Consider the following 248,247-nt stretch of genomic DNA (forward strand, 5'->3'; position numbering starts at 1 on the left):
CAGGTCTGCGTTCACCAAAGGGCTGTCTCTTACGTCTGGTCTCGTAGTAAAGGTCTGATTCAGATATTCCATACCATCATGCATATCAGTGTCTATACAAAATTTCCCTTCACCAGTATTCTCATCCTCCACCCTTTGTGCATGACAAGGCACACTGCAGTAATACTGGTGTCATCGTGCTGATGAAACATACCGGGTTTGGGCAGAACTTTGAAGGACCAATACGGCATGTGGTGTATGAACCGTCAAATCATGTACCAGTACTACGTCCCAGGTATTTGACCCTTGTCCTACACCACTGTAGTTTATCCCTTGATACCTGGTGTCCGGTTTGGAAGAGACAAAACAGAAACAGCTTCGTATCTGCCAGGGACGACTCAAATGAATCAGCGCACAACAACAAGTCATCAACATATTGTATCAGCACCGACCCACTCTCAGGCTGAAAGGACTGTAAACAGTAATGCAAGGCTTGGGAGCTGATACTCAGGCTTTCACTCGTAATCTTGGGAGAGTCAGGTCCATGTATTGTACCACCCTGTGTGAACGCAAAGGATGAAGAGGAAAACTGTGAAGAAAATCAGAATAGAGGTTGGTGACAGATAAGTTTGTAGAGGTGGAGGGGATTTTATTAAAATGACAACTGGATTGGGCACTACGGGGAATTGATAAACTACTTGGTCTACTCCCCCTTAAAGCTTGTGCATGCTGTGTCACTACTGGGACTTCTTCAGCCATCAATCCAGTGTCCTGTCCATCCTAAGTTCAAAGGGAACCCGGTATCTTGTGAGATAAATTCCTCTAACTGTGATGGACATGAATCTAGAACAGTGGAATGCAACATTAGTCTTTCAGGGTATCTAACATACCTTGTACTTCCTGAGCGGGAGTACAATATATGTATTTCACATTTAACAAAATCTCTTTCGATTAAGTTAGTCAGGGGCCACTGCTGCCAGGAAAAAAAGAAAGGGTTTAGCATCATAGCCGCCCAATCGTAACTTTAGTAGGTTTTGTCAAAGGGTAATGTTGCACTTCTCTCGTTTCTCCCATTTGCCGAATTAGTGTTTACCAGTGATCTTTTCTAGTACTGCAAAAGAAAATAAATCAACAAGCTTCTAGGTCATGCGAAGTATTCATTCAATCCTTCTCATCCCGTATTAAGGGTCTGTACATGGTCCAACAAACATTTCCGAGCTCATTTTAACTAGGGGCATTACTAGAAATGAATACTTCTTATGTGGTAACTAAAAGAAATACCCGGGGGTTACCCTATCTCTGTCCGCTTTCCTACTGGCAAATACTAATGTGTGGACAGGATATTGTCCATTTATGACGTTTACTTTCTTGATTTTTATTTTTATTTTTGGGTTTTACTATATATGTACTCGAATGACTCCATACTTACCAGTTCCACTGGTCTCAGTCACTTCCCCTGCAGGCTACTGCTCCTCTTTTACCGGTTGGATACTCCTCTGAGTGCATGAGAAATGGCTGAAACCAGTCAGGTCGCCTTCTCCTAAATAAAACTTTGACATTCATTAGTACATATAGGTTGCATTCATATTTTTATTTTTATTATTTTCTATAGTTTGTATGCTGGCTGTAACTGCTTCCACATCAACATATGACGGTGTACTTGCTTTCTCTCTTTTTTTTCTACTTATTTATTGTTGCTACAAGTTTAAACAGTTCTTATATTTCCGTTCTTATCTTATATGACTTTGGTTAGACATACTACCTGCAATACCTCAGGATCAAACTCGCCAACCCTGGGAAATGATGCCTTATCACCAACTGTCATTCGCACCCATTCGTCACCAAAAAGCCTTTCCGTGTGGACCGTACTTTCCACACATCTCCTCCGCACGTTTTCACACCGTACGTGCCTCAATAAACCAAGTGGGCCCTCTTGGCCTCCGCTATCCAGCCTGAACCCTGGCTGCCGAACGTTTTCCGCTTGTTCACTTGGTTTCCATCGCGGACTTTTGACACGATGAGCAATATGAGCAAACGGTGAAAGTCCTCAGAGTTCTCTCACTAACTCCTTCTCCGCTGATCTACCACGACTCACTCCAATAGTGACCACCGCGTACCCAGTGAGGTTCCCTACTAGGCCCCTCTTCACTGTAAGTATTGACGTATTAACAGCAATAAATCAATACGCCACCTTTTTCAGTGGAGGTTAAAAATCAGCCTGATCTTTGTGGTTTCTTTCCACAGGAATTCCGCCTGGGAAACGTCACCAAGCCATACTGTGGACTTCCACCCGGAATATTTCCTGAGAGAGAGTCAGTGAAAATTCCGTCTACTTTACACAAATCACGTCTGCGTATGCTCCACACAGCGCGTATGATGACGCAATCTGCGGAAAAGAATGCAAATGGTATCGCGTTGCACCGCATATTGCACACACAGACGTGTGGTCCAATCGCACAGCCTAAAGATACTTGTTATCTATATGCCCTACGATCACGTGAGTCGAATTCAACTAGCTGCGCTCCACAGCCGGAGCGTAATACCAAAAAAAACCTTAACTTCAAATACTTCACAATCTATACTCTATCACGCTCCTCCGCAAGTTTCCTCACTACTTGCGTATTTCTCTTATAACGTAAGGTCGCTAGCCTTCATGCCACTGAGCCTCTGCTAACTCAATGTCTCCACGGGATTCCCGACTTCCAAGGTTCAATACATCCACTCTTACTTTCAGCTCATACAAATACACAGTGTTTTTCTGTACAGAAAAATATCACTCCCTTTGATAGCTTACTCCAGAGATAGTTAACTTTAAACAAAATATTATAATAATCTGCTTTTAAAATTGGATAGTTATTTGCTATTGTATAACTATATCTTTTACTCCGCCTTTAAATTTATTTCTATGGTGTGGTTACACTTGCGCTCGCTACTTCACGCAACCTTGCGTAAACATGCGACCGTGCGCGTCCCTGCGCCACATGGCGCGTTCCTGTACGCTTACCTCACGTACCGTACCACGTGTACACCGTGCGTTCACAACTCAATAAACCACACTATCACGATAAATGTGAGCAACAAAATACTACTGCTCACTTACACAATACACAATTGTTCCTTACACTCGCCGGAAGTTACCCCCAAAGGTAATCCTCTTTTGAGTGTATACCTACACGTTTAGGCCGGAACTGCGTTTCATGTTTTTATAATTACTCCCTTAACACACTATCTCAAATATATAGCAAATAAACGTATCCGATTCTTTGCAGATCTATAATGACTATTGACTATAATTTAAATGCTATGATTCAGATTGGATAGCTATCTTGCAGAACATACACTGATATAAATATACACACAATAATAATAATAATAATAATAATAATATAATAGATATACACCATTTACTGCACTCCTATGAGACCCTTCATATGTATTCGTAAACACACTGAATGACTATAGTTTCTCTCAGAGCCTCTAATTTGCATATCAAAGATATTTGCCTTGCTCTACTAGTAGTTAAACAAGTTAATTAACATTTCAATGCCTATCTTTTAGCAAACAGAATGTTAACAAATCCTAGAAAAGAAGGGGGGGGAAAAGAAACCTTTTTCTTTTCTTTTTTTTTTCTCTCTCTCTCTCTGTGCAGTTTCTTACACCAAGCCAAGCATTTATCTCACCATTTCTCTCTCACTAGGCCCAATTGAAACTATTTGTAATAGACTATGGCATGGTTAAATTAATTCATTGGTAGCTTATAAATGGTGTTGGATTTGTACATACACTGCTCAAAAAAATAAAGGGAACACTAAAATAACACATCTTAGATCTAAATGAATGAAATATTCTTATTAAATACTTTGTTATTTACATAGTTGAATGTGCTGACAACAAAATCACACACAAATTATCAATAGAAATCAAATTTATTAACCCATGGAGGTCTGGATTTGGAGTCGCACTCAAAATTAAAGTGGAAAAACACACTACAGGCTGATCCAACTTTGATGTAATGTCCTTAAAACAAGTCAAAATGAGGCTCAGTAGTTTGTGTGGCCTCCACGTGCCTGTATGACCTCCCTACAATGCCTGGGCATGCTCCTGATGAGGTGGCGGATGGTCTCCTGAGGGATCTCCTCCCAGACCTGGACTAAAGCATCCGCCAACTCCTGGAAAGTCTGTGGTGCAACGTGGCATTGGTGGATGGAGCGAGACATGATGTCCCAGATGTGCTCAATTGGATTCAGGTCTGGGGAACGGGCGGGCCAGTCCATAGCATCAATGCCTTCGTCTTGCAGGAACTGCTGACACACTCTAGCCACAAGAGGTCTAGAATTGTCTTGCATTAGGAGGAACCCAGGTCCAACCGCACCAGCATATGGTCTCAAAAGGGGTCTGAGGATCTCATCTCGGTACCTAATGGCAGTCAGGCTACCTCTGGCGAGCACATGGAGGGCTGTGTGGCCCCCCAAGAAATGCCACCCCACACCATTACTGACCCACTGCCAAACCGGTCATGCTGGAGGATGTTGCAGGCAGCAGAACGTTCTCCTTGGCGTCTCCAGACTCTGTCACGTCTGTCACATGTGCTCAGTGAGAACCTGCTTTCATCTGTGAAGAGCACAGGGTGCCAGTGGCGAATTTTCCAATCTTGGTGTTCTCTGGCAAATGCCAAACGTTCTGCACGGTGTTGGGCTGTAAGCACAACCCCCACCTGTGGACGTCGGGCCCTTATACCACCCTCATGGAGTCTGTTTCTGATCGTTTGAGTAGACACATGCACATTTGTGGCTTGCTGGAGGTCATTTTGCAGGGCTCTGGCAGTGCTCCTCCTGTTCCTCCTTGCACAAAGGCGGAGGTAGCGGTCCTGCTGCTGGGTTTTTGCCCTCCTACGGGCTCCTCCACGTCTCCTGATGTACTGGCCTGTCTCCTGGTAGCGCCTCCATGCTCTGGACACTACGCTGACTGACACAGCAAACCTTCTTGCCACAGCTCGCATTGATGTGCCATCCTGGATGAGCTGCACTACCTGAGCCACTTGTGTGGGTTGTAGACTCCGTCTCATGCTACCACTAGAGTGAAATCACCGCCAGCTTTCAAAAGTGACCAAAACATCAGCCAGAAAGCATAGGAGCTGAGAAGTGGTCTGTGGCCACCACCTGCAGAACAACTCCTTGATTGGGGGTGTCTTGCTAATTGCCTATAATTTCCACCTGTTGTCTATTCCATGTGGCTAGCCCAAAATGGAGGATACCATGTGGCTAGCTCAAAATGGAGGACACCATGTGGCCAGCTCCTTGTCACAAAGAATTCACAATCTATACAAGCACCAAAAGTTACTTTAGGCCTGGGTTTAAAAGTATGCGAATTGGCCTCAGCATGCTAACACAGCTATATTATACCTGTGCACCAACTTTTTAAATGTTCTTTTAAATTTACTTAACAGACAATCCAATCTGAATCAAACACAATATGACTTATTTGAACTTTGTTTTGCAACAATAAAAATACGCTGTAGCATTTTAAATATTGTCAGAAACACATTGTCCCTTGAATTTCATATCAGCGCCTTACGGATAACACAAAAAAACAAAACAGCAAGTGATTCGGCAGCATCAAGATGCGTCCATCGTTAGCTGGTAGACCACAGCCGCGCTTGTACAGTGCTTCATTAAGAACGTGATATCCTGGTTGTGAGCCCCCATCTGAGAAAGTCAAATCTATTTCTAATAAGTATTTAAAATGCCAGCGCTAATATAAGTTGCGGACGCAAGGTGCATCTTATTACCATATACGATAAAAGTGCGCTGTACGTTGCAAACACTACATCCATTAAGAGAAAACAAGTACACGCACACATTTCTGAGTTCCAAAGCTCATTGATGTATATATTTGTTATTAAAAGGCTGTGTATACAATATATCACATGTACAGTATGTGTGTGTTTTTGTGTGTGTGTGTGTGTATATATATATATATATATATATATGTATACACACATACATATGTATGTGTGTGTGTATAATATTTACATGGTTACAATTTACACAGGAAGCAGTTATTACAAACTAATCCATTACAGCCAGCAATACATCACCATTTCCCTGTCCCTCTATGCATACTCCGCTCTCCATATCTCTCCATCCTCACAGCAGCAGAGTATCAGCAAAGCACCATCTCAATCAGCACCCAGGAAAAACAGAACTTCTTGTGACTGGGATCAGCTATACACTGTGTATATTGGGGGCGTACAGGTCTGGGACTGGGTCTTCTGTTATTGGTCCAGGGGAGGGAACTTTCTCATTCATAATGAATCATTGGTCAGTTCATAAGCCAGCAATGAAGATGACATCAAAAGGGTTGGCCTCTGGTTTCCGCCCACACATGCTGTCTTTTGTTCTCAGTTGAATTGTGGCTTCATATTCATACATTCAATCATAACTAATTGTTGCAATGAGCTACAACTTAACCACAGGCATCAAATTGACACACACATTCTCCTGATCATTTTGACACCATGCATGACATGTTTATCTTGCTATGCTCCAACAATACACACCATTATATAATTTAAAACCTTATAATGTCTAGTGCTTGATATGTTTTAGTTTATGTGCTGTATGAAATATGTGTTGAATATATCTTTGTGGCATGTCTGTGTAAGTGCGTATGTTACCATATATTGCTGCGCACGCTGTGCGTATTCCCAAGCATAGCGACTCATAAGTGTGGAGTTTGGATGTTCTCTCTATGTAATATTTTTGACTTCGACACCAATTAAAAATAATTAGATTGTAAGCTTGCGAGCAGGGCCTTCCTACCTCTGACTGTTTGTTATTACCCAGTTTTGTTTTATCATTTTGTCCAGTTGTAAAGCACAACGGAATTTGCTGCGCTATATAAGAAACCGTTAATAAATAAAATAAATAAGTGCCTAATTAGTCATTCAGGGGTTTGTCCCAGGGGTTTTGACCCAGAACCTGACATTTTTAACTTAAAAATAGGGATTTTCCCTAAGTATATAACCTGCTCAGAGTTGGGAAATTGAAATGTGCTGTAAAATTACCGGGAATACGTTTTCTCAGACAATTGAATTTGGCCCTTAGGCATTTATATCTGTGTATTGTTATCAGGAGCTTGTAAAGCAAGTACTGAGTGCGCTGAGAGCCATTGCTGGAAACGATGATGTAAAAGATGCCATTGTGAACTCTGGCGGGACAGATCTGATCATTCTTGCAATGAACCGACACATCTGCAATGCCCAGGTAATTTTGTTTTTATAGCTAAAACTAAAAGTATATCACTTTTTCTCTAAAAATGCATTTTTGTTATTTTACCTTGAAAAAAAATGTGAATTAAAAATGATCAGTACATTTATTTCCCATGTTATTTTTGCTGGTAACATCATATCGAATAACTGCAAAATGTCATCCAGACTAGATGTGTGCTTTATATAGTGTAACGGAAACCCCTGTGGAAGCCTTTGCTTTGTGTTTCTTTTTCCATCCACTACTCGCATTCCTGAAAGTTGCTCACTGTCACTCAGAAAACACAGCCTTCAGACTCTGTCATAAACTCATTGGGCAGGATTCAAATGTCGGCTCCCGGCCGCGATCGCGGTGTTACTGTCGATGGGCGCGACATGCGTGTGAAGCCAAACAGGTCTCTTCACGATCGCGCACATTACTTTAGTCGGGTTTAGGTGCTTGACGCGCCTAAACAAGACTGTAATCAGAAAAATAGTGGGGCACATTTGAATATCGCCCCACTGTCTCCCGTCACTTTAGACGGGAGATAACGGGTGCAATAGGATTTGAATCTGGCCCATTATGTCACAACTTGTAGTGTATCACATAGCATTCAAGTAGAAACACTTCTCCTGAAACAAATGTGCATGTACTGTAATACTCTCTGTACTTTGCGTTCAAATCTTTGTGCATCACAAAAGAATCTTCTCACCTTTTTATGACTGGAAAAAATTATGTTCATAAAACCTAATGAGACACCAGCCTTTGCTACACTGACTAGAAAATAACATCTTGATTACAGATGGGTGGTCTTCAGTATGCCGACTGACAGGATCCCGGCACACAGTATACCGGCGCCGGGATCCCGACACTTATTCTCCCTCGTGGGGTCCACGACCCCCCTGGAGGGAGAATAAAATAGCGTGGTGCGCGTAGCGCGGCGAGCCCGCAAGGGGCTCATTTGCGCTCGCCACACTGTCGGTAAGCCGGCGGTCGGCTTCCCGGCGCCGGTATGCTGGTCGCCGGCATACCGTAGTGAACCCATTACAGATAACATCACGGTGACATGCTTGAACTTAATTGTTCATTGTAGTCAGTAACTTGTTGCAGCATTATTGCCCTCCAGCACAATAGAAGTAATGTTGCAATAATCTATTCTGGGTCTCCTAAGAAAAGTAAAATAAATGATTTTCTTGTTTATTATAGGATGTCGAGCATTTGATCTTTTTATTATGTTAAATTTAACATAATGAGTTTGGGATTTATACAGGAATATACAGTAGAAATTACTGATATCTGGATATATGAGGGAGAAATAACACAGCAGGAATTAAGTCTGCTTCCTATGTAAGGAAAACAGGCACTTATGTTTGTACAGTTCCTGGTATAACGTTTATTTTTATCTGGAATTATCCATCATATAGAAACCAATAGCTGGATTAATAGCTGGAATTATCCAGCATTTAGAAATCAGGAATATACTCAATCATCCAGCATAGAGATACCAGGAATATGCCTATTACCCCTTTCACACCGCGCATATTGCCGGGTCGACACGGGTCAATGTGCGGTGTGAATGCGCCATGTCAGATTTCCCGGGTCGCCTGACATGGCAATTCAACCTGGGTTATAAACAGTGTTATTCCCGGGTTGACTATCGGGTCAGAGGCTCTGTAAACAGATTCCTGGGTCGAACCGATCCTGGACCCGTTTACAAGATAGGGAGAGGCGACGCTGAGATGAGCTCCTCTCCCAGCGCCGCCCCCGGCTGCTATGGCAACCGATTCGGCAAATTGCAGAGTCTGGAAGCCATCAGAAAGAGGTAGGAGAGTCTCCAATGCCGGATCCCATGCGGGAATGACCTGTTTCCAATTCCCAGGTGGGATCCGGCATTAGAGATGTGAAAGGGGTATAATATTGCAGTGTTGTTAGAAACATCTCTATTATGCTACAGGAAAGTAACAAATGTAACATTTCTAACTACTGAACGAGGAATTCATAAACACTAGACATAATATTGTTACATTTGTAACCTTCACTAGATATCCCTGCTAGAAATAATCTAGTGATCATTCAAGAGCAGAACAGTAAATCTGAAATATCACAGGCAAATATTATTACACAGAATAAAGACAGCGCACAAGCCTTTTCTTTTAAATCCCATTTCTCTAACGTCCTAGTGGATGCTGGGGACTCCGTCAGGACCATGGGGAATAGCGGCTCCGCAGGAGACAGGGCACAAAAAGTAAGCTTTTAGGATCACATGGTGTGTACTGGCTCCTCCCCCTATGACCCTCCTCCAAGCCTCAGTTAGGTTTTTGTGCCCGTCCGAGCAGGGTGCAATCTAGGTGGCTCTCATAAAGAGCTGCTTAGAAAAAGTTTTTTAGGTTTCTTATTTTCAGTGAGTCCTGCTGGCAACAGGCTCACTGCTACGAGGGACTTAGGGGAGAGAAGTGAACTCACCTGCGTACAGGATGGATTTGCTTCTTAGGCTACTGGACACCATTAGCTCCAGAGGGATCGAACACAGGCCCAGCCATGGAGTCCGGTCCCGGAGCCGTGCCGCCGACCCCCCTTGCAGATGCCGAAGTTGAAGAGGTCCAGAGGTCTGGAAACAGGCGGCAGAAGACTTTTCAGTCTTCATAAGGTAGCGCACAGCACTGCAGCTGTGCGCCATTGTTGTCGGCACACTTCACACCAGCGGTCACTGAGGGTGCAGGGCGCTGGGGGGGGCGCCCTGGGCAGCAATGTATAATACCTTTTTCTATGGCTAAAATACATCACATATAGCCCTTGAGGCTATATGGATGTATTTAACCCCTGCCATATATCGCAAACTCCGGGAGAAGAGCCCGCCGTTTTAGGGGGCGGGGCCTATTCTCCTCAGCACACAGCGCCATTTTCCTGCTCAGCTCCGCTGTGAGGAAGGCTCCCAGGACTCTCCCCTGCACTGCACTACAGAAACAGGGTAAAACAGAGAAGGGGGGCATATTTTGGCGATATTTTTATATATTAAGCGCATATAACAGAAACAACACCTTTTAGGGTTGTTTATATACATTTTTATAGCGCTTTGGTGTGTGCTGGCAAACTCTCCCTCTGTCTCCCCAAAGGGCTAGTGGGGTCCTGTCTTCGATAAGAGCATTCCCTGTGTGTCTGCTGTGTGTCGGTACGTGTGTGTCGACATGTATGAGGACGATGTTGGTGTGGAGGCGGAGCAATTGCCGGTAATGGTGATGTCACCCCCTAGGGAGTCGACACCGGAATGGATGGCTTTAATTATGGAATTACGTGATAATGTTAGCACGCTGCAAAAGTCAGTTGACGACATGAGACGGCCGGAAAACCAGTTAGTACCTGTCCAGGCGTCTCAGGCACCGTCAGGGGCTGTAAAACGTCCCTTACCTCAGTCAGTCGACACAGGTACCGACACAGATGAATCTAGTGTCGACGGTGAAGAAAGAAACGTATTTTCCAATAGGGCCACACGTTATATGATCACGGCAATGAAGGAGGCTTTGCATATCTCTGATACTGCAGGTACCTCAAAGGGGGGTATTATGTGGGGTGTGAAAAAACTACCTGTAGCTTTTCCAGAATCAGAGGAATTGAATGACGTGTGTGATGAAGCGTGGGTTAACCCCGATAGAAAACTGCTAATTTCAAAGAAGTTATTGGCATTATACCCTTTCCCACCCCCTAGGGTGGATAAGGCGCTCACACGCTTATCAAAACAAGTGGCGTTACCGTCTCCTGATACGGCCGCCCTCAAGGATCCAGCTGATAGGAGGCTGGAAACTACCCTGAAGAGTATATACACACATACTGGTGTTATACTGCGACCAGCAATAGCCTCAGCCTGGATGTGCAGTGCTGGGGTGGTGTGGTCGGATTCCTTGACTGAAAATATTGATACCCTGGATAGGGACAGTATTTTATTGACTATAGAGCAATTAAAGGATGCTTTTCTTTATATGCGAGATGCTCAGAGGGATATTTGCACTCTGGCATCGGGAGTAAGTGCGATGTCCATATCTGCCAGAAGAAGTTTATGGACGCGACAGTGGTCAGGTGATGCGGATTCCAAACGGCATATGGAAGTATTGCCGTATAAAGGAGAGGAATTATTTGGGGTCGGTCTATCGGATCTGGTGGCCACGGCAACAGCCGGAAAATCCACTTTTTTACCTCAGGTCACCTCCCAACAGAAAAAGACACCGTCTTTTCAGCCGCAGTCCTTTCGTTCCTATAAGAACAAGCGGGCAAAAGGACAGTCATATTTGCCCAGAGGCAAAGGAAGGGGTAAGAGGGTGCAGCAAGCAACTACTTCCCACGAACAGAAGCCCTCCCCGGCTTCTACAAAGCCCTCAGCATGACGCTGGGGCTGTGCAAGCGGACTCAGGGGCGGTGGGGGGTCGACTAAAGATTTTCAGCACACAGTGGGCGCGCTCACAGGTGGACCCTTGGATCCTGCAGGTAGTATCTCAGGGTTACAAGTTGGAATTCGAAAAGTCTCCCCCTCGCCGGTTCCTAAAGTCTGCTTTACCAACGTCTCCCTCAGAAAGGGCGACGGTATTGGAAGCCATTCACAAGCTGTATTCTCAGCAGGTGATAGTCAAGGTACCCCTCCTACAACAGGGAAAGGGGTATTATTCCACACTATTTGTGGTACCGAAGCCGGACGGTTCGGTAAGACCTATTCTAAATCTGAAATCCTTGAACCTGTACATACAGAAATTCAAGTTCAAGATGGAGTCACTCAGAGCAGTGATAGCGAATCTGGAAGAAGGGGACTTCATGGTGTCCCTGGACATAAAAGATGCTTATCTGCATGTCCCAATTTACCCTTCACACCAAGGGTATCTCAGGTTCGTGATACAAAACTGTCATTATCAGTTTCAAACGCTGCCGTTTGGTTTGTCCACGGCACCTCGGGTCTTTACCAAGGTAATGGCCGAAATGATGGTTCTTCTACGAAGAAAAGGCGTATTAATTATCCCTTACTTGGACGATCTCCTGATAAGGGCAAGGTCCAGAGAACAGCTGGAAGTCGGAGTAGCACTAACCCAAGTAGTGCTTCAACAACACGGGTGGATTCTGAATCTTCCAAAATCTCAATTGACCCCGACGGCACGTCTGCTGTTACTGGGAATGATTCTGGACACTGTTCAGAAAAAGGTGTTTCTCCCGGAGGAGAAAGCAAGGGAGTTATCCGAACTTGTCAGGAACCTCCTAAAACCAGGAAATGTGTCAGTACATCAATGCACAAGAGTCCTGGGAAAGATGGTGGCTTCTTACGAAGCAATTCCATTCGGCAGATTCCATGCACGAATATTTCAGTGGGATCTGCTGGACAAATGGTCCGGATCGCATCTGCACATGCATCAGCGGATAACACTGTCACCAAAGGGTGTCTCTTCTGTGGTGGTTGCAGAGTGCCCATCTGTTAGAGGGCCGCAGATTCGGCATACAGGACTGGGTCCTGGTGACTACGGATGCCAGCCTACGAGGCTGGGGAGCAGTCACACAGGGAAGAAACTTCCAGGGCGTGTGGTCGAACCTGGAGACGTCTCTTCACATAAATATACTGGAGCTAAGAGCGATTTACAATGCTCTAAGCCTGGCAAAACCGCTGCTTCAGGGTCAGCCGGTGTTGATCCAGTCGGACAACATCACGGCAGTCGCCCACGTAAACAGACAGGGCGGCACGAGAAGCAGAAGAGCAATGACAGAAGCTGCAAGGATTCTTCGCTGGGCGGAAAATCATGTCATAGCACTGTCAGCAGTGTTCATTCCGGGAGTGGACAACTGGGAAGCAGACTTCCTCAGCAGACACGACCTCCACCCGGGAGAGTGGGGACTTCATCCAGAAGTCTTCCACATGATTGTGAACCGTTGGGAAAAACCAAAGGTGGACATGATGGCGTCCCGCCTCAACAAGAAACTGGACAGATATTGCGCCAGGTCAAGAGACCCTCAGGCAATAGCTGTGGACGCTCTGGTAACACCGTGGGTGTACCAGTCCGTGTATGTGTTTCCTCCTCTGCCTCTCATACCAAAGGTACTGAGAATTATATGGCTACGGGGAGTAAGAACAATACTCGTGGCTCCGGATTGGCCGAGAAGGACTTGGTACCCGGAACTTCAAGAGATGCTCACTGAAGAGCCGTGGCCTCTACCGTTAAGAAGGGATCTGCTTCTGCAGGGACCTTGTATGTTCCAAGACTTACCGCGACTGCGTTTGACGGCATGGCGGTTGAACGCCGGATTCTAAAAGAAAAGGGCATTCCAGAGGAAGTTATTCCTACCTTGATTAAAGCCAGGAAGGAAGTGACCGCACAACATTATCACCGCATTTGGAGAAAATATGTTGCGTGGTGTGAGGCCAAGAAGGCCCCAACGGAGGAATTTCAATTGGGTCGATTCCTACATTTCCTGCAGGCAGGATTGTTTATGGGCCTCAAATTGGGGTCTATTAAGGTTCAAATTTCGGCCTTATCGAATTTCTTCCAGAAAGAATTGGCTTCAGTGCCTGAAGTACAAACCTTTGTCAAAGGTGTACTACATATACAGCCCCCGATTGTGCCTCCAGTGGCACCGTGGGATCTCAACGTAGTTTTGGATTTTCTCAAATCCCATTGGTTTGAGCCGCTCAAATCGGTAGATTTGAAGTATCTTACATGGAAAGTAACCATGCTACTGGCCCTGGCTTCAGCCAGGAGAGTATCAGAGTTGGCGGCTTTATCGTACAAAAGCCCATATCTGATTTTCCATTCGGACAGGGCAGAACTGCGGACGCGTCCTCAGTTTCTGCCTAAGGTGGTTTCGGCTTTTCACTTGAACCAGCCTATTGTGGTGCCTGCGGCTACTAGCGACGTGGAGGACTCCAAGTTGCTGGACGTTGTCAGAGCATTGAAAATATATATTTCAAGGACGGCTGGAGTCAGAAAATCTGACTCGCTGTTTTATCCTGTATGCACCCAACAAGATGGGTGCTCCTGCGTCTAAGCAGACGATTGCTCGTTGGATCTGTAGCACAATCCAACTTGCACATTCTGTGGCAGTAACAGGAAGAGGGCGACCCGGCACTGGTCTGAATTAATTTTTTGATTACAGAAAACCAAAGATTGGACAATTTTTAAGTAAATCTTTAATATGGTGTCCAGTTTGGGGGTGCACCCAGAGCCAGAGACACATGCATGAACAGAAGGAGAAAAGAGAAGGCTCTTGTGTGGGCGCACTCATTAATTTAAGTTAAATAACTTGAATGATTAACCCTTGGTTAATCAATTAGCAGATAAAACATGATTTATTTAGAAATATTATTTAAAATAGGTATAGTTGCCCCTTATCAAAGAGATGTGAATGATTCTAGTTGAATAAAATGTTCTGGTCCTGCCTCAGGAAATGAGATGGAGAGGGGTAGAGACACTGCAAGTCATAAACCCTTTCTCACCCGACCAGTACAGATAATCTGTATTAATGAGATCAATTAAGTCAATTGATTTTTTAATTCTGTCATAATCCAAATAAAGGAATAACAGCTTGTTTTAAACAGTATGCAATTGTTCATAAGCTGTGCTTGGTTGATTAGTGACCTGTAGCGATATATTATAGTATATTTAGGAAAGATCAAAGAGTATACCTTAGTAAGAAATGAATGGGATGTGGTGATGCTGCTGTTGGAGTCACATACCATACATCATATGAGATGGTTATTGCTCTACAACACTGGGTATTCCCTGTGAGTCTCCTCTTCAGGTACTAGCTCAGCCCACATTGTTTCGCTTCCAAGATCGGACGAGATCGGGCATTAACAGTGTGGTTTGATAGAGAGATTAGGTCAGACTCCAATGAGAGTGCACCTATATAGGGAGGAGTGACTTGTTGGGTCACACAGATGCAGTGTGGATCTGCTGTTTATGTTAGGCAGGAAACATCAAATCCCACCGAGGTGGTATTGTGTCCCTGGATCATAAATGAGAGTCCACGAAAAAGAGAAAGGTATATGAATTAAGGCGTGATAAGGTATATGCCCTGATAAAACAAAGGTTAATGAAACTTTGGTTTTTAGGCTAAGGTACTAAAGATTACCCATATATCAGCGTGCACACGAGTAGAAAAACAAGGATCAAGAAAAACCTTTTTTTTGGTATTTTATCTATGTGTACACAGATGATAGGATTAAGGACAGAGATATATCAAATTAATTATAGATACAGATTATTGTTACTGGTATATGAGATGAGAATTCTCATATGAGGAAAAAATGTCACTGAGAACACTGGGTATGAGTTAGAGCTGTTATACTTGCTGAAACCGAAAAGAAATCTTATATGATCTATGCAGCAATGAAATATTAGGATCACAGGAGGAAGGTCAAAAATAGAGAATGCAATATTTCCTACCTATAAGATACAGTTTGTCCTACTGAATAAAGTATTGTGCAATAAGCCTAACTAAAGGCACAGATAATAGCTGCAGGGATGCAGGTATAGTTTCAGTGACAGCTAATAGCTGCAAGGATGCAAATGCAGGACCAAATGGGTCCTGGTTTGTCCAACTGCATTTGATTTATTCCTAGCCTCAGGTCAGATTATTCCATCTTGTCACTTTTGGGTCATTGTACCCAGCTGTTACTGAAACTGCATTTGCCGACGGTGAAGAAACAAACGTATTTTTCCTTTAGGGCCACAAGTTACATGTTAAGGGCAATGAAGGAGGTGTTACGTATTTCTGATACCACAAGTACCACAAATAAGGGTATTTTGTAGGGTGGGAAAAAACTACTTGTAGTTTTGCCTAAATCAGATAAATTAAATGAAGTGTGTGATGATACGTGGGGTTCCTCCGACAGAAAGTTATGGGCGGTATACCCTTTTTCCCGCCAGTAGTAAGGGCGAGTTGGAAAACACACCTTAGGGTGGACAAGGCGCTCACACGCTTATAGGCAGATTCCAGACGGCATATGGAAGTATTGCCGTATAAAGGGGCGGTCCATTGGACCTGGTGGCCATGGCAACAGCTGAAAAATCCACCTTTTGTTACCCCGAGTCACATATTGGCAGAAAAGGACACAGTCTTTTCAGTCTCAGTCCTTTCGTCCCCATACGGGCAGGCGGGCGAAGGCCAGTCATATCTGCCCAGGGGGAGAGGAAAGGGAAGAAGACTGCAGCAAGCAGCTCATTCCCAGGAACAGAAGCTCCTCACGGCTTCTGCCAAGTCCGCAGCATAACGCTGGGGCCGTACAAGCGGACTCAGGTGCGGTAGGGGGTCATCTCAAGAGTTTCAGCAACACTCGCAAGGGAACTCCGGGATCCTACATGTAATATCCCAGGTGTACATTGGAAATTCGAGACGTCTCCCCCTCACACAATTCACAGGCTGTATTCCCAGCAGGTGATAATCAAAGTACCCTTCTTACAACAAGGAAGGGGGTAGTATTCCACACTATATTGTGGTACTGAAGCCAACCGGCTCGGTGAGATCTGAAATATTTGAACACTTACATACAAGCGTTCAAATCAAGATGGAGTCACTCGGAGCAGTGATAGCGAACCAGGAAGAAGGGGACGATATGATGTCACTGGATATCAGGGACGTTTACCTACAGGTCCAAATTTGCCCTTCTCACCAAGGGTACTTCAGGTTCCTGGTACAGAACTGTCACTATCAGTTCAGACGCTGCCGTTTGGATGGTCCACGGCGCCCCGGGTCTTTACCAAGGTAATGGCCGGAATGATGATTTTTCTTAAAAGAAACATGGACGCTTTCCTGATAAGGGCAAGGTCCAGAGAACAGTTGGAGGTCGGAGTAGCACTATCTTAAGTAGTTCTACGACAGCACGAGTGGATTCTAAATATTCCAAAATCGCAGCTTTTTCCGACGACACGTCTACTGTTCCTAGGGAAGATTCTGGACACAGTCCAGAAAAACGTGTTTCTCCCAGTGGAGAAAACCAGGGAGTTATCCGAGCTAATCGGGATCCTCCTAAAACCAGGAAAAGTGTCAGTGCATCATTGCACAAGAGTCCTGGTAAAAATGGTGGCTTATTACGAAGCAATTCCATTCGGCAGATTTCCCGCAAGAACTCTTCAGTGGGATCTGCTGGACAAATGGTCCGGATCGCATCCTCAGATGCATCAGCGGATAACCCTATATCCAAGGAAAAGGGTGTCTCTCCTGTGGTGATTACAGAGTGCTCATCTTCTAGAGGGCCGCAGATTCGGCATTCAGGATTGGATGCCGGTGACCACGGAGGCCAGCCTGAGAGGCTGGGGAACAGTCACACAGGGAAAAAATTTCCAGGGAAGTGTGATTAAGTCTGGAGAATTCTCTCCGCATAAATAAGCTTAGAGCAAATTTATAATGCTCTAAACTTAGCTAGACCTCTGCTTCAAGGTCAGCCGGTATTGATCCAGTGGGATAACATCACGGCAGTCGCCCACGTAAACAGAAGGGCGGCATAAGAAGCAGGAGGGCAGTGAAAACTGCAAGGATTTTTCGCTAGGCGGAAAATCATGTGATAGCACTGTCAGCAGTGTTCTTTCCGGGAGTGGACGACTGGGAAGCAGACTTCCTCAGCAGGCATGACCTCCACCCGGGAGAGTGGAAACTTCATAGGGAAGTTTTTCAACATGATTGTGGACCGTTGGCAAAGACCAAAGGTGGACATGATGGCGTCCCGCCCGAACAAAAACGGGACAGGTATTCCGCCAGGTCATGAGACCTTCAGGCGATAGCTGTGGATGTTCTGGTAACACCGTGGGTGTACCAGTCTGTGTATGTGTTCCCTCCTCTGTTTCTCATAACCAGGGTATTGAGAATTATAAGACATAGAGGAGTATGAACTATACTAGTGGCTCCGGATTGGCCAAGAGGGACTTGGTACCCGGAACTTCAAGAAATGCTCACAGAGGACTAAGGGCCTGGGGAGCTAAGAAGGGACTTGATTCAGCAAGTACCATGTCTATTCCAAGACTTACCGCGGCTGCGTTTGACGGCATGGCGGTTGAATGCCGGATCCTGAGGGGAAAAGGCATTCCATAAGAGGTCATACCTACCCTGGTCAAAGCCAGGAAGGAGGTGACCGCACAACGTCATCACCACATGTGGTGAAAATATGTTGCGTGGGTGAGGCCAGGAAGGCTCCACGACGGAAATTCAACTAGGTCGATTTCTACACTTCCTGAAAACAGGAGTGTTTTGGACCTCAAATTGGGGTTCATTAACATTTAAATTTCGGCCCTGTAGATTTTCTTCCAGAAAGAATTGACTTCTGTTCCTGAAGTCCAGATTGTAAAGGATGTATTGCATATACAGCTTTTTTGTGCCCCTAGGGGCACCGTGAGATCTCAACATAGTGTTGGGATTTCTTAAAATCATATTGGTTTGAACCGCTCAAATCTGTGGATTTGAAATATCTCACATGGAAAGTGACCATGCTGTTGACAAATATCTCACATGGGAAGTGACCATGTTGTTAGCCCTGGCCTCGGCCAGGCGATTGTCAGAATGGGCGGCTTTGTCTTACAAAAGCCCATATTAAAATTTTCCATTTGAACAGGACAGAACTGGGACTCGTCTCCAGTTTCTTCATGAAGGGGTGTCAGCGTTTTCACCTGAAACAACCTCTTGTGGTGCCTGCGGCTACTAGGGACTTGGAGGACTCCAAGTTACTAGACGTGGTCAGGGCCCTAAAAATATATATATATATATATAGTTAGGACGGCTGGAGTCAGAAAGTCTGACTTGCTGTTTATACTGTATACACCCAATAAGCTGGGTGCTCATGCTTCTAAGCAGTCTATTGCACGCTGGATTTGTAGTACAATTCAGCTTGCACATTCTGTGGCAGGCCTGCCACAGACGAAATATGTAGATGCCCATTCCACAAGGAAGGTGGGCTCATCCTGGGCGGCTGCCCGAGGAGTCTCGGCATTACAACTTTGCCGAGCAGCTACGTGGTCAGGGGAGAACACGTTTGTAAAATTTTACAAATTTTGATACTCTGGCTAAGGAGGACCTGGAGTTCTCTCATTCGGTGCTGCAGAGTCATCCGCACTCTCCCGCCCGTTTGGGAGCTTTGGTATAATCCCCATGGTCCTGACGGAGTCCCCAGCATCCACTAGGACGTTAGAGAAAATAAGAATTTACTTACCGATAATTCTATTTCTCGTAGTCCGTAGTGGATGCTGGGCGCCCATCCCAAGTGCGGATTGTCTGCAATGCTTGTACATAGTTATTGTTACAAAAATCGGGTTATTACTATTGTTGTGAGCCATCTTTTCGGAGGCTACTTCGTTTTGTTATCATACTGTTAACTGGGTTCAGATCACAAGTTGTACGGTGTGATTGGTGTGGCTGGTATGAGTCTTACCCGGGATTCAAGATCCTTCCTTATTGTGTACGCTCGTCCGGGCACAGTACCTAACTGAGGCTTGGAGGAGGGTCATAGGGGGAGGAGCCAGTACACACCATGTGACCTAAAAAGCTTTTTAGATGTGCCCTGTCTCCTGCGGAGCCCGCCATCCCCATGGTCCTGACGGAGTCCCCAGCATCCACTACGGACTACGAGAAATAGAATTATCGGTAAGTAAATTCTTATTTTCTTGATCCTTGTTTTTCTACTCGTGTGCACGCTGATATATGGGTAATCTTTAGTACCTTAGCCTAAAAACCAAAGTTTCATTAACCTTTGTTTTATCAGGGCATATACCTTATCACGCCTTAATTCATATACCTTTCTCTTTTTCGTGGACTCTCATTTATGATCCAGGGACACAATACCACCTCGGTGGGATTTGATGTTTCCTGCCTAACATAAACAGCAGATCCACACTGCATCTGTGTGACCCAACAAGTCACTCCTCCCTATATAGGTGCACTCTCATTGGAGTCTGACCTAATCTCTCTACTATCAAACCACACTGCTAATGCCCGATCTCGTCCGATCTTGGAAGCGAAACAGTGTGGGCTGAGCTAGTACCTGAAGAGGAGACTCACAGGGAATACCCAGTGTTGTAGAGCAATAACCATCTCATATGATGTATGGTATGTGACTCCAACAGCAGCATCACCACTTGCTTCTATCCCATTCATTTCTTACTAAGGTATACTCTTTGATCTTTCCTAAATATACTATAATATATCGCTACAGGTCACTAATCAACCAAGCACAGCTTATGAACAATTGCATACTGTTTAAAACAAGCTGTTATTCCTTTATTTGGATTATGACAGAATTAAAAAATTAATTGATCTCATTAATACAGATTATCTGTACTGGTCGGGTGAGAAAGGGTTTATGACTTGCAAGTGTCTCTACCCCTCTCCATCTCATTTCCTGAGGCAGGACCAGAACATTTTATTCAACTAGGATCATTCACATCTCTTTGATAAGGGGCAACTATACCTATTTTAAATAATATTTCTAAATAAATCATGTTTTATCTGCTAATTGATTAACCAAGGGTTAATCATTCAAGTTATTTAACTTAAATTAATGAGTGCGCCCACACAAGAGCCTTCTCTTTTCTCCTTCTGTTCATACATTCTGTGGCAGGCCTGCCACAGCCTAAATCTGTAAATGCCCACTCCACAAGGAAGGTGGGCTCATCTTGGGCGGCTGCCCGAGGGGTCTCGGCATTACAACTTTGCCGAGCAGCTACGTGGTCAGGGGAGAACACGTTTGTAAAATTTTACAAATTTGATACTCTGGCTAAGGAGGACCTGGAGTTCTCTCATTCGGTGCTGCAGAGTCATCCGCACTCTCCCGCCCGTTTGGGAGCTTTGGTATAATCCCCATGGTCCTGACGGAGTCCCCAGCATCCACTAGGACGTCAGAGAAAATAAGAATTTACTTACCGATAATTCTATTTCTCATAGTCCGTAGTGGATGCTGGGCGCCCATCCCAAGTGCGGATTGTCTGCAATACTTGTACATAGTTATTGTTACAAAAATCGGGTTATTATTGTTGTGAGCCATCTTTTCAGAGGCTTCTTCGTTGTTATCATACTGTTAACTGGGTTCAAATCACAAGTTGTATGGTGTGATTGGTGTGGCTGGTATGAGTCTTACCCGGGATTCAAGATCCTTCCTTATTGTGTACGCTCGTCCGGGCACAGTACCTAACTGAGGCTTGGAGGAGGGTCATAGGGGGAGGAGCCAGTACACACCATGTGATCCTAAAAGCTTACTTTTTGTGCCCTGTCTCCTGCGGAGCCGCTATTCCCCATGGTCCTGACGGAGTCCCCAGCATCCACTACGGACTATGAGAAATAGAATTATCGGTAAGTAAATTCTTATTTTTATTTACACCAAATAATTTTTCTTTCTTCGTTTTCTACACGTTATTCTATTTCTATCAATTTTTATATTTCACTCTGCATGACCCCATAAAAGGGGGACATATAATACATCATATGTGATAATATTAAAGAAACCCATATCACAAATGGGTATTGAACTTTCTTCTAGATTTTATAAGGTTTATCAATAAAGAGTATCAATGTCGGAATTAAAAATATATATAGATTTTTTTTCTTGTGAAAGGGAAAGAGTGCTGCTGTTATGAATTTGATTCCTTTCTCTCTTTTCAAAGTCCTCACATGTACATTGAATCAGCAAGCAGCACCATCTATACGTGCTTCATGTTAAAACATTCTCTTTGAAGTCTACAGTAAAAATATGTATTCAAAATATTTTATAATTGCATTATCTCAGATTGAACAATTTCATCCATTTTCACTTAAATGAAGTACATGATATAAATAATCTCTCTCCTTAGATCTGTGATCAGGGCTGTTCTGCCCTTGCTATGTTAGCTCTGCGTAAGCCAGAAAACTGTAAAGTCATCATGGAAGGAGGCGGAGCTTTGGCTGCTCTTCAAGCAATGAAGGCACATCCTAAGGACTCGAGTGTGCAGGTAACCACAATCAACCCAAAATGCTCCACCCCACAAAACAAAAACAATGATATCATGTTGGTATTTGTCATCCTAGCCAATCCCCAATGACTTATCATACGGTTATGTCCACAAGCTACTGTATTGTGAGAGGATAAGTACACCTCCATAACATGGCTAGGAGAGCTCTGGGGGCAGATTAAAGGGTACTGAGAAGAGAAGTAAGGTCATGGTCATGTCAGTGGTGGTTGTCACAAAGTTGGTCCATAAACTGAATGACAAGCACTGAGCCAATACAGTGAATAGGTTCTCGCAGATGAGAAGTATATTAATGTGTGTTAATTGCAGACTGTTTAAATAGAGATGAAAAAAGATAATAATTGTATACTTTTTGATCATTCAGAGCACTTAGTGGATAAACTACAGTAAATTTCCCAGGCTATACATAAGATGATAATTGGTTGGGTAAGGTCTTTCCTTTTTATTGTTGCTACATATCTTTAATATATTTAATTCAAATAATTGATCTAGCCAAGTAAGCAGCAGTGTCGGCTATGTTCATATTGTAAGTGCATTATACGTGGGGAATACAGGCAACATGTTTAACTTTTCCTTGACACACATAAGGCAATATTCAATTGTTTATTGCTCCCGATCTCCCGTCTAAAGCTGCGAGAGATGAGGGGGGGGTGGCGATATTTAATTGTGGGGTTTTTTATCGCACTTGTTGTGCCCAGAAAGGTTGGGATTAGCAGCCTAAAGCAGCTAACCTTGACCAAAGTATTGGGTGTTACGCGAAAAGTCCATTTTAAGTGCTCAAATGGGTCACTTTTCGCTCATTTCAGCTTGCATGTGAACAGGTACCGGCGGCCCAACGTGCCCGAACAGAGCAGCAATGCGCTCACATGATTATTGTTGCCCCCTGCCTATGCAGCCTAGATGCGAACGTAGAGGGTCGCCATCTTTTGGGTCGCAGCGGATGCGTGTGACGTCACACAGCTGTCGCAGCCTGCCCTGCAACGGTTTGGACACATCTGCGTTGTCCGGACCGCGCCCCCCCAAATGGTGCATCGACATCCACAAAATGTGGCGTCGACACTCCATCACCGCCCCGTCTGCCCTTAAACTGCAATCGTTTATGATCTCAGTTTAAGACCTCGCACATGTGCGCACAGCCATGCGCGGAAGTGCAAAAATCGGCAAATTGCAATTTTCGCACTTTTGCAGACCTTACTGAATTAAGCCCACAGTTTGATTTCATAAGCTCAAACAAAACAAGTTGGCCCAAAACTGAGATGTTTTACTGTCCCAAGTTTGTGCATATGGCAGGCCTGAACATGTTCAAGAAAGTACATTTTTATTTACGGAACACATTCATTTTACAAACCTGCATCTCTGAGAACTTAGAATTGGAGTATTTTTCTAAAACATCAAAATTCTTCCAGGCGGATATTGATTTGTTAACACTTGGACACAGTGCAGTATGAATGACTATTGCAGTGTAGAAAAGGAATAATTTCTATTGTCAAATAACCATCTCTAATTGAACCACAGTAACTAATATGTAGGAAACCGATCTTGGCAGTGTACTTCCCCGCTTCAGCAGACAACATGTTAATACATCTTGTCGATGTCCCTTCCTGCTTCCCCTCGGTAAAGGCAAAGCAGGAAGTGTTATAGCGGCACAGATTCATTTACCCCATAATGAGCAATGTGTGTCCAAAAATGTGTTTCTTCTTTAAAATACACCTAAAAGGCACAGAAGCCTTCCCAATAAAAGTACAAGTCAAGACCAGGAGCGGAATGTAATGAAGTCATGTACAAGGAATGGTTTAGCCTTCTACATGACTGTACCTTTAAAAAAACGTCTGAGTTTGGCCGGCATCCTGCACAGCCACCAAACTCGGACTTCATTTCATCCCAGCCCAGATCTCCTCCAGCTCAGAGCTGGTGAAAAAATCAAATGCTTTTGTGGCGTGGAAATGGCCATCCACCCCAATACACAGCAAAGAAAACATTTAAACATGCTCCCTTTCCCCTCCTCTCAATAATCTCACTTCAAAATTAGTCTTACTGCTGCTTTGCTCCGGAAAACTGTGTGAGCTAGTGCACCTACTCTGTACATTCTAAGGAACACCTTCACTCAATCCTTCCCAATGGAAGTGTTGGTTCTTCTGCAAATTCCAAAATGTTGCTCCATAACGCCATGTTCTGGCGGTTCTCTAGGCACACTTGTGATTAATTGAGACTGTCAACAACCAAAGTGATTATTGCACATTTTGTGTCTCAGAAATAAGGAATAGTGGTTCCATTTGTACGCTAACCAATATTTCTCACTTATCTTTGCCTCAGAAACAGGCCTGCATGGTGATCAGGAATCTGGTATCTCGCACTCAAGATTTCTCGCAGCCTATCTTGGAAATGGGAGCAGAGTCTTTAATTCTTCAAGCACGCAGCACTCACAAGGACTGCGATGATGTAGCGAAGGCAGCTCTGCGGGACCTTGGCTGTAAAGTAGAGCTCCGAGAGCTGTGGACTGGCCAGATAGGCAGTTTGGTGCAGTAAATGCATTGTATCTTATCCCTGTGATATAAAATGGCGCTGGCAGCTTACTGGGGCATTTATTGCACCCATTCCCCTTTATCTCTTAAAATGAGCTAGTGGTCTACATTTGATCCATGCTTTACAATTCTTACTTATATTTTTAATATTATTATGTAACGCGCCAATGCCTGTATTGTAATGTACACACTGCTTCTCACGCTGTTAATATTCTTGTACTACTCCTCCGGGCAGAATAAAATTGGTTTACAGAACACTGTGTTCGCAAGTTGCCTTATTTCTCTGACGTCCTAGTGGATGCTGGGAACTCCGTAAGGACCATGGGGAATAGCGGGCTCCGAAGGAGGCTGGGCACTCTAGAAAGATTTCAGACTACCTGGTGTGCACTGGCTCCTCCCACTATGACCCTCCTCCAAGCCTCAGTTAGAATTCGTGCCCGGCCGAGGTTGGATGCACACTAGGGGCTCTCCTGAGCTCTTAGAAAGAATAGACTTAGGTTTTTTATTTTCAGTGAGACCTGCTGGCAACAGGCTCACTGCAGCGAGGGACTAAGGGGAGAAGAAGCGAACTCGCCTGTGTGCAGAGTGGATTGGGCTTCTTAGGCTACTGGACACCATTAGCTCCAGAGGGATCGACCGCAGGCCCAGTCCTTGGTGTTCGGTCCCGGAGCCGCGCCGCCGTCCCCCTTACAGAGCCAGAAGCAAGAAGATGGTCCGGAAAATCGGCGGCATGAAGACTCTGTCTTCACCAAGGTAGCGCACAGCACTGCAGCTGTGCGCCATTGCTCCTCTCACACTTCACACTCCGGTCACTGAGGTGCAGGGCGCTGGGGGGGGGGCGCCCTGAGGCAGCAATAATAACACCTTGGCTGGCTAAAATACCTCAATATATAACCCCAGAGGCTATATATGAGGTAAATACCCCTGCCAGAATTCCATAAAAAGCGGGAGAATAGGCCGCGAAAAAGGGGCGGAGCCTATCTCCTCAGCACACTGGCGCCATTTTTCCCTCACAGCTCGGCTGGAAGGAAGCTCCCTGGCTCTTCCCTGCAATATACAGTAACAGTAAGAGGGAAAAGAGAGGGGGGGCATTAAATTTGGCAGTATATATACATATATTATATGAAAAGCAGCTATTAGGGACATAACTCAGTTAGTCCCTGTATATATATATATATATAGCGCTCTGGTGTGTGTTGGCATACTCTCACTCTGTCCCCGCAAAGGGCTTTTTGTGGGTCCTGTCCTCTGTTGAGCATTCCCTGTGTGTGTGGGGTGTGTCGGTATGGCTGTGTCGACATGTTTGATGAGGATAATGAGGCGGAGCAGATGCATTTTGAAGGGACGTCACCCCCTGCGGGGCAGACACCCGAGTGGATGAACTTATGGAAAGAAATGAGTGCACGTATAGATTCTTTACATAAGAAATTTGACGACATGCCAAATGTGGGACAGCCGGGATCTCAGCTCGTGCCTGTCCAGGTGCCTCAGGGGTCGTCAGGGGCTCTAAAACGCCCGCTACCTCAGTTTGCAGACCCGGATGTCGACACGGATACTGATAACAGTGTCGACGACGATGAGTCAAACCTAATGCCTGTCAGGGCCATTCACTGCATGATTGAGGCAATGAAAGAGGTGTTAAACATTTCTGATTTACATCCAGTTACCACAAAAAAGGGTATTATGTTTGGGGAGAAAAAACTACCCGTAGTTTTTCCCCCATCAGATGAACTAAATGAAGTGTGTGAAGAAGCGTGGCTTTTCCCTGATAAAAAATTTGTAATCCTAAAGGGGGGTACTCACGGGAGAGATGTGTGCTGAGCGATCTTAACACAGACCGCTCAGCACACATCTCTCACCCCGCTCAGCACAGCGCGATGTGCTGAGCGAGGGGGAAAGCCGACGGGGGGCCGCTCACTTCACACAACGGTGAAGTGAGCGACCCGCTAGATTGAGCCTGCATGCAGGCTCAATCTAGCATCGGCGATAGCGATGTGCGGGGCCGCGCATCGCTATCGCTGGAGGGCATACACACGGCAGATCCGTGCTTAAAATCTAAGCAATCTAGCAAGATTGCTTAGATTTTAAGCACAGATCTCTCCGTGTGTACCCCCCTTAAGAAGGTACTAATGGCGTTCCCTTTCCCGCCAGAGGATAGGTCACGTTGGGAAACACCACCTAGGGTGGATAAAGCGCTCGCACGTTTGTCAAAAAAGGTGGCACTACCCTCTCAGGATACGGCCGCCCTTAAGGAGCCTGCTGATAGAAAGCAGGAGGCAATCCTGAAGTCTGTATACACACACTCAGGCATTATACTTAGACCAGCTATTGCGTCAGCTTGGATGTGCAGTGCTGCCGCTGCATGGTCAGAAAAACTGTCAGAAAATATTGACACACTAGACAGAGACACTATTCTGCTAACGATTGACCATATAAAAGATTCAGTCTTATATATGAGAGATGCACAGAGGGAAATTTGCCGGCTGGCATCTAAAGTAAGTGCATTGTCTATCTCTGCTAGGAGATGCTTATGGACTCGTCAGTGGACGGGAGATGCAGATTCCAAGAGGCACATGGAAGTTTTGCCTTATAAAGGGGAGGAATTATTTGGGGATGGTCTCTCCGACCTAGTTTCCACAGCAACGTCTGGGAAGTCAGCATTTTTACCCCATGTTCCCTCACAGCCTAAGAAGGCGCCATTTTATCAGGTTTAGTCCTTTCGGACCCAGAAAAGCAAGCGTGGAAAAGGAGGGTCTTTTCTGTCTAGAGGCAGGGGTAGGGGAAAAAGGCTGCAACAGACAGCAGGTTCCCAGGAACAAAAGTCCTCCCCCGCTTCCTCTTCCAAGTCCGCCGCATGACGGTGGGGCTCCACAGGTGGAGCCAGGTACGGTGGGGGCCCGCCTCAGAAATTTCAGCGATCAGTGGGCTCGCTCACAGGTGGATCCCTGGATCCTTCAAGTAGTATCTCAGGGATACATGCTGGAATTCGAGGCGGCTCCACCCCACCGGTTCCTAAAATCTGCCTTGCCGATTGCTCCCTCAGACAGGGAGGCGGTGCTTGCGGCAATTCACAAGCTGTATTCCCAGCAGGTGATAATCAAGGTACCCCTACTTCAACAAGGCCAGGGTTACTATTCCACACTATTTGTGGTACCGAAGCCGGACGGTTCGGTGAGACCCATTTTAAATTTTAAATCCTTGAACATGTACATAAAAAAATTCAAGTTCAAGATGGAATCGCTCAGGGCGGTTATTGCAAGCCTGGACGAGGGGGATTACATGGTTTCCCTGGACATCAAGGATGCTTATCTGCATGTCCCCATTTACCATCCTCACCAGGAGTACCTCAGATTTGTGGTACAGGATTGCCATTACCAATTCCAGACGCTGCCGTTTGGACTCTCCACGGCACCAAGGGTATTTACCAAGGTTATGGCGGAAATGATGATACTCCTTCGAAGAAAGGGAGTTTTAATTATCCCGTACTTGGACGATCTCCTAATAAAGGCACGGTCCAAAGAACAGTTGTTGGTGGGAGTAGCACTATCTCAGGAAGTGCTGAACCAGCACGGCTGGATTCTGAATATCCCAAAGTCACAGCTGGTCCCGACGACACGTCTACTGTTCCTGGGCATGATTCTGGACACAGTCCAGAAAAAAAGTGTTTCTCCCGGAGGAGAAAGCCAGGGAGTTGTCTTCTCTAGTCAGAGACCTCCTGAAACCAAAACAGGTATCGGTGCATCACTGCACGCGGGTCTTGGGAAAGATGGTAGCTTCTTACGAAGCAATTCCATTCGGCAGGTTCCATGCCCGAATCTTTCAGTGGGACCTGTTGGACAAGTGGTCCGGATCGCATCTTCAGATGCATCGCTTGATGACCCTGTCTGCAAGAACCAGGGTGTCTCTTCTGTGGTGGCTGCAGAGTGCTCATCTTCTGGAGGGTCGCAGATTCGGCATTCAGGACTGGGTCCTGGTGACCACGGATACCAGCCTGCGAGGCTGGGGGGCAGTCACAAAGGGAAGAAACTTCCAAGGACTATGGACAAGTCAGGAGACTTCCCTTCACATAAATAGTCTGGAACTAAGGGCCATCTACAATGCCCTAAGTCAAGCAAAATCCCTGCTCCTACACCAGCCGGTGCTGATCCAGTCAGACAACATCACGGCAGTCGCCCATGTGAATCGACAGGGCGGCACAAGAAGCAGGATGGCAATGACAGAAGCCACAAGAATTCTCCGATGGGCGGAAAATCATGTACTAGCACTGTCAGCAGTGTTCATTCCGGGAGTGGACAACTGGGAAGCAGACTTCCTCAGCAGACACGACCTCCACCCGGGAGAGTGGGGACTTCATCCAGAAGTCTTCCAAATGATTGTACATCAGTGGGATCGTCCACAGGTGGACATGATGGCGTCCCGCCTAAACAAAAAACTAGAGAGGTATTGCGCCAGGTCAAGAGACCCTCAAGCGATAGCTGTGGACGCTCTGGTGACACCGTGGGTGTACCAGTCAGTTTATGTGTTCCCTCCGCTGCCTCTCATACCAAAGGTATTGAGAATAATAAGAAAGCGAGGAGTAAACACAATTCTCGTGGTTCCGGATTGGCCAAGAAGAACATGGTACCCGGAACTTCAAGAGATGATCTCAAAGGACCCGTGGCCTCTGCCGCTAAGACAAGACCTGCTACAGCAGGGGCCCTGTCTGTTCCAAGACTTACCGCGGCTGCGTTTGACGGCATGTCGGTTGAACGCCGGATCCTGAAAGAAAAGGGCATTCCGGAGGAAGTCATTCCTACGCTTATTAAAGCCAGGAAAGAGGTTACAGCAAATCATTATCACCGCATATGGCGGAAATATGTTGCATGGTGTGAGGCCGAAAAGGCCCCAACTGAGGAATTTCAACTAGGTAGATTTCTGCATTTCCTGCAAGCAGGAGTGAATATGGGCCTAAAACTGGGTTCCATTAAGGTACAGATCTCGGCTCTATCGATTTTCTTTCAGAAAGAACTAGCTTCAGTACCTGAAGTTCAGACATTTGTAAAGGGAGTGCTGCATATTCAGCCCCCATATGTGCCTCCTGTGGCACCTTGGGATCTCAACGTGGTGTTGAGTTTCTTAAAATCACAAAACCGTGGATCTGAAATATCTCACGTGGAAGGTGGTCATGTTATTGGCCTTGGCTTCTGCCAGGCGAGTATCAGAATTGGCGGCTTTGTCTTATAAAAGCCCTTATCTGATTTTCCATATGGATAGGGCAGAATTGAGGACTCGTCCCCAGTTTCTCCCTAAAGTGGTGTCAGCGTTTCATTTGAACCAGCCTATTGTGGTGCCTGCGGCCACTAGGGACTTGGAGGACTCCAAGTTGTTAGACGTGGTCAGGGCCCTGAAAATATGTTTCCAGGACGGCTGGAGTCAGAAAATCTGACTCGCTGTTTATCCTATATGCACCCAACAAGCTGGGTGCTCCTGCTTCTAAGCAGACTATTGCTCGTTGGATTTGTAGTACAATTCAACTTGCACATTCTGTGGCAGGCCTGCCACAGCCAAAATCTGTCAATGCCCATTCCACAAGGAAGGTGGGCTCATCTTGGGCGGCTGCCCGAGGGGTCTCGGCTTTACAACTTTGCCGAGCTGCTACTTGGTCAGGGGCAAACACGTTTGCAAAATTCTATAAATTTGATACCCTGGCTGAGGAGGACCTGGAGTTCTCTCATTCGGTGTTGCAGAGTCATCCGCACTCTCCCGCCCGTTTGGGAGCTTTGGTATAATCCCCATGGTCCTTACGGAGTTCCCAGCATCCACTAGGACGTCAGAGAAAATAAGAATTTACTCACCGGTAATTCTATTTCTCGTAGTCCGTAGTGGATGCTGGGCGCCCATCCCAAGTGCGGTTTATCTGCAATACTTGTACATAGTTATGGTTAACTAAATCGGGTTATTGTTGAGCCATCTGTTGAGAGGCTCAGTTGTTTCATACTGTTAACTGGGTTTCATATCACGAGTTGTACGGTGTGATTGGTGTGGCTGGTATGAGTCTTACCCGGGATTCAAAATCCTTCCTTATTGTGTACGCTCGTCCGGGCACAGTATCCTAACAGGCTTGGAGGAGGGTCATAGTGGGAGGAGCCAGTGCACACCAGGTAGTCTGAAATCTTTCTAGAGTGCCCAGCCTCCTTCGGAGCCCGCTATTCCCCATGGTCCTTACGGAGTTCCCAGCATCCACTACGGACTACGAGAAATAGAATTACCGGTGAGTAAATTCTTATTTTTGCCTTTTATGTTTTGTATTTAGCTCACCTGTAACTATTGGTTGTTGTATTAATATGGTAGGAACCCAACTGAATATTGTAATGTAAAGTGAAATGACGGAATAAGACCATTAACAACTGCAATCTCACATTGTTTTATCACAAGTAGAAGGACACATACTTTCTCTAATGTCCTTGAGGATGCTGGGACTCCGTAAGGACCATGGGGAATAGACGGGCTCCGCAGGAGATAGGGCACTTTAAGAAAGCTTTGGATTCTGGGTGTGCACTGGCTCCTCCCTCTATGCCCCTCCTCCAGACCTCAGTTTTACACTGTGCCCAGAGCAGGATGGGTGGAATGCAGAGAGCTCTCCAGAGTTCTCTGCCTAGAAGCATTTTTGTTTGGATTTTTTTCTACTTTTTTACAGGGAGCACTGCTGGCAACAGGCTCCCTGCATCGAGGGACTGAGGAGAGAGGGGCAGACCTTCTTGTCTAAGATAGGCTCTGCTTCCTTAGCTACTGGACACCATTAGCTCCAGAGGGGGTGAACGCAGGTTCTTACTGGGCGTCCACCCCCGGAGCCGCGCCGCCGTTCTCCTCACAGAGCTAGAAGAACGAAGTTAGAAGACGTCAGGCGGCAGAAGCCTCCAGCTTCACTGAGGTAACGCACAGCACTGCAGCTGTGCGTCATTGCTCCCATACACCTCACATACTCCGGTCACTGTAAGGGTGCAGAGCGCAGGGGGGGCGCCCTGGGCAGCAATATAACAACTCTAAGATGGCAAAAGACAATGTACATGTATATAAAAGAGCCCCCGCCATATTTTAATAAGAAGTTTGAGCGGAACAGAAGCCCGCCGCCGAGGGGGCGGGGCTTCTCCCTCAGCACTCACCAGCGCCATTTTCTCTCCACAGCACCGCTGAGAGGAAGCTCCCCGGACTCTCCCCTGCTTACACACGGTGAAGGTGTGTTTGAAAGAGGGGGGAGGGGGGGGGGCACATAATTGGCGGATATCATATTGTACAGCGCGGATGGGGAAAAACATTTTGTGTTGGTCTCCAGGGTCATTGCGCTGGGGTATGTGCTGGCATACTCTCTCTGTCTCTCCAAAGGGCCTTGAAGCGAATACGGTCTTCAGAAAAGAGGTTCCCTGTGTGTGTGAAGTGTCGGTACGCGTGTGTCGACATGTTTGACGAGGAAGGCTCGCTTAATGTGGAGGGGGAGTGCTTGAAGGTCACGTCGCCGTCGGCAACGCCGACACCGGAATGGGTGGATATGCTGAATGTCTTGAATGCAAATGTCAATCTATTGTATAAAAGGTTAGACAAGGCTGAAGCTAGGGATCAGTCAGGTAGCCAGTCCATGCTTGTCCCTGTGGCGCCAGGCCCTTCGGGGTCTCAGAAGCGCACCATTTCCCAGATCGATGACACAGATACCGACACGGATACTGACTCTAGTGTCGATTATGAAGATGCAAAATTACAGCCGAGGGTGGCAAAAGGTATTCGGTACATGATTATTGCCATTAAAGAGGTTTTGCATATTACTGAGGAACCCCCTGTCCCTGACACGAGGGTACACATGTATAAAGGGAAAAAGCCTGAGGTCACCTTTCCGTCCTCATTTGAACTGAGTGAATTGTGTGAAAAGGATTGGGTATCTCCGGATAGGAGACCACAAGTTCCCAAAAGGATTCTTATGGCGTTTCCTTTTCCACAAACGGATAGGATACGATGGGAATCTTCGCCTAAAGTAGACAAGGCGCTGACACGTTAGGCGCTGACCGGCTATGGCGTCGGCCTGGGTTTGTAGTGCTGTTGTGGCATGGGCTGATTCCTTATCTACGGAGATTGACACCTTAGATAGGGATGCCATTCAAATGACCATAGAGCATATCAGCCTTGTATATGAGAGATGCTCAGAGAGACATTTGTTTATTAAGCTCCAGAATAAATGCTATGTCTATTTCTGCTAGGCGGCTCTTGTGGACCCGACAGTGGATGGGAGATGCCGATTCAAAGCGGCATATGGAGTCCTAGCCTTACACAGGGGAGGAGTTGTTTGGAGACGGCCTCTCGGACCTTGTCTCTACGGCTGGTAAGTCGAATTTCTTACCTTGTGTCCCCCCGCAGCATACAAAAAAGGCACCTCATTATCAAATGCAGTCCTTTCGTTCCAATAAAAACTAAAAGGTACGGGGATCGTCCTTTGTTGCCAGAGGGAAAGGTAGGGGAAAGAAGCTGCACACCGCTAGTTCCCAAGAGCAAAAGTCCTCCCCTGCCTCTGCAAAGTCCACCGCATGACGCTGGGGCTTCCCGGGGGGAGGCAGATCTAGTGGGGGCTCGTCTTCGGTTTTTCATCCACGTCTGGGTTTACTCGCAGGTGGATCCCTGGGCATTAGAGATTGTTTCTCAGGGATACAGGCTGGAATTCGAAGGCTTGCCTCCTCGCCGGTTTTTCAAATCGGCTCTGCCGGCTTCCCCGTCAGAGAGGGAGCTAGTGTTGGCGGCAATCCAAAAATTGTATATTCAACAGGTGATTGTCACAGTTCCTCATCTCCAGCAAGGAGAGGGATATTACTCGACCCTGTTTGTGGGCCCGAAACCGGACGGTTCGGTCAGACCCATTTTAAACCTAAAATCTCTGAACCTGTACTTGAAGAGGTTCAAGTTCAAGATGGAATCACTCAGGGCGGTCATCGCCAGCCTGGAGGGGGGGATTGGATGGTGTCCCTGGACATAAAGGATGCATTTTGCAAAAAAGTTATTGTACAAATGCGCTGCCTATTATGTAAATGCAGCCCACTAATAAACAAGGAACCTTCACACAAAATTCCAAGAATAAACCACAAAGAAAAACAAACGTTAAAAGTAGGCGCAAACACTAAAAATTAGAGATGAGCGGGTTCGGTTCCTCGGAATCCGAACCCGCCCGAACTTCATTTTTTTTTACACGGGGCCGAGCGACTCGGATCTTCCCGCCTTGCTCGGTTAACCCGAGCGCGCCCGAACGTCGTCATCCCGCTGTCGGATTCTCGCGAGGCTCGGATTCTATCGCGAGACTCGGATTCTATATAAGGAGCCGCGCGTCGCCGCCATTTTCACACGTGCATTGAGATTCATAGGGAGAGGACGTGGCTGGCGTCCTCTCCGTTTATAGAGAAGAGAGTGAGACTAGAGTAGAGAGAGACACAGTAGTAATTTTGGGGAGCATTAGGAGGAGTACTACTACTTGCTGAAGTGATAGATAGATAGTGTGACTGTATAATGTATATCTGACTTGTGGGGGAGACACTGACAGTGGGGAGCAGTTAGAGTCTGAGAGCAGGACTCAGGAGTACATATAACGTACAGTGCACACTTTTGCTGCCAGAGTGCCACACTGCCATTGTGACCACACTGACCACCAGTATAATATATATTGTGATTGTCTGCTTAGGAGTACTACTTGCAAGTTGCTGATAGTGTGACCAGTGACCTGGCCACCAGTTTAATATATATATATATATATATATATATAATATTGTATACCACCTACCCGTTTTTTTTTTTTTTCTTTCTTCTTCTTTATACATACTACTATAGTAGCTTACTGTAGCAGTCTGCGGTGCTGCTGAGCTGACAGTGTCCAGCAGGTCCGTCATCAGTCATTACATAATAAATATATCTACCTGTCCGGCTGCAGTACTAGTGTGATATTATATATATATATATATATATATATATATATATATTGATTTCATCTCATTATCATCCAGTCTATATTAGCAGCAGACACAGTACGGTAGTCCACGGCTGTAGCTACCTCTGTGTCGGCAGTCGCTCGTCCATCCATAATTGTATACCACCTACCCATGGTTTTTTTTTTTTTCTTTCTTCTTTATACATACTACTATAGTAGCTTACTGTAGCAGTCTGCGGTGCTGCTGAGCTGACAGTGTCCAGCAGGTCCGTCATCAGTCATTACATAATAAATATATATACCTGTCCGGCTGCAGTACTAGTGTGATATTATATATATATATATATATATATATATATATATATATATAATAAGAATTTACTTACCGATAATTCTATTTCTCGTAGTCCGTAGTCGATGCTGGGGACTCCGTCAGGACCATGGGGAATAGCGGGCTCCGCAGGAGACAGGGCACATCTAAAAAGCTTTTTAGGTCACATGGTGTGTACTGGCTCCTCCCCCTATGACCCTCCTCCAAGCCTCAGTTAGGTATTGTGCCCGGACGAGCGTACACAATAAGGAAGGATCTTGAATCCCGGGTAAGACTCATACCAGCCACACCAATCACACCGTACAACTTGTGATCTGAACCCAGTTAACAGTATGATAACAAAACGAAGTAGCCTCTGAAAAAATGGCTCACAACAATAGTAATAACCCGATTTTTGTAACAATAACTATGTACAAGCATTGCAGACAATCCGCACTTGGGATGGGCGCCCAGCATCCACTACGGACTACGAGAAATAGAATTATCGGTAAGTAAATTCTTATTTTCTCTAACGTCCTAGTGGATGCTGGGGACTCCGTCAGGACCATGGGGATTATACCAAAGCTCCCAAACGGGCGGGAGAGTGCGGATGACTCTGCAGCACCGAATGAGAGAACTCCAGGTCCTCTTTAGCCAGAGTATCAAATTTGTAAAATTTTACAAACGTGTTCTCCCCTGACCACGTAGCTGCTCGGCAAAGTTATAATGCCGAGACTCCTCGGGCAGCCGCCCAGGATGAGGCCACCTTCCTTGTGGAATGGGCATCTACATATTTCGGCTGTGGCAGGCCTGCCACAGAATGTGCAATCTGAATTGTACTACAAATCTAGCGTGCAATAGACTGCTTAGAAGCAGGAGCACCCAGCTTGTTGGGTGCATACAATATAAACAGCAAGTCAGACTTTCTGACTCCAGCCGTCCTAACTATATATATATATATATATATATATATATATATATATATATATATAATATTTTCAGGGCCCTGACAACGTCTAGTAACTTGGAGTCCTCCAAGTCCCCAGTAGCCGCAGGCACCACAATAGGTTGTTTCAGGTGACAACGCTGACACCCCTTTAGGAAGAAACTGGAGACGAGTCCCAGTTCTGCCCTGTTCAAATGGAAAATTCTAATATGGGCTTTTGTAAAACAAAACCGCCCATTCTTTTTGACAATCGCCTGGCCGAGGCCAGGACTAACAACATGGTCACTTTCCATGTGAGATATTGGTCAACAGCATGGTCACTTTCCATGTGAGATATTTCAAATCCACAGATTTGAGCGGTTCAAACCAATATGATTTTAAGGAATCCCAACACTATGTTGAGATCTCACGGTGCCCCTAGAGGCACAAAAGAACTGTATATGGAATACACCCTTTACAATCTGGACTTCAGGAACTGAAGTCAATTTTTTCTGGAAGAAAATCTACAGGGCCGAAATTTAAATCTTAATGAACCCCAATTTGAGACTCAAAACACTCCTGTTTTCAGGAAGTGCAGAATCGACCTAGTTGAATTTCCTTCGTGGAGCCTTCCTGGCCTTACCCACGCAACATATTTTCACCACATGTGGTGATGACGTTGTGCGGTCACCTCCTTCCTGGCTTTGACCAAGGTAGGTATGACCTCTTATGGAATGCCTTTTTCCCTTCAGAATCCGGTATTCAACCGCCATGCCGTCAAACGCAGCCGCGGTAATTCTTGGAAAAGACATGGTACTTGCTGAAGCAAGTCCCTTCTTAGCTCCCCAGGCCCTTAGTCCTCTGTGAGCATCTCTTGAAGCTCCGGGTACCAAGTCCCTCTTGGCCCATCCGGAGCCACTAGTATAGTTCATACTCCTCTATGTCTTATAATTCTCAATACCTTGGTTATGAGAAACAGAGGAGGGAACCCATACACTGACTGGTACACCCACGGTGTTACCAGAACATCCACAGCTATCGCCTGAAGGTCTCATGACCTGGCGGAATACCTGTCCCGTTTTTCGGGCGGGACGCTATCATGTCCACCTTTGGTCTTTGCCAACGGTCCACAATCATACTGAAAAACTTCCCTATGAAGTTTCCACTCTCCCGGGTGGAGGTCATGCCTGCTGAGGAAGTCTGCTTCCCAGTCGTCCACTCCCGGAAAGAACACTGCTGACAGTGCTATCACATGATTTTCCGCCTAGCGAAAAATCCTTGCAGTTTTGTCACTGCCCTCCTGCTTCTTGTGCCGCCCTTTCTGTTTACGTGGGCGACTGCCGTGATGTTATCCCACTGGATCAATACCGGCTGACCTTGAAGCAGAGGTCTTGCTAAGTTTAGAGCCTTATAAATTTGCTCTAAGCTTATTTATGCAGAGAGAATTCTCCAGACTTAATCACACTTCCCTGGAAATTTTTTTCCCTGTGTGACTGTTCTCCAGCCTCTCAGGCTGGCCTCCGTGGTCACCGGCATCCAATCCTGAATGCCAAATCTGCGGCCCTCTAGAAGATGAGCACTCTGTAATCACCACAGGAGAGACACCCTTGTCCTTGGATATAGGGTTATCCGCTGATGCATCTGAGGATGCGATCCGGACCATTTGTCCAGCAGATCCCACCGAAGAGTTCTTGCGGGAAATCTGCCGAATGGAATTGCTTCGTAATAAGCCACCATTTTTACCAGGACTCTTGTGCAATGATGCACTGACACTTTTCCTGGTTTTAGGAGGATCCCGATTAGCTCGGAGAACTCCCTGGCTTTCTCCACTGGGAGAAACACGTTTTTCTGGACTGTGTCCAGAATCATCCCTATGAACAGTAGACGTGTCATCGGAAAAAGCTGCGATTTTGGAATATTTAGAATCCACTCGTGCTGACGTAGAACTACTTAAGATAGTGCTACTCCGACCTCCAACTGTTCTCTGGACCTTGCCCTTATCAGGAAAGCGTCCATGTTTCCTTTTAAGAAAAATCATCATTCCGGCCATTACCTTGGTAAAGACCCGGGGCGCCGTGGACAACCCAAACGGCAGCGTCTGAACTGATAGTGACAGTTCTGTACCAGGAACCTGAAGTACCCTTGGTGAGAAGGGCAAATTTGGACCTGTAGGTAAGCGTCCCTGATATCCAGTGACACCATATCGTCCCCTTCTTCCTGGTTCGCTATCACTGCTCTGAGTGACTCCATCTTGATTTGAACGCTTGTATGTAAGTGTTCAAATATTTCAGATCTCACCGAGCCGGTTGGCTTCAGTACCACAATATAGTGTGGGATACTACCCCCTTCCATGTTGTAAGAGGGGTACTTTGATTATCACCTGCTGGGAATACAGCCTGTGAATTGTGTGAGGGGGAGATGTCTCGAATTTCCAATGTACACCTGGAATACTACATGTAGGATCCCGGAGTTCCCTTGCGAGTGAGCCCCCTGCGTACTGAAACTCTTGAGATGACCCCCTACCGCACCTGAGTCCGCTTGTACGGCCCCAGCGTTATGCTGCGGACTTGGCAGAAGCTGTGAGGGGCTTCTGTTCCTGGGAATGGGCTGCTTGCTGCAGTCTTCTTCCCTTTCCTCTACCCCTGGGCAGATATGACTGGCCTTTGCCCGCCTGCCCGTATGGGGACGAAAGGACTGAGACTGAAAAGACTGTGTCCTTTTTTGCCGATATGTGATTCGGGGTAACAAAAAGTGGATTTTTCAGCTGTTGCCATGGCCACCAGGTCCGATGGACCGCCCCTTTATACGGCAATACTTCCACATGCCGTCTGGAATCTGCCTCACCTGACCACTGTCGTGTCTTCGTCTGGCAGATATGTAAATCACATTTACTCTTGATGCCAGAATGCAAATATCCCTCTGCGCATCACGCATATATAGAAATGCATCCTTAAAATGCTCTATAGTCAATAAAATCTTGTCCCTGTCAAGGGTATCAAAATTTTCAGTCAGGAAATCCGACCAAGCCCCCTCAGCGCTGCACATCCAGGCTGAGGCGATTGCTGGTCGTAGTATAACACCAGTATGTGTGTATATACTGTCATGATATTTTTCAGCTTCCTATCAGCTGGCTTCTTGAGGGCGGCCGTATCTAGAGACGGTAACGCCATGTTTTTATAAGCGTGTGAGCGCCTTATCCACCCTAAGGTGTGTTTCCCAACTCGCCCTTACTTCTGGCGGGAAAGGGTATACCGCCCATAACTTTCTATCGGAGGAACCCCACGTATCATCACACACTTCATTTAATTTATCTGATTCAGGCAAAACTACAAGTAGTTTATTCACACCCTACAAAATACCCTTATTTGTGGTACTTGTAGTATCAGAAATATGTAACAGCTCCTTCATTGCCCTTAACATGTAACTCGTGGCCCTAAAGGAAAATTACGTATGTTTCTTCACCGTCGACACTGGGGTCAGTGTCCATGTCTGTGTCTGTCGACCGACTGAGGTAAATGGGCGTTTTTACAAGCCCCTGACGGTGTCTGAGACGCCTGGACCGGTACTAATTTGTCCGCCGGCCATCTCATGTCGTCAACCGTCTTGTAGCGTGTTGACATTATCACGTAATTCCATAAGTAGACCATCCATTCCGGTGTCGACTCCCTAGAGCGTGACATCAACATTACAGGCAATTTGCTCCGCCTCCTCACCAACATTTTCCTCATACATGTCGACACACACGTACCGACATACAGCACACACACAGGGAATGCTCTGATAGAGGACAGGACCCACTAGCCCTTTGGGGAGACAGAGGGAGAGTTTGCCAGCACACACCAAAAGCGCTATAATGTATAGAACAACCCTAGAAGGTGTTGTTTCTATATATGCGCTCTTAATATATCATTATATCGCCAATTTATGCCCCCCTTCTCTTTTAACCCTGTTTCTGTAGTGCAGTGCAGGGGAGAGTGGGAGCCTTCCTCACCAGCGGAGCTGATCAGGAAAATGGCGCTGAGTGCTGAGGAGAATAAGCTCCGCCCCCTTTTCGGCGGGCTTTTCCTCCCGGTTTTTTAATAACTGGCCTGGGTTAAAATACATACATATAGCCTTAATGGCTATATGTGATGTATTTATTTGCCAAATAGGTATTTATATTGCTGCCCAGGGCGCCCCCAGCAGCGCCCTGCACCCTCCGTGACCGTGTCAGTGAGCCGTGTGACAACAATGGCGCACAGCTGCAGTGCTGTGCGCTACCTCTCTGAAGACTGTGAAGTCTTCTGCCGCCTGTTTCCGGACCTCCGTTCCGCCGTCTTTCTTCAGGGTCTGTAAGGGGGATCGGCGGCGCGGCTCCGGGACGAACCCCAGGCTGACCTGTGTTCCGACTCCCTCTGGAGCTCAGTGTCCAGTAGCCTAAGACTTCAATCCTCCTGCACGCAGGTGAGTTGCCAGTCTCTCCCCTAAGTCCCTCGTTGCAGTGATCCTGTCGCCAGCAGGAATCACTGATTAGAAACCTAAAAAAAAACTTTACTAAATAGCTCCTTAAGAGAGCCATCCAGTTTGCACCCTTCTCGGACGGGCACAAAAACCTAACTGAGGCTTGGAGGAGGGTCATAGGGGGAGGAGCCAGTACACACCATGTGACCTAAAAAGCTTTTTAGATGTGCCCTGTCTCCTGCGGAGCCCGCTATTCCCCATGGTCCTGACGGAGTCCCCAGCATCCACTAGGACGTTAGAGAAATATATATATATATATATATATATATATATATATATATATATATATATATATATATATATATATATATATAGATTTCATCTCATTATCATCCAGTCTATATTAGCAGCAGACACAGTATGGTAGTGTCACAACTGAGGGCCTGAGCTGACGGGAGGCAGCCTCAGTTGTAGGGGCTGAGATGTACCGGAACCTGGGAGGTTGTATCAGACCCCTGGACATGTAAGTAACATGAATAATAACTGCCCGAAGGCGTGACCACGACAACTTGGATAAAAGTCAATGATGTTTATTATGACAACTCCGCAACACAGCAGCAGTAAAAGAAAACGTAAAAGTCAGCAAAGAATAAATACAGTTCCTGGGTACTACAGGATGGCAGGAGCCACAGGGCACTGGTAGTGTGAGATAGTTCTTATAATCTTCTAGATGGAAAGTCCTTACCAGGCCCGACTGTAGCAATGGAGATAACCCAGGATTGTACCAGCTGGTGTTCCAGGAAAAGCTGGGTTGCTGAAGATAAAACGGCTGCTGTGGATACTGGCTGGAACCAGACTGTTAGCACGGAGTGGATACTGGCTGGAACCAGTTAAATAATAAATGAACTTGGGAGCGATGAAATATGAACTGAAATGTAGAACTTGAGAGCGGAGAAATAATAATACCGGTGGAGAGTGGTAAAGTGTAGAAAGGACACCGGCCCTTTAAGAGAAGCTGTACTCTGCTGGAAGCTGGGCTGGAAGCAGGTAATGTTGTAGCTGGAAACAGATGAATCCACAATGGATTGGAGAGTCAGGCTACACCGCAGGTGGAATGCTGGTGCGGGTCTCTATGGTGGAAGTCTTGAGACAGGAGCTGGAACCTGGAAGACAATCACAGGAGAGAGACAAACAGGAACTAGGTTTGACAACCAAAGCACTGACGCCTTCCTTGCTCAGGCACAGTGTATTTATACCTGCAGCAAGGAAGGGATTGGCTAGGCAATTATGCAGATTAACAATACTGACAACAGATTGGAGGAAATGATCAGCTGACAGAATCCAAGATGGCTGCGCCCATGCAGACACTTGGAGGGAAGTTTGGTTTGTAATCCATGTGGTAATGAAAACAGTAATGGCGGCGCCGGCCACTGGAGACAGGAGACGCCAGACTGACAAGTGCACATCCAACCACGCGGACATAGCGGAGGCCGCGGCTGACGTAATCGCCACTCTGACACTCTGCATGCAGAAGCTCAGGGACGGCGGCGGAGGCCGCGGGAGACGCCATGCCAGATGTAATAAGGCGTTACTGTGACAGCGTCTCAGAGAGACAGGAGAGGATGCAGAAATGTGAACATTAGGATAACAGATGGGATCCGGTCCTGGAGCGCTGAGCCAGCCTTAGGAGGCATCTGATGGGTAAGAAATAGCGTCCAGATACCCGGATCGTGACAGGTAGTCCACGGCTGTAGCTACCTCTGTGTCGGCAGTCGCTCGTCCATCCATAATTGTATACCACCTACCCGTGGTTTTTTTTTTCTTTCTTCTTTATACATACTACTATAGTAGCTTACTGTAGCAGTCTGCGGTGCTGCTGAGCTGACAGTGTCCAGCAGGTCCGTCATCAGTCATTACATAATAAATATATATACCTGTCCGGCTGCAGTACTAGTGATATTATATATATATATATATATATATATATATATATATATATTGATTTCATCTCATTATCATCCAGTCTATATTAGCAGCAGACACAGTACGGTAGTCCACGGCTGTAGCTACCTCTGTGTCGGCAGTCGCTCGTCCATCCATAAGTATACTAGTATCCATCCATCTCCATTGTTTACCTGAGGTGCCTTTTAGTTGTGCCTATTAAAATATGGAGAACAAAAATGTTGAGGTTCCAAAATTAGGGAAAGATCAAGATCCACTTCCACCTCGTGCTGAAGCTGCTGCCACTAGTCATGGCCGAGACGATGAAATGCCAGCAACGTCGTCTGCCAAGGCCGATGCCCAATGTCATAGTACAGAGCATGTAAAATCCAAAACACCAAATATCAGTAAAAAAAAGACTCCAAAATCTAAAATAAAATTGTCGGAGGAGAAGCGTAAACTTGCCAATATGCCATTTACCACACGGAGTGGCAAGGAACGGCTGAGGCCCTGGCCTATGTTCATGGCTAGTGGTTCAGCTTCACATGAGGATGGAAGCACTCAGCCTCTCGCTAGAAAAATGAAAAGACTCAAGCTGGCAAAAGCACCGCAAAGAACTGTGCGTTCTTCGAAATCCCAAATCCACAAGGAGAGTCCAATTGTGTCGGTTGCGATGCCTGACCTTCCCAACACTGGACGTGAAGAGCATGCGCCTTCCACCATTTGCACGCCCCCTGCAAGTGCTGGAAGGAGCACCCGCAGTCCAGTTCCTGATAGTCAGATTGAAGATGTCAGTGTTGAAGTACACCAGGATGAGGAGGATATGGGTGTTGCTGGCGCTGGGGAGGAAATTGACAAGGAGGATTCTGATGGTGAGGTGGTTTGTTTAAGTCAGGCACCCGGGGAGACACCTGTTGTCCGTGGGAGGAATATGGCCATTGACATGCCTGGTGAAAATACCAAAAAAATCAGCTCTTCGGTGTGGAAGTATTTCAACAGAAATGCGGACAACATTTGTCAAGCCGTGTGTTGCCTTTGTCAAGCTGTAATAAGTAGGGGTAAGGACGTTAACCACCTCGGAACATCCTCCCTTATACGTCACCTGCAGCGCATTCATAATAAGTCAGTGACATGTTCAAAAACTTTGGGCGACAGCGGAAGCAGTCCACTGACCAGTAAATCCCTTCCTCTTGTAACCAAGCTCACGCAAACCACCCCACCAACTCCCTCAGTGTCAATTTCCTCCTTCCCCAGGAATGCCAATAGTCCTGCAGGCCATGTCACTGACAATTCTGACGATTCCTCTCCTGCCTGGGATTCCTCCGATGCATCCTTGCGTGTAACGCCTACTGCTGCTGGCGCTGCTGTTGTTGCTGCTGGGAGTCGATGGTCATCCCAGAGGGGAAATCGTAAGACCACTTTTACTACTTCCACCAAGCAATTGACTGTCCAACAGTCCTTTGCGAGGAAGATGAAATATCACAGCAGTCATCCTGCTGCAAAGTGGATAACTGAGGCCTTGGCATCCTGGGTGGTGAGAAACGTGGTTCCGGTATCCATCATTACTGCAGAGCCAACTAGAGACTTGTTGGAGGTACTGTGTCCCCGGTACCAAATACCATCTAGGTTCCATTTCTCTAGGCAGGCGATACCGAAAATGTACACAGACCTCAGAAAAAGAGTCACCAGTGTCCTAAAAAATGCAGCTGTACCCAATGTCCACTAAACCACGGACATGTGGACAAGTGGAGCAGGGCAGGGTCAGGACTATGACTGTGACAGCCCACTGGGTAGATGTATGGACTCCCGCCGCAAGAACAGCAGCGGCGGCACCAGTAGCAGCATCTCGCAAACGCCAACTCTTTCCTAGGCAGGCTACGCTTTGTATCACCGGTTTCCAGAATACGCACACAGCTGAAAACCTCTTACGGCAACTGAGGAAGATCATCGCGGAATGGCTTACCCCAATTGGACTCTCCTGTGGATTTGTGGCATCGGACAACGCCAGCAATATTGTGTGTGCATTAAATCTGGGCAAATTCCAGCACGTCCCATGTTTTGCACATACCTTGAATTTGGTGGTGCAGAATTTTTTAAAAAAACGACAGGGGCGTGCAAGAGATGCTGTCGGTGGCCAGAAGAATTGCGGGACACTTTCGGCGTACAGGCACCACGTACAGAAGACTGGAGCAACACCAAAAACGCCTGAACCTGCCCTGCCATCATCTGAAGCAAGAAGTGGTAACGAGGTGGAATTCAACCCTATATATGCTTCAGAGGTTGGAGGAGCATCAAAAGGCCATTCAAGCCTATACAATTCAGCACGATATAGGAGGTGGAATGCACCTGTCTCAAGCGCAGTGGAGAATGATTTCAACGTTGTGCAAGGTTCTGCTGCCCTTTGAACTTGCCACACGTGAAGTCAGTTCAGACACTGCCAGCCTGAGTCAGGTCATTCCCCTCATCAGGCTTTTGCAGAAGAAGCTGGAGACATTGAAGGAGGAGCTAACACGGAGCGATTCCGCTAGGCATGTGGGACTTGTGGATGGAGCCCTTAATTCGCTTAACAAGGATTCACGGGTGGTCAATCTGTTGAAATCAGAGCACTACATTTTGGCCACCGTGCTCGATCCTAGATTTAAAACCTACCTTGGATCTCTCTTTCCGGCAGACACAAGTCTGCTGGGGTTCAAAGACCTGCTGGTGAGAAAATTGTCAAGTCAAGCGGAACGCATCTCCTCCTTCACATTCTCCCGCAACTGGGGGTGCGAGGAAAAGGCTCAGAATTCCGAGCCCACCCGCTGGCGGTGATGCAGGGCAGTCTGGAGCGACTGCTGATGCTGACATCTGGTCCGGACTGAAGGACCTGTCAACGATTACGGACATGTCGTCTACTGTCACTGCATATGATTCTCTCCCCATTGAAAGAATGGTGGAGGATTATATGAGTGACCGCATCCAAGTAGGCACGTCACACAGTCCGTACTTATACTGGCAGGAAAAAGAGGCAATTTGGAGGCCCTTGCACAAACTGGCTTTATTCTACCTAAGTTGCCCTCCCACAAGTGTGTACTCCGAAAAGAGTGTTTAGTGCCGCCGCTCACCTTGTCAGCAATCGGCGTACGAGGTTACTTCCAGAAAATGTGGAGAAGATGATGTTCATTAAAATGAATTATAATCAATTCCTCCGTGGAGACATTGACCAGCAGCAATTGCCTCCACAAAGTACACAGGGAGCTGAGATGGTGGATTCCAGTGGGGACGAATTGATAATCTGTGAGGAGGGGGATGTACACGGTGATATATCGGAGGATGATGATGAGGTGGACATCTTGCCTCTGTAGAGCCAGTTTGTGCAAGGAGAGATTAATTGCTTCTTTTTTGGTGGGGGTCCAAACCAACCCGTCATTTCAGTCACAGTCGTGTGGCAGACCCTGTCACTGAAATGATGGGTTGGTTAAAGTGTGCATGTCCTGTTTATACAACATAAGGGTGGGTGGGAGGGCCCAAGGACAATTCCATCTTGCACCTCTTTTTTCTTTAATTTTTCTTTGCGTCATGTGCTGTTTGGGGAGTGTTTTTTGGAAGGGCCATCCTGCGTGACACTGCAGTGCCACTCCTAGATGGGCCAGGTGTTTGTGTCGGCCACTAGGGTCGCTTATCTTACTCACACAGCTACCTCATTGCGCCTCTTTTTTTCTTTGCGTCATGTGCTGTTTGGGGAGTGTTTTTTGGAAGGGCCATCCTGCGTGACACTGCAGTGCCACTCCTAGATGGGCCAGGTGTTTGTGTCGGCCACTAGGGTCGCTTATCTTACTCACACCGCTACCTCATTGCGCCTCTTTTTTTCTTTGCGTCATGTGCTGTTTGGGGAGTGTTTTTTGGAAGGGCCATCCTGCGTGACACTGCAGTGCCACTCCTAGATGGGCCCGGTGTTTGTGTCGGCCACTAGGGTCGCTTATCTTACTCACACAGCTACCTCGGTGCAAATTTTAGGACTAAAAATAATATTGTGAGGTGTGAGGTATTCAGAATAGACTGAAAATGAGTGGAAATTATGGTTTTTGAGGTTAATAATACTTTGGGATCAAAATGACCCCCAAATTCTATGATTTAAGCTGTTTTTTAGTGTTTTTTGAAAAAAACACCCGAATCTAAAACACACCCGAATCCGACAAAAAAAATTCGGTGAGGTTTTGCCAAAACGCGGTCGAACCCAAAACACGGCCGCGGAACCGAACCCAAAACCAAAACACAAAACCCGAAAAATTTCAAGTGCACATCTCTACTAAAAATAAGTCCTTACATAAGTATCCTTATGAACGGACAGGAGTAAGATCTTGGATTGGTGTATACTTCGTGTTCTTGGATCCCTTGTCCACACAGCCTCAATAATATGGAGTACTTCTTTTACCAGGGAAGTCGAAGTACCAGGATCAGTCCACCCACGGTCCAGAGATCAGCTAGCACCACCTGCTTAACGCGTTTCGGACACTCTTGGTCCTTCCTCAGAAGCATGGTGGTGAGTGGCACTATTACACATATTTATACCTCTATCCTAATTACATAACCAGGTCCATCTGAACAATGTCCTCCCGCCGAAAACACCGATTTCCGCCGCGACCGGAAGTCACGTGACCGGAACCGGAAGTCGGGTGCGTTCCAATATTTACTTCCTGAAGTCCCTTATCCCTTAGAGTCTGTGTTTTTCCTATGGGTTTTGGTCTGTAGTACCCCAACAGCTACATAGATAAGCAAAGTCTGCACCATAGGAACTGGCTGGACGGTATACCCTACGGCCAGTTCCTACGTGTAAGACGTAACTGTACTGAGGATAAAATTTGTGAAGAACAAATGGAAGAAATGGGTGAGCGTTTTTTAGAAAAGGGATATGATGGAGCCCAAATACAAAAGGCAAAAGGGAGAGCCTTGAATATAGAGAGACAAAGCCTTTTGGTTGAAAAAGAGAAAGATAAAACTAATGACCAATTTAACTGGTCCTTTATCAGTAAATTTAGTTCTAACCATAAAGAAATTGAGGCTGTCTTCAAAAAAAATTGGAAAATCTTAAAACAGGACCCCATTATTGGCGTAAAATTACCAGCCAATCCCGTTTTTATATATAGACGAGCTCCATCCCTTAAGGATAAATTAGTTAAGAGCTCGATTGATGAGGTTAAAAGGACCAGTATTAGAACAATTGGATTTCATCGATGCGGTCTCTGCACTATGTGTAAACTAGTTAAAGGTCCGAGTAAATTGAAGGAATTCTGTGTGAAGGATAAGTCCTACAGTATTAAAGAATTCCTGACCTGCAATACGAAAAATGTGATCTATGGATTGGAATGTAAATGTGGCCTTGTTTATGTGGGGAAGACTGGTAGAAATTTAAAAGTGAGATTGGCAGAACACACCTATAATATTAGAAAGGGTCTGGAAAGCCATACTGTCTCTTCACATTTTAAAAAGTTCCATAATTCCAACCCAGCTGCTATTAAAGCCTTTTGGGGCATACAGGGAATTACCCCTTCATGGAGAGAAAAAGATGTTGAAATAAGACTTGCAAAGGCAGAGATGAGGTGGATCTACATGTTGAAAACACTGTCCCCGGGAGGGCTGAACGGGGACTTTGAACTTAAGTGGTTCCTGTAGATCCCCTCATTCTCTATGATCCTCCTTATTTATCTACCTTTTGTAATATTTATTATTCATTGTAAGATTTTAAAAATAAATCTGTGGAAGTTTTATCAAAATTATGACTTATTTCCTGCTGCTATTTCCCTTATTCTTAGATTGTATTTTAAACATTTAAAGTTTTTATTTAGATGTTTTTATTATGTTATATCTGATTCCTATTTTATTCTTTTTTGTTATGGGTATGTAATGGATCTACCTCCCAAACCTATTTGGACTACAATATTGTTGAGAACATTTTAAACTTGGAACTGGACCTGAGAATCTTTGTTTTCGGCGGAAAACGGCAGGTGGAACGCATAAGGAACTGCTGGAACGCACCTCACTTCCGGTTCCGGGCACGTGACTTCCGGTCGTGGAATTCGGCCGGTGGAATGCATAAGGGACTTCAGGAAGTAAATATTGGAACGCACCCGACTTCCGGTTCCGGTCACGTGACTTCCGGTCGCGGCGGAAATCGGTGTTTTCGGCGGGAGGACATTGTTCAGATGGACCTGGTTATGTAATTAGGATAGAGGTATAAATATGTGTACTAGTGCCACTCACCACCATGCTTCTGAGGAAGGACCAAGAGTGTCCGAAACGCGTTAAGCAGGTGGTGCTAGCTGATCTCTGGACCGTGGGTGGACTGATCCTGGTACTTCGACTTCCCTGGTACCGCTGTGGTGTCCGGAACCTCCGGTGCTTTCCCTTGTGCCATCTTGGGAGGAAAAAGAAGTACTCCATATTATTGAGGCTGTGTGGACAAGGGATCCAAGAACACGAAGTATACACCAATCCAAGATCTTACTCCTGTCCGTTCATAAGGATACTTATGTAAGGACTTATTTTTAGTGTTTGCGCCTACTTTTAACGTTTGTTTTTCTTTGTGACATAAAGGATGCATACCTTCATGTTCCGATATTCCCCCCTCATCAGGTGTTCCTGAGATTTGCAGTGCAGGACTGTCACTACCAATTTCAGACGTTGCCGTTTGGGCTTTCCACGGCCCTGAGGATTTTCACCAAGGTAATGGCGGAAATGATGGTGCTCCTGCGCAGGCAGGGGGTCACAATTATCCCATACTTGGACGATCTCCTCATAAAGGCGAGATCTCGGGAGAAGTTGCTGGACAGCGTGTCTCTGTCCATGAAGACGCTGCAGTTACACAGCTGGATTCTCAATATACCGAAGTCCCAGCTAGTCCCTACAACGCGTCTGACCTTTTTGGGCCTGATTCTAGACACGGACCAGAAAAAGGTTTTTCTTCCGATCGAAAAAGGTTCAGGAGCTCATAGCTCTGGTCAGGGCCCTATTAAAACCAAAAAAGGTTTCAGTGCATCATTGCACGCGGGTCCTGGGGAAGATGGTGGCTTCATACGAGGCCATCCCTTTCGGCAGGTTCCATGCGAGGACTTTTCAATGGGACCTCTTGGACAAGTGGTCTGGGTCCCATTTACAAATGCATCGAAGGATCACCCTGTCTCCCAAGACCAGGGTATCTCTCCTGGCTGGGGAGCAGTCACACTGGGAAGAAATTTCCAAGGTCTCTGGTCAAATCTAGAGACTTGTCTCCACATCAACGTCCTGGAGTTGAGGGCCATATACAACGCCCTGCGTCAAGCGGAGAAATAGCTTCGGGAAAAAACTGTTCTGATTCAGTCAGACAATATCACGGCAGTGGCTCATATAAACCGCCAAGGCGGAACAAGGAGCAGAGTGGCCATGGCGGAAGCGACCAGGATCCTACGCTGGGCGGAAGGCCATGTAAGCGTGCTGTCAGCAGTGTTCATCCCGGGGGGTGGACAACTGGGAGGCGGACTTCCTCAGCAGGCACGACCTGCATCCGGGAGAGTGGGGACTTCATCAAGAAGTCTTCGCACAGATCACGGATCGGTGGGGACTGCCTCAAATAGACATGATGGCATCCCGTCTCAACAAAAAGCCGGTATTGCGCCAGGTCAAGGGACCCTCAGGCGGTAGCGGTAGACGCTCTGGTGACACCTTGGGTGTTCAGATCGGTCTATGTGTTTCCTCCTCTTCCTCTCATACCCAAAGTGTTGAGAATTATAAGAATAAGCAGGGTCCGAACAATCCTCATTGTTCCAGATTGGCCACGGAGGACTTGGTATCCGGAGCTGCAAGAGTTGCTCACAGAAGATCCGTGGCCTCTTCCTCTAAGGCAGGACCTGCTGCGGCAGGGGCCCTGTTTATTCCAAGACTTACCGCGGCTGCGTTTGACGGCATGGCGGATGAACGCCGGATCCTAGCGGAAAAACGAATTCCGGAGGAGGTCATTCCTAGCAAGGAAAAGGAAAATACAACTCTGCGCTGGACAACAAAAGGCAGCAAATACAATACCTACTGGTGTTATCAAACCAGAAAAACAAGTGTACAGGGTAAAATGGTGGTATCGGATTGCGCCAATCTTTAACGGTAATTAGAGATATCTATCGTCAACTTCTTCCTAAGACTGGTTCATCTGTCTTCACCAGTATGTGGGTTCCTCAGAGAAGAATGTTCATATGAAAGAAAAACAAAAAGGAAGTCCCAATGTGTAGTAAAGTCTTGATAATGAAAGTTAAAGGGTCAAAGAAATAGTACGAGGGATCTTCAAATCATTCCTACCCTGATCAAGGCTAGAAAATACGTGACGTTAAAACATTATCACCGTATATGGCGAAAATATGTTTCTTGGTGTGAGGCCAGAGCTGCTCCTACGCAGGAGTTCCATTTGGGCCGTCTGCTTCACTTCCTTCAAACAGGAGTGACTTTGGGCCTAAAATTAGGGTCCATAAAGGTCCAGATTTCGGCCTTATCCATTTTCTTTCAAAGAGAATTAGCCTCTCTTCCTGAAGTACAGACTTTTGTGAAGGGGGTGCTGCATATTCAGCCTCCCTTTGTGCCTCCGGTGGCGCCTTGGGATCTTAACGTGGTGTTACGTTTCCTCAAGTCACCTTGGTTTGAACCACTCAAAACTGTGGAGTTGAAATACCTCACGTGGAAAGTGGTCATGTTGTTGGCATTCGCTTCAGCTAGACGTGTTTCAGAATTGGCGGCTTTATCACATAAAAGCCCATACTTGGTTTTTCACATGGATAGGGCAGAGTTGAGGACTCGTCCTCAATTTCTGCCAAAAGTGGTCTCATCTTTTCATATGAACCAACCTATTGTCGTGCCTGTGGCTACAAGGGACTTGGAGGATTCTGAATCCCTGGATGTGGTCAGGGCTTTGAAGATTTATGTGACCAGAACGGCTAGAATCAGGAAGACTGAAGCTCTGTTTGTTCTGTATGCGGCCAACAAGGTTGGCGCTCCTGCTTCAAAGCAGACTATTGCTCGCTGGATCTGTAACACGATTCAGCAGGCGCATTCTACGGCAGGATTGCCGTTACCGAAATCGGTTAAGGCCCATTCCACTAGGAAAGTGGGCTCTTCTTGGGCGGCTGCCCGAGGGGTCTCGACATTACAGTTGTGCCGAGCAGCTACTTGGTCGGGGTCTAACACCTTTGCAAAGTTCTATAAGTTTGATACCCTGGCTGAGGAGGGCCTCCTGTTTGCTCAATCGGTGCTGCAGAGTCATCCGCACTCTCCCGCCCGTTTGGGAGCTTTGGTATAATCCCCATGGTCCTTACGGAGTCCCAGCATCCTCAAGGACGTTAGAGAAAATAAGATTTTACTTACCGATAAATCTATTTCTCGTAGTCCGTAGAGGATGCTGGGCGCCCGTCCCAAGTGCGGACTTCTTCTGCAAGACCTGTATATAGTTATTGCTTACTTAAGGGTTATGTTATAGTTTATCGGTTGAACTGAGGCTATGTTGTTGTTCATACTGTTAACTGGGTAGTTTATCACAAGTTATACGGTGTGATTGGTGTGGCTGGTATGGATCTCGCCCTTAAATTTACAAAAATCCTTCCTCGTACTGTCCATCTCCTCTGGGCACAGTTTCCCTAACTGAGGTCTGGAGGAGGGGCATAGAGGGTGGAGCCAGTGCACACCCAGAATCCAAAGCTTTCTTAAAGTGCCCTACCTCCTGCGGAGCCCGTCTATTCCCCATGGTCTTTACGGAGTCCCAGCATCCTCTATGGACTACGAGAAATAGTTTTACCGGTAAGTAAAATCTTATTTTAACTTCCTAGCCGTGAGCCAGAAGTCAATGGTTGCTAAAAAGTACACTTTTTCACAGCACTAGAAAGGTAGTCTAAAAACTGTATTTCTATATAGAAGAATAGAGCTGTACACTTTAATATTATGTTTCCGTATAAAGTATACACATACTTGTTGATGCTTTACATTTGTATTTACTGGCCCTAAAAGAGACTTTTAAATGATGTCATACATTTAATGGACAAGCAAATCATCTATTGCGATTTAATGCTGCCCTGTCTTAAAGTAAAAATGAAATCCAAATGTATTTTCTTCATAATATTTGCACACCCCTATAAAGCTGTGTACACATTGGGACAACGGGCATTTGTTCAGACATCGGATTGCCTGTACACACTGCAGCGTTGTTAATGAAGGTTGGAACAACCAAGTTCCGTCATTCATCGGCATAAACAAGGACACTAGCGATATCTGTAGGTTTGATGTGCAGCACATCAAACCTAACAATATCGCTATCCACCACGTGAGCACACATATCGGGCATACACACTGCCATTCTGAGCAATATTCTGTCTGATCTGGTGGATCGGAGCGGAAAATTGCTTAGTGTGTATCCAGTTTAAGATTGAAATTGCTAGATAAAAACTACTACATCTTTCTAACACTTGAACTTCTGTTATAATGACTTATAATATGCAGTCCATCTACATTTCTTCAAGGAGACTTGTGAATGAGTTTTAGTACTCCTTTGTAGCTGTGGCCTTTCAGCAGGTAAATGAGCAGGTTACTACTTGTTAAGGCTTTAGGTAGAAAGTGGAACACTTTGTGTTTTAATGAGATGTATACAGAGAAGCAACTAGTTCTGTCAGCTGACTTGTTGAAACATGACTGTTTTGCCAATAAAATATCCCATATTCCCTGCCCTAAATATAAATTAAAAATGAGCTGTATTTTTTACAAATATGTTCTATTCTGTCCTCTATAATTTACCACATTACAAACATGCTAAATATTTTTAAGCAAAATTGAGGTAAAACGTGTCTTACAGTTCTGCACTGTTGCCGGTGATCACATATTACTCTCGTACAATTAATGCTGAAGTTTTGCTTTGAAAATTTAACTGAGATTTCACAAAAAATTACCTGTAAGCCATGGCAAACGCTCGTTTATTTATTTTTGTATTTATTATGATCTAAAACACTTCAGTCCATAAGGGGTAATTCAATTGTAGCCGAATAAATTTGCCCAGCAGAAGTAGAGCGACACCTGCTGCACTTTACTGTGGCAGGATCTGTGGCAAATGCTGGCTCGTGTGTTTTAGCCCATAGGTTTTGAACAGTGTAAAAATAAATGTGGAAACTGGAAAAGCAGGGCATTTACTGTAACCCAGCTTTTCCTCTGTTTAGAAACAGAATGATTAGACAGGCTATGTTACACATCCTCCTCGTTACAGCTGCTTTCCGTAACACAGAATTTTAGAATAATTGTTCTACAAACATAAGCAACATTACATAATTTAGGCACTCGATTGTCCATGTGGGTTTCCTCCAAAATCTTTCATCCCAAAACAAATGTAATGGTGTCAAAGTAAATTGGTGCTACTTTTATGTGTCTGTGGAATGGAAATGTTAATGTAAGCTCCAATGTAGACAAATAGTAATATGCTACCTCGAATGAGCTAAGGATAGTTATATTGTCTGCAAACAGTATGTTTGCCAATATATACAATTAACAGTGTTTACTAGGCAGCTAATTGTGCAAGGTAAATAAAATATATGCTAATTAATGATAATTTCCTTCAATAAGATTTGCAATCAATGCCAACAAAATAAACATTTTCGCACATACTTTATTGTAGTCAGTACACAGCTGTCATTCACACGTATACCGTCACGGGGTGACGTCTGCAATCGCGACGGACAGACACCCGGGTGTGCACGCTGCTGTACACGCCATGTGCTGGATAACCTGTATTTCATGTGTACTGTATGTAACTGTATTATATATAGATCTGCATGTGGCTGTGTATAGGTCACACGTCGTACAAGGTAACCATAGCCCCTCCCACTTCTGTCACCTTTCACCCCCTTTCTAATACCCTCTGTTTACCCTTCTCCCATCCCCCCAAAATACCAGCCACATGGGATCAGTGTTCCCTCCCCTCCTTGGTAACTACAGGCTACTGTCCTCCCCTCCATTGCGCCGTGCGCTCCCGTCTCCCTCCCTCCGCCACCGCCCATCGGCACGCCTTCCCGGGTGTGATTGGCACAGGTTACTGCCTCTTATTTTTGCTTAACCAATCCGCTGAGTTGTTATCAAGGCAGCCCTAGCTAACTACGCTGCTGCTCTGTTATACAGTGGTACGGTGGCCTGGAGTGAGCGGGCTGTGTGGAACGGGTAACCGGGCACCTCCTGGGCGCGCGCACACACATAGAGGTATGTCACCTGCTGCAGGTACTAACACCGAGCGCCTGCCCCATGCACTGGCCCCCTGTGCCCCTGTCACGCTGCCAGACCAACTAATTGTGGTGTCCTGTGCAGAGGCGCAGCCTGGGCGACACCTAATGTGCAGAAATGCAACCCTGATCACCCGCGCATCGCATGCCCGGCTCCCACCCTCTGACCATCTACAGTGCACCCTGCATCTGCTCTGACATCTGGGGACTAAAGCCAGGCTGTGCTGGTGCGGTGCTGTTTTCCAGATGAACATTAGCAGTCACGGTCACGGGAGAAATATAGGGGGAAAGCGTTTAAGAATGCAAGGCACATTATCCCCGCCCACACCGCCTGGGCAGCTGTACGAGAAGCGCAGGGTACTTGGCATCAGACACATTACTGGCCCTGGCAGGTGGCACGCCTGAGCTGTGCTACGTCTGTTAAGAGCATTTTAGCAAATGAATGTGTAACACCACAACTAGCCATTGCCTGTGATGGAATTGTTGGCAGTTAATGAAGAACTCCATAGTGTTATCGTCAGCTGCTACACACCATAATCCCTGCACCAATATCATTTATTTATATCAGTGGTTCTCAAACTCGGACATCAGGACCCCACACAGTGCATGTTTTGCAGGTAACCCAGCAGGTACACAAGTGTATTAATTACTCACTGACACGTTTTAAAAGGTCCACAGGTGGAGCTAATTATTTCACTTGTGATTCTGTGAGGAGACCTGCAAAACATGCACTGTGTGGGGTCCTGAGGACCGAGTTTGAGAACCTGTGATTTATATCATAATAATGAGGAGTCGGAGGAAAAAGATTCAGTGCAGCCCTAGCTTTTCACAGTCATGTTTCAAATATTCATGAGCAGATGTTTTAATCCCTGGAGAGTGATAAAGTGGAGAGAGGTAAAGTACCAGCCAATCAGCTCCTAACTGCCATGTTACAGGCTGTGTTTGAAAAATAAAGAGCTGAGTTGTTGGCAGTTTCTCTCCCTCCAAGGCTTAGTAAATCTCCCCCTGCAGTTGATGCAGCACTTTGTGATCTTACAAAAAGGCTTACAGTTTCCCAAAAGGTAAGATTTTCCACAAATTTCCTGCTCATGTCAAAGCCATGTTTTTGAGTTTTTTTTCTTTACATTATTTTAAGACAAAATAACCATTTTTTTCTTTTAAAGTATTTGTTGAAAAATTGCACTTTTGGCCACTCGGAAATGATCTCATTTGGCCCAGTGTCTACATGTTGTATTCAGGTCCAGGGGCGTAGCCAGAACTTTGTGGGGCCCCATAGAAACATTTTGAAGGGCCCCTGTCCCAATGCTTCTAGAGAGAGACCTTCCTGCAGCAGTTGTTCATTTTATGCCCTATAATAGTGCCCTAGTTAATTTTCTGAACCATAGCAGAGCCTTATTTAATGTTATATCCCATAGTAGTGCCCTAGTTTCTTTTATGAATCGCAGGAGTGCTTAAGTTCACCCTATGTCCCATTTTAGAGCTGCCAGTACACATTATGCCGCCCAGTACCCCCATTTCACATTGATATAGAGTGCTCTCCGTTCATATTGTGCCTTAGTACAGAGCCCCGGTTCTTATTATATAACATTATTAATATTATCCTTTATTTATATGGCGCCACAAGGGTTCTGTAGCGCCCAATTACAGAGTACATAAACAAATAATCAAAACAGGAAAACAGCAACTTACAGTTGAAGACAATATAGGACAAGTTCAGGGTAAATAAATACAGCTACATCAGCAGATGACCCTGAAGTAAGTATCAGGTGGCAGAAGACTGCTGGATTTGGTGCAGTTGAAGATTATTAAAGTAAGAAAAAGGATAAGCACATGAGGGAAGAGGGCCCTGCTCGTGAGAGCTTATATTAAAATTCCCTCCAGTTCATTTTATATCGCACTACAATGAGCAGGTCCAGGGGTGTACCTACAGTAGATATATTGCAGGCCCTAAGAAAAAAGTTTGAAAGAACCCCTACGTACCACCCAATGGCGAAAAATATATATATAACACATGTAACTGTGACAGGGAAGATGGGCCTCTCTCAGCTTCGGGCCCCATAGCAGCTGCACTGCCTGCACCTATGGTAGCTACACTCTTGTTCAGGGCTACCTATAAAAATTAGGACCCCCTGGGATGAGTTTGAAAAATTGGATATCTCTGTCTAATTAATTAAATTAACTTTGGAGCAAATATGTTATTATGTTTTGTGGGGAATTTAAAATACTTTTGTTACACCCCTTTCAGGCATGTGACCTGGGAATTTGCCAAAACTCAGCCCTGACCCTGGTAAAGAGCAAGGTCGGGGACATTCACACATGCAGAATGGTTGATGCATGTTTAGAAATCCTGTGATTTAACTTCATGTATGAAAGAGGTAATACAAATGTGTAGTAAGGCTCATAGGGGGTAATTAAGACCTGATCGTAGCAGGAAATTTGTTAGCAGTTGGGCAAAACCATGTGCACTGCAGGGGAGCAGATGTAACATGTGCAGAGAGAGTAGATTTGGGTGGGGTGTGTTCAAACTGAAATCTAAATTGCAGTGTAGAAATAAAGCAGCCAGTATTTACCCTGCACAGAAACAATATAACCCACCCAAATCTAACTCTCTCTGCACATGTTATATCTGCCCCCCCTGCAGTGCACATGGTTTTGCCCAACTGCTAACAAAATTGCTGCTACGATCAGGTCTGAATTACCCCCTTACACCGAGCCTCAATACACCATGTGGCCTGAGGGAGCCGGGCAGAGTAGTGTAGCATAGCGACTTTTTCTTTAAACTTGGGACTAATCAGTGCAGTCTCGTTAAGTGGTTTTGTTTCATCCAATTGTTTAATTTGGGTGTACTACGATATACCGGCACTCGGGATCCTGGCGCCCAGCATGGCAGCGCCGGGATCCCGACTGCCGGCAGCGGTGCAAGCACAAAAAAGTGCCCCTTGCGGGCTCGCCATGCAGCGCTCGCCGGGTGTCGGGGACACCGCAAGAGAGAATAGTTGTTGGTATCTCAGCGGTCGCGATCCCGTTGCCGGTATGCAGAGCATCGGGATCCCGACAGCTGGGATATTAAGTGTTTCCCGTTTAATTCATGTGACTAAAGCCCCGTATACACTGGGCGATACACTAAAGATGATATGAACGATAACTGTCTTTATAAAAAAATCTGTTCATATTGTCTAGTGTGTATGCCTGAACAATACGCGCACCCGCAGGTTGTTCTCGTTCAGGCATTATGTACCAAACATGCAGTTCAACTTTAGCTGTATGTTCAAGGAGTGCTGGGGATTTATTTATTATTTATTAACGGTTTCTTATATAGCGCAGCATATTCTGTTGTGTTTTATAATTAGGGGATGACGTCGCTGAACGATATTGCTCAGTGAGTATGCACTGGCGATCTCCCATAATTAGCAATCAGCGATATATTGCTGATTGTTAATTAGGGGAGGTTGCCCAGTGTGTACGGGGCTTGAGATGCACATTTGAAAGAAAAAACGTTAAACGGAAGCAGGATTGCACAGGACTTTGTGCACTGAGAAAGGCTTATGGACTCAACTATAGCAATATTGTATGAGAACACCTGTACATTGACAATTAAAATTCCTTTTTTGATTTACAGTGTTACACTTTCTGCTGTGGGGTACACTGGGCTCCACAGGGAATGACATTGGGGTGTAGAGTAGGATCTTGATCAGAGGCACCAACAGGCTAAAAGCTTTGACTGTTCCCAGAATGCATAGCACTGCCTCCTCTATAACCCTGCCTCCGTGCACAGGAGCTCAGTTTTGTAGTTGGTGCCATGCAGCGCAGGCATACAACAGGTGGGCTGCTCCAGCAGCCCTCAGAGGAACTTTTTTTAAGTGAAAAATGAAGACTTCAAGGGCTGCAGCAGACACACTGTGAGTTTTAGATGTCAGTCAGACATCTCCTGCTGCAGCTCCATCACCTTCCCCAGTGGCGCTGTATACTCCCGCTCCCTGGTTGCCAGGTACTTACAGCGGAGGCTCCGGTTTTCTTCAGTCACCAGTCAGGCACACACACCACTGCAGCTCTCCAGGATCGCGTGGCCGCATTCAGGGAGGAGGTGAGTGGGTCCCCCAGGAGGGACCTGCTGTAAACCGCGATCCGGTGGGAGGCGGGCCGCGCACGCTGGCGTGGACACTGTGACAGTACAGGGACCCCACTAGACCACCAGGGCAAGGGCACAGGTCGGATTCTTTCAAAAATCTGTTTACTAAGGCCCACAGTACCCGGTGGTGAAGTCCAGCAAGGGGATAAGGCTTGACAATGCTAAATTCCTTTGTCGTATAAACAACCCTTATGAAGCTAAGAACACTGTACGCTGCTTACTTAAGAAATACCGTAATGATACGCTATTTGCGTAACGATCGCTCAGCCGTAGGCGAGACGCTCAAGCGTCACGTTCGCTCACGGCCCAGTGATCACAGGACACGTTATTGGTTATGTCTAGGGGAAAGATTCGCTGTAACGTAGCATACGCTAGAGACCACGAGGAGGTCACTAGCGGTGCAGACGCTCACAACACTATACCTTGATATTAAACCTTATACCGATGAAACACACAGAATACCTTAATGTGAGTACAGGGTGTAAATGCAACCTTGTGTAACCTGACTATCTACAAAGCTGTTTGAGCGTCACCGACGCTCAAGTGAACACTTAACACTATAGTAAATACACTGATACTGGTTTAGGGTTCCAAAGCCTATAATCTGTATTATATCTAGTATACTTGTAAAAGAGTAACACAGTACAAATGATACACTACAATATAACAAAGACTTCCTAACCAAACACCTAACTAAGGGATAAACTACAATGCTATCCTGGTCTAACACAATACAATACAATAATACTACGAAGTATTTAAGAGAAAAAGAGGAGAGGAGAGATAGAGAGAGAAAAAGAGATATTGGCTCACAGAAAGACAATGATTACGGAGAGAACTTACGCACAAAGGGTATGATCGCCTGCGCCTCGATATCCAGCTCCCGATTATCAGCAGATAACCGTTGATGAGAGAGTGAGAGCTGGATGTGGTCGGTCTGCCTATTTATGCCCCACACACAATGCAATCTCCTAGTCCCTACAATCCTACAGTTTATTGGACACAGGAATTCGGCCCTGTACTGTAACCAAAGGTCATAGGTTGATTCATACAGGTGGGCTGTGCTGATTTCCAACAGCTCAGGTGGGTGGGGAACTGGGTTTCCCGCCGCATACCTGAGTATGTGCAAATCATAGAAATGGACATAAACTTCTTATGTCCATAACTATTCGCACGAGCGATTAATACGCTCCAAACCAACACCGGAATATTGCTAATTAAATACTCTTCCGATGGGTATCAAACACTGCTGTATGACTCCTGTTAGACCCTTCGTGCAATACAAAGAGGGATTCCTCCGCTCAGGGACATTCTATCTAAACCAAACTTACAGAAACTATTGAGGGGAACATGATCTATAAACTACATTAATTGTGAACTTTTGTAACGAATGAGTCGCACGCTACGATCACATAAACTCTACCGTAAATGCGCATACTGCGCGTGCGAGTGCACGCTATTGCGGGTATGCGCTTCCACGGGAGAGCGTATGCACGCGCAGCACGGACCAGTGTGCGGTGCAAATATGGCATCGTGCATAGAGACATTTTTCTGACTTCGACAGGCTCTGACCTGTAGACCCTCCCCCAGCCTTTTTAGAGTAAATGTTCCCGCCCTGGAGCTGCATATCTCTCACTCCCTCACTCACTGTCAGCGTTTGGGCGCCATTAGGTCAAACTGAGCTGATCCTGGGACTGTTTGGGCAAATCATCCTCTGTAAAGCCGCCTGCCTGTCAGGGCTGTGCATTTTACAGGACACTTAAGTATTCTACATGTCTGTTGACAGTGTTAATTAAGAAAAAGTGCATTTAGTCAGGGTCATTTAGTACAAGTACCCTGTGATATACATCCAGTCTTTAATGTGCATTGTTATATCTATTGAGTGTATAGCTATACTTAGTATTACTCTGTATTGCTAGTCCAGTGCAGTTTTATTGCATGTCATAATTTCTGCATTGTGCAATGGGGTCACTCCGAGTTGTTCTCTCGTTGCCGATTTTCGCAACGGAGCGATTAAGGCGAAAATGCGCATGGTACGCAGTACGCATGCGCTAAGTATTTTAGCTCAAAACTTAGTAGATTTACTCACATCCGAACGAAGAATTTCCATCGTTGAAGTGATCGTAGTGTGATTGACAGGAAGTGGGTGTTTCTGGGCGGAAACTGGCAGTTTTCTGGGAGTGTGCGGAAAAACACAGGCGTGCCAGGATAAAACGCGGGAGTGTCTGGAGAAACGGGGAGTGGCTGGCCGAACGCAGGGCGTGTTTGTGACGTCAAACCAGGAACAAAACGGGCTGAGCTGATCGCAGTGTAGGAGTAAGTCTCGAGCTACTCAGAAACTGCTGAGAATTTTCTATTCGCAATTCTGCTAATCTTTCGTTCGCAAGTCTGCTAAGCTAAGATACACTCCCAGAGGGCGGCGGCCTAGCATGTGCAATGCTGCTAAAATCTGCTAGTGAGCGAACAACTCGGAATGACCCCCAATGTGACTGTGTGTGCGCATATAGCTGCTGTGACCTCCATTTCATGTATCTCACTCAGACTGCTATCCCTATATTCTGTAACCTGAGGGAACTAAGTGCGTCAGGATTATTACAATATAGGTGTTTCACAAGATATACTTATTGTGTATTTCTCTGACGTCCTAGTGGATGCTGGGAACTCCGTAAGGACCATGGGGGATAGCGGCTCCGCAGGAGACTGGGCACAAAAGTAAAAGCTTTAGGACTACCTGGTGTGCACTGGCTCCTCCCCCCATGACCCTCCTCCAAGCCTCAGTTAGATTTTTGTGCCCGAACGAGAAGGGTGCATACTAGGTGGCTCTCCTGAGCTGCTTAGAGTAAAAGTTTAAATTAGGTTTTTTATTTTCAGTGAGTCCTGCTGGCAACAGGCTCACTGCACCGAGGGACTAAGGGGAGAAGAAGCGAACTCACCTGCGTGCAGAGTGGATTGGGCTTCTTAGGCTACTGGACATTAGCTCCAGAGGGACGATCACAGGCCCAGCCATGGATGGGTCCCAGAGCCGCGCCGCTGGCCCCCTTACAGAGCCAGAAGGCAGAAGAGGTCCGGAAAATCGGCGGCAGAAGACGTCCTGTCTTCAATAAGGTAGCGCACAGCACCGCAGCTGTGGGCCATTGCTCTCAGCACACTTCACACTCCGGTCACTGAGGGTGCAGGGCGCTGGGGGGGGGGGCGCCCTGAGACGCAATAAAAACACCTTAGATGGCTAAAAATACATCACATATAGCTCCTGGGCTATATGGATGCATTTAACCCCTGCCAAAATACACAGAAAAACGGGAGATAGGCTCCGCCCCCTTCTCGGCGGCCTTATCTCCTCAGCACACTGGCGCCATTTTCCCTCATAGCTCCGTTGGAGGGAAGCTACCTGGCTCTCCCCTGCAGTCACTACACTACAGAAAGGGTTAAAAAAGAGAGGGGGGCACTAATTAGACGCAGTATTAAAAATACAGCAGCTATAAGGGGAAAAACACTTATATAAGGTTATCCCTGTATATATATATATATAGCGCTCTGGTGTGTGCTGGCAAACTCTCCCTCTGTCTCCCCAAAGGGCTAGTGGGGTCCTGTCCTCTATCAGAGCATTCCCTGTGTGTGTGCTGTGTGTCGGTACGTTTGTGTCGACATGTATGAGGAGGAAAAGGATGTGGAGACGGAGCAAATTGCCTGTAATAGTGATGTCACCCCCTAGGGGGTCGACACCTTAGTGGATGAACTGTTGGAAGGAATTACGTGACAGTGTCAGCTCTGTATAAAAGACAGTGGTTGACATGAGACAGCCGGCTACTCAGCTTGTGCCTGTCCAGACGTCTCATAGGCCGTCAGGGGCTCTAAAGCGCCCGTTACCTCAGATGGCAGATACAGACGCCGACACGGATACTGACTCCAGTGTCGACGGTGAAGAGACAAATGTGACTTCCAGTAGGGCCACACGTTACATGATTGAGGCAATGAAAAATGTTTTACACATTTCTGATAATACGAGTACCACCAAAAAGGGGTATTATGTTCGGTGAGGAAAAACTACCTGTAGTTTTCCTGAATCTGAGAAATTAAATGAGGTGTGTGATGATGCGTGGGTTTCCCCCGATAACAACTGATAATTTCTAAAATGTTATTGGCATTATATCCTTTCCCGCCAGAGGTTAGGGTGCGTTGGGAAACACCCCCTAAGGTGGGTAAAGCGCTCACACGCTTGTAAGAACAAGGGCTCTACCCTCTCCTGAGATGGCCGCCCTTAAGGATCCTGCTGATAGAAAGCAGGAGGGTATCCTAAAATGTATTTACACACATACTGGTGTTATACTGCGACCAGCAATCGCCTCAGCCTGGATGTGCAGTGCTGGGTTGGCGTGGTCGGATTCCCTGACTGAAAATATTGATACCCTAGATAGGGACAGTATATTATTGCCTATAGAGCATTTAAAAGATGCATTTCTATATATGCGTGATGCACAGCGTAATATTTGCCGACTGGCATCAAGTGTAAGTGCGTTGTCCATTTCTGCCAGAAGAGGGTTATGGACACGACAGTGGTCAGGTGATGCAGATTCCAAACGGCATTTGGAAGTATTGCCTTATAAAGGGGAGGAGTTATTTGGGGTCGGTCTTTCAGACCTGGTGGCCACGGCAACAGCTGGGAAATCCACGTTTGTACCCCAGGTCGCCTCTCAACATAAGAAGACGCCGTATTATCAGGCGCAGTCCTTTCGTTCCCAGAAGGGCAAGCGGGCAAAAGGTTCCTCATTTCTGCCCCGTGACAGAGGGAGAGGAAAAAGGCTGCAGAAATCAGCCAGTTCCCAGGAACAGAAGCCCTCTCCCGCCTCTGCCAAGCCCTCAGCATGACGCTGGGGCTTTACAAGCAGACTCAGGCACGGTGGGGGCCCGTCTCAATGAATTTCAGCGCGCAGTGGGCTCACTCGCAAGTAGACCCCTGGATCCTTCAGGTGATATCTCAGGGGTACAAATTGGAATTCGAGACGTCTCCCCCTCGCCGTTTTCCTAAAGTCGGTTTTACCGACGTCTCCCTCTGACAGGGAGGCAGTTTTGGAAGCCATTCACAAGCTGTATTCCCAGCAGGTGATAATCAAGGTACCCCTCCTGCAACAGGGAACGGGGTATTATTCCACACTGTTGTGGTACAGAAGCCGGACGGCTCGGTGAGACCGATTCTAAATCTAAAATCTTTGAACACTTACATACGGAGGTTCAAATTCAAGATGGAGTCACTCAGAGCAGTGATTGCGAACCTGGAAGAAGGGGACTACATGATGTCTCGGGACATCAAGGATGCTTACCTTCATGTCCCAATTTACCCTTCTCACCAAGGGTACCTCAGTTTTGTGGTACAGAACTGTCACTATCAGTTTCAGACGCTGCCGTTTGGATGGTCCACGGCACCCCGGGTCTTTACCAAGGTAACGGCCGAAATGATGATACTCCTTCGAAGGAAGGGAGTTTTAGTTATCCCTTACTTGGACGATCTCCTGATAAGGGTAAGATCCAGAGAACAGTTGGAGGTCGGTGTAGCACTATCTCAGGTAGTGTTGCGGCAGCACGGTTGGATTCTCAATATTCCAAAATCGCAGCTGGTTCCGACGACTCGTCTTCTGTTCCTAGGGATGATCCTGGACACAGTCCAGAAAAAGGTGTTTCTCCCGGAGGAGAAAGCCAGGGAGTTATCCGAGCTAGTCAGGAACCTCCTAAAACCGAGCCAAGTCTCAGTGCATCAATGCACAAGGGTTCTGGGAAAAATGGTGGCTTCCTACGAAGCAATCCCATTCGGCAGATTCCACGCAAGAACTTTCCAGTGGGACCTGCTGGACAAATGGTCCGTGTCGCATCTTCAGATGCATCAGCGGATTACCCTGTCACCAAGGACAAGGGTGTCCCTCCTGTGGTGGTTGCAGAGTGCTCATCTTCTAGAGGGCCGCAGATTCGGCATTCAGGACTGGGTCCTGGTGACCACAGATGCCAGCCTGCGAGGCTGGGGAGCAGTCACACAGGGAAGGATTTTCCAGGGCTTATGGTCAAGCCTGGAGACATCACTTCACATAAATATCCTGAAGCTAAGGGCCATTTACAATGCTCTAAGCTTAGCAAGACCTCTGCTTCAAGGTCAGCCGGTGTTGATCCAGTCGGACAACATCACGGCAGTCACCCACGTAAACAGACAGGGTGCCACAAGAAGCAGGAGGGCAATGGCAGAAGCTGCAAGGATTCTTCGCTGGGCGGAAAATCATGTGATAGCACTGTCAGCAGTGTTCATTCCGGGAATGGACAACTGGGAAGCAGACTTCCTCAGCAGACGCTCTGGTAACACCGTGGGTGTACCGGTCAGTGTATGTGTTCCATCCTCTGCCTCTCATACACAAGGTACTGAGAATTATAATATGGAGAGGAGTAAGCACTATATTCGTGGCTCCGGATTGGCCAAGAAGGACTTGGTAACCGGAACTTCAAGAGATGCTCACGGAGGATCCGTGGCCTCTACCTCTAAGAAGGGACCTGCTCCAGCAAGGACCCTGTCTGTTCCAAGACTTACCGCGGCTGCGTTTGACGGCATGGCGGTTGAACGCCGGATCCTGAAGGAAAAAGGCATTCCGGATGAAGTCATCCCTATCCTGATCAAAGCCAGGAAGGATGTAACCGCAAAACATTATCACCGCATTTGGCGAAAATATGTTGCGTGGTGCGAGGCCAGTAAGGCCCGACGGAGGAATTTCAACTGGGTCGATTCCTACGTTTCCTGCAAACAGGAGTGTCTATGGGCCTGAAATTGGGGTCCATTAAGGTTCAAATTTCGGCCCTGTCAATTTTCTTCCAAAAAGAACTAGCTTCAGTCCTTGAAGTTCAGACGTTTGTAAAAGGGGTACTGTATATACAGCCTCCTTTTGTGCCTCCAGTGGCACCTTGGGATCTCAATGTAGTTTTGGGTTCTAAAAGTCACATTGGTTTGAACCACTTAAATCTGTGGAGTTAAAATATCTCACATGGAAGGTGGTCATGCTGTTGGCCCTGGCCTGGGCCAGGCGCGTGTCAGAATTGGCGGCTTTATCCTGTAAAAGCCCTTATCTGATTTTCCATTCGGACAGGGCGGAATTGAGGACTCGTCCTCAGTTTCTCCCTAAGGTGTTTTCTGCGTTTCACCTGAACCAACCTATGGTGGTGCCTGCGGCTACTAGGGACTTGGAGGACTCCAAGTTGCTAGACGTTGTCAGGGCCCTGAAAATATGTTTCCAGGACGGCTGGAGTCAGAAAATCTGACTCGCTGTTTATCCTGTATGCACCCAACAAGCTGGGTGCTCCTGCTTCTAAGCAGACTATTGCTCGTTGGATTTGTAGTACAATTCAGCTTGCACATTCTGTGGCAGGCCTGCCACAGCCAAAAATCTGTAAATGCCCACTCCACAAGGGAGGTGGGCTCATCTTGGGCGGCTGCCCGAGGGGTCTCGGCTTTACAACTTTGCCGAGCAGCTACTTGGTCAGGGGCAAACACGTTTGCTAAATTCTACAAATTTGATACTCTGGCTGAGGAGGACCTGGAGTTCTCTCATTCGGTGCTGCAGAGTCATCCGCACTCTCCCGCCCGTTTGGGAGCTTTGGTATAATCCCCATGGTCCTTACGGAGTTCCCAGCATCCACTAGGACGTCAGAGAAAATAAGAATTTACTTACCGATAATTCTATTTCTCATAGTCCGTAGTGGATGCTGGGCGCCCATCCCAAGTGCGGATTGTCTGCAATACTTGTACATAGTTATTGTTACAAAAATCGGGTTATTATTGTTGTGAGCCATCTTTTCAGAGGCTCCTCTGTTATCATGCTGTTAACTGGGTTCAGATCACAGGTTGTACGGTGTGATTGGTGTGGCTGGTATGAGTCTTACCCGGGATTCAAAATCCTTCCTTATTGTGTACGCTCGTCCGGGCACAGTATCCTAACTGAGGCTTGGAGGAGGGTCATGGGGGGAGGAGCCAGTGCACACCAGGTAGTCCTAAAGCTTTTACTTTTGTGCCCAGTCTCCTGCGGAGCCGCTATCCCCCATGGTCCTTACGGAGTTCCCAGCATCCACTACGGACTATGAGAAATAGAATTATCGGTAAGTAAATTCTTATTTTTTCTCTGTGATTCTTAGTCACCATATACCTCTGGAACTCTCTGTTTGTACTACACAGGGGGTTCTTGTCCGGTGTTGTGCTGCTGATATTGTACTGGGTTGCCTTGAATTCAGCTTTCAGGCATGTCAGCTACAAGAGGCGACGGAGCTGGGGCTGATCCCAGATTGCGTGGTGGTGACGCTGCAGACACATTAGAGGAAAACATTGCAGCAGAGGGTTCAGGTTCTGGGAGTTCCCTACCCCCCAGTGGGACCGTAGCAACGGGGGTGCATAATGACCCACCTTTGGCTACTTTCTCCACGTTATTGAATACGCTGGTAACTAGACTTACGCCCCCTATGGGACCTCCTGTGTTGGTGCAACCGCTTATGGTCCCTGTGGTTAATCCTCCATGGGCAGATCAACTGTCCACTCAGTTACAGCAATTGAACCAGTCACTGACTAAACAGAAATCTTGCCCGCCTAAGACCAAGGGGTCCTCTAAGTGGGCTATTACTTCCTCACAATCCACCAACGTCCCAGACACCTCGTCTGATGAGGATGGCATATATACTGACCCCCACAGACACTGATACTGATAATTCTGATGGGGAATCTGTTTCACAGGTGGATGTTCCTGACTTGTTGGAGGCTATCAGGATGATTCTTCAAATTACTGATGACCCAGAGCCTGATACTGCCCCTAAGAAACCGGACAGATTTAAACGTCAGAAAGTGGTTAAACAAGTTTTCCCTCATTCTGACCATTTAGTTGACATACGTCAGGAATCCTGGGAAAATCCAGGAAAGAAATTCACGCCTCACAAGAAGATGCTAGCTCACTATCCCCTCCCGGCGGAGCCAAGTAAAAATTGGGAGACACCCTCGCCAATGGATTCGCAAGTGGCGCGGCTGGTGGTATCCTCAGCTCTGCCTGTTACTACCATCACGTCTATGAAAGAATTGACGGATAAGCGTGTGGAGGGTTGTTTAAATGCGATTTACACCTTAGCAGGTGCTGCGCGTCGGCCCACCATTGCAGCGACTTGGGCTGCAGAGGCTATTGAAGCGTGGGCTCGGGAGTCGGGGCTTCCCAGATGTGGACCTGATGGCGTCTCAACACAATCACAAGGTTCTGGTCTTCGGAGCAAGGACAACGGATCCTCAAGCAGCGTTCCTGGACGCACTGGCAATTCCATGGAACTTTCGGCTGCCATACGTGTTTCCTCCAGTGTCACTCCTGCCCAGAGTAATAAGGAAGTTCAAGCAAGAAGGAGGAGTCCTACTTCTGATCGCTCCAGCGTGGCCCAGACGGCACTGGTTCTCAGACCTTCAAGGTCTATCGTTAGAGCGTCCTCTTCTGCTTCTACAACGACCAGACCTCCTCGTTCAGGGCCCTTGTGTCTACCAGGGTCTGGCCCGGCTGGCTTTGACGGCGTGGCTCTTGAAGCTTCCGTCTTGAGGGCCAAAGGATTTTCTGAGACGGTCATTCAAACTATGTTGAAGGCCCAGAAACCAGCTTCTGCTCGGATTTATCATAGAGTCTGGAATTCTTACTTTGCTTGGTGCGCCACTAACAATTATGACGCTTACAAGTTTAGTACGGCCAAGCTTTTGGCCTTTCTACAACAGGCCCTGGACTTGGGCCTTCATCTGGCCTCCATCAAGTATCATATTTCTACCTTGTCAGTTTGGTTCCTGAGAAAAATTGCGACTTTACCTGATGTTCATACGTTCACTCAGTGTGTTGCGGATTCACTTCTGAGGAAACAGCCACGGGTAACAGGTTGAGAAACATGTTAAGTTTTTACCCCTGTATATGGACTTGTCGGCTTTGTAGAAGCTCATCACTTCTCCTAACGCCGGTGCCGGTGAGAACTTGTGCCGCCCTGCCATTACGGGCCAAGCGCATAACAGCCGATGCAGTTCTGAACCACTGGTTGGAGGATATATGCGCTCCAAGCTGTTTGCACGCTTGCATCCAACCCACACCAACGGGAGGAATACAGCACTGACATCAGTGATAGAGCCGCTGAGCGCTATGTGCGGCAGAGACGGAGCCCGGCGGGAGATGTGGTAGCTGCACAAACCGCTGAGATAAGCTATCTCTACAGTTCACCTGCAGTGGACATTCAATTTACTGTGCAATCAGTTTATTTCATAAGAATCTCATTAATAATTATTTTATGCTTAGACGGGGACGCCTGTCAGAAGCTAATCAGCTGGAAAGCTTCCATAGGAGACTTGATTCTTTGTTACATATTCAGCCTGATTCTAAGGCAGAGACACTTTGGACACATTGTATCACTACGCTGTCCCAGCGGGAGGTGAAAAAGCATTTATCAACTGTATGCATTTCCTCTAGATATGTTTGGGCTGTGAAAATAAGTGTTCCATATAAATGTACTTAAGTATTTAGGAGGCTGAATAATATAATTTGCTACTAAGAATTGTTCACTGTGGAGCTAATTAGAGCACCTATTGCATGCTATATTGTTCTAATCAGCAATCTAGTATTCATTACCAGTGCAATCACAAGGTGCCTGTGATAAGGATCACTGAAGAATTAGGCTTTGTAGATATACATATTATGTTTTAGCTTTTTAAGTGTTTATATTAAGTTATCAATACAAAATAAATACAGTTTTATCTATCCTTTATTGTGGACAGCGCTTTCAATTTAGTTCTTTCTTGTCACAATAAATATATTGGGAACCAACAACCCAATAACTTGAGAGCGGCAGTCCTTAATAAGGAGAGGAGTATTAATGAACTGATAAAGCATTTTAGCAATTGGAGTTGGGACAGCTGACGCACATTGAAGCTTAGCGCATTTTTTGCTTGGAGTTTGGATTGTTGCGGATTCAACCTCCTTATGTCCCGCCTGTGGTTCCTTGGGACTTGTCGGTGGTTTTGGAGGCGTTGAAAGAGTCTCCGTTTGAGCCCCTTGAATCTGCAGACCTTAAGTGGCTTTCTCTTGAGGTATTGTTTCTGCTGGCTATTGCCTCTGCTAGACGGGTGTCGGATCTGGGTGCCTTGTCTTGTAGGTCCTCATATCTGATTTTTCACCGTGACCGGGCGGTTCTTAGGACACGTCCCGGGTACTTACCTAAGGTGGTGTCTTCTTTCCACTTTAATCAGGAGATTGTGGTTCTGGCTTTTGCCTCTCATGAATTGTCTTCCAAGGAGCAGTCTTTGGATGTGGTACGGGCTCTCCGTATCTATGTGAAGAGAACGGCATCCCTTCGGAAGTCTGATTCTCTCTCTTTGTACTGTTTGGTTTTCACAAGCGTGGCTGGTCTGCTCGCAAGCAGACCATGGCCAGGTGGATTAGTATGGTGATTGCACATGCTTATGTACAGGCTGACCTACCAGCTCCTGCTACCTTCAAGGCCCAGTCTACTCAGTCATTTGGACCTTCTTGGGCGGCCCGCCGTGGTGCGACCCTTGAACAATTGTGCAAGGCGTCTACGTGATCCTCAGTGAACACGTTCATAAGCTTCTATGCCTTTCGATACTTCTGCCTCCCAGGATGATTGGACGCCGGGTTCTTGTGCCCGCTACAGTGCATCCCCTCCCATGAGGAACTGCTTTAGGACATCCCCAATGTCATTCCCTGTGGAGCCCAGTGTACCCCACAGCAGAAAACGAGATTTATGGTAAGAACTTACCGTTGTTAAATCTCTTTCTGCGAGGTACACTGGGCTCCACAGGGCGCCCACCCTGACGCACATAGCTTCTTTGGCTTGGTATGGCATTAGCCGCTGATACACCACATTCTCACAACAGGAGAAGGTATGTGGCTACTAACTGTTGTCGTCTCTTTTCCTGCTACTGCATTGGACTGGTTAACAAAAACTGAGCTCCTCTGCACGGTGCCGGGGTTATAGAGGAGGCGGCGCTATGCATTCTGGGAACAGTCAAAGCTTTGAGCCTGTTGGTGCCTCGGATCAAGATCCTACTCTGCACCCCAATGTCATTCCCTGTGGAGCCCAGTGTACCTAGCAGAAAGAGATTTAACCAAGGTAAGTTCTTACCATAAATCTTGTTTTATTGCAGTACTATTGTCTCTCCCTAGTAACAAAAATACAATATAAAATAATGAAAATTTGTTATTTGTGTTTCTTCTAGAACTACAATTAGATTTTTTTTCATCTGTAGAAAACATTAATTGTGTTGTTATTTACATGTTATCTGCATCATTGCTTTTCCATTTTTACCAACCCGCTGAGCTGAGTAAAGTGATTTTATTTTAAACGCACTCAGTTGTGTTGACCTGTATCATAGTAGCCTGCTCTTATGCAGCATCCACAGACGCAAATGAATCTGCATGGTATAGTATATCTCCTCATGAGCAGGCCATGAGTGACTGAAGCAAGCCAGAGCCTTTGGATATCCATGGTTTGTTACTTTTTCGTTAGCCCTTAATTTCAACTACTACCTTTAGGGAAAAAAAATTATATAATGTCCGTCACAGGCTAAAATTCTGAACCACTATGCTACCAGAATAATCTCGCCCCTTAATAGGGGTTTTCCCTTTAAGATGGCTGCATTGGTTTCTACCTGCCCTTCTGCAGCTTTTATTAAATATATTGTTTGTATTTTTCTTGTTTAGTGTTGTGATCCCCGCCCCCCCCCACCAAGACGTTTCTATCGTTCATGCATTGGTATTTGCTTTTATTACTTTTTGCTGTGTGCAGATCTGTTATGTTACCACCGTTGTATAGAGTGCACAGAGCTTAGCTTCTTTGTAATGTGCAAAGAGAACTGACGTGTCATTATTGGTGGAAATGGAAGGAGGCCAGGATAGCACTGGTTTAGCACAGATTCCAGCAAGGGAACCTGAGTGGTTTTCCTCTATCAAATCTTGGATTTCTCAGATTTCAGACAGGGTTGCAAGTAATGAATCTGCAATCTAGGTATTACAGAACTCTATGGCAGTATGGCCCGATTCTGGTACCTCAGGATGATCCGCTATATACCCCCACAAACGTTCGCTTGTTCATGTCACGCAAGATGACACGGATACCGATTCTGACACCACAGATGGCAATGGGGATGTGTTGCGGGGGTCCGCCTCTCTGGCAAAGGGGGTACAATTGATGATAGAGGCTATCAGGGATGTGTTGAATATTAATGATACCACACCTGAGCAGGTTGAGGAGGCTTTTTTCACTGAAAATAAGAAAGCCTAGCTAACCTTCCCTGCGTCAAAGGAATGAAATGCTATATTTGAGAAAGTATGGGAAAACCCTGAGAAAAAATTCCAGATCCCTAAATGGGTCCAGGTGGCGTTCCCTTTCCCTGAGGAGGATAGAAAAAAAATGGGAAAACCCGCCAATTGTTGACGCATCTGTGTCCAGACTCTCAAAAAAGGTGGTTTTGCCTGTTCCGGGATCTACCGCCTTAAAGGAGCCGGCTGATCGCAAAATTGATAATACAGTTAAATCAATGTACACCGCTTCGGGGCCCATATTACGTCCCACTATTGCTAGTGCATGGATTGCAAAAGCTATAGTAAAGTGGTCAGGCACCTTACTTGTGGATTTGGATACAATGGATAAGGGTGATGTTGAATTGTTTTTGCGTAACATTTGCGATTCAGCAGGTTTTATGGTGGAATCCATGAAAGACCTGGGTTCCATGGCTGCAGGAATCTCTTCCATGTCTGTTTCAGCTCGTCGGGGACTGTGGCTGCGCCAGTGGTGGCCTACGCGGAATCCAGGAAGAGTGTTGAGTCCCTACCCTACACAGGTCAGACTCTCTTTGGGGAAGCTTTGGATGCGTGGATATCCACGGCTACAGCGGGTAAGTCTCCGTTTCTTCCCTCAGCTGCACCTGCTCCGAAGAAATCGTTTTCTTCATCAGCATCACATTCCTTTCAGCCTAACAAGCCTAGAAAGGCCAAACCGTCCAATACCTTCTTTAGGGGAGGTCGAGTTAAATCCAGGAAACCTGCTGCCACAGGTTCCCAGGAACAAAAGCCTGTTTCAGGTACGCCAAAGTCCTCCGCATGACGGTGGAGCACGTGGCCTGGAGGTGGGGCCAGTGGGAGCGAGACTCAGACAGTTCAGTCACGTCTGGGTATCGTCCGGCTTGGATCCCTGGGTGATAGATATTGTGTCCCAGGGTTACAGGCTGGAATTTCAAAATCTCCATCCTCACCGATTTTTCAAATCAGTTTTGCCAGTTTTACTGGCAGACAGAACTATCCTACAAGAGGCTGTCCAGAAGTTGGTGGAGGCACAGGTCATTGTGCCAGTTCCTCCTCATCTGCAAACCACAGGTTACTATTCGGACCTTTTCGTGGTACCGAAACCGGATGGTTCGGTCAGACCCATTCTGAACCTAAAATTACTGAACCCCTTTCTAAAGGAGTTCAAGTTCAAAATGTAGTCTCCCTGCGCGGTGATATCAGGTTTGGAAGAGGGGGAATCCCTGGATATCAAGGATGCGTACCTCCACATTCCGATTTGGCTGCCGCATCATGCTTATCACTGTTTTGCATTATTGGACTGTCATTTCCAGTTCCAGGCCCTGCCATTCGGCCTCTCAACAGCACCAAGGTGATGGCAGAGATGATGGTTCTCCTCTGCAAACAAGGGGTGAACTTCATTCCATATCTGGACGATCTACTAATAAAGACATCGTCCAAGGAGAGGCTGTTGCAGTCCGTTGTTCTCACAACTCAACTACTCAGACTCCACGGTTGGATTCTGAACCTTCCGAAATCACATTTGGAACCAACCCAGAGGTTGTCCTTTCTGGGGATGATCCTCGACACAGAAGTGCAGAGGGTGTTTCTTCCGCAGGAAAAGGCGTTGGTGATACAAACAATGGTCTGGGATGTCCTGAAGCCACCCCGGGTGTCGGTTCATCAATGCATTCGCCTTTTGGGAAAGATGGTGGCCTCTTACGAGGCTCTCCAGTACGGAAGGTTCCGTGCTCGGGCCTTCCAACTGGATCTCCTGGACAAGTGGTCGGGATCTCATCTCCACATGCACCAGAGAATTCGTCTGTCGCCAAAGGCCAGGATTTCACTCCTCTGGTGGCTCCAATTGCCTCACCTTCTGGAAGGCCGCAGGTTCGGGATTCAGGACTGGGTCCTTCTAACCACGGATGCGAGCCTTCGGGGCTGGGGCGCAGTCGCTCAAGGGGAATCCTTCCAAGGAAGGTGGTCAAGTCTGGAGGCCTGCCTGCCAATCAACCTCCTGCAACTAAGAGCCATCTACAACGGTCTTTTTCAGGCGGCCCATCTTCTAAAAAATCAGGCCATTCAAGTACAGTCGGACAATGTAACGACGGTGGCTTACATAAACTGACAGGGTGGAACGAGGAGCAGAGCTGCAATGGCAGAGGTAACAAGCATCATCCTCTGGGCAGAAAGACACGCATTGGCGCTCTCAGCAATCTTCATTCCGGGAGTGGACAACGGGGAAACGGACTTCCTCAGCAGACACGATCTCCATCCAGGGGAGTGGGGTCTCCATCCTGAGGTGTTCAAGGAAATAACAGACCTTTGGGGGTTACCCCAAATAGACATGATGGCCTCTCGTCTCAACAAGAAGCTTCAACGCTATTGTTCCAGGTCTAGGGACCCACAATCAGTGGCAGTGGACGCCCTGCTGTCTCCGTGGGTGTTCCAGTCGGTGTACGTGTTTCCACCACTTCCACTCATTTCAAGAGTTCTAAAGCTCGTAAGGAGAACAAGAGTTCAAGCGATCCTCATTGCTCCAGACTGGCCAAGGCGGGCTTGGTGCGCGGACCTTCTGAATCTCTTGCAGGAAGAGCTGAGGCCTCTTCCTCTTCGGGAGGACCTGCTGCAGCGGGGGCCGTTCGCCTATCAAGACTTACCGCGGCTACGTTTGACGGCATGGATACTTGCTCTGGCATTCCGAAGTTTATTCCTACCCTGATGCAGGCTAGGAAAGGGGTAACATCTAAACCTTAACATCGTATTTGGAAAAAATATGTCTCTTGGTGTGAATCCAAGAAATTTCCTGCGGTGGAGTTTCAACTGGGACGTTTTCTCCTCTTCCTGGAAGCAGGTGTGGATATGGGCCTGAGGTTGGGATCTGTGAAGGTCCAGATTTCGGCCCTGTCCATTTTCTTCCAGAAACAATTGGCTACCCTCCCTGAGGTTCAGACCTTTTTGAAGGAAGTTCTGCACATCCAACCTCCCTTTGTACCGCCTATGGCGCCTTGGGACCTTAACGTGGTGTTGCAGTTTCTCCAGTCGGACTGGTTTGAGCCTCTACAGGAGGTTGAGGTCAAATTTCTTACATGGAAGGCTGTCACTTTGTTGGCCTTAGCTTCTGCTAGACGTGTGTCAGAATTGGGGGCTTTGTCTTGTAAAAGCTGTTACTTGATCTTCCATGAAGATAGAGCTGAGCTCGGAAAAAGTCAGCAGTTTCTTCCGAAGGTTGTGTCGGCATTTCATATCAACCAACCTATTGTGGTGCCAGTGGGCTACTGACTCCTCAATTTCATCAAAGTCTTTGGATGTTGTGCGGACTTTGAAAATCTATGTGAAGAGGACTGGTCGTCACAGGAAATCGGATTCGGTTTGTCCTGTATGATCCCAAGAAAATTGGGTGTCCTGCTTCAAAGCAGACTATCTTGCTGGATTAGATTCACTATCTGGCATGCGTATTCTACGGCAGGGTTGCCGTGTCCAAAATCTGTTAAGGCCCACTCTACTCGTAAGGTGGGATCTTCCTGGGCGGCTGCCCAGGGTGTCTCTGCGTTACAACTTTGCCGAGCGGCAACTTGGTCTGGGTTGAACGCGTTTGCTAAGTTCTACAAGTTTGATACTTTGACTGAACTTCAGATCATCAGAGGCCAATCAGTTCTGCAGGAGCCTCCGCGCTCTCCCTCCCGTTCTGGGTGCTTTGGTACATCCCCATGGTGCTATGTGGACCCCAGCACCCTCTAGGACAGGGGTGGGCAATTATTTCAGCTGAGGGGCCACTTGACACTTTCCTGTTAGTATTCGAGGGCCGCACACAAAATAGCAGCTCCCCTCCATGCGCCAAAAATATAGGGACGTGGCCAAAAAATCATACAGATTCATATTAGGCTGCACAATTGTCTCCATTATTTAAATTACGCCACACAGTAGCGCCACTTACACACATTACACCAGGTAGAGCCCCTTTTACACATATTATGCCAGGTAGAGCCCCTGTCACACATTATGCCAGGTAGAAACCCATTTTACACATTACTCCAGGTAGAGCCCCTATCACACATTACGGCAGGTAGAGCCCCCTTTTACATTACAGCAGGTAGAGCTCCCTTTTACACATTACGAAAGGTAGAGACCCCTTTTACACATTACGGCAGGTAGAGCTCCCTTTTACACGCTGTAGTGGGTTAGGCTGCGGGGAGGGGAGGTTAGGGTTGGGCACCGCCCTCGGAGGGCTAGGGTTAGGCTATGGGGGGAAGGGGCCTAGGTTTAGGCAGCCATAGGGGGTGGTTAGGGTTAGGCACTAAGGGAGGAGCTTACGGTTAGGTTCCGGGGAGGGGGGGTTGGGGAGAACCCTGTCAGTTTCGAGATATCAGGATCCCAGCGTCGGTATTTTGACTGACGGGATCCCAAGCGGCGGTGAATCATACTGATCCAACACATACACAGAGCTACATATACATAGTTACACAGACACATATGCAGAGTTACAGACATACAGTATACACAGAGTTACACAGACACATATACAGAGCTACAGACACACACATACAGAGCTACAGACACATATAGAGTTACACAGAGACATATACAGACACATACACAAAGTTACAGGCACATTATCATATACAGTTGCACAGACATAATATAATTTATGGTCCCTCATACCTTAAATTAAAGACTGCATGAAAACATTGACTGCTTTGCATGATAAAGTGCAGGAGCATCAGGGCTGTGCTCCGTGCTGGGTAGCCCCGCCCCCTGCAGGGACACTACTTCCTCCTTCTTCCTTCCAATAATCAGGGATGGCCCATTGAAGGAGGGGGGCCCAGGACACATGCCCCGAAAGTCCCCTGCTACTGAGAGCCCTCCATTCTCCGCACGGCTAAGCAAGCACTGCAGTCCTTCCCCCTGTCTCAGAGGCGGAGCTTGTCCTGGCTGGCTGGGAGGGTGAAGGAGAGTAGCAGGGGGAGGAGGAGCTACGCTGACAGGGAGCAGGGGGGAAAGATCACACAGTGCCAGCTGCGGCTAATAGAGCCGCGCTGTCACAGGCATCATCTCGCAGCCGCTGCCGGTGATCTGGGCTGGAAGCTGGCCGGGACAATGACAAGCGGCCCTGTCGGGCCGCTTGTCATTGCACGCAGGTGGGAGGCAGCGGGCCGGGCAGGATTGGTTCGCGGGCCGCATTTTGCCCACCCCTACTCTAGGACGTAAGAGAAAATAGGATTTTGGTTACCTACCGGTAAATCCTTTTCTCGTAGTCCGTAGAGGATGCTGGGCGCCCGCCCAGCGCTTCGTTTTCCTGCAACTGTTATCTGGTTCAGTGCATCTTTTGTTTAGTTATGTACTGCATTGTTACTTGGTAAGTAATGTTTCAGCAGTTGCTGAGTTTGCAAGCTAGTTAGCTTGATGTGCCTTGTATATGTGAGCTGCTATGAATCTCGCCACTATCTGTGTATAATCCTTCTCTCGAAGATGTCCGTCTCCTCGGGCACAGTTTCTAGTCTGTCTGGTCGGAGGCGCATAGAGGGAGGAGCCAGCCCACACTATCAAACTCTTAAAGTGCCAATGGCTCCTGGTGGACCTGTCTATACCCCATGGTACTAATGTGGACCCCCAACATCCTCTACGGACTACGAGAAAAGGATTTACTGGTAGGTTACCACAATCCTATTTTTGTAATGTATTACTTGTGATCGGTTGGGTTTGCAGAATATTATAAAAGGTTACTGTGAAAATCCCCAGTGAATGCAATGTCACTTGCACAGGGACTGAGATCTTAATAGCATGCGCATACCTTCCAGTAGCAGTCTGTTCTGTGTGAAACAAATGTCTATTTTGGCTATTCCCACTTACTGTCATGGTAATAACCGCTGAGGTTAAAGTGAATAACACCTTTAACATCAATTGTTCAGAAACAAGTTTGACTATTGTAATGTGCAGAAGGAACTAGAGAAATGGCTGTACTCACAGCAAGGACACCTTGGGTACATTCAAAAAGATATCCTCAACCGAGTTTTTTCTCATGACATATATAAAATTCTACCCTCCAAGGTACCAGTAGGGAGCACATCAGGGTTCCTAAGTCCAGGACTGTTGAACAAAACCTCAGTGATTTAAAAATATTTAAGAGAAATGTAATAGGGGTCAGTGCAGCCTGGATAGCTGCTTGTTCTTATCACCACCACTGGTAATGTCAACGTTATGGTAACATTAAACCATCAAGAACATGGAATTAATAAAGGAATTTAAGCAGTCAGTCTGTGATGACCTTGATTACACTGTCCTTGATTAGGACCTGGCTTTCACAGTGTGGCAGTGCCTGTGGCTATTCATTTACCAATAGTGCAGGGAACCACTTGCTACAGTAAAATACATGTAGTTCTCATTGGAATCCTCCTGCCCATTACAGTGGTGTAAGTTGCATATACCCTCTCATTGAGCACTTATGCCATTAGGAACTTGTTTTGCTTATTTGTTTATGTACTCTGTAACTGGGCGCTGCGGATCCCATGTGGCACCATTATAAATAAAGGATAATAATAATTGGGAACATAAATTGGAGTAAGCATTTGTTTCTCTGTGGGAGGATCATGTGGGGCATTCCCTTCCTAAGATAATACTAGTGATGCAGTTACTCTGTCAGCTGAGTAAATGAAGTGGGCGGTCTGCCAAGAAGTTGTGTTGTAAATAATGCAGAGCCTTTTATAGATACCTGTGTTTTTTCTGTAATCTTGTAAACCATTCTATAAGTCTTTTAAATCTGCTTCCATAAATATCACTGAGATAAGTTAGTGTTATTTTACAGCTGTGGATTGAATGCTCTGAATGTAACCTAAAACAGCTGTGCATGTGCGTTGTGTAATGACAGGCCATTCCATAGGAAATAGGGATAGCACTTGAACAACAGGCTTTCTATAGTTACAAATGATTCTCAATTGCTGAATGGGAAAACATTTTATTTGTTCCAGTTTTACAGCTGTAGCATTAAGCTTGTAATCCTCAAATGACCTAAATTTATATAATCAGTAGTAGCATTAGAATTTCCTGCAGACAGGTCATTCATAAACACTTTATACAGTACCAGGAAAGTCCAGGAACAGAGCATTTTCTCCCTCATGGAGAGGGTCAGGTAGGCAAGTATGAGTAAAACTGAGGCATTTTACAGTGTGCATCCAGTGCACTGCATAACTTGTTTATTTTTTCAGCACTTGTACCTGACATGGTGATTTGCATATGCTGTTTTAGGAGATTGTGGATTTAAGAAGACCTATTTTATTGTCGATAGTGTTGCTTTACCTGTTTGTTAACTTGTCAAAAATATGAGCGATTTGTCCATTTCCGATGGATCAGAACTACAAATCGTTCATAATAGTGCAGATCGTTCAGTGTCTGTAAATGATAATGCTCATGATGCGCAGCCCCGCTGGTCGTTGCTCGGAGCTTCTGATTTTTCCTGCTGCAGGAAAGATCTAAAGCTATCGTCAACGACAGCATGCTGCTGGATGTAGCCACTCCCAGATCTTAAGATATATCTCAAGGTGTGTGCAGACGGTGAGATAAATCAGTCAAAATCTTATGAAAAGTTAAGGGCCCCATACACTACAACGATATGTCTGAGGCTGAAGTCTGATGTAATTTCCCTTGAACTCCCCTGGGACCTTCCCGGGAGTGATTCCATACGGTTTGGTACTTTTGTGCTATTTTAGCATAAGATATATTGCATGTGATTGATGAAGCCGCTATACATTGCATGCAATATATCGTACGGCATACAATTGTACCATGAGATATATCTGATGGACTGGATAGAGGGCTACGGGGGCTGGGAGTGTCCTGAGAATGCCAGTCAAACTTCCCTGTGATACATTGCATGCGATATATCACATGCACAGAAAACACACTTTCTCTGACGTCCTAGTGGATGCTGGGAACTCCGTAAGGACCATGGGGAATAGCGGCTCCGCAGGAGACAGGGCACATCTAAAGAAAGCTTTAGGATCACCTGGTGTGCACTGGCTCCTCCCCCTATGACCCTCCTCCAAGCCTCAGTTAGATTTTCTGTGCCCGACGAGAAGGGTGCACACTAGGGGCTCTCCTGAGCTCTTTGTGAAAGTTTTAGTTTAGGTTTATTATTTTCAGTGAGACCTGCTGGCAACAGGCTCACTGCATCGAGGGACTAAGGGGAGAAGAAGCGAACTCACCTGCGTGCAGAGTGGATTGGGCTTCTTAGGCTACTGGACATTAGCTCCAGAGGGACGATCACAGGTTCAGCCTGGATGGGTCACCGGAGCCGCGCCGCCGGCCCCCTTACAGAGCCAGAAGAGCGAAGAGGTCCGGAAAAATCGGCGGCAGAAGACTTTCCTGTCTTCAGATAAAGGTAGGCGCACAGCACCGCAGCTGTGCGCCATTGCTCTCGGCACACTTCACACTCCGGTCACTGAGGGTGCAGGGCGCTGGGGGGGCAGCGCCCTGAGACGCAATAAATCGATAGAAAACCTTTTATGGCTAAAATAAATGCATCACATATAACTCCTGGGCTATATGGATGCATTTAACCCCTGCCAAAACATACAAGAAAACGGATGATAGGCTCCGCCCCTTTCTCGGCGTCCTTATCTCCTCAGCACACTGGCGCCATTTTCCCTCACAGCTCAGTTGGAGGGAAGCTCCCTGGCTCTCCCCTGCAGTCACTACACTACAGAAAGGGGTTAAAAAAGAGAGGGGGGCACAAATTAGGCGCAGTATAAACAATACAGCAGCTATAAAGGGAAAAACACTTATATAAGGTTATCCCTGTATATATATATATATAGCGCTCTGGTGTGTGCTGGCAAACTCTCCCTCTGTCTCCCCAAAGGGCTAGTGGGGTCCTGTCCTCTATCAGAGCATTCCCTGTGTGTGTGCTGTGTGTCGGTACGTTTGTGTCGACATGTATGAGGAGAAAAATGATGTGGAGACGGAGTAGAGTGTCTGTAATAGTGTTGTCACCCCCTGGGGGGTCGACACCTGAGTGGATGTACTGTTGAAATTGCGTGACAGTGTCAGCTTTGTATAAAAGACAGTGGTTGACATGAGACAGCCGGCTACTCAGCTTGTGCATGTCCAGACGTCTCATACAGGGGCTCTAAAGCGCCCGTTACCTCAGATACAGACGCCGACACGGATACTGACTCCTGTGTCGACGGTGAAGAGACAACCGTGATTTCCAATAGGGCCACACATTGCATGATTGAGGCAATGGAAAAAGTTTACACTCTTCTGATAATATAAATACCACCAAAAAAAGGGGTATTATGTTTGGTGAGGAAAAACTTCCTGTAGTTTTCCTGAATCTGAGAAATAAAATGAGGTGTGTGATGATGCGTGGGTTTCCCCCCGATAACAATTGATAATTTCTAAAAAGTTATTGGCAGTATACCTTTTCCCGCCAGAGGTTAGGGTGCGTTGGGAAACACCCCCTAGGGGGGATAAGGCGCTCACACGCTTGTAAGAACAAGGGCTCTACCCTCTCTGGAGATGGCCGCCCTTAGGGATCCTGCTGATAGAAAGCAGGAGGGTGTCCTAAAATGTATTTACACACATACTGGTGTTATACTGCGACCAGCAATCGCCTCAGCCTGGATGTGCAGTGCTGGGTTGGCGTGGTCGGATTCCCTGACTGAAAATTTGATATCCTAGATAAGGACAGTATATTATTGCCTATAGAGCAATTAAAAGATGCATTTCTATATATGCATGATGCACAGCGGAATATTTGCCGACTGGCATCAAGTATAAGTGCGTTGTCCAATTATACCAGTAAAGTGGTCAGGTGATGCGGATTCCAAACGGCATTTGGAAGTATTGCCTTAAAAAAAAAAAAAAAAGGGAATGTACCCCAGGTCGCCTCTCAAAATAAGACGCCGTATTATCAGGCGCAGTCCTGGTTGGCAAGCGGACAAAAGGGTTCCTCTTTTCTGCTCGTGACAGAGGGAGAGGAAAATGGCTGCAGAGATCAGCCAGTTCCCAGGAACAGAAACCCTTTTCCGCCTCTGCCAAGCTCTCAGTATGACGCTAGGGCTTTACAAGTTCAGGCACGGTGGGGGCCCGTTCTCAATGAATTTCAGTGCGCAGTGGGCTCACTCGCAAGTAGACCCCTGGATCCTTCAGGTAATATTTCAGGGGTACAAATTGGAATTCGAGACGTATTCCCCTCGCCGTTTCCAAAAGTCTGTTTTACCGACGTCTCCCGCTGACAGGGAGGCAGTTTTGGAAGCCATTCACAAGCTGTATTCCCAGCAGGTGATAATTAAGGTACCCCTCCTGCAACAGGGAACGGGGTATTATTCCACACTATTGTGGTACCGAAGCCAGACGGCTCGGTGAGACCGATTTTAAAATCTAAAATCTTTGAACACTTACATACAGAGGTTCAAATTCAAAATTGAGTCACTCAGAGCAGTGATTGCAAACCTGGAAGAAGGGGACTACATGATGTCTCGGGACATCAAGGATGCTTACCTTCATGTCAAAATTTACCCTTCTCACCAAGGGTATCTCAGGTTATGGTACAGAACTGTCACTATCAGTTCAGACGCTGCCGTAGGGATGGTCCACGGCACCCCGGGTCTTTACTGAAGTAATGACCGTAATGATGATATTCCTTCGAAGGAAGGGAATTTTAGTTATCCTTTACTTGGACGATTCCCTGATAAGGGTGAGATCCAGGGAACAGTTGGAGATCGGTGTAGCACTACCTCAGGTAGTGTTGCGGCAGCACGATTGGATTCTCAATATTCCAAAATCGCAGCTGGTTCCGACGACTTGTCTTCTGTTCCTAGGGATGATCCTGGACACAGTCCAGAAAGAAGGTGTTTCTCCCGGAGGAGAAAGCCAGGGAGTTATCCGAGCTAGTCAGGAACCTCCTAAAACCGAACCAAGTCTCAGTGCATCAATGCACAAGGGTTCTGGGTAAAAATGGTGGCTTCCTACGACGCAATCCCATTCGGCAGATTCCACGCAAGACTTTCCAGTGGAACCTACTGGACAAATGGTCCGGGTCGCATCTTCAGATGCTTCAGCGGATAACCCTGTCACCAGGGACAAGGGTATCCCTCCTGTGGTGGTTGCAGAGTGCTCATCTTCTAGAGGGCCGCAGATTCGGCATGCGGGACTGGGTCCTGGTGGCCACGGATGCCAGCCTGCGAGGCTGGGGAGCAGTCACACAGGGAAGAAATATCCAGGGCTTATGGTCAAGCCTGGAGACATCACTTCACATAAATGTCCTGAAGCTAAGGGCCATTTACAATGCTCTAAGCTTAGCAAGACCTCTGCTTCAAGGTCAGCCGGTGTTGATCCAGTCGGACAACATTACGGCAGTCACCCACGTAAACAGACAGGGTGCCACAAGAAGCAGGAGGGCAATGGCAGAAGCTGCAAGGATTCTTCGCGGGGCGAAAAACCATGTGATAGCACTGTCAGCAGTTTTCATTCCGGGAGTGGACAACTGGGAAGCAGTTTTCCTCAGCACGACCTCCACCCGGGAGAGTAAGGACTTCACCCAGAAGTCTTCCACATGATTATAAACCGTTGGGAAAAACTCGACAGGTATTGCGCCACGTCAAGGGACCCTCAGGCAATAGCTGTAGATGCTCTGGTAACACCGTGGGTGTACCAATCAGTGTATGGGTTCCCTCCTCTGCCTCTCATACCCAAGGTACTGAGATTGATAAGATGGAGAGGAGTAAGCACTATATTAGTGGCTCCGGATTGGCCAAGAAGGAATTGGTAACCGGAACTTCAAGAGATGCTCACGGAGGATCCGTAGCCTCTACCTCTAAGAAGGGACCTGCTCCAGCAAGGACCTTGTCTGTTCCAAGACTTACCGCGGCTGCGTTGACGGCATGGCGGTTGAACGCCGGATCCTGAAGGAAAAAGGCATTCCGGATGAAGTCTTCCCTATCCTGATCAAAGCCAGGAAGGATGTAACCGCAAAACATTATCACCGCATTTGGCGAAAATATGTTGCGTGGTGCGAGGCCAGTAAGGCTCGACGGAGGAAATTCAACTGGGTCGATTCCTACATTTCCTGCAAACAGGAGTATCTATGGGCCTGAAATTGGGGTCCATTAAGGTTCAAATTTCGGCTCTGTCAATTTTCTTCCAAAAAAGAACTAGCTTCAGTCCCTGAAGTTCAGACATTTGTTAAAGGGGTACTGCATATACAGCCTCCTTTTGTGCCTTTAGTGGCACTTTTGGGATCTCCAGGTGGTTTTTGGGTTCCAAAAGTCACATTGGTTTGACACACTTAAATCTGTGGAGTTAAAATATCTCACAGAAAAAGTGGTCATGCTGTTGGCTCTGGCCTGGGCCAGGCGCGTGTCAGAATTGGTTGCTTTATCCTGTAAAAGCCCTTATCTGATTTTCCATTCGGACAGGGCGAAATTGAGGACTCGTCCTCCGTTTCTCCCTAAGGTGGTTTCAGCGTTCACCTGAACCAAACCTATTGTGGTGCCTGCGGCTACTAGGGACTTGGAGGACTCCAAGTTGCTAGACGTTGTCAGGACCCGGAAAATATGTTTCCAGAACGGCTGGAGTCAGGAAATCTGACTCGCTGTTTATCCTCTATGCACCCAACTAGCTGGGTGCTCCTGCTTTTAAGCAGACTATTGCTCGTTGGATTTGTAGTACAATTCAGCTTGCACATTCTGTGGCAGGCCTGCCACAGCCAAAAATCTGTAAATGCCCACTCCACAAGGAAGGTGGGCTCATCTTGGGCAGCTGCCCGAGGGGCCTCGGCTTTACAACTTTGCCGAGCAGTTACTTGGTCAGGAGCAAATACGTTTGTAAAATTCTACAAATTTGATACCCTGGCTGAGGAGGACCGGGAGTTCTCTCATTGGGGGCTGCAGAGTCATCCGCACTCTCCCGCCCGTTTGGGAGCTTTGGTATAATCCCCATGGTCCTTACGGAGTTCCCAGCATCCACTAGGACGTCAGAGAAAATAAGAATTTACTTACCGATAATTCTATTTCTCGTAGTCCGTAGTGGATGCTGGGCGCCCATCCCAAGTGCGGATTGTCTGCAATACTGGTACATAATTATTGTTACCAAAAAATTCGGGTTATTGTTGTAGTGAGCCATCTTTTCGAGAGGCTTCTCTATTATCATGCTGTTAACTGGGTTCAGATCACAAGTTGTACAGTGTGATTGGTGTGGCTGGTATGAGTCTTACCCGGGATTCAAAATCCTTCCTTATTGTGTACGCTCGTCCGGGCACAGTATCCTAACTGAGGCTTGGAGGAGGGTCATAGGGGGAGGAGCCAGTGCACACCAGGTGATCCTAAAGCTTTCTTTAGATGTGCCCTGTCTCCTGCGGAGCCGCTATTCCCCATGGTCCTTACGGAGTTCCCAGCATCCACTACGGACTACGAGAAATAGAATTATCGGTAAGTAAATTCTTATTTTTTTCATCCAATTCTGATATATCATTAGTGCAGCACCAACGACCTTGGGGATCCTATCCGATAGCCATGGGGGCGCGCATCAGATTGGATATGATCTAAAACATATGATTGTACACAATTTCATACAATATATCAGACGGATATATTGGAATTGTATGAAATCGTGTAAAATCATCCTAGTGTATGGGGCCCTTTTAGTGCATATCTCAAGGTGTTCGGAAGCTTGCGATACAGATTCAATCCCAATGCACGCTCTCGTGGGGTCGGTATCGTAAGGGTAGATAGACTGTGATTGCAAGTCAATCTTGACTATCTAGTGTACTATCTAGTACAAAGTATAGTCAAAATTGGCACTTAGTCAAAATCGTACATAGACAAAATCTCAAGCACAGAAAGTCAAAATCTGTCCTATCTGGGCTCTGGGGGAGTTCAAGGGAAATCTCATAGTCAAGTAGTGTTCACTCTAGGATTTCAGCAGGGCAGGGCGCCGGACTGTGAGGGGCACAAGCGTGTACGCCAAAATAGGGGAGTGGCCATGCAAATTTGGGGGTGTGATCATTTACGTAATAAAAGTGGGCAATTCAGCCCACAGACGATAAAACAGGGGTCATGGGCGGCCGGCGGCGTCACTGTTGGGGGCATGCCCAGCACCTACGGAGGTGCTGGGCTTCCCCCAAGCGCTCTCTCACGCTGGGAGGGCAGGAAGCGAGCGGCTGTTCTAGCAGGGCGCCGCAGAAAGGGCAGGGCAGATTTTGCCCTTAAAAATCGGGCAGGGCGCGGCGCCCTGCTAAAACAGCCTAGCGTGAACACTATCAAGATCGGGCATAGCAAGGATCTCACCGTGTGTACACACCTATATGTGTATTGTGCTATATAGTTTGCCCAGGACTGCCGGGGAGTTCAAGGGAAATGGTTACAGAGAATGCATCATTTACAGGTCGACTAGTGTATGGGCACCTTTAGTACAGACATTAGGCATGCAATCAGGGAATGTAATTATGTATCCGGGAAAGTCAACTTGAACCAGCATGCCAAGCCAGAGTTTTGCTATTAGGTTATGCTAAAAATGTGTCAAGGCATGCTGAGATGTGTAGTTCCACAGCAGCTGTGGGGCCGTATGTTGAATATCTCTGCTCTATGCCATGGGAAGGTATTATAGTTTATGATTTGTTGGTCCTGATATCTTTGCTAGAGGAAAGAACATACTGTACATACCTACTTTCTAAATGTTCCCTCTGGGATATGCAGATGGGTTATAGAGTGGCTTGGCATCATGGCATCCACTGTCCCACTCATCATGCACCCGGGCCTCCCACTTTACTGAGGTAGACGGCAGGATATTCAGAAGGCTAGGCTAGTCTATTCTCTTAGGAGTCTGGGAAAGCTCCCCAAAATTCCCGAAACCCACTGAACATACTGGGAGAGTAGGCAAGTATGGAGAAGATTAACATTTGGTATAAGGGATTTGGTTTGGACTAACTTTGAGTTAAATTTTAAACCGTGGAAAGGTTTGAAACTTGCCATAAAGGTGGATCTATCACATAAACACAGGAGAGGCAGCCATGCAGCAGCGTTTTATTGATTTGCTGGGGACCAAAAGTACTGCCTGAGAAATATTTAGGAGTAGGCTTACCCTGGTATGTTAGATAGAATAGACTTAGGTAGACATGAGTTAAAAAAAAAAAAATTGGTGTCGTTTTCTACTTAGAGTGACTGGGAACCCCAATTAGTGCATCGTGTCCCCTCGCATGGCTCGCTTCGCTCGCCATGCTTCGGGCAAGGTGCCTCGCTGCGCTCGGCACAGGTTACCGTTCCCAGTTGTAGTCCACGTGGATCGTAAAGTATGAAAAAGTTAAAAAATGAGAAACTCATGTTGACCGTTTTTCATGTCGACCTAGTACATGTTGACAGAGTCCCTGTCGACCTAGAAACCATGTCGACCTAGAGACCTGATCCCGGCTTACCATACTGTCCTTTTAAACTGGGACACTCATGAATTATACATGTTCTGTGGCTGGCTAGCTTCATGCCTTTGTTTAGCCTGGTTTTAATCCACCACAAAATTTGTGTAATTCATGAGTGTCCCGGTTTAAAGGGAAAGCATAGTAAGCCTAATTATGAGGCCAGATATATTCATGAGATGATGGTTCCTAGTGAATTTATAAACTATATAGGGGCCTATTTATTGAGTGATTAAAACTCGTTGTGTATGACAAATGGTGCTCCAGCCAACCAGTTCCTAACTGTCATTTGTCAAACACATGACAGTTAGGAGCTGAACACATGACAGGAGCTGATTGGCTGGAGTACAATTTATCATACATGATACATGGACCCCTTTTTTCGTATAAAAATGTGTAATTGGCAGGTTTTCATTATCTATTGCCGCAAAGGTTAGATTGAAGGCCTTCGAATAAGGATAGCTATGACTATTTGTACTCCTGAAACATGTCTTTATTTGAACATACTGTACCCTTCTTGATTGATTGGTCTGATGTGTAGCTGTTTATAGGATGTAAATCAAACCATCATCGACAGTGAGTAAAAAGATAATGTGGGTCCCTGGGACCCCCCAGTGTATCTGGATTCCATAACAATACATTGCACTGATCTCACATAGGCAGCAGACACTGCGGCGGGTGGATAGGGGGGTGAGGGCAGACGGCAGATAAGACAGTACTGGGGTGGGGTCGGGTGGCAGCTTGGATAGTGCTGGGAGCAGGTAGCAGTTGGGGTAGAGCTGGGGGTTCAGGCAGTGAGTGGCAAAGGGGGGTGAGAGTGGATAGCAGTTGGAGCACGGATATTAGGCAAGGAGCAGACAAAGGTAGATAGCAGAAAGGAGGTGGCTAGCCATAGGCAGTGCTGTGGGTAGGGAGACAGGGGCAAGGGTAGATAGCAGCTGAGGCAGTACTGTGGGACAAGGAAGGGGCAAGGATGCGATTAGGCACAGTCAGTGCTGGGGGTAATGGTAGATAACAACTGGGGCAAGGAGGGGGTTAGGGGCAGGCAGTGCTGGGGGTAGGGAGAAGGTAAGGGCAGATAGCAGTTGTGTTAGTTCTGGTGCAAACATGGAGTTAGGGGCAGGCAATACTGTGGGGCAAGGCAGGGGTAAAGGAAAATATTACAGGGGCAAGGAGGGGGGGAAAGGACAGGCAGGCCTAGGGGCAATGCAGAAGGGGTAGTGAGGGGCCAAGAGTAGATAGCAGCTGAGGCAGTGCTGGAGCATGGCAGGGAGTTAGGGGCAGGCAATGCTGGGGGGGGGGGGGGGGGGGGAGTAGGGGTAGATAGAAGCTGGGGCAATATCCGGGTAAGGAGGGGGTTAGGGGCAGGCAGTGCTGTGCACAGTATTTACCTCCTCCTTCCTGCTGGGAGTCCGTGGCCGTGTCACTACAAAGGCAGCATTTTTTTTTAACCTGCAGTTCATATATTTATTTAAAAGTTTTCCTTTTGTACCAAGATTTCTTTAGTTGCATATATTTGCTTTTTAACCTAAATTTGCATATGCATGTTGTTTATTGACTTGGTATGTATTTTGTTATATTCTAATGAAATTTTCTCTTACGTCCTAGAGGCTGCTGGGGACTCCATAAGAACCATGGGGTATAGACGGGCTCCGCAGGAGACATGGGCACTCTAAAGACTTTAGATGGGTGTGCACTGGCTCCTCCCTCTATGCCCCTCCTCCAGACCTCAGTTAGATCCTGTGCCCAGAGGAGACTGGGTGCACTGCAGGGGAGCTCTACTGAGTTTCTCTGAAAAGACTTTTGTTAGGTTTTTTATTTTCAGGGAGCACTGTTGGCAACAGGCTCCCTGTATCGTGGGACTGAGGAGAGAGAAGCAGACCTACTTAACTGATAGGCTCTGCTTCTTAGGCTACTGGACACCATTAGCTCCAGAGGGTCGGAGCGCAGGTCTCACCCTCGCCGTTCGTCCCCGAGCCGCGCCGCCGTCCTCCTCACAGAGCCGGAAGATAGAAGCCAGGTGAGTATGAGAAGATAGAAGACTTCAAAGGCGGCAGAAGACTTCTGATCTTCTATGAGGTAACGCTGCGTGCCATTGCTCCCAACACACACACTGGCGGCACTGTATGGGTGCAGGGCGCAGGGGCGGCGCCCTGGGCAGGAATTATTAACCCTCTGGGGACACTGGCATAGATATATACTGCGGAGGCAGTATATTGCAAGAAACCCCGCCAGTATAAAGATTTGAGCGGGACCGAAGCCCGCCGGTAAGGGGGCGGAGCTTGATTCCTCAGCACTAACCAGGGGGGGGAGTATATTTATAAAAGCGCTGTACTGACTGTGATTTATTCCAGTGTCCGGTGGCGCTGGGTGTGTGCTGGCATACTCTCTCTCTGTCTCTCCAAAGGGCCTTATTGAGGGACTGTGTGTGTGTGTATATATATATATATAATTTCATTTACCGGTAAATCTATTTCTCGTAGTCCGTAGTGGATGCTGGGGACTCCGTAAGGACCATGGGGAATAGATGGCCTCCGCAGGAGACATGGGCACTTTAAGAAAGAATTTAGATTCTGGTGTGCTCTGGCTCCTTCCTCTATGTCCCTCCTCCAGACCTCAGTTAGAGAAACTGTGCCCGGAAGAGCTGACGGTACAAGGAAAGGATTTTGGTAATCCAGGGCAAGATTCATACCAGCCACACCAATCACACTGTATAACTTGAGATAAACTTACCCAGTCAACAGTATGAACAACAACAGAGCAACAGGTCAACCCTGATGCAACTATAACATAACCCTTATTTAAGCAATAACTATATACAAGCATTGCAGAAGAAGTCCGCACTTGGGACGGGCGCCCAGCATCCACTACGGACTACGGGAAATAGATTTACCGGTAAGTAAAATCTTATTTTCTCTAACGTCCTAGTGGATGCTGGGGACTCCATAAGGACCATGGGGATTATACCAAAGCTCCCAAACGGGCGGGAGAGTGCGGATGACTCTGCAGCACCGATTGAGAAAACACAAGGTCCTCCTCGGCCAGGGCATCAAACTTGTAGAACCTTTGCAAAGTGTTCGAACCTGACCAAGTAGCCGCTCGGCAGACCTGTAATGCCGAGACCCCTCGGGCAGCCGCCCAAGAAGAGCCCACCTTCCTAGTGGAATGGGCCTTAACTGATTTTGGCAGCGGCAATCCAGCCGCAGAATGAGCCTGCTGAATCGTGTTACAGATCCAGCGAGCAATAGTCTGCTTTGCAGCAGGAGCACCAAGCTTGTTGGAAGCATACAGGATAAACAAAGACTCTGTTTTCCTGACCCTAGCCGTTCTGGCTACATAAACCTTCAAAGCCCTGACCACATCAAGCAACTCGGAATCCTCCAAGTCAGTAGTGGCCACAGGCACCACAATAGGTTGGTTTATATGAAAAGATGAAACCACTTTCGGCAGGAATTGTGGACGGGTCCGCAACTCTGCTCTATCCGCATGGAAAACCAGATAGGGGCTTTTATGTGACAAAGCCGCCAATTCTGACACATGCCTAGCCGAAGCCAAGGCTAGTAGCATGACCACCTTCCACGTGAGATATTTCAATTCCACCATTTTGAGTGGTTCAAACCAATGGGATTTCAGGAAACTCAACACCACGTTAAGATCCCAAGGTGCCACTGGAGGCACAAAAGGGGGCTGAATATGCAGCACTCCCTTTACAAACATCTGAACTTCAGGTAAAGCAGCCAGCTCTTTTTGAAAGAAAATGGATAGGGCCGAAATCTGGACCTTAATGGAACCCAATTTTAGGCCCAAAGTCACTCCTGACTGTAGGAAGTGCAGGAAACTGCCCAGCTGGAATTCCTCCGTAGGGGCATTCCTGGCCTCACACCAAGCAACATATTTTCGCCATATACGGTGATAATGTTGAGCTGTCACGTCCTTCCTAGCCTTTATCAGCGTAGGAATTACCTCATCCGGAATACCCTTCTCTGCTAGGATCCGGCGTTCAACCGCCATGCCGTCAAACGCAGCCGCGGTAGTCTTGGAACAAACAGGGCCCCTGTTGCAACAAGTCCTGTCGCAGAGGCCACGGGTCCTCTGTGAGCATTTCTTGCAGATCTGGATACCAAGTCCTTCTTGGCCAATCCGGAACAATGAGTATTGTTCTCACTCCTCCTTTTCTTATGATTCTCAGCACCTTGGGTATGAGAGGCAGAGGAGGAAACACATAGACTGACTGGAACACCCACGGTGTCACCAGGGCGTCCACAGCTATCGCCTGAGGGTCTCTTGACCTGGCGCAATACCTCTGTAGTTTTTTGTTGAGGCGGGATGCCATCATGTCCACCTGTGGCAGTTCCCACCGACTTGCAATCTGCGCGAAGACTTCCTGATGAAGTCCCCACTCTCCCGGGTGGAGGTCGTGCCTGCTGAGGAAGTCTGCTTCCCAGTTGTCCACTCCCGGGATGAACACTGCTGACAGTGCGCTTACGTGATTCTCCGCCCAGCAAAGAATTCTGGTGGCTTCCGCCATCGCCACCCTGCTCCTTGTGCCGCCTTGTCGGTTTACATGAGCCACAGCGGTGATGTTGTCTGACTGAATCAGAACCGGTTGGTCGCGTAGCAGGGTCTCCGCTTGACGTAGGGCGTTGTATATGGCCCTTAGTTCCAGGACGTTGATGTGAAGGCAAGTCTCCTGACTTGACCACAGACCTTGGAAATTTCTTCCCTGTGTGACTGCTCCCCACCCTCGGAGGCTTGCATCCGTGGTCACTAGGACCCAGTCCTGAATGCCAAATCTGCGGCCCTCGAGAAGGTGAGCACTCTGCAGCCACCACAGGAGAGACACCCTGGCCCTGGGGGATAGGGTGATTAACCGATGCATCTGAAGATGTGATCCGGACCATTTGTCCAGTAAGTCCCATTGAAAGGTCCTCGCATGGAACCTGCCGAAGGGAATAGCCTCGTATGATGCCACCATCTTTCCCAGGACTCGAGTGCAGTGATGCACTGACACCTGTTTTGGTTTTAATAGGTTCCTGACCAGTGTCATGAGTTCCTGAGCTTTCTCCATTGGGAGATAAACCCTTTTCTGGTCTGTGTCCAGAATCATGCCCAGGAAAGGCAGACGAGTCGTAGGAACCAACTGCGACTTTGGAATATTTAGAATCCAGCCGTGTTGCCCTAACACCTTCAGAGAAAGTGCTACGCTGATCAGCAACTGCTCTCTTGATCTCGCTTTTATGAGGAGATCGTCCAAGTATGGGATAATCGTGACCCCTTGCTTCCGCAGGAGTACCATCATTTCCGCCATTACCTTGGTAAATATTCTCGGAGCCGTGGAGAGACCAAACGGCAACGTCTGAAATTGGTAATGACAATCCTGTACCACAAATCTGAGGTACGCCTGATGAGGTGGATAAATGGGGACATGAAGGTATGCATCCTTTATGTCCAGAGACACCAAAAAATCCCCCCTCTTCCAGGTTTGCGATGACCGCTCTTAGCGATTCCATCTTGAACCGGAACCTTTTCAGGTACATGTTCATGGATTTTAAATTCAATATGGGTCTGACCGAACCGTCCGGTTTCGGTACTACAAACATGGTCGAATAATAACCCCTTCCTTGTTGAAGGAGGGGAACCTTGACCACCACCTGTTGAAGATACAATTTGTGAATTGCAGTTAACACTATTTCCCTCTTGTGGGGGGAAGCTGGCAGGGCCGATTTGAGGTATCGGTGAGGGGGCATCTCTTCGAATTCCAGCTTGTATCCCTGAGACACAATATCTATTGCCCAGGGATGCAACTGGGAGTGAACCCACTTGTGGCTAAAATTTCGGAGACGCGCCCCCCACCGGGCCTAGCTCCGCCTGTGGAGCCCTAGCGTCATGCGGTGGATTTTGTGGAAGCCAGGGAGGACTTCTGTTCCTGGGAACTAGCTGTGTTGTGCAGCTTCTTTCCTCTACCCCTGCCTCTGGCAAGAAAGGACGCACCACGGACTTTCTTGTTTTTCTGTGATCGAAAGGACTGCATTTGGTAATACGGTGCTTTATTAGGCTGTGAGGAAACATATGGCAAAAAATTTGACTTTCCAGCAGTAGCCGTGGAGACCAGGTCCGAGAGACCCTCCCCAAACAATTCCTCACCCTTGTAAGGTAAAACCTCCATGTGCCTTTTTGAGTCGGCATCACCTGTCCATTGCCGAGTCCACAGGACCCTTCTGGCAGAAATCGACATAGCATTTATTCTAGAACCCAGTAGGCAAATGTCTCTTTGAGCATCTCTCATATAAAGGACAGCGTCTTTAATATGCCCCAGGGTCAATAATATAGTATCCTTGTCCAAGGTATCAAGTTCCTCAGATAGGGTGTCCGTCCATGCTGCTACAGCACTACACACCCAGGCCGACGCGATTGCCGGCCTCAGTAAGGTACCTGAATGTGTATAAATGGACTTCAGGGTACCCTCCTGTTTTCTATCAGCAGCATCTTTGAGGGTAGCTGTATCCTGTGACGGCAGGGCTACCTTCTTGGATAAGCGTGTTAAAGCTTTTGTCCACCCTGGGGGAGGATTCCCAGCGTAACCTGTCCGTTGGCGGGAAAGGATACGCCATAAGAATCCTTTTGGAAACCTGCAGTTTTTTATCTGGAGATTCCCAAGCCTTTTCACATAACTCATTGAGCTCGTGTGAGGGGGGAAAAGTTACCTGCGGCTTCTTTTCCCCATACATATGAACCCTCCTGTCAGGGACTGGGGTTTCCTCTGTGATGTGCAACACATCCTTAATAGCTATAATCATATAACGGATGGATTTAGCCAATTTTGGCTGTAACTTGCATCATTGTAATCGACACTGGAGTCAGACTCCATGTCGGTATCCGTGTCAATAATTTGGGATAGTGGGCGCTTCTGAGACCCTGTCGGCCTCTGCGACATAGGATCAGGCATGGGTTGGGACCCTGACTGTCCTGAGGTTTCAGCTTTGTCTAACCTTTTATGCAAGGAATTCACATTATCATTTAAAACCTTCCACATATCCATCCAATCAGGTGTCGGCGGAGACACCACATTCATTTGCTCCCGCTCTGCTTCCACACAGCCTTCCTCATTAGACATGTCGACACAAGCGTACCGACACACCACACACACAGGAAATGCCCTTTTTGAAGACCGTTCCCCCACCAGGCCCTTTGGAGAGACAGAGAGAGAGAGAGTATGCCAGCACACACCCCAGCGCTATAACCCAGGAATAACACAGTAACTTAATGTTAACCCAGTTGCTGTTGTATATTGTGTTTTTGCGCCTAATTTATGTGCCCCCCCCCTCTCTTTTTACCCTTTTCTACCGTGATCTGCAGGGGAGAGCCTGGGGAGCTTCTTCTCAGCGGAGCTGTGGAGAAAAAATGGCGCTGGTGAGTGCTGAGGGAGAAGCCCCGCCCCCTCGACGGCGGGCTTCTGTCCCGCTCAAATATGCATTTTCTTGGCGGGGGCTCATACATATATACAGTGCCCAACAGTATATATGTGTACTTTTGCCAAAAGAGGTCCATATGCTGCCCAGGGCGCCCCTGCGCCCTGCACCCTTACAGTGACCGGAGTATGTGAGGTGTGTGGGAGCAATGGCGCACAGCTGCAGTGCTGTGTGTTACCTCAGTGAAGAACGGAGTCTTCTGCCGCCGATTTCGAAGTCTTCTTGCTTCTCATACTCACCCGGCTTCTGTCTTCCGGCTCTGCGAGGGGGACGGCGGCGCGGCTCTGGGATCGGACGACGAGGGTGAGATCCTGTGTACGATCCCTCTGGAGCTAATGGTGTCCAGTAGCCTAAGAAGCAGGACCTATCTTCAGAGAGTAGGGCTGCTTCTCTCCCCTCTGTCCCACGATGCAGGGAGTCTGTTGCCAGCAGAGCTCCCTGAAAATAAAAAACCTAACAAAATACATTCTCACAGCAAGCTCAGGAGAGCTCACTGAACAGCACCCAGCTCGTCCAGGCACAGTCTCAAACTGAGGTCTGGAGGAGGGACATAGAGGGAGGAGCCAGAGCACACCAGAATCTAAATTCTTTCTTAAAGTGCCCATGTCTCCTGCGGAGCCCGTCTATTCCCCATGGTCCTTACAGAGTCCCCAGAATCCACTAGGACGTTAGAGAAATATATATATATATCCCTGAGTGTGTGGGGGTGTCGGTATGTGTGTGTCGGTATGTCTGAAGCGGAAGGCTCATCTAAGGAGGAGGTGGAGCAGATGATTGTGGTGTCTCCGTCGGCGACGCCGACACCTGATTGGCTGAATATGTGGAATATTTTAAATGCAAATGTGTCTTTATTACATAAGAGAATGGACAAAGCAGAGTCCAGAGAAAAGACAGGGAGTCAATCCATGGCTTTGGCTGTATCACAGGGCCCTCCAGGGTCTCAGAAACGTCCCCTGTCCCAAGTAGCAGACACTGATACCGACACGGATTCTGACTCCAGTGTCGACTACGATGATGCAAGGTTACACCCAAGGGTGGCCAAAAGTATTCATTATATGATTATTGCAATAAAAGATGTTTTACATATCACAGATGACCCCTCGGTCTCTGACACGAGGGTATGCATGTTTAAGGAAAAGTAACCTGAGGTAACCTTTCCCCCATCTCATGAGCTGAACGCGTTATTTGAAAAGGCTTGGGAAACTCCGGACAAGAAACTGCAGGTTCCCAAGAGAATTCTTATGGCGTATCCTTTCCCTGCACAGGACAGGTTACGGTGGGAATCCTCGCCCAGGGTGGACAAGGCTTTAACGCGCTTGTCCAAAAAGGTGGCGTTACCGTCTCCAGACACGGCAGCCCTCAAGGATCCTGCTGATCGCAGACAGGAGACTACCTTAAAATCAATTTATGCACATACGGGTGCCTTGCTCAGACCGGCAATAGCATCGGCTTGGGTTTGTAGCGCTGTAGCAGCTTGGGCAGATACCTTGTCATCTGACATTGATACCCTAGATAGGGATAACATTTTATTGATCTTAGGTCACATTAAAGATGCAGTCTTATATATGAGACACGCTTCGAGAGACGTTGGGCTGTTAGGTTCGAGAGCTAACGCCATGGCGATTTCTGCTAGGCGAGCCCTGTGGACCCGCCAATGGACAGGTGATGCCGACTCAAAGAGACATATGGAAGTTTTGCCTTACAAGGGTGAGGTTTTATTTGGGGAAGGTCTCGCGGACCTGGTTTCCACAGCTACCGCGGGTAAATCTACTTTTTTACCTTATGTTCCCCCACAGCAAAAGAAAACACCACAATATCAGATGCAGTCCTTTTGGTCGCATAAGTCCAGAAGAGGTCGGGGCTCTTCCTTCCTCGCCAGAGGTAAGGGTAGAGGGAAAAGAATGCCTGCTACGGCTAGTTCCCAGGAGCAGAAGTCCTCCCCGGCTTCTACTAAATCCACCGCATGACGCTGGGGCTCCTCTGAGGGAGTCCGTGCAGGTGGGGGCACGTCTTCGACTCTTCAGCCAAGTCTGGGTTCAGTCAGACGTGGATCCTTGGGCGATGGAAATTGTATCCAAAGGCTACAAGCTGGAATTCGAAGAAGTGCCTCCTCGCCGATTTTTCAAATCTGCTTTACCAGCTTTTCCCCCAGGAAGGGAGATAGTTTTAGCTGCAATTCGAAAACTGTGTCAACAAGTGATTGTCAAGGTTCCCCTAGTGCAACAGGGGAAGGGGTACTATTCAACCCTGTTTGTGGTCCCGAAACCGGATGGCTCGGTCAGACCCATTCTAAATCTAAAATCCCTAAACCTGTACTTGAAAAAGTTCAAATTCAAGATGGAATTACTCCGGGCAGCCTGGAAGGGGGGGATTTTATGGTGTCACTAGACATAAAGGATGCATACCTTCATGTCCCCATATATCCCCCTCATCAGGCATACCTGAGTTTCGCTGTACAGAACTGTCATTACCAGTTTCAGACGTTGCCGTTTGGGCTTTCCACGGCCCCGAGGATTTTCCCCAAGGTAATGGCGGAAATGATGGTGCTCCTGCGCAGGCAGGGAGTTACAATTATCCCGTACTTGGATGATCTCCTGATTAAAAGCAAGATCGAGAGATCAATTGCAGAAAAGCGTGTCTCTCTCCCTGAGAGTGCTGCAGCAGCATGGCTGGATTCTAAATCTACCAAAGTCACAGTTGATTCCAACGACTCGGCTATCTTTCTTAGGCATGATTCTGGACACTGAACAAAAGAGGGTTTTTCTCCCGATGGAAAAAGCCCAGGAACTCCAGAACATGGTCAGAGACCTGTTAAAACCGAAAAAAAGTGTCAGTCCATCAATGCACTCGAGTACTGGGAAAAATGGTGGCGACCTACGAGGCCATCTCCTTCGGCAGGTTCCATGCGAGGACGTTTCAGTGGGACCTTCTGGACAAGTGGTCGGGGTCCCATCTACAAATACATCAGAAAATAAGCCTGTCCCCCAGGGCCAGGGTGTCTCTCCTGTGGTGGCTGCAGAGTGCTCACCTTCTCGAAGGTCGCAGGTTCGGCATTCAAGACTGGGTTCTGGTGACCACGGACGCGAGCCTCCGAGGATGGGGAGCAGTCACACAAGGAAGAAATTTTCAGGGACTATGGTCAAGCCAGGAGGCTTGTCTACACATCAACGTACTGGAATTGAGGGCCATATACAACGGCCTACGACAAGCGGAGAATCTTCTTCGCGACCTACCGGTTCTGTTCAATCAGACAACGTCACAGCTGTGGCTCATGTAAACCGCCAAGGCGGGACAAGGAGCAGAGTGGCAATGGCGGAAGCCACCAGGATTCTTCGCTGGGCGGAAAATCACGCAAACGCTTTGTCAGCAGTCTTCATTCCGGGAGTGGACAACTGGGAAGCAGACTTCCTCAGCAGACACGATCTCCATCCAGGAGAGTGGGGACTTCATCAAGAAGTTTTTGCAGAGATAACAAGTCAGTGGGGACTTCCACAAATAGACATGATGGCGTCACGCCTCAACAAGAAGCTTCGGAGGTATTGTGCAAGGTCAAGGGACCCTCAGGCAGTAGCGGTGGATGCCCTGGTGACACCATGGGTGTTTCAGTCGGTCTATGTGTTCCCTCCTCTTCCGCTCATCTCAAAAATACTGAGAATCATAAGACGAAAAAGAGTGCAGACAATACTCATTGTTCCGGATTGGCCTCGAAGGGCCTGCTATTCAGATCTTCAGGAAGTGCTCACAGAAGATCCGTGGCCTCTTCCTTTCAGGGAAGACCTATTGCAGCAGGGGCCCTGCGTGTTCCAAGACTTACCGCTGTTACGTTTGACGGCATGGCGGTTGAACACCAAATCCTAGCGGGGAAAGGTATTCCGGAGGAAGTCATCCCTACTCTGATTAAGGCTAGGAAGGAGGTGACGGCGAAACATTATCACAGCATCTGGAGGAAGTATGTATCTTGGTGTGAAGCCAAGAATGCTCCTACTGAAGATTTCCATCTGGGCCATTTTCTCCACTTTCTACAGACAGGAGTGGATATGGGCCTAAAGATCGGCTCCATTAAGGTACAGATTTTGGCCCTATCCATTTTCTTTCAGAAGGAATTGGCTTCTCTCCCAGAAGTCCAGACTTTTGTAAAGGAAGTGCTGCACATCCAGCCTCCTTTTGTGCCCCCAGTGGCACCATGGGACCTTAACGTGGTGTTACAGTTCCTAAAATCTCACTGTTTTGAGCCTCTTCAAACGGTGGGTTTAAAATTTCTCACTTGGAAGGTGGTCATGTTGTTGGCCTTGGCATCTGCAAAGCGGGTGTCCGAATTGGCGGCTTTGTCTCACAAGAGCCCCTATCTGATTTTCCATGTGGATAGAGCAGAATTAAGGACTCGTCCTCCATTTTTGCCTAAGGTGGTTTCATCTTTTCATATGAACCAACCTATCGTGGTGCCTGTGGCTACGGGTGACTTGGAGGATTCCAAGTGCCTTGATGTAGTCAGGGCCTTAAAAATTTATGTAACCAGGACGGCTCGGGTTAGGAAAACAGAGGCACTATTTGTCCTGTATGCAGCCAACAAGCTTGGCGCTCCTGCTTCTAAGCAGACTATTGCTCGCTGGATCTGTAACACGATTCAGCAGGCTCATTCTACGGCTGGATTGCCGTTACCAAATTCGGTAAAGGCCCATTCCACTAGGAAGGTGGGCTCTTCTTGGGCGGCTGCCCGAGGCGTCTCGGCATTACAGCTTTGCCGAGCGGCGACTTGGTCGGGTTCAAACACTTTTGCTAAATTCTGCAAGTTTGATACCTTGGCTGAGGAGGACTTCATGTTTGCTCAATCGGTGCTGCAGAGTCATCCGCACTCTCCCGCCCGTTCTGGAGCTTTGGTATAATCCCCATGGTCCTTACGGAGTCCCCAGCATCCTCTAGGACGTAAGAGAAAATGAGATTTTAAACCTACCGGTAAATCTTTTTCTCCTAGTCCGTAGAGGATGCTGGGCGCCCGTCCCAGTGCGGACTAAATTCTACAAGACTTGTATATAGATATTGCTTACATAAGGGTTATGTTACAGTTTTTGATCAGTCTCGGGCTGATGCTGTTTTGTTTCATACTGTTAACTGGTTCGTATGTTCCAAGTTGTACGGTGTGGATGGTGTGGGCTGGTATGTATCTTGCCCTTAGATTAACAAATATCCTTTCCTCGTACTGTCCGTCTCCTCTGGGCACAGTTCTCTAACTGAGGTCTGGAGGAGGGGCATAGAGGGAGGAGCCAGTGCACACCCATCTAAAGTCTTTAGAGTGCCCATGTCTCCTGCGGAGCCCGTCTATACCCCATGGTCCTTACGAAGTCCCCAGCATCTTCTACGGACTAGGAGAAAAAGATTTACCGGTAGGTTTAAAATCTTATCATTTGCTCATTCGTAAATAAAGTGAATAAGGCTAAAGCACCCCTTGAATCGATGTTGGGAACATTTTCATTTATCACATGTTGATTCTTCCTTAAGGCGCTACACCCCATGTTCCTGCAGTCACTGTACTGCTAGGCTTTAGGATTTAGTAGATCTCAAAATAAATTGTTGACTTTAGCTGCCGATATTATGGCCTTCATGCTTTCTTTCCTTCCCCCTTCCTTTTTCTCACTCTGACACTAAGCTGGAAAGTGATCTGGAGAACAGGATTTGCATGTGCCCAAGTAAAATGTACATAGAGGTCATTACAGCAATTTCTCAATATTGTTTGTTTAGAAGGTGCAACAACATTCAGCAGTGGTAGAAATAGAGCATAGTATTTCACCAAAGTCCATAAAAGAAGAAAAATGTAGAAAGCACGCAAAAAAAACAAATGGAAAACATTCAAGAGACATCAATTTAATAACAACAAAAAATTATGCATAATAAAATGTAATTGGCAAGGTACAAAAAGATACATAGGAGGCTGTTCAAATGTTTGTTCTTTGGTCATAATGAAAGGGCGCCTATTGTTGCTATTCAATTGTTCTAGGTGTCTTTTAATTGTCAGAGTTGTCACGCCCAGTTAGACAGGGTTTAGCTGCATAAAGCGGCAAAACCTGTCTAAACTAATGGGCACAATGGGAAAAAGTCCTGTTTGGTCGTCCAAACAGCCGACTTCTCACACATTTCAACTCACAGCCTCACGGGCTGTGAGCTGAAATGTGACCAGTGCGGCTAATGGGTGTCTGATCTTAATAATTCCGATAGGTGCCCATTAGTATTCCGTGTCTAGCAAACATTTGAATAGCCCCTATAATGTGTTGTTATGCAATAGGCACAATACATGCAAACTTGTGAGGTGGAAGCAGACAAGAAGATACAAGGAGAGAGGGCCCTGCTCATGAGAGTTGACCATCTAATGGGGAGGGGTGGGGTGGAGGTTAGAGCAAAACATGCCTACATGGGGTCATAATGAAAGTTCGCTCACAAACTGTCAAAAAAGGATGCAGTAACCTGTAGCAGCCAATCCGATACTTTTGTTTTCAAACTAGTAGCTAAAGGCTGGTTGCTATGGGAAACCCCACTTTTTCTGTAGCTGCACACGGAGCGCTTTTTATAAATGTCTGTCTTTGTGCCTCTAATCTATATTTCTTTCTCAGTAGGAGTCGTGAAAAAGTTGTTTTTTTTAATTTGGAGAAGAAACGTGGTATGGAGAATGGTATTAAGGAAAACCAAGTGGGTCTGAACAAGAATGGCGCACACACTGTACTGCCCTCTGCTGTGGTGTCAGAGGTAAGAGATGTGTAAGCCCTTATATACAGGAGTGTGACTGCATCTAATAATTAACACATTGTAAGTATTTGTCTGAACTTAGATTTAATAAGTTCAATAAAATGCAAATTTATTGTGTGTGATATATTAGGGCTTGTCAGTTCTAGATCATTGATCCACAGCAGTAAAGCATATACGTTCTAGCACATTATACAAAGTATACAGGAATAGCTGGCTCTCAGACTGCACGTGGCACAAATACAAAACTCCTCTACTTGTATGTAACTATTGTGTATATATAATTTTGCCCATACTTTATTCTTGATTTACAATGTTACACCAGATTTGTACAGTAGACATTATATTTGTGCCACTTCTGAAACTGTAATTTGATGTATGAGTGGTTATATAGCACAGGTAGTCTTTAGAGGAGATTAGAGTACACTTAACAAATACAGGAAAAAAATCCCTTTTAATGGTCTTATAAAAGTAATTTTGGGGCAGATGTATTAATCCTGGAGAAGGCATAAGGAAGTGATAAACCAGTGATAAGTGTAAGGTGATAAAGATCCTAACTGTTAATTTACATATTGGAGCTGATTGGCTGGTGTCTTTCACCTTGCACTTATCACTGGTTCATTATGCCTTCTCCAGGTTAATACATCTGCCCCATTGTGTGATGTTACCAGAAAACAGCTGCTTTCAGGGAATACACTCAAATGGTAAGCATCCACAGGTAATATGAAGGGGGTTCCACAGCAGAGATCAGATATATCTACTGCAGACCCTCCACTTTCCTTCCCTGCCGCCCCGTACTGATACGTGCACGGTAGCTATAATTTCCTTAAAGCTCTTCATCGGGACGGGCTCTTATTAGAAACCGTGTCCCAGCAAGAGAAATTTGACAAATTAGTGTGAAAATTATTTGCGTATTTAGATGTTATTATATCATCAGAAACTCATTAAAGATCCGGAATGTGATTTATATGCCCCTATATTGGATAGGACTGCTATTATTACTTCAACTAACTGGAATAACAGGTGGAAGATCTGCAAATGTGCCATGCTAAAGTTGATGTGAGTTCCCAATGGTCATCAGTCAGCATTGTGAACTCAACTTATATGCAAGATTCATTAATGATTGTATTTCTTTGCCAAGTCTTCACACATACAGCAACTAGTAAAATATAAATGTGTGCAGGACAGTATTTTTTTGGGCTGTGTTAAGGAAGAGATCTAAGGAAAGGAATAAATGACAGTAGTAAGTTAAAGCTGTACTACCGCATAGTAAAATATATTAATAAGTTGCCTCTAGGTGGAGCCCTGGGAAAAACTGGAAAATGTTTTGCCTAGGTGGTAGTTCCTCTTTTCTAAAACCGGGGGAATAAAGGTGAAATGAATGGTAAGGGTGTGTTAGGTGAATGGTGAGTAGTACAGCTGAAGTATGGAAGGTGGGGGTGTATTGATGAGTACAGTTAAACACTAGGTTCAAGCGTGCACTACTATTATAACACACTATATGCTTTTTCAGGGGAATAAAAATCACAAAGGAGTTCTCAACTCCTTGATGTCCGGAGCTCTGGCTGGAGCTGTGGCCAAGACAGCGGTTGCGCCACTGGATAGAACCAAAATCATATTCCAAGGTAACTATCCCCGTAGCCCTTGGAACTCAGACCGCCTAATCAGCACTCTGCATCTGCAAAATGTCCTTTCCATAGCATTGTTTTGGTTTACAGAGTTGACTGTTCCAATGAAAGTTTTAGCAGATGGTCCGGGACACTAACATAAGGTAGATTACAGAGGTTTGAACACTTTCTACTGAACCTAACTTGGTTAGATATTTCTCTGACGTCCTAGTGGATGCTGGGAACTCCGTAAGGACCATGGGGAATAGCGGCTCCGCAGGAGTCTGGGCACATCTAAAGAAAGCTTTAGGATCACCTGGTGTGCACTGGCTCCTCCCCCTATGACCCTCCTCCAAGCCTCAGTTAGATTTCTGTGCCCGACGAGAAGGGTGCACACTAGGGGCTCTCCTGAGCTTCTTAGTGAAAGTTTTAGTTTAGGTTTATTATTTTCAGTGAGACCTGCTGGCAACAGGCTCACTGCATCGAGGGACTAAGGGGAGAAGAAGCGAACTCACCTGCGTGCAGAGTGGATTGGGCTTCTTAGGCTACTGGACATTAGCTCCAGAGGGACGATCACAGGTTCAGCCTGGATGGGTCACCGGAGCCGCGCCGCCGGCCCCCTTACAGAGCCAGAAGAGCGAAGAGGTCCGGTGAAATCGGCGGCAGAAGACGATCCTGTCTTCAGATAAGGTAGCGCACAGCACCGCAGCTGTGCGCTATTGCTCTCAGCACACTTCACACTCCGGTCACTGAGGGTGCAGGGCGCTGGGGGGGCAGCGCCCTGAGACGCAATAAATCGATAAAAACCTTATATGGCTAAAATAAATGCATCACATATAACTCCTGGGCTATATGGATGCATTTAACCCCTGCCAAAACATACAGAAAAACGGATGATAGGCTCCGCCCCTTTCTCGGCGTCCTTATCTCCTCAGCACACTGGCGCCATTTTCCCTCACAGCTCAGTTGGAGGGAAGCTCCCTGGCTCTACCCTGCAGTCACTACACTACAGAAAGGGGTTAAAAAAGAGAGGGGGGCACAAATTAGGCGCAGTATAAACAATACAGCAGCTATAAAGGGAAAAACACTTATATAAGGTTATCCCTATATATATATATAGCGCTCTGGTGTGTGCTGGCAAACTCTCCCTCTGTCTCCCCAAAGGGCTAGTGGGTCCTGTCCTCTATCAGAGCATTCCCTGTGTGTGTGCTGTGTGTCGGTACGTTTGTGTCGACATGTATAAGGAGAAAAATGATGTGGAGACGGAGTAGAGTGTCTGTAATAGTGTTGTCACCCCCTAGGGGGTCGACACCTGAGTGGATGTACTGTTGAAATTGCGTGACAGTGTCAGCTTTGTATAAAAGACAGTGGTTGACATGAGACAGCCGGCTACTCAGCTTGTGCATGTCCAGACGTCTCATACAGGGGCTCTAAAGCGCCCGTTACCTCAGATACAGACGCCGACACGGATACTGACTCCTGTGTCGACGGTGAAGAGACAACCGTGATTTCCAATAGGGCCACTCATTGCATGATTGATGCAATGGAAAATGTTTACACTTTTCTGATAATATGAATACCACCAAAAAAAGGGGTATTATGTTTGGTGAGGAAAAACTTCCTGTAGTTTTCCTGAATCTGAAAAATAAAATGAGGTGTGTGATGATGCGTGGGTTTCCCCCCGATAACAATTGATAATTCTAAAAAGTTATTGGCAGTATACCTTTTCCCGCCAGAGGTTAGGGTGCGTTGGGAAACACCCCCTACAGGGGATAAGGCGCTCACACGCTTGTAAGAACAAGGGCTCTACCCTCTCTTGAGATGGCCGCCCTTAAGGATCCTGCTGATAAAAAGCAGGAGGGTATCCTAAAATGTATTTACACACATACTAGTGTTATACTGCGACCAGCAATCGCCTCAGCCTGGATGTGCAGTGCTGGGTTGGCGTGGTCGGATTCCCTGACTGGAAATATTGATATCCTAGATAAGGACAGTATATTATTGCCTATAGAGCAATTAAAAGATGCATTTCTATATATGCATGATGCACAGCGGAATATTTGCCGACTGGCATCAAGTATAAGTGCGTTGTATTCTACCAGTAAAGTGGTCAGGGATTCCAAACTGCATTTGGAAGTATTGCCTTAAAAAAGGGGATGTACCCTAGGTCGCCTCTCAAAATAAGACGCCGTATTATCAGGCGCAGTCCTGGTTGGCAAGCGGACAAAAGGGTTCCTCTTTTCTGCTCGTGACAGAGGGAGAGGAAAATGGCTGCAGAGATCAGCCAGTTCCCAGGAACAGAAACCCTTTTCCGCCTCTGCCAAGCCCTCAGTATGACGCTAGGGCTTTACAAGTTCAGGCACGGTGGGGGCCCGTTCTCAGTGAATTTCAGTGCGCAGTGGGCTCACTCGCAAGTAGACCCCTGGATCCTTCAGGTGGTATCTCAGGGGTACAAATTGGAATTCGAGACGTATTCCCCTCGCCGTTTCCAAAAAAGTCTGTTTTACCGATGTCTCCCGCTGACAGGGAGGCAGTTTTGGAAGCCATTCACAAGCTGTATTCCCAGCAGGTGATAATTAAGGTACCCCTCCTGCAACAGGGAACGGGGTATTATTCCACACTATTGTGGTACCGAAGCCAGACGGCTCGGTGAGACCGATTTTAAAATCTAAAATCTTTGAACACTTACATACAGAGGTTCAAATTCAAAATTGAGTCACTCAGAGCAGTGATTGCAAACCTGGAAGAAGGGGACTACATGATGTCTCGGGACATCAAGGATGCTTACCTTCATGTCAAAATTTACCCTTCTCACCAAGGGTATCTCAGGTTATGGTACAGAACTGTCACTATCAGTTCAGACGCTGCCGTAGGGAGGGTCCACGGCACCCCGGGTCTTTACTGAAGTAATGACCGAAATGATGATATTCCTTCAAAGGAAGGGAATTTTTAGTTATCCTTTACTTGGACGATTCCCTGATAAGGGTAAGATCCAGGGAACAGTTGGAGATCGGTGTAGCACTATCTCAGGTAGTGTTGCGGCAGCACGATTGGATTCTCAATATTCCAGATTCGCAGCTGGTTCCGACGACTTGTCTTCTGTTCCTAGGGATGATCCTGGACACAGTCCAGAAAGAAGGTGTTTCTCCCGGAGGAAAAAGCCAGGGAGTTATCCGAGCTAGTCAGGAACCTCCTAAAACCAAACCAAGTCTCAGTGCATCAATGCACAAGGGTTCTGGGTAAAGATGGTGGCTTCCTACGAAGCAATCCCATTCGGCAGATTCCACGCAAGACTTTCCAGTGGAACCTACTGGACAAATGGTCCGGGTCGCATCTTCAGATGCATCAGCGGATAACCCTGTCACCAGGGACAAGGGTATCCCTCCTGTGGTGGTTGCAGAGTGCTCATCTTCTAGAGGGCCGCAGATTCGGCATTCAGGACTGGGTCCTGGTGACCACGGATGCCAGCCTGCGAGGCTGGGGAGCAGTCACACAGGGAAGGAATATCCAGGGCTTATGGTCAAGCCTGGAGACATCACTTCACATAAATATCCTGAAGCTAAGGGCCATTTACAATGCTCTAAGCTTAGCAAGACCTCTGCTTCAAGGTCAGCCGGTGTTGATCCAGTCGGACAACATTACGGCAGTCACCCACGTAAACAGACAGGGTGCCACAAGAAGCAGGAGGGCAATGGCAGAAGCTGCAAGGATTCTTCGCTGGGCGAAAAACCATGTGATAGCACTGTCAGCAGTTTTCATTCCGGGAGTGGACAACTGGGAAGCAGATTTCCTCAGCACGACCTCCACCCGGGAGAGTAGGGACTTCACCCAGAAGTCTTCCACATGATTATAAACCGTTGGGAAAAACTCGACAGGTATTGCGCCAGGTCAAGGGACCCTCAGGCAATAGCTGTAGATGCTCTGGTAACACCGTGGGTGTACCAATCAGTGTATGGGTTCCCTCCTCTGCCTCTCATACCCAAGGTACTGAGATTGATAAGATGGAGAGGAGTAAGCACTATATTAGTGGCTCCGGATTGGCCAAGAAGGACTTGGTAACCGGAACTTCAAGAGATGCTCACGGAGGATCCGTGGCCTCTACCTCTAAGAAGGGACCTGCTTCAGCGGGGACCTTGTCTGTTCCAAGACTTGCCGCGGCTGCGTTGACGGCATGGCGGTTGAACGCCGGATCCTGAAGAAAAAAGGCATTCCGGATGAAGTCATCCCTATCCTGATCAAGGCCGGGAAGGATGTAACCGCAAAACATTATCACCGCATTTGGCGAAAATATGTTGCGTGGTGCGAGGCCAGTAAGGCTCGACGGAGGAAATTCAACTGGGTCGATTCCTACATTTCCTGCAAACAGGAGTATCTATGGGCCTGAAATTGGGGTCCATTAAGGTTCAAATTTCGGCTCTGTCGATTTTCTTCCAAAAAAGAACTAGCTTCAGTCCCTGAAGTTCAGACGTTTGTTAAAGGGGTACTGCATATACAGACTCCTTTTGTGCCTTCAGTGGCACTTTGGGATCTCAAGGTGGTTTTTGGGTTCCAAAAGTCACATTGGTTTGACCCACTTAAATCTGTGGAGTTAAAATATCTCACAGAAAAAGTGGTCATGCTGTTGGCTATGGCCTGGGCCAGGCGCGTGTCAGAATTGGTGGCTTTATCCTGTAAAAGCCCTTATCTGAGTTTCCATTCGGACAGGGCGGAATTGAGGACTCGTCCTCAGTTTCTCCCTAAGGTGGTTTCAGCGTTCACCTGAACCAAACCTATTGTGGTGCCTGCGGCTACTAGGGACTTGGGGGACTCCAAGTTGCTAGACGTTGTCAGGACCCGGAAAATATATGTTTCCAGGACGGCTGGAGTCAGGAAATCTGACTCGCTGTTTATCCTGTATGCACCCAACTAGCTGGGTGCTCCTGCTTCTAAGCAGACTATTGCTCGTTGGATTTGTAGTACAATTCAGCTTGCACATTCTGTGGCAGGCCTGCCACAGCCAAAAAAAAAAAAAAAATCTGTAAATGCCCACTCCACAAGGAAGGTGGGCTCATCTTGGGCAGCTGCCAAGGGGTCTCGGCTTTACAACTTGCCGAGCAATTACTTGGTCAGGAGCAAATACGTTTGTAAAATTCTACAAATTTGATACCCTGGCTGAGGAGGACCGGGAGTTCTCTCATTGGGTGCTGCAGAGTCATCTGCACTCTCCCGCCCGTTTTGGGAGCTTTGGTATAATCCCCATTGTCCTTACGGAGTTCCCAGCATCCACTAGGACGTCAGAGAAAATAAGAATTTACTTACCGATAATTCTATTTCTCGTAGTCCGTAGTGGATGCTGGGCGCCCATCCCAAGTGCGGATTGTCTGCAATACTGGTACATAATTATTGTTACCAAAAAATTCGGGTTATTGCTGTAGTGAGCCATCTTTTATAGAGGCTCCTCTATTATCATGCTGTTAACTGGGTTCAGATCACAAGTTGTACAGTGTGATTGGTGTGGCTGGTATGAGTCTTACCCGGGATTCAAAATCCTTCCTTATTGTGTACGCTCGTCCGGGCACAGTATCCTAACTGAGGCTTGGAGGAGGGTCATAGGGGGAGGAGCCAGTGCACACCAGGTGATCCTAAAGCTTTCTTTAGATGTGCCCAGACTCCTGCGGAGCCGCTATTCCCCATGGTCCTTACGGAGTTCCCAGCATCCACTACGGACTACGAGAAATAGAATTATCGGTAAGTAAATTCTTATTTTTTTAGGGATCTCTAATGTGCATTTTCCCTGGAAGGTAGGTGTGAAGGAGTAGTAAAATTACATAATTCTATCCACTGCCCATTGAATACACACCCTTCATAAAATAGATATCCATTACACACTTGTGTAAATATGCAGGTAGAGTACCCTAAAACCATACTTGAATCCCTTAAATTTTTTTTTTTTTTTGTTATGTTGCTATCTTGGTTTTACCCTTGTAGATGTCAGTCAAGATAATGTGTTTCTAAATGCAGACAAATTGAATGGAAGGTATGTGTTTTTGCTTGAATGAAGTCAGAGGTCGCATAGAATGAGCTTGACAGACCCATTATCACATTACTCTGGTTAAACTTATAATTACTCTGCACTGAGGTGGTTGCATCATTTATGATTTAGTGAGCAAAGTAGTAAAGTAATCTAACACTATTCTATAAATCCATTAATTGTTGAATATGGTCATTACAACAGTCTAATTATAAATGTATACATTTGCATATAAAATAGAAATACATTCAATAATAATATAAGGAAAGTTTATTAATGTTTAAGCTTAATTGATAAAGTATAGTGGTAGAAAATAGTGGTATAAAAGATGTACCTGCTGTTCTTACTCTCACTTGCACCATTGAAAGGATCAATCCATTAAAAATGTACAGTCTACTCCCTCCCACACAAGGTTTCCTACCAGTACTTACAGATACAACACTTTTATAACCTCCTTCTGCAGAACTCTGCTCCTATCATGTGTACTCCCATAGAATCGATTTGTAGACGTTCCCAGACAACTAAGGGACATAACTCTACCATCTATCAATTATTATTTTTCCCACAAATTGAGGCGCATGAATTGGCCAGGGAATGAGACGCTGGTGAGAACCTGACCTACGAGGAGTGGTCTGACATTAGACTAGCAGTTAAGTTCCATTTCCGTTTGTATTAATGAACATTCCTAAAAGCTATATTTTCATTGGTACTTAGTACCCACCCATCTCCATATGATCTACCCTACCACTGGTGACGGGATGTAATTAATTTGCCGGCAGTCGGGATCCCGTTGGTCAGAATACGGACGCTGGAATCATGACCGCTGACAATGCCGACAGCCAGAATGCCGGCTAGCAGGGGCTATTCCCACTCGTGGGTGTTCACGACACCCATAGAGTGAGAACCGGACCTGTGGCGAGACACCGAGCCCGCTGCGTGGCAAGCGCATATAAGTTGCATTCTGGCGGCCGCAATCCCCGAGTCGGTATACTGAACTCCGGTATCCCGACCACCGGCGTTACAGCACCAACCCCTGCTGACCTCTATTGGAGGTTATGCGGCCAACAGGGATCTCTGCTGCATATTTGGTGGTCCTTCCCTCCTGTCCAGCCATTTTGGACAGAGGTTCATGGTTTAATTAAATCAGTGACCAGACTAGAAATGCCAACCTCCTCATTATATTATCTGTTATCCTGGCCTATTCAACTTACTTCATACCCAGTACAAAAATTAACTGATCACACACAGTGCTCTGCAAAATGTCACATAGCAACTCAGTGGAAGTCATCTACGCCCCCAACACTGTCTGCCATGATCAATACAATTTGGTCTACCTATCGACATTGAAATAATAAATTCTATGTTACACGATACCCCATCCAATTTTATAAAAAAATTGGACACCATTGGCTAACCACTTTCAGGCCGAACTCCATCTTACCACAGTATAGCTCATACTATTTTTGTATACACCTCTCGTCTGTCACTATACATGTGCCATGTTTGATGCTCACAGTCAGGACTACTGCTACTGCAATTCAGTCTGTCATTCTACTTCTGTTAGTACTTTGTCTACCATTCTGTATCCTGACTGTTTCCTTTGGTCGTATTGCTTTCATTGACCGTATCTATTTTTTTTTTTATATACAGTATCTGCTACTTTGTTGTGATCTATACATGTTTCTGTAACTTGCAATTCATTTTGAAAACTACTAATAAACAGATTTAAAATAAATAAAATAAAATGTAAATATAGTGATTAAGGGAATATCACAAGTTATACCCCATCCCCAAAGTTTACTCATCTGGGTTCTGTGATCACAAGAGGTGTCCTGCAATGTCTGCTGCACCCTCCTCACTCCTGCTGACACCATCTCTTTTTGTGACAGGCAGCGCGTTGCGTGCTGACAACACATTGCCTGCAGGAATGTACAGGAGCCAGTAAAGCCATGGTGCAGAAGGTCAGGGAACCGCTGGACCCCAGGTAATTAAGCTTTGTGGAAAGAGTATAATGTGATATTGCTCCCAAAGCAGAATATATTCAGTTTTGGGTGGAAGCTTTTGCATGCTGGATCCTAATGTAATGTATTGGCATAGCCAAACGCACAAACGCCTATTACAAAATCCTATCGTTTAATTCGGATTTGCATAATTGTAAAGCACTTTCTATTCTATTTAAAGGGAGCCTTCCATTTTCAGATGACTTAAATTACTAGCTGGCTAATGCTGTCCTTTTACTATATGCATTACTTTTACAGTTAACTTTCATCTGTACTTTCTACTCACAAGTCTGTATTCTGAATACACTTGTAACAACTTTTTTAGATATACAGACAAGGCCAAAATGTACAAGTTAAGGCTCATACACACTAGCTGATTTTGAGCTCAAAGTAGCTCACTTCTGGCGTTTTGAGCTACTTTGAGCTCAATCTCGTCCAGTGTGTATGGCCGGGCGATAGGCGCTGATGCACGAGTCCGCATCATCGCGTGCTGCCGCCATCCATCGGGCTGTTTTACCAGCCGAGTGAACCACTTTCCAGAGTCTTCTACTGTGGAAAGTGGTTCAACCCCGTGAACATCGCTGGGCACAGTGAAAATCGCTCAGTGGGTATGCACTGAGCTATTTTCCTGCCAGCAATATTCACATCATCACCCAGCATAAACACTGGGCAAAAACGCCCAGTGTGTATGGACCTTTAGAACGTGAAAGTAGGAATGGACAACCTCTGTCAGGCTATTTTAACCATCATGTGCACCAGTCTAGAACAAGCACAAGGATATCATCAGGTACTTATTTGCAGCAGTGGCTTTTACAGAGTGCACTGGCCAACTGGTCAAGGAGAGTTAACCTTGGGTAAAATACCAATGCTATCACCCTGTGTTTGGTATCCCCACATTAAGTGCCTGATACAAAGGGTCAAATTTAGCTAGCCACTAATACTTCACAAGTTATCTGGGTTATCCCATAGACGTGCAAGCATAAAACAAGCATCCAATCAATGAGCTTAATTGAATCCGCCCCGTAGTATTTGGTGCTCCACACTGTAACATTTACTGTTTGGTGGTCTATCGCTCCTCACAAGATATATAATCTCTTTTGAAAGTGTTGCGATTTTAGAATGTAAGCTCTCACGAGTAGGGCCCTCTTCCCTCATGTGCTTATCCTTTCTCTTATACCCCTTTCAGACTGACAAATTTCCCGGGTTATTGCACATGAACGCGCATCAACCCAGGAAATTGCTCAGTGTGAAAGGTTACAGGAACAATATCCCAGGACGAGCGTCCCGGTATTTCATCCCAGGTCTCGACCAGGGTTGAATCCGGGATCGTCCCGGGATGCGGTGCAGTGTGAATGGGTATGCCGGGTCAAGGCGACCCGGCACCCGTTTTCTGCATAGGAGGAGGCGGTGCTTGGAGATGATTATCTCCAAGCACAGCCTCCGGTAGCGTCAGCGGTGACGTCACCAACCCGGCAATATGCCGGGTCGGGCCGCAAGTCTGAAGGGGTAGCACCCGTGTACACATTCCCAGGTGCAACCCGGCTATTGTCAGTATGAAAGGGGTATTACTTTAATAATCTTCAACTGCACCAACTCCAGCAGTCTTCTGCCACCTGATACTTATTTCAGTGTCATCTGCTGATGTAGCTATATTTATTAAACCTGTACTTGTCCTATATTGTTTTCAACTGTAAGTTGCTCTTTTCCTGTTATTTGTTTATGTACTCTGTAATTGGGCGCTACAGAACCCTTGTGTCGCCATATAAATAAAGGATAATAATAATTACTACTATATTATTCAAATACTTTTTTTTTTTTTTTCCCTATCTAGTGTCTTCAAACAGGTTTTCTGCTAAGGTAAGACCAGAAAAATAAGTTTGACTTCCACTACAGTATTGTTAATGTGACTGTTATATACTTGCTATGCAAAATATTAGATGCCCCTGGGAACATTTGAGGCATTTATTTTCCTTATTAGCCTGACCAGTACAGAATATGCAGCATTACTTATATATTCTCTAGAAGCACAAAGAAAACAATATTAAAATAAAACAACATCCACATGCCATTCTTATATATAGGCGTTGCCACTGGACGTGGCTGCTTTTGCCCGATATGATGCTATGCACAGTCAGTTTATTGAACTTTAATATTGGAGTTTGTTGTGTGTCCATGAACAATTTCTGATTCTTCTGTCATTTTTGTACATATGGAACACCTACTGTTAACATATCGTGAAACCTTCAGTCGGATACGCATAAATAATTATTTCTCTTTCAAATTAGGCAATATTGTGTAGACTTTATATCTACAGCCCCATACTTTTATGGTTCATGTTTTCCTTATTTATTGTAGTAGTCAAACCAGAACTCCTCACATAGAACCAGGTGTTTTAATTTTGTAGGCCAGTTACAAAAACATTGTCAACAGTAAGAAAATAATTGAACAATTTGATTTTGTTAGATGAATCAAAACTTATTATTTTGTTAATGGATAAAAATAATGATGTATATAATGTTATTCAAATAGGGAGAGATGTGTCACACCTTTGAGAGAGAGAAAGTGACATCGAACAAAGTAACTAATCGGCTTCTGTCATTTCATAGACTAAATTACAGAAGATGATTTACAATGTTCTACTTCACCGCATTCTCTCTCCAAGGCTTGATGCATCTCCCCAATAATATTTACACTTATTGATATTCTCCAATTAAGTATTAATTTGCTTTCTAAAGCATTCATTTTTTATCCCTGTCAGGAAGCCTACAAATTAATCTACCGCACCTACCTTAACAATGGATTCTTAAGTCTATGGAGAGGCAATTCTGCCACTATGGTGCGAGTCATCCCTTATGCTGCCATACAGTTTTGTGCTCATGAGCAATACAAAAAGCTACTTGGCAGCTATTATGGCTTCCAAGGAAAGTAAGTATTCTGTCTAGATTTAGACTAAGGATGGAGTCAGCATGGTGCACCCAGTGCACTCTCTTTAGTACACTTTGTGCTTATTAAGAGATTTGCAATTCGTGTTTGATTTTTCTTAGGACGTATTACTCTAGCAATTATGTGTTTGTCATTGGCAGTTTCTCTAATCCATGCAAAACATACTGAACAACCAGGGCGGTCTGATATTTGTAAACCTTAACCTAACCCCTTGCTGGCATGTTATGGTCTAGATTGCTCCAGGAGGCTGGAATCCTTGCAGTTTTTAATTAGTTTAATCTTGTCTTCTTTTATTTTATTTTTTACGCAATCTAAGTAGGTGTCACTTAGTCTGTGTTTCAGATATGCCATATCTGCCTTCACTTTGGGTGAAGTCACCCCCATCTGCTTGGCACCAGATTCTGTCCACATTGAAAACCTGGTTGATATTAAATCCGAAGAGCAGTTTGTTAATGTATAAGGTGCTGAATAGTAAGAGCCTGAAGCTGTCTAATAGCTGTCTGTGTAAGAAAGTAACCTCCCCTTCATACCTTTCATTAATTATGCAGATCCTTGGCAACATTTAGATCTCTGATAGTTGAAGAGATGTTGATTTAAATGCGCTTATTATTTATTCTAAAAAATGTATCATATATAAGGCTATTCTCTAAGGCGCTATGTATCCTGACAGTCAAGGGTAAACATTGGTAACATGACGCTTAGGCTAGGGCCACACATAGCGGCCAAGGACCCGCTTGGACGGAAGGAACCCACACATGTGCGGCAGTCCCGCCGCAGCCGGATCCAACCGCCGCATACTGCAGTTGAACCGGATGACAGGACGGCGGGATTTCAATGTGAACACATACAATTTAGTGTATGAGTTCACACAGTGCGGCCGTGCCGCACTGTGTTCCATTGAAATCCCCTGTGTCACTGGCCGCAGAACAGGATCCGTGTGCACACAGAACCCCCCTCCTGGCCAAGCGGGTCCTATTCAGCGGGACCCGCTTGGCCGATATGTGTGGCCCTAGCCTTAGGCTGGGGCCACACATAGCGGTTTAGCAATGTGCAGCAGAACAGGACCTGTTTGGCAGGATACACCTTCTTGGGTTCACACATGAGGCCACATATTGGGATTTAGCAGGATGCTGACAAATAGGATCTGTAGTTACTTCTGAGCCAGTCAGACTTCCTGCTTTCAATACTGCAAGCTTCCGGCAGGTGGGTTTGCGGTTCTACGGCACTGTGTACTTACATAGATTAAAATGTATGTGTTGTACATCAAGATATATGTAGACGGCCGCATAGAATACCATGTGCAGGCCAAGCAGTGGGACCTGCTAAACTATGTGTGGCTTCAGCCTTAGGCTCTGGGGAATGACTTGCTACAGATGCAGTATTTGAAAAGCAAATCAATGGGTGGAATTCAAATGCTTGAAAAGTCGGTTGGGTGTCTGTTTTTTCTGTTTATTAGATAGGAAAAAACAGACTCCCAACTGACTTTTTAAACATTTGAATCTCACCCAGTGTGTCTAAATATTTTTAGATGTGAAAAAGGCACTCTAAGATACTCTGCTATAAAGCTATAAATGACAATTCACCAACGCTGACAACTTTCCACTTTTTTTTTACTTCCAGCACTCTGCATTTTGCTGCAGGTGGAGTCAGTTAGGTCTAATATACCTTACCTGCATGCAGCCTCTAGAAAACCCACAATCCTACCAATCTTTGAATGAATGAGATTGGAATTGTGTTCCTCTACTAGGACTTTAAATGTCTTCTTATGTTTAAGATAAACAACCATAGGGATTAATATTTAGTTCACGATTAAATTAAATTGTAATCTTTAGTTCACAATCAAATTGTGCAAAAAAAAGAAACTGCTTGTCAAAAGAGATACTCTACAATATCGTGGGTTAGCTATAGTGTATAGAATATATTTTGGTAGTGCTAGAAGGTGGTGGGGCTAATTCAGGTTAAATCGCGATCCAACCGGAATTTTTACAATGGCCCCGTGGGCGCATGCGGCCGCACTTTCTGCAGACGGGGGGGGGGGCAGAAAAAGCGATTGCCTCTGCCTGCAGGGGGGTGGGGCAGCAACGCTCCATTTCCAGGGAGGAGACGGAGCGTTGCTGGGGCGACCCGAACGGTGGGCGATGCGGCGCGAACGGGTGCGTGTTCGTGGGGGCTGTGTGATGTCACACACAGCCGCCATGACAGGTAAGATGGCGCCAGGAATCCTGCGGCCGCAGCTAAGGAGTCATCCTGAATTTTTCTGCTGACAAGTAGAAATTGCGAAGCGATCGCAATTTCTGCTTGTTGAAGGGGGGGAGGCGCCGGTCAGTATGCTGGGCGGCCCCCAGCATGCGAGCAAACGGATAGCAAATTCTGCTGATTAGCAGAATTTGCTATCCTTACTGAATTAGCCCCGGTATCCTGTGAAACTGCAGAACTTATACTTGTAAGCAATCCCTCGCTAAAAAGTGATGGGTAAATCCCACTACTCTCGTGCAGGCTTTCTGTCCGGTTGTCAATCTCAGAATGAAGGGAATAATTCATATGCCGAAAAAGCAATCCCAATTTAACTTTACAAGTATAATTATGTAATATCCCTGTGGTGATGGAAAGTCAGTTACTTTTTAGGTGTTTCTCTGCCATAAGACAACAGTTTCATCAAAAGCGTAAAATTGCTCCTGAAGCAAATAGTACTAATGACAGAAGGTGCTCAGTTTTGTCTAGGAGTGTAAAATTGCTGCACTCTGCATTTTGTACGTAACCTTGAAGCAGAAGATTCCTGATCTAGATTTGCTTACAATTTAAGCTACAAGTAGCATTATATACCAAAGAACAGAAATAAGTGAGACATGTCATCTTCCTGCTGAGTGGCCAGGCTTTAGTCTAGGCCACACCACGCCGCAAGAAGGACAGTCCTTGATGGGACCGAGCAAGGGGTTTTTGGCTACACTGAAACTGATTTTTCACTTTCTGGGTCTCACAGCTAAAGCCTTTGCAAGACTGGCCAGAGCAATGTGGTCGCTCACTCGCCTTGTATGCCATTAAATTTCAGATTGCCAGAGCAGAGACTGGATGGAATGGTCAGTCTCTTCTCACCTCCTTTCAGAGAGAATTGCCAGGATCCATTATAGACAAGCTCACTTATCTTTTTACCTCCCTGGCGAGATTCTTTGCCACTTGCATCTAGAGGGCTGAATTCAGGAGTGTCTCTTTAGCAAAAACAGCCAGCTACTGACCATATCCTATTAGCTCACCAGCAGCGATATGCAATTACCCAACGGTCAACCAATCCTATTTACAATTCCCTTTTTAGTCACCTAGTGAAGACATCAGTTCTCATCTAATTGGATGATATCCTTTTGTTTTTTTTCCAGCATGCTTGAGAAACATCACAGTTGTTTGCCAAGATGGCAAAGTGTTCCCTCCAACCAATCCCGGGTTGAGCTTCCTGGGACACATTATTTTAGTACAGGGCATAGAAATGGAACAGTATAAGATCTCTGTTGTACTCAGTTGGCTGTTACCCTGAAGGATCAAGGCAATCTGAGGGTTTGTGGAGTGTATCTTCATTAAATACATTTCTCAAGAGTTGTTAGTCCTATGATCACCTTCACCTTACAGGGGACTCCTAAGGATGATTGGACTCCACAGACACAACAGCTTTTTGAAACCATGAATAACATCGCTTGGTACTTCATTCTGTATTGTGGGAGGGTTTTGTATGTCGATACAGGTTGAGTATCCCTTATCCAAAATGCTTGGGACCAGAGGTATTTTGGATATGGGATTTTTCCGTATTTTGGAATAATTGCATCCCATAATGAGATATCATGGTGATGGGACCTAAATCTAAGCACAGAATACATTTATGTTACATATACACCTTATACACACAGCCTGAAGGTAATTTTAGCCAATATTTTTTATAACTTTGTGCATTAAACAAAGTGTGTCTACATTCACACAATTCATTTAGGTTTCATATACACCTTAGAAACACAACCTGAAGGTCATTTAATACAATCTTTTTAATAACTTTGTGTATTAAACAAAGTTTGTGTACACTGAGCCATCAAAAAACAAAGGTTTCATTATCTCGCTCTCACTCAAAAAAGTCCGTATTTCGGAATATTCCGTATTTCGGAATATTTGGATATGGGATACTCAACCTGTACTAGATATTTTAGGACTTTTCAATAATAGCATTTGTATAAACAAATCACTATTAGCTATAGTTAGCGTTTTAGTTTTCTCACAATTGGATCCATTTCTCAGAGAGAGTTTATTTTCTGTTTGTATCTTCTAGATTTATATTAGTGTTCAAATGAAACTACAGATAATTTGCTGTATTAATGTCTTTATAGCAGCATTTTTTAATCACTGCGCTGCAGGCGGTTCTCAAGTATGGCGCCGAGATGCCCACCAGTTCGCAGCCACCGCCATTTCAACTTTTAACTTTGGGTCCAGGCAGTGCTTGGTACTTCCAGGTGTCTTAGATGCAGGCAGTTAACACAGTTCTCTCTGCTCACTGCTGTGGCTGAGGCTCTTGCCACTCCAGTTTCTGAAATGCTGCAGCAGCTCCTCCTTTATTTTGAGAGAGGGCACAATGTGTATGTTTTTTATTAAATGAGTGACAATGTGCTTGGTATTTTTTTTTGTGGGGGATGAAGGGAATTCAGTTGTTTATATGGGCAATGCTAGTTAGTGTGCGCAAATGATGCAGGTGTACCTTGGCAATTTTGAGATCTTGTCTATTGTGCCTCAAGTTAAAAAGGCTGACATTCACTGCTGTAAGGATTGTTCAAACCATAATTCACTTACTTCTAAATTCCTGTTTAAGTAAACTAATTTAATCCTCCAATTTAGTTGTCATGCAAACTGCTTAAATAAAGTAGATATGAACAAAGTAATTAGGTCTCCAACTTGTTCATTATTCTATGATCACACTGCTAATCTGTAAATGCTTATAGAGTAATGGGGGGGTATATACGGGAGATGTGTGCTAAGCGATCTATCACAGACCGCTCAGCACACATCTCTTCCCCCGAGCGAGGGGGACGGAGGACCGCTTATTTCACTCAGCGGTGAAATTACTAGTCTCACTAGATTGGGCATGCATGCATGCCCAATCTAGAGCCGGCAATAGCGACGCACGGGGCCGCGCATCGCTGTTGCCGGCACACCTACACACAGAGCGACGTGTTTTTAATTTGTAAGCAATCTAGTCAGATTGCTTAGAAATGAAGTGAACATCGCTCTGTGTGTACCCCCCTTAAGTCATTCCTCAGAACATTGATTAACGTTATATACAGTGTAGATAGCTATACATGTGCTAATGATTTTTAGGTTTATTACGTTAAGATATTTTTATTTCTCATACGTCCTAGAGGATGCTGGGGATGCTTCAAGAACCATGGGGTATAGACTGGATCTGCAGGAGACATGGGCACTTTAAGACTTTAAATGGGTGTGAACTGGCTCCTCCCTCTATGCCCCTCCTCCAGACTCCAGTTAGATTCTGTGCCCAGGGAGACTGGTCACACACAGGGGAGCTCTACTGAGTTTCTCTAAAAAAAGACTTTTGGTTTATTATTTTCAGGGAGACCTGCTGGCAACAGGCTCCCTGCATCATGGGACTGAGGGGAGAGACGCAGACCTACTTCTGTGAGTTTCAAGGCTCTGCTTCTTAGGCTACTGGACACCATTAGCTCCAGAGGGTCTGATCGCTAGGTACGCCTAGATGCTCGTTCCCGGAGCCGCGCCGTCATCCCCCCCCCCCCCCCCCCCCCCCCCCCTTGCAGAGCCAGCAGTCAGAAGACGGGTGAGTAAAAGAAGATCAGAAAACTTCAGTGACGGCAGAAGACTTCAGTGTCTTTGAGGTGCCGTGCAGCGGCCGCGCTGCGCGCCATGCTCCCACACACATAGCGGCACTACAGGGTGCAGGGCACATGGGGGGCGCCCTGGGCAGCATAATATCTTATAAATAACTGGCAAAAGAGGAATACAGTGCTTTGGCACTATATCCAGACCCCCGCCAGTATGAATATGAAAATTAGCTGGACCGAAGCGCACCATTAAGGGGGCGTGGCTTAGCCCTCACAGCTCTAATCAGTGCCATTTTCTCTTCACGGAGCTGCAGAAACGCTGGTCATGGCCTCCTACACTACTGTCCAAGTAACAGGGTGCAAAACGGGGGGGGGGGGGGGACAGTAAATTTGGTGCTGTTTTAATAATTATAAAAGCGCTATCGGGCCTGAGGCATTGTATATAAGTTTCAGTACCGGGATAGGCGCTGGGTTGTGAGCTGGCAAACTCCCTCTATGTTTCTCTGATAGGCTTTACTGTGGGTCTGTGCCCTATAGCCCAGTGTGGTCGCGGGTGTCAGTACGCGTGTGTCGACATGTCTGAGGCTGAGTGCTCTCCCCAGGAGGAGGCTGGAGTGGGGACAGAAAAGACTGTGGGAGTGACCGTGTCGGCACTGCCGACGGCTGATCGGGTAAATGTTTTGAATCCAGATGTGGCTCGATTTAAATAAGAGATTAGAATAATCTGAGTCTCAGAACCAGACATGGAGAAAATCCATGGAGGATGCATTATCACAAGATCAGACCCCCTTTGGGGTCACAGAAGCGTTCATTTACCCAGATAGCGGCTACAGATACCGACACGGAATCTGATTCCAGTGTCGACTATAGTGATGCCAGATTGAATCCTAAACTGGCTAAGAGCATTCAGTACATGATTGTGGCGATAAAAGACGTATTACATATCACGGAAGACCCTGCTGTTCCTGATACTAGGGTCTGTATGTTTAAGGGAAAGAAACCTGAGGTGACGTTTCCTCCCTCTCATGAAATGAACGCTCTTTTTGAAAAAGCTTGGGAAAATCATGATAAGAAGTTACTGGTTCCCAGGAGAATTCCGGTGGCATATCCGTTCCCCTCTGCGGACAGGAAAAAGTGGGAGTCAGCCCCCATGGTGGACAAAACTCTATCGCGTCCGTCCAAAAAGGTGGCGCTTCCATCTCCTGACACAGCAGCCCTAAAGGATCCTGCGGATCGTAAGCAGGAAAATACACTAAAATCCATTTATGTCGCTACAGGTGCGCTGCTCAGGCCTGCCGTTGCATCGGCATTGGTGAGTAGCGATATTGAAAAGTGGGCAGATAACTTGTCATCTGATATAGATTCCCTGGACAGGGATAGCGTTCTTTTGACACTGGGTCATATCAGGGACGCTGCAGCCTATGTAAAGGAAGCTGCGAGGGATATTGGCCTTTTGGGATCAAGGGCCAATGCCATGGCAGTCTCTGCTAGGAGGGCATTGTGGATTCATCAATGGAATGCTGATGCTGACTCTAAGAAGGCTATTGAGTCTCTGCCGTATAAAGGTGGTGTCTTGTTTGGTGACGGCCTCGCTGACCTGGTTTCTACGGCTACCGCGGGTAAGTCATCGTTTCTACCTTGTGTCCCTGCACAACAAAAGAAAACGCCACACTATCAGATGCAGTCCTTTCGGCCCAATAAATACAAAAAAGGACGAGGGTCTGCCTTGCTGCAAGAGGAAGGGGAAAAAGGTCACAGGCTGTGGCAAGTTCCCAAGAGCAGAAGTCCTCCCCGGCTTCTACCAAATCCACCGCATGACGCTGGAGCTCCTCTGCGGGAGTCCACACCGGTGGGGGCACGTCTCCGACTCTTCAGTCAGGTCTGGGTTCGCTCGGCCCTGAATCCTTGGGTATTGGAAATAGTAGCCCAAGGGTACAAATTGGAGTTTCAAGACGTGCCCCCTCACCGATTTCTCAAATCGGCCTTGCCAGCTTCTCTTTCAGAAAGGGAGGTAGTCTGCGCTGCAATACTAAAGCTGTGTCAAAATCAAGTCATTGTCACGGTACCCCCGTCACAACAGGGGGAAGGCTTTTATTCGAGCCTGTTCGTGGTCCCGAAGCCGGATGGCTCAGTCAGACCGATTCTGAACCTAAAATCCCTCAATTTCTATCTAAAAAAATTCAAATTCAAGAAGGAATCTCTCCGAGCAGTGATCTCCAGGCTGGAGGAGGGGGATTTTATGGTGTCGGTCGACATAAAGGATGCCTACTTCCACGTCCCCATATATCCTCCACATCAGGCTTATCTGAGGTATGCTGTTCAGGATTGTCATTACCAATTTCAGACGTTGCCGTTTGGTCTGTCCACGGCTCTGAGGATTTTCACCAAGGTTATGGCGGAAATGATAACAATTATCCCGTACTTGGACGATCTCCTGATAAAGGCGAGATCCAAGGAGCAATTACTGAAAAACGTTACGCTCTCCCTGACAATTCTGCAACAACGTGGTTGGCTCCTAAACTTGCCAAAATCACAATTGGTTCCGACAACACGGCTGTCATTCTTGGGTACGATTCTGGATACAGAATTACAGAGAGTCTTTCTTCCGGTGGAAAAGGCTCTGGAAATACAGAACATGGTCAAACAGATTCTGAAACCGGCAAGAGTGTCGATTCTTCAATGCACTCGGTTGCTGGGGTAGATAGTGGCGGCCTACGAGGCCATTCAGTTTGGCAGGTTCCATGCCAGGGTATTTCAGTGGGACCTGTTGGACAAGTGGTCCGGGTCTCACCTGCACATGCACCGGAAAATAATCCTATCTTCCAGGACCAGAATCTCTCTCCTGTGGTGGCTGCACAGTTCTCACCTCCTAGAGGAACGCAGGTTTGGGATTCAGGATTGGATCCTGCTGACCACAGATGCAAGTCTCAGAGGCTGGGGAGCAGTCACACAGGGGGAAAATTTCCAGGGAAAATGGTCAAGCCAGGAAGCTTGTCTGCACATAAACATTCTGGAATTAAGGGCCATTTACAACGGCCTTCTGCAAGCGGAACATCTTCTTCGCGGTCTGCCTGTCTTGATTCAGTCAGACAACATAACAGCAGTGGCGTACATAAACCGCCAGGGTGGAACAAAGAGCAGAGCCACAAAAGTTCTTCGCTGGGCAGAGAAACATGCAAGCGCTCTGTCATCAGTCTTCATTCCAGGAGTGGACAACTGGGAAGCAGACTTCCTCAGCAAACACGATCTCCATCCAGGAGAGTGGGGTCTTCATCAAGAGGTCTTTGCAGAAGTGACAAGTCGTTGGGGAATTCCTCAAATAGACATGATTGTGTCTCGCCTCAACAAGAAACTTCAGAGATATTGTTCCAGGTCGAGGGACCCTCAAGCAATAGCGGTGGACGCCCTGGTGACACCATGGGTGTTTCAGTCTGTCTATGTGCTCCCTCCGCTTCCACTCATTCCAAAGGTGATAAAGATCATAAGAAGAACAAGGGTTCAGGTGATACTCATTGTTACGGACTGGCCAAGGAGGGCCTGGTATCCGGATCTTCAAGAATTACTCATAGAAGATCCATGGCCTCTTCCTCTACGAGAGGACCTGTTACAGCAAGGACCATGCGTGTATCAAGACTTGCTGCGTTTGACGGCATGGCGGTTGAACGCCAAATCCTAGCCCGAAAGGGTATTCCCAGTGAAATCATTCCCACACTACTTCAGGCTAGAAAAGCAGTAACTGCGAAGCATTACCACCGTATTTGGAGGAAATATGTGTTTTGGTGTGAATCCAAGAAGGCTCCTATGGAATAATTTCAGCTGGGGCGTTTGCTCCATTTTTGGCAAGCAGGTTTGGATGCAGGCCTAAAGTTAGGCTCCATTAAAGTACAAATTTCGGCCTTATCAATTTTCTTTCAGAAAGAATTGGTCTCCCTTCCAGAAGTTCAGACCTTCGTGAAAGGCGTGCTGCACATCCAACCTCCCTTTGTGCCCCCAGTGGCACCATGGGATCTTAATGTGGTGTTGCAGTTCCTGCAATCTCATTGGTTTGAACCTTTACGTAAGGTTGAGTTGAAATTCCTTACTTGGAGAGTAGTCATGCTGTTGGCCTTGACATCCGCAAGACGGGTGTCTGAATTGGCGGCTTTGTCTCACAAAAGCCCCTATTTAATCTTCCATGCAGATAGAGCGGAGTTGAGAACTTGTCAGCAATTTCTGCCAAAAGTGGTTTAAACGTTTCACGTAAACCAGCCTATTGTGGTGCCAGTGGCTACTGACGCCTTGGCGGAATCGAAGTCTCTTGATGTGGTCAGAGCTTTGAAAATCTATGTCGCCAGAATGGCTCAGATAAGGAAAACAGAGGCTCTGTTTGTCCTGTAGGCTCCCAACAAGATTGGGGCTCCTGCTTCCAAGCAGACTATTGCACGCTGGATCTGTAATACGATTCAGCAGGCTCATTCTACGGCGGGATTGCCGTTACCGAAATCGGTGAAGGCCCATTCTACCAGAAAGGTGCCCGAGGGGTCTCGGCATTACAGCTTTGCCGAGCTGCTACTTGGTCGGGATCAAACACCTTTGCGAAGTTTTACAAGTTTGATACCCTGGCTGAGGAGGACCTCTTGTTTGGTCAATCGGTGCTGCAGAGTCATCCGCACTCTCCCGCCCGTTCTGGAGCTTTGGTATAAACCCCATGGTTCTTGAAGCATCCCCAGCATCATCTAGGACGTATGAGAAAATAGGATTTTAATACCCACCGGTAAATCCTTTCTCTTAGTCCGTAGAGGATGTTGGGCGCCTATCCCTGTGCGGACACTATCTGCAGTACTTGTTTAATAGTTATTGCTTGTGTTACACAAAGTTTGTGTTTCGGTTATGGTCAGCCTGTTGATGATTTTGTTCATGCCGTTGACTGGACTTTCTGCTAATGCCATGTTGTACGGCGTGTTTGTGGTGTGAGCTGGTGTGTATCTCACCTAGTTTAACAATAAATCCTTTTCCTCGAAATGTCCGTCTCCCTGGGCACAGTTCCTATAACTGGAGTCTGGAGAAGGGGCATAGAGGGAGGAGCCAGTTCACACCTATTTAAAGTCTTAAAGTGCCCATGTCTCCTGCGGATCCTGTCTAAACCCCATGGTTCTTGAAGCATCCTCTACGGAGTAATAGAAAAGGATTTACCGGTAGGTATTAAAATCCTATTTTTTCTAGCAGCGCTCCGAATCTGTGGAAATTGTGCTTGCAATTTGGGTGCATGTGTATTGTTTTTTATATCTTAATAGCGTTTTCCCAAAATCAGACACCACTTTCAATGGTCTTTAAAAAAATGTTCTTTGCTTTTTTTTTTTTCCTTTCCTCCAGTGCTTTGACTCCCATTCCTCGCCTCCTTGCAGGATCACTCGCAGGTACAACAGCTGCCATGCTGACTTATCCTCTGGATCTTGTTCGTGCACGTATGGCTGTAACACCAAAAGAGATGTGAGTTATGACTTTTTGGCAAAAATGAAAATGTTTTTCCTATGTGCTAAAATAAGCAGTAGTCAGTCAGTGGTGACTAAGATTACAGCTTTTATGCAGTAGATGGTACCATATGACTACTGTGACAACTGAGTAAAAAGCCAGATATATCAGAGTTTTAATTGGTTAAAAAAAAAAATAGTAAAATGGAAAAATCCGTCCGTTTCCAGTGATTGTAATTTCTACATTTTTGTTTCACCCTTTTTCAGAAGTTGATCACATTTTAGGGTTGCACTATTCACTTGCTATTAAAAGGATTGCAAGGAGGGCGGTGCGACTGGTGCCGTTACACAGAGCGGAGTACCCTGGGGGCAGAACCCACGGTGACCCTGCACTGCTGCAGTGCCAGCCTGCATGTCCTTGGGAGAGTCAAGACACGCCCCCTGAAGAGACACGACACAAGTTTTTCATTGTTTTTTTGTATGTTGACATGGGCACCGCATATGTGTACTGCTCGCCTTGCCTCGGGCACGGTGCCTCACTGCGCTCGGCACACTTCTATATTTCCCCACCAGGCCCACTGGGATGGTAAAGTATGAACAAGTCTGTTTCAGTGAAAAACTCATGTCAACTTTTTTACCTTTCTGTATTTGGGATTTTGACCTTGTCGGGATTTTGACCGTCTGTCAATGGTTGTCGATATTTTGACCGTCGGGATTTTTATTGTAGGTAAATTAACCGCATCCCAATTGATACTGCCCTTTAGTGCCGGTTCTTTCGTCCAGATGAAAAACTGCACTTTTCGGCTGTTTATAGGTCGAATTTACATTCGACCTTTTCAATGCCTGTGACGTTTTTTCGACTGGTTGAAAAAAAATGGAACAGGTGAAAACCACGTGGATTAGCGAAATCGCCGCCGATCCACGTGTTTTGGCAAATTTGCAGGTGTTTTTGTCCATTTTTGGGTCCATTTTCGCCCATGCCGATTCTTCCACACAAAAAAACCTGAAAGGCATGGGCGAAAAGTGACTCAAAAATGGGAAAAAAACGCCCACAATTGAATATACTGATGTTGAAATAGTGCAGTTTTTTCGGCTAGCCGAAGAAAACGGCACTAAATGAATGCGCTAGCCGAAGTAAACAGCACTAAATGAATACGTCCCTTGGGGGTATAATCAATTCAAGTCGGATCCTTGGATCCGACAATGCACTATTCAATAAACTGTCAAATCTGACTGTCAGATTTGACCGCTGCTGCTCACCCCAGTCCCCTCCGTGCTGCCACACAGACCAGTGCTGACCGGGCGTCCTCATCCTTCCCGCGCTGCTGCTGCTCACCCATATGGGTTGGAGCAGGGTCTCTAGGAAAGTAGCTGGTGGACCGCTGCAGCCTTCGCGTTACACCCCGAGCATCGGTAATATCCCAGCAGTACAGTACCTAGTGCGGCCCCGATGTGATGACCCGCAGCGGGTCACACTGCAGCTCCGGCGGTGGCTGTGTGCAATCCACTTGCTGATGCGGATCCGTCCATGAGCAGCAGCAGGATCCCGGGATCACATACAGCTGGAAGGAGGGAGAGGGAAAACTACAACTCCCAGCACACCCGGCGGCAGCCGCCGGCCTGCTTCAGCCGGGCAAATCTTTATTCCACCCTGGCACACGCTGTGTACATAATATGCATCTGCTATTTACCAAACCCGACAGATTTGGCCCGTTCCTGATAATGGCAATCCGACTTTTTTTAAAGTCGTATTGACATTGGGGGTAATTCAGAGTGGATCGCAGCAGCAAATTTGTTAGCAGTTGGGCAAAACCATGTGCATTGCAGGTGTGGCAGATATAACATGTGCCGAGAGAGTTAGATTTGGGTGGGTTATTTTGTTTGTGCAGGGTAAATACTGGCTGCTTTATTTTTACACTGAAATTTAGATTTCAGTTTGAACACACCCCACCCAAATCTAACTCTCTCTGCACATGTTATATCTGCCTCCCCTGCAGTGCACATGGTTTTACCCAACCGGCTAATCAATTTGCTGCTGCAATCAACTCTGAATTAGGTCCCTTGTTGGAAACGGTGCTAAAACCTGTCTGGTTTGGTCGCACTTCCGACAATACACACGGCTCAGTGACTGAAGCTGCCGATCCGCGTGTATTCAGACAGCTTTCCGACAAGTCGAGAATTCCCAACTTGTAAGAAAAAAAGGCCCCCTATTGAATTGGTCGCGACCACAATCAATCGGAAACTGCCATCTTTCCGACTTATTGAATATACCCCTTAGTCTGAATAGCACTCAAAGTGGCTGTAGTTTGGGGCAGCCACAGAAGACAGATTTACTACCTTAAGCTTATTCAAGAATTCGTAGGTCTAAATGAGGAGTTCATACATCTGCATGTGGAAACTTGTGTTGTCCATTGATTTTTCGCCGGCCGCTGCAACCTCCAACATTAGTATCTGCACTTGCACCATCCTCGTGCTAGCTACAAGAGATTCATCCGTAATAGGCTTCCCGCCCCATACACATTAATCAGAATTACACACATCTTTACATACACTCCAGTGACACATCCATGACACTCCTACAAGACAGGATGGTTCCATGCGATCTCATTGTTGCAGCCCAGTTGCCGCCCCAAAATTCCCAACTTCACGGAATATAGATCTGTCTGACCCAAGATCAGCACCTTAATGTGCAAGGTGTAATACTGTCTAGAAAGAGTTAATGAATTGCACTACTTTTTGTATTGCAGGTATAGTAACATCATCCATGTCTTCATCCGTATGTCCAGAGAAGAGGGTCTGAAGACACTGTATCGAGGCTTCACTCCCACAATTCTAGGAGTCATTCCCTATGCAGGAATCAGTTTCTTCACCTATGAGACACTAAAGAAATTGCATGCGGGTAAGTAAGGTCCTACCACACATTGGTATTTATAATAGGAATCTGATTTTTGAAGAAGTGGGGTTGTCCAAATAAGTAAAGACCATCCCCTATTGCATTCAAGGCCTGATTCTGATTTGGAATTAAAGCAAAAAAACAATAACTGCGCACCTGGGCAAAGCCATACTGCATTGCAAGTGGTGCAGTTGTAACATGTGCAGAGAGAGTTCAATTTGGGTGGGGTATGTCCAAACTGAAATCTAAATTGCATTGTAAAAATAGAGCTGTCTAACATTTGTGGCCTACATGCAAAGCAGCCAGGATTTACCCTGCACAGAAAATATAAATGTACTACTTACCATCCCATCAACATGATTGAACAACATAATATTAGCGCCGGTGGATGTGCTCGTTCGAATGGAGCAGCATTTCAGTTCTATCCATAGAGGTGAGGCGCAGCATTAGCCTTTTACTATATAGGATTTGCTCCCCTTGCATTGCAACATGGTTTGTTCCAGATACAAAGTTACTTGCTTTTTTTGCTTTACTTCCAAATCATAATCAGCCCAGAATTTTCATTTATTAAGGTACTCAAAAATGTAGCACTTCACTAGCTATGTACCCTATACACATAATGGCGACTTTACTGTGTCACTAATTCATATTTCAGCAAAAGTGGAAATTTTACCACAAGGATTAAATTAAAATGTATAAACTAAAAGTTAGCATCTTAAAGATTACAATAAATATAATTAAATATTGCTAAACCCTGAAAAGGGTTCTATTTGGCAAAGTACTTGCTTTAAAATGAAATTAAACCTCAGTTAGTGCTTGATTCAGGGTTTTCAAAGTATACAAGTACACTGACTGTTTATGTAAACTTGCCATGTTATTAAAAATATGTTTCATAGGATGTGGGCAGGAGAGAGTGCTATGGTGCAGGCATAGTAATGACGTGCGCGTCTGAAAAGGGGGCGTGGCTGGCCACGGAGGGGGCACGGACCACCAGCATCACTATTAGGGGTAGTGTGGCCCTCTCGGCGATGCATCTTGGGGGCGTGCCCACCCACTGCGTCACATCTTGAGAGCATGCCCAGCACTTTACGGAGGTGCTGGGCATGCTCCAAGCTCTCCCCTTAATGTGAATTGATGCCGTGGGCATGTGCACAGCACTGACATGCGGGGCGGGATAGCCCTGTGCTGCATGTCTATGGTCATGATTGTAGCCCTGCAAAATCTACGATCAACTTGGAATCACCCCCATAATGCATATTTCTCTGACGTCCTAGTGGATGCTGGGAACTCTGTAAGGACCATGGGGAATAGACGGGCTCCGCAGGAGACTGGGGACTCTAAAGAAAAGATTAGGTACTATCTGGTGTGCACTTGCTCCTCCCTCTATGCCCCTCCTCCAGACCTCAGTTAGAATCTGTGCCCGGCCAGAGCTGGGTGCTCCTAGTGGGCTCTCCTGAGCTTACTAGTAAAGAAAGTATTTATTAGGTTTCTTATTATCAGTGAGCTTCTGCTGGCAACAGACTCACTGCTACGTGGGACTAAGGGGAGAGAAGCAAACCTACCTGCTTGCAGCTAGTTTGTGCTTCTTAAGCTACTGGACACCATTAGCTCCAGAGGGTTCGAACACAGGCACCTGTCCTCGATCGTCCGTTCCCGGAGCCGCGCCGCTGTCCCCCTTGCAGAGCCAGAAGAACAGAAGCTTGAAGACGACAAAATCGGCGGCTGAAGACTCCTGTCTTCATTAAGGTAGCGCACAGCACCGCAGCTGTGCGCCATTGCTCCCAGCACACTTACACACTCCGGTCACTGTAGGGTGCAGGGCGCTGGGGGGGGGTGCCCTGGGCTGCAATTGAAGTACCTTTGGCATAAAAATACATATATACAGTCTGGCACTGTATATATGTAAAAAACCCCGCCATTTTTTTACACAGAAAGCGGGACAGAAGCCTGCCACTGAGGGGGCGGGGCCTTCTTCCTCAGCACACCAGCGCCATTTTCTCTTCACAGCTCCGCTGGAAGCAGCTCCCCTGCAGTATCCAGGTACAAGACGGGTTAAAAAGAGAGGGGGGGCACATAAATTTAGGCGCAAATAAGACATATAAAGCAGCTATTGGGTAAATCACTTATTATCAGTGAAAATCCCTGTGTTATATAGTGCTGTGGTGTGTGCTGGCATACTCTCTCTCTGTCTCCCCAAAGGACTTTGTGGGGTCCTGTCCTCAGTCTGAGCATTCCCTGTGTGTGTGCGGTGTGTCGGTACGGCTGTGTCGACATGTTTGATGAGGAAGGTTACGTGGAGGCGGAGCAAGGGCAGATAAGTGTGGTGTCGCCCCCGTCGGGGCCGACACCTGATTGGATGGATATGTGGAAGGTCTTAAATGACAATGTAAACTCCTTACATAAAAGGTTTGATGACGCTGCAGCCTTGGGACAGCCGGGGTCTCAGCCCGCGCCTGCCCAGGCGACTCAGAAACCGTCAGGGTCTCATAAACGCCCTCTATCTCAGATGGTTGACACAGATGTCGACACGGAGTCCGACTCCAGTATCGACGATGATGAGGCACATTTACAGTCTAAAATGACCAAGGCCATCCGATACATGATTTTTGCAATGAAAGATGTATTACACATTTCTGAGATTAACCCTGTTAATACCAAGAGGGTTTATGTGTTTGGGGAGAAAAAGCAGCCAGTGACTTTTCCCCCATCTGATGAATTAAATGAATTGTGTGAAGAAGCGTGGAGTTCCCCTGATAAGAAATTAGTGATTTCTAAGAGGTTACTGATGGCGTACCCTTTCCCGCCAACGGACAGGTTACGTTGGGAGACATCCCCTAGGGTGGACAAGGTGCTGACACGCTTATCTAAAAAGGTGGCCCTGCCGTCTCAGGATACGGCCGCCCTAAAGGAGCCTGCGGATAGAAAGCAGGAAGCTATCCTGAAGTCAGTGTATACACACTCTGGTACTCTACTGAGACCTGCTATTGCTTCAGCCTGGATGTGTAGTGCTGTAGCAGCATGGACAGATACTCTGTTAAACGACATAGATTCCCTCGACAGAGATACTGTTTTGCTAACCCTGGGCCATATCAAAGACGTCGTCTTATATATGCGGGATGCTCAGAGGGACATTTGCCTGCTGGGCTCTAGAATTAATGCTATGTCCATTTCTGCCAGGAGGGTCTTATGGACTCGGCAATGGACAGGAGATGCTGATTCTAAAAAACACATGGAGGTTTTGCCTTTATAAGGGTGAGGAATTGTTTGGGGACGGTCTGTCGGACCTCGTGTCTACAGCGACAGCTGGAAAGTCGACTTTCTTGCCTCAGGTTTCCTCACAGCCTAAGAAAGCACCGTATTATCAAATGCAGTCCTTTCGTTCCCAGAAAGGCAAGAGGGTCAGGGGCGCATCCTTTCTTGCCAGAGGCAGGGGTAGAGGTAAGAAGCTGCACCATGCAGCCAGTTCCCAGGAACAAAAGTCCTCCCCTGCTTCCACTAAGTCCACCGCATGACGTTGGGGCTCCACAGGCGGAGCCAGGTGCGGTGGGGGCGCGTCTCCGAAACTTCAGCAACCAGTGGGTTCGCTCACAGGTGGATCTCTGGGCTATACAAATTGTATCTCAGGGATACAAGCTGGAATTCGAAGCGACTCCCCCCCGCCGTTACCTCAAATCAGCCTTGCCAGCTTCCCCCATGGAAAGGGAGGTAGTGCTGGCGGCAATTCACAAGCTGTACCTCCAGCAAGTGATTATCAGGGTCCCCCTCCTTCAACAGGGAAGGGGTTACTATTCCACAATGTTTGTGGTACCGAAACCGGACGGTTCGGTGAGACCCATTCTGAATTTAAAATCCTTGAACACTTATATAAAGAAATTCAAGTTCAAAATGGAATCACTCAGAGCGGTTATTGCAAGCCTGGAAGAGGGGGATTTTATGGTGTCGCTGGACATCAAAGATGCTTACTTGCATGTCCCCATTTACCCACCTCACCAGGAGTACCTCTGATTTGTGGTACAGGACTGTCATTACCAATTCCAGACGTTGCCGTTTGGCCTGTCCACGGCACCGAGAATATTTACCAAGGTAATGGCCGAAATGATGATACTCCTTCGGCAGAAGGGAGTTATAATTATCCCGTACTTGGACGATCTCCTCATAAAGGCGAGGTCCAGGGAGCAGTTGTTGATCAGCGTAGCATTCCTACGACGCGTCTGCTTTTCCTGGGCATGATTCTGGACACAGAACAGAAGAAGGTGTTTCTCCCGGTGGAGAAGGCCCAGGAATTAGCATCTCTGGTCAGGGACCTCCTGAAACCAAAACAGGTATCGGTGCATCACTGCACGCGAGTCCTGGGAAAGATGGTGGCTTCATACGAAGCCATTCCCTTCGGCAGGTTCCATGCGAGGATCTTTCAGTGGGATCTGTTGGACAAGTGGTCCGAATCGCATCTTCAGATGCATCGGCTGATCACCCTGTCCCCGAGGGCCAGGGTGTCTCTTCTGTGGTGGCTGCAGAGTGCTCACCTTCTCGAGGGCCGCAGGTTCGGCATACAGGACTGGGTCCTGGTGACCACGGATGCAAGCCTCCGAGGATGGGGGGCAGTCACTCAGGGAAGAAACTTCCAAGGGCTGTGGTCAAGTCTGGAGACTTCTCTACACATAAATATACTGGAATTAAGGGCAATTTACAACGCCCTGAGTCAAGCAGAGCCCCTGCTTCAAAACCGGCCAGTGCTGATTCAGTCAGACAACATCACGGCGGTCGCCCATGTAAACCGCCAGGGCGGCACAAGAAGCAGGATGGCAATGGCGGAAGTCACAAAGATTCTTCGATGGGCGGAGAATCACGTCCAAGCACTGTCAGCAGTGTTCATTCCGGGAGTGGACAACTGGGAAGCAGACTTCCTCAGCAGACACGACCTCCACCCGGGAGAGTGGGGACTTCATCAAGAAGTCTTCCAACTGATTGCAAACCGATGGGACCTGCCACAGGTGGACATGACGGCGTCCCGCCTCAACAAAAAGCTAAAAAGATATTGCGCCAGGTCAAGGGACCCTCAGGCGATAGCTGTGGACGCCCTAGTGACACCGTGGGTGTACCAGTCGGTATATGTGTTTCCTCCTCTTCCTCTCATACCCAAGGTACTGAGAATAGTAAGAAAGAGAGGAATAAGAACAATACTCATTGTTCCGGACTGGCCAAGAAGGACTTGGTACCCGGAACTGCAAGAAATGCGCACAGAGGACTCATGGCCTCTGCCTCTCAGACAGGACCTGCTGCAACAAGGGCCCTGTCTGTTCCAAGACTTACCGCTGCTGCGTTTGACGGCATGGCGGTTGAACGCCGGATCTTAGCGGAAAAAGGCATTCCGGATGAAGTTATTCCTACGCTGATAAAGGCTAGGAAAGACGTGACAGCAAAGCATTATCACCGTATATGGCGGAAATATGTTGCTTGGTGTGAGGCCAGGATGGCCCCTACAGAGGAATTCCAACTGGGTCGTTTCCTGCACTTCCTACAGTCAGGGGTGACCATGGACCTAAAATTGGGGTCCATAAAGGTCCAGATTTCGGCCCTATCCATTTTCTTTCAAAAAGAACTGGCTTCACTGCCTGAGGTTCAGACGTTTGTTAAGGGAGTGCTGCATATTCAGCCCCCTTTTGTGCCACCAGTGGCACCCTGGGATCTTAACGTTGTGTTGGATTTCCTGAAATCCCACTGGTTTGAGCCACTTAAGACCGTGGAACTAAAGTATCTCACGTGGAAAGTGGTCATGCTGTTGGCCTTGGCATCGGCTAGGCGTGTGTCAGAATTGGCGGCTTTGTCATGTAAAAGCCCATATCTGATCTTCCATATGGACAGGGCAGAATTGAGGACTCGTCCCCAATTTCTCCCAAAGGTGGTGTCATCGTTTCATTTGAACCAACCTATTGTGGTGCCTGCGGCTACTCTGGACTTGGAGGACTCCAAGTTGCTGGACGTAGTCAGGGCTTTGAAAATATATGTTTCCAGAACGGCTGGAGTCAGGAAGACTGTCTCGCTGTTTATCTTGCATGCACCCAACAAGCTGGGTGCTCCTGCTTCAAAGCAAACTATTGCTCGCTGGATCTGTAGCACGATTCAGCAGGCTCATTCTGCGGCTGGATTGCCGCATCCAAAATCCGTAAAAGCCCATTCCACAAGGAAGGTTTGCTCTACAGCTTTGCCGAGCGGCTACTTGGTCGGGTTCAAACACATTTGCAAAGTTCTACAAGTTTGATACCCTGGCTGAGGAGGACCTTGTGTTTGCTCATTCGGTGCTGCAGAGTCATCCGCACTCTCCCGCCCGTTTGGGAGCTTTGGTATAATCCCCATGGTCCTTACGGAGTTCCCAGCATCCACTAGGACGTCAGAGAAAATAAGAATTTACTCACCGGTAATTCTATTTCTCGTAGTCCGTAGTGGATGCTGGGCGCCCGTCCCAAGTGCGGACTTTCTGCAATACGTGTATATAGTTATTGCTTAACTAAGGGTTATTGTTATGAGCCATCCGTTGAGTGAGGCTCAGTTGTTGTTCATACTGTTAACTGGGTAAGGTTATCACAAGTTGTACGGTGTGATTGGTGTGGCTGGTATGAGTCTTACCCTGGATTCAAATTTCCTTTCCTTGTAATGTCAGCTCTTCCGGGCACAGTTTCCCTAACTGAGGTCTGGAGGAGGGGCATAGAGGGAGGAGCCAGTGCACACCAGATAGTACCTAATCTTTTCTTTAGAGTGCCCAGTCTCCTGCGGAGCCCGTCTATTCCCCATGGTCCTTACAGAGTTCCCAGCATCCACTACGGACTACGAGAAATAGAATTACCGGTGAGTAAATTCTTATTTTCTGTTTGAGCCTCCTGCTGCTTGATTAAAAGTCTGCATTAAGTGTAACCTGCAGGTTGCAGCTTAATATCCATGGACACGGTTACAAGCCCGCTGTACTTGGTTATACCAGAAGGTTGCATTTCAATTTGCTTCTGGGTTTCCAGGCAAAATACTTTGTCAAATACACTATATTCTCAGCTGCAAAGAGGAGATTTCATTGCTGTCTATACTGATATGAGATCAGCTGTTTGCTATCCCACACAGTTTTCTATCATTCTATTCTGATGCTGCTTGTCTGTATTGAAATGATGTCTAGAAGGATCATGACCTGGACCTCTGTGTAAGGGAGTGATGCAGTAGAGCTCGTACCAGGTATCAAAAGTAGATGTTTACATCAGGGCAGGTTCCTGAATGTGATTCTTCTGTGAAACGATCACTAGACTAGAGATAAAGGCCAAGGCCATGAGGTACCAAATCAGAAGACCCAAGCATCTTGAGGAGTTTAAAGTCCTTTATGGCATATATATATATATATATATATATATATATATATATATATATATATATATATATTGCTCAAAAAAATAAAGGGAACACTAAAATAACACATCCTAGATCTGAATGAATGAAATATTCTTATTAAATACTTTGTTCTTTACATAGTTGAATGTGCTGACAACAAAATCACACACAAATTATCAATGGAAATCAAATTTATTAACCCATGGAGGTCTGGATTTGGCGTCACACTCAAAATTAAAGTGGAAAAACACACTACAGGCTGATCCAACTTTAAAGTAATGTCCTTTAAAACAAGTCAAAATGAGGCTCAGTAGTGTGTGTGGCCTCCACGTGCCTGTATGACCTCCCTACAATGCCTTGGCATGCTCCTAATGAGGTGGCGGATGGTCTCCTGAGGGATCTCCTCCCAGACCTGGACAAAAGCATCCACCAACTCCTGGACAGTCTGTGGTGCAATGGAGCGAGACATGATGTCCCAGATGTGCTCAGTTGGATTCAGGTCTGGGGAATGGGCGGGCCAGTCCATAGCATCAATGCCTTCGTCTTGCAGGAACTGCTGACACACTCCAGCCACATGAGGTCTAGCATTGTCTTGCATTAGGAGGAACCCAGGGCCAACCGCACCAGCGTATGGTCTCACAAGGGGTCTGAGGATCTCATCTCGGTACCTAATGGCAGTCAGGCTACCTCTGGCGAGCACATGGAGGTCTGTGCGGCCCCCCAAAGAAATGCCACCCCACACCATTACTGACCCACTGCCAAACCGGTCATGCTGGAGGATGTTGCAGGCAGCAGAACGTTCTCCTTGTCATCTCCAGACTCTGTCACGTCTGTCACATGTGCTCAGTGAGAACCTGCTTTCATCTGTGAAGAGCACAGGGCGCCAGTGGCGAATTTGCCAATCTTGGTGTTCTCTGGCAAATGCCAAACGTCCTGCACGGTGTTGGGCTGTAAGCACAACCCCCACCTGTGGACGTCGGGCCCTCATACCACCCTCATGGAGTCTGTTTATGATCGTTTGAGTAGACACATGCACATTTGTGGCTTGCTGGAGGTCATTTTGCAGGGCTCTGGCAGTGCTCCTCCTGTTCCTCCTTGCACAAAGGCGGAGGTAGCGGTCCTGCTGCTGGGTTGTTGGCCTCCTCCACGTCTCCTGATGTACTGGCCTGTCTCCTGGTAGCGCCTCCATGCTCTGGACACTACGCTGACAGACACCGCAAACCTTCTTGCCACAGCTCGCATTGATGTGCCATCCTGGATGAGCTGAACTATCTGAGCCACTTGTGTGGGTTGTAGACTCGGTCTCATGCTATCACTAGAGTGAAAGCACCGCCAGCTTTCAAAAGTGACCAAAACATCAGTCAGAAAGCATAGGAGCTGAGAAGTGGTCTGTGGTCACCACCTGCAGAACAACTCCTTTATTGGGGGTGTCTTGCTAATTGCCTATAATTCCCACGTGTTGTCTATTCCATTTGCACAACAGCATGTGAAATTGATTGTCAATCAGTGTTGCTTCCTAAGTGGACAGTTTGATTTTCACAGAAGTGTGATTGACTTGGAGTTACATTGTGTTGTTTAAGTGTTCCCTTTATTTTTTTTGAGCAGTGTGTGTATATATATATGTGTGTGTGTGTGTGTGTGTGTGTGTGTATGTGTGTGTGTGTATATATGTGTGTATATATATATATATATATATATATATACACACACACACACACACACACACACACACACACACACACACACACACACACACACACACATATACAACTGGTGGTCCGGCTCTCCCGTTACTTGTAGTTGTGCGCTGGGTGCCTGAACGAGGAAGCGACAGCAGCAGCAAGTGGGTGGTACGGCACTCCAAGCGTCTAAATAAATCAAACTCAAACCAACATAGGGAATGACAACGTTTCAGTGCTTTTAATGTAGCACTTTCGTCAGGTCAGCATACAAACAAGTGAATAAACGTACCTTATAACAGCCACAGATCACCCAGTGACTGGTGTCTTCCGGAAGGCGGGTCACCCGCCCGCTCCGGCCGAAGCTCAAGCGATGACGTACACTGAAGCTCCGTCATCACTGGGCTCCCCATCACCAAGACAACGCGATACACACTGTTGAAACATGGTTGCGCAATACTCCATCATTATAACAGATCACCCGATACTTAGACTAATATAACAATGGCTATTCACCCTATGTTACACATTAGGAAAAAGGCTTAATACCATTTAAATGAAAAGAACAAAATACACTAATGAGCATATGTAGAGAATATACACATATTCTACTCTGCCTAAAGACTGCTAACAGACACTTTTCTATATCAGCAATAAAGACAAATTGCCACATTATTTCTAAGAAGGTTATATAATTACTGAAACATTAGAGAGAACATTAGAAAAAACAGCCAAGGCCAATATGATCATTCAAGCCTCTTGGATATACTGTATCCAATCTATGAATCCACTGTGATTCAAGTTGCAATAATCGTCTGCCATGATTCCCACCTCTGGGCAGGGGTTGGACCTGATCGATCATTCGGTAACGTAATGATACCAGGGGGTGATGGGCCTGGCTAAAATGTCTAGCCATCGGCTGTTCGCTATCCCCCTTACTGATCGCGGCTTTGATTGCTGACCTGTGGGCTGCCATACGTTCCTTGAACATGCGTTCGGTCTTACCAACGTATGACAGCCCACAGGGGCATATAAGTTGGTATACCACAAATTTTGATGAACAAGTAAATCGATGTTTAATGTAGAATGTACGACCAGAATGTGGGCGCTGGAATGTTTCCCCGGCAATCAGGAACTGGCATGTGGTGCAAGTGCACCTAAAGCAGCCCTTTTTGGGGCCCTGTCTTCCTTCAAATCTAGAGGTACGGGTCGTTATATCAGTACGAACCAAGATGTCTCTAAGGTTCTTCAAACGTGTATAACACGACATCAATTTTATGTCAGCAAGTTTCAGTTCTGGGTCACTTTGGACAATATGCCAAAGATTTTTCGATATCTGATTAATTCCTTTACTAGCGGCATTATATTGACCAACCCAAGGAATAATAGGGCAGCTTGAGTTGTTGTAGACTGTTTCTCTAATAGGCCCACTCTATCCAAATTAAGAGCCCTACTTTTTGCTTGTTCTAGTAAATCAATGTGGTAACCTCTCAATAAATTTTGTCATCTGATTCATTTGGGTCTCAGCCAGAATGGGGTCAGACGTAATACGTCTGACACGTACAAACTGTGAGTACGGCAGGCCCTGTTTAAGAGGTACCGGATGAAAGCTAGTGTAATGTAAAAGATTATTCCGATCGGTTGGTTTTGAGAATATAGATGTTTGAATATATCCTGCCTCCAAGGTGATTTTGACATCAAGATAGTTGATACAAGTATCCTCTATAGTGTATGTCAATTTTACGGGATGGGTTTGTCTATTATGTTGGTCAATTATACCCATCAACTCCTGTCGGGATCCTTTCCAGAGAAGGAGCAGATCGTCGATATAGCAACAATAGAATATGATTTTATTTGCTATATCTGGATTATCAAAAAAGATTTGTTGCTCTACTTCAAACCTAAAAATATTGGAGTATGCCGGGGCCACTGAGGACCCCATAGCACACCCCGTGCATTGAAGATAAATGCTACCATCGTACAGAAAGAAATTTTTTGTCAAAATCATATTAAGAAGCTGCACACAAAATTGAACATTCGGACCCTTATACTCAGCATGTCCTTGTAAGTACCGTTCTACAGAAGCTAGACCCATTTGATGTGGAATAATTGTATATAAGCTTTGCACATCAATGCTGCAAAGCAGTACATCCTTATCTAATTTTGGTAATTGTTGTAGTTTCTTGAGTAATGAAGTTGTATCCAAAAGAAATCTATCATGTACCTGAATGCATGGTTGAAAAAGTGAATCCAAAAAAAGTGCTGTAGGTTGAATCAAAGACTGTCTGGCTGAAATTATAGGGCGACCGGGGGTGTTGACCATAGATTTGTGGATCTTAGGTATAGTATAGAGCACAGGCATAACTGGAAAAGCTGGAACTAATGCCTCTCGGATCTTACTGGAGATGACTCCCTCACGTACCCCATCATCAAGCATAGTAATGAGTTCTTTCTTATACATAGCTGTGGGATCGTGTGTCAGCTTCTTATAAGTTACCCGGTCTGCAAGTTGGCGTTCAATTTCCAGTTTATATTGCTCAAGATCTCGGATCACCAATGCTCTCCCCTTGTCAGCGGGTCTAAATATAATTTGTGAGTGTGCTGCTAGATGTTTTAATGCTTGTGTTTCCAACTTTGACACGTTATTGCGAACTGAGGGAATATTTTCCAGGAATTCATCTGTTTGCGTGTCCGACAGGCGCATAAAGGTACGTACTGATGCATTAGATGACAATGGGTCAAATGTGGATTTTGGCAGTATTTTTTGCACCTTCACCGGGATTTCAGATGTTCCAGAAGTTGACGGAGGGTTTTTGGCAAAATGTTGCTTAAGCTTCAAGGATCTATGTAATTTAGATTTTTCAACCTGCCACTGGAGTGAATTCCAATGGCCTGTAGGAACAAATGATAGTCCTTTTGACAAAACTTTAATTTCCGTGGAAGATAACTCATAGTCAGATTAACCACTACTGTGTCCTGTTTTTGGGCGGTCTGCCCACTCTTCCACTGCCTTTGGCATTGCTGTCCTCTCCTCGTGAATGCGCGTTGGCGCCTCCTCCTGGACCCTTTGTCCTGGTATCCACACCTAAAGGGTGGGTATTGCTAGGGGAGCTGTTCTTATTTTCTGATTCGCTCCCAGTGGAGGTAAACTCGTTCGAGGACTCCAGAACTCGTTGCCTCTGTGGGCGTCGATGGAAAAAAGGTTGTTTAAATTCACGTCTGTTAGGTGCATCAGACCATCTGTAAACAGTGTGGTTTTCATAATCCTGGTCTACTTTAATTCTCTTCTGGGACTTGAACTTAATCAGGTCTCTTTTATAAATTTGAATTTGTCCATTCAATTTCTCGTACCAATTCACTGTGCTGTCAGCTTCCAAGATAGCTTTATGTGCTGTTTCCAATACGGCAATTTTCTCTTTTAGAATATTCATCTCTTTTGTTGACTGCTCTATAATGAGCAGCATGAGGTCCATCGAACATTTATTGAGTATTCCTACCCATTTTTTATAGAAGCTTGGATCATTACGTCCTATAGTTGGTGAATTACGGACTCGTAGACCTCTAGGAATTTTTTTCGCTCGGTGATATTCCGATAGAGAAATGCAGTGGTATAAATAGTAAATTTCCTTCCTCTTTAAACGTAATAATTCATAATAAGTATCGGCTGTGGAGGTGGATTCAGTTTGATCTTGTAAAACCCCAGTATACAAAATCTCTTCTGCCTCTGCCTCTGAGTAGCTGTGCAAGTCCCCAATCGCATATTGCATAAAGGAGAAACCACTAGGGTCCTGTGTATTTGCTGATTCAGCCATATCGCTGATATGTTGTGAGTCCACTCCAAAGTTAATCACTAGTTGATGCTTCACCCTAGGGAATCCACAGATGGCGTATTGATGTGTACCCTAAACTACACTCCTCAGATAGTAGGTAGTGCGAATTAATTAATTACGGACTACACTAATTAAATAGTACAAACTGCACATAAAGCAGTAACCATCATAAAATACATCAACAATAACTCATAGCAGCAGCATAAATTAAAGTGCTTAACCAAAGTGCAACAGACATGATAGATAAATTACTAATATTAGTATATGTCCACCAAATCCATCTATCAACAGTGATAATTATACAGCCTGGTACATTTCTCCCGATGGATTAAGGACACCAGTTATAAAGCAATCTCTGCTCTTATGTTGATCTTAATCCAGCTGTAGCACATTATTCTTCCTAAAAAGGAGAATATTGTATCCTTAGCAGCAACAGTTCAATGGTGTATATCCATTATCATAAAGTGCAAACGTGCGTGCAATAAAATTCTTCACATTAGCTTGTATGCACTAGTGAATTAGTGCCGTGTTGTGCATGCAGCAGGAGAGACACTAGCGTGTCACGGTGGTGATCTGACAAGATTCAAAAAAGAGGGGAGCCTTAACTGGAGTTAACAAAATCATTCAGTAATTCCATGTATACATACAACTGGTGGTCCGGCTCTCCCATTACTTGTAGTTGTGCGCTGGGTGCCTGAATGAGGAAGCGACAGCAGCAGCAAGTGGGTGGTACGGCACTCCAAGCGTCTAAATAAATCAAACTCAAACCAACATAGGGAATGACAACGTTTCAGTGCTTTTAATGTAGCACTTTCGTCAGGTCAACATACAAACAAGTGAATAAACGTACCTTATAACAGCCACAGATCACCCGGTGACTAGCGTCTTCCGGAAGGCGGGTCACCCGCCCGCCACGGCCGGCGCTCAAACGATGACGGACACAGAAGCTCTGTCATCACTGTGCATATGATCATTCAAGCCTCTTGGATATACTGTATCCAATCTATGAATCCACTGTGATTCAAGTTGCAATAATCGTCTGCCACGATCCCCACCTCTAGGCAGGGGTTGGACCTGATCGATCATTCGGTAACGTAAGAGGCTTGAATGATCTTATTGGCCTTGGCTGTTTTTTGTAATCTCTCTAATGTTTCAGTAATTATATAACCTTCTTAGAAATAATGTGGCAATTTGTCTTTATTGCTGATATAGAAAAGTGTCTGTTAGCAGTCTTTAGGCAGAGTAGAATATGTGTATATTCTCTACATATGCTCATTAGTGTATTTTGTTCTTTTCATTTAAATGGTATTAAGCCTTTTTCCTAATGTGTAACATAGGATGAATAGCCATTGTTATATTAGTCTAAGTATCGGGTGATCTGTTATAATGATGGAGGATTGCGCAACCATGTTTCAACAGTGTGTATCGTGTTGTCTTGGTGATGGGGAGCACAGTGATGACGGAGCTTCTGTGTACGTCATCGCTTGAGCGCCGGCCGGAGCGGGCGGGTGACCCGCTTTCCGGAAGACGCCAGTCACCGGGTGATCTGTGGCTGTTATAAGGTACGTTTATTCACTTGTTTGTATGTTGACCTGACGAAAGTGCTACATTAAAAGCACTGAAACGTTGTCATTCCCCATGTTGTTTTGAGTTTGATTTTGCCGTACCACCCACTGCTGCTGCTATATATATATATATATATGTATATATATGTATGTGTGTGTGTGTGTGTGTGTGTGTGTGTGTGTGTGTGTATATATAATATATAATATGTATGTATGTATGTATGTATATGTATATATATATATATATATATATATATATATATAGCGCTCCTGCTAGACTGTTTCAGTGAGGCGCTGCTCCCTGCTTGATTTTAAAATGACAGAATCCAGCATGCCCTAATGGAAGCTCCCCGTTGAAACAGCCTAATGTGTGCCGACCCCACCCATTGGCTGCAGTGTGCAGCATGGAAGGGGGACAAGTTGTGGATTACTGATCGCCCCTGGATAAATAGATGCCATGCGCACAGCATCTATTCATAGTGTGCATAGAGCTTGGGGGCAGCCCAACATCTCTGTAAGTGCTGGGCATGCCGGCAAGAGTGAAGAATAGGTTGTCAAAGTCAGAAAAATATCTCTATACACACTGCCATATTTGCTCCCCATACTGGTCCGCGCTGCGCATGCGTGCGCTCTCCCGTGAGTGCGCATACCCGCTGTTGCGTGCACCCGCTGGTGCTCGGTATGCGTATTTACGGTAAAGTTTGTGTAGTCGTAGCGTGCGACTCAATCGTTACATATTTTCACTAATAAGGTATTTTATAGATCATGGTCCCTTTGATAGATTCTGAAAGTTTGGTTAACATAGCATGTTCCTGAACGGAGAGATTCCTCTTTGTATTGTACGAAGGGTCTAACAGGGGTCATACAGTAGTGTTTGGTACCCATCGGAAGAGTATTTAAATAGCAATATTCCGGTGTTGGTTTGGAGCGGATTAGTCGCTCGTGCGAATAGTTATGGACATAAGAAGTTTATGTCCATTTACTATTATTTGTTCTTACTTAGTCATGCGGCGGGAAACCCAGTATCCCACCCACCTGAACAGTTGGAAACAGTCACAGCCCACCTGTATGAATCAACCTATGACCTTTTGTTATAATGCGAAGCCGAATTCCTGTGTCCAATGAACAATGAGATTGTAGGGACCATTGAATTGTATTGTGTGTGGGGCATAAATAGGCAGGCCGACCATATCCAGTTCACTCTCTTCAACGGTTCTCATTGCTGATAATCGGGAGCTGGATATCGAGGCGCATGCGATCGTTTCCCCTTGTGCGTAAGTTTTCTCCGCAGTCATATTGTCTTGATGTTATTATGAGCCATCTCTCTCTCCTCTCTTTTTCCCTTATTTTCCCTTGATTGTATTGTATTGTATTGTATGGTATTTCCTGTGTAATTATCTGGTTAGTTAGTCTATGTTATATTGTAGTGTATGCTTTGTACTGTGATTCTTTTGCAAGTATAATAGTCATAATACATATAATAGGTTTTGGACCCTAAGCCCAGGTATCTGTGTATTTCTTATAGTGTTAAGTATTCCCTGAGCGTCGGTGACGCTCAAGCAGCTTTGTAGTTAATCAGGTTACACCAGGTTGCACTTACACTCTGTCACCACACTAAGGTTTACTGTATATTTCGTTGTTAAAGGTATAGATATAAAGGTTTAACGTTATAAGCGTCTGCACCGCTGGTGATCTCCTCGTGGTCCCGAGCGTCCGCTACGCTATAGCGAATCATTACGTTAGTCGGCAGCCAATAGCGTGCCTGCCTGTGATCTCTGGGCCGTAAGCGAACGTGACGCTTGAGCGTCTCGACTACGGTTGAGCGATCGTTACGCAACTGGCGTACCCTTACGGTACTTCTTACGTAGATAGCGTACAGTGTTCTTAGACCTCTTAAAGTGTTTTATATACGATAAATATTCGAGCCCCCAATTGATAAATCTAAATATTTATCGTATATAAAACACTTTAAGAGGTCTAAGAACACTGTACGCTATCTACGTAAGAAGTACCGTAAGGGTACGCCAGTTGCGTAACGATCGCTCAACCGTAGTCGAGACGCTCAAGCGTCACGTTCGCTTACGGCCCAGAGATCACAGGCAGGCACGCTATTGGCTGCCGACTAACGTAATGATTCGCTATAGCGTAGCGGACGCTCGGGACCACGAGGAGATCACCAGCGGTGCAGACGCTTATAACGTTAAACCTTTATATCTATACCTTTAACAACGAAATATACAGTAAACCTTAGTGTGGTGACAGAGTGTAAGTGCAACCTGGTGTAACCTGATTAACTACAAAGCTGCTTGAGCGTCACCGACGCTCAGGGAATACTTAACACTATAAGAAATACACAGATACCTGGGCTTAGGGTCCAAAACCTATTATATGTATTATGACTATTATACTTGCAAAAGAATCACAGTACAAAGCATACACTACAATATAACATAGACTAACTAACCAGATAATTACACAGGAAATACCATACAATACAATACAATACAATCAAGGGAAAATAAGGGAAAAAGAGAGGAGAGAGAGATGGCTCATAATAACATCAAGACAATATGACTGCGGAGAAAACTTACGCACAAGGGGAAACGATCGCATGCGCCTCGATATCCAGCTCCCGATTATCAGCAATGAGAACCGTTGAAGAGAGTGAACTGGATATGGTCGGCCTGCCTATTTATGCCCCACACACAATACAATTCAATGGTCCCTACAATCTCATTGTTCATTGGACACAGGAATTCGGCTTCGCATTATAACAAAAGGTCATAGGTTGATTCATACAGGTGGGCTGTGACTGTTTCCAACTGTTCAGGTGGGTGGGATACTGGGTTTCCCGCCGCATGACTAAGTAAGAACAAATAATAGTAAATGGACATAAACTTCTTATGTCCATAACTATTCGCACGAGCGACTAATCCGCTCCAAACCAACACCGGAATATTGCTATTTAAATACTCTTCCGATGGGTACCAAACACTACTGTATGACCCCTGTTAGACCCTTCGTACAATACAAAGAGGAATCTCTCCGTTCAGGAACATGCTATGTTAACCAAACTTTCAGAATCTATCAAAGGGACCATGATCTATAAAATACCTTATTAGTGAAAATATGTAACGATTGAGTCGCACGCTACGACTACACAAACTTTACCGTAAATACGCATACCGAGCACCAGCGGGTGCACGCAACAGCGGGTATGCGCACTCACGGGAGAGCGCACGCATGCGCAGCGCGGACCAGTATGGGGAGCAAATATGGCAGTGTGTATAGAGATATTTTTCTGACTTTGACAGTCCACCCTTTGGCAGTCAATAATAACTGCCACCTTCTAAAACATTTCAAAAGGAGAAAAATATATATGTCAGTGGTTAATTCATTTCCATGGTTGGGTTAGGGAGGAGAGAGGAGTAGGTGTGAAGAGGGTATGACCTAGTGAGATAGTAGAAGCATGTGTGTATGAATCCATGTTTGGGGGGTCATGTATCATCGTGCCGTACGTGTTGTAAATCAAGCTTCGAGGTATTGCGAAGTATACATTTGAATTCCTTCTTATCCCGTGGTACGGGTCTGTGGATGGGCTGTCAAACTTTACCGAGCTCTTTTCGGCTTTGGTTGTAACAAAATTGGGGAGCACATTTTAGTTGATGATACATGAATGGGGGAGGTATGTGGTTGCTGATATCTGTGCCTGTATTCCCTATCGACTATGTGTGTCATTACCTGTGGGTTGTAGAAATGAAAGAAAAGACATAATTACGGTAAATGCGGTGGTATTCTATGTCAGGTAAATGTACAGTCGTCGATTGAGGTTTTGTTCGGTATCAGTTGAAAGTCGTCTTCTTTGCGCTGTTTTGCCCATTAGGTGCGAGCAAAAAGCTTTGTCAATGCCAATAGATTTACAAAAATGTTGGGCTAGCGTGAGTTTAAGAATTCTAGGGAAACTGGGGATCCATGGCAAAGTTCATCAAATGTCCGTATCTAAAGTGGTCAAAACTTCTTCTTTGGTCAATCCGTTGTCTGTATAGTGTCTTGTCAACTTCCTCGTCCAAGGGGGTCTTTTTATCTTGGAGAAAAACAGGTGAAAGAAACGGACCGTAGAAATCGCATTTTCATCACATCATTCTTTCTACATTTGGGTCATAAATCAAGTCCAGGTTAATTACAGTTTCCTCACTCCTTAAACTCATTACCCTAGTACGATGATTGCACTTCATTAAAGCCTGACCGCATCTAAATATCAATCCAATCGATATGACAACACCTAAGATACATAGGAGAAACTTCCCAACATCCATTATGACTCCTTGAGCCCAGTCTCCTAAACCGGAGAACCAATTTCGCGGGTTCAACCATGACACCCAACCAGTCAGCTCATTACCTACAGCAGCAAGAGTGAGATTGTGTCTCCTGCGAAATTCCCACTTCAATTGGAGAATATCGTCCATCTTTTGGTCTATGACCTCGACTGGGTCCTCGGTGCTATTCGTAATATATGTGCAACATTTCACGCCGTATTGTGTTGCCAGTGTGACACAATATCCGCCTGTCACTGCTGTGAGGTAATTAAGAACCATTCTATGCTGTACCAGTTCTGTTTTGTAAGCCTGAAGTTCCCTTCCAGTATATCTAAACGTGTCATCATACATTTCAGTGATATTATCTAACAAATTGGCGAGCGCAGAAATGTATTTATAATTCAGCACTCCTCTAGCGGTGCGGGTGAAATCTAACGCGATTAAGAATTGAATCCCGGTGGATTCACTTATCAGATCAGAGGCCGGATGCTCTGTCTTCTCTATCAGGTGCCTTTTAACAACGTGCTCGTAATGGGTGTGAGTATAAGGAGCTTGGGCACCACGGTGTATGTCTTTCATTTTGTCATGTGATACAGTCATTACTTCAGGCAGTACTTTTCCAATATAACACAATCCTTCAGAGTTTGGGGCAAGCCACTTGTACGCCTTTCTCCCGCATATGAAATATGCATCATCGGGGAGAACATATGGGACGGAGTAGGACATAACCATATTACACACCTTCCATGTGAAATCTCCCAACCCTAATTCTTCCATCTGCCCAGTACACGTATCAGGTTGTACGATATGTGCACAGTATCCTGGTGATACCTCTCCAACTTTAGTAATCCCATTTCCCAAGGTATACCTATACCGGAAAGATTTTCCTCTACTGGCTATGTGGCGTACAAGCTCTGTATCTGTAGGCATTCTATCTGCTCTATGCGAAAAGGTCATGGTGTGGTTACTCCATGACACTTCCCAATTTCCCGGTTTTCGGGGATTGGAGATGTTGAAACATAATAGGGACCTATCCACGTGGTATTGGTGGAGCTTTAAACTAGGAGGACTGGAGATGTTAAACCTCCTGTCCACCGGTCTCCCACCACTTAACTCAAGTACCTCCCCTAACGTTAAAGGAAATGGTACTAGCCCTGATTTGCTATGACCCTGAGGTACTTGAGAGCATACCCAACAATCTGTTTTGTTTAACACATTACCCACTAAGGAGTGATAGTCACTCAATGGATGCCGGTCCATATGGATATTAAAACTGGATTGGCATTTCTTAATGCACCCATCCTCAATGACATTGTTACAGAGCCTACAGATACAGTTTTCTTCAGCCAACAATCCTTAAAAGAAAAATGTTTACAGATAACTTGGCTGCTGGATCGTTTCCGGTACTCGCCTTTGCTTGGTGATTGGGTTGCTATTGGAAATTTACACCTCCGTCTCAGTCATCAGAACCTTTCTGGATCCTTTCTCGACCTCACTGGTACTCTCACCGAAACAGACTGCTCTGGTCAACATCAGGGTCAACATGAAAATCCATATCACAGTCTCTTGGGGCAAGTCCATCTTACAGGAGGAGAAAAGAAGAAATTTGTAATGGGGGTATAAGAAAACAGTTTGAGGGGGAGAGAACTTGTTACGATAATAAGTTCTCTCGTCTTGTTGTTCTTTTTGTTCTGCTGTCCTCTCAAAGGTGCTGTCTCTCAGTCTTCCAAACGAACATTCTGGTGATGCAATATTCCTTCCTAACCGACGATCTTTCTGTAAGGAGCGAAAATCTGGCATTACCATTGGTCCAACTGAGGGGTGACATACCATCTTTAAACCATGAAAACATGAGTGAGAAGAGAGAGAGAGAGTCAAAAAAACAAAAGAGAGGGAGAACGCTTCATGTGCATAACTCAACAACAAACAACAATAGGAAACGGGAAACAAAGCATTTTTATCAAACATTTTTCAACATTAAGAAAACATTGTTAGCATTATCAGGCTGTCATATCTACGTGTCTAATGGTCTCCTTGAACAGTCCCTCCCCACCAGCACCTGCATTACTCCACTGTTTGTATCTGGCCAGAAATACAGTGTGGCGGATAGGTCATGCTGGGGTTTGGTAGACTTCTGCAAGGACCAAGTGGATATGCAATGTGTGAATTCTTACCAATAATCGTCAGAGATGGGGATAGAGAGAGAGAGAAAAACATTTTTCTTCACAAATACATTTACAACGTTTCACCTGGTCATTCCTGTGTCTTTAGTGAATGACCTCCCAATTTATTAACCGTTACCTCAGGCTTACCATCAGTCCTAATAATCACCTTTCCTGACTATATCTCATGGGTGTGGGCCAAAATTCTTCCTGTCTGATCTCTGATTATAATGGTGTGTGTTATAATTTTGCTCATTTCTTGGTCTAGGGGGTCTGACTTTATGTGGGTTATTACAGTTGCTGGCATAATGCCCTTCTCTTCTACAATGATAACAAATCCTTGGCTTTCTCCATGTGCTAGGGGCCTGGGATTCCGGTCGACTTGATGCATCCTCTAGTGCTTGGATGTTCAGTGCCATCAACCGCTCTCCCTGCGCTTCCCTGGTTCTTTGGATATTTCGGTCATGCTCGATAGCGGACTCTCTTAATGCCGCCACCGAGATACCTCTCCAATGTGGTATGGAAGTTTGTACCCTAATTTTTAGTGTGTCTTTTAAGTTGTTCATTAATACGGACACAGCTACCTCTCTGTGGTGTACATTAGTTTCAATGTCATCTATACCAGTGTACCTAGCCATATCCTGCAGAGCTCGGTGAAAATACTCTGATGCGGATTCACCTTCTTTTTGTTTTATTGTAAAGATTTTATTCCACTTTACTACTGTAGGAAAATATTCTTTCAACTGTAGATTGATTCTTTTTACATTATCTTGGTTATACTCATTTGTTAGTGGCACTTCCTCATCTAGCTTACAATCAGCGATAAATTTCAATGAATCAACATCGGGGGGTAAACATGCCCTCAAAACTGTCCTCCAATCTTTGTTATTTGGCTCTGCAGTGTGTCCTAGCACTCTAATGTATCTTTGACAAGCAACTAAGTCTTTCCTGGGATCAGGAAATTCAGACAGAATTGTTCTTAATTCTGTTCGGGAAAAGGGGCAGTACATGGCGATGTTCCTGACGGGGGTGACTCCTGAAGAGTCAGTTTTCCCATTTGGTACTGCAATTACCCTGACAGGATTAAGTCCAGTAACGTCATTCTGAATTGATTCTACAATATGAGGTACATTTGTTTGTGCGTAATGTATAATACCATACGTACCTGTGGACACGACCTCACCTGACCCTCCGTTAGGGGGTTTGATTACAGTCTTTACCGATTTGGTCGTGTCCACCTGGATGTCTTGTGTGATGGCTGCTGGAAAAGGTGCCGACATCGTTCTGGGCTCGCTTTCTTGTTGGTGTTCCTGAGGAAAGTTTAACATGGGGTGCGACTTGCATGGGTTAATAGTTGTACATTCAACAGTATTACAATTAGCATTGTTACATTTATTACACTTATTCTTATCATCTATACTACAGTTGCTAAGAGCGTTTTTATTGTTCACCCTTGTGCTTTTCTCCGCAACCACAATCCCCTCCATTGCCATGTCTCTCCTCTCAAGATGAAAGTTAGGTATGTAAGTTACATTTCTTTGCATTTCACCTTCCTGTTGCCATAACTGTAAACAATCATAATGCTTGATTCGTCTCTTTGCTGATTTAATGAGACATATCCTTCTCCTTAAATTATGCAACACTTCTAAGTCAAAACTACCTATCCCGGGAAATGGTGCCTTATCCCCCGCAGTCATTCGTGTCCATTCATCACAAAAGGTCTCAGTGTGGGGACCATACCTCCTCCACATTACTAACCGAGCAGACCCTCGGGGTCTGCAAGCCTCTGGAGTCTGAATCCTGACCTCTGACCGTCTCTGTATTGTGCACTTGGCTGCCATTGTGGACCTTTCTAACACAGAAAAACTTCCTAAAATGCACCAAACACAGAACTTCGTTGGAAATCCTTAAAGCTCTTCCACTGAACTTCTTCTACTCCGGGTATCTCCGGTCCGCCTTCTAGCAGACACGTGTAGCCGTTGCAGGCCCTATCTTTAGAGATTTTCCTGAGAAAATTCCCTTCCTTTTTCTTTACACAAATCACGCTTGCATGTGCTCCCTACAACACGTATGAGGGCAAGATTTTCGCATGGATATACGACCTCATATCACGTTGCGTTATTGGTCACACATACAACCGTGCGGTCCAATCGTACCACTTATAGACACTTGTTGCCCATAAATGGTAGGATCATTGGCCAGAGCGTAATACAACGAAAACTTTATCACACTCTGTTGCACGTTTTCACTTCAGGCCGTGCTCATAGATCACACAGATCACAAAGTCCACAAAGCGGGATTCAATACACTCATACCGTTTTCAACCCACTATCATTCTTATAGTTTTCTGATCAGAAAAAAATCATTTCCCGTAGTCTGATAGCTCTCCCCAGAGGTGTTGCAGTAAAGTAAGGTATTTAAACTAAGTTTTGGAAAGCTGAAATCAATTTGTGCTATTTATCGCTTTGCGTTATTTACCGCGTTGCGCTACTTATCGCCTGTTGTTTGAGTTACGTGGGCATACCCAGACGCTCCGTTGCGTAATATACGCTGCGTGCGTCGGCCTTTGGATTGCGTACGCAAGTCTTTGTTAGAGACACGTGTACGCAAAGCAAAGATCCACCGTAACACAATTTATACTTTTATCAATGTAGATGATCCTTGATCATCTACCACACACCACACTGACTTCGCCTTATCTCCCAGGCAAAAACTGTGTGTTTGTCTACACTTTAACTATATTACCTTTACTCAAACTATTGAAATAGCGGCAAATCTCTCTCAGCACGTTTATCAACTATAAACTGGCAAACAGGAGAGTGACATACGAAAATACACAAATGAAAAGGAAATGCAGATATATATGTGTGCGTGCAAGACAGAAAAATAAACAGTTTTAAAAGACACTAGCGTTTTGCTCTTACCTCCGGTTCCCGGATTCCTTCAGCACCCTTTACCTAAGCGAAGCAGACGCTTATCCCGTCAGCACTACGAGGGATACAACCTCCCGCCCTTTGCTGATGGATAATGGTGCTGATAACGCCAAGGTCCTGGGTTCAATTCCCGGACGAGCACCCAATTGATAAATCTAAATATTTATCGTATATAAAACACTTTAAGAGGTCTAAGAACACTGTACGCTATCTACGTAAGAAGTACCGTAAGGGTACGCCAGTTGCGTAACGATCGCTCAACCGTAGTCGAGACGCTCAAGCGTCACGTTCGCTTACGGCCCAGAGATCACAGGCAGGCACGCTATTGGCTGCCGACTAACGTAATGATTCGCTATAGCGTAGCGGACGCTCGGGACCACGAGGAGATCACCAGCGGTGCAGACGCTTATAACGTTAAACCTTTATATCTATACCTTTAACAACGAAATATACAGTAAACCTTAGTGTGGTGACAGAGTGTAAGTGCAACCTGGTGTAACCTGATTAACTACAAAGCTGCTTGAGCGTCACCGACGCTCAGGGAATACTTAACACTATAAGAAATACACAGATACCTGGGCTTAGGGTCCAAAACCTATTATATGTATTATGACTATTATACTTGCAAAAGAATCACAGTACAAAGCATACACTACAATATAACATAGACTAACTAACCAGATAATTACACAGGAAATACCATACAATACAATACAATACAATCAAGGGAAAATAAGGGAAAAAGAGAGGAGAGAGAGATGGCTCATAATAACATCAAGACAATATGACTGCGGAGAAAACTTACGCACAAGGGGAAACGATCGCATGCGCCTCGATATCCAGCTCCCGATTATCAGCAATGAGAACCGTTGAAGAGAGTGAACTGGATATGGTCGGCCTGCCTATTTATGCCCCACACACAATACAATTCAATGGTCCCTACAATCTCATTGTTCATTGGACACAGGAATTCGGCTTTGCATTATAACAAAAGGTCATAGGTTGATTCATACAGGTGGGCTGTGACTGTTTCCAACTGTTCAGGTGGGTGGGATACTGGGTTTCCCGCCGCATGACTAAGTAAGAACAAATAATAGTAAATGGACATAAACTTCTTATGTCCATAACTATTCGCACGAGCGACTAATCCGCTCCAAACCAACACCGGAATATTGCTATTTAAATACTCTTCCGATGGGTACCAAACACTACTGTATGACCCCTGTTAGACCCTTCGTACAATACAAAGAGGAATCTCTCCGTTCAGGAACATGCTATGTTAACCAAACTTTCAGAATCTATCAAAGGGACCATGATCTATAAAATACCTTATTAGTGAAAATATGTAACGATTGAGTCGCACGCTACGACTACACAAACTTTACCGTAAATACGCATACCGAGCACCAGCGGGTGCACGCAACAGCGGGTATGCGCACTCACGGGAGAGCGCACGCATGCGCAGCGCGGACCAGTATGGGGAGCAAATATGGCAGTGTGTATAGAGATATTTTTCTGACTTTGACAGTGTCCGTGTCATAAAACAACACCTCTCCCTGGTCGATAACACCCCTTTTTGCATCTCTAAGTGCTGGGTATGCCCCCTACAGTGACTAATAGGGGTCATGTCATGAAACCACACCCTGGTCGGCCACACCTGCTTTTCGGGATTCCCTCTCTGCCTTCAGCGCCCTTTCCTGCGTTCACCCTAGAGTGAGCACTGTGTTTATTTGTGCTCACTAGTTTGTGTATTTAGTAGAAATTTGGCTGATTATTAGGAGCTCCTGCTTTATGCAAACATTCACTGTATTGTACACTGGCCTATGAGACTGTACAATGTTCTTTGCCTCTGGAATATAGTCCTCTATACGTGTGTTATTTGGGGCCTGACTTTAAGTTTGTTTTAAATATAGATTTTACTTATATGGGTACATATCCCATATAACAGGGTACGAGGGAGAGATTTGTTTTGAATAAAGGGTATTAGTGGTTTCACTAGATGTGTATTACAGTGTGCATGCATGCTGTGGGATTATGTCACCTTGGGGGCAATTCAATTAAGTGCAATGTTGGTTAGCACTGGGAATGAGTGCTCGGAGCTATTCAGGTGTCTGCATCGCGTTCCCGGCACTTGAGATGGAAGATGCAGTGTAGTTGCAGTAAATGCCACTCTGGCTTAAGTGCCCGGTGCGATGCTGTTAGTGCATTCAGTAAGCCCGCAACTAGCATTGCAGCACTAGTTGAGTCGGATTCTGCTCACACCTCAGAATGGTGTGAGCAGGAATCTTCTAGTCTCGGATTTGCAACACAGTTATGCTGCTTTCACATCGCAAAACCTGCTTTTGAAATGGTATTTGAAACAGTTCTTAAAACGGGTCTGAGCAGTTAAACCCCTTTCACATCTCATGTTGTAACCAGTAAATTACCATTTCATTACCGTTTTGGTACCTTTCACATTGAACCCGTTTCACCCATAGAAAACAGTGGTTGTCATTATAAATGGACTTTTCTGGCCCACACATTATTATTAATCATTAATTAATTCATTATTAATAATTTGGATAGTCGTACGATGGAACCCAGCAGCTTGAAGCATATCTATTTTTATTAGATGGGATTAGGTCAGTGGTTCCCAAACTTTTTTGAATCACGGCGCCCCAGAATATCAGAATTTTTTCACGGCACCCCTAGGCCAAAAATTTCTTATTGAGAAATTTAGAAAGAAATATTACATTAAGTAGATAGCGTTTATATGTCATCCTTAGGGTCAGTTGTGTGGTGAGGGACAATATTTGCTTCTGTTTAGCCACATAGTTTATGACTGGCAGCCACCAGCACTGGTTTTGCCTATTATATTGACCATGAATAATTTGAATTGTTCCTAGACCACCAACCCAGGGCACCCCTGCAAGTGTTCCGAGGCACCCCAGGGAGCCACGGCACACAGTTTGGGAACCTCTGGATTAGGTACTTGGTTTGTCTTTTTTGGAGGCACAAGTATTATTTATATATTTTTTAAAATAATTTTTTTTTTTTTTTTTAGATGGAATGGTTAAATACAGGAAAAAAATGGCGTGGGGTCCCCCCTCCAAAGCATAACCAGCCTCGGGCTCTTCGAGCTGGTCCTGGTTCTAAAAATGCGGGGGGAAAATTGACAGGGGATCCCCCGTATTTTTAAAACCAGCTCCGGGCTCTGCGCCTGGTGCAAAAAATACGGGGGACAAAACGAGTAGGTGTCCCCCGTATTTTTCACACCAGCATCGGGCTCCACTAGCTGGACAGATAATGCCACAGCCGGGGGTCACTTTTATACAGTGCCCTGCGGCCGTGGCATTAAATATCCAACTAGTCACCCCTGGCCGGGGTACCCTGGGGGAGTAGGGACCCCTTCAATCAAGGGGTCCCCCCCCCCCCCCCAGCCACCCAAGGGCCAGGGGTGAAGCCCGAGGCTGTCCCCCCCCCATCCAATGGGCTGCGGATGGGAGGCTGATAGCCTGGAGTAAAATGTCAGAATATTGTTTTTTCCAGAAGAACTACAAGTCCCAGCAAGCCTCCCCGCAAGCTGGTACTTGGAGAACCACAAGTACCAGCATGCGGGAGAAAAACGGGCCCGCTGGTACCTGTAGTTCTACTGGGAAAAAAAATACCCAAATAAAAACAGTACACACACACCGTGAAAGAAACTTTATTTCATACGTCGACACACACATACTTTCCTATGTTCACACGCCGACATCGGTCCTCTTCTCCATGTAGAATCCAGGGGTACCTGAAAATAAAAGATCAATATACTCACCTCAGCCAGGGTCCAGAGATAAATCCACGTACTTGGAGAAAAAAACAAACCGGACACCCGACCGCACGGACTGAAAGGGGTCCCATGTTGACACATGAGACCCCTATCCCCGAATGCAGAGAGCCCTCTCCGTGACAGCTGTCACAGAAAGGTCTCTTAAGCCAATCAGGAAGCGCTACTTCGTGGCGCTCACCTGATTGGCTGTGCGCTGTCTGAACTCAGCGCATCGCACAGCGCCCTCCATTATATTCAATGGTGGGAACTTTGCGGCTAGCGGTGGGGTCACCCGCCGGTCAGCGGCTCACCGCGGGTAACCCCCGCAGACGGCAAAGTTCTCACCATTGCAAGTAATGGAGCGAACTGTACGATGCGCTGTCACAGCACAGACAGCGCACAGCCATCAGGTGAGCGCCACGTAGTAGCGCTTCCTGATTGGCTGAAGGGACCACAGTGACAGGAGTCACGTGGGGTCCCGGCTCATTCGGGGATAGGGGTCTCATGTGTCAACATGGGACCCCTTTCAGTCCGTGTGGTCGGTTGTCCGGTTTGTTTTCTCTGACGTCCTAGTGGATGCTGGGAACTCCGTAAGGACCATGGGGAATAGCGGCTCCGCAGGAGACTGGGCACATCTAAAGAAAGCTTTAGGATCACCTGGTGTGCACTGGCTCCTCCCCCTATGACCCTCCTCCAAGCCTCAGTTAGATTTCTGTGCCCGACGAGAAGGATGCACACTAGGGGCTCTCCTGAGCTCTTTGTGAAAGTTTTAGTTTAGGTTTATTATTTTCAGTGAGACCTGCTGGCAACAGGCTCACTGCATCGAGGGACTAAGGGGAGAAGAAGCGAACTCACCTGCGTGCAGAGTGGATTGGGCTTCTTAGGCTACTGGACATTAGCTCCAGAGGGACGATCACAGGTTCAGCCTGGATGGGTCACCGGAGCCGCGCCGCCGTCCCCCTTACAGAGCCAGAAGAGCGAAGAGGTCCGGAAAAATCGGCGGCAGAAGACGATCCTGTCTTCAGATAAGGTAGCGCACAGCACCGCAGCTGTGCGCCATTTGCTCTCAGCACACTTCACACTCCGGTCACTGAGGGTGCAGGGCGCTGGGGGGGGCAGCGCCCTGAGACGCAATAAATCGATAAAAAAACCTTATATGGCTAAAATAAATGCATCACATATAACTCCTGGGCTATATGGATGCATTTAACCCCTGCCAAAACATACAGAAAAAGGATGATAAGGACGCCGAGAAAGGGGCGGAGCCTATCTCCTCAGCACACTGGCGCCATTTTCCCTCACAGCTCAGTTGGAGGGAAGCTCCCTGGCTCTCCCCTGCAGTCACTACACTACAGAAAGGGGTTAAAAAAGAGAGGGGGGCACAAATTAGGCGCAGTATATAACAATACAGCAGCTATAAAGGGAAAAACACTTATATAAGGTTATCCCTGTATATATATAGCGCTCTGGTGTGTGCTGGCAAACTCTCCCTCTGTCTCCCCAAAGGGCTAGTGGGGTCCTGTCCTCTATCAGAGCATTCCCTGTGTGTGTGCTGTGTGTCGGTACGTTTGTGTCGACATGTATGAGGAGAAAAATGATGTGGAGACTGAGTAGAGTGTCTGTAATAGTGTTGTCACCCCCTGGGGGGTCGACACCTGAGTGGATGTACTGTTGAAATTGCGTGACAGTGTCAGCTTTGTATAAAAGACAGTGGTTGACATGAGACAGCCGGCTACTCAGCTTGTGCATGTCCAGACGTCTCATACAGGGGCCCTAAAGCGCCCGTTACCTCAGATACAGATGCCGACAGGGGTACTGACTCCTGTGTCGACGGTGAAGAGACAACCGTGATTTCCAATAGGGCCACACATTGCATGATTGAGGCAATGGAAAAAGTTTACACTTTTCTGATAATATGAATACCACCAAAAAAAGGGGTATTATGTTTGGTGAGGAAAAACTTCCTGTAGTTTTCCTGAATCTGAGAAATAAAATGAGGTGTGTGATGATGCGTGGGTTTCCCCCCGATAACAATTGATATTTTCTAAAAAGTTATTGGCAGTATACCTTTTCCCGCCAGAGGTTAGGGTGCGTTGGGAAACACCCCCTAGGGTGGATAAAGCGCTCACACGCTTGTAAAAACAAGGGCTCTACCCTCTCCTGAGATGGCCGCCCTTAAGGATCCTGCTGATAGAAAGCAGGAGCGTATCCTAAAATGTATTTACACACATACTGGTGTTATACTGCGACCAGCAATCGCCTCAGCCTGGATGTGCAGTGCTGGGTTGGCGTGGTCGGATTCCCTGACTGGAAATATGATATCCTAGATAAGGACAGTATATTATTGCCTATAGAGCAATTAAAAGATGCATTTCTATATATGCAGGATGCACAGCGGAATATTTGCCGACTGGCATCAAGTATATAAGTGCGTTGTCCAATTATTCCAGTAAAGTGGTCAGGTGATGCGGATTCCAAACGGCATTTGGAAGTATTGCCTTAAAAGAGGGGATGTACCCCAGGTCGCCTCTCAAAATAAGACGCAGTATTATCAGGCGCAGTCCTGGTTGGCAAGCGGACAAAAGGGTTCCTCTTTTCTGCTCGTGACAGAGGGAGAGGAAAATGGCTGCAGAGATCAGCCAGTTCCAAGGAACAGAAACCCTTTTCCGCCGCTGCCAAGCCCTCAGTATGACGCTAGGGCTTTACAAATTCAGGCACGGTGGGGTCCCGTTCTCAATGAATTTCAGTGCGCAGTGGGCTCACTCGCAAGTAGACCCCTGGATCCTTCAGATAATATTTCAGGGGTACAAATTGGAATTCGAGACGTATTCCCCTCGCCGTTTCCAAAAGTCTGTTTTACCGACGTCTCCCGCTGACAGGGAGGCAGTTTTGGAAGCCATTCACAAGCTGTATTCCCAGCAGGTGATAATCAAGGTACCCCTCCTGCAACAGGGAACGGGGTATTATTCCACACTATTGTGGTACCGAAGCCAGACGGCTCGGTGAGACCGATTTTAAAATCTAAAATCTAAAATCTTTGAACACTTGCATACAGAGGTTCAAATTCAAAATTGAGTCACTCAGAGCAGTGATTGCAAACCTGGAAGAAGGGGACTACATGATGTCTCGGGACATCAAGGAGGCTTACCTTCATGTCAAAATTTACCCTTCTCACCAAGGGTATTTCAGGTTATGGTACAGAACTGTATCAGTTCGGACGCTGCCGTAGGGATGGTCCACGGCACCCCGGGTCTTTACTGAAGTAATGACCGAAATGATGATATTCCTTCGAAGGAAGGGAATTTTAGTTATCCTTTACTTGGACGATTCCCTGATAAGGGTAAGATCCAGGGAACAGTTGGAGATCGGTGTAGCACTATATCAGGTAGTGTTGCGGCAGCACGATTGGATTTTCAATATTCCAAAAATCGCAGCTGGTTCCGACGACTTGTCTTCTGTTCCTAGGGATGATTCTGGACATAGTCCAGAAAGAAGGTGCTTCTCCCGGAGGAGAAAGCCAGGGAGTTATCCGAGCTAGTCAGGAACCTCCTAAAACCGAACCAAGTCTCAGTGCATCAATGCACAAGGGTTCTGGGTAAAAATGGTGGCTTCCTACGAAGCAATCCCATTCGGCAGATTCCACGCACAGTGGAACCTTCTGGACAAATGGTCCGGGTCGCATCTTCAGATGCTTCAGCGGATAACCCTGTCACCAGGGACAAGGGTATCCCTCCTGTGGTGGTTGCAGAGTGCTCATCTTCTAGAGGGCCGCAGATTCGGCATTCGGGACTGGGTCCTGGTGGCCACGGATGCCAGCCTGCGAGGCTGGGGAGCAGTCACACAGGGAAGGAATTTCCAGGGCTTATGGTCAAGCCTGGAGACATCTCTTCATAAAAACATTCTGGAACTAAGGGCCATTTACAATGCCCTAAGTCAAGCGAAACCCCTGCTTCAGGATCAGGCGGTATTGATCCAATCGGACAACCTCACGTCAGTCGCCCACGTAAACAGACAGGGCGGCACGAGAAGCAGGAGGGCAATGGCAGAAGCTGCAAGGATTTTCGCTGGGCGGAAAATCATGTGATAGCACTGTCAGCAGTGTTCATTCCGGGAGTGGACAACTGGGAAGCAGACTTCCTCAGCAGACACGACCTTCACCCGGGAGAGTGGGGACTTCACCCAGAAGTCTTCCACCTGATTGTAAACCGTTGGGAAAAACAAAAGGTGGACATAACGGCGTCCCGTCTAAACAAAAAACTAGACAGATATTGCGCCAGGTCAAGGGACCCTCAGGCAATAGCGGTGGACGCTCTGGTAACACCGTGGGTGTACCAGTCAGTGTATGGGTTCCCTCCTCTGCCCCTCATACCAAAAGTACTGAGAATCATAAGAAGGAGAGGAGTAAGAACTATACTCGTGGTTCCGGATTGGCCAAGAAGGACTTGGTATCCGGAACTTCAAGAGATGCTCACGGACGAACCGTGGCCTCTACCTCTAAGAAAGGACCTGCTCCAGCAAGGGCCTTGTCTGTTCCAAGACTTACCGCGGCTGCGTTTGACGGCATGGCGGTTGAACGCCGGATCCTGAAGATCCCTACCCTGGTCAAGGCCAGGAAAGACGTAACCGCAAAACATTATCACCGCATTGGCGAAAATATGTTGCGTGGGGTGAGGCCAAGAAGGCCCCTACAGAGGAATTTCAACTGGGTCGTTTCCTCCATTTCCTGCAAACAGGACTGTCTATGGGCCTAAAATTAGGGTCCATTAAGGTTCAAATTTCGGCCCTGTCGATTTTCTTCCAAAAAGAACTGGCTTCAGTGCCTGAAGTTCAGACATTTGTAAAAGGGGTACTGCATATACAGTCTCCTTTTGTGCCTCCAGTGGCACCTTGGGGATCTCAATGTTGTGTTGAGTTTTCCTAAAGTCACATTGGTTTGAACCACTCACCACTGTGGACTTAAAATATCTCACATGGAAGTGACGAGTTAGCCCTGGTTTCAGCCAGGCGGGTGTCAGAATTGGCGGCTTTATCATATAAAAGCCCTTACTTAATAGTTCATTCTGAACGGACAGAATTGAGGACTCGTCCTCAAATTTTCTACCTAAGGTGGTTTCTGCATTTCACATGAACCAACCTATTGTGGTACCTGCGGCTACTAAGGACTTGGAGGATTCCAAGTTGCTTGACGTGGTCAGGACCCTGAAAATACATGTTTCCAGGACGGCTGGAGTCAGAAAATCTGACTCGCTGTTTATCCTGTATGCACCCAACAAACTGGGTGCTTCTGCTTCTAAGCAGACGATTGCTCGTTGGATTTGTAGTACAATTCAGCTTGCACATTCTGTGGCAGGCCTGCCACAGCCAAAAATCTTAAAATGCCCACTCCACAAGGAAGGTGGGCTCATCTTGGGCAGCTGCCCGAGGGGTCTCGGCTTTACAACCTTGCCGAGCAGTTACTTGGTCAGGAGCAAATACGTTTGTAAAATTCTACAAATTTGATATCTTGACTGAGGAGGACCTGGAGTTCTCTCATTCGGTGCTGCAGAGTCATCCGCACTCTCCCGCCCGTTTGGGAGCTTTGGTATAATCCCCATGGTCCTTACGGAGTTCCCAGCATCCACTAGGACGTCAGAGAAAATAAGAATTTACTTACCGATAATTCTATTTCTCGTAGTCCGTAGTGGATGCTGGGCGCCCATCCCAAGTGCGGATTGTCTGCAATACTGGTACATAATTATTGTTCCCAAAAAATTCGGGTTATTGTTGTAGTGAGCCATCTTTTCTAGAGGCTCCTCTATTATCATGCTGTTAACTGGGTTCAGATCACAAGTTGTACAGTGTGATTGGTGTGGCTGGTATGAGACTTACCCGGGATTCAAAATCCTTCCTTATTGTGTACGCTCGTCCGGGCACAGTATCCTAACTGAGGCTTGGAGGAGGGTCATAGGGGGAGGAGCCAGTGCACACCAGGTGATCCTAAAGCTTTCTTTAGATGTGCCCAGTCTCCTGCGGAGCCGCTATTCCCCATGGTCCTTACGGAGTTCCCAGCATCCACTACGGACTACGAGAAATAGAATTATCGGTAAGTAAATTCTTATTTTTTTCTCCAAGTACGTGGATTTATCTCTGGACCATGGCTGAGGTGAGTATATTGATCTTTTATTTTCAAGTACCCCTGGATTCTACATGGAGAAGAGGACCGATGTCGGCGTGTGAACATAGGTAAGTATGTGTGTGTCAACGTATGAAATAAAGTTTTACTTTCACGGTGTGTGTGTCCTGTTTTTATTTGGGTATTTTTTTTCCAGTAGAACTACAGGTACCAGCGGGCCCGTTTTTCTCCCGCATGCTGGTACTTGTGGTTCTCCAAGTACCAGCTTGCGGGGGAGGCTTGCTGGGACTTGTAGTTCTTCTGGAAAAAAACAATATTCTGACATTTTACTCCAGGCTATCAGCCTCCCATCCGCAGCCCATTGGATGGGGTGGACAGCCTCGGGCTTCACCCCTGGCCCTTGGGTGGCTGGGGGGGGGGACCCCTTGATTGAAGGGGTCCCCACTCCCCCAGGGTACCCCGGCCAGGGGTGACTAGTTGGATATTTAATGCCACGGCCGCAGGGCACTGTATAAAAGTGACCCCCGGCTGTGGCATTATCTGTCCAGCTAGTGGAGCCCGATGCTGGTGTGAAAAATACGGGGGACCCCTACTCGTTTTGTCCCCCGTATTTTTTGCACCAGCACCAGGCGCAGAGCCCGGTGCTGGTTTAAAAATACGGGGGATCCCCTGTCAATTTTTTCCCCGCATTTTTAGAAACAGGACCAGCTCGAAGAGCCCGAGGCTGGTTATGCTTTGGAGGGGGGACCCCACGCCATTTTTTTCCGTGTTTTTCCCATTTAAACGTTTATAAAGCCACTCTCACATGTGTCTCCTGTGTTTTCCAAGCTGTTTCCTGGTTGTGGCTGCTGACATCACACATGGAGACAGCCTATGACCTGCTGGGGCTTGCCTTTCACACTGCACAGTGAAATGGGACTGAAACGGGTAGGACCCTTCTTTTTTACCGTTTCAAAATACCGGTATTTTGAAAACGGTAAATTGAAGGGGACCCTTTCACATCGCAGCTTGACCCGTTTAGGAAGCCAGTTAAAACTGCAAAATACCGGGTATAAGCTGCGGTGTGAAAGGGGTATTAATTGTATGGCTCTGGGAACTTATACCCAGCCCTATCCAGTACTAATTGAATTGCACTCCTTCATGGTTATCACTAATTTACAGGGCATATTAGTACAGTCCTGTATATGTATAGGTTTGGCTGTAAAATGCTTTATCTGCTGATCTCTACACCGCTTTATGTAACATATTTGGAAGTCTGTCCTCCACTTCTTAACATGGGGTACACTGTTCGGGAGAAGGCTTCCCTAATGTCTCTAATTGTACAATACAAAATAGGCCTATATTGTACAAAGATCTGTGCCCTTTCCTGGAATGTCAGTGATGGAAAACAATTTGATGATGGTATTAGTCTTTAATTACTTTAAGAAATGCCATCATTATTTGATCTTGCAGGAAGTATGGCTGACTGATATCATTTTACCAGCTATAAGCCTTCCTGAGGGGTATCCAAATTAGTATGGGCATCTCTAAAGATAACAGATTTGCATGTTAAAGAAGATATTGACAGGTGTATTTCTGTATTGTAAAATAGATCATCATGCTTGTCCTCAGCCGCGCTTATGCAGGGGTGCCGTGGGTGGGTGATCCGACAGCTTGTCAGCCATACAGGCCGCATGCTGATAGCCTCTTACATCTGCATTATTTTCCGCTGCCAATAGTGTGGTGACGGTGAAAACGTTAAATGCTTACAGTGCTTAAAGTGATTTTCTTTTGGCCTTTGTATATTCGATTGCATGCATTTTTTTTTAAGTGACCACTAGAACTCTGGAGATGCCCAATTATACTGATGTATGATAGTAAATTACAGGTATGGGTCATTAGGTGTACCACTATTGGTTGACATGGAAAAAGGTCGACATGAGGTTTTTTTTACTTGTTTTGATGTTGTTTTCTTCGTAAAGTGACGGGAACCCTCTATTAGTGCACCGTGTCCCCTCGCATGGCTCGCTTCGCTCGCCATGCTTCGGGCAAGGTGCCTCGCTCCACTACCGCTGCACTCAGCACAGGTTACTATTCCCAATCGTAGTGCACGTGGTTCATAAAGTATGAAAAAGTTGAAAAAATTTAAAAAAAAATTGAAAACCGCATGTCGACCTTTTTCCATGTCGACCTAGTGACCATGTCCACTTAATGCATGTCGACCTAATGACCGTATCCAGTAAATTACAGACAAAAACTTTTAGCTTACACATTCCATTCAAGGGAGTGCAGATTACTCATGATGCAAAGTTATTGAAGTCAAGTCCCATGGAGACACCTTACAGACATCAGAGATACAGGGCCAATGGAAATATAAAGACATAATTTATCATTTGTGAACTCCGTGTGTAGAGTTTGTTAAAACTCTTTGGACAAAAAGAAGTTGGAGCATCTAACTGCTTGATACAGTTGTCTGTAAAGCGCATGCTAAGATATATATAGTTAATATCTTCTTAAATACATTTTATACCAACATTGTAATTGATAATTAATAAGATTGCTATTACAACCTGTGATTTCAGTGAACCAGTGTATTTACAATAGGACAAGTTCTTTAGCTAGGTTAATATGGAGCTGGATCCTCTTACTCCATTTGTAATTCTGCAGGAGTCACTGTTAAAGGCCCTTCTACACACTAGAAGACATGACCAATGTGAAAGATGAACAATATGAAAGATGACCAATTTCCCTTGAACTTCCAGGAGTCCTGAAAAACGAAATTGAGTGCACACACTAAGCAATTTTTTCAAACAATTTGAAAGACGAAAGATATCTTTGGAATTGGCACCTTATTTACATATTTTAATATTGGGGAGGCATTTCTGGGTGTGTGGGCAGTGCTGTAGAAGGGGGAACCAATGAAGTTTTTTATCACCCACTGCCCCACCAATTATATTTCCACTGTACCACCAACGTAATTAAAAATTAAGTATAATGGGTACCCGGCGCAGCATATTTATTACAGGGAGAGCCAGACCTGCGTTTTATTTTTTATATATATATATATATATATATATATATATGTGTATGTATGTATGTATGTATATATATATATATATATATATATATATATATATATATATTTATTATTTAGAACCCATTATAATTAATTTTTTATTACGTTGGTGGCACAGTGGAAATATAATTGGTGCGGCAGTGGGTACATTGGTGGGGCTGTGGATGGAGACGCTGAGCAGTCAGCGTCTCCCCTCCAGTGGCTCCCGTTAGCGGCTCAGCTACAATGAAGCCACTGGTGGGGAGGGAGCCGCTGGAGGGGAGATGCGCTGAGCGGACAACGGCTCCCGTCAGCGGCCTCAGATATGAAGCCGCTGGAGGGGAGGGAGCCTCCTGTGGGGGGTGAGCAATGTCATATTGTGGACATCGCTCATCGTGGCTCCGTACACACATGCCGTGATGAACGATATCACAAGTGACATTGCTCACATTGAGCATGATGCAGGGGCGACTGCCAACCTGCAATCAACAAGCGCCGGTGCGCGCATCGTTGATTGCAGAACCATACCATATATCGTTTACACACTTGACGATGTAAATGACATATCGCTCACAATCGTCTGTATTGGCCATATTGGTCAGAAAAATCGTCTAGTGTGTATGGGCCATTAGTGAATGCACACATGTCCTAATCCATCTTCCCTGAAAATCCGTGGTTCCTTTATCATCGCCATTCTCTTGCTCTTTTTTTTTTTTTTTTTTCTTTTTCTCCCTGACCCTTTTTTTGGGATCCTGACCCTCCCTATATACCCTGTTTAAAAAAAAAAAAAAATGTTTAAAAATGAAACCCTAAATTTTATGACTTCTTATGGAATATTTATTCATTTACATTATGTTTTATGTGTGTGGGGTTTTTTTTTTCCACATAAAAAATCGACAATGGTAAACACTAAAGTCCACAAAAACAATAACCAATAAAAATCGGAAAACTCTAGTTATATACTGCCAGAACTATATATAATGATACATTCTTTGGGTGGGATTCAAATGATCAATCACGCCCAATTTCCTTTCTAAAATGATCTCTGTTATTGCGCGTATTGTGCCCATAGTGATCAGGTTTAGCTGTGTAAAGGGTTGGGTGCCTCCCTACTCCGGGGGTAGCGAGCTGAAATAATACCACACCCCTGGGGGCAGAAACAGAACGGGTGTGGAAAGGAGTGAAAAGAATTGAATCCCACCCTTTGTGTTTATAAGCAGATCTGTATGTTGAAATGAGAGACTATTTAGATTCGTCACTAAGAGTAGAGGATTTGGCAGATACTGTAGTCCTTTCCTGCTGGGATATCCGCATAGCTGAATGGGCTGCCAATGTAAATATATCAAATGTGAGAAAAGTTACTGCACAGGATTTTTCAGGGCTGTATTAAGGTTTCTGAGTGTGATTGCTGGATTCTGTGTACGAAGCCATAATGGTGAATTTTCTTACACTGGGTAGAGAACCATTAATATACAGTACCTTTATTGGAGGCAGCAAGCAGTTCGATCGTCGGCTTGTTTAAATGTCTGTGGATTGCTGGCAATTTCTAATCTGCGTATTCATTGTTTAGCTGCTCAGCTGCATCACATATTTAGATGGGCATTCCTATTCTGTTCTAAATCTGCCGCACAACTGGGAGCACACATCTTACAAACATAGAAACTGCGAGTATACCTATAGACTTGTCAGGCTCCGCAAATTGGATGATGACTTAGTAGGTTGCGGGCTGAAAGATGGCAGAACCTGGAACAGGATGTGATCAATATTGGCAAGGTACAATGGTCTTTTAGAGGTGCAGCAATAAGAATGCATAGAGATTTGACTCAACTGTGTGTATTGTGTAATAAGTATTGTACAGCTTACATCAGGCAAATCTGGACATGTCTGAAATTGCATAAATACTAGAGGGCAAATTCTGTATTTACATTATCTTGTTTATGGAGACTCTATTCAGGAAACACAAGTTCTCTGCTGCTTCTGGGCTGGGAAATTGGTGATGTACTGTTTGTGATTTTAATAGTGTGTGCCCTACTTGGTTGAGACTGTTGCAGCAATTGTTTGATGCTGGATGGCATGATGTATTCTGATTCTTAATGTACCTTTGTGTTTGTGTGGATGTTTTTGTGATGGAGAAGGGCATTCTATGATATGTCAGGAAGGTGGACCGGGATTGTTTGATCAGTTCAACTGTTGTCAATGTGTTTTGTTTTTTTTTTCTTGTATTAAATCTGCAAGTATGGAAAGACAGACAGTATTTCTCTTACGTCCTAGAGGATACTGGGGTTCCATTTAGTACCATGGGGTATAGACTGGTCCACTAGGAGCCATGGGCACTTTAAGAATTTGATAGTGTGGGCTGGATCCTCCCTCTATGCCCCTCTTACCAGACTCCGTTTAGAAAATGTGCCCGGAGGAGCCGGTCACGCTGAAGGAAGCCCCTCAAGGGTTTTCAGCATTTATTTTAGATGTTTGTTATTTTCAGGCAGGGCTGGTTGGCACCAGCCTGTCTGCTTCGTGGGACTTAGAGGGGGGAACGGCCCAACCTCTTGAAGGGTTAACGGTCCCGTTCCCCGTTGATAGGACACTGAGCTCCTAAAGGAACTATTCGCAAGCCCCACCATGACGAGCAGACATTCCCGCAGCACGCCGCCACTCCTAACAGAACCAGAAGAAAGAAAAGTGGTGAGTACTAAACCGATGTCCAGACTAGCGGGTCGCCGGCCATTATGGCAGCATGAGGGTACGGAGACGCACGGCTTCTAAACGGGGCGGAATGCATCTCCATTTTAAGCAACAGATTACAGATTACTTCAGCCAGTATAAAATAAGTGGGAAGACCGCGCGCCATTGAAGGGTCAGGGCTTCACTATGGGGTATATTCAATAACTGTCGGAAGCTGTCGTCTTGTCGGAAAGACGGCAGCTTCCGACAGTTTTAGGTCGGAAGGGGTTCTGACCTATTCATTACGGCCCTATTTCTCTGACGTCCTAAGTGGATGCTGGGACTCCGTAAGGACCATGGGGAATAGCGGCTCCGCAGGAGACTGGGCACAACTAAAGAAAGCTTTAGGACTACCTGGTGTGCACTGGCTCCTCCCACTATGACCCTCCTTCAGACCTCAGTTAGAATCTTGTGCCCGGCTGAGCTGGATGCACACTAGGGGCTCTCCTGAGCTCCTAGAAAGAAAGTATATTTTAGGTTTTTTATTTCACAGTGAGATCTGCTGGCAACAGACTCACTGCAGCGAGGGACTAAGGGGAGAAGAAGCGAACCTACCTAACTGGTGGTAGCTTGGGCTTCTTAGGCTATTGGACACCATTAGCTCCAGAGGGATCGACCACAGGACCCGACCTCGATGTTCGGTCCCGGAGCCGCGCCGCCGGCCCCCTTACAGAGCCAGAAGCAAGAAGTGTTCCGGAAAATCGGCGGCAGAAGACTTCTGTCTTCAACAAGGTAGCGCACATCACTGCAGCTGTGCGCCATTGCTCCTCATGCACACCTCACACTCCGGTCACTGATGGGTGCAGGGCGCTGGGGGGGGGGGGGGGGGGGGGGGGGGGGGGGGGGGGGGAGAAAAAAGCGGGAGAAAAGTCCGCCGAAAAAGGGGCGGAGCTATCTCTCTCAGCACACTGGCGCCATTTTTTCTTCACAGTGCAGCTGGAAGACAGCTCCCCAGGCTCTCCCCTGTAGTTTTCAGGCTCAAAGGGTTAAAAAGAGAGGGGGGGCACTAAATTTAGGCGCAATATGTGTATACAAGCAGCTATTGGGGGAAAAATCACTCAGTTATAGTGTTAATCCCTGCATTATATAGCGTTCTGGTGTGTGCTGGCATACTCTCTCTCTGTCTCCCCAAAGGACTTTGTGGGGTCCTGTCCTCAGTCAGAGCATTCCCTGTGTGTGTGCGGTGTGTCGGTACGGCTGTGTCGACATGTTGGATGAGGAAGGTTACGTGGAGGCGGAGCAGAGGCCGAAAAATGGGATGTCGCCCCCTGTGGGGCCGACACCAGAGTGGATGGATAGGTGGAAGGTATTAACCGACAATGTCAACTCCTTACATAAAAGGCTGGATGACGTGACAGCTGTGGGACAGCCGGCTTCTCAGCCCGCGCCTGCCCAGGCGTCTCAAAGGCCATCAGGGGCTCAAAAAACGCCCGTTACCTCAGATGGCAGACACAGATGTCGGCGCGGTGTCTGACTCCAGTGTCGACGAGGTTGAGACATATACACAATCCACTAGGAACATCCGTTGCATGATCTCGGCAATGAAAAATGTGTTACACATTTCTGACATGAACCCAAGTACCACATAAAAGGGGTTTTATGTTTGGGGAGAAAAAGCAGCCAGTGTTTTGTTCCCCCATCAGATGAGTGAATGAAGTGTGTAAAGAGCGTGGGTTCCCCCGATAAGAAAATGGTAATTTCTAAAAAGTTACTGCTGGCGTACCCTTTCCCGCCAGAGGATAGGTCACGTTGGGAGATATCCCCTAGGGTGGATAAGGCGCTCACACGTTTGTCAAAAAAGGTGGCACTGCCGTCTGGGGATACGGCCACTATGAAGGAGCCTGCTGATAAAAAGCAGGAGGCTATCCTGAAGTCTGTATATACACACTCAGGTACTATACTGAGACCTGCATTTGCCTCAGCATAAATAGTGCTGCTGCAGCGTGGTCTGATACCCTGTCAGATAATATTAATACCCTAGACAGGGATAGTATTTTGCTAACATAGAGCATATTAAAGACGTCGTCTTATATATGAAGGATGCACCGAGGGATATTTGCCGGCTGGCATCCAGAATTAAGGCAATGTCCATTCTGCCAGGAGGGTATTAGAGACCCGGCAGTGGACAGGTGATGCTGCCTTTATAAGGCACATGGAGATTCTGCCTTATAAGGGTGAGGAATTGTTTGGGGATGGTCACTGGGACCTCGTATCCACAGCAACAGCTGGGAAGAAAAATTTTTACCTCAGGTTTCCTCACAGCCTAAGAAAGCACCGTATTTTCAGGTACAGTCCTTTCGGCTTCAGAAAAGCAAGCGGGTCAAAGGCGCTTCCTTTCTGCACAGAGACAAGGGAAGAAGGAAAAAGCTGCACCAGACAGCCAGTTCCCAGGATCAAAAATCTTCCCCCGCTTCCTCTGAGTCCACCGCATGACGCTGGGGCTCCACAAGTGGAGACAGGTGCGGTGGGGGCGCGTCTCGGGAACTTCAGGGACCAGTGGGCTTGCCCACAGGTGGATCCCTAGGTTCTGCAAGTGGTATCACAGGGATACAGGCTGGAGTTCGAGGCGACTCCCCCTCGCCGTTACCTCACATCAGCCTTGCCTGCTGCCCTCGGAGAAAGGGAGGTAGTACTGGCGGCAATTCACCAGCTGTACTTCCAGCAGGTGAAATCAAGGTACCCCTCCTTCAACAAGGCCGGGGTTACTATTCCAGAATGTTGTGGTACCGAAACCAGACGGTTCGGTGAGACCCATTCTAAAATTGAAATCCTTGAACACTTATATACGAAGGTTCAAGTTCAAAATGGAATCGCTTAGGGCGATTATTGCAAGCCTGGAGAATTTCATGGTATCACTGGACATCAAGGATGCTTACCTGCATGTCCCTATTTACCCTCTTCACCAGGAGTACCTCAAAATTGTGGTACAGGATTGTCATTACCAATTCCAGACGTTGCCGTTGGTCTGTCCCCGGCACCGAGGGTATTTACCAAGGTAATGGCCGAAATAATTATCCCGTACTTGGGCGATCTCCTTATAAAGGCGAGGTCCGGGGAGCAGTTGTTCGTCGGAGTAGCACTATCTCGGGAAGTGCTACAACAGCACGGCTGGATTCTGAATATTCCAAAGTCGCAGCTGGTTCCTACGACGCGTCTACTGTTCCTGGGTATGGTTCTGGACACAGAACAGGATAAAAAGGGTTTCTCCTGGAGGAGAAGTCCAAGGAGTTGTCGTCTCTAGACAGTAACCTCCTAATACAAATACAGGGGTCGGTGCATCAATGCACGCGAGCCCTGGGAAAGGTGGTAGCTTCTTACGAAGAAATTCCATTCGCCAGGTCCCATGCAAGGATCTTCCAGTGGGATCTGTTGGACAAGTGGTCCGGGTCGCATCCTCAGATGCATTGGCGGATAACCCTGTCTCCAAGGGCCAGGGTGTCGCTGTTGTGGTGGCTGCAGAGTGCTCATCATCTTGGGGGCCGCAGATTATGCATACAGGACTGGGTCCTGGTGACCACGGATGCCAGCCTTCGAGGCTGGGGGGCAGTCACACAGGGAAGAAACTTCCAAGGACTATGGAAAAGTCAGGAGACTTCCCTACACATAAATATTCTGGAACTAAGGGCCATTTACAATGCCCTAAGTCAGGCTAGACCCCTGCTTCAACACCGGCCGGTGCTGATCCAGTCAGACAACATCACGGCGGTCGCTCATGTAAACCGACAGAGCGGCACAAGAAGCAGGATGGCGATGGCAGAAGCCACAAGGATTCTCCGATGGGCGGAAAATCATGTGTTAGCACTGTCAGCAGTGTTCATTCCCGGAGTGGACAACTGGGAAGTAGACTTTCTCAGCAGACACGACCTCCACTCGGGAGAGTGGGGACTTCATCCAGAAGTCTTCCAAATGATTGTACACCGTTGGGAAAGGCCACAGGTGGACATGATGGCGTCCCGCCTCAACAAAAAGCTACAAAGATATTGCGCCAGGTCAAGGGACCCTCAGGCAATAGCTGTGGACGCTCTGGTAACACCGTGGGTGTACCAGTCGGTGTATGTGTTCCCTTCTCTGCCTCTCTTACCCAGGGTAATGAGAATAATAAGAAGGAGAGGAGTAAGAACTATAGTCATTGTTCCGGATTGGCCAAGAAGAGCTTGGTACCCAGAACTCCAAGAAATGATCTCAGAGGACCCATGGCCTCTGCCGCTCAGACAGGACCTACTGCAGCACGGGGCCTGTCTGTTCCAAGACGTACCGCGGCTGCGTTTGACGGCATGGCGGTTGTACGCCGTATCCTGAAGGAAAAGGGCATTCCGGAGGAAGTTATCCCTACGCTAATTAAAGCTAGAAAAGAAAGTGAACGCAAACCATTATAACCGCATATGGCGGAAATATGTTGCGAGCTGTGAGGCCAGGAAGGCCACAAAGGAGGAATTTCAGCTAGGTCGATTTCTGTACTTCCTACAGTCAGGGGTGACTATGGGCCTAAAATTGGGTTCCATTAAGGTCCAGATTTCGGCTCTATCGATTTTCTTCCAAAATAGAACTGACTTCACTGCCTGAAGTTCAGACTTTTGTTAAGGGAGTGCTGCATAGTCAGCCCCCGTTTGTGCCTCCAATGGCACCGTGGGATCTCAACGTGGTGTTGGATTTCCTGAAGTCGCATTGGGTTGAGCCACTTGAATCCGTGGAGCTACAATACCTCACGTGGAAAGTGGTCATGCTGTTGGCCTTGGCGTCGGCCAGGCGTGTATCAGAATTGGCGGCTTTGTCATGCAAAAGCCCTTATCTGATTTTTTTATATGGATAAGGCGGAATTGAGGACTCGTTCCCAATTCCTTCCTAAGGTGGTATCAGTTTTTCATGTGAACCAACCTATTGTGGTGCCTGCCGCTACTTGGGACTTAGTATATGTTTCCAGGATGGCTGGAGTCAGGAAAACTGACTCGCTATTTATCCTGTATGCACCCAACAAGCTGGGTGCTCCTGCTTCTAAGCAGACTATTGCTCGCTGGATCTGTAGCACGATTCAACTTGCACATTCTGCGGCTGGACTGCCGCACCCTAAATCTGTAAAAGCCCATTCCACGAGGAAAGTGGGCTCTTCTTGGGCGGCTGCCCGAGGGGTCTCGGCTTTACAAATTTGCCGAGCTGTTACTTGGTCGGGTTCGAACATTTTTGCAAGAGTCTACAAGTTTGATACCCTGGCTGAGGAGGACCTAGAGTTTGCTCATTCGGTGCTGCAGAGTCATCCGCACTCTCCCGCCCGTTTGGGAGCTTTGGTATAATCCCCATGGTCCTTACGGAGTCCCAGCATCCACTTAGGACGTCGGAGAAAATAAGATTTTACTCACCGGTAAATCTATTTCTCGTAGTCCGTAGTGGATGCTGTGCGCCCATCCCAAGTGCGGATTGTCTGCAATACTTGTTTATAGTTATTGCCTAACTAAAGGGTTATTGTTGAGCCATCTGTTGAGAGGCTCAGTTATATTTCATACTGTTAACTGGGTATAGTATCACGAGTTATACGGTGTGATTGGTGTGGCTGGTATGAGTCTTACCCGGGATTCAAAATCCTTCCTTATTGTGTCAGCTCTTCCGGGCACAGTATCCTAACTGAGGTCTGGAGGAGGGTCATAGTGGGAGGAGCCAGTACACACCAGGTAGTCCTAAAGCTTTCTTTAGTTGTGCCCAGTCTCCTGCGGAGCCGCTATTCCCCATGGTCCTTACGGAGTCCCAGCATCCACTACGGACTACGAGAAATAGATTTACCGGTGAGTAAAATCTTATTTTTTTCAGACAAGTCGGGAAACCCGACTTGTCGGAATGCACGCTGATCGGCGGCTTCAGCCGCCGATCATCATGCATTGACGGAAACTGGGCCAAACCCGACAGGTTTTAGCCCCGTTTCCGACAATCTCAATCCGACTTTAAAAAAAGTCGGATTGAGACATATGATCTGAGAGAAGGAAACGGGGGAGCAGCGGGGAGAGCAGGGACCCAGCGGCAGCGTCCACCCGGCTCCAGCATGCGACGTCCCACTTGCTGGAGCCGGGTGGACGCTGCCGTGAGCCTCCATTGCTGCAGCCTCTGCTCCGCCGTCCGCTCGGTCTCCTCCGCTCCACCCCCCCCCACACCCCCGCCACTTCCCCCTCAGCTCTGGCCCAGCTGACCACTCCCCTCTACCCCCGGCGCCGCTGACGGCTCCCTCTACCGCTGACAGCAGCAGGACACGGGAGCGGCCAAATCCGACAGTCGGATTTGGCCGCTCTTTTGAATAGGGGTTGTCTGGTCCATTCCGACAACTGCATGTCGGAATGGACCCGACTTATATTGAATATACCCCTATGAGAGGATCCAGCAGCTCCCCAGCGCCATTTTCCCTCTGCAGTGGACACAGACGCTGACTGACAGGGATGCGCAGCTCCTCCAGTATGACTCCGGATTACCTCAGTGGTACCAGGGGGTCATAGCAGGGGGGAAGCGATTATTAGTGTACTAAGTCCCCTATCATGGTACTTAGTCGGCGACCTGGCTAAGCTTGGCATTAGCGATAAGGGCGGAGGATAGGAAAAAATTGGAAAATCCACCGATAGTGGACGCATTGGTCTCTAGGCTGTCAAAAAAAATTGTATTGCCTGTCCCTGGTGCAGCCTCCCTAAAGGATACGGCTGATCATAAAATTGAGACTACACTCAAATCACAGCTGCTGGGGTGGCCCAGAGACCCACTATTGCATGTGAGTGGATCACAAAATCCATTGCTAAATGGTCAGGTAACCTAATTGAGGGGTTAGATTCCTTGTCTATGGGGGATGATGTTTTACTCCTGCAGCATATACAGGACTCTGCAAACTTTATGGTGGAAGCCATAAAAGAGATTGATTTGCTTAATGCACGCACCACCGCTATGGCTGTGTCAGCATGCAGGGGCTTGTGGCTACGCCAGTGAACTACTGATGCGAACTCCAGGAAAGGCGTGGAAGGCCTACCATTCACAGGAGAGGCCTTGTTTGGAGACGAATTAGACAAATGGATCTCCAAAGCTACTGCGGGTAAGTCTACATATCTTCCTTCCGCAGCTCCCCCAGCCAGGAAAGCTTATTCAAATTCAAATTTACAGTCCTTTTGGACAGCCAAGTTTAAGGGAAAATCCAGAGGTGCTTCTTCGGACTCCATAGAGGCAAGAGGTAGACCACGCAGACCAGCAACTGCAGGTGCTCAGGAACAGAGCTCAGGCTCTGCTTCCTCAAAGCCCTCAGCATGACTGTGGACTGCGAGACCTGGAGAACTGTCAGGTGGGACCCCGACTAAAATTCTTCAGTCACATATGGTCAAGTTCATGTGAGGATCCCTGGGTAACAGATCTTATTTCCCAGGGCTTCAGACTGGAGTTCCAAGAGATCCCACATCAGATTCTTCAAATCAGGCTTACCAGCTTCACAAGAGGCAAGTATAACTTTACAGCAGGCCATCAAAAAACTGGTACAGACTCAAGTCATTGTTCCAATTCCACCTCCTCTACACAACAAGGGGTACTATTCCAACTTGTTTGTAGAATCGAAACCGGACGGTTCGGAACGACCAGTTCTTAACCTCAAGTCTTTGAACCCGTTCTTAAGAGTGTTCAAGTTCAAGATGGAATCTCTGAGAGCGGTGATCTCAGGTCTGGAGGAAGGGGGAATTCCTAGTGTTTCTGGATATCAAGGATGTGTACCTTCACATTCTGATCTGGCCACCTCATCAGGCTTATCTACGGTTTGCACTGCAGGACTGTCACTACCAGTTCCAGGCCCTGCCATTTGGTCTCTCCATAGCACCGAGGGTGTTCACCAAGGTGATGGCAGAGATGATGTTTATACTCCGCAAGTAGGGAGTGAACATATTTCCTTACCTGGACAATCTTCTGATAAAGGCACCGTCCAGGAAGAGGTTGCTGGACAGCATTGGCCTCTCAACCAAACTTCTCCAGGCTCACGAGTGGTTTCTGAATCTTCCAAAATCTCACCTAGAGCCAATACAGAGGCTCCCATTCCTGGGAATGATACTGGACATGGAGTCGCAGAAAGTGTTCCTTCCGTTGGAAAAGGCATTAGTAATCCAGTCAATGGTTCGTGATATCCTGAAGCCAGCCCGGATACCTATGAATTTGCCTTCTGGGGAAAATGGTGGCCTTTTACGAGGCACTTCAATATGGAAGGTTTCACGCAAGACCCTTTTAGCTCTAGCTGTTGGACAAATGGTCCGGATCGCATCTTCACATGCACCAGAGGATTCGTCTGTCGCCAAAAGCCAGGGTCTCCCTTCTGTGGTGGCTACAGACCTCTCACCTCGTCGAGGGTTGGAGGTTCGGAATTCAGGACTGGATCCTGTAAACCATGGACGCAAGCATCCGAGGTTGGGGAGCAGTCACCCAGGGTGCAGTTTCAAGGAAGATGGTCAAGTCAGGAAGTCATCCTTCCAATCAATATTCTGGAGGGTCTGGGACTCAGGGTTGACACACCTTAGGTCGACGCCAATTGGTCTACATGGACAAAAGATCGACAGGAACAAGGTCGACATGGAAAAAGGTCGACATGAGGTGTTTTGGGGGTTTTTTTGGTGTCGTTTTCTTTGTAGAGTGACCGGGATCCCAAATTAGTGCATCGCGTTCGCTCGCCATGCTTCGGGCATGGTGCCTTCGCTTCGCTCGGCACAGATTACCGTTCCAATCGTAGTCCACGTGGATCGTTAAGTATGAAAAGGTTCCAAAAAAGAAAAAAATTGTGAAAAACTCATGTCGACCTTTTTCCATGTCGACCTTGTTCCTGTCGACCTTTTGTCCATGTCGATCCTTTGTCCATGTCGACCTAAGGTGTGTCAACCAATTGGCGTCGACCTAAGGCGTGTCGACCTTTTTGTTGTCGACCTGGAGTCCGGATACCATTCTGGAACTCAGGACCATATACAACACCCTACTGCAGGCATCTTATCTTCTTCAAAATCAGGCCATTCAAGTCCAGTTGGACAACGTGACCGCAGTGACGTACATAAACCGACAGGCTGGAACGAAAAGCAGAGCAGCAATGTCAGAGGTGTCACGAATTCTCCTCTGGGCAGAAAAAAATGCTGTGGCGTTATCAGCGGTCTTCAATTTGGTAGTAGACCACTGGGAAGCAGACTTCCTCAGCAGACACGACCTGCACTCGGGGGAGTGGGGCCTTCACCCGGAAGTGTTCAGGTGCTTGACACGTCGGTGGGGATATCCACAAATCGACCTGATGGCCTCTCGTCTCAACAAGAAGCTCAGGTGATATTGTTCCAGGTCGATAGACCCACAGGCAGTGGCTGTAGATGCTCTGACGACTCCATGGGTCTATTAGATGGTGTACGTGTTTCCTTCACTCCCACTGATCCCAAGAATTCTCAAAAGAATAAAAAGGGAAAAGGTTCAAGCAATACTCATTGCTCCGGACTGGCCAAGAAGGGCCTGATACGTGGACCTACTGGAGATACTCCTCGAAGATCCGTGGCCTCTACCTCCTCGCGAGGATCTTCTGCAATAGGGCCAGTTCGTCTATCAGGACTTACCGCATCTATATTTGACGGCATGGAAGTTGAATGGCTGATTCTAGCCAGAAGAGGGATCTCTAACAAAGTTATACCTACTATGATCCAAGCCAGGAAGGGGTTAACGTCTAAACATTACCACTGTATTTGGAAGAAATACTTCTCTTGGTGCGATAGCAGAACTTATTCTGCAGTGGAATTTCACCTGGGACGTTTCCTGCTTTTTCTGCAGGCAGGTGTGGATGTGGGCCTTGTCTGGGCTCCATAAAAGTCCAGATTTCGGCCATGTCCATTTTCTTTCAGAAACAATTGGCTTCTCTCCCTGAGGTCCAGATGTTTTTGAAAGGGGTTCTGCATATCCAACCTCCCTTTGTGCCTCCCACGGCACCTTGGGATCTCAATTTGGTGCTGCAGTTCCTCCAATCGGACTGGTTTGAACAGTTACAGGAGGTGGATGTAATATCTTACGTGGAAAACAGTCACACTGTTGGCCTTGGCTTCAGCAAGACGTGTGTCGGAGCTGGGGGCTTTGTCTCACAAGAGCCCCTATTTGATTTTCCATGAGGACAGAGCTGAACTCCGAACTGGTCAGCAATTTCTTCTGAAAGTGGTGTCTGCATTTCACATCAACCAACCTATTGTGGTTCCAGTTATCACCGACACTTCCACTACTTCAAATTCTTTGGATGTTGTGATGGCTTTGAAGGTATACGTAAAGAGGACAGCTCGTCGCAGAAAATCCGACTCACTGTTTGTCCTATATGATCCCAATAAAATTGGGTGTCCTGCTTCAAAGCAGACAATTGCAAGCTGGATCAGGCTCACTATTCAGCATGCTTATTCCACGGCAGGCTTGCCGGTTCCAAAATCTGTATAGGCCCACTCTACTAGGTCGGTGGGTTCTTCCTGCGCGGCTGCCCGGGGTGTCTCGGCTTTACAACTCTGCCGAGCAGCTACTTGGTCTGGTTCAAACACGTTTGCTAAGTTCTACAAGTTCAATACTTTGTCCTCTGAGGACCTTCAGTTTGGTCAATCAGTTCTGCAGGAACCTCAGCACTCTCCCACCCGGTTTGGGAGCTTTGGTACATACCCATGGTACTAAATGGAACCCCAGTATCCTCTAGGACGTAAAAGAAAATAGGATTTTAATTACCTACTGGTAAATCCTTTTCTCGTAGTCCGCACCCGCCCGGTGCTTCGTTCTTCCTGCACTGTTACTTAGTTAAGTATTGTTGGTTCAGCTGTTGCTGTTCCTGTTAAAGTTGGATTAGCATAGCTTTCCTCTGTTTGTGTGTGCTGGTTTGACATCTCCCCACTATCTTTATCCTTCTCACAAAGTATGTCCGTCTCCTCGGCCACAGTTTCCTAGACTGAGTCTGGTAGGAGGGACATAGAGGGAGGAGCCAGCCCACACTATCAAATTCTTAAAGTGCCCATGGCTCCTAGTGGACCCGTCTTTACCCCATGGTACTAAATGGAATCCTAGTATCCTCTAGGATGTAAGAGAAAAGGATAGGTAATTAAAATCCTATTTTTCATTGTTTATCTCGTTAAGAGAAAGGTTGGTCAGCAACTTAGCAGTTGATAGCTAGAGGAATAATATGCAGGAAAGGGGTTGTGATTCCGCACTAGTCAGATAATTGCAAAGGAATACAGTGTGATGGAACGGAGATTAGTTCCTTAATATGTCCACTTGGTGGTGCACCCTGAGTCAGAGGTAAATATACAAACAAACTGAGAGAAAGAAGACTATTGTGTGGGTCACCTACACAAGAGTCTTCTTTCTCTCAGTTTATGGTTTGTAGTTAGAGCAATAAGGCAACAATTAAGAAGGCTGATACAGGGAATCATAAGCCTCTTCCAGTTAAGATTTCAGCTCATTCCACTCCCACAGTAAATACTTCAGGGGCAGTGCTGGCATCCACAGAGCAATTTTTTTAGAATAGCTACATATACAAGCTTGTTTCACACATTTACCAACTATTACAGTCATCATGACTTTGCGTCCAGTGAATTTGACTTTGGACGTAAAGTATTATAGTTCAGAGTCGTCTGAACGAGCCCTTCCCTAGGGACAGCTTTTGCAAATCCACAAGTGTAATGAAGTTGTCCCCTAGAGGAAGAAAGGGAAAACAAGATTTAGGGTACTTACCTGTTAAATCTTTCTCTGACTTCATCTGGTGGATAAGTCAATCCTTCCATTATTTGTTGACTGTATGAGATAGAATTAGTTGTTTCCAACCTATACTTCTACCTATCCTTCAAGCTCTTAAGTTCAGAGAAAGAGATTTAACAGGTTAAGTACCATAAATCTTTTTTCTTTTCTTTTTTATGATTTTTGTTTGTACAGTACTGTGCACATGTTTTAGACAGGTGTGGAAACAATTCTGCAAAGTAAGAATGCATTCAAAAACAAAAGTGTTAATAGTTTATTTTTATCAATTAACAAAATACAAAGTGAATTAAATCAATATTTTGTGTAACCACCCTTTGTCTTCAAAACAGCATCACAGCATTAATTCTTCTAGGTACACTTGCACATAGTTTTTGAAGGAACTCTGCAGAGAGGTTGTTCCAAAAATCTTGGAGAACTAACCACAGATATTCTGTGGATAATAGGATTGCTCAAATCCTTCTGTCTCTTCATGTAATCACAGACAGACTCGATGATGTTGAGATCAGGGCTCTGTGGGGCCATATCATCACTTCCAGGACTCCTTGTTTTTCTTTACGCTGAAGATAGCTCTTAATTATGTTGGCTGTATGTTTGCGGTCATTGTCCTGCTGCAGATTTGGAGCCAATAGTATGCCTCCCTGATGGTATTGCATAATGGATAAGTACCTGCCTGTATTTCTTAGCATTGAAGCACTAAGAGATGTGCAACATTGAAGACCATAGATGCAGTGGTTGGCCAAGGAAACCTAGTGCATCAGATAAAGACACATGCTTACTTCCCTTTGAAATTGGAAGCTGTCCAGCAGTGCCATCAGCTCAGAACTGGCAGAAACCAGTGGGACCCAGGTACACCCATCTACTGTTCAGAGAATTCTTGCCAGAAGTGGTCTTCATGGAAGGATTATGACCAAAAAGCCAAAACTTTGACGTGGAAACAAGGCCAAGCAACTCAACTGTGCATGAATACATAGGAACTGGGGTGCAGAAAAATGGTAGCACGTGCTCTGGACTGTAATTTGGCCGTAACAGAAAGCAGTTTGTTTTGCAGAAGGGCTGGAGAGCGGTACAATAATGAGTGTCTGCAGGCAACAGTGAAGGATGGTGGAGGTTCCTTTTAAAGTCTGGGATTTCACTGACCTAGGTTGGGGGTATTGTGAACTCGGGGGTTCTCCCGATGGTAGGGGAGAGGAACTACAGTTGGGTCGGAACAGGGATGGCTTAATATAGGTCTTCCTCATACAGGACTCTCACAGTAAAGCTTGGTGAAAATATTAAAGAACTTTATTGCAGGAAGAGAGCAACACAATGTCACACAGCAGAGAAGGAACGTATGGGGGAATGTCCAGGCCTATAGGAGAACTTGTAAGCAATGCTAAGGATTCCAGGAAAAGAAGTACTTGTGAGTGTTGGTACAAGATAATAATGACTGAAGAACTTGTAAGTGATGTTTTTAAAGATACTGGTGATTTGAAGAACAGGTGAACAGTGGTTAAAGACTCTGACGATTTGAAACACTTGTGAGCGGTGGTTAAAGACACTGATGATTTGTATGACTTGAGAGCGGTGACTAAAGATACTGATGATTTATAAAACTTCCGGTGGTTAAAGACACTGATGATTTGTAGAACTTGAGAACGGTGGTTAAAGACACTGATGATTTGTAGAACTTGAGAACGGTGGTTAAAGACACTGATGATTTGGATAACTTGAGCGGTGATTAAAGACACTGATGATTTGTAGAACTTGAGAGCGGTGGTTAAAGACACTGGCAACTTGCAAAACTTGGGAGCGGTGGTTAAAGACACTGATAATTTGTATGACTTGAGAGCGGTGATTAAAGACACTGATGATTTGTAGAACTTGAGAGCGGCGTTTAGCCCGCAGCACACGCTGACTCCAAGAAGCACTGGTGACTGGATTGCAGAGAAACACACCAGCCGCAGTATACACTGAACTGTGCAGCAACTGGCACCTGGAAGTGCCGGAGACACTGGGGTACGACTGCAGAGAGATACGTCGGGAACAAGAGCACTGGCATCCACGTCAGGGGAAAAGACGATACTCAGGCGCCTAGGCTCTGCCCGGCGTCTGACTTTGAATCTCGCGCCTCCGCTGGATTGGTGGAACAGTCTGATGACGTCACCTGCTCCCCGCCCACGTGATGCCAGGTGTCATGGCGGCGCCCCTGCCCCGGGGAACCGCCGGGAGCCACGCCAGCCAGACGCCGGAGCCCGTGGACCACCGAAGGCGGAGGCCGCAACACAGACCAGCAGGCACGCAGGGGTAAGCGCGGTGAACGCCGCCTATGGCGTGTGACATGGGGTTTCATTTCAGCAAATTGTGTTTGGGATTTGGTCAGGATTAATGGTGTCCTCAATGCTGGGAAATATTTTTTTTAAAGTTGGCACCGGTGACCTATCCGGTGGCACCGTCCGAATAGAGCAAGAGTTAAATTGCTCCGTCGGGCGCCATCTAGTGGCATCCGGAGTGAATAACAATTGAATACCCTCAAAAATATCCTGTAATTGAATAGCTGTAACTAATTAGTGTGGATGACTAGCTCAGATCTTGGTCAGAATGGTGGGGGAAGTTGATAAATATTCTGGGAAGAATATATGTGTGCAGTTTTTTTAATGGCTTTGTGTGATAGCAATATTTGGCTGTGTAATTAGTAATGTACACCCAACAATACAGGGACTGATGGACCAAAGCAGCAGAAGACAAATGTTCTGCATATTTTTGGAAATTAGTCTAGTTGCCGAATTAATAATTGCATTAAACAGAGCAACTAAGAGCTGTCAGATAATCATGAGTTACAAGGGTAAAAGCCTATTTCAAAACTAAGGGAAGAAGGTGTTGAAATAAATGGTGAAGTACAGAAATGATTCCCAGCAGCAGCCTTGATCTTTCTACAGTGACTAGATCATCTTTCATGACTCTACCTTCTAATGTCTCTCCTCATTCCAACAGGACCTTGTTGGTCCGCTCAATAAGAAAGAGTAGAGCTGGGGCACTTAGTTAAGGGCTGTTGCTAGTAAGTGATTAAGATTGGTAAAGTCACATCAGGACAGTAGACTGTAGAAATTGTGGGGAGAAAATTAATTATATTGCAAAAAATTCACACAAATTAAATTTAGCAGTGAAATAAGTCATTTTGCAGATGGTTCAAAGCTCTGATATATAGATCTGTGACAAAAGTGACCACTTAGCTTTATTTTACTAGGCTAGAAAGGCCATATACTGCCAGGGTAACAAACAAACTTTGGTGGAAAATATTTAGCGAAACAGTTTGGACAACTCAACCAGTAATCAGTCAGTTTTGGTGTATTGAAGGAAGACAGTATGCGAAGGCAAAATTTGCATGTTTACTGCCATTTGAATTTAGGTGCAGGTCAGTCATTCATTTACTTCCATTTTTCTAATTTGTGATGGGCAAATAAAAGCCAATTGTTGACTGGTTGCTATGTTCTACTGCACATTTACACCTAAATGCTATGTTTTAGTTATTGAAGTCTACAGTTTTAGTCTACCACTTAGGTGATGATTTTTTTCCCCCAAAAAAACCACTCCGGAATTGTCGAGTTTTCTTACGAGTGAATTAGGTGTAGAACATGAATTTAACACTATCAGGCGCTGGGGGAGGGGGGGGGGGGTTGGGGGGCCTACCATGCTAACTGATCAGCAGTGATCGGCAGCACGGCAATCAGTAGAGGAGGGTGCGGGGACAGCAGCAGCAGACGGAAGTTTCCCTTCTCTGCCGCTGCTAACACTCTATCTGACTGGTCGCATCCTGTGCCACCAGGTCAGATAAAGCACTTGCAGGCATGGTTGCATCTGATGGGGTATAAGGTGATGTTGCAAAGCTAGACGCTGTGGTGGCAGGGGGAGGTGTCTGATTGGCTCCAAATTTATTCTGCAGCAGGACAATGACCCCAAACATACAGCCAATATCATTAAGAACTATCTTCAGTGTAAAGAAAAACAAGGAGTTCTGGAAGTAATGATACAGACCCCACAGAGCCCCGATCTCAACATTATCGAGTCTGTCTGGGATTTCACGAAGAGACAGAAGGATTTAGCAATCCTACATCCACAGAAGATCTGTGTTTAGTTCTCAAAGATGTTTGGAAGAACCTCCCTGCTGAGTTCCTTCAAAAACTATGTGCAAGTGTACCTAGAAGAATTGATGCTGTTTTGAGAGCAAAGGGTGGTCACACCAAATATTGATTTGATTTAGATTTCTCCTCAGATCATTGACTTTGCATTTTGTTAATTGATAAATATAAACCATTACTTCTATTTCTGAATGCATTCTTACTTTGCAGCATTTTTTCCACATCTGCCTAAAACTATTGCACAGTACTGTGTGTGTGTGTGTGTGTGTGTGTGTGTGTGTGTGTATATATATATATATATATATATATATATATATATATATATATATCTAACAGGGGATACCTTGATACGCTAGTTAGAGTACTTTAATACTATTTACTGTAGTTAGAATTCTAAGCTTTTGTGTATGGACTGCCTCCTCAAAAATGGGCCCTTTGCCAATATGGGCCCCGATTAAGATAGGTATTGGAGTGGTTGTTTTCGGTGAGCGCCCTTTAGTAATTATATGGTCTCCAATGATTCAGACAGTGGAAAGTTCTTTAAAGATGTGTGTGGTTAATAATAAATCCTAGGCAGCGTGTCGACGTTTCGGTCCTTCATGGACCTTTGTCAAGACCAGCAAAATATCAAAACATCAGGTCACCCAGCAGTACAAATGCCTAATGAGCCAGTAACACCTTATATAACAGACACAGGCCACACTGACCCACCCATCCAATTAACTATCAGGAAGTGAAACACCTGATGGTGCTGATAAATGCATTGGAATATATGATATAGGATATCAGCACCATCAGGTGTTTCACTTCCTGATAGTTAATTGGATGGGTGGGTCAGTGTGGCCTGTGTCTGTTATATAAGGTGTTACTGGCTCATTAGGCATTTGTACTGCTGGGTGACCTGATGTTTTGATATTGCTGGTCTTGACAAAGGTCCACGAAGGACCGAAACGTCGAAATGCTGCTATTGACTGCCATTGTTTGTTACATGTGAGGTAAAATAAATATATGCTGCAACTGACTGGTGAGTGCCTATATCTTTGGATTTGTTGTGTTATGGACTGCATTGGCCCTTTATGGAGCACCGCCACATGGATATATTGTAGCAGTGAGTGTGGATATACTACATACATACACACACACACACACACACACACACACACACACACACACACACACTGCTCAAAAAAAATAAAGGGAATACTTAAACAACACAATGTAACTCCAAGTCAATCACACTTCTGTGAAATCAAACTGTCCACTTAGGAAGCAACACTGATTGACAATCAATTTCACATGCTGTTGTGCAAATGGTATAGACAACAGGTGGGAATTATAGGCAATTAGCAAGACACCCCCAATAAAGGAGTTGTTGTGCAGGTGGTGACCACAGACCACTTCTCAGCTCCTATGCTTTCTGATTGATGTTTTGGTCACTTTTGAAAGCTGGCGGTGCTTTCACTCTAGTGGTAGCATGAGACGGAGTCTACAACCCACACAAGTGGCTCAGGTAGTGCAGCTCATCCAGGATGGCACATCAATGCGAGCTGTGGCAAGAAGGTTTGCTGTGTGTCAGCTTAGTGTCCAGAGCATGGAGGCGCTACCAGGAGACAGGCCAGTACATCAGGAGACATGGAGGAGGCCGTAGGAGGGCAACAACCCAGCTGCAGGACCGCTACCTCCGCCTTTGTGCAAGGAGGAACAGGAGGAGCACTGCCAGAGCCCTGCAAAATGACCTCCAGCAAGCCACAAATGTGCATGTGTCTACTCAAACGATCAGAAACAGACTCCATGAGGGTGGTATGAGGGCCCGACGTCCACAGGTGGGGTTTGTGCTTACAGCCCAACACCGTGCAGGACGTTTGGCTTTTGCCAGAGAACACCAAGATTGGCAAATTCGCCACTGGCGCCCTATGCTTTTCACAGATGAAAGCAGGTTCTCACTGAGCACATGTGACAGACGTGACAGAGTCTGTAGACGCCAAGGAGAACATTCTGCTGCCTGCAACATTCTCCAGCATGACCGGTTTGGTAGTAGGTCAGTAATGGTGTGGGGTGGCATTTCTTTGGGGGGCCGCACAGCCCTCCATGTACTCGCCAGAGGTAGCCTGACTGCCATTAGGTACCGAGATGAGATCCTCAGACCCCTTGTGAGACCATATGCTGGTGCGGTTGGCCCTGGGTTCCTCCTAATGCAAGACAATGCTAGACCTCATGTGGCTGGAGTGTGTCAGCAGTTCCTGCAAGACGAAGGCATTGATGCTATGGACTGGCCTGCCCGTTCCCTAGACCTGAATCCAATTGAGCACATCTGAGACATCATGTCTCGCTCCATTCACCAACGCCACGTTGCACCACAGACTGTCCAGGAGTTGGCGGATACTTTAGTCCAGGTCTGGTAGGAGATCCCTCAGGAGACCATCCGCCACCTCATCAGGAGCATGCCCAGGCGTTGTAGGGCAGTCATACAGGCACGTGGAGGCCACACACACACTACTGAGCCTCATTTTTACTTGTTTTAAGGACATTACATCAAAGTTGGATCAGCCTGTAGTGTGTTTTTCCACTTTAATTTTGAGTGTGACTCCAAATCCAGACCTCCATGGGTTAATAAATTTGATTTCCATTGATAATTTGTGTGTGATTTTGTTGTCGGCACATTCAACTATGTAAAGAACAAAGTATTTAATAAGAATATTTCATTCATTCAGATCTAGGATGTGTTATTTTAGTGTTCCCTTTATTTTTTTGAGGTGTGTGTGTGTGTGTGTGTGTGTGTGTGTGTCTGTTTACACAATAGAGCGCTCTCCGTACAACCATCTCTTTTTTGCTGAATTACTGGTTCTCGACTGGCAGGAGGACTTGTATTGGAGATTAGCAGCTGCTCCTCCCCAAAGACTATTGGGTCTAAGGCGGGGATTCTACAAATAGCGCAATTTGGTTATTTTATTGTTTGATATATATATTTATTATTATTATTATTGTAAATTTGGAGCTGCCACATTTAAGATGCATACACACTAGATGATGTCACTCTATGAGCGACTTCGTGTAGTGTTTCCCCTCCCGGGCCAGGCGGTCGGCCGTACACACTGAGCGATATGACCGTTCATATCGCTCAGTGACGTCACACTACGGGCCGTGCAGGCAGCTCCTGGGTGACAGTCCAGATTGAGCTTGCATGCGCCGCCAACACCAAGGGTCGTTAATGACCCGCGGTGCCACATTGGTCGCCATCGCCAGCATACACACTTGCCGAGAAAGTGAACAACGTCACTCAGGAAGGAGAAAATGAGTGACGTCATTCATTTTATCAGCAAGTGTGTATGCACCATAAACTTAACTAGATTTTAGATGGCATTCTGGTAGCTAAAGGTTTCAAACCCTTGGTTTTTACAGTGCTTAAGTCTACCAACTCACAATGCATTATATGGGGTATAACCTCTGTGTAGGTTTTAACCACATCTATGCTGAATTATTAACACATACAACATATAAAAATGTGCTGTAAATATAAAGACTTTGGTCTTCATTTATTTTTGTTTTATTCATTTTAGGTAAATCATGATTATAACTTTGGTTGCTATTATGTGTACATATTGCACAATGTTATTTCCAAAGCCCCAATGTACAATAAATGGACTAATACAACATGAAGATAGTATTGCAAATAGAACCTGACCCTTCCACATGTGAGAAAGCACTCTTTCCACTTTATTGTGTTATGTTATTACTTTTCAGAGCACAGTGGCAGGACAGAACCATACCCTTTTGAACGACTGCTGTTTGGGGCCTGTGCTGGACTCCTGGGTCAGTCATCCTCTTACCCTCTGGATGTGGTGAGGCGGCGCATGCAGACTGCTGGGGTAACTGGACACACGTACAGCTCCATACTTGGCACCATGCGGGAAGTGGTGGCAGAAGAGGGTTTCATTCGTGGATTGTATAAAGGGCTCAGTATGAACTGGGTGAAGGGTCCAGTGGCAGTTGGCATCAGCTTTACTACCTTTGATCTAACACAGATCCTTCTGAAGAAGCTCCAACGAGTTACCAACATCCAGCGGTAGAATGCATGGTTACTTGAACCCTTGTGCTATTTTAGGGATGTGTTAAAACAACAAATCCTCCTGGTCATTGAGAAGGAACAAAGGTGGTTTTGCATTGTTCTGTAAAAAATTTGATTGGTGCTAGTTTAGTTAGCCAATATAAAATGGCTATGACATAATGTGTTTAGTTACAATTGCCAAAAAAGGTGATAAAATATCCAGTGTTGGAATAGGGGTCGGTGGTGGTACCTGAGCGGAAAACTTTCCCCATCCTCCTTCATACTGAGCTGCTAGTACCACACCAGGACTTCCTTTGTGAACCAGACCTGCCTCATCAGAGACATTTCATGTTCCCTATCTCTGTCTAAAAACCACCTTTTGCTTCTTGTACACTGGTGGTCCAAGTGTCCTACAGGAGGCTTATCACAGTCCTAAGGGAGTGTACACACGGTGAGATATTTTCTTGAGATTTTGACTATATAGTCAAAATCTCAAGAAAAGTTAGTGCAGATCGCAAGGTGAAAGTCACCTTGCGATCCTGATGCGCGGTCCCGCCAGGTCAGCATCGCAAGAAAAGATAGACTGTGCAGGCAAGTCAATCCTTGCTAGATCGGTGTACTATCTAGTTCATCTCACATGTCAATGACATCTCACATTAGCCAAAATCTCACATAAGCCAAAATCGTAAGCACACATAGTCCATATCTCAAGAAAAGTTAGTCAAAATCTGTGCTATCTGGGCTCCGGGGAGTTCAAGGGAAATCGCAAGTAAAAATCGGGCATAGCAAGGATCTCACCGTGTGTACACACCCTAACTTTCAATTTTGCTTCTGCAAACAAATATTTAGAGGATCAACTTAGGATAGCACAAACCAAATGAAATGTCCTAAAGTTTAGGTCCGCTTTTGAAGCTATTTTATGCCAATGAGTACAAAAATACAATCTTGCCCTTTTCAGCAGCAGAATAACTTGAAGTGCCATTATTTGTGTCTATGGAAACATTTATGATTGCACATATTTGTGAGTTTTCTTCTTGTTTATAAGTATTATGCTTGTGTGTAATCAGCTTATGTGTACAGGTATACACAAACATATTTCTATATGTGCCTGTGTGTGCACACAGATAAGAATGCCAGTGTTAACAACCTCTAACTGAGTAACAATTCCTATTACTTACAAGGAATGAAATCAAGAAAAATGCAAAATAAAGTATGTATGTATACATAAAACTCCCCCGAACAAAGCACACTGACCTACGCTGTCACCAACAGGTAGTACGCAATTTTGCACAAGACATAAAACACCTTTGCTGCTGGAAGAGTTTTTTTTTTTTTTTTTTTATATATATATATCTAATAAAATAATAGATGTTTATGCTTTTGCCCTGTTCTGCTGTGTTGCAGTGACAATACTTTTGGAAAAATGTTTAAATATAAATATATATATTTTAAATAACTTGCAAGAGATTGTATATTTAATAAAATTTAATAAAAACCTATCCGGTATTTGAATCTATTTTTGATTGGTATGTAATGATATATGGAAGTTTTCTGAGAATTCTAGGATGTTGTATGGTCTACACTGGAAAATGAGAAACTTATGTCAGCATTATTATTATTTTATTTATAAGGCGACAGAAGTGTTTCGCAGCATGAGCGAAAATGCGGATATAGATGGTCATTGAGTTGTAATTGAAGTGCAAGAGAAGAGGGCTGTGAGAACAGGAGGGAATAGGGCCCTGCTCCAAGGAGCTTAAAATCTAGGGTGTGGGGGGAGACAGACAGGTGACATGAGGTGCGAGCATGCAGAAGGTGGCCTGGTGGCAGGAAGTAAGCGAGGCAGAGGTTGCCAAGGCATGAGGCGGGTTGGGAGAGTGGCCTTGGGACTACGTTATGCAGAAGTGTACACTTTGATGAACAGGTGAGTTTTCAGTGCCTGGTTGAAGCTTTGCAAGGTCAGGGAGAGTCTAATAGAGCAAGGGAGGTCGTTCCAGTGAAGGGGGGGCAGCGCAGACAAAATCTTGGATTCGTGCATGAGATGCAGTGACAAGGGTAGAGGAGAGGCGGCGATCGTTGGCCAACTGGAGAGGGCAGGAGGAAAGATGTAGAGAAAGGAGGTTGGAGATGTAGGAAGCAGTGGAGTTAGAGAGGGCCTTGTATGTTAGGGTGAGGAGTTTGAAGAGGATTCTGTAGGGGAATCGGCCAGTGCAGGTTTTGTTGAAGGGAAGTGTCGGGAGAGGAAGATAAGTCTAGCTGCCTTAATAGTAGGGGTGTGTGTGTGTGTAGATGTGAATTAAGCAAAACTTGATTAGATTATTAAGATTCCATCAGCGGAAGTAAATAACAACAACATTTCTTTTACGTCCTAGAGGATGCTGGGGACTCCGTAAGGACCATGGAGTATAGACGGGCTCCGCAGGAGACATGGGCACTCTAAGACTTTAGATGGGTGTGAACTGGCTCCTCCCTCTATGCCCCTTCTCCAGACCTCAGTTAGATCCTGTGCCCAGTGGAGACTGGATGCACTGCAGGGGAGCTCTACTGAGTTTCTCTGAAAATACTTTTGTTATGTTTTTTATTTTCAGGGAGCACTGTTGGCAACAGGCTCCCTGCTTCGTGGGACTGAGGAGAGAGAAGCAGACCCACTTTCCTGGACTGATGGGCTCTGCTTCTTAGGCTACTGGACACAATTAGCTCCAGATGGTCGGAACACAGGTGTCGTCCTTGCTGTTCGTCCCAGAGCCGCGCCGCCGTCCTCCTCACAGAGCCGGAAGATTGAAGCCGGGTAAGTATAGGAAGCAAGAAGACTTCAAATCTTCATGAGGTACCGAGCAGCGGTCGCGCTGCGCGCCATTGCTCCCACAACACACACAGGCACAGCAAGGGCGCAGGGGGGGCGCCCTGGGCAGCAATTTTTACCTCACATAAGACTGGCACACGTATATGGATACTGCAGAGGCAGTATATAATAAATCCCTTGCCAGTATACTAAAAATAGCGGGACCGAAGCCCACCGTCGAGGGGGCGGAGCTTGATCTTCCAGCACTAACCAGCGCCATTTTCTCCACAGCATGCTGCAGAGAAGCTGCTCCCGGACTCTCCCCTGCTGAACAAGTAACGGGGCAAAAACGAGGGGAGGGGCACATTTATTTGGTGCTAATTCTATATATAAAGCGCTGTACAGGATGGGACTTTGTTTCAGTATCTAGTGGCGCTGGGTGTGTGCAGTCATACTCTCTCTCTGTCTCTCCAAAGGGCCTTATTGTGGGTCTGTCCCCATATTCATATATCCCAGTGTGTGTGGGGGTGTCAGTACGTGTGTGTCGACATGTCTGAGGCGGAAGGCTCGTCTAGGGAGGAAGCAGAGCAGATGGTAGTGGTGTCTCCGTCGGCACAGCCGACACCTGATTGGTTGGACATGTGGAATGTTTTAAATGCTAATGTGGCTTTATTACATAAGAGATTGGATAAAGGAGAGTCCAAGGACAAAGCAGGGAGTCAATCCATGGCTGTTACTGTGTCAGGGTCCCATAAACGTCCCTTTTACCAAATAGCAGACAATGATACCGACACGGATTCCGACTCCAGTGTCGACTATGATGATGCAAGGTTGCACCCAAGAGTGGCCAAGAGTATTCAATATATGATTATTGCAATAAAATATGTTTTGCATATCACAGAGGACCCTTCTGTCCCTGACACGAGGGTCTGCATGTTTAAGGAAAGAAACCTGAGGTAACGTTTCCCCCATCTCATGAGCTGAACGCTTTATTTGAAAATGCTTGAGAAACTCCAGACAAGAGACTGCAGGTTCCCAAGAGAATTATTATGGCGTATCCCTTCCCCTCAAAGGACAGGGTACGGTGGGAATCCTCACCCACGGTGGACAAGGCCTTGACGCGCTTGTCCAAAAAGGTGGCACTACCGTCCCCGGACACGGCGGCCCTAAAGGATCCTGCGGATCGCAGGCAGGAAACTACCTTAAAATCAATTTATGCGACTACGGGAGCCCTACTCAGACCTGCAGTAGCGTCGGCATGGGTGGGTAGCGCAATTGCAGCTTGGGCAGATAACTTGTCATCTGACATTGACACCCTAGATAAAGATAGTATTTTGTTGACCTTAGGGCACATCAAGGACGCAGCGTTATATATGAGAGAGGCTGCGAGAGATATTGGGCTTTTGGGTTCAAGAGCCAATGCCATGGCAGTTTCTGCTAGAAGGTCCCTGTGGACCCGTCAATGGACAGGTGATGCTGACTCAAAGAGACCTATGGAGGCTTTGCCTTACAAAGGTGAAGTTTTATTTGGGGAGGGCCTCGCGGACCTGGTTTCCACAGCTACCGCGGGTAAGTCTTCTTTTTTGCCTTACGTTCCCCCACAGCAGAAGAAAACACCTCAATACCAGATGCAGTCCTTTCTGTCTCATAACTTCAGAAAGGGGCGTGGCTCTTCCTTCTTCACCAGAGGTAGAGGTAGAGGGAAAAGAACACCAGCTACGGCTAGTTCTCAGGAACAAAAATCCTCCCCGGCCTCTACAAAATCCACCGCATGACGCTGGGGCTCCGCTGCGGGAGTCCGCACCGGTGGGGGCACGTCTTTGACTCTTCAGCCAGGTCTGGGTTCAGTCGGATTTGGATCCTCGGGTGGTCGAAATTGTATCCCAAGGCTACAAGCTGGAGTTCGAAGATGTGCCTCCACACCGATTTTTCAAATCGGCCTTGCCAGCTTCTCCCCCAGAGAGGGAAATAGTTTCAGCTGCCATACAATAGCTGTGTCAACAGCAAGTGATTATCAGGGTTCCCCTAGTGCAACAGGGGAAAGGGTTTTATTCAACCCTATTTGTGGTCCCGAAGCCGGATGGCTCGGTCAGACCAATTCTGAATCTAAAATCCCTAAACTTTATTTGAAGAAGTTCAAATTCAAGATGGAATCTCTCCAGGCAGTGATCTCCAGCCTGGAAGGGGGGGATTTTATGGTGTCACTAGACATAAAGGATGCATACCTTCATGTCCCCATATATCCTCCTCATCAAGCGTACCTGAGATTCGCTGTACAGGATTGTCATTACCAGTTTCAGACGTTGCCGTTTGGGCTTTCCACGGCCCCGAGAATTTTCACCAAGGTAATGGCGGAAATGATGGTGCTCCTGCGCAAGCAGGGGGTCACAATTATCCCATACTTGGACGATCTCCTGATAAAGGCAAGATCAAGAGATCAGTTACTAAAAAGTGTGTCTCTCTCCCTGAGAGTACTACAACAACACGGCTGGATTCTAAATCTACCAAAGTCGCAGATGGTTCCGACAACTCGGCTGTCATTTTTGGGCATGATTCTGGACACGGAAAAAAAGAGGGTTTTTCTCCCAATTGAAAAAGCCCAGGAACTCCAGAACATGGTCAAGGACCTGCTGAAACCAAAAAGAGTGTCAGTTCATCAATGCACTCGAGTATTGGGAAAGATGGTGGCGGCCTACGAAGCCATTCCGTTCGGCAGGTTCCATGCGAGTACTTTTCAGTGGGACCTTCTGGACAAGTGGTCAGGATCCCATCTACAGAGGCATCGGAGGATAAGCCTGTCCCCTAGGGACAGGATCTCTCTCCTGTGGTGGCTCCAGAGTGCTCACCTTCTAGAGGGTCGCAGGTTCGGCATTCAAGATTGGGTTCTTGTGACCACGGACGCGAGCCTCAGAGGATGGGGAGCAGTCACACAAGGATAAAAATTTCAGGGAATATGGTCAAGCCAGGAGGCTTGTCTACACATCAATGTGCTGGAATTAAGGGCCATATACAACGGCCTGCAACAGGCGGAGAATCTTCTTCGCAACCTACCCGTTCTGATCCAGTCAGACAATGTCACAGCCGTGGCGCATGTAAGCCGCCAGGGCGGAACAAGGAGCAGAGCAGCAATGGCAGAAGCCACCAGGATTCTTCGCTGGGCGGAAAATCATGTAAGCGCTCTGTCAGCGGTCTTCATTCCGGGAGTAGACAACTGGGAGGCAGACTTCCTCAGCAGGCACGATCTCCATCCAGGAGAGTGGGGACTTCATCAAGAAGTCTTTGCAGAGATAACAAGTCGTTGGGGACTTCCTCAAATAGACATGATGGCGTCACGCCTCAACAGAAAGCTTCGGACGTATTGTTCCAGGTCGAGGGACCCTCAGACAGTGGCGGTGGACGCCCCGGTGACACCATGGGTGTTTCAGTTGGTCTATGTGTTCCCTCCGCTTCCACTTATCTAAAAAATATTGAGAATAATAAGACGAACAAGAGTGCAGACAATACTCATTGTCCCAGATTGGCCTCGAAGGGCCTGGTATTCAGATCTTCAGGAAATGCTCACAGAAGATCCGTGGCCTCTTCCTCCCAGGGAGGACCTGTTGCAACAGGGGCCCTGTGTGTTCCAAGACTTACCGCGGTTACGTTTGACGGCATGGCGGTTGAACACCAAATCCTAGCTAGGAAAGGTATTCCGGGGGAAGTCATCCCTACTCTACTCAAAGCTAGGAAGGAGGTAACGGCGAAGCATTATCACCGTATCTGGAGGAAATATGTATCTTGGTGTGAAGCCAAGAATGCTCCTACGGAAGATTTTCAGCTGGGTCGTTTTCTCCATTTTCTACAGAAAGGAGTGGATATGGGCCTAAAGTTAGGCTCCATTAAGGTGCAGATTTTGGCCTTATCTATATTCTTTCAGAAAGAATTGGCTTCTCTTCCAGAAGTCCAGACTTTTGTGAAGGGAGTGCTGCACATTCAACCTCCTTTTGTGCCCCCAGTGGCACCGTGGGACCTTAACGTGGTGTTACAGTTCCTTAAATCACACTGGTTTGAACCTATTCAAACAGTTGAATTAAAATTAAGAATTCCTGGCGCAATATTTAAATGGAAAAATAAAAGATGAAAAGGAAAAGAAATGGAGAAGACAAAATATAGGAAAGTGCCAGACTGAATAAAATTACAGCGCTTTTATTTAACTCAAATAAAAAATCTTTATGAACACAATAAAACATCAATGGAATCTATTTCCCATGTTAGTCCATCTGAGTATAAATGGATCCACACAGTCACAGCCTAATCGGCTCACAATGTCCTGGGACCTGAATTCCTTGGCCACAAAGGCTCCCAAAATGTAAACAGTGTTCTTTATAGTTTAAAAAGGGATATGCTTTAAAAACGTCACATTACGGTCCCATCATTTGTATCATATGTATCTTTGACAATAAGATAGGACCATATACACCCGGTATAATAACAGAGTTATTCCAGATCGTAGTGGGTACTATTTCATTTCCTGTCAGCAAAATGTATGTCAGGTGTACCTTCTATCGTTTACTCTGTCCGCCGGCTCCCCGCCTTAGTCTCCGTTCAGGCTCCCTCCTTGATCGTCTCGCCAGCCGCCGCCTCCCAGAGCCTCAGTGCTCCTTCGTCCTGCACTGCCGGTGGGTTACGAGCGACACCACTCTGGCTTCCGGTTTCGCGGTCCGTGGCTTCCGGGGGTGTGAGCGGGGTGTGGGTGAGCGGCGTTCACTCGGGTGACAGATTCTGAATGCAGCTCCAAAAGGAGCTGCATTCAGAATCTGTCACCCGAGTGAACACCGCTCACCCACACCCCCGGAAGCCACGGACCGCGAAACCGGAAGCCAGAGTGGTGTTGCTCGTAACCCACCGGCAGTGCAGGACGAAGGAGCACTGAGGCTCTGGGAGGCGGCGGCTGGCGAGACGATCAAGGAGGGAGCCTGAACGGAGACTAAGGCGGGGAGCCGGCGGACAGAGTAAACGATAGAAGGTACACCTGACATACATTTTGCTGACAGGAAATGAAATAGTACCCACTACGATCTGGAATAACTCTGTTATTATACCGGGTGTATATGCTCCTATCTTATTGTCAAAGATACATATGATACAAATGATGGGACCGTAATGTGACGTTTTTAAAGCATATCCCTTTTTAAACTATAAAGAACACTGTTTACATTTTGGGAGCCTTTGTGGCCAAGGAATTCAGGTCCCAGGACATTGTGAGCCGATTAGGCTGTGACTGTGTGGATCCATTTATACTCAGATGGACTAACATGGGAAATAGATTCCATTGATGTTTTATTGTGTTCATAAAGATTTTTTATTTGAGTTAAATAAAAGCGCTGTAATTTTATTCAGTCTGGCACTTTCCTATATTTTGTCTTCTCCATTTCTTTTCCTTTTCATCTTTTATTTTTCCATTTAAATATTGCGCCTGGAATTCTTATTTTTAAGCTACAACCATTAAGGGTAACGGTTTGTCCTACGGCTGCAAATTTAAATACTATTTCCGTTAAGGAGTTTGCGCAGATAATATTTCCTTTATTAAGTTGAATTAAAATGTATCACTTGGAAAGTGGTCACGTTGTTGGCCTTGGCATCTGCAAGGCGGGTGTCCGAATTGGCGGCTTTGTCTCACAAGGGCCCCTATCTGATTTTCCATGTGGATCGAGCAGAGTTGAGGACTCGTCCTCAATTTCTGCCTAAAGTGGTTTTGTCGTTTCATATGAACCAACCTATTGTGGTGCCTGTGGCTACGGGTGACGTGGAGGATTCCAAGTCACTTGATGTAGTCAGGGCCTTAAAAATTTATGTAGCCAGGACGGCTCGGGTTAGGAAAACAGAGGCACTGTTTGTCCTGTATGCAGCCAACAAGGTTGGCGCTCCTGCTTCTAAGCAGACTATTGCTTGCTGGATCTGTAACACGATTCAGCAGGCTCATTCTACGGCTGGATTGCCGTTACCAAATTCAGTAAAGGCCCATTCCACTAGGAAGGTGGGCTCTTCTTGGGCGGCTGCCCGAGGCGTCTCGGCATTACAGCTTTGCCGAGCAGCTACTTGGTCGGGTTCAAACACTTTTGCAAAATTCTACAAGTTTGATACCCTTGCTGAGGAGGACCTCATGTTTGCTCAATCGGTGCTGCAGAGTCATCTGCACTCTCCCGCCCGGTCTGTAGCTTTGGTATAAACCCCATGGTCCTTACGGAGTCCCCAGCATCCTCAAGGACGAAAGAGAAAAGATTTTAAACCTACCGGTAAATCTTTTTCTCCTAGTCCGTTGTGGATGCTGGCCGCCCGTCCCAGTGCGGACAAATTCTGCAAGGCTTGTATATAGTTGTTGCTTACATAAGGGTTATGTTACAGTTGAGATCAGTCTCTGGCTGATGCTGTTTTGTTCATACTGTTAACTGGTTTAGTATATACCATGTTGTATGGTGTGGGCTGGTATGTATCTCGCCCTTAGATTAACAAAAATCCTTTCCTCGTACTGTCAGTCTCCTCTGGGCACAGTTCTAGAACTGAGGTCTGGAGGAGGGGCATAGAGGGAGGAGCCAGTTCACACCCATCTAAAGTCTTAGAGTGCCCATGTCTCCTGCAGAGCCCGTTTATACCCCATGGTCCTTACGGAGTCCCCAGCATCCTCTACGGACTAGGAGAAAAGGATTTACCGGTAAATTTAAAATCTTATTATCTCATATAATCTCATTATCCATTGATGGCACAACTATTTCCTCTAGCCCCCAAGTGCGCGGTCTTGGAGTAATCCTTGTCTCCTCCCTCTCCTTCAAACCACACATTCAGCACCTCTCACAAACCTGCCATTTTCATCTCAAAAACATTTCCAGGATCAGATCCTTTCTCACCCAGGATGCCACCAAGACCATTATCCTCTCACTGATTATTTCCAGACTGGATTACTGTAATCTCCTCCTAACTGGCAATCCTGACAATTACCTCTCTCCACTCCATTCTATCCTCAGTGCTGCTGCCCGGCTCATCTTCCTCAACAAATGCACTACATCCACCTCCACTCCCCTCTCCTACAATACCTTCACTGGCTCCCCTTCCCTTTCAGAATCCAATTCAAACTTCTCTCACTCACTTACAAAGCCCTCACCCACTCCTCTCCCATTTACATCTCTGACCTTAACATACATAGTAACATAGTATCTAAGGTTGAAAAAAGACAATTGTCCATAGAGTTCAACCTATTTGTGGTCTCCTATGCACGATTATTTTGTATAAAATTTTGACTGAAGTTGATGACTGCCGTTACGTTTTACCCCTCTTTTCTCTAACGTCCTAGAGGATGCTGGGACTCCGTAAGGACCATGGGGAATAGACTGGCTCCGCAGGAGATAGGGCACTTTAAGAAAGCTTTGGACTCTGGGTGTGCACTGTCTCCTCCCTCTATGCCCCTCCTCCAGACCTCAGTTTTACACTGTGCCCAGAGCAGGATGGGTGCACTGCAGGGAGCTCTCCTGAGTTCTCTGCCTAGAAGCATTTTTGTTTGGATTTTTTTCTACTTTTTTACAGGGAGCACTGCTGGCAACAGGCTCCCTGCATCGAGGGACTGAGGAGAGAGGGGCAGACCTTCTTGTCTAAGATAGGCTCTGCTTCCTCGGCTACTGAACACCATTAGCTCCAGAGGGGGTGAACACCGGTTCTTACTGGGCGTCCACCCCCAGAGCCGCGCCGCCGTTCTCCTCACAGAGCCAGAAGAACCGAAGTCAGAAGACGCCAGGCGGCAGAAGCCTTCAGCTTCACTGAGGTAATGTGTATGTGCGTCATTGCTCCCATACACCTCACATACTCTGGTCACTGTAAGGGTGCAGGGCGCAGGGGGGGGCGCCCTGGGCAGCAATCTAACACCTCTTTCTCTAACGTCCTTGAGGATGCTGGGACTCCGTAAGGACCATGGGGAATAGACGGGCTCCGCAGGAGATAGAGCACTTTAAGAAAGCTTTGGATTCTGGGTGTGCACTGGCTCCTCCCTCTATGCCCCTCCTCCCGACCTCAGTTTTACACTGTGCCCAGAGCAAGATGGGTGCACTGCAGAGAGCTCTCCAGAGTTCTCTGCCTGAAAGCATTTTTGTTTGGATTTTTCTTTCTAGTTTTTACTACTTTTTCACAGGGAGCACTGCTGGCAACAGGCTCCCTGCATCGAGGGACTGAGGAGAGAGGAGCAGACCTTCTTGTCAAAGATAGGCTCTGCTTCCTCGGCTACTGGACACCATTAGCTCCAGAGGGGGTGAACGCAGGTTCTTATTGGGCGTCCACCCCCGGAGCCGCGCCGCCGTTCTCCTCACAGAGCCAGAAGTACAGAAGTCAGAAGACGTCTCAGGCGGCAGAAGCCTTCAGCTTCACTGAGGTAACGCACTGCAGCTGTGCGTCATTGCTCCCATACACCTCACACACTCCGGTCACTGTAAGGGTGCAGGGCGCAGGGGGGGGGGGGGGGCGCCCTGGGCAGCAATATAAACCTCTGCATGGCAAAAAGACTATATACATGTACAGGTGGGCTCTGTACATGTATATAAAAGAGCCCCCGCCATATTTTACTAAGTTTGAGCGGGACAGAAGCCCGCTGCCGAGGGGGCGGGGCTTCTCCCTCAGCACTCACCAGCGCCATTTTCTCTCCACAGCACTGCTGAGAAGCTCCCCGGACTCTCCCCTGCTTACACACGGTGAAAGGGTGCTTAAAAGAGAGGGGGGGGGGCACATAATTGGCGGTTTACATATTACACAGCGCTGCTGGGGAAAAACATTTTGTGTTGGTCTCCAGGGTTGTTGCGCTGGGGTGTGTGCTGGCATACTCTCTCTCTGTCTCTCCAAAGGGCCTTGACAGGGATACTGTCTTCAGAAAAGGGGTTCCCTGTGTGTGTGAAGTGTCGACATGTTTGACGAGGAAGGCTCGCTTACTATGGAGGGGGAGTGTTTGAATGTCAGGTCGCCGTCGGCAACGCCGACACCGGAATGGGTGGATATGCTGAATGTCTTGAATGCAAATGTCAATCTATTGCATAAAAGGTTAGACAAGGCAGAAGCTAGGGATCAGTCAGGTACCCAGTCCATGCCTGTCCCTGTGGCGCCAGGTCCGTCGGGGTCTCCGAAGCGCACCATATCCCAGATCGATGACACAGATACCGACACAGATTCTGACTCTAGTGTCGACTATGAAGATGCAAAATTACAGCCGAAGGTGGCAAAAGGTATTCGGTACATGATTATGACCATTAAAGAGGTTTTGCATATTACTGAGGAACCCCCTGTCCCTGACACGAGGGTACACATGTATAAAGAGAAAAATCCTGAAGTCACTTTTCCATCATCATTTGAATTGTGAATTGTGCGAAAAGGCTTGGGACTTTCCAGATAGGAGACCACAAGTTCCCAAAAGGATTCTTATGGCGTATCCTTTTCCACAAACTGATAGGATACGCTGGGAATCTTCACCAAAAGTGGACAAGGCGCTGACACGCTTGTCCAAAAAGGTGGCACTGCCTTCTCAGGATACGGCTTCCCTCAAGGAACCGGCCGATCGCAGGCAGGAAATTACCTTGAAGCACATTTACACTCACTCCGGTACTATTGCTAGACCGGCTATGGCGTCGGCCTGGGTTTGTAGTGCGGTTGTGGCATGGGCAGATTCCTTATCTGCGGAGATTGACACCTTAGATAGGGATGCCATTCAAATGACCATAGAGCATATCAGAGATGCTGCCTTGTATATGAGAGATGCTCAGAGAGACATTTGTTTATTAAGCTCCAGAATAAATGCTATGTCTATTTCTGCTAGGCAACTCCTGTGGACCCGGCAGTGGACGGGAGATGCCGATTCTAAGCGGCACATGGAGTCCTTGCCGTACAAGGGGGAGGAGCTATTTGGAGACGGCCTCTCGGACCTTGTCTCTACGGCTACGGCTGGTAAGTCGAATTTCTTACCTTATGTCCCCCCGCAGCATACTAAGAAGGCACCTCATTATCAAATGCAGTCCTTTCGTTCCAATAAAAACAAGAAGGTGCGGGGATCGTCCTTTGTTACCAGAGGAAAAGGCAGGGGAAAGAAGCTGCACACAGCTAGTTCCCAAGAGCAGAAGTCCTCCCCTGCGTCTGCAAAGTCCACCGCATGACGCTGGGGCTTCCCGGGGGGAGGCAGATCTGGTGGGGGCTCGTCTTCGGTTTTTTCAGCCATGTCTGGGTTCAATCGCAGGTGGATCCCTGGGCAGTAGAGATTGTTGCTCAGGGATACAGGCTAGAATTCGAAGACTTGCCTCCTCGCCGGTTTTTCAAATCGGCTCTGCCGACTTCCCCATCAGAGAGGGAGTCAGTGTTGACAGCAATCCAAAAATTGTATGTTCAACAGGTGATTGTCACAGTTCCTCATCTCTAGCAGGGAGAGGGATATTATTCAACCCTGTTTGTGGTCCCGAAACCGGACGGTTCGGTGAGGCCCATTTTAAACCTGAAATCTCTGAACTTGTACTTGAAAAGGTTCAAGTTCAAAATGGAATCACTCCGGGCGGTCATCGCCAGCCTGGAGGGGGGGGGATTGGATGGTGTCCCTGGATATAAAGGATGCATACCTTCATGTTCCAATATTCCCCCCCATCAGGCGTTCCTGAGATTTGCAGTGCAGGACTGTCACTACCAATTTCAGACGTTGCCGTTTGGGCTTTCCACGGCCCGAGGATTTTCACCAAGGTAATGGCGGAAATGATGGTGCTCCTGCGCAGGCAGGGGGTCACAATTATCCCATACTTGGACGATCTCATAATAAAGGCGAGATCTCGGGAGAAGTTGCTGGACAGCGTGTCTCTGTCCATGAAGACGTTGCAGCTACACGGCTGGATTCTCAATATACCGAAGTCCCAGCTAGTTCCTACAAAGCATCTGACCTTTCTGGGCCTGTTCCTAGACACAGACCAGAAAAAGGTTTTTCTTCCGATCGAAAAGGTTCAGGAACTCATGACCATGGTCAGGAACCTATTGAAACCAAAGAAGGTTTCAGTGCATCAGTGCACGCGGGTCCTGGGGAAGATGGTGGCTTCATACGAGGCCATCCCTTTCGGCAGATTCCATGCGAGGACTTTTCAATGGGACCTCTTGGACAAGTGGTCCGGGTCCCATTTACAAATGCATCAAAGGATCACCCTGTCTCCCAGGACCAGGGTATCTCTCCTGTGGTGGCTGAACAGTACTCACCTTCTAGAGGGTCGCAGGTTCGGCATTCAGGACTGGGTCCTGGTAACCACGGACGCAAGCCTCCGAGGCTGGGGAGCAGTGGCACTGGGAAGAAATTTCCAATGTCTCTGGTCAAGCCTGGAAACTTGTCTCCACATCAACGTCCTGGAGTTGAGGGCCATATACAACGCCCTGCGTCAAGCGGAGAACTTACTACGGAGAAGACCGGTTCTGATTCAGTCAGACAATGTCACGGCAGTGGCTCATATAAACCGCCAAGGCGGAACAAGGAGCAGGGTGGCCATGGCAGAAGCGACCAGGATTCTACGCTGGGCGGAAGGCCATGTAAGCGCGCTGTCAGCGGTGTTCATCCCGGGGGTGGACAACTGGGAGGCGGACTTCCTCAGCAGGCACGACCTGCATCCGGGGGAGTGGGGACTTCATCAAGAAGTCTTTGCACAGATCGCGGATCGGTGGGGCATGCCTCAAATAGACATAATGGCGTCCCGTCTCAACAAAAAGCTAAAGCGGTATTGCGCCAGGTCAAGGGACCCTCAGGCGGTAGCGGTAGACGCTCTGGTGACACCTTGGGTGTTCAGATCGGTCTATGTGTTTCCTCCTCTTCCTCTCATACCCAAAGTGTTGAGAATAATAAGAATAAGCAGGGTCAGAACAATCCTCATTGTTCCAGATTGGCCACGGAGGACTTGGTATCCGGAGCTGCAAGAGTTGCTCACAGAAGATCCGTGGCCTCTTCCTCTAAGGCAGGACTTACCGCGGCTGCGTTTGATGGCATGGCGGTTGAACGCCGGATCCTAGCGGAAAAAGGGATTCCGGAGGAGGTCATTCCTACCCTGATCAAGGCTAGGAAAGACATGACGTTAAAACATTATCACCGTATATGGCGAAAATATGTTTCTTGGTGTGAGGCCAGAGATGCTTGTCAAAGTCAGAAAAATATCTCTACACACACTGCCATATTTGCACCTCATACTGGTCCATGCTGCGCATGCGTACGCTCTCCCGTACGTGCGCATACTCACAGTCGCGGGCACCCGCAGGCGCATGGTATGCGTATTTACGGTAGAGTTTATGCGATCGTAGCGTGCGACTCAATCATTACATATTTTCACTAATAATGTATTTTGTAGATCATGGTCCCTTTGATAGATTCTGAAAGTTTGGTTAATATAGAATGTTCATGAACAGAGAAATCCCTCTTTGTTTGATACGAAGGGTCAGACAGGAGTAATACGGTGGTGTTTAGTATCCATCGGAAGAATATTTAATTAGAAATATTCCGGTGTTGGTTTGAAGCAGATCAATCGCTCGTGCGAATAGTTATGGACATAAGAAGTTTATGAACATTTACTTTATTTGCACTTTATTACCCATGCGGCGGGAAACCCAGTTTCCCTCCCACCTGAGCAGTTGGAAATAGTCACAGCCCACCTGTATGAATCAACCTATGACCTTTTGTTATAATGCGAAGCCGAATTCCTATGTCCAATGAACAATGAGATTGTAGGGACCATTGAATTGTATTGTGTGTGGGGCATAAATAGGCAGGCCGACCATATCCAGTTCACTCTCTTCAACGGTTCTCATTGCTGATAATCGGGAGCTGGATATCGAGGCGCATGCGATCGTTTCCCCTTGTGCGTAAGTGTTTCTCCGCAACTATATTGATCTTCTTGTTATTGTGGGCCAATCTCTCTCAAATTCTCTCTCTCTCTCTCTCCTTCTCTCTCTCTCACTCATTTTCCCTTAAATTGTATTGTATTGTATTTCCTGTGTAGTTATCTGGTTAGGTAGTCTATGTTATATTGTAGTGTATGACTTGTATTGTGTTTAACTCTTTTGCAAGTATAGCATTCATAATATATATTTTAGGCGTTGGACCCTGAGCACGGTATCTGTGTGTTTCTTATAGTATTAAGTATTCTCAGAGCGTCGGTGACGCTCAAACAGCTTTTAAGGTAATAAGGTTATACTGTGTTGCATTTACACTCTAACATTACACTAAGGTTTTACTGCACAATACACTGTTTATGGTTTAGATACAAAGGTTTAATATAGTGAGCGTCAGCTCCGCTGGTGATCTCCTCGTGGTCCCGAGCGTTCGCTACGCTATAGCGAATCATTACTTTAGTTAGCAGCCAATAACGTGCCTGCCTGTGATCTCTTGGCCGTGAGTGAACGTGACGCTTGAGCGTCTCGATCACGGCAAAGCGATTGTTACGCAACTAGCGTACCCTTACGGTACTTCATACATAAATAGCGTAGTGTTCTTAGACCTCATAAAGGGTATTATATATGATAAATATTTAGCTTTATCAATTGGCGGCTCGTCTTGTCCTTCACATATCTGCACTAGGTAATTTCAGCAGACATTATCCAGCAGCAAAGGGCGGGAGATCATATTCCTCGTAGTGCTGTTTGGATAAGCGTCTGCTTCTCTTAGTAAAGGGTGCTGAAGGAATCCGGGAACCGGAGGTAAGAACAAAACAATAGTGTCTTTTTAAAACTGTTTATTTTTCTGTCTTGCGTACACACGCACGCACACATATATATCTGCATTTCCTTTTCATTGGTGTATTTTCGTATGTCACTCTCCTGTTTGCCAGTTCTATAGTTGATAAACGTATAAATTGTGTCACGGTGGATCTTTGCTCTGCGTACACGTGTCTCTAACAAAAGACTGAGACTTGCGTACGCAATCCAAGGGCCGACGCACGCAGCGTATATTACGCAACGGAGCGTACGGGTACGCCCACGTAACTCAAATCACAAGTTTTTTTTCTCTCTCCTCTCAACGCGATAAGTAGCGCCACGCGGTAAATAACGCCAGGTGATAAATCGCACAAAATTTTTTAATTCCAAATTTAAATTAATAGATCCTTCTCCTAATTTGTAACACATCTGGTCTAAAGAGAAATTTCTGCGCAGAAATAGAAATAGAAACAAAAGTGTACATGTGGTGAGTGAGTGTGTTGTATACAATTTTACAGGTTGAACCACAAGAAAAGTCGAGTACTCGTGAGGTACATGCGTGTAAGTGACGTACATGGTGGCTAGGGAGGCATCCCTGGTTAAATATACAATTTGAGCATTAGAGTGTAGCAGACTAGGAGGTCATACTGTAACAGACCAGGAGGTCATAGCAGACCAACAGGTTCAGGTACAGCAGACAAGGAAGTCCGCTATACAGTCCACAGGCACAACACCAAGAAAGGGTTGGTGCAACACCCATATAGGCCATATAAGCTCTGGCTGAAGGAATTCGCAGCCGAAATTTTCGATTCCACTGGTCGCTCAGTACATAAGATTAGTTGCTTGTGTACTAAACGATTGTACCGCACGTAATTGTGTGCATTAGTAAACCTGACCGGTACTATTTGTGTACGAAGGTCATAAACGCTATTTGTACATTCTAACGTGATTTGTGTAACTTTTTTTATTTTAAGGGAAGTTTGCTGCTCACTCAGGAACTATCCAGCAACCAATAGTTACTGGAAAGAGTAAGTGTTCTTCGGAGCACCCTCACAGGTTCCAGTAAGTAGAGGTTCAGGTCGCAGGAGCCCTAGGTCGAGTACGCCAGCACCATATCGGTGTGATCAGGTCGTATTGGTCGGCGTGGGCGAGTGAGTGGGGTACTCGGTAAACCGCCACCGCCAGCCTATTTTGGACATTTGGTTTGCGTAAGGGTTGGTTAAATAAAGCAACACCTTCGAACTATGGGGGCCACTTGTTCAGGTAGGGGGCGATCAACCTCGGTTCGGGTTGATTCAGTGAACCGACCAATTGGGTCGGCAAGGTATGTAATGTGTGAGAAATACGGAAGTCACACAGAAGCTTTATGTGATGAATGGGAGAGAATGACAGTACATGACGGGGAGAAATTCCCAAGAGTAGGTAGCTTCAGCACAGAGGTGTTAACGAATTTAAGGAGAAGGATATGTCTCATTAAATCAACAAAGAGACGAATCAAACATTACGATCATTTGCAGTTGTGGCAGCAGGAAGGTGACATACAGAGAGGATTGGCTCAGGCGGCGGGATCTGGCTCAATCAGAAAACTGATAGCCACGGCCCCACCGCCACCATACATATCAGGAGAGAAATTGGTTGCGGAGAATGACGCACTAAGGTGTAACACACAAACACTTAGCAACTGTGTAAATGTTAAAGATAATGTTAACCAATTAACCAATACAAGTATTAACCCGTGCAAGTTGTACCCTGTTTTGAACTTTCCTCAGGAGTGTGATCAAGAAGACGAATCGGCAACAATTTCAGCGCTCTCTCTAGCAGCCACCATAGCAGAGACCACAGTAGGCACAGCTCCACCCACGAGATTAGTAACAAAGGCCCCTAGCGGAGGGATAGGTGAGGTCGTGTCTACAGGTAAGTACGGCACCATACACTATGCTGAAGCCATTTCACCACAGGCTGTAGAACCCACACAGAGTGATGTTGTTAGAGTTAATCCTGTTAGGGTAATAGCTGTTCCAAATTGGAAAACTGACACAACAGGGGTCACCCCTGTGAGGAACATTGCCATGTATAGCCCATTTTCCAGAATGGAATTAAGGACCATCGTGTCTGAATTCCCTGACCCTAGAAAAGATTTAGTTGCCAGTCAAAAATACATCAGAGACTTAGGTAACACTGTAGAGCCCAACAATAAAGACTGGCAGATATTGCTGAGAGCATGTTTACCCTCCAATGTTGACGCAACTCAATTTTTAGCTGATTGCGGATTAGATCAGGATGTATCTCTTACAGATGTGTACAACAAAGACAATGTAAAAAGAATAAACTTACAGTTAAAAGAATATTTCCCAGCGGTAGTCAGATGGAACAAGATATTCTCCATTAAACAGAAGGAGTCAGAGACAGCTGCAGAGTATTTTCACAGAGCATTATCAGAAATGGCAAAATACACAGGCATAGAGGACATCAAAACAAACATAAACCATCGAGAAGTAGCAGTATCGGTACTGATGGATGGTTTAAAAGAGTCATTGAAGACTAGGGTACAGACCACACAACCATGTTGGCGAGGTCTGTCTGTGGCTACTTTGAGAGAGGCTGCTATTGATCACGATAGGAACATCACCAGACACAGGGAACAACAAAGTGATAAGTTAATGGCCGTAAGTATACAGGCCCTGTCCACAAGGCAGCCTTTGTTTGTATCACCAAACCCTGTGGGTAAGTCAAGTGTGGTTACTTGTTATTCTTGTCATAAACAGGGACACATGGCACGAGATTGTAGAGTAAAGAATGTACGAAACTCATACCAACCCCCTAGACAACGACACGACACACGACATTGGGAGCAAGGTCCGCAGAAACGGAGTTATGAGCCACATGCAGGGGAAACAAAAAGATACCCCCCAAACAGAGATTGGCAAACCTCTGGTAGTTCCCAGCTAACTCCCTCACAAGTAGTTGCTGCCAGCGGGATTCAGGGAGGTCACCATACCCAATAGGGGTGTGGCCATACCTGTAATCTGCAGCCAGTAAAATTGATTGCAAGTCTTGGAAGTGAACCAGAAATTGCAATCAATGTAGCTGGTAAATCATTAAACTTTCTTGTAGACACAGGGGCGGCCAAATCAGTGATAAATTCGACAGTGGGCATGAGGACCACTGGTAGGACAATTCCAGCCGTGGGAGTAACAGGAGTAGTCCAGCATTACCCTGTTAGCAAACCAGCAGAGATTACAATAGGGCCTTTACATACCAAGCATTCCTTTTTGCTGGCTGCATCGGCACCGACCAATCTCCTGGGAAGAGACTTACTGTGTAAAATGGGGTGCGTCATTTATTGTACTCCTGAAGGTGTATTCTTGGACATACCTGAGAATCACGCTCAGGAAGTACGAGACATGTTAGACTCCCCGTCAAAATTAATGTCACATACCACTATGACAAATAGGACTCCCTCCCAAGTAGAAGAAATGACATCTCAGATACCAGAGTCACTTTGGAATAAAGATGGACAGGACACTGGATTAATGGCAAACGTAGCTCCGGTAGTTGTACAAGTAAAAGATGGTAGGATAGCTCCAAAAATCCCACAGTACCCTCTGAAGCCAGAGGTGGAGTTAGGAGTTTACCCAGTAATAGAGCGCTTGCTACAACAGGGCATTCTGGTAAGAACGTCCAGCACTGCTAATAGTCCCATCTTCCCTGTGAAAAAGAGTGGGGGGAGGGGTTACCGGCTAGTGCAGGATCTAAGGGGGATTAACAAAATAGTTGAGAGTCAGTTCCCCGTAGTGCCAAATCCAGCTGTCATCCTAATGCAAATCCCTCCCACTGCGAAATTTTTCACTGTTATTGACCTCTGCTCCGCTTTCTTTTCGGTACCTCTGCACCCTGACAGCCAATATTTGTTCGCATTTACATACAGAGGAGTCCAATACACATGGACTCGATTACCACAAGGATTCATAGATAGCCCAAGTATATTTTCTCAGGCTTTGCATGATTGTTTACAGTCTTTCCAACCAGTGAGTGGATCAGTATTAATACAGTACGTGGATGATCTACTACTGTGTTCTGATTCATTGGAGGCATCCCTGAAGGATACGAAACAGCTCCTGTTTCATCTTTCAGACACAGGACACAAGGTTTCCAAAGACAAGTTGCAATTATGCCAAACTAAGGTAAAATATTTGGGACACTGTTTAACACAAGGACTGAGACACCTGACCGCTGATAGAATTCAAGCAATTAGAGACATGACTCTGCCACAAACCCAGCAACAGATCAGAACATTTTTAGGAATGTGTGGGTATTGCCGTAATTGGATCCCAGGGTTTTCCATTTTAGCGTTACCTTTGCAGGAAATGGTCTCCTCAAACAAACCTGATCGGATTTCGCATACAGACGAGTCTGAGGCAGCATTTGAGAGACTTAAACAGTGCCTAACGCAGGCACCAGCATTAGGTATGCCGGACTATGGGAAACCCTTTGAACTATACGGAACAGAAAGTGCTGGTTGCGCGGCAGGCGTACTAACCCAAAAGCACGGTGATGCCAGCAGGCCAGTAGCATATTACAGCGCTCAGCTAGACACGGTAGCACGATCCCTCCTCACATGCTTGCGAAGCGTTGCTGCGATAGCATTGCTAGTAACGAAAAGCGAAGACGTCGTGCTAGGTCACAACCTCACAATTCATACACCACATGCAGTGTCAGCCTTGTTAAATTCTGCCCAAACCAGGCACGTCTCATCAGCGCTGTTTACAAGATGGGAATTGGCACTAATGGCCCCCGTAAACATCACCATAAGGAGATGCAGTGCATTAAATCCTGCAACGTATCTCCCAAGTGTGTCTGGACAGACCCAAAGGGTGGAGGATGAGAGTACTGGGGAAGGAGGATTTAATACAAAGGAAGACACTCATGATTGTATAGAATATTTGACCCAAAATTTTACCGCAAGGCCTGACATCAGTGACAACCCACTGGAAGATGCAGAACTTACGTTCTACACGGACGGTAGTTGTCATAGACAGTCAGACTCGGGAGACTTGTGTACTGGATACGCAGTCGTAGATGTCACGATCCGGGTATCTGGACGCCATTTCTTACCCATCAGATGCCTCCTAAGGCTGGCTCAGCGCTCCAGGACCGGATCCCATCTGTTATCCTGATGTGTACATTCCGGTATCCTCTCCTGTCACTCTGGGACGCTGTCACAGTAAACGCCATATTACACCTGGTATGGCGTCTCCCGCGGCCTCCGCCGCCGTCCCTGAACTTCTGCATGCAGAGTGTCTGAGTGGCGATTACGTCAGCCGCGGCCTCCGCTGTGTCCGCGTGGTTGGATGTGCATCTGTCAGCCTGGCGCCTCCTGTCTCCGGTGGCCGGCGCCGCCATTACTGTTTTCATTACCACATGGATTACAAACCAAACTTCCCTCCAAGTGTCTGCATGGGCGCAGCCATCTTGGATTCTATCAGCTGATCATTTCCACCAATCTGTTCTTAGTATTGATAATCTGCATAATCGCCTAGCCAATCCCTTCCTTGCTGCAGGTATAAATACACTGTGCCTGAGCAAGGAAGGCGTCAGTGCTTTGGTTGTCAAACCTAGTTCCTGTTTGTCTCTCTCCTGTGATTGTCTTCCAGGTTCCAGCTCCTGTCTCAAGACTTCCACCATAGAGACCCGCACCAGCATTCCACCTGCGGTGTAGCCTGACTCTCCAATCCATTGTGGATTCATCTGTTTCCAGCTACAACATTACCTGCTTCCAGCTCAGCTTCCAGCAGAGTACAGCTTCCCTTAAAGGGCCGGTGTCCTTTCTACACTTTACCACTCTCCACCGGTATTATTATTTCTCCGCTCTCAAGTTCTACATTTCAGTTCATATTTTATCGCTCCCAAGTTCATTTATTATTTAACTGGTTCCAGCCAGTATCCACTCCGTGCTAACAACAGTCTGGTTCCAGCCAGTATCCTCAGCAGCTGTTTTATCTTCAGCAACCCAGCTTTTCCTGGAACACCAGCTGGCACAATCCTGGGTTATCTCCATTGCTACAGTCGGGCCTGGTAAGGACTTTCCATCTAGAAGATCATAAGAACTATCTCACACTACCAGTGCCCTGTGGCTCCTGCCATCCTGTAGTACCCAGGAACTGTATTTATTCTTTGCTGACTTTTACGTTTTCTTTTACTGCTGCTGTGTTGCGGAGTTGTCATAATAAACATCATTGACTTTTATCCAAGTTGTCGTGGTCACGCCTTCGGGCAGTTATTATTCATGTTACTTACATGTCCAGGGGTCTGATACAACCTCCCAGGTTCCGGTACATCTCAGCCCCTACAACTGAGGCTGCCTCCCGTCAGCTCAGGCCCTCAGTTGTGACAGTAAGCACTGACCTAATGAATCCAGCCGGAGACCAGGATCAAGCGGCCAGGCCGATGCAAGAACTGGCAGCCCGACTAGAACATCAGGAGGCTGCACAGGGCCACATCATCCGCTGTCTCCAGGATCTCTCTACTCGGCTGGATGGGATTCAGACAACTCTCCGTGGATCAGGCGCGTCTGGTGCGTCAACCACAGTGACTCCAGCTATAACCCCACCCACCTTACCCATTTCTGCTCCACGTCTTCATCTTCCAACGCCAGCAAAATTTGACGGATCTCCAAGATTCTGCAGGGGATTTCTCAACCAGTGTGAGATTCAGTTTGAGCTACAACCTGGCAATTTTCCCAGTGACCGTACAAAAATTGCCTACATTATTTCTCTTCTCAGTGGCTCAGCCCTTGATTGGGCATCACCGTTATGGGAGAGGTCCGACACCCTGCTATCTTCCTACACTGCCTTCGTGTCAACATTCAGGCGCATCTTCGACGAGCCAGGCCGGGTAACCTCAGCTTCATCCGAGATTATCCGTTTACGCCAGGGGTCACGTACTGTAGGACAATATCTGATACAGTTCCAGATCCTGGCATCCGAACTGGCATGGAACGACGAGGCCCTGTATGCTGCATTCTGGCATGGCTTATCTGAGCGTATTAAAGATGAGTTAGCTACCAGAGACTTACCTTCTAAGTTAGATGAGCTAATCTCACTCTGCACGAAAGTTGATTTACGTTTCAGAGAGAGAGCAACTGAGCGTGGAAGATCATCTGCTCCAAAATCTTCTGCTCCTCCTCCTCGTCAACTGTCACCATCTAAAGATGAGCCCATGCAACTTGGCCGTTCCCGTTTAACTCCTGCTGAGTGCCGAAGACGTCTCTCCGAGTTTCTCTGTCTCTAATGTGCAGCTCCGTCTCACACCATTAATGCCTGTCCCAAACGTCCGGGAAACTCCAAATCCTAGCTCGCCAAGGAGAGGGCCGGCTAGGAGTAATGATCTCCTCTCCATCTCCTCAAGATTGTAATCTCCCAGTCTCGCTTCAAGTTGCTCAACGTTATCGGAACGTCATTGCCCTCCTTGATTCCGGAGCAGCTGGGAACTTTATTACCGAAGCCTATGTTAAACGGTGGTCCCTACCCACCGAGAGACTTCCTTCGTCCATTTCTTTAACTGCCGTGGATGGCAGCAAAATTTTTGATGCAGTTATTTCTTTAAGGACTCTACCAGTTCGTCTGAGAGTGGGAGTTCTTCATTCCGAACTTATTTCTTTTTTAGTGATTCCAAGAGCCACACATCCTGTGGTCCTGGGCCTTCCATGGCTCCGTCTTCACAATCCTACAATTGATTGGACGACTACGCAAATCCTGGCATGGGGTTCCTCCTGTGCTGAGACATGTTTGTTTAAAGTATTGCCTGTCTGTTCTTCCTCCCCCAGGTCGTCTGATGTTCCACCTCCTCCATATCAAGATTTCACGGATGTGTTCAGTAAAGCTTCTGCAGATATCCTTCCTCCTCATAGAGAATGGGACTGTCCGATTGATCTCGTTCCAGGGAAGGTTCCACCTCGAGGCCGAACTTATCCGTTGTCTCTGCCTGAGACGCATTCTATGGAGGAATATATTAAAGAGAACCTAGCAAAGGGGTTCATTCGACCTTCTTCTTCTCCAGCCGGCGCAGGCTTCTTTTTTGTAAAAAAGAAAGATGGTGGTCTGCGGCCGTGCATCGACTACAGAGGTTTGAACGACATTACCATCAAGAACCGTTATCCTTTACCCCTGATTACTGAGCTCTTTGACAGAGTTAGCGGAGCTACCATCTTTACAAAGCTGGACTTGCGAGGTGCATACAGTCTCATCCGGATCCGTGAGGGTGACGAGTGGAAGACCGCCTTTAACACCCGTGACGGACATTATGAGTACCTCGTCATGCCCTTCGGATTGAGCAATGCTCCAGCTGTCTTCCAGCATTTTGTCAATGAGATCTTCAGAGACATTCTATACCGTCATGTCGTGGTCTATCTAGACGATATCCTCATTTTTGCCAACGATTTAGAGGAACATCGTTTTTGGGTTAAAGAGGTTCTGTCCCGTCTCCGTGTCAATCATCTCTATTGCAAATTAGAAAAATGCGTCTTTGAAGTCAAGTCCATTCCGTTTCTAGGGTACATTGTGTCCGGTTCCGGACTAGAGATGGATCCTGAGAAACTACAAGCAATCCAAAATTGGCCGGTACCCTTAACCCTCAAAGGGGTCCAGAGGTTCTTAGGGTTCGCCAACTATTACCGAAAGTTTATACGAGACTTTTCCACCATTGTGGCGCCTATTACTGCTTTCACTAAGAAGGGTGCTAACCCGTCCAAGTGGTCTGAAGAAGCCATGCAAGCATTTCATCTTTTAAAACAAAGGTTCATCTCTGCGCCTGTTCTGAAACAGCCTGACATCGACTCTCCTTTCATCTTAGAGGTGGATGCCTCCTCCGTTGGAGTAGGAGCGGTGTTATCTCAGAGGGCTAAAGATGGCCATTTACACCCTTGCAGTTTCTTCTCCCGGAAGTTCTCCCCAGCTGAGCGCAACTATGCCATTGGCGACCAGGAGTTGCTAGCCATCAAGCTCGCTCTAGAAGAGTGGAGGTATCTGTTGGAGGGAGCTTCTCATTCAATCACCATACTTACAGACCACAAGAACCTTTTATACCTGAAGGGCGCACAATGTCTCAACCCTCGTCAGGCCAGATGGGCACTTTTCTTTTCCAGGTTCGACTTTAAACTCCAGTTCTGTCCGGGCTCTCAGAATCGCAAGGCCGATGCCCTTTCCCGCTCATGGGAGCAAGAAAATGAGTCAGAGTCTTCAGACAAGCATCCTATTATAAATCCGTTGGCATTCTCCACGGTAGGGATGGACTCTACGCCCCCATCAGGGAAAAGTTTTGTGAAGCCGATGCTAAGGAAGAAGCTCATGCATTGGGCCCATGCTTCCCGTTTTGCCGGACATACAGGTATCCAAAAAACCCTGGAGTTTATCTCTAGGTTCTATTGGTGGCCAACTCTGAAAAAGGACGTCTTGGAGTTTATTGCATCTTGCCCAAAGTGTGCCCAACATAAAGTATCCCGCCAGTCGCCTGCGGGGCAACTGGTTCCACTATCCATTCCCCGTCGACCATGGACCCACTTGTCGATGGATTTCATTACAGACTTACCCATGTGCAACAAGTTCAATACCATCTGGGTGGTAGTTGACCGGTTCACCAAGATGGCACACTTCATTCCTCTCACCGGTCTTCCGTCAGCTTCCAAGTTGGCTCAAGTATTCATACAAGAGATCTTCCGACTCCACGGTCTTCCTGAAGAAATTATCTCAGATCGAGGAGTTCAATTCACAGCCAAATTCTGGCGAAGTTTATGTCAAGTCCTCCAAGTCAAGCTAAAGTTTTCCACGGCTTACCATCCTCAGACCAATGGTCAAACCGAGAGGGTGAATCAGGACTTGGAGGCCTTCCTCCGCATCTATGTGTCCTCCTCTCAAGACGACTGGGTTCAATTACTTCCCTGGGCCGAGTTCTGTCATAACAACCAGTATCATTCTTCATCTGCTTCAACACCATTCTTCACTAACTTTGGATTCCACCCTAAAGTCCCTGAGTTCCAACCGCTTCCAGCAACTTCTGTTCCCGCAGTGGATATCACCTTGCATCAGTTTGCCAATATCTGGAAGAGCGTACGATCAGCTCTGCTCAAGGCATCGTTCAGGTACAAGAAGTTTGCGGATAAGAAGCGTCGAGCAGTTCCTGCTCTCAAGGTGGGTGATCGGGTATGGTTATCCACGAAGAATTTGAGGTTAAGAGTTCCCAGTATGAAGTTTGCACCTCGCTATATCGGTCCTTTCAAGATTGAACAAGTCATCAATCCTGTTGCTTACAGACTCCAGTTGCCTCCCTTCTTAAAAATACCCAGGACATTCCATGTTTCCCTGTTGAAACCGCTGATCTTGAATCGGTTTCATTCCTCACTTCCTCCAACTCCGAAAGTCCAAACTCAACGAGGCGTTGAGTATGAAGTGGCCAAGATCCTGGACTCACGTCACCGTTACGGTCAACTACAATATCTTATTGACTGGAAGGGTTATGGTCCTGAGGAACGTTCATGGACCAATGCTTCTGATGTCCATGCTCCTGCCTTGGTCCGGAGATTCCATTCCAAGTTTCCTCAAAAGCCAAAGAAGTGTCCTGGGGCCACTCCTAAAGGGGGGGGTGCTGTCACGATCCGGGTATCTGGACGCCATTTCTTACCCATCAGATGCCTCCTAAGGCTGGCTCAGCGCTCCAGGACCGGATCCCATCTGTTATCCTGATGTGTACATTCCGGTATCCTCTCCTGTCACTCTGGGATGCTGTCACAGTAAACGCCATATTACACCTGGTATGGCGTCTCCCGCGGCATCCGCCGCCGTCCCTGAACTTCTGCATGCAGAGTGTCTGAGTGGCGATTACGTCAGCCGCGGCCTCCGCTGTGTCCGCGTGGTTGGATGTGCATCTGTCAGCCTGGCGCCTCCTGTCTCCGGTGGCCGGCGCCGCCATTACTGTTTTCATTACCACATGGATTACAAACCAAACTTCCCTCCAAGTGTCTGCATGGGCGCAGCCATCTTGGATTCTATCAGCTGATCATTTCCACCAATCTGTTCTTAGTATTGATAATCTGCATAATTGCCTAGCCAATCCCTTCCTTGCTGCAGGTATAAATACACTGTGCCTGAGCAAGGAAGGCGTCAGTGCTTTGGTTGTCAAACCTAGTTCCTGTTTGTCTCTCTCCTGTGATTGTCTTCCAGGTTCCAGCTCCTGTCTCAAGACTTCCACCATAGAGACCCGCACCAGCATTCCACCTGCGGTGTAGCCTGACTCTCCAATCCATTGTGGATTCATCTGTTTCCAGCTACAACATTACCTGCTTCCAGCTCAGCTTCCAGCAGAGTACAGCTTCCCTTAAAGGGCCGGTGTCCTTTCTACACTTTACCACTCTCCACCGGTATTATTATTTCTCCGCTCTCAAGTTCTACATTTCAGTTCATATTTCATCGCTCCCAAGTTCATTTATTATTTAACTGGTTCCAGCCAGTATCCACTCCGTGCTAACAACAGTCTGGTTCCAGCCAGTATCCTCAGCAGCTGTTTTATCTTCAGCAACCCAGCTTTTCCTGGAACACCAGCTGGCACAATCCTGGGTTATCTCCATTGCTACAGTCGGGCCTGGTAAGGACTTTCCATCTAGAAGATCATAAGAACTATCTCACACTACCAGTGCCCTGTGGCTCCTGCCATCCTGTAGTACCCAGGAACTGTATTTATTCTTTGCTGACTTTTACGTTTTCTTTTACTGCTGCTGTGTTGCGAAGTTGTCATAATAAACATCATTGACTTTTATCCAAGTTGTCGTGGTCACGCCTTCGGGCAGTTATTATTCATGTTACTTACATGTCCAGGGGTCTGATACAACCTCCCAGGTTCCGGTACATCTCAGCCCCTACAACTGAGGCTGCCTCCCGTCAGCTCAGGCCCTCAGTTGTGACAGTAGATGACCAAGGCACCATAGAAGCGGAACCGCTAGGCCCACCTCACTCAGCCCAGGTTGCTGAACTGGTCGCCCTAACCAGAGCATGTGAATTGGCTAAGGGCAAATCAGCCAATATCTACACCGACTCTAGATACGCATTCGGGGTAGTCCATGATTTCGGAGCCCTATGGCGCCTCAGAAATTTCATGACGGCAGCTGGTACACCGGTAGCGCATGCAGCTCACATAAAAAGGCTTCTAACAGCGATACAGGAACCCGACAGAGTGGCTGTTATCAAATGTAAAGCACATACATATAGCCAAGACCCAGTATCGCTTGGTAACAGCCGAGCAGACGAAGCAGCTAAGTTAGCAGCTGCTACCCCCAGACAGACAGACAGACACCACACAACTGATGGTATTTAATACCATCAACACACAGAAGTTGTGTGAGATGCAAAATTTGTGTTCCACACAGGAAAAGGCAGTCTGGAAGGCAAAGGGATATGGCCAGGAGTCCTCAGGACTCTGGACGGATGGACATGGTAAACCAGTGGCCCCCAGAACATACCTTCCATGTCTGGCTGAGGCAGCTCACGGGCTGACTCATCTAGGCAAGGAAGGGATGTGCAAGTTGGTAAGAGCATATTGGTGCGCCCCAGGATTCTCCTCTCATGCGAGTAAAAGAGCCATGTCGTGCCTTACCCGTTTGAGAAAGAATATTGGAAAGGCAATACCTACAGAACCATCCCATATCCCACCTGCCGGCGGCCCTTTCCAGGTAATACAAATTGACTTTATACAATTACCCCCTTGTCGAAATTTGAAATATGTACTTGTTTGTATAGATGTTTTCTCAAATTGGGTCGAAGCATTTCCAGCGGCCACAAATACCGCTATGTTTACTGCTAAGAAAATTGTGCAGGAATTTGTATGTAGATATGGTATCCCTAGAATTATCGAAAGTGATAGGGGTACCCATTTTACAGGTGATGTCTTTCAAGGAATGTGTAAATTGATGGGAATTGATAGCAAGCTGCACACTCCGTACCGTCCACAGGCGAGTGCGAAGGTCGAAAGAGTGAACAGCACTATTAAAAATAAATTGAGTAAAGTGATGGCAGAGACAGGATTGACATGGCCAGAAGCTTTACCTATTGTACTGTACAGCATCAGAACCACTCCCAGGTCCCCTCTTAATCTGTCCCCTTTTGAAATCTTGTTTGGTCGACAACCGCATGTCATGATTAACCCTCAGGATGATTTGAAATGTAACAATGAAGTGACTGTAAAGTACTTGATTAACATGAGTAAACAGTTGAGGAATCAAAATGATAATCTGAAGTTAGTGATTCCTGATTTACCAGATAGTAATTGTCATGACATTGAACCTGGGGATTATGTAATGATACGGAATTTTCTACGCTCAGGTTGCCTTATTGACAGATGGGAAGGACCATACCAGGTCTTATTGACTAGCACTACAGCATTGAAGGTTGCTGAGAGAGAGACTTGGGTTCATTCATCCCACTGCAAGAAGGTTGCTGATCCAGAGAAGTCCCGTGATAAGGAACAGACGGTAGAGGTTGTATCACTGGAGTGTCTGTTCCAGGAGGACTGAGGCGGCACCTGAGCCGTGAAAATCTCAAGACCAAGAGCTGTTGTCGACTCCCCATTCCCTTTTATTGTTTTTCTCCTCTTCCCATCCCCTCTCCCTCAAATTATTTTTCCCCCCTTTTTCATTCTTCTTAGTCTCCTCCTAAGATGGACTTGCCCCAAGAGACTGTGATCCGGATTTTCCTGTTGACCATGATGTTGACCAGAGCAGTCTGTTCCGGCGAGAGTACCATGGAGGTCGAGAGAGGTTCTGGAATGGGTTCTGATGATAAAGATGGAGGCGTAGTTTTCCGAGAACAACATAATCAACAAGCAAAGGCGAGTATCAGAAAACGATCCGATAGCATTGACCATAGAAGGAATTGTGAAGGATTGTTAGCTGAAGAAAACTGTATCTGTAGGCTCTGTAACAATGTCATTGAGGATGGGTGCATTAAGAAATGCCAATCCAGTTTTAATATCCATATGGACCGGCATCCATTGAGTGACTATCACTCCTTAGTGGGTAATGTGTTAAACAAAACAGATTGTTGGGTATGCTCTCAAGTACCTCAGGGTCATAGCAAATCAGGGCTAGTACCATTTCCTTTAACGATAGAGGAGGTACTTGAGTTAAATGGTGGGAGACCGGTGGACCGGAGGTTTAATATCTCCAGCCCTCCTAGTTTGAAGCTCCACCAATACCATGTGGATAGGTCCCTATTATGTTTCAACATCTCCAATCCCCGAAAACCGGGAAATTGGGAAGTGTCATGGAGTAACCACACCATGACCTTTTCGCATAGAGCAGATAGAATGCCTACAGATACAGAGCTTGTACGCCACATAGCCAGTAGAGGAAAATCTTTCCGGTATAGGTATACCTTAGGAAATAGGATTACTAAAGTTGGAGAGGTATCACCAGGATACTGTGCACATATCGTACAACCTGATACGTGTACTAAGCAGATGGAAGAATTAGGGTTAGGAGATTTCACATGGAAGGTGTGTAATATGGTTATGTCCTACTCCGTCCCATATGTTCTCCCCGATGATGCATATTTCATATGCGGGAGAAAGGCGTACAAGTGGCTTGCCCCAAACTCTGAAGGATTGTGTTATATTGGAAAAGTACTGCCTGAAGTAATGACTGTATCACATGACAAAATGAAAGACATACACCGTGGTGCCCAAGCTCCTTATACTCACACCCATTACGAGCACGTTGTTAAAAGGCACCTGATAGAGAAGACAGAGCATCCGGCCTCTGATCTGATAAGTGAATCCACCGGGATTCAATTCTTAATCGCGTTAGATTTCACCCGCACCGCTAGAGGAGTGCTGAATTATAAATACATTTCTGCGCTCGCCAATTTGTTAGATAATATCACTGAAATGTATGATGACACATTTAGGTATACTGGAAGGGAACTTCAAGCTTACAAAACAGAACTGGTACAGCATAGAATGGTTCTCAATTACCTCACAGCAGTGACAGGCGGATATTGTGTCACACTGGCAACACAATACGGCGTGAAATGTTGCACATATATTACAAATAGCACCGAGGATCCGGTCGAGGTCATAGACCAAAAGATGGACGATATTCTCCAATTGAAGTGGGAATTTCGCAGGAGACACAATCTCACTCTTGCTGCTGTAGGTAATGAGCTGACTGGTTGGGTGTCATGGTTGAACCCGCGAAATTGGTTTTCTGGTTTAGGAGACTGGGCTCAAGGAGTCATAATGGATGTTGGGAAGTTTCTCCTATGTATCTTAGGTGTTGTCATATCGATTGGATTGATATTTAGATGCGGTCAGGCTTTAATGAAGTGCAATCATCGTACTAGGGTAATGAGTTTAAGGAGTGAGGAAACTGTAATTAACCTGGACTTGATTTATGACCCAAATGTAGAAACAATGATGTGATGAAAATGCGATTTCTACGGTCCGTTTCTTTCACCTGTTTTTCTGTTTTTCTCCAAGATAAAAAGACCCCCTTGGACGAGGAAGTTGACAAGACACTATACAGACAACGGATTGACCAAAGAAGAAGTTTTGACCACTTTTAGATACGGACATTTGATGAACTTTGCCATGGATCCCCAGTTTCCCTAGAATTCTTAAACTCACGCTAGCCCAACATTTTTGTAAATCTATTGGCATTGACAAAGCTTTTTGCTCGCACCTAATGGGCAAAACAGCGCAAAGAAGACGACTTTCAACTGATACCGAACAAAACCTCAATCGACGACTGTACATTTACCTGACATAGAATACCACCGCATTTACCGTAATTATGTCTTTTCTTCATTTCTACAACCCACAGGTAATGACACACATAGTCGATAGGGAATACAGGCACAGATATCAGCAATCACATATCTCCCCCATTCATGTATCATCAACTAAAATGTGCTTCCCCATTTTGTTACAACCAAAACCGAAAAGAGCTCGGTAAAGTTTGACAGCCCATCCACAGACCCGTACCACGGGATAAGAAGGAATTCAAATGTATACTTCGCAATACCTCGAAGCTTGATTTACAACACGTACGGCACGATGATACATGACCCCCCAAATATGGACTCATACATACATGCTTCTGCTATCTCACTAGGTCATACACTCTTCCCACCTACTCCTCACTCCTCCCTTACCCAACCATGGAAATGAATTAACCCCTGACATATATTTTTCTCCTTTTGAAATGTTTTAGAAGGTGGCAGTTATTATTGACTGCCAAAGGGTGGACTGTCAAAGTCAGAAAAATATCTCTACACACACTGCCATATTTGCACCTCATACTGGTCCATGCTGCGCATGCGTACGCTCTCCCGTACGTGCGCATACTCACAGTCGCGGGCACCCGCAGGCGCATGGTATGCGTATTTACGGTAGAGTTTATGCGATCGTAGCGTGCGACTCAATCATTACATATTTTCACTAATAATGTATTTTGTAGATCATGGTCCCTTTGATAGATTCTGAAAGTTTGGTTAATATAGAATGTTCATGAACAGAGAAATCCCTCTTTGTTTGATACGAAGGGTCAGACAGGAGTAATACAGTGGTGTTTAGTATCCATCGGAAGAATATTTAATTAGAAATATTCCGGTGTTGGTTTGAAGCAGATCAATCGCTCGTGCGAATAGTTATGGACATAAGAAGTTTATGAACATTTACTTTATTTGCACTTTATTACCCATGCGGCGGGAAACCCAGTTTCCCTCCCACCTGAGCAGTTGGAAATAGTCACAGCCCACCTGTATGAATCAACCTATGACCTTTTGTTATAATGCGAAGCCGAATTCCTATGTCCAATGAACAATGAGATTGTAGGGACCATTGAATTGTATTGTGTGTGGGGCATAAATAGGCAGGCCGACCATATCCAGTTCACTCTCTTCAACGGTTCTCATTGCTGATAATCGGGAGCTGGATATCGAGGCGCATGCGATCGTTTCCCCTTGTGCGTAAGTGTTTCTCCGCAACTATATTGATCTTCTTGTTATTGTGGGCCAATCTCTCTCAAATTCTCTCTCTCTCTCTCCTTCTCTCTCTCTCACTCATTTTCCCTTAAATTGTATTGTATTGTATTTCCTGTGTAGTTATCTGGTTAGGTAGTCTATGTTATATTGTAGTGTATGACTTGTATTGTGTTTAACTCTTTTGCAAGTATAGCATTCATAATATATATTTTAGGCGTTGGACCCTGAGCACGGTATCTGTGTGTTTCTTATAGTATTAAGTATTCTCAGAGCGTCGGTGACGCTCAAACAGCTTTTAAGGTAATAAGGTTATACTGTGTTGCATTTACACTCTAACATTACACTAAGGTTTTACTGCACAATACACTGTTTATGGTTTAGATACAAAGGTTTAATATAGTGAGCGTCAGCTCCGCTGGTGATCTCCTCGTGGTCCCGAGCGTTCGCTACGCTATAGCGAATCATTACTTTAGTTAGCAGCCAATAACGTGCCTGCCTGTGATCTCTTGGCCGTGAGTGAACGTGACGCTTGAGCGTCTCGATCACGGCAAAGCGATTGTTACGCAACTAGCGTACCCTTACGGTACTTCATACATAAATAGCGTACAGTGTTCTTAGACCTCATAAAGGGTATTATATATGATAAATATTTAGCTTTATCATGCTCCTACGGAGGAGTTCCATTTGGGCCGTCTACTTCACTTCCTTCAAACAGGAGTGACTTTGGGCCTAAAATTAGGGTCCATAAAGGTCATAATTTCGGCCTTATCCATTTTCTTCCAAAGAGAATTAGCCTCTCTTCCTGAAGTACAGACTTTGTGAAGGGTGTGCTGCATATTCAGCCTCCCTTTGTGCCTCCGGTGGCGCCTTGGGATCTTAACGTGGTGTTACGTTTCCTCAAGTCACCTTGGTTTGAACCACTCAAAACTGTGGAGTTGAAATACCTCACGTGGAAAGTGGTCATGTTGTTGGCATTGGCTTCGGCAAGACGTGTTTCAGAATTGGCGGCTTTATCACATAAAAGCCCATACTTGGTTTTTCACATGGATAGGGCAGAGTTGAGGACTCGTCCTCACTTTCTAAAAGTGGTCTCATCTTTTCATGTGAACCAACCTATTGTCGTGCCTGTGGCTACACGGGACTTGGAGGATTCCGAGTCCCTAGATGTGGTCAGGGCTTTGAAGATTTATGTGACCAGAACGGCTAGAATCAGGAAGACTGAAGCTCTGTTTGTTCTGTATGCGGCCAACAAGGTTGGCGCTCCTGCTTCAAAGCAGACTATTGCTCGCTGGATCTGTAATACGATTCAGCAGGCGCATTCTACGGCAGGTTTGCCATTGCCTAAATCGGTTAAGGCCCATTCCACTAGGAAAGTGGGCTCTTCTTGGGCGGCTGCCCGAGGGGTCTCGGCATTACAGTTGGGCCGAGCAGCTACTTGGTCGGGGTCTAACACCTTTGCAAAGTACTATAAGTTTGATACCCTGGCTGAGGAGGACCACCTGTTTGCTCAATCGGTGCTGTAGAGTCATCCGCACTCTCCCGCCCGTTTGGGAGCTTTGGTATAATCCCCATGGTCCTTACGGAGTCCCAGCATCCTCAAGGACGTTAGAGAAAATAAGATTTTACTTACCGGTAAATCTATTTCTCGTAGTCCGTAGAGGATGCTGGGCGCCCGTCCCAAGTGCGGACTTCTTCTGCAAGACTTGTATATAGTTGTTGCTTACATAAGGGTTATGTTATAGTTTATCGGTTGAAGCGAGGCTATGTTGTTGTTCATACTAACCAGAAGTTTGTAACACTGTCATACACCACAATCGCTAAAACAAGATATTACCATAACGTTCCTTTTAGACCGGAAGGTAGGTTCTATTCTTCTGAGTTGAATCTTCAATTCAGATCAATAAAGTGTGGAGTTCTCGAGTATCGATGTCATAAAAGACAAAAATGGCAAGAACAAACCAATGTGTAGTACATACACTCAAAACTTATTATCGTTCGTACAGTATCATTTAAGTGGTTAGCATAAATTAAACGCGTACCCCGCTTGCACTAAAAATTAGAGTAAAACATTCCTCAAAGTTTCTTTGTGGGGTCCACTTTTTTATATTTTTTACAGTTTCCTGGAGAAGGCAGATGATGCATACCCCAACACTCACACTCTGTGTGCTGGTAACAAACATGTAAAGGTATCTTTCTCTCTTTCAACAATACAAGCAATCCAGGGATCGCGTACCACAACTCACGATTTGAGGGGCTGTGTAACTCCTATAAAGGTATCTTTGGATATTTCCGTGGAGATCTCGTTTGGAAGTCTCTGATGTGGTCTCCAAATGTCGATCACATAGGGAGATAAAAAACAGCTAATGTGTAGTAGGTCCCACTATTTTTCGATGTGATGTACAGGGTATCTCTAATGAGTATTAAGTAAACATAGAGCGTACCCCACTCACACGTATATGGAGAACTCTAAACACATAATGGTTTCTTTCTGATCAGACATACACCAGATTCAAACGAGGTTTCAGGGATAAACAGTCAATGCGTACCCCAACACTCACACTCGGGAGGCAGGTTAAAAGCTCATAAAGGTATCTTTTCTTCTCTAAAAATCAATGGATGGTTATTCAATATGGCGTACCCCAACTCACAGTTTAGTGTGGTGGAAGACTCCTATCAAGGTATCTTTAGACTCCCAGTAGAGGGTGAGGCTTGTGTATTAGATCAGGTATAGTTCCATTAACCCCAAAAAGAAGAAAAATAGCAATGCTCATACCAAAGTTGGTAAAAAAAGAGGGTTACAGATTTTATTTAACAATACATGTGGAAAACTAAATGCAGGAACAACCCTGCTTGGCAATGGTTAAAAAATATGATAAAACTTGAATAAAAACGGCAAAGAGAGATGGTCAACTCTTGCATGGAAAAAAATGGACAATTTAAAAAATCAAAAGTATCAGAAAATTCGGATGAAATGGCTACTCACACTCCTGTTTGTCGACGCGTTTCAGCCCACATCTGGGCCTTTATCAAGACATATTGGAGTGTGTTTGTAGCTTGATATTTAAAGGACAAAGTGCCAATGGGAAATGAGCAGGAAGTGATGTCATAATTAAATAAATTTAAATCTCTACTCTCCTTGCCGTTTTTATATTCAATAGATATAATTCAATCTGGCTAGAAAAATACTGAATACAATTTGAAACCAACGGACTGTATAAGAAGTATAACAATAACAGATTGTTAATCGCGTGTTGTGGCTTCCGGCGGAAATGACGTTGCGGCACCGGGCTTTATGGGAAATGTAGTTTTCTTCCCACACATCGAGTCTTTTGTCATTCGTAACCCGCCGAACAGGAAGTAGAATGCAGGGCTTGTGGGAAATGTAGTTTCTTCCACTAAGCATCTCTGAACGTCACTGGAAGTTGTATTCCTTGTCCATTTGCCGTGATGTATATGGGAAATGGAGTCCTTTAGTGGGCTTATATTATGACATATAGCCCATTCTTTTAACATGATGTTCCATGGCATAAAAGGTTCAAACTCAAAAACCTAGGATGACGTTTGATATGTCAGATGAATAAAAGACTCTAGAAGACAAAATCAGTGTCAGAATATCGATATATATATGTATAGTAACTGACCATTCCAACATAAAGTGCCATCCGTAAAAATAATAAATAACATATATAATCATTAGTGCATTAATATAAAGTGCTCATATCTATTGCAATGGACCACATACATATTCTTATGGTAAAGTGCAAAAGAGTATAATAAAATATGAAGGATGCCCATTATTGGGCTAATTATTCTGCATATTATTGACACTCCTTATATGGTCAGAATGCCAAAGTATACATATCTGACTGACAATTCCGACATAAAGTGCCATCAATAAAAAAATAATCAAAGGTGCATATAATTATTAGTGTATTAGTGTAAAGTGCACATATATATTGCACTAAAGCAGATACATATTTTTATAATAAGTGCAGACAAAAATTAAACCATATAAGGAGTGTCAATAATATGCAGAATAATTAGCCCAATAATGGGCATCCTTCATATTTTATTATACTCTTTTGCAAAAATTTACACCATGCTCTCTAGACCTTCTGTTAGGTCGTTAATGAAAATATTGAACAATAGCGGTCCTAATACTGAGCCTTGCGGCACACTACTTAGCACTTCAGTCCAATTTGAGAAGGATCCATTAACCACAATGCGCTGCTCCCTATTATCTAACCAGTTTTTGACCCAAGTGCATATTGTGCTTCCTAGCCCTGTTTCTTGTAGCTTGTAGATAAGTCCCATGTGTGGTACAGTGTCGAATGCTTTGGCAAAATCTAAAAAGATTACATCCACCTCTTTACCCTGATCTAGGTTTGCGCTTACTGTTGCATAAAAGCCAAATAAGTTGGTTTGACAGGATCTGTCCTTCATAAACCCATGTTGATTCCTTTTAATGACCTTATTGACTTCAAGGAACTTCTGAATACTATCTCTTAGAATACCTTCCAATACTTTCCCCACTATAGATGTAAGACTAACTGGTCTATAATTACCTGGTTCAGCTTTACTTCCCTTTTTGAATATAGGCACTACTTCCGCTATACGCCAGTCTTTGGGAACCATACCTGATATTACTGAATCCTTAAAGATCAAAAATAGCGGTTTTGCAAGTTCAGAGTGAAGCTCCATTAGAACCCTTGGGTGAATACCATCGGGACCTGGTGACTTATTAATCTTAAATGTTTTAATCGGTCACAGACTACTTCCTCGCTTAAATAAGTACCTATCTGTGGGATATACTCATTATTGAGATTGTGTTAGTCCCTGAATTGGGTCCTCTCTAGTAAATACTGTTGAAAAAAACTAATTTAGTGTGTCCGCTATGTCATTATAATTTTTGCTTAAGACTCCCAACTTGTCTTTTAAAGGGCCTATACTCTCCTTCTTTAATCTCTTGCTATTAACGTATTTAAAGAATTTTTTGGGATTCGCTTTGCTTTCCTTTGCTACTAGTTTTTCAGTTTCTACTTTAGCCGCTCTTATTTCCTTTTTGCATATTTTGTTACATTCCTTATAGTGCTGAAATGACTCTGCTTCCCCGTCAGATTTGTATTTTTTAAATGCTTGCCTTTTCTTGCCCATAAATTCCTTAATCTTTTTGTTAAGCCACATCGGTTTATGATTTTTTATTCCTTTTTTTTTTGCTGCTTGTAGGAATAAATTTGAGAGTATTTTTAGCTAGCAGGAATTTTAGTACCTCCCATTTCTCCGTAGTATTTTTTCCTAAAACCAAACCTTCCCATTCAATATCCCTGAAAAATACCCTCATCTTTTCAAAATTCGCTTTGCTAAAGTTTAGAGTCCTAGTTGAGCCAGTATAGGGCTGTTTATGGAAACTGATATTGAATGTGACCATATTGTGGTCGCTGTTTCCTATGGGTTCCCCAACTATAATACCTGATACCAAATCCCCATTGTTTGTTAATACCAGGTCTAAGATTGCATTGTACCTAGTTGGTTCCTCAATTAGTTGAACTAAGTAGTTATCATTAAGTGTGTTTAAAAACATATTGCCCCTAGCAGTATCACATGAATCGTGACCTTATCTCCCTTTACTGTCCCACCCATCCTCTTCGCTCTGCTAATGCACGCCGACTCTCCTGTCTTCTGATTACTACCTCCCACCCCTATTTCCAAGATTTTTCACCTGCTGTTTACTTACTCTGGAATTCTCTACCTCTCCCCCTCAGACTCTCCACCTCTCTACAAAACTTCAAATGGTATCTCAAGACCCACTTCTTTACCAAACCCAGGCAAATCTCATCCTAACCCTCAGTTCCATGCACTCTATGTACCCCGTTTGTGTCACCACTGTCTGTCTTCCCCTCCCCTTTATAATGTAAGCTCTCATGAGTAGGGCCCTCTTCCCTCATGTGCTTTTCCTTTTCTTACTTTAATAATCCTCAACTGCCCAAATCTACCAGTTTTCGGCCACCTTGAATTATCTCTATGTCGTCTACTGGTGTAGTTATGCTTAGTTACCCTGCACTTGTCCTATATTGTCTTCAACTGTAAGTCAATGTTTTCCTGTTTTGATTATGTGCATATGTACTCTGTAATTGGGCGCTGCAGAACCCTTGTGGCGCCATATAAATAAAGGATAATAATAATATATATATATATACCGCTTCAGAGAAAAATCATTCATTGGTAGAAATTGTCGCCAAGGATTCCTTTAATCTCTCACGGGTCTTGATAAGCGAACAGTTTCAAGTGTATTGCTTTGCGGTCTACAGTGAAGCTAAGTATGTAAGCTGTGGAGCTCATTTCATACAGTAAAAATCCTATAACATATATATGTATATATATATATATATATATATATATATATATATATATATAGATGTCCAAGAAATAACAGCGGCACTCGAGGATTTGGGTGAAGTAATCAATTAGTATTCAAAAAGATGATTACATACAAGCCAACGTTTCGGGGCTTACATGCCCCTTTGTCAAGGTGTGTAACTGTGAAAAGTGAAGAAGCTTACCTTATATCTCTTCACTTTTCACAGTTACACACCTTGACAAAGGGGCATGTAAGCCCCGAAACGTTGGCTTGTATGTAATCATCTTTTTGAATACTAATTGATTACTTCACCCAAATCCTCGAGTGCCGCTGTTATTTCTTGGACATCTGCATTGCTATTACCACAGAGGGCACCGGGGTACCAGAACGCCAGCCAGGAGAGTGCCAGTCCCATTTGGGATATATATATATATATATATATATATATTTAACCATGTTATTCATCAACAGATAAACAAATGATACAACAAATCCAAGTGGTTCTTATATGCTATCAAATTCTATGTTTCTGTGTAAATACAATAGAGTATATAGATATTTTATTAAGTAACCTAGGGTAAATATACTTTGCTGGATAATTAAACTTGGATCTGATAAAGGGGCAGGTTCAATTAGTCGCGGGTAGTCACATGCTCTGTACATGTGGGTCAGTTGCAGTTAAAGATCACCCCAGAGGCTGCAGTTCACGCTTATTCTGCTCGCACCATCCAGAGGTGCGTCATTCTGAACTTCCCTAATTATGCAAATGCCTAATACAGGCCTTGTCCACATTTGTAAAAAAACAACAAAAACTTGTTCTAGATCCCACAAGTATGGTATTATGCATTAAGATGTCCAGTTATTTGGCGTCCATAGCAGTAGCTGGCTGATTGTCGTGGTAAATACACATATGTAAAAAGTACAGTGGAACAATAAAGCAATCTAAAGGGGGGTACACAGTAGGCTATTTTATCGTCCAGTGTGTTATGGGGGTGATATTGGTGACCGGTGAACGATACGCGCTCCCGCATGCTGTTCAGCGGTCACCAATATTCAGCTGACATGCAGCTCAATCCGTCAATGTCAGGCTGAGCTGCATGTCCGGGAATGCCGGCGGTGACGTCACTGATCGCTATCATTGAACAATAACGTTCAGTGTGTATGCAATCTATCGTCTAACGATATAGTTGTCCATCGCCAGCAATTCGCTGTCACCTAGTGTGTACCCGCCTTTACACATCGTTCTACTTATTTGGGAGGGGTAGGAACAAATAGGATCTTATTTTGCAGGTATATATGAAAATTTACCAAACCTAATACTAAATGTTTACTATATATTAATATCCACACATCTCCACTTCACATTTTATTTATAAGATGTAACATTTCTCTGGTCACTATGAGAAAGGTAAAGATGAAAGTATAAATCTGGAATAAAGGTGAAGCAATACTATAGGTTCACATTATTTTCTTGCTATATAATAATTGTCCAAGAGAGGGCGCTAGTACACTTCTTTTCACCTTGATCAGAAAGGTTATTGTTCCTCATCTAGGCACAGCTTACAATGAACTATAATGCTGGAAGATCTGGAAAAACGGCTGTCTATAGATGAACATATGCTGTTATTAGTGTATATTATATGTGATTTTTAGGTGCACATAAGGATTTGCTGTTTTGTTATATTTAGTGAAATTGGTTTGATTATGTGAGCAGCATACAGTGTTAGATATTTTATTCCTTGTACATTTAACCAGTGTTATTACACCGTCTTTTTATAGACACAGATTTAATGATGTGCTCTTACAAATTACCATTGGTGTCAGAATCCCAGGACAATTAATACATACTCTGACATCCATCTGTAATGTAGCTCAAACATCCTGCCTTTGGGCCTGGTGTCCCCTTCCCCCTTTTAGTTAGCCCCTATTAAGACAGCGTGTGAACATGACTGAGCTTTGTGCTACACGCTCTGTCCCAGCCAAGTGGGTAACGTCTGGGGGAGACCCCCTGAGAGCAGCTAGCCTGCAGCCCTGAATATATTAGCACCTGAAATATTCTGCTGATAATCAGTCATTGTCATCACACACATTCCAGACTTCCAACCCCATTATCTGCCCTCATTAGATCATGCTTTACTAAACCATTGAACACGCTAGTATGAACAGCGCCTACAGTATATCTACAGCAAAGCCTTGGACTAAAAAAACACTCAATGTCATTTCAACTCTGGTGTTTCTTGCAAATACATTTAAGAAACTTGATATTTAGCAACATTAAAAAGAATGTATTTTTGTAAAGTCCTAATTGGTCTTTTTTTTATCACAGTCATACGGTATATGCCGCAGCAATTCTAATGTCCTCATTTTGATTTTTGATATCTTGCTAAATTTTGACCCATGGATTACAGTATATTTAGCCTTATGTATAGGTTGTATTCACACATACTTGTATATACAACTAAAAATCAATATATTGATTTGTATAGCCAATTTGTCACATTACAGTGATAGGAAATAAATCCGTTGCAATGTTTTTGTTTTCTGCCATCTTTCAGTCTGCTACTTTGGAAACCGGCCCTTTAAGGTATCCAAACTACTTTGGCATAGTCTATGCCAGATTTATCCACATAGCTATCACAGGGTACCATTAGCCCAGAGGGATGAGGACTGCAAGCATAGTGAGATTGCGGACATCATTTGACACATGTATGAACCCACAAATTTGCCATGAAAATAACATCACCTTACTTTTTTTTGAATTACAATCGTTGTTATTGTCACATCTTTATATATACAGCATATCGATAGGCGTCACTCCCGGACTTATAATAAATAAAGAACAGAGATCACCCCGTCCTTCAGCTTAACGTTTCAGTTTAATACTACCATCGTCAGAAGCAACAAACATTACAAACATGATCTTACCTTTATACACTAACAAATCACCACATGTGTAGTGTCCTCGGAGCCCCGGGGACGAACTTCCAGAAATGTCATCAGTCTCAGACAACTTTGCCCAATTGGTGATGCATACTGGCAACCGTGTTACCATCACCATGGATACTGCATATACAAAAAGAGTACCACGCTAAATATTACAATCATGGAACATCTCACTGAATGCCTGAAAGTTGGGAGTAATATCAGATGGTGATAAACATGCAAAAAAACTCAATACATAAAGCAACACATCACTATTATGATCAGAGAAAATCAAACTTGTTACCCTCATTAAAGTGATATTATAAGAAACAGGCTAGAGACAGTGTTTCATTAAGGCCGCTTGGAGCTACTGTATTCAAACAGTGGATCCATCGGGCCTCTTTTTGTAACAAGCCTTTTCCCTCTGTCTACAACTCCCCCCCCCCCCCCCCCCCCCCTGCTTAGTATACGGGACCTGATCAAACATCTTGTAACGTAATGTGGACAAATTATGTTTAAACTGCTATAAATGCTTAGCAGCAGGTTGGTCAACTGATTTACCCTCGAGAGACTGTTTAATGGCACTCCTGTGTTGGGTTATGTGCTCCTTAAATTTACAGGTTGTTTTGCCTATATAATAAAGGTCACAAGGACACCATATACAATAAATAACATATCTGTTGGTGCAAGTTAATACCGGTTTGATTTTAATTTTATAACCTAAATGAGGATGTATTATATGATCACCAGTTTCAAGGGGTGTAGTATGGTATGCCGGCGGCCGGGCTCCCGGCAACCAGCATACCGGCGCCAGGAGCCCGACCGCCGGCATACCGACAGCGTGGCGAGCACAAATGAGCCCCTTACAGGCTTGCTGCGCTCACCACGCTGCGGGCACGGTGGCCATGCTAATTATTCTCCCTCTAGGGGGGTCGTGGACCCCCACAAGGAAGAAAAAAATAAGAATTTACTTACCGATAATTCTATTTCTCGTAGTCCGTAGTGGATGCTGGGGACTCCGTAAGGACCATAGGGAATAGCGGCTCCGCAGGAGACTGGGCACAAAAGTAAAGCTTTAGAACTACCTGGTGTGCACTGGCTCCTCCCCCTATGACCCTCCTCCAAGCCTCAGTTAGGATACTGTGCCTGGACGAGCGTACACAATAAGGAAGGATTTTGAATCCCGGGTAAGACTCATACCAGCCACACCAATCACACCATATAACTTGTGATCTAAACCCAGTTAACAGCATGATAACAGAGGAGCCTCTAGAAAAGATGGCTCACTACAGCAATAACCCGATTTTTTTTTTTTTTGGTAACAATAACTATGTACCAGTATTGCAGACAATCCGCACTTGGGATGGGCGCCCAGCATCCACTACGGACTACGAGAAATAGAATTATCGGTAAGTAAATTCTTATTTTCTCTGACGTCCTAGTGGATGCTGGGGACTCCGTAAGGACCATGGGGATTATACCAAAGCTCCCAAACGGGCGGGAGAGTGCGGATGACTCTGCAGCACCAAATGAGACCACATCAGAGACTTCCAAACGAGATCTCCACGGAAATATCCAAAGATACCTTTATAGGAGTTACACAGCCCCTCAAATCGTGAGTTGTGGTACGCGATCCCTGGATTGCTTGTATTGTTGAAAGAGAGAAAGATACCTTTACATGTTTGTTACCAGCACACAGAGTGTGAGTGTTGGGGTATGCATCATCTGCCTTCTCCAGGAAACTGTAAAAAATATAAAAAAGTGGACCCCACAAAGAAACTTTGAGGAATTTTTTACTCTAATTTTTAGTGCAAGCGGGGTACGCGTTTAATTTATGCTAACCACTTAAATGATACTGTACGAACGATAATAAGTTTTGAGTGTATGTACTACACATTGGTTTGTTCTTGCCATTTTTGTCTTTTATGACATCGATACTCGAGAACTCCACACTTTACTGATCTGAATTGAAGATTCAACTCAGAAGAATAGAACCTACCTTCCGGTCTAAAAGGAACGTTATGGTGATATCTTGTTTTAGCGATTGTGGTGTATGACAGTGTTACAAACTTCTGGTTAGTATGAACAACAACATAGCCTCGCTTCAACCGATAAACTATAACATAACCCTTATGTAAGCAACAACTATATACAAGTCTTGCAGAAGAAGTCCGCACTTGGGACGGGCGCCCAGCATCCTCTACGGACTACGAGAAATAGATTTACCGGTAAGTAAAATCTTATTTTCTCTAACGTCCTTGAGGATGCTGGGACTCCGTAAGGACCATGGGGATTATACCAAAGCTCCCAAACGGGCGGGAGAGTGCGGATGACTCTGCAGCACCAAATGAGAGAACTCCAGGTCCTCCTCAGCCAGGGTATCAAATTTGTAGAATTTTACAAACGTATTTGCTCCTGACCAAGTAGCTGCTCGGCAAAGTTGTAAAGCCGAGACCCCTCGGGCAGCCACCCAAGATGAGCCCACCTTCCTTGTGGAATGGGCTTTTACAGATTTTGTCTGTGGCAGGCCTGCCACAGAATGTGCAAGCTGAATTGTACTACAAATCCAACGAGCAATAGTCTGCTTAGAAGCAGGAGCACCCAGCTTGTTGGGTGCATACAGAATAAACAACGAGTCAGATTTTCTGACTCCAGCCGTCCTGGAAACCTATATTTCCAGGGCCCTGACAACGTCTAGCAACTTGGAGTCCTCCAAGTCCCTAGTAGCCGCAGGCACCACAATAGGTTGATTCAGGTGAAACGCTGAAAACCACCTTAGGGAGAAACTGAGGACAAGTCCTCAATTCCGCCCTGTCCGAATGGAAAATCAGATGAGGGCTTTTACAGGATAAAGCCGCCAATTCTGACACGCACCTGGCCCAGGCCAGGGCCAACAGCATGACCACTTTCCATGTGAGATATTTTAACTCCACATATTTAAGTGGTTCAAACCAATGTGACTTTTGGAACCCAAAAACTACATTTAGATCCCAAGGTGCCACTGGAGGCACAAAAGGAGGCTGTATATACAGTACCCCTTTCACAAACGTCTGAACTTCAGGGACTGAAGCTAGTTCTTTTTGGAAGAAAATTGACAGGGCCGAAATTTGAACCTTAATGGACCCCCATTTCAGGCCCATAGACACTCCTGTTTGCAGGAAATGTAGGAATCGACCTAGTTGAAAATTCCTCCGTCGGGGCCTTACTGGCCTCACACCACGCAACATATTTTCGCCAAATGCGGTGATAATGTTTTGCGGTTATATCTTTCCTGGCTTTGATCAGGATAGGAATGACTTCATCCGGAATGCCTTTCTCCTTCAGGATCCAGCGTTCAACCGCCATGCCGTCAAACGCAGTCGCGGTAAGTCTTGGAACAGACAGGGTCCTTGCTGGAGCAGGTCCCTTCTTAGAGGTAGAGGCCACGGATCCTCCGTGAGCATCTCTTGAAGTTCCGGTTACCAAGTCCTTCTTGGCCAATCCGGAGCCCGAATATAGTGCTTACTCCTCTCCATCTTATAATTCTCAGTACCTTGGGTATGAGAGGCAGAGGAGGGAACACATACACTGACTGGTACACCCACTGTGTTACCAGAGCGTCTACAGCTATTGCCGGAGGGTCCCTTGACCCGGCGCAATACTTGTCGAGTTTTATAAACATGTGGAAGACTTCTGGGTGAAGTCCCCACTTGCTGACAGTGCTATCACATGATTTTCCGCCCAGCGAAGAATCCTTGCAGCTTCTGCCATTGCCCTCCTGCTTCTTGTGTCACCCTGTCTGTTTACGTGGGTGACTGCCGTGATGTTGTCCGAATGGATCAACTCCGGGTGACCTTGAAGCAGAGGTCTTGCTGAGCTTAGAGCATTGTAAATGGCCCTTAGCTTCAGGATATTTATGTGAAGTGATGTCTCCAGGCTTGACCATAAGCTCTGGAAATTCCTTCCCTGTGTGACTGCTCCCCAGCCTCGCAGGCTGGCATCCGTGGTCACCAGGACCCAGTCCTGAATGTCGAATCTGCGGCCCTCTAGAAGATGAGCACTCTGCAACCACCACAGGAGAGACACCCTTGTGCTTGGTGACAGGGTTATCCGCTGATGCATCTGAAGATGCGACCCGGACCATTTGTCCAGCAGGTCCCACTGGAAAGTTCTTGCGTGGAATCTGCCGAATGGGATTGCTTCTTAGGAAGCCACCATTTTCCCCAGAACCCTTTCATTGATGTACTGAGACTTGGCTCGGTTATAGGAGGTTCCCGACTAGCTCGGATAACTCCCTGACTTTCTCCTCCGGGAGAAACACCTTTTTCTGGACTGTGTCCAGGATCATCCCTAGGAACAGACGACGAGTCGTCGGAATCAGCTGCGATTTTGGAATATTGAGAATCCAATCGTGCTGCCGCAACACTACCTGAAATAGTGCTACACCGACCTCCAACTGTTCCCTGGATCTTACCCTTATCAGGGAATCGTCCAAGTAAGGGATAACTAAAATTCCCTTCCTTCGAAGGAGTATCATCATTTCGGCCATTACCTTGGTAAAGACCCGGGGTGCCGTGGACCATCCATACGGCAGCGTCTGAAACTGATAGTGACAGTTCTGTACCATAAACCCGAGGTACCCTTGGTGAGAAGGGTAAATTGGGACATGAAGGTAAGCATCCTTGATGTCCCGAGACATCATGTAGTCCCCTTCTTCCAGGTTCGCAATCACTGCTCTGAGTGACTCAATCTTGAATTTGAACCTCCGTATGTAAGTGTTCAAGATTTTAGATATAGAATCGGTCTCACCGAGCCGTCCGGCTTCGGTACCACAACAGTGTGGAATAATACCCCGTTCCCTGTTGCAGGAGGGGTACCTTGATTATCACCTGCTGGGAATACAGCTTGTGAATGGCTTCCAAAACTGCCTCCCTGTCAGAAGGAGACATCGGTAAAGCCGACTTTAGGAAACGGCGAGGGGGAGACGTCTCGAATTCCAATTTGTACCCCTGAGATATCACCTGAAGGATCCAGGGGTCTACTTGCGAGTGAGCCCACTGCGCGCTGAAATTCATTGAGACGGGCCCCCACCGTGCCTGATTCTGCTTGTAAAGCCCCAGCGTTATACTGAGGGCTTGGCAGAGGCGGGAGAGGGCTTCTGTTCCTGGGAACTGGCTGATTTCTGCAGCCTTTTTCCTCTCCCTCTGTCACGGGGCAGAAATGAGGAACCTTTTGCCCGCTTGCCCAAGAAAAGACTGCGCCTGATAATACGGCGTCTTCTTATGTTGAGAGGCGACCTGGGGTACAAACGTGGATTTCCCAGCTGTTGCCGTGGCCACCAGGTCTGAAAGACCGACCCCAAATAACTCCTCCCCTTAATAAGGCAATACTTCCAAATGCCGTTTGGAATCCGCATCACCTGACCACTGTCGTGTCCATAACCCTCTACTGGCAGAAAAGGACAACGCAATTAGACTTGATGCCAGTCGGCAAATATTCCGCTGTGCATCACGCATATATAGAAATGCATCTTTTAAATGCTCTATAGGCAATAATATACTGTCCCTATCTAGGGTATCAAAATTTTCAGTCAGGGAATCCGACCACGCCATCCCAGCACTGCACATCCAGGCTGAGGCGATTGCTGGTCGCAGTATAACACCAGTATGTGTGTAAATACATTTTAGGATACCCTCCTGCTTTCTATCAGCAGGATCCTTAAGGGCGGCCATCTCAGGAGAGGGTAGAGCCCTTGTTCTTACAAGCGTGTGAGCGCTTTATCCACCCTAGGGGGTGTTTCCCAACGCACCCTAACCTCTGGCGGGAAAGGATATAATGCCAATAACATTTTAGAAATTATCAGTTGTTATCGGGAGAAACCCACGCATCATCACACACCTCATTTAATTTCTCAGATTCAGGAAAACTACAGGTAGTTTTTCCTCACCGAACATAATACCCCTTTTTGGTGGTACTCGTATTATCAGAAATGTGTAAAACATTTTTCATTGCCTCAATCATGTAACGTGTGGCCCTACTGGAAGTCACATTTGTCTCTTCACCGTCGACACTGGAGTCAGTATCCGTGTCGGCGTCTATATCTGCCATCTGAGGTAACGGGTGCTTTAGAGCCCCTGACGGCCTATGAGACGTCTGGACAGGCACAAGCTGAGTAGCCGGCTGTCTCATGTCAACCGCTGTCTTTTATACAGAGCTGACACTGTCACGTAATTCCTTCCAACAGTTCATCCACTCAGGTGTCGACCCCCTAGGGGGTGACATCACTATTACAGGCAATCTGCTCCGTCTCCACATCATTTTTCTCCTCATACATGTCGACACAAACGTACCGACACACAGCACACACACAGGGAATGCTCTGATAGAGGACAGGACCCCACTAGCCCTTTGGGGAGACAGAGGGAGAGTTTGCCAGCACACACCAGAGCGCTATATATATATACAGGGATAACCTTATATAAGTGTTTTTCCCCTTATAGCTGCTGTATTTTTAATACTGCGCGTAATTAGTGCCCCCCTTTCTTTTTTAACCCTTTCTGTAGTGTAGTGACTGCAGGGGAGAGCCAGGGAGCTTCCCTCCAACGGAGCTGTGAGGGGGAATGGCGCCAGTGTGCTGAGGAGATAGGCTCCGCCCCCTTCTTGGCGGCCTTATCTCCCATTTTTCTGTGTATTCTGGCAGGGGTTAAATTCATCCATATAGCCCAGGAGTTATATGTGATGCATTTTTTGCCATCCAAGGTGTTTTTATTGCGTCTCAGGGCGCCCCCCCCCCCAGCGCCCGGCACCCTCAGTGACCGGAGTGTGAAGTGTGCTGAGAGCAATGGCGCACAGCTGCAGTGCTGTGCGCTACCTTGTTGAAGACAGGACGTCTTCTGCCGCCGATTTTCCGGACCTCTTCTGTCTTCTGGCTCTGTAAGGGGGCCGGCGGCGCGGCTCTGGGACCTATCCATGGCTGGGCCTGTGATCGGTCCCTCTGGAGCTAATGTCCAGTAGCCTAAGAAGCCCAATCCACTCTGCACGCAGGTGAGTTCGCTTCTTCTCCCCTTAGTCCCTCGATGCAGTGAGCCTGTTGCCAGCAGGTCTCACTGAACATAAAAAACCTAAAACTAAACTTTTCACTAAGCAGCTCAGGAGAGCCACCTAGTGTGCACCCTTCTCGTTCGGGCACAAAAATCTAACTGAGGCTTGGAGGAGGGTCATAGGGGGAGGAGCCAGTGCACACCAGGTAGTTCTAAAGCTTTACTTTTGTGCCCAGTCTCCTGCGGAGCCGCTATTCCCCATGGTCCTTACAGAGTCCCCAGCATCCACTAGGACGTCAGAGAAATGTCGGTATGCCGGCTGTTGGGATTCCGGCGCCGGTATACTGTGCGCCAGGATCCCGACAGTCGGCAACCTGAAGACCACCCTTTTCAAGGTACAAACAAGTGGTGCAACCATTGCATTTGTAATTCCCAGGTTTTCAAGACAAAAACGTAGTGCTGCTCACAGAAGGAAACTGAGAAATATCGGCATGTACCACCATGTCACGGATATTCCTTCCTCTTTTATAACATGGCAGAAAAGTATGGGATGCAAGAAAGGGCAGATCAGGATCTGCTTGGATGACAGGCCAAATGCGTTTCGCAGTGGCTGTCCATATTATGACTGGCCGTGGTAAAATTAGTGACACAAATCATAGCATTATCACCTTTACGACTAACTTTCTCCTGTGCTATAGGTATCTTGGGCTCAGATAATGCTCGCAACTTGGCTTGTTGTAATAATTCATTAGAATAACCTTGCTGCAGGAATTTGTGTGTCATATTTTCCATTTTGGCTTTCTTGTCATCCACATTACTGCAGATGTGATGTACATGAAGGTATTGCGAATAGGGCAAACCATTCTTTAAAGATACAGGGTGATGACTGGAGGAAAGTAACTATTCACATCAGTGGGTTTATTATAGATGGAAGTGACAAGTTTAGAATGAATTTTAGTGATATTGACATCTAAAAAATGAATTGTGTCTGTTGTATATCAAATGTAAACTTGATGGCGTCATCCATCAGTTTAGCCTATTCCATCAAAGACACTCATAGGGTCCTGTCCAAAGCATGAACACGTCATCTATATAGCATGTATAAAGCGCTATATGAGACCTGTTCAGCTCATTAGAAAAAAACAAGTTCTGTTCAACACTGACCATAAAGGCGTTAGCATATGCCGATGCGGCACAAGAACCCATCACACAGCCTTTTTGCTCGGCTCTTCCTATCATTGTGAAGCAGAATTCACCAAGCGTTGGATTGTTCACCCACTAATAGGGAACGTGAGCTGGGTTTAGACCATCGTGAGACAGGTTAGTTTTACCCTACTGATGAGGTGTTGTCGTCATAGTAATCCTGCTCAGTACGAGAGGAACCTCATTATTGAAGAGAAAATAGTTTCCATGCAGTGTCAAAGAGATTAAAGACATAAAGAAATCAATCTCCGGACCTGCATATTTATCATTCATGTAGCTAGTTAGTGACTGGGGGTCTCTTGTGTTGATGCATAGACTCCACAAGACCTTCAAAGGTGCCCTGTTGTATCTGGCACCGAAACATTAGCAGCAGATCCTTTAATACTTGTAAGTTCTGAGGTGGGGTCTCCATGGCTCGGACTTGTTTTTTCAGCACATTATTATTATTATTATTATTATTATTACATTATTTATAGGTTGCCACAAATGGTTAGCACAGGTCTCAGTACATACTACAGCCGAGATGAAAGGAAGCAAAGGAGTAGTCAGCATACTAGTAGAGACAGGCAGCTGGTGGAAGAAATGAATGGTTACAAGCATGAGGAGATACGAGTATAGATATTTGCTACGTAGGAGAGAGCTGTAGTTGAAGTGTGATGCTTGATCGTATTAAGTTCTGGGGAACTTGGAGGCCAAGTAAACATCTTGAACTCTTTGTCATGTTCGTAAAACCATTCCTGAACACACAGCGATGCACTGTGTGTTCTGACACTTTTCTGTAAGAGCAATAGAGGGAGAGAAAGAAGACTGGGGCACTCTTGTATTGTTTAAAACATAGCTTTTTTTTTTTTTTTTTCAAACTATTTTTATTATAATCTCACACCGTACAGAGTAGATATGCAGCATTTCGAGACATAGTATATACAGTTAGCATTGTATAACATAATATGTACTATATAGAGTCATCCTGACGATAGATAGGAGTTCACAGATTATTCAGTCTCGTATAATACCAGGTAGAGATCAAAACATATTTTCAAACTTTTCCTCACATAAAACCTTTATACCCTTCCAAGAAAGGGAACGTGTGTATAACTAGTGATATCAGGGAATTTATAATACGTTTTAATTACCAAAGCGGAGCAAACTAAAGATGAAAAGGGATGGATCAAATATCGGTTCTCCACCAGCAAAGACATATTATCTTAAAAATCCCTAAACATAAACATAATGCCTAAAACATAAGAAAATAAACTAACATGTAATGCCTGCCATGGGACACGAGCCGTCGATCCATCCACAGAACAATCTCCCAAATCGGGGGTCTATATTTCCAATCAACCCGGTAGACAATTGAATATAGAAGGGAGTGGAGGAGGGGTCCAGAGAAAAAGGGAGAGGGTAAGTCAGATGTTCAAGGGGTTAGGGTGGTCTATAGTGTGGAGGAGGTACCATGAGGTAGATTGAAAGCATTTGTCAATGGCTTGTTTAGTATGTAAGGGGAGTGTCAAAATGTAGGTGTCCCAACATTGGAACAAGGCAGGGGTGAGCCTTTCCTTATGGATAGAGGCCTCCTGCCAGTCCATGGTGAATAAAAAAAATAGTCTAGAGGTCACCATCGAGAGGTTAGGAGGTATGTTGTGGATCCACTGTTGTAAGATTGCTTTCCTGACAGCCGCTGATAATATCATAAGCAGTTTTTTGTTAGATCTAGGGATGTCTGGTTGGTCAGTCAAACATCCAAACAATGCCCAGGAGACAGTGCAACTAAAGGATATGCCTAAGGACGTAGTTCCATAATGATGTACCTCATGCCAAAACTGTGACACCAAAGCGCAGTCCCAGAAGCAATGGAAGAGATCGGCCCCTTCCATTAGGCATTTAGTGTCTTCTGAGATGCCCATTAAAAATCGACGTTTAGGTGAGATGTATGCCCTATGGAGCATTTTATAGGCCATTTCTTGGTAGGAGCTTGCAGGAATAAGCTTAAGGGTCAGTTGAAAGTGACTTAAGAGGGAGTCAGGGGTGACCGTTGAGATGTGGGAGGACCATTGGGACAGCTCTGGAAGGTCCGTATCTGGGATAAGTTCAAGACGAATACGTGTATAAATGGTTGATATAGAGTAGCAGGCTGATTGGAGTAGTGTGTCTAGAGAGTTAAGAAAGTCGACCCCTGTCAATTTAGATAGTACAGTTTTAAGATAGTGCATTGCCTGGAAATAGGCAAACTCGTGGTGAGGAGGCAGACCGTATTTCTCTCGTGCCTCCGCGAAAGACAGTGGGACGCGAGAGGAGTTAAGCAAGCTGCGCAGGTTGCGGATACCAAGAGAATGCCAGGCAGTGAAGGGCTGTAGAGCCCCCCCTTCCTGAAACTCCAGGTTACCGATAAGGGGCAGTGAAAGTGAATAGAGATATTGAAGTTTGAGAGATTTCCTCGCCATTTTCCACGCCTGTATTATGGGAAGTAGCAACAAATTAGTGGTAACATGTAAGGCCAATTTGGAGGGTCTGGCATGGAGAAGATAACTGAGGGACAGGGGAGCGCAAAGTTGAGAATCTAGACTGGAGTCTGTGTAATAATTATTGTCTCCAAGCCAATCCATAGCAATGCGGAGGAGGCACGCAAGATTGTACTGTTTAATATCAGGTAGGTTAATTCCACCTCTAGGTACCGTCTGGGATAAGTTTTTCATGCTAATCCTTGGGCGTTTGCCAGCCCAGATGAATCTGGAGATAGAGGTATTCAGAGAAGATAAATCCGACTTAGATAGTAATAAAGGGGTCATCTCTAAAACATAGAGGAGCTTTGGAAAGCTGGCCATTTTAAACAGGTTGCATCTCCCTAGCAAATTAAGGGGGAGGGATTGCCAAAGGTCAAGTTCGGTTCTAATCCTATGTAGGACCGGAGTAATATTAAGCCTATATAGGTGGCAGGGATAAGCAGGGAGTGCAACACCTAGATAAACAATATGTGTATTCGCCCATTTAAAGGGAAAGGTGGTCCCCCAGCCCAGTCTCGCCTGTCCATACATGGCCAGCGCCTCCGACTTACCATAATTAATGGAAAATCCTGCGAAAGAGGAAAAACGATCAATCATGGCAATTAGCTGCGGGATCGTGCGGTGAGGGTCTGACATAAAAAGGAGGAGGTCATCCGCGAATGCCACCACTTTTAATTCCTGTGTACCTACAGCAATGCCTCTATAGTTCTTGTGTAACAGGATATGGCATATAAGGGGTTCCAGTGCTAAATCAAAAAGGAGGGGAGATAAAGGGCATCCTTGTCTAGTGCCTCTTTCCAACGTGAAAGAGGGAGATGTCACATTGTTGACTAAGACCTGCGCCACTGGGTTAGTATATAAGGTCTGTACCAAGTTACAAAACGCTGCGCCAAAACCTTGGTGGGCGAGTACTCGAGACAGGTGAGGCCAGGCAATTTTATCGAATGCCTTCTCCGCGTCCAAATTTATAATGATGTTATTTTTGGCCTGACTAAAGCGGGTGTGAGATATCACAGTTAGGGCCGCCCGTACTCCCCGTGTGGATTGTCTACCCTTGACAAATCCCATCTGCGCGGGTGAGATAAGACGGGGTAGGTAGGCTTGCAACCTATTAGATATGATTTTAGTCAAGATTTTAAAGTCCTGATTGAGGAGTGAAATGGGGCGGTATGACCCTACCTAGGTGGGATCTTTACCAGGTTTCGCAAGCACTATAAGCTTGGCTTCGATAAAACGAAGGGGAGTCTCCCCTGTTGTTAGGATATGATTATATAATCGTGTTAATATAGGGAGGACATCAGCGTCTAGCATCTTATAGAATTCGGCACTAAAGCCGTCAGGGCCAGGGCTCTTTCCATTGGGGAGGGACTTAATGGTGGCCCGCACCTCATCATCAGTTATGGGAGCATCCAACGAGTCCCTCTCCTCAAACACCAGCCTCGGCAGCTGCGCCTCATCCAGGAATAATTGACCATCAGTCGCGTTATCAATGTCGGCAGTATATAAGGACTTATAGAAACGCATAAAAGCCGAGCAGATGTCAGTGGGATCAGAAAGAACATCTCCAGAGCTGTGCAACGAGTCAACCCATGTTTTGTTTCGGGGCCCCCTAACCAAGTTGGCCAAGAGTTTACCGGACTTATTCCCCCAACTATGGAACCTATTCCTGCCGTAATCGTAGCTGATCTGGGCCTGTTCAGTGAGAAAGGTATCATAAATTTGTTTTGCCATGAGGTACGTTTCTCTATGAGTAGGGCTATTGCTTTGTTTGTAAGTGCGATAAGCAAGTGTAAGAGCTGCACTAAGTTCCTGCAATTTTGTGTTGAATTTCTTACGCTTAGAATTAACATAGGAAATAATATGGCCTCGAAGGACTGCCTTAGAGGCCCCCCAAAAAAGTGGAGTGTTAGATTCTTGATCTAGGTTATCAGTAGTATAATTATGCCAGGTGTGTCTAAGATGTAATAAGAAATCCTCTGAGTGCATGAGATATGCTGGGAATCTCCAACATTTGGATATACTCTGGGGCAGGGCCAAATGTAGGGACAAGGTTATGGGGGCGTGGTCTGAGATAATGATGTCCTTAATTGAGGTGTGGGAGACTTTAAAAAAAAGGTGTTTAGATAAAAATAGATAGTCGATGCGAGCGAGAGTGAGTGGAGTGTGGGTGTGAGTAAAAAGAGTAATCTCGTTGAAGGGGATGATGTATACGCCAAGGGTCTAGTAGGGTAAGTTGAGAGCAGAGAGAGGAAAGAAGAGTAGAAGAGGGCCCGGGTCTTTTGGTACTCACCCCCGACCTATCCATGGATGGATCAACGACCGTGTTGAAATCTCCCCCTAGGATTAAGTTTTGGCCACCCCAGGACAAAACTCTCTGAAGGATATCTGCAAAAAAGAGATTGTTAGATCCAGTAGGTGCATATAAATTCAAAAAGGTATATACCACATTGTCAATAGAGACATCTAGGAAGATAAATCTGCCCTCGGGGTCTATATACTTTTTAAGGATTGAGAATTGAAGATTCCTATGAAAGAGAATGGCAACACCTCTGGTTTTATTGGTGTAAGGAGCAGATACGCATTCCCCAATCCAAGGGGCTCTCGGTGACATAGGGGAATTATGCACCCAGTGTGTTTCTTGTAGGATTTGAGGGGATAAGCGAGAGAGATGGGCAGCTACCTTCTTGCGTTTAATGGGGCTATTGAGACCCTCCACATTCCAAGAAACTATATTAAAATCCAAAAGTGGGGCTATCACCGGGGTTGAGGTCTGAGAAACAGCACGGTCAGCCATGCTATCCCACCCCCGTAGATGGAGAATAGAATATCAAAATCGTATAGGTGAAACGGTGCCCCCCCCCCCCCGTCACAGTGAGCAAGGAGGGGCCAACCTATGGAGAATCGAGACACATTATCCCAGCAGGCAGAACAATCAGACAAACAAACAGACAAAAACATCAGACTAACGAACATGAAACAATGGGAGGTGGAGCCTCCAGCATGCGCAAATAGCATGTCTATATCATATCCCGAACACTGTGTGACCTACTAATCAAAGCAATTGTAAAGATAGGCAAACTTTGAGTAAGGGTGGACAGTCAAGTGTCAGGGTGAGCAAAATGGGCCTTTGCTGCCAACGGATCTTCAAAGAAGCATGGTTTTCCATTGACAAAGACTCGAAGACGGGCAGGGTATAACAGTGAGAACTTGACGTTGTCTTCAAACAGCCGTTTGCATATCGGAGCGAACTCTCTGCGCTTGTTGGCGACATTAGTGGAGAAGTCCTGGAAAATAAGCAACCTTTCTCCCTTGTAGAGGAGATTCTCCGACTTTCGGTAGTGGTCCAAGAGCTTGGCTTTATCCGCGTAGTTTAGAATCCGTAGAATGACAGGTCTAAGACGTCCAGCGGAGTCTCTGCGTTCAGGGCCAATCCTGTGAGCCCTTTCAATGGCCAATGGTGAGCCCTGAAGGTCCATATTCAGCTTTTCAGGCAGACAGGTGGATAGAAGGTCCAGCAGCGCGTGGCCCCTCACTGACTCCGGGATGCCCACCACCCTCAGGTTGTTTCGACGGCTCCGATTCTCTAAATCGTCGAGTTTTTCAGTGAGGCCTTTAATTTCTGTGGTCTGGGTCTTTATAGTAGACTGTGCGGCTTGTAGATCATCCTCCAACGTTGAAACCCTCTGCTCGACTTCATCTAAGCGGCTACTATGTTGAGTCAGCTGGGCTAAGGTGGAATCAATGGCTTCTTTAATGCCCGCCAGTTTTTCGTCTAGGAGAGGTCCAAGAACCGCAGCAATGTCAGTGGGTTTCATTTTAGGCTGTTTAGTAGCCGTAGCGTTAGTACGTTTTCTTTGGGATCGAGACCGGGTGGTGGAGCAATCGGAATCAGAAGAATTTCTGTGGGATGTGTCCTCACGTGCGCCTGAAGCAAGGCCAGCCGAGGACATTGGGGTGGACACCAGGAAATTTTCCATATGAGGTCGCTAGAAATAGATATGTAGAGTAGAAACAATGTAGGGTGCAGAGAGTGGTTTAATGAGGGTCACATCAGCGTAGGGGAGAGGTTGGAAAGTTACATCGCTATGAAGATAGCAGGCATGTCAGGGCGTTGCGGAGCAAATTTGCAAGAAACAACGTGTCAGAGGTGTCACAGCGTGATGTTCCAGAATACCACAACAATGTGATGTATATGTCAAAGGGCTCGAGGTGAGGTAGCAGGAACTAAGCATCCACAGCAGTGAGTCCGCAACCTCAGGGCACAGCAGATGGCGGCAGGGTTGTTGAGGTATCACACCTGCTGTCTCAAGGCGCAATGTAATGACTCCCCTCCGGCTGCTAAACAGGAGACACGAGGATAGGCAGGACTATAGGAATAAATGTGTAGCAGCTGCCAGTCGTCCGATCAAGGAGTCGCCACAAGAGGGAGCTCCAGTCCCATCAATGGCACAGAATATAGAAAGATAAAACTGTCTGTGTGTCCCTCAGCAGGTGGGGCTGCCGGAGAGTGGAGATATGCCAAAATTACAGAGGCTAGTAGATGGGGGGACCGCAGGGGCATCCATCCAATCCCCTGTTGTCTGCAAGTTAATAATGCCCAGCAGCAGTGGTAGCATGTGTAATGAGCTGAGAGGGCATGTAGCCCTTAACCAAGATGGTGGCGCCGGCTTCTGAAACAGGGCCTGTTTACTGTGCCCTCGGAGTAGATTATATAATTGGTGGTAGTGGAGAGGGGATCCCCCAGCCATCGAGGCGGTCCGGAGGCCGAGCAGGGCGGCGGGGTCCGACGCGCTCCTGCGCGCGGCAGCGCCAGCTCCGGCGCCCCGCCGTCAATCAGCGAGTCCTCACCTCGGGCCGCACAGAGAAGACGGAGCTCCCCGGCCGGGTCCGCCAGACAGGGGGGGAGCACTATAGAGGTGAGAGAGGGATGGGGGAATCGTCACCCCACTCCGGCGCGGCTCCGAGAGGCCACTTCCGGTCCGGATCTGTGGGGAATTGAGGTCCCGTCTTCTGGTGTGCAGGTAGGCCGCAACCTGCACGGGAGCAGGAGGCCCCCGCCGGCTCCGCAGACCACTGCGCCCAGGGGAAAAGAGGGACAGGGGGACAAAAATAAAGGAGAGGGACCCCGGAGCCTCCAGTTAGCAGGGTTAGATAGGCATCCCAGACAGGAGCTCCAACACCACACGTCTCTAAAACATAGCTTTTAATAAAAATGTGTGTCAATATTAAATAAAATGACTTGTCCTCGCTCTTTACACATCTTTTAATTTACTATTGTACACGAGAGAAATACTAATTTTCTAGCTCAAAGTATATTACAACAGGTTGTCAATTAATATTTTTAACCTTGTTTTTAATAGGGTAAGATTCTATGTAATCATTAGTGAACCATGGCACATGTTTTCTTCCGAAAGTAATACATTTCAAAGTACCACACTTTATTTATTTGTATTTCACTCATATGGTGAGATCAAACTCAAATTATTTGCCAAGAAAACACATTAAGCTGCTCTGTATGAAATAAGGTAGGTATTAAACTATGCTTGCATCCGGCAGTAATTTCAGGGTGGGTTTCATAGACGCAATTCCTTTCTGTTGTACATATATCAGAGAATAATATGAAAAGCGATTTTGATTATACAGTATTTCAAACAATATTTTTCAATTTAAATATATTGCTGCAGTTTCCTTGTGGTATTAGAATTGGTCAGGATTTAGTACACAAATGTCTTCTAAGTGGTTGATTGTGACTAAAAACTTTTATACACACTTGTCAGAGGTTATTGCCCTCATATTACAAACATGAAAAAACTCAATCTCCAGTATTTGCAACACAGCTGTAAACATGGAGCTGGTTTCTACATAGTGAGATGGGTTGGGTTCGATATGCTGGCAGTCCAAATACTGAGCGCGGCACCCCGATGGCGAGAATCCCAACAGGGGCAACGTAAGTATATTTACCTTGCCCCAATGCCCCCCTAACCATAACCCTCCCCACAGCCTAAACCAAAGCACACACACCCTCTCACCCCCCAGGGGTGCTGTGAAAAAAATTCTGATACCCTATGGTGCCCTGATTCTAAACAATTTGGGAACCACTGCCCTAGGTGTTTAAAATTAAATGCAATTTCTTTTTGGTTAATGTGTATCAGAGAATAATAAAACAGACTTATATAAATGTATCCAACAGCAACACAATTATATAAACACGTTTCAGTTTGTAAAAATGTATATGAAAATTAGCAACAACTATATTAAACACAGTTTCACAATATATTTGAGATTTTGGTACAAAGTGTATCCAACAGTGATTGGTAATACAATTATATAGCCACAACTCACACATGGTTTGGTATAGTGTAGAGTTACTGTAGGTACACTCTTAACCCCCCATCTTGTTATCTGCATACATCAAAGGGAAATATAGAGTAACCTCCTGGTTGTTTGTATCTGAGATTAGTGTGTTATCATGCCTTTCAAGGGCAATACACAATAGTATTTGAGCTACATGTTAAGAAATACCCTTCCATTGGTTATGCAGGTAGGCTTGCAAGACAATCAATTCAGCAAATAGCAAGTGATCACTTTCTATTTGCAGAATTTATTGTCTTGTAAGCCTACTGCTATTTGCTGAATTGAATAATATTGTTTGAAATAATAGGAATTTAATACCTACCTGTAATTCCTTTTCTCATAGTCCGTAGTGGATACTGGGTATCTGTACTTTAGTACCATGGGGCATAGATCGGGTCCACTGGAGCCTGGCAATTTAAAACTTTTAGTGTGTGTGTGTGTGTGTGTGTGTGCGTGCGTGTGTGCGCGCGCGCTGGCTCTTCCCCTCTATGCTCCTGCTACCAGACTCAGTCTAGGAAACTATGCGCGAGGAGACGGACACACCACGAGAGAGGAAAACAGGTACAACAGCAGTGAGGCATTAAGCCAACACACAACCATAGCCGAAAGGAGGACGCTAACCAGAACAGAGGACAGCAACACCAACCTAACCAGGATAGCACAGCCATCCCAACAACATAACGGGACCGCAACTCCGGGTCAACCAAAATTGACACAGGTAAGCAGGAATCGAAGCACGGAGGTGGGCGCC

The 248,247-nt window shown here is 46.1% G+C and overlaps 2 protein-coding genes across 5 annotated transcripts in view; both read left to right on the forward strand.

Moving 5' to 3' along the window:
- ARMC6 (armadillo repeat containing 6) overlaps window positions 1-24,948 on the forward strand; it is a 106,049-nt gene extending 81,101 nt beyond the window's left edge. For both annotated transcript variants that reach the window (XM_063914542.1, XM_063914543.1), the window contains exons 6-8: window positions 7,113-7,244; window positions 22,016-22,153; window positions 24,485-24,948. In XM_063914542.1, the coding sequence (XP_063770612.1) occupies window positions 7,113-7,244; window positions 22,016-22,153; window positions 24,485-24,697 (483 nt within the window). In that variant the 3' untranslated portion in view covers window positions 24,698-24,948. The remainder of the gene's footprint in view (window positions 1-7,112; window positions 7,245-22,015; window positions 22,154-24,484) is intronic.
- Window positions 24,949-54,344: 29,396 nt separating this feature from the next.
- Window positions 54,345-188,994, forward strand: SLC25A42 (solute carrier family 25 member 42). Of its 3 annotated transcripts, none has more exons than XM_063914546.1 (8): window positions 54,345-54,459; window positions 101,396-101,528; window positions 103,039-103,150; window positions 112,974-112,999; window positions 113,901-114,067; window positions 125,260-125,376; window positions 128,105-128,256; window positions 187,338-188,994. In XM_063914546.1, the coding sequence occupies exons 2-8, from the start codon at window positions 101,445-101,447 to the stop codon at window positions 187,661-187,663; spliced, it is 984 nt and encodes a 327-aa protein (XP_063770616.1). In that variant the 5' UTR covers window positions 54,345-54,459; window positions 101,396-101,444; the 3' UTR covers window positions 187,664-188,994. The 3 variants fall into 3 exon arrangements, with proteins under 3 accessions (XP_063770616.1, XP_063770615.1, XP_063770614.1); XM_063914545.1 differs by having other exon boundaries at window positions 101,399-101,528; XM_063914544.1 differs by lacking the exon at window positions 54,345-54,459 and adding an exon at window positions 55,518-55,540 and having other exon boundaries at window positions 101,399-101,528.
- The last annotated feature ends 59,253 nt before the right edge of the window (window positions 188,995-248,247 follow it).

This window comes from Pseudophryne corroboree, chromosome 1, assembly GCF_028390025.1.
Source record: "Pseudophryne corroboree isolate aPseCor3 chromosome 1, aPseCor3.hap2, whole genome shotgun sequence".
Classification (NCBI taxonomy): domain Eukaryota; kingdom Metazoa; phylum Chordata; class Amphibia; order Anura; family Myobatrachidae; genus Pseudophryne; species Pseudophryne corroboree.

Excerpts from the sequence above, each read along its gene's own strand:
- SLC25A42 (XM_063914546.1), top strand. The coding sequence starts at position 101,445 with ATGGAGAATGGTATTAAGGAAAACCAAGTGGGTCTGAACAAGAATGGC. Across the intron at positions 103,151-112,973 it reads AACCAAAATCATATTCCAAG|TGTCTTCAAACAGGTTTTCT; the intron begins GTAACTATCCCC and ends TTCCCTATCTAG. Across the intron at positions 125,377-128,104 it reads GCTGTAACACCAAAAGAGAT|GTATAGTAACATCATCCATG; the intron begins GTGAGTTATGAC and ends TTTGTATTGCAG.